This window comes from Puma concolor, chromosome B2, assembly GCF_028749965.1.
Source record: "Puma concolor isolate L17-30 chromosome B2, mPumCon1.1.hap2, whole genome shotgun sequence".
In the NCBI taxonomy this organism is placed as follows: domain Eukaryota; kingdom Metazoa; phylum Chordata; class Mammalia; order Carnivora; family Felidae; genus Puma; species Puma concolor.
In genome coordinates this window covers 17646518-17934875 of record NC_141671.1, presented here as the reverse complement: position 1 = coordinate 17934875, position 288358 = coordinate 17646518, and the positions used below count along the sequence as shown (strand labels likewise).

The window sequence follows — 288358 nt, the reverse complement described above, 5'->3', positions numbered from 1 at the left end:
TCAACAGAGACATTTTGAATGCTGTTTGGGAGGAAGAAATGAAGCAGCTGCCACATTATTTTTTTAATGCTCTGATGGCTAGTGGTAGGTGCCAGGCACACTGTCTCTGACCTGCAGCTAACCCACCTATTGTCATGGGGAAACAACCAGCTGCAGTTCCTCCACCTGCACAGTTTAGTGGTGTTGTCCCCTCTCCTCTCCCCAAATTCACGTCCACCTGGAATCTCAGAATGTGACCTTATTGGGAAAGAGGGTCTTTGCAAATATCATCATTTATACTAAGATGAGGCCCTTCCAGATCAGGCCCTAAATCTGATGACTAGTGTCCTTTTAAGAAAGCCACCTGAAGACCCAGAGAGACAGACACCTAGGAAAGAATGCCTCGTCCAACCCCTAGATGGCTTCTCTTACCATCATGGGTGCACTGAGGATGTGGGTTCTCGTTAGTCCTTCTGGGTAATAGATGTCGGTCCCAGTTTGCCCTTGCCCTCATTCACATCCAATTTTCCTTCTCAACTGCTGGGCTAGCAACTGTAGGATCAACACTGGACATGGAGGCAACTGCCTGCATAGACGGTCTACCACTCATACAACTGCCTTTAATTCTTATAGCAGTTGCCTTATTCCATATCGCCACACATGGTGGTTCTGCTTCTCTGATCAAACCCTCTTCCAAATTAAGTAAAAATGAATTGGATGAAACCAATTGGGCTGCTCTGTTCCTTCTATTATATAAGAATACGTTAGGTTATTCATTAAAATTAATAGCTAACATTGACTGAAAACCTCCTAAGTGTAGGGCACTATGCTAAGTAAGCTCTTTGTAGCAACACATTCAATTCTCAAAACAACCCTATGAAGAAGGCACTGTTTATATGCCTATTTTACAAATGTTCACAAATATTACAATGTTTACCAACGTGGAAGTGGTTTAAACTTTTAGAGAGGTGAACTAATCCAACCAAGTCAGATTTCATACCCAGAGTCTAATTACAGAACAGGAGTTCTCAGCCACCATATTATACCTCTACTCCCAGGTCATTAGAACTGAAAGGAAATGTATATTTTCCGTGGAATCTTAAGGACCCTGACCCTCCCCTGTATATACTCACAAAAGGCATTTGAGTGACTTCAAGACTTTGCTCATGTCTTTTCCATCTTCCCCTTTTCCTGAGAACCTGCCTGATGTCATCTCAGTCTTGTGGTCCAATGGAAACAAAATTATCTTTTAAATCAGACCGACCTGAGTTTGGATGTCGGCTCTACCATTTACCTACTCCTACATTTTTGGATTTCCTGAGGCTTGATCTGATCTGTAAAATTCCTGTTACAGATACAATAATATTTCATACAGTCACAAATACATATGTCTGGCTTCCTCTGCTAGACTGTAGGTCTTCAACTTTTTAAAAACTATAACCCACAGTAAGAATGAATTTTGCATTGTAATTCAGTTCACACACACATACACACACACCCCCACATACATAGTTAACTAAAACAAGTTTCATGAGTAGTGCTTGCCCTTCGTACTTGTGATACCCAGTGGTATCTTCTATTTTATTCGATTTTTTAAGGAACCTGTCATGATTCATTAAACTGATTTCATGACGCACGGAAGGGTCAGTGTTGAAAAAGGCAGAGCCAGTTTGAGTTCTTTTATGTAAGGGAGCATATTTTATCTATTTTTTAAAGTTTATTTTGAGAGAGAGAGAAAAGGAGCAGGGGAGGAGCAGGGGTGGGGGGGGGGGAGAGGGAATCCCAAGCAGGCTCCACACTGTCAGCACATAGCCTGATGTTGGGCTCGATCTTACGAACCGTTAGACCGTGACCTGAGATGAAATCAAGAGTTAGAAGCTTAACCAACTGAGCCACCCAGGTGCCCCATACATTCTATTTTTGTATGGCTACTGGCAAGCACAGTACCTGGCACAAGGAAGTCTTTGGTAAACACTTAATTTAGAACTAGGTTTTCCTTGAGGGCAGGAATCTTAGTTTGTATCCATTGCACATTTAGCATAATCCTTTCCACAATACTTAGAAATCAAATGACTAAAATTCAGGCTTACTGCCATGCTTTAGAGATAAAAAATTTGGACCAATCAATATCTGACAAGCACCTACTAAGTGGTAATACATACATGCTGAATTCATGACTCCTTTTCTTAGTTATCTTAAAAACAGCATGGGATTGCTGCGACGGAACAATGAACAATGTGGTTCAACTGAGAAATTAGAAAAAAAAAAAAAAAAAACAACAACAGTAAGACATGTGGAGGCCAAACGTCACCTTTACTAATAATAAAGACTAGGTCAGAGAACACATAATAATGTGAGAGCCGGTCAGGCCTGCTAATAAAACCCTAAGTTGAGGCAGTGCTGAACTAGTGTGGCCCTCCCTATGCTGAAAACCTACACAGTTATGAGGCTTAAGGCAGCTCACACCCTAGAGGAATGTGGGAGGAGCCAAGCTCAGCAAACCCACTTTATGTCTCCTAAATGCACCAATTAGATAAGTCACTTCTCCCTGGACCCGGGACACAGGGAATAAAAGAGCACAGAGAGACTGGACCTATTATTACCAATTGAGCTTCCTCCCGTATGGAAGGAAATGGCAGGGGAGGAGTAAGTGTTCTTTTCTAAGCATCAGAATGTATATATGCATATGTGAAATATCAAATACTATATATGTATACTTTATTTTTTTTATTTTTATTTTTTTTATTTTTTTATTTAAAAAAAATTTTTTTTTTCAACGTTTATTTATTTTTGGGACAGAGAGAGACGGAGCATGAACGGGGGAGGGGCAGAGAGAGAGGGAGACACAGAATCGGAAACAGGCTCCAGGCTCTGAGCCATCAGCCCAGAGCCTGACGCGGGGCTCGAACTCACGGACGACCGCGAGATCGTGACCTGGCTGAAGTCGGACGCTTAACCGACTGCGCCACCCAGGCGCCCCTCAAATACTATATATGTATACTTTAAATGCTAAATATATAATAATATAAACAATCCAAGGAATATCATAAGGTAAGTAATTTATTTCTGAATATAGTTTATGCCAGTGTTTCTCAATGCTGACTGTGCATCAAAACGTAGAGGATGTTACACAGTTACAGACCCTCTGTATCTCCCTCCCCACCTTTCATATGCCTGACGTGAAACCAGAGAATCTGTTCTTAAAACTTCCTGGATAACTCCAACGTGTAAGTAAGGCTGAGAACCACTGGCTTAGAGGAGCTAGACGGACAAGTGACCGGAATAGGAAACCAGGAGGTCTTACTGCATAGACCTCCTCTTACTGAGGAGGAAATTGGACCGACATCTAAGGATAAGTAGGTCAGAAAGGAAGGGGCGGAGCATTTTATACAGGGATGAGAACAGGAAGTAGGAGGGCTCCAGAAATGACTGTGGCTCAAGAGTAACCTCAAGACCCTATACCTGAAAATCCTTACAGGATTAATCCTTGAAAATACGAATCAATGCTAATATAGCAAATGAGGGACCCATGGCAGCATGATTTAGTGGAAAAGCCCTTGGACTTTTGAGAGTTAAGAGACTGGTTCTTGGTTGTGTGATTTTACCCAGTCACCAACTACAGCCTTTGCCCAGGCAGTTAAGGATTTTTGTAAAGACAAGAGTCCGTAAAGCATTCTGGGGAGATGGCTGCATCATCTGACCTTTCAAGAAAGGGCACAGACATTCACCTAGAAGCCCAGGCTACAAACCCAGAAATCATGTTTGATTTCTTTTCCTCACCTGTTTTCACATCTAATTAATGTATCAGCCAATCCCGATGCAGTTCTCCTTCTAAAACATATCCTAAATCTTTCCACTTTTCACTGACTCCATTGATTATGACCCTAATCATATATATATATACATATGTATATAAATACATATATATGTATATATATATATGATTAGGGTCATAATCAATGGAGTCATATATATATATATATATATATATATATATATATATATATATATGTTGTTTTTTTTTTTTCCTGGGATTACCCCAGAGTTTTGGGTTAATAGGTCTGGCTGAAGTAGGTCCTGAGAACTTGGATTTCCAACAAGTTCCCAGGTGATGCTAATGCCGCTCTCATTCTTTGAGAGCTTTAGAGCAATGGTTAACCATGGGTGCACATTAGAGTCACTGGGGAGCTTTTAAAAAGTACTATGCTTGACACTGACCTCTAGAGATTCTGAGTCATTTGGTCTGGCCATTTGTAAATTTTAAATCTCCCTAGGTCATTCAGAATGTGCACCTGGGGTTGAGAAATACTACCAAGGTCTAGAGGAATGGCTGTTTGTTTGCTTCTTGTGGTTTCTGTACTAGTTGCTCCTGTTACCTAGTACACTCTAGGTATTTCCATAGCTGGATCTTTCTTGTCATTCAGGTCTCAGATTAAATGTCACTTACTCAGATAGGGCTTCTCTGATGCCCCCCAATCTAAAATAACACCCTTATCTTTACCTCACTGTCCTGCTTGTTTTCATTATAAGAATTAGCGGTTTGAGATTTCCCTATTTATGCTTATTGTCTGTACCTTCCAATATAAGCATCTTGAGTATAAACACCTTGTCTCGTTCACTGCTATGTTACCAGCATTTACAAGAGTGTCTGGCATCTATTACATACGTATTCAATACACGGGAATGGAAAATAAAAAGCTTTAAATTCTTCCAGTTCTTGTGTTATTTCAACTACTTAATTGGATTTTAACACATAAAATGTTTTATTTATGCAATAGAATTAGACCATCTATTTTTTAAAAAAAAGCATGTTTTTTTTTTTTTTTTTTTTTTGGCAAATGCATCATAATTGCACTGGATTCATTTTCTTCATAGGAACCTTGTATTAAATCTTCCACAAAGTCATTATCCCATAATGTATTTTCATACGCAGTATTTGTTCATAATACTGCTGCTTAGGGCATAGTTTACAGAGTGAGACAGCTAGGTTATGGCCAGGATATATATATATTTTTTAATTTTTTTGGCCAGGATATATTTATTAAATCAAGAGATTTCTGCTCAGATTTTGTCGGCTTGTCTTTGGAGACAGAGAACAACAGGAAAGGAATTCGTGGAATGGAAAGGTACTGCAGGAAGCAAGAGTGGCAGGAAAACGGAAAGGCTGTTTACGGTACCCTCTAAAAGTGGGCTACGTATTTATCCTCTCCTCTTCGGGGGGCACCTCTTTAACGGGTGAACATAATGGGGCGGAATTGAGGAGTCTTGATTGCAGGTAGAGACAGAGTACTTGAGATGATTAAAAACTGTCTTGTTTCCCAGTGATTTGTTCAAGCCATTGCGGCAAAATCTTCAGCTCTGGGTCCTACGTCGCTCGGTTTCAAGGAAGCCCCTGAATTAAATTTACAACTCAGGTGAATTAAGGGCTAAGCAGATGTACTGAAGTCCCTCGCGGACCATTTTTGAATACATTACTCATGAAAACATAGACCAACATCTGTTACAGGAGGAAAAGGGAGATTCCGTTCTCTGGCTCGCCTGTCTGGCACTGACGCGGGTATTTCCTCAAAAGCCCAAGTATCCAGCGTTTCCTCCCAGCACTAGGGCTAGGTCCACCTGCAACCGGTTTTCCAGGCAGCTGCCACCGCTTTCTTCCCTTCTTCGTGCTTCGTCGATCATGGCTTTAAGGAAAAACGGTTTCACGTGTGGAGTAATGGTTGCGATCACCCTGGCGCTGCGCAAGAGAGGCAGCCAACCACTCGCATTCCGAGAACACCAACCCGCAGTCGGTGGACGGAGGCGGCGGCTCGAGAAAAACCGAAGGCAGAGGGGGCGGCAGGGAGGGTGAAGCAAAGCTGCCAAACGGGCGGTGCATTCTGGGAGTTGTAGTGTCCGCGGGGCGGCCTCCTTTAGCCTCCACCGGGCTCTGCACTCCATCTCCCAGCCGGCCCCGCGCCGCGGAGGAGACGAACGGTGGGCGTGCTCGCTGCTGGGCTGCTGCTGGGGGAGGGGACTGGGGTCGAGAAGCTGCAGCGGCCGCCTTCGGGAGACGTTAGCCGCCGTCCGCGCCGGCTGAGAGACCCCTCCCCCCACTCCTCTCGTACCACTCCCCGGGCGGGTGACGACGAGGGTCGTGTGTCCGCCGCGCGTCCCCGTGCTCACCCTCTCTCCCGTCCCTGGGCGCGCGGCGTCCGCCATGGAAGCACATCCGGCGGTCGCCGGAGTCTCCGGGCGCCGCGTCCTCGGCTCCCCCGAGCGATGAGAGGCTAGAGGCGCCTCTCCGCGCGCTCCGCGGGCCGGGGAGCGAAGGAGGGTCCGCCGGGCGGGCCGGCCGCTGTGCCCGCCCCCGCGCCGCCCCGCCCCGCCCCCTGGGGGCGCTGCCGAGGGGCGTCCGCCGCCCATGCCGCCCCGGCGCTCCGCCGCCCCCGGCGCCCGCCGCTGAAGCCCAGCACGCGCCGCCGGCCCGCCCGCGCCCGCCGCCCCGCAGCCAGCCTCCGACCGCCCTCCTCTCCCCAAGATGTGGCACAACGTCGGGCTGACCCTGCTGGTGTTCGTGGTCACGCTGCTGATCGTCCTGCTGCTGATGGTGTGCGGTGAGTGGGGCATCCGCCGCGGGGCAGTTCCACACGGCGGTACACACGCCCGCGCGACTCGGGGTGCTCGCTTGTTTTCTCTGTCCCTGTCTCTGTCTCTCTTTTTTTGGCTTTAAATGTCGTGGATGGACAAGTGTCTTAAAATCATCCGCTGCCCAAGTCGCTCGGGGGAGATGTGCCCCTGACCCAGGACAGGCCCTCTGGCATCCTGGAGAGGGAAAGAACAGGTTCCAGGGCTGGGCATCCTGACTCGGGGTTAAACCAGATACTGCTTGCTTCTCAGAGGGCAGCGTCTGCTCCTGATTGCCGTTCTTACCACTGTCTGCCCAGATTTTAACCTTGGCCTGCATTCGAAGGTGAAGTGATTGGTTATTCCTTGTCCTTTTTTTTTTTAGAGGTTCGGGCCCTGATGATAATGAGAACTTTCCGTTCCTTCATTGAATCAGGGGGTGGGGACAGAGTTGGGTATGAAACCCTCCGTGAAATTGTTTACTTCGAGTTCAGGCTCAAACTAGATTCCCGACAGAAATGTCTAGGCTAGGCAGAACTTAAAAAAAACCCGGCTATATTAAACTTCCAGGATCAGGTAACCTAACTCTCAGTTTTGTAATAATGGTGCTGTTTTGTTTGCTGTGATTTTTTGACTTTCTTGGGTTGAGACGACATAAAACTTTCTTCTCAGGGTAATATTAGCGTCATTTTAGATCTTCTTGACTTCTGTATGTACAGTAACTGATAACCACAGGTCTCTGAGCAACGTGGCTGAGCAGTTGTGAAAATTTGGGAATTGAGAACCAGATGTCAGTGAGCTTAATTTTTCATAATTCCAATATATTGAAGAATGGGTTCAGGTTGATGCAATAACTAAGCAGAAATAAAAATAAATGCATTCATTACATGATGTACTAAATGCTCAGTATCAACTGTGTTCAGAGAAGATACGTGTGCACTTATGCAAATGCCTATATATGTATTTGTTTTTATATATGTGTGTGTATATTTTTAATTTTCTTGCTTTAGGAAGGAACCGGAGTTAACAGCCTCTCTTTTCTGGTGGTAAAACAATTGAAAAGCCTTTCTCGGTTTCCTGCTTGCGACGTCAGGATTTGGGGCTAATTGTAGATATGTGAGATTCTGGAAGTAAAGAAAAGCAGATCTGTGTGGTTTGTTTGCATGTGGGGAAGGAGGAAAGCATGTAAGCATATGCTTTCTTTTCCAATCTGAAGATGTGAGCTGCCTGGGAGTGGGGATGTGACACATAGACTGTACAAAACCTTGGGTAGAATGTTTGCCCAACTGGGGGCATCAAAATTCCTGATTGTTACTACATCATACTTGCTCTCTCAGCTCCGGAGAGCTATTTAACTTTGATTTTACTCATTTGTCTGAAAATATCTTGCCTTTGGTTTCAGAAAATATTGTGGAATGAGAGGTGAGGTGTGGTAAGTAAAAAAGAACATCTTATTTTGATTGGAATGGTCCAGAACTAATAATAGCTTTATGAAGAAGTAATTCAAGCACTTTTGTTGTTGTTGTTGTTGTTGAGAGAGCTAATGATGCTCTAGCTTCATGGTTCGACTAGGATGGACCTGGGGGGCTTGGGGAGGGATGAGAGGTTGGGGGGAAGGATCTGACCAGACTTGAGGCTCGGGAATCTCAGGCCTTGTATTAGTTTGCAGGGATGCCATAGCAAAATACCACATACACTAAACAACAGAAATTTATGTTCTTACAGTTCTAGAGGCTAGAAGTCTGAGATCAAGGTGTCAGCAGGGTTGATTTCTTCTGAGGCCTCTGTCCTTGGCTTGTAGACGGCTGTCTTTTCCCTGTGTTCTCGCGTGGTCTTTTCTCTGTGTGTGTCTGTGCCCTAATCTTTTCTAGTAAGAAAGCCAGTCGTATTGGATTAGGGCCTCACCCTTATGAATTCTTTTAACCTTAATTAAGTCTCTAGAGGCCCTATCTCCAAATACAGTCAACATTGGAGATTAGAAACCTGTGACTGTCCCAAGAAACTGGTAGCCTACTTTATTTTAAAACTCTGACTGGCTCTTTCACATAGTGAATTCTGATGTTCAAATTCCAGGTTCCTGGGGAGGTTTTCTTTCTCTTGTCTGTATTGGTTGTATGTACTTTTTTGCCTCTCATCCACGCTAAAGTGTTTTCCACTACCACTGTTCACTGAAGTGGCCCTTGTCAAGGTCAGCAACAAACGGTCTCCATATTACCAAGCCCATGGTCACTGGTCACTTAGTCTTAATTGTATTTAACCTCTCATATTCATTCCATATAGGTGAGCATTTCTTCTACGAAGTATTTCTCTTGGCTTTTGTACACTATACTTTCATAGTATTCTTCCGACCACAGCGCCTAATTGTTTACCTTTTTCCTGGCTTCTCATCCCCTAGAATTTCTTAAATATTTTGGATCACAGTCTCTGATAGGAAATACATTTTACATTATTCCCAGTACATTTATAAGTATACAAATTACATATACCAATCTGTTTATATACATTTATCTATCTCACTATAATCTTTCTGTCTCTGAAATAAAAATTTTATGGACTAGTATTTGCCCTTACTCTGTGAAATAATGCATGCTATTTTCTATTATATTTCTGTATTATAATACAAGTATGTATTTCTATTCCTTTTTCCTTCTGGTCTTTCCCTATGATAACCTTATCTAGTCCTGGAGATTTAAATATTAACTGTAGCTAATGACGAAAATTGATTATCTCCAGCTCTCACTTTTTTCCTGCACCCAAGGCTCATGCATCAAATAGTTTTTCTTAAAAAAAAATTTTTTTTTTAATTTTAGAGAGAGAGAGAGTGAGCTGGGGAAAAGGAAAGAGAGAGAGAGACTGAGAATCGCAAGCAGGCTCTATGCTTAGCGCTGAGCCTGATGCGGGGCCCCATCCCACGACCTGTCATGACCTGAGATGAAATCAAGAATCAGATGCTCAACCAACAGAGCCACTCAGGCACCTCAAGTATTTTTTCTTTTCTTTTTCTTTTCTCTCTTCTTTCTTTCTTTCTTTCTTTCTTTCTTTCTTTCTTTCTTTCTTTCTTTCTTTCTTTCTTTCTTTCTTTTTATTTTTGAAAGAGAGAGAGCAAGCGTGAGTTGGGTAGGGGCAGAAAGAGAGAGAGAGGGGGAGACAGGATCCAAAGTCAGTCATGACCTGAGCCCAAGTCAGACTACGTGTAACCAACTGAGCCACCCAGGCGTCCTCCCCCGGCCCAAATGTCTTTTCTTTTTTTTTTTTTTAAATTTTTTTTTTCAACGTTTATTTATTTATTTCGGGGACAGAGAGAGACAGAGCATGAACGGGGGAGGGGCAGAGAGAGAGGGAGACACAGAATCGGAAACAGGCTCCAGGCTCTGAGCCATCAGCCCAGAGCCTGACGCGGGGCTCGAACTCACGGACCGCGAGATCGTGACCTGGCTGAAGTCGGACGCTTAACCGACTGTGCCACCCAGGTGCCCCATCCAAATGTCTTTTCTTTTTTTTTTTTATTTTTTTTTATTTTTTTAAAAAATTTTTTTTTCAACGTTTTTTATTTATTTTTGGGACAGAGAGAGACAGAGCATGAACGGGGGAGGGGCAGAGAGAGAGGGAGACACAGAATCGGAAACAGGCTCCAGGCTCCGAGCCATCAGCCCAGAGCCTGACGCGGGGCTCGAACTCCCGGACCGCGAGATCGTGACCTGGCTGAAGTCGGACGCTTAACCGACTGCGCCACCCAGGCGCCCCCCAAATGTCTTTTCTTAATAGCACACTTGGATGTCTAAAAAGAATCTCAAACTTAATACATCTAAAACAGACCCCCCCCCCTTTTTTTTAAGTTTACTTTTGAGAGAGAGGGAGGGAGAGCATGCCAGGGAGAGAAGGAGAAAGGATCCAAAGCAGGCTCTGCGCCGTCAGCACAGAGCCTGATGTGGGGCTGGAATCCACAAACCATGAGATCATGACCTGAGCCGAAATCGAGAGTCAGCTGCTTAACTGATTGAGCCACCCAGGCACCCCTTCTCAAGTGTTTTTAACAAAAGAAGCGGTTTCAAAAATAGCACTAAAGGCATAAAGTAGTTCCCTTCAGTCCTCTGTTTCACTGTTTTGCCTATTTACTTTCATATTCGTAAATAATTTATTCATAGCTAGTTCTTGATTTTGCAACGTAGGCATTATTTATTAACCATGGTAGAGTCCCCACTTCTTTCCTTGCATGCCATTGGTAACGACAGCCTTTGGCTCATTTGAGAGTCAAGATTTATATTTTAACTGTGTAAATAGTCCCTGCTGGTCAAATGATGTAATACGACTTCACTTCCTTTCTTGTATGGTTCTTCATTTTTCCTGAAGTTAACAGTTGCCTTTTCAGTTTACCTCCTAGTCTTACTTTTTTCCTGGGTGCACACTGTTTTTGCCCCTTGGTCTCGCTCTGCCATCCAACCCCAGAGCTCTCCTTCCATCTCGCCTCCCCTTGACTTTCTCTGCTGGCACCTTTGTTTTCTGGATCTCATGTCATCATCATTCTCAATTTATAATCTTGTTTTGCAGGAGCACATTTTCTGGTCGCTTTCTGAGAAAAAAAATGCATGGAAAAGAACCTTTTTGAGCTAATAATGCCTGCCTGAACATATCTTTCATTGATGTCAAAATGTCTTTCATTGATGTCAAAATGTCTAGGAAAACTTTCCACCTTTATACGTGATTGATAATTTGAATAATTGTCAGGTGGTAGATAATTTTCATCCACATTTTAAAAATGATTACTTTATTGATTTCTAGCTTCTTAGGCCTGATTTTAAGAAATCGAATGCCCTCTGTGTCTTTGTCCTTATAAGTAACTTGGTTTCTGTCTCTAGATACTTTCTGGTAGTTTTTTCTATCATTGTTATTCTGAAATGTCATAATTATATGCCTTGGTATATTCTCTTCCTTCCATTTTTCTGGGTCCTTTCAGTTAAAAACACTTCTGTTAGTTGGATGTTGGACCTCATGGGCTGGTTCTGTAGTGTTACCTGTTTATATCCTATTTTTTATCATTTCTCCTTTCCCTTCTGGGATATGTTTTGGGTTTTATCTTCTATCTCTTATGTTTTTATTTCAGTTACCCAGTTTTTAATTTCTGAACTTGTTCTCTGATTGCTTCTCCAGAACCTCTTTTTGCTTTATGCTTTTATATTTTCTCTTTATAAGCATGTTAGTAATACAGTTGACTCTTGAACACGAACCCCCACATAGTTGAAAATCCACAGGTAACTCTTGACTCCTCAAAAACTTAACTAATAGTTCCCTGTCGACCAGAAGCCTTATTGAGAACATAAAGAGTCAATTAACACATATTTTGGGTATGTATTACAACTGTATTCTTTCAGTAAAGCAGAAAAGAAAATGTCATTAAGAAAATCATAAGGAAAATACATTTATAGTACTGTATTTATTGAAAAAATTCTGTGTGTAAATGGACCTGCACAGCTCAAGCCTGTATTGCTCAAGGGTCAACTGTAGTTTTTAATGAAGTGTTTTTCTTCTCCCTGCATTGTCTTTGTTTCTTCCATATCTTTTCTTTTGGTTTGTTTGCTTTGGATTCTTTCTGCGATTGGAGATTTTTACAAATGTCTACTGCTCTGTTCTGTATTCATGTTTAAGGGTGAGGAAGTAAAAGTTGGTAATCAAGTCTTAGTGTCAGTTCTGGCAGCAAGTTCTTCTTCTCTAGGAGAGTCCCCAATTGTTGGTGGCTGGAGGTCTCTTCTCCATGGGTATTTCGTGTTTTCCGAGGAGCATCCTCTCATTTTCTGCTTGGGTGCTTTACACTTGGCTGCCTGCGTGTCAGCTTTGCAAATAGACTTTCCGCCAGTCCTTTTTTCTTTCCTCCTCAACCCTCCCGTCTTCCCATCCCAAGTCCTGATCTTTTCCATAGTTCTTGAGTAAATTTTGGCTCCATTTGATATTCGTCTTTCCAGCCGTCCAGACTTTTGTTTCCTTTGCTCTGCCAGATCATTTTACCACCCTTTAGAAAATGTCACTCCTTGCTTAAAACCTATCCTCCTGTGGCTTCCCGTTTCCCTTGGAATACAATCCAGATCCCTTACTGTGGCTACAAGGATCTGCCTGATGTGGCCCCTCCTGCTTCTCCACTCACCTCTGTTCTCCTCCCCGCTGCTCTCACCTTTCCACCAACAGGCCAGCCTTGTACTCTCCCCAGGGCCTTTGCCCTCGATCTTCCTCTGTCTCTTCACGTGGCTGGTTCTGCATCCACGTTTCACATCCGCTGCTGTCTCAGAAGAGACCTGCCCCGTCCGCTTAGGGTAACTCACCCAGTTACTTTTTATCTCGGTGATCCTTGGTTTTCTGAGCTCTTAGCCCTTTCTGAGGTGAGCTGTTTTATGAGTTTGTTTTCCCCAGTTAGGGTGTAAGCTCCATGAAGACAGGGACCTTGTTTGGCTGGTTCACGGCTCTGTCCTTGGATTTGAGAGTAGTGCTTGGCCTGTAGTAGACCCTCCTATATTTGAAGAAAGAACAAAGAAAGATTCCCCAGTATAAATTATTAAAACTGTTAGCAACAAGTCTTCAGCGTAGTACAAACCAAGGTGGTCTCAAGATGGACAGCCCTCCTATTGCTCAAGATGCACTGAAGGAACTCATTCATGTTCAGGTGCTGTGGCAGTGCTTATGGGTATCCACAAATTAATGAAGCATAATCCATGCTCTTGAGGGCCTTTTACTCCAACGGGGAAGACACTCAAAGAAGGTAACCATATTAGGGAAAGATAGGATAAAATAGGCAGAGAGGGAAAGGTCAGGTAGGACGTGAGGTCTCTGGCTGGGGAAAAACACAAATTTTGGAACAGTTATGGGAGGGTCTGACCACAGCAAACTCCTTCGGGCATAAGGTTCCTCTGAAGAATGTAACAGACCACATACTCCCCCTACCAGGAATTTGACAAAAGACCTAACTAAAAATAAGTAGTAGACCTTAAAACCTTATGACCCACAGGGAACAGGATGGCCACAGACCGCCCCTCATACAATAGAAAATAGCCAATCAAAAAGGAGTGAGTAGGCTTTTAGAGTTACCCAGGCAATAAAGGTGGCACCTGAGAAGAAACTCGGGGAAGTAGAGAGGCCTGAACAAAACCCTGTAAAACAAAGTCCCCTGCTATCGTCACAGGCATTCACTTTCAAATGCTCCTTCTCTTAGAGAGCTTTCATACTATTCTTACTTTCTTGCACCCTAATAAACTTTTCCCTGCTGTTCATTTTGTGTCCACCTCTTTATTCTTCGAAGTGGCAAGACAGTGAATCCCAGGTATTGAAGTTACAAAAAAATCCTGCAATGTAACTTGAGTAAGATCTAGGCTTCTGAGCTCCAAGTTCACATACATGACTCTGCTCCTTTTTCTTGTTATTTAATAGAGCCCAGAATCTTTACCCAAAACAACTCCTTATTTTCAGTTTATGCACAAAACGTTAGGCATTGTTTTTACCTTTCTCATTTATTCCCATTTATGGTCAGATGTCATATGCCCTTTCTTCCCTCAAATATTTGAACCTCTCTTATAAGCATGGTTCTGAGATACAAAGATAACTACCGAAAACCTGGTTCTACCACTAAATCACAAATTCTGGAAGAGGATACAAATTAGTTGTTAACTTTCAGCAACAAATTTGTAAGAATCTAAGAAAAGGTCTAAGGTAGGCACACTGTATTTTACATGAAATTCATCAAGTTGGGTGTGTGTACTTATTCCCTGTTGTTACCTGATTTTCAAAGAGAAACAAATGTTTTCTTTGTCCTGTGGCTTGAAGAGTAGTCATCAACTAAGGAGTTCAACTCCGTGGGATAATGATATATTTGGTCTTTGTCCTTGGTGTCTGGCAAAAAGTTCCCCAAACCCTTAGAATTTTTTGGGGATAGGAGCATCTTTCCTTATTCATAGCATCTTTGGACCATTGCAGGGAGGTGGCTCGGGGTAGGGCCTCTAGGTGGTTTGAGGCCAGGGGCTGGTCATTAAGAAGAACAAATGGGATTAGAGGGTGGCATGTTTCAGCTCCACCCCCTGACCTCCCCACCTCGAGGAGGGAGGGGGCCTGGAAATGGGGTCATAAAAACTCTGGAACAACGAGTATAACAAGCATATCTAAAAGCGCATTCTTGATCTGGGAGCCTTCTCCATCTCAGTAAATGGCAACTTTGTCACTGTCCTTCTAGTTGTCTGCGAGGCCTCCCTAACCCCTCTCTGTAAGATACCCGCCTTTCACACACCTGCCCCTTTCCCTCACAATACTTTATTTTTGCCTAGATTTCCTTATTGGGCCAATATGTTTCAGTAAAGATGGTATTTGGAACATGGCAGGTGTTTCACGAATATTCGAATGAATGAGTAAACGAATGAACGTTTAGTCCTTGAAGCACTGGCTAAGATGAGGTTGTAGATGGAGGCAGGAAGCACCCAGATTGTGGCATTTTATATGCATCGCCTGCAGAATTTATGCTTTCTGATAGACACTAGGGAGCTGAGAGTTTTTTAGCAGGAACTCAGAATTTTATAGGCTGTTCTAGCTACAGTGTGTGGACTGGGGAGGCTAGAAGCAAGGAAAGCAGGTAGGTCAGTATTTAGGGTTGATGAGAGTTTGAAATCAGGAGGCCACGGTGTAGGGGCTGGGAATGGTCGTGGCCTGACTGTGGCACGGCCTAACAACAGTGATGCCACTTCGTCTGCTCTGTCTGCCCGTGTCTGAAGAGCGTTTGAGATTTGAAGCCGTTAGGTCACGGGAGAGCCTCAGTGGGGGCCTGCAGGAGCAGAGAGAAGCAGCTGTCTGTCTCCGTGGGCACATTCTCCCTTCCCTAGGGGTTGGCTTCCTTGTGCTTCGTGGTTGAACCTGGCTCAGCAGACCCCAGACGGACAAATCTGCAGGCCTGTCTAGTGCCCAGTCCTGGGTTCCTGCTGTGCTGTTCTCCCTCGTCAGGGAGCTAGTGAGCAGAGTTGGACTCTGGCTGATCCAGCTTTAAAGGCAACCAACACTGCCACTTACTTACTAGCTGTGACTTGAGCAGTGCACACAACCTCTACTTTTAGCCGAGTGCAAGTAATAGAATCTGGGAATACGGAGGATCGTATTCGTGAAGAAGTTTGAATTAACTGATGTGTGGAAAATAGATTTTCAAAGGTTAAGTCTGGTCTTAGACACATAAACTGTCCTTAGATTGAGATGGATGATAATACACATTTCAAAGATAGTGAGAGAATAAGGTAAAACATGTCTGTTGGTCACAGAAAAGGAAGGACAAAATTTGTTGAGTTTACAACAACATGTATACAGTAGTGTCACCACCACCGCAACCAAGATACAGAACTTTTTGATCACTCCAGAAGGTTCCCTCATGTCCTTTTGTAGTCAGTTCCTCAAGCCCCTGGGAACACTTGCACTGCTTTCCATAACCATAATTTTGCCTTTTCTAGAATTTAATGTAAATGGAATCATACAGCATGTCTTTTGTGTTTGACTTCTTTTCCCTTAGCACAATGCTTTTGAATCCATCTGTGGTTTTGTATATATCAATGATTCAGGTTTTCAATTGGTGGATAATATTCCATTGTATGGGTATACCACGATTTGTTTATCCTTTTGCTGATTGATGGATGTTAGGATTTCCAGTTTTGGTTGATACAAGTATTGCTATTATTATTAACATTCATTTACAAGTTTTGGTGGGGTATATGTTTTCATTTCTCTGTGAGAAACTGCCAAACATTTTCCATTGCCAACAGCTATCTTGTCAAGTGTCTGTTTACATTTTTTGCCCATTTAAGAAGTTGCATTATCTTTTTATTATCAAGTTGTAACAATTTGGGGGGACAGTCTTTTATCAGATACATGTTTTATAAATATTTTGATGTGTCTTGCCTTTTAATTTTTTTTTTTTAACATTTATTTATTTTTGAGACAGAGAGAGACAGAGCATGAACGGGGGGAGGGCCAGAGAGAGAGGGAGACACAGAATCTGAAGCAGGCTCCAGGTTCTGAGCTGTCAGCACAGAGCCGGACGTGGGGCTCGAACTCACGGAGCACGAGATCATGACCTGAGCCGAAGTGGGATGCTCAACCGACTTAGCCACCCAGGCACCCCGCCTTTTCATTTTTAAGTATCATTAGAAGAGCAAATGTTTTCTATTTTAAGTTCCATTGATCAGTTTCTTTTATATTTCATGCTTTTTGAATCCTAAGAAGTTATTGCTTACCCCGGGGTCACAAATACTTTTTCCTATGAGTTTTATAGTTTAGGTTTTACCTGTAGGACTGTGATCTTTGAGGTGATTTTTTTGTGTATGGTTTTTGAGTTAAGGATCAGGGCTCTTTTTTACATAAGGGTGTTTTAGCATCATTTGTTGAAAATGATGTTTTAGCATCATTTATTGAAAAGGCAGTTGTTGACAATCAGTTGACCCTATATATGAGTTTATTTCTGGACTATTCTGTTTCAATGACATATATGTATCCTTATACCAATTGTGTAGGTTATGCAGTGTTACTCTTTTCAAAATGTTTGCTATTTTAGATCTTTTGCATTTCCTTAAGCTTCAGAATCAGCTTGCCAGAATAGACCTATTGAATCTGTAGGTGAAGGTAGAGAGATTTGACATCTTAAGGTTGAGATCCATGACCATATTGTATCTCTCCCTCCTCCTCCCCCCCTCTTCCCCCCTCCACCCCCTCCCTCCCCTCCTCCTTCTCCCCCCCTCCTCCTTCTCCTTCTTCGACTTTAATTTCTCTTTGCAACATTTTACGTATTTCAATATATAATACAATTCTTGCATTACTTTTGTCAAATTTAACTGTGAAGGTTTCATATTTTTGGTACTATTGTGTGTGGTACTCATTTAATATTTGCTGCTGATATGTAGAAATATAAATGATTTTCATATATTGACAGTGTATTCTGCAATACTGCTAAATTCATTTAGTTTTTGTAAATTCCATAGGATTTTCTACCCAGAGATTCGTATTAAGTGCACATGAAGATTATTTTACCTATTTTTTCCAGTATCTGTGTCTTTTTAGTTTTTGCTTCATCGTACCTCTCTAGTATAGCATTGAAAGAGCTGAGAGCAGATCTTTCTCCCTAATCTTTCAGAGAGAAACATGTCGTCTTTCACTGTACAGTGTAATGTTAGCTGTAGGTTGTTTGTAGATATTCCTAACATTTTTTTTTTTAACATTTATTCAGTTTTGAGAGACAGAGACAGAGTGTGAGTGGGGGAGGGGCAGAGAGAGAGTGAGACACAGAATCCGAAGCAGGCGCCAGGCTCCGAGCTGTCAGCACGGAGCCTGACACGGGGCTCAAACTTCCCAGACCGTGAGATCGTGACCTGAGATGAAGTCAGCCACTTAACCAACTGAGCCACCCAGGCGCCCTGTTTGTAGATATTCTTTATCAGGTCGAAGAAGAAAACTTTCCTTCTTTTCCTAACCTGATGAAATGTTTTAGAAATCAGAAATGGATGGTGGATTTTTTTTTTCAGATGCTTTTTCTGTGTTGAGATGATCACGTTCTTTAGTGTTTAAGTGTTTAAGTCTTAAGTCTTTAAGTGTTTAAGTCTTTAAGTGTTTACATGGTGTCTTACACTGAGTTTTGAATGTTAAAGCAAGCCAACGTTCTTCAGATAGACTCTTTTTATATGTTGATGGTTATCCTTTTCATGTGTATTTTTTTTTGTATATTGCAGAATTTGTTTCGTGAGGAATATTTGTAGCTTTCTTAAATGCTTTTATCTGATTTTGTCCTGAGGGTTCTGGGAGACCTCATCAAAAGTGAGTGGGGATGTGTTTCTCTTTTATTTCTTGGAAGGAAGAATTTACTTAGAATTAGGGTATTAGTTCTCTCTTGCTGCATAACACATTACCACAAACTTAACGGCTCACAAAAACATAATTATTTGTTCACAGTGTCTGCAGGTCAGGAGTGTGGGGATGGCTTAGCTGGGTCTTCTACTGTCCATCTCACAAATGCAGTCAGGGTGTTAGCTTGCCTCTTACGGCTGTTGGCAGAGTTCAGTTCCTTGTGACTGTAGGACTTGTGGTGGCTTGCTTCTTTAAGCCAGTGGGCTAATCTCTCTGATACCAAGGAAAGGCTCAGTGTCTCTTTTAAAGACTTAACACTTAATTCAGTTGGGTCCTCCTAAGATAATTTCCCTTTTCCGTAACTCAGAATCAGTTGATGGGGACCTTAATTGTACCTGCAGAATCCTTTTACATGTGTCTTAAAACCTCATAAAAGGAGTAACTATCCCTCACCTTTGCTGTATTCCATTGGAAGTAGGACACACATTGTGGCCACACTCATGGGGACAGGTCACACAAGAGTTACACGGTGGCTTGACTTCTTTGAGGTTACTAAACTGTGTCTGCTACAGTTCATACTTTCTTAAATGTTCCGTAGAATTAATCTGGGCCAGAACTTTTCTTTTGGGGAAGGTTTTAACTACAAATTCAATTTTTTAAATAGACTTTGGGCTACTCTCGTTGTCTGTTTCTTCTCAAGTGAGCCTTTATAGACACAAAGTGGACATTCATAGAATGAGTATTCTCTCATTCTTTTAATATCTGTAGCATCTGTGATGATGTCTTCTCTTTCATTCCTGATATTGGTTATTTGTGTCCTTTCTCTCTTTTTTCACATGATTAGTTTGGCTAGAAGTTTATAAATGTTATTGATCTTTGCAGTGAATCAACTTTGGTTTCATTTTTTCTCCCCGCTATTAGTTGTCCATATTCTATTCCATTGCTTTATGCCGATATCTTTATTTTCTTCTACTTATCTTTTTTTTTTTTTTCATTTATTTATTTTTTGGGACAGAGAGAGACAGAGCATGAACGGGTGAGGGGCAGAGAGAGAGGGAGACACAGAATCGGAAACAGGCTCCAGGCTCTGAGCCATCAGCCCAGAGCCCGATGCGGGGCTCGAACTCACGGACCGCGAGATCGTGACCTGGCTGAAGTCGGACACTTAACCGACTGCGCCACCCAGGCGCCCCTACTTATCTTTTTTAAAAAGTCAATCAGCCTTTTTTAAAAAAGTTTTTTATATATTAACTTTGAGAGAGAGTGAGAGAGTGTGTGTGGCGTGAGTGGGGGAGGAGCAGAGAGAGAATCCCAACCAGGCTCTGCTCTGTCAGTGCAGAGCTCTACATGGGGCTTGATCCCACAAACAATGAGATCTTGACCTGAGCTGAAATCGAGGTGGGTGCTCAAAACTGAGCTACCCAGGTGCCTCTCTTCTACTTACTTTGAGTTTAATGTGTACTTCTTTTCCTAGTTTCTCATGGTGGAAGCTTAGATGATTGATTTTAGGCCTTCCTTTTTTTTTTTTTTAAATCATGAAATAAATTTCTTTTTGGGTATTGCTTTTGATTAAAAAAATTATTCAGTTCAAACTAATTTTAGTTTCGCCTGTGAATTCTGGTTTGAATGGATAATATTTAGGAGTATGTTGCTTAAATTTTGAATATTTGATTTTTTTCCATATATCATTTAGTCATCCATTTCTACTTTAATTTTTGTTATGGTCAGAAAATACATTTTGTATAATAAAATTTAAGAGAGTTTACTCTTGGGTGCCTGGGTGGCTCAGCCGGTTCAGGGTCTGACTTCTGCTCAGGTCATGGTCTCGCGGTTCGTGGGTTCAAGCCCCACGTCGGACTCTGTGCTGACAGCTCAGAGCCTGGAGCCTGCTTCAGATTCTGTATCTCCCTCTCTCTCTACTCCCTGCTTGCACTCTGTCTGTCTCTGTCTCTCAAAAATAAATAAATGCTACACAAAAATTTTTTTAAGAGCGTTTACTCTTAAATTTATTGAGACTGATTAATGGTGTATTTCGGTGAATGTTCTATATACACTTGAAAAGAATGATTATTCTACAGTTATGGAATAGAATGTTCTGTACGTGTTAGGTCAACTTGTTTGATAAGGTTGGTCAGTATCTTCAAGCAGTTCTCTCCACTTGTAACTACATTATGTAGTAGGCATCTTCAGAGCCGTGAAATGGGTTAATTGGTGAAAGTCATTAAACCCTTAAACTCATGGGTGGTTTTGTCTGTGTGTTGGGTGCTGAGAGGATGGAGGCTGGTTGATTTGATTTGTGTATCTACTCTTTGCCAGACGTGCTCAAGACATAGGGAATAGAGTGAAAGACACTGATAAACCATACCATTTCCTTGTCTTAAGAAACTTGTGTCTTGGGGGAATGAGAGACAGTCAGTTATTAATGCAATGAGGACGGAAGTGAGCACCCAGTGTTAAAGCCATCACCCAAGATAGCACCACACTGAAGAGACAGTGCAGTAGGTAGGTTTAAAAGCTATGTATCAATGATGCTTAAAACCCTTAATAACAGTGGTAGTAGCCCTGCATCTATAGTTTGCCCTAGAGAGGAAGAGACTGGAGCGTAGGCAATAGTAACAATGGTAGTAACAATTCATATACGTTTATTATGTGCCAGGCATCTTTTTAGCCTATTATATATATTCTTTTTATTATCAGTGTCACTCTCTGAGAGTAGGTACTGTTATCTCCACTTCACAGAAGAGGAAACTGAGGCACGTAGAGGTGAACTGGCCCAAGTTGCAAGTAAGTTGTTGAGTTAGGATTCATGGCCAAGCAGTGCGGCTCCAACATGCATATGAGCTGTAAGAGATTATGCTGATAATCCAGTTGGCAGATAATAAGGTTTTGATCTGGGATAGAAAATGGCATTGGGAATGTAGAGAAGGAAACAGATGGAAGAGGGTTTATTGAGGTAGAATATTATATAGCACTGAGGTAAAGTAGAGGAGGGACAATGTGCTGAAAAGAAACTACTGCTCACCAGAGAGATGGGGAGAGGATATAATACCCATTACGGAAAGAAGAAAATCAGAAGGAGCTGTTGTTCAAGCCAACCATTCCTCCCTCGGGTTCAAGAAAGGTGGAAGGCATGGAGGGAAAATTTGGTTATCATTTGTAATAGAGGTAATATTTGGATCTGTGAGAATATTGTGGTCACCAACGAAGAAAATAGGAAAGAGGAGAGGTTTCAAAAGGCAGCTTTAAAAATGTTGTGTTTATTGAGTAAAAGAGTTTTGAATCTAGTAGAGGTATTGGTGGTTCAAGCTTGTGTTGATTCAGTAGTGGTATTTCCAGGGGCTATTTCCTGGAAATACAAGCCCAGGTATTACAGGGGCTTGTAACTTAGTGTTGCCCAGTGGGTCATTACCAAAGGGGCGGGCGGTAGAGGGAGTATTGTGGTAGGAGGTGGAAGAGCATGGCTCTGTTTTTACTTAGCCTGTGTCCATGGCCTTGAATATATTATCTTAGAAGTGAGCCTTAGCTACCTTCAGATTAAACTAAAAATCAGTCATAAGGTTGAAAGTGGAAAAAAGCTTTGTACAAATGGAGACTGGTATTGAGCCAGGTAGTTAACCACTTCGATACCATCACGAAGGTGAGATTATGTAACTCCATTGGACTGATTCCACCAAGACAAGAATTTGTGATTATACTGTAGCTGGGCTTTTGACCTGAAAAGATCTTGGGTGGTGATATCAAATTCCCATTCTCTAATTGAGGTTTTGTGTTTAAATCTGAACTGGTGATTCTGTCCTTCAGCCATACTTTCACCACAAAAATCTGTGATATTTGATACACTTTTAAAATTCATTGCTCTCTTTTGCCTAGCTGGCTTTCTTCAGTGGTTGAGTCACTTTCTCTTATTTTCTTATCTAGAAAATAGGGATAATGATTCCTAGTCTCATTAATTCAGAGTGTCATTGGGAGGATCAGAGGAGACGTTGAATAGAAAAGCACTTTGTAAAGGGAGAACTCTATAATTACAACCGTCCCTTGGGTTTGTGGTGTGTTGATGGTGTTGGTTCATCACTCAGGTTCATCTGCTATCACTACCCTTCTGCTGCCAGCACGTTTATCTTGCACAGGAAAACAACGTACGATGTGTTTCATGAAATTCATCCTTTGAGCTAATAACGCTTAATTGTTGGCACACGCAAGAGAGTGCTCATTTGCTTGTCCCAGAATATACACCCTGTGTTGCCAGCCAGTGTTTCTGACATACAGTGCTTACCAGTGTGAGACCAGCGAGGTGCACGCTTGCCTTTGAAACTGTGAAAAACTGCCCCACTCGTTTTAACATGTACACATCTAATTGTGGACAATTCTCCTCCGCCACTTCTTTTCTCCCTTCCTCCTTCCCATTTCTCTCTTACTAAATCCCAGGACAAGGCACAAGACACACATCCCATAGAGTAAGGTTAGGTAGGGAGTTTGTGGTACCTGCATATCAGGTCTCAGTGGGAGGGATTATATGAGCTGTACTCCCGGGAGAGTTCCTGAGAGTTCCTGTCGGCTGTAGGTAGGTGTGCAGGGTACAAGGGTAAGTCCTTTTCAGTAAAAGATAGCCTTCGTAGTGATTATTCTTCCTTTTATCCCACTCCTCCACAAAGATACATACACGTATCTGGTAGAAGTTAGTCACTAGGGCCCAGAGTCCAAATTGAGCTGGTCTATTAATATGGAAAGTCACAGTCGTAAATCTGAACTGTTGATTCTGTCCTTTGTGTCTGTGATGCCTTTCCACCTCCCGGCACACACTCCCCTCTCCTATTCGATACTGTCTTACGTCAGTAACACGTAGATAGAGTGTGATGCTTCATTTTATGTTACGCAACTTCCCATTTGTTTTCTCTTACGTTCATAGTATACAACAGAATGAACTTCAGATTCGTAAGTGTTTCATTAAGTCATTCTGTTAAACGGGTCGTAACCGAATTCTACTTGGAGCAAAGGTATGATTGTTATTTACGTCCAACTTCTGACCATCTGTTACATCCTTCATTACACATCCATCATCCTTCTGCAGCATCGCCCCCCTTACCAGCGATGCCTGGGAAAGTTTCTTTGTAGCTCCCCCTCATACACTTACTTTGTCCTATTAACGGCTAATGTGGCTCTTGTGGCCTTTTCTCAAGTGGGATCTTCTCTGTTAGATGGCCTGGTCAGCTGATTTCTTGCCTCCTCCCCACTGCTGATCCACTGCTCATCTTTTTTTTCCTTTTCCTTGGCTCATCTCCATATTTGAGCTGCAACAGCACTCGTGTGTCTTCTTCATTTCTTTTTTCCAGACCTGCATGTGCATCAGAATCATTTAGGGAGCTTTAAAAAAAATGAGTAAGCGCAGTCCTTGGAGTATGATTTATCTGGGATGAGTCTTTGGGAAGCTGTAATTTCTCAAAGCTTCCTAGCAGAGTGTGATGAGTGGCCAGTTTGAGTGATTTTGTTGTGAATGGCTGTAATGTGGTAGTCACCTATCGTTAACGAGGGTCATTCCATTGTATAATGAATGCTTTTGAACTTGCCTTGCATTTACATGTGTTCTTTTCTGTAAAAGGGAGAATGTGACTCCCAGCCTTCTCTGATCTCACTCACCCCTCCTTAGGTAAGTAGTTTCTCATTTCAAGAGGTTGAGGACTTCTTGCAGTGTGGACATTCATTAAAGGTTGCACTGTGTTGCAGTTTTGAAGGAATCAGGGTGAGGAGATTGAAGGTTTTGAAGGAATCAAGGCAAGACTATTGAAGGTTTTGGCTAGACTTTATCCATCAGAAGAATTGTCTGCCTAGCTCTGGGATGTTTTCTTTTGGAGTGACTCATTAGTGGAGACTGTCCTCCAGGACTCTGTTGCTAATGGAAGTAGAAGAGACAGCTTTACTGGCTTCTTTCTCCAGGCTATCCCATCACCCCCCCTGCTGTCGCTAAGATCACACAAATTCTATGTGGTAGGCCCGACAGCCACATTCACAATACCCAACAGAAGAAATGCACACTGGCCCTGGGGCTGACATGTGACCCAAGTTGGGATAGAGATTCCAGGGTTTTATTTTATTTTCTTATTTTATTTTTTATTTATTTATTTATTTTTGAGTGTATGAACTGAGAAGTCTTTCATAGAACTGGGAAGAAGCAGCTATGTGCAAGATAAGCCGAGAAGAAAGTGAAGCAAGTGTATAGAGGGAAACAGATAATGCTGTGAGAACTACCTCAGTTCACAAGAGTCTTCTTGTTCTGTCCCCAGTAAGGGTGCTTCTTCCCATGCATTCTGAGGCTCTCCTGTAAGCTAACAATAAATTCCCTCTTTTTGGTTAACATAAGCCAAGGTTTCTGTTACTTGAAGGAAAAGCCGCTTTATTAACCTAAGAGGAGAGGAATGTGTATATGCCTTTCTACTTTGTATTTGTCGTAAGATCAGTACAAGTAGGGTGCTATAGATGAATAGGTCAGGGCCCCGTTAATCAGCTACCAGGAATACGTGAAGAAACAGTTTAGTTAAACTGAGTGACAGTTTGGCCATTAAATATGTGCAAAGCGTTTCCTTATAGTACCTGTCCCCAAGTCGGACAAAAAAAAGTTAGCTAATATGATTTCCATGTCTAATTAACACAGTCGGTGACTATCTTATTAGTTTTATCTGGCACTGTGATAGTACCTCTCTTAGTTTTTTTTTTGCTAAGTCATGCTTTTCCTGGTATATACCCACTGGGATGTTAATAATGGTTCTTTTTCTAAAACAAATTACAGCCTGTGTGATTGTTTTTTTGTTTTTGATCAAATTGCCTGGAATTTTTGGTGTCATCCTTTGTTCAGACTACTAATACTCTTTGTAGAAGCATGAGATGTTACTATTCGTAAGTACTGTGATATGGAAACTCCCTTCCCCCACATCTGTCTTCAACAAATTCTGTCTCTGTAAGAAGTACCCATTTTACTTGGAGAACAGCTTGTTGAACTTCCCTCACTTTAGTGAATACCACTGCAGTTCTTATCAACACTGCAATTTCTCTCTTAGCTTTGCATTCCTACCCTGTCATTATAGTAGCCCCTGAAAAACAGGCACGGTGAGCATTTGTTCTTTGTGGCCGGCCAGCAGAGGAACTCCGTATCTGGAATTCTCTACCTCACGATTTTTTGTGGGAAGCAGTGTCACTACCCACATGCTCCCCCCTCCACTGCCAGCCCTTGCATATCTTCCACCCAGACCAGAGTGGGGAGTTTTCTTTTCTCCAGGTTGGGGGATAAACATTAGAGGTGTGAAGTTGGATGGCTTAGCTGGTACGGGTGAGGAGGGGGTGCTGAGCCGTAACTTAATGCTCTGAACTCAAGCGTCTCGCTGGCAGCCACATTCTGAATTTTGACTCGAGATTGGATCCCTTACATAGGTTGTTGGCAGAGATTGAAAACATTTTTTTGTTTTCTTAAAGTTGAGTTTGTGATCTCGCTGAATGCTTTTGTAGCTTCCCGAACTGACTGTGACGGCTGTCTTCAATTCCTTATTTTGTAGATTTCTGTGCTAGGAGACTTCGCTTTGTCTTAACCCTCGCAAGGGCACTGTAGTGTTTCATGGTGGAGCTCCAGTCATGCCAGCCCTTCACTGTAGTGTCTTTTTAATAAAAAAACTTAAACCTCCCTTACGTTTCTTTATGGTCGTTTTACACCTTGCAGCCACTGTTGGAATCTTTGTGTTTTATGAGGTCAAGACTGTCATCTTTGATAGTCACAACTAATCCAAGAGTTAGGGGTTTTCCTTAGTATTTATTGAAATGAACTGGCTCTGTGATGGGCATTGAGGAGGGCACTTGTTGGGATGAGCACTGGGTGTTGTATGTAAGCGATGAATCACGGCAATCTACTCCCCAAACCAAGAGAACACCGTATACACTGTATGTTAGCCAACTTGACAATAAATTAAATTAAAAAAACAGTTTAAAAAATATTGAAAATAAAAGAACTGGCTTTAATAATTTAGGCCAATTAATGGCATTGGCGTGTTTAAACCTACACATCTATAGAGTGTTCATGATTTACTTATAGTTTCTGACTTGTTTTTCCCCTGATTTTCCTGTTTATCAAAACCCATGTGTGTCTGTTGCAGAAAAATTACGTTCAGTACAGGGAAGTATTAAAAAACTGTGTAGGGCCCCCATGTCAGTCTACAGATTCACTGTAACCCCTATTAAAATTCTCACGGCCTTTTTTATAGAAATCAACAGTGCAATTCTAAATTCACATGGAAATGCAGAGAACTCAGAACAGCTGAAACAACCTTGAAAAGAACAAAGATGGTAGACTTTCACTCTCAATTTCAAAACTTAATACAAAGCTACTGTAATCAAGATGGTGTAGTAATAGCATAAAGATATCGTATGTCAATCTGCGGTCATTTGACTTTTTTTTTTTTTTACTACCCCACTTCCTTATGGTCATTTGATTTTTAACAAAGGTGCCAAACAATTTAATGGGGAAAAGAACAGCCTTTTCAACAAATGGTTCTGGAACAACTTGGTATCCATACGAAGAATGAATGAATTTGAATCTCTCATACCAAAATTAACTAATAAAATGGATTGGACCTAAAACTAAAACTTTTAGAAGAACACAGGTGTAAATCTTTATGACCTTGGGTTAGCCATTGGTTCCTTAGATAGGACACCAAAAGTAGAAGCAAGCAAAGAAAAAATAAATAAGTTGGATTTCATCAAAGAAAGAAAATGATAAATTAGGCTTCATCATAATTGAAAACATTTGTACTTCAAATGACATTGTCAAGACAGTGAAAAGACAACCCACAGAGTGGGAGGAAATGTTTGGAAATCGTATCTAATAAAGGTCTAGTATCAAGAATATATAAAGAACTCTTACAAGCTAAAAAGACAAACAACCTGTTTTAAAAAGTAGGCAAAGGAATTGAATAGATATTTCTCCAAAGAAGATACGCAGATGGCCAGTAAACACGAAAAGATGCTCAACGTCTTAGTCACAAGGGAAATGCAAGTAAAAGCCACAGTGCTACACCCACTAGGATGACCGTAATGGAAAAGGTGGACAATAAAAAGTCTTGGTGAGGATGTAGAGAAAGTGGCACCTCATGCGTTGCTGGTGGGGATATAAGGTGGCACAGCCACTTTTTGGAAGACAGCTTAGCAATTTCACAAACGGTTAAGCACAAAGTTACCATATGACCCAGTAGTTGTACTCCTAGTAGGACTGTTGGGTGTCCAAGAAAAATGAAAACACGTCTCTTCAAAAACTTGTACACAAATGGTCCTTGCACCCAAAAGCAGAAACGCTTTTTTGTACCAGCCCCAAAGTAGAAGCTACCCAGATGTCCGTTCACTGTTGAATGGTTAAACCTAGTGTGATGTGTCCATGCACTGGAATACTATTCAACAATAAAAAGGAATGGAATGATGATGCCTGTAACAACGTGGATGATGAACCTTGAAAGTATACGCGGACTGGAGGAAGCCAGACAGAAGACTACATATTGTGATTCCATTTATATGAAATGTTCAGAATAGACAAATCCGTAGAGACAGGAAAAAGGAGACGAGTGGTTGCTAGGGGCTGGAGGGAGAAGGACATGGGGAGTGACTGCTGGTGGATACGGGGTTTCTTTTGGGGTCGACGAAAATGTTCTGGGCGGACACTGACCACGGTGATGGTCGCACCACCTTGTGAATAAACTATAAGCCACTGAATTGTATACTTTAGAAGAGGCAATTTTATGCTATGTGAAACATATCTCAATTAAAAAAAAAAGATAATTGACAAAATAGAAGGCACCTCAGATCCCACTGCCCAGGACTTAGGTGCTACCACAGCTTAGGTGCACGAAGCATTTTACAAAATGCTTACTCAGTGCTGGACTCCTGAGCCCTGTATGTACCTTCTCATTTAGTTCTAACAGCAGCTTTGTGAGTCTTCTGTCAGAACTGGGACTCCTGACTCCAGAGTTTTTTCTGCTAATTCTCTGTGCCTGTGTTTACAAAGAATTTTGGGTAAAGACAAGAGCATGCTACTTTGGCATTTTATTAAAATACTGTTTTACAGAGTTCAATGCTTAACTCACAGTTGGCCAAAATATATTTGTGGTGTGGTTTGGTTGGTTAGCATTCAGCAGTTTAGGAAAGCAAATACTTGGGAAATAGGGTTAAATCCCTGAAGTTATTAGTCTTTTAATACCAAGGAGCTTAGGTTGATCTTCCTTCCTTCCTTCCTTCCTTCCTTCCTTCCTTCCTTCCTTCCTTCCTTCCTTCCTTCCTTCCTTTCTTTCTTTCTTTCTTTTTTCCTTCAGAGATTGCAAGAAAGTAACAAGTAGAATTAGAAATTTCCTTCACTGGCCATTCATCCTGGTCTGGTGTAATGCTGGGGGTAGAAGAGGTGCTTGGATTTTGTTTTCATATAATGCTCCTCATCAGGATATGCTGTGATCAATTGCTTTTCTGCTAGAGTGTATAAAGTGGAAGGCACAGTGAAAGGCACTCGCATGGAAAGCTTTGTTACAGTGGTTACTTTTGTTTGTTTTCATATACTCTTAACATTTCAGAGCAACTATCATGGGTTCACAGGTTTTATCCTGTGCACTCATTTATTGATTGATCCTTATTCGTGGGCACCTAAAACGTAGTGAACTTGAAACTTCTCGTAAAACAAACAAAACTTGGTTAGTGATTTTTTTTTTTTTATTTGTAAGTAGAGTTGTTCAGACTTTTTAATGACTCTGACATGAAAATGCCATGTTTTTAAAAACCTTGAGCCTCGATAGTGGTGCTCTGGCTTTATTCTTTTGTCGTGTAATGAAAGAAAATGTATTAATTTTCTTTGAAAGTTTATTATTTCTAGAAACTTATGAATAGCTTGAGTCTGACGGAAGTTCATTTTTGTTTTATTTATTGATTTTGAGAGAGAGAGAGCAAGAGAATGAGCAGGGAGGGGCAGAGAGAGAGAATCCCAAGCACACTCCCCGCTATTTGTGCAGAGCCCGATGCGGGGCTGGAACTCATGAACTGTGAGATCGTGACCTGAGCCGGAACCCAGAGTCGGACGCTTAACCTACTGCTGAAGCCCCCAGCACCCCTGACCAAAGTTCCTACTGAAGTGCGGGTGCCCCTGCCATGGCATGGCCTTCACCTTGCAGTTGAAGGAGACTTGGTTTTAGTAAATATTAGCACTGAGATGTGAATGTCCAAGGAAGCGCAGAGTGTATTCTTTTTTCCCCAGAAAAGTGCTCTCAGAAATTTGACTCTAATAAAAGAAACACTTGGACGTAGATATCATAATCTCATGATAATTTTAATGTAGATGGACCAAGCTTGGATTCTAAATTCCACAAAGGCAGAAACTTTTTACCACCCTTGTATAATGTAAGAGTTTATTCTTACTCCTTGTCTATAGTAAATGCTTAATAAATGTTTGTTATATAAAAATATATTTGTAATCACATATATATTGGCATTTTACATACTGTTTGGTGAAATACCCCCATGCCTATACAATTAACTAGAATGTTCTCAATTGATAAAATTGCTTGTAATAATTTTTCTTAATGTTTCTGTCTCTTTTTAGGTTGGTATTTTGTATGGCATCTTTTTCTATCGAAATTCAAGTTTCTGCGGGAACTGGTGGGAGACACAGGATCTCAGGAGGGAGATCATGAGCCATCAGGCTCTGAAACAGAAGAAGACACTTCGTCATCCTCACACAGGATCAGATCTGCTCGCCAAAGGAGGGCACCTGCTGATGAAGGCCACTGACCCCCAGCCCGCGTCTTGTACTAGTGAATGATGAAAGGCAGTGAGGAGCCTCTGTCTTTAATGACTTGGCTTTGCATTTTTTTTTACTTGGATTTTAAGTCCAGTTGGAAAAAAAAAAAGATTTATATGTAAGCCATATGAAAATAAAGGGAATTAAAACCAAATCAGACCATTGCAAATTCCATCTTAAAGAATAATCTTTTGCTTCACTAGCTTTTTCCACTTACATACTTACTACTCTTCGCCTCCTGGGCTTATTTTCTTGCACTGGTGTGAATCTGGTAAACATTACAGGCTTGAAAAACCATATTTTATTAGTTCTATAATGTATGTTGTATTTTTGTTTTTGTTACCACATGTTAACCTTGTCTGAAATTGGGATGTAGCTCATGATTACCGTCAGCCAGGAGATGGTTATGATGGAGTTACCCAACCCGTGCATGTGTGCACGTACTAATAGCTTGTCCTAGACAGCGTCATCACTGTATTATTGGTGTCAAACGCGTCAGGTTTAAGAGGCATTTAAAAATGTCTTCAAAAAGATTGCACTATGATTCAGCATTGAAACGAAAAGTTATCGTGTACGCAGAAAAGCATGGAAACAGGGCAGCCGGGCGCACGTTCGGTATTAGCGAAGCCAACATCCGTCGCTGGAGGAACGACCGTGCTTCCATATTTACTTGTAAAGCTACAACAAAATGCTTCACGGGGCCTAAGAAAGGAAGATACCCACAAGTGGACGAAGCTGTACTATGTTTTGTTGGTGAGATGCGTGCAAAAGGATTGCCTGTCACGCGCCAGGCAATGCGGTCGAAGGCGGGAGAAATTGCCAAAACCCTGGGAATAGACGAAACAAAATTCAAAGCAACGAGAGGCTGGTGTGATCGATTCATGCGCCGAGCAGGACTGTCTTTAAGGCGTCAAACATCGTTTTGCTCCAAGCTGTCTGCTGACGTGAAACAGAAGGCCACGGTGGAACACCCTTTTAAGAAACGCTGCCTCCCCAGTGCTCTGGGTGACACCAAGGGTGCCGTTCTGTGGAAGCGAGCAGACCTCCGCGGCTGTGGTTGGAGAAGTGATTCAGAAGAGTTGGACTCAGAATATGAAGTTATAGTTATAACTTAACCAGTTAATTCATACACTTTCTTCAGGTATGTGCAAGATTGGTGTGATAAAAACCCGTTTAACTCTAGAACAACGTTTCACTAAATACCAACATTCTACATGCTAGGAAGGCATTGTGTCGGTTTAATTGCCTGTTTTTTCTTAGTGGCACACATGGTGCCTCCTACAGTTGATGGTATCTTAGTTTAAAAATAGTTTGTAAATTTATTTTTCTTTGTTGGATAGCGGTTATTTATTGGGGAACTTCGTCCTGACTCTTAGGCTGTTACAGTGGTCCTCTAGGAGATACAGTTTTTTTGCAACCTATTCAAGGTTTTAGAGTAGTAATTTAGGCATCTAAGAAACTGTCTTCTACTTCAGGAAGAGGATTAGTTTCTCCCTTTTGTGTGGGAGGACTTCATGCTCAAGGCATGCGTTGTGGAGAAAGTACTTCTTCACAAACGATTCAGTGACAAGACCTCAGAGGTCCTGGGTATTGAGGATAAAATAGAGTGGTGACCATGCCCGCCTCACTGGAAAATAATCTGCCGGGTGCCCGTGTTTGTGTTCACTGGACTTTGGACTGGGTGTTCACCAGGGAAGAGAGATAGGAATTCAAAGACCCTTCCCGTTCAGTGTTACCTGCTCTGTACAAGAATGAACTGCAACGCCGGTGTCTTGTATTAATCCAAGTTCTTGTTAGGTTTTTCCCCTTTTTTTTCCTCAAGAACCAGTCATCATAGATACTCCCCTCTGTTTTACAACCGTGTGGAACCACGTCTGATACCTCGTCTTTCACGCCCATAGTTGGTTTGTTAACAGGCACACTTGCTGCGCCCCAGCTTGTGTTCCTGAGGTTTGCCTCTGCCGTCATTGTAGCCCTTTGGATAAACTGAAAGGGAATCTACAGACCATAAGTTTAGTTTTCAGTATTTGCTAGGGGAAGATCCCCAGCAACTGAGAGGCACATACTCCTTCTGTCATTTCCTTATTGGATGCAGTTTTCTGTTTGTGACCGTGGCGATGAACAGAACCGTGACACAAGTTGCAAGCGTTAATTTTTGTGCTTCATTCTAGCTGCATTATCACGTTAAAACGGTCATCAGCTAGAAAAGAATTAATGCCTAAAAGCTTCTTGGTTACTGGGAGGATATTTTAAATAGGTCTTTCATAGTCTAATATTTTGAGCTGTGGATTCTGCTCTCTGGTGTGTACCTTAGGTTTAGATACTAATCATAGTTGCTGACAAACATTACGTAGCCAGTGAGCTTCTGTACTGTTTCAGTATTAAAGAACGATGGCTGGTGTAACTTCATAAAATCTGCAGGGGTCATCCACAGGTGACTACAAATGAATCCATGTGAAGGTGTACATGTTGGTATTATTTACATTTATGCTTCAGGGATATCTTTTTTAGTAGGATTTAGGGAAACGGTCTGTTGAACTTACTTAGGAAATACATCCAAAAGCATATTAAGTAGCTTACACCCTACCACCTTTTAACTCTTCGCAGTGCAAAAAGAAATCACTGATGCCAATATGAATGTTTTGCAAACGAATTCCTTTGTTTAAAGCTTTTATCTTTTCTTGCATTCCTTTTGCCCTCGATACACTCACCGTAGTACGTATTTCTAAGCCCGCCGCTAAGATAGGCGAGAGGAGTGTTAACACACAATTATTTGTGTGGGATAATGTTTCTGTTCCCATTTCTCTGTTAGTGCTTTTGTAGCTGTGCTTAACCATAACTTCATAAGTGCATTTTCATTTTCTCAGTGGGAGACTGACTAGCCTGTGGTTAATTTTGAAGCTTAGAAGGTTCCGAGCTTAATTAAGAGTGCATTCAAGTATCCATCTGGTCTGAATACTCACAGAGATGGTGACCAACTATGCCATCTTTTGAGGATTAATTCTAAAATTGAGGACTCTGATAGGTTGTTTCATTTCCTTTCCAATCAACCATTCCCACATCTCTTTTGCCTCTGACACTTTTGTGAAAATTGCCTGTATCAAGCGTACTGGTTTGCGTTGCTCTGATTCCAATGCCAAAAAACACTAGATATTTGTGTGGCACTGTTCAGTGAGGTTTTTAATATTTACATCAAGCTAAAAATAGAATTCATCCAATGGATTTTGTAGTCTTGTTTTCATGGTGGAAACATTAAATACCTAGTTTTTGGGTGAATAGCTAATTCACCTATAGGCTGACCCATTTCTTTAGATGATGCTAGGCTTAAAAACAAGTTCAACTGTTATTTTGCTGAAAGGTGGGAATATATTTTGCTGGAAGATGGGTGAACCATATTAATGGCTTCACAAAATGTTACTTTAAACCAAAACGTGTTGAAAGATTTGAAAGTAGTGCTCTTTTATTTTTAGGAGCAACGTAGTTTGAAATTACTTTAAGTCAACAATGCAGTATTTTTTAAAGTCCGTTTTTCTTAAAAGTTGTGTTTTAGTGTAACATGTAACCAATGTAACATTAGATTTTTGACTGGTAAACTTCAGGTGCTTTTATATTTGAAGTTGACTTTTAAAAGCTAATGAGCAGTACTCAAAGGTTGTAGACTTTGGAGCAACTAATGGAGTCTAGAATTCAAGCACCTAGTATCGTCTGCTTTTAAAGTATCCTATAGCTTTTAACTTAAAGCATAAAGAATAGCATTTTATCTTATATTACTAAAACTTCCATTTTCCATTTCTTAATGTACATGGGCTGCCTGCCTTATGACCAGTGTTTAACAGTAAGTACCCTTCCAAGTCAGTTCTGTGCATAACCATCCACCAAATATGGCTTCTCTGGTTCCTTAAAGGAAACACTGTGTGCTGTGCTATGATGCATTGCCATCCTGCTGCTTGACAAATAGGTCTATGTATAAGGAATTAGAAATGTGTGCATCAATAGTACCATTATATAACGAGATGTAAAATTAGAGTTAAGAAATGTGTGTAAATGATCATTCACTGTTTTTGTTTCAAAACTGGTCAGTACTATATACCTAAAGCTTCTGTGGTTTGTTTGATGTTTTAACTTTCACTTTAAACTGCAAAGAATAAATTAAACTGAAAACAAAAGTTTGGTATGTGTCATTGATAAAGTATAGTAAGTATGAAGGGTACCTGGGGCATGAAGGGAGTTGAAAGCAGTCATTTTTCCCAGTGGTCCACGCTTCACCACATTTTTCACACTCTAAGAGTCTGTAAGAATTAAAGTAACCACGGTCCTAGTGCCATGAAAGTAATTGACGTAGAACCCAAAGGACATAGGGATTTGAGCTAAATTGCTTTGCCCATGTATGGCCTTTGGCTCTCTTCTCATAATTTATCCAACACCCTCAAGATTGTTTTGATATTCTGTTTACCGTAGGTCATGTCTCACATTTTTGTTAATATTAACCACCCAGAGGACTGAGTGGGGACACGGACCAAAGCCCAGTAAAAAGATTGAGGAATGCCTTTGAAAACCAGTTTGAGATGGGAAATCATTAATTGTAGAGGCTAGGAGTCAGGTTTTTTTATTTTTCCTCAGTGATGCTTAGCTGCCAAGAAGGTAGAGTGGGGAAAAAGTGGATTTTGCCAGGGTCAGGCTTCATAAGGTAGGAGTGTCTGAAGGGCAGGGCCATTAGAGATTACTGTAGATTGGCTGTGGATTTGGGCTGGGTTGTAAGAAGTCTGATCAGTAAGACACTGATAAATTGGGTGAATGGGAAGGGGTAGAGATTGAAGATAAAATGAGTGTGACATTTGTGTGTAATGGATAGAAGGAAGTTAGGGGTGGAGATCAGAATTTTAGAGGTGAAGCAGTTCTGAGCAGTGTCAGTACAGCCATCGAAAGGGAATCAGAACTGGGACTCATTCTAGGGGTTCTGTGGACTGTCACCACGGTCACTGTTACGTGCTGGCTGGAGTTGGGATCGAGAAGAGGGCCATGAATTGGGGATTAGTTCAGAGACTTGGGGGACTGATCTCAAGGTCTAGGATGTTAGATGGCTCTCAAAATGTTTTTGGAGAGCTCTCAGAATGATTTCTCTTCACTCTGGCCCCCCTGGCAGCTCCACAGGCCAGTATATGATTGTTGCCTGCAAGTTCAAGTGAGTACTTCAGTTATAAAAAATGATGCTGTTTATGGAGAATGTTAGAGGGTGGGGGGAGGAGCATGGAGGAAAGGACAGCAAAGGCTTCTCTAAAGATCTTGGAGGAGTGGGAATTTTCTGGGTAGAGGAGGAGACAAGGAATTCTAGACAGAAGAAAGCATGTGCAAAGTCACAGTTAGGGAAAGCTGCTTTGTTTGGAGAACTGGAGATGGTTGGTTATTCCTGGAGTAGAGAGTGGTTAATAGGGCACAGTGGTTTTTCCCACAGAAGTGGAAAGGTCTAAGACACAAAGGACCTTGTATGCAAGGGCAGGGGCTTTGAAGTGCATGCATTTGTGATGGACAACATTGAAATACTTGGAATTGAGCGAGAGCATTGATTCACTTGTTTAACGTGTATTGAGTGGCTATTCTTTTTTTTTTAATTAAAAAACATTTTTTTTAATGTTTATTTTTGAGAGAGAGAGAGACAGAGTGTGAACAGGGGAGGAGCAGAGAGACAGGGAGACACAGAATCAGAAGCAGGCTCCCAAGCACAGAGCCTGATGTGGGGCTCGAACTCACAAACCACAAGATCGTGACCTGGGATGAAGTCGGACGATCAACCAGCTGAGCCCCCGCTTTTTTTTTTTTTTAATATGAAATTTATTGTCAAATTGGTTTCCATACAACACCCAGTGCTCATCCTGAAAGATGCCCTCCTCCATACCCCTCACCCACCCTCCCTCCCTCCCACCCCCCATCAACCCTCAGTTTATTCTCAGTTTTTAAGTCTCTTATGGTTTGGCTCCCTCCCTCTCTCTCTCTTTTTTCCTTCCCCTCCCCCATGGTCTTCTGTTAAGTTTCTCAGGATCCACATAAGAGTGAAAACATGGGGTATCTGTCTTTCTCTGTATGACTTATTTCACTTAGCATAACACTCTCCTGTTCCATCCACGTTGCTACAAAAGGCCATATTTCATTCTCTCTCATTGCCACGTAGTACTCCATTGTGTATATAAACCACAATTTCTTTATCCATTCATCAGTTGATGGACATTTAGGCTCTTTCCATAATTTGGCTATTGTTGAGAGTGCTGCTATAAACATTGGGGTACCAGTGCCCCTATGCATCAGTACTCCTGTATCCCTGGAGTAAATTCCTACCAGTGCTATTGCTGGGTCATAGGGTACGTCTATTTGTAATTTTTTGAGGAACCTCCACACTTTTCCAGAGCGGCTGCACCAGTTTGCATTCCCACCAACAGTGCAAGAGGGTTCCCGTTTCTCCACATCCTCGCCAGCATCTATAGTCTCCTGATTTGTTCATTTTAGCCATTGAGTGGCTGTTTTTCCAGGCACCTGGACTAAGTACAGATGACTCAGGAAGCTCACGCTAGCTGTCAAGGAGGGCTACTTTGGAGGCGCAGTGGAAACGGCTTATCTTACTGTAGTCCAAGTACGAAAATAGGAAGCTAGTGGAAAGAAGTGACAACCATGGGAGTCAACAGGACTTGAGATTGGACTGTGAAGACAGGTGAAGAAGAAAGGTGAGTAAAGGATGGTTTCAACGTTTGAGTTAGTTTGAGCCTGGTGACACTGAGGGATGCACACGGAAGGAGTAGGTCTGTGGTCGGCCACGGGGAGATCGAAGACGAGAGTCCTGTTTTGGGTGTCCGCATTTGAGTTTGATGTGCTTATGGGCCATTAGCTGGACAGCAATACTGAGCAGTTGTAAAAATGGCCTGAGGGGCTGGGTTGAAAACATAGGCTGTGATCATCAGTGTGAATGCAGTGAAAGCTGTAGGCAAAAATCGTATCTACTGGGGGAGGAGGCTAGCGTAAGCAGAGACAAAGAAGCGGCCCTTGAAGAGCACCGATATTTAAGAGTCTGGCAGAAGAAAAAGAGACCATTAGGACATTGAGAAGGACTGGGGAGAAAACCAGGAAGCTAGCTGGAGGAAAGTAATGTGCTGGAAGCAAACCAAAGAAAGAACTGGAAAGCAGTGCAAGCGTTCAACTGATACATATATGTAGAATGATATTGCTCAGATCTGCCTATTAAGAAATTGTGGCAACAGGAAACTTGCAGTAATCCACGCAAAGGATGATGTGAATCTGTGCAAGGCTGCTGGTAGTGGAGACAACTTGAACAAATACCCATGGGAATTGATTTGCCTGGGGTTGGTATGTGAGCAGATACGGGAGGTGAAGGATAAGGATGAGCCAGTGGTGGGTGGCTGATGGGGGATGTGGATGGGGCACGTTTGGGGAAGAGTCCAGGTACATGTAAGACCAGTGGAAATGGCCCATCTGGAACTTAGGATACAGTCAGGAGAACTGACTTCCTACCCCAATGCTTTATCTTCATAGTTGGTAGTTTATTTAACCTATTTCCTGATCTGCTGAATAGGAATGATAACATCTAGGATTATTGTAAGGAGTACATTTTTAAAAAATCTGACTTTCTCTCTCAAAAGTAAATAAACATTTAAAAAAAAACAATATTTGGGGCACCTGGGTGGTTCATCGGTTAAGTGTCCGACTTCAGCTCAGGTCATGGTCCCATGGTTCGTGGGTTCTAGCCCCTCGTCGGGCTCTGTGTTGACAGCTCAGAGCCTGAAGCCTGCTTCGGATTCTGTGTCTCCCTCTCTCTCTGCCCCTCTCCCACTTCTCTGTCTCTCAAAAATAAATGCTAAAAAATTTTAAAAAAAATAAAAAATCCAAGCGAAGCATATTCGTTAATGTATAGTAAGCAACCCATAACTTAACCTCCCTCTCTTCTTCCTTCTTACTCATTTTGTAACCATAGAAACCTTCTGAATGTCAGCTTGGTCTAAGAGTTGGTCAGTCCATTGAAAAAGTGAGTTGAAGCGGGAAATCGTGAAAACATATACATTCATCCTACAGTATGTAGGGTAAGACTAAGGTGCTTTTTGTTTTGTTTTTGTTTTTGTTTTTGTTTTTTAGTGATTATTGATCCATTAGAGTTTCAATCTCATTTTCTTTCTTTTTTTAATGTTTATTTTTGAGAGAGAGAGAGAGAGAGAGCGAAAGAGAGAGCACACAAGTGAGGGAGGGGCAGAGAGAGGGAGACAAGAATCTGAAGCAGGCTCCAGGCTCTGAGCTGTCAGCACAGAGCCCGAGGTGGGCTTGAACCCACGAACTGTGAGATCGTAACCTGAGCTGAAGTGGGATGCTCAACTGACTGTGCCACCCAGGCCCCCCAACCTCATTTTCTTTGTAAAAGCTTAGCCTTAATAATTCTATGATTTCTCATTTTGTTCTCTTAAAATTGGAACAAGAACAGAACCTTGCAGAACAAAGATTTTTACTATGTTTTCCCATCTTTTATAATTGCCTCTCTTGTTCTAGATGGACAGGATTTTTAGCATCTTGGCTTTATCAGATTTTCATAAAACATTCAACCAAGCTTACACAGAAATAGCAATCCTTCTTTTATACTTCTACTTCATTGCAGCATTTAATTATAGAATTACAATATCAGAGACAACTGAAATAAGCAGGTAGACCCCTCTACCTACCTGGAATAATCCCTCCTCCTGTGCTTTGGATCCTATTCTCCCCTTTTCAGCAAACTGACACTGTAAATTACAGTTGACTCTGGAGCAATGTGGGAATATCCCCACCCCCCCATGCAGTCAGAAATCTGCTTATAACTTTTGACTCCCCCAAAACTTAATAGCCAACTGTTGACGGGGAGCCTTACCAATAACAGAAATAGTTGATTAACACATATTTTGTTAATATGTTATATGTATGCCATATTCTTGTGATAAAGTAAGCTAAAGAAAAGAAAAGGTTGTTAAAATCATAAGGAAGGGCCACCCTCGGTGGCTCAGTCTCTTAAGCACCTGACTTCAGCTCAGGCCATGATCTCACGGTTCCTGAGTTTGAGCCCCACATGGGGCTCTCTGCCATTAGGACAGAGCCCACTTAGGATCCTCTGTCCCCTCTCCCTCCCTCCCCTTCCCCCACTTGCACTCTCTCTGTCAAAAAAATAAAACATTAAAAAAATTAAAATCATAAGGAAGAGGAAATACATTTACAGTATGGTACTGTATGTATTAAAAAAAATCCATGTGTAGGGGCGCCTGGGTGGCTCAGTTGGTTGAGCACCCGACTTCGGCTCAGATCATGATCTCGCGGTCCGTGGGTTCGAGCCCCGCATCAGGTTCTGTGCTGACAGCTCAGAGCCTGGAGCCTGCTTCAGATTCTATGTCTCTGTCCCTCTCTGCCCCTCCCCCACTCATGCTCTGTCTGTCTCTCTCTCTCTCTCTGTCAAAAATAAATTAAAAAAAAAAATCCATGTGTAAGTTGACCCACGTAGTTCAAATTCATGTTGTTCAAGGGAAAACTATTTCTTCTGTATATTCAGTCACTTTGTCAACTGGATCGTTCCCTTCAACATTTAAACTTACTCATTAAGCATATTATGTCTCGGGAGAAGAAAAAGCCTATTCTTTCTTCCCTCAGCTGCCAGCCACCCTTCCCTCTCAGCAGCAGACTTCTCTGGGCAGTTACCTCTAGAACCCCTGACACAAAATCTAAAGGGCATTTTCCAGTCCTCAACTTTGCCTGACCTCCCAGCAACATTTGTTGTGGCTGCTCATCCCTTCCTTGAAACATTCTTCTGGCTTCCATGATACTAAATTCTCCTGGCTTTACAGGTTTAAATTTTTTTTTTCCACGTTTATTTATTTTTTTTTGGGACAGAGAGAGACAGAGCATGAACGGGGGAGGGGCAGAGAGAGAGGGAGACACAGAATCGGAAACAGGCTCCAGGCTCTGAGCCATCAGCCCAGAGCCTGACACGGGGCTCGAACTCACGGACCGCGAGATCGTGACCTGGCTGAAGTCGGACGCTTAACCGACTGCGCCACCCAGGCGCCCCCTGGCTTTACAGGTTTTAATACTTAGGTCTGTCTGCCCCCACCCCTTTACCTCGTTTGCAGTTATTCTGCAATTAAATGTCCGAGTTCCCTAGGGCTAGGTTGTAGCCCTCTTTCCTTACCTGTGCTATTTCTTTACTTGTCACTTCAGTTATTATCTCTTCCACCAGTGGGACCACATTCCTGTCTCTTGAGCCAACTGCCTTCTCAGTATCTCCTCTTGATGGTCTTAAACACTGGTCAAACTCAACACCTGCAAGGTCAACTCTGTAGTCCCTTCCGAGCCTGTGTTTTTCCAGTGTCCCTCTACAGTTGCCCAAGTCTACAGCCTAGGTACGCTGGAGCTCCCCTTCCGGCCCCCTATGTAGCACATCATGTCCTGTTGGTTTTACTTCTGAAATAGTCCTGAAACCATCTGTTTTTCTCCATTTTCTTTTTACCATCTGTAGGCATCATAGTGTATTGATCATCAGGATGGCTTCTGGAATTAGACTTCTCTGTGCCCCATTTTTTTTTTAATCTGTAAAATGGGTGTAGTAATAGTAACTATCTCATAGGGTCTTTGATAGGAATGAGTGAATCCACACAAAGCATTTAGAAAAGTGCCCAGTGTATACTGCGTGTCTCCTACCATTGTAATGGTCACATGGATCACTGCATAGTGGTTGTCTTAAATCCATTATAACTCTTCACAAGTCTTTCCCCCTTGTCACCAGAATGATCTTTCTGAAACTCAAATATGACTCTGTAGTCTCCTTGCTTATAACATGTAAATGGTTTCCCATGGCTCCTTCTAGAAAATGGGTTAAGAATCCTTAACACTCCCAGTGATATGTTGCAAGATCTCATTTACCAGCCTCTTCTCATACCACAGCCCCCTCACTCTCTATTCCTGTGGCAGTGTAGGCCAACCCCCAGTTGCACAAATACCCACCTCCACCCCCACCATCACTGGACCCTTGTCAGGGCTCTTTGCCTTGACTTGAACACTTGCCTCACTTCCCCTTGTCCCCTGGTCATTCACCAGACTTCAGCTCACTGGTCACTTTCACAGGGAAGCTTCTCTGAACACCACCCTTCCCCTTTCCAGGTAGGTCATTTGATACATAGACAATCTTCCTCTCCTTCGGTGGCCCCACAGAGAATTAAACATTCACTGGTGGATTGATTTGAGTAAGCAGCATCATCCTCACTGAGTTGAATTAGTCAGTATTTCAATATAAGGCAGAACCTCCATCGAAATACCATTCTAACCCACAGGCTGCATATCCCATCTTTCAGTTACAATCTGAGTCTAAAATCAGAGGCCTAATTCCTGCCTTATCTACATCTCCTGAAAATGGTAACTGTTTTCTTTCAGGGAGAGCACCAAAGTGTATGTTAATGAGATGCTTATTTCGCAAGCCCCTAATTCTTTCCCGGATTCTGTGTGGGTTTGCTCCACAGTCCCTTCTGAAAAGGTCAAAAGATCTTGTGGGTGGAATGGCTTTTGACCACAAGATGGCGACAGATTTCAAGCATTTGGTGAGTGTTTTCTGTTCCCGTTAGGGGTGTGCTCCTTTAGACTAGTGTCCATGGGCTTGGTAATTATGTGACATCCTGTTTTACAGCACAGGTATTTTACTTAATCCTCTTTACCTAAAGCAGCCAGGGCGTGAACATAAATTAATCAAACTGGAACACTTTAGAGAGTGAAGGGGAGAGGGCAGTTTATTCATCATTGGGCCAGGACCACAGATACAAACCAGGGCTGTTCTGGCCACACAGGGACATCTTTTCTCTCCATCTAAAGCTGAGGAAACAATATTTATAGTCCCTCTGATTCCTACTGATAAGGACTTGAAGTCAGAGAAAAAAAAGCGCTCACAAATTTGAACTTCACTTCCCAGTGTCTGACCCCAGAAATAGGACCATTTTAGAAAACCAGTGATGGATTGGTGAGATGTTATGGAAACACTAAGCCTTTGTGTTCATGGTGCCTTCGATGCACACAATCCTTTTTTTATATTTTTGCTTTCCTCGAACTGCACAGTTTGCAGGGCATAAGGAAGGCAGGGGAAATATTCCCTTTACTTCACAGGTAAAGAAATTGAGGTTCAAAGTAGCTTGGCCATGGGCATGGTGAACACCACACCCCAGGCTTCTGCCTTGTTGCTTAGAGAAAGGAAACACAATTTCTTTGTTACATAAAGCACCGAAACAAAACGAAACAAAACAAAAACCGAACAAACAAACCCCAATCGCCTTAGGTCATTTAGCACAAAGGGAAATGGATACATGTTTGAATGCAAACACTAGGTGAAGCCCTAATTTATGTGAGCGTACATGGCGGGATATTGAGAAAGTCATGGTGTCTGTTTTCTCTGGTTACCTCCCCAACCCCCAGTAGAGCAATGGGCCCCTGTGTCCTATAGTGCTGGGTTTCCCTCGCTGTAGGAGGGACTCAACAGGTGTTGGCCCATGGGGGTTCCAAACCTGGATGGTCTGCTAGGGAGCAGCACTTTGCACAGGGTTGGTAGGGAAAAAGACATTTAGGGAAAGTGACCCAGGGGCTGGTGGAGAATGCAGTTGGATTGCCAAGGATTGGAAGTAGAAATTTCACTCTCTTCTTCCAGGGCCCTGGGAGGTGGCTTGCAGCTACTTGGGACTTGATGGGGATGGCTTGCAGCTACTTGGGATCTGAGCTCTAAGCTCTGGCTTTGAAAAGTGCAGCCAGGTTTTCTGTGGTCCAGAGAGTGATGCCGGTGTGGCTCTCACAGGGGCTGAGTGATAAGCATCTCAGAGGCAGCCCTGTTGGACTGAAGGGCAAAGTCTTTTGCTAGCTTTTCTGGATTGCGTAGGACCCTTTGGGCTCCCAGGGAGGGAGATGTGTTTGCCAATAATGACTAATACTCACCAACCCTGGCGAACAGATCCAGAGGCACAGTTCATTTGATTTAGGCACAATACAATAATACAAAGCAAAAATACACAACAAGTCTTGCACTGAGTGTTGTCGTGTTAATGCGTCCTCATTCATGATGGCACGTGAAAACAGGCTTCTTAGTGCTCCTTGGCAGACCCAGAAGGGGAGCACAGAAAGAAAGTCAAGGCCCTGGCCTCTCTGACCTTCCTCTTTATCCCAGAACATGGATTCTTTAGCCCCGTGCTCTGTGCTGCTGCAAACACCTGTCACCTTGTCTGGAGACCTCTGTCCTTCTTCTCCCCCCTCCAAAGCCACCTCTTCTGTCACCCTTCCCTGCACCCTGTGCTCCTGTGTCGTTTCCTCTACTGGAGCACTTCCCATTGTGTCCTGTTCCACCGCTATTGTTGACAGGGACAGTCACATGGATGCTTGCTAAATGCAGATTCTTGGCCCTTCCTCATTTCAGTCCACTGAATCAGAATCTTGGGAAGGTTGGAACTAAGAATCTACATTTTTAAAAAATTTTTTAATTAAAAAAAAATTTTTTTTAATTTATTTTTGAAAGAGAGGGCATAGGCAAGGGAGGGGCAGAGAGAGAGGGACAGAAGATCTGAAGCCGGCTCTGCGCTGACAGGAACCAGCCTGATGTGGAGCTCAAACTCACGAACTGTGAGATCAGGACCTGAGCCGAAATCGAGAGCTGGACTCTCAACTGACTGAGCCAACCAGGCACCCCAAGAATCTACATTTAAAAAAAAATTTTTTTTTTTTAACATTTCTTTTTGAGAGAGAGTGAGCGAGCAGGGGAGGGGCAGAGCGAGAGGGAGACACAGAATCCAAAGCAGGCTCCAGGCTCCGAGTTGTCAGCACAGAGCCTGACGTGGGGCTGGAACCCATGAACTGTGAGATCATGACCTGAGCCAAAGTTAGTTAAGTGTCTGACTTAACAGGCGCCCCAAGGATCTACATTTTTGATGGATTTTCCCTTTACGTTTTTTTTAAACCCCCCTGTACGGGGTCAAATATTTCTTTCCAAAATTCCTGTCCACCTGGAGCGTGCACATGAGACCTTTTTTGGAAGTGGAGTGTTTGCAGATGTAATCGTGCCAAGATGAGGTCATACTAGATGAGGTCGGGGCCCTGGTTCAATGACTAGTGTCCATGTAAGAAGAGGGACATTCACACACGCAAAGGCGCAGAGGCAACACCATGGGAAGGTGGAGGCAGAGATTGGAGTGATGCATCTACAAGCTGAAGAATGCCCGGGATTGCCAGCAACCTCCAGAAGCTAGCAGAGAGGGAGGCATGGAACAGCTTCTCCCTCCGAGCCAACAAAATAAGAAATCAGGCCTGCTAACCACTTCCTTTTGGACTTGTAGCCTCCAGAACCTTGAGAGAATGCATTCCTGTTGTTTTGAGCCCTAGGAAATGAATAGCACCCTCCCCTTTCCTACCTTCCATTGTCTTGATGAAGTGGCCTCGCTTCCCCTTCCCCACCGCGGGAAGTTACACTTCTCACGCAAATGATTTTTGTGTTACGGTGCGCTTATGTGAGGTTGTTCACTGGGCCCGTGGGGGCTTCTCTTGGGGGATCTCAAGAGCCCAGGTCTCTCTGTAAAAGTGAAAGAGCTCCCTCCCCCCTGTGCAGCTTTCCTGTGTAGCATCCTCACCACCGGGTTGGGAGCTCGTGGCCCCATGGAGCCCCAGGAAGCCCTCGCTCTGGGTCAGCAGTGTGATTCCCCCAGGAGCACCAGCAGGGGCTCCGGGGTGATGCAGGTGATGCCACAGTGAGGGCAGCAGTGTTCTCACCCGGCCGGCTCTGCCTGAGATCAATCTCTTTCCTGCTCTAGTCAGCCCCAGTTGGTTTATGTGGGCATCTGTATTCTTCTTTCTTTTTCCTTTTTTTCAAAACAAGGATGTTTGTTCAACAGATTCTAAAGATAGACAGTAACATTCCCTCCCCAGGGGCACGACCTTGGTAAGTGTTCCATCCCATCCGTCTTTCGTGTTATTGTGGTTGAGTAAATTACTATTAGCCACTCATTAATCATCATCGTTATCATTTTAGCTCGCAGCGCTTTCTGGCTTCAGTCTTTTCACCCAAGACCTTACCTCCCTCAGAAGCTTCCTCGGTGAAGGTCTTTGCGTGGTGCACGCTCAGTCTTTGTCCGAATGTATCTTTCTTTATCTTGCCTTCTTTCATGACGTGAACTGGATATAGAATTTTAGATTGGAGGTATTTTCCCTGAGCACTTTCAAGTTATGATTCCATTGTCTTCTGGCTGTATTGTTGCAGGTGAGAAATTAGGAAAGTTATCAGTGATCATCCCTTTATAAGCTATGTGTCCCCACCTCCCCCAAACACACACCAGTTACTCTGCTGTTTTAGAGTTTTACTGCCACGTTCCTAGGGGTAGATGTGTTTGATTCACGTTGCTTGGGAGTTATGGAGCTGCTTAGGGCTTTCTTATTTCTGGAAAATTCTCATCCACTGCCTTGAAATCATTTCTTCTCCATCCTCTCTAGTCTTTCCTGGGCCTCTAAGTAGACCAATGCTGGATCCTTCAAATTTTTCAACTCTTTATCTATGTGCTCCTTTTTACTGGATTTCTTCATAGTTCCCCGTGAGTTTATTAATTCTCTCTTCAGCTGTGTCTAGTTGGTTTAACCTGTCAGTTGAGTTCCATTGAAGTTGGACTTCATTGTCTGTTTATATGCATACACAAAATTATATTTTCTATAAATACATAAATGTGGCCTTGTCAAATGTGTGTGTGTGTGTGTGTGTGTGTGTGTGTGTGTGTGTGTGTAATCTTTTTTCTTTCTCTCTTTTCTTTGGCTCTTTCTTCCAGTCTTCCACTTTCTTTATCCTCTCCCTATTCTATGTAACTCAGGTTAACAACGCAGTGTATATTCTCTCATGTTTTTGCCTTGGTTAAATCATCTTTTAAAAAGTTTTTTTTAATATATATTTTTGAGAGAGAAAGAGAGAGAGAGACAGAGTGTGAGCAGGGGAGGGTCAGAGAGAGAGAGGGAGATACAGAATCTGAAGCAGGCTTCAGGCTCTGAGCTGTCAGCACAGAGCCCGACATGGGGCTCAAACCACGAGCTGTGAGATCATGACCTGAGCCAAAGTCAGATGCTCAACCGACTGAGCCACCCAGGCACCCGTCATCTTTTTTTTTTTTTTTTTAGGGAGACAGAAGTTTATAGTTACATTATCTTAAACTAAGCCTTTATATACAAATATATATGACATATAGATTGGTTATTGTTTATTTCATGAAAGTAGAATTGTACTTATGCTTCTTGATATATTATTCAAAGATACCTCCTGGAAATCCTTACAAATCTACTGGTAAAATGTTAATTCATGGTTTTATTTTTTTAAATATTCATACTGTTATCTAATAGGTTTTTAAAAATATTTATTGATTTATTTATTTTGAGAGAGAGCACATGCACACAAGCAGGGAAGGGAGAGAGAGAGAGAGAGAGAGAGAGAGAGAGAGAGAGAGAGAATCCCAAGCCGGCTACGTGCTGTCAGCGTAGACGTGGGACTCCGTCTCATGAGCCATGAGATTGTGATATGATCTGAAATCAAGAGTCAGTTGTTTAACCGACTGAGCCACCAGGCACCCCCAACTCATTGCTTTTAAGACTTACTATTCCATGGTATGGACATATTACAATTTATGCAGACATGTTCTAACAACGGACTTTCATTTTGTTTGTCCTTACAAGCGGTGTTCCAATATGCAATGCTGTACAAACAGCTCTATAGACTTGTGCTTTTATTTCCATGGGATGGAGCAAGGGTCAGCAAACTTGCCCTGAAAAAAGCCAGATAATAAATATTTTAGGCTTGATGGGTCACGCCATCTTCTCTGACCCCTGCTTTTGCCCTGAAGCAGCCATAGACAATATGTAAACAAACGAGTGGCTGTGTTTCGATAAAACTTAATTTGTAAAACCTGGTAGTTGTTTGGATTTGGCCCACAGCCATAGTTTGCTGGCCCCAGGGATGGATTATCAGAAGTGAGATATGAAGTATAGTTTTAAAAATTGTAATAGTAACTGCCAGATTGCTTTCCAATAAAGCTGTAATAATTCACATGTTCCTGAAATCATCTCTTTTCCTGAATCCCAACAACAAATAGGTATTATGAATATTTAAAACTTTTGCCAGTCTGATGGATATGGAGTAAATAGCTCACCGTAAATTTAGTGGGCATTTCCAATGGTATTAATAAGTTTGCCCATTTTTTCATACGTTTGTTGGCCATTTGAATTTTTGTCACCTGTCAGTTATCTCCATATTATGTGTCCTTTTTCTAGTTTTTGTTCCGTTCTTGTTACTCAATAAGGAATGTTTGTATACTGCAGTTACTAACCTTTTCTTCTCTATATTGACAGAGTCTATTTTTGTTTATTAATTTTGTTTATGCTACCTTTTGTCATAAAGCGTTTTAAAAGACTAGAGAGCCAAATGTATATCAGTCTTTATTAAGTAACTTGTGGGTTTCCAGTATTGGTTAAGAAGATCTCTGCCATCCTTACTCTAAATGCATAGTTGCCTAGGGTTTTTCTTTAATTTTTATATTTAAGCCTTTAATCCGTTTTGAACTTATTTTTATATGGTCGAAGATAGTGCTATGGATTATGTTCTTTCATACCCACATATGGAAGATGCCTTAGGTTTTTGATTCCTCAGGGGAGTATTTTCCCCTACCCAAGATGCATAAATGACCAAATTTCTTGTCTCTTTCCTGGGCCGATGTGCAAAAACTTCTAGTCCCCCTTTCAGAAATGAGGCTTAGTGATTCATGCCTCTGCTTGTTTCCAGTGCCTCTGCCCCCTGCCGTTTGGAGCCCACGTCTGCTGCCCACATTGTCAGGGTCCCAGGGTCTTTGTCAGGACCCTGTTGTTGGTGGGCCTCCATACCCCAGTGCTGCCTCAGCTCCCTCTCACTTCTCCAGTTTTGATTTCTGTCTTGGTTCCTGGCTCCTAGTTATCTCCCCTTCTTTCTTTGTAGCTGCATTATGAAATACCGCAATTAAAAACAACTATTACATCTGACTGTTCTATGTGTTTGCAGTGAAAAGGAAGGCTGGTCTGCATCACCTAGGTAGTTTTTGTGTTGCCAGAAGAGATCCCTGGTGATGGATGTATATTTTGAACCTTGGAAACCAAATGTGTAGCACCTCTGGGCCCTGCCTGAAATGGGTCCATCTCTCCTTCCCTCCCTAGGTTCCCTATGGTTGCTGCCTTCAAGGGCTGTTTTCTGCATTGCCAATTCTCATTCAGTGTCAGATCCTATGCCAACTATATTAGCCAACCTGCCCAAGAGACTCGTAATCTTCTGGATAGTTGCTTTTTAAACTGTTACAAGAGTATTTGGTTCAAATTCTTAAGTATGGTTGTTAAACCAATGAGTCATGCTTTTGAGCACCTGAAAGAAATGAGATCGAGGAACTTGGGGATACAGTCCCACCGAAGTACGTGATCCAATCGAGAGATCTCACGTCGCGTTGTATTTGGTGCAGTGGTAAAGGAGCAAAGAATTAGAAATGCCTTATGCTTTTTCTGTTGTTGTTTTTTGTTTGCTTATTTTTTTGCTTGTGCGTGGGAAGAGAGTGATTTCCATGGAAGAATTTGCTTAGGCAACAGATAAGAATCAAGGAAGAGCTCAGCATTTTCTTTCTTTCTTTTTTTAATGTTTATTTTTATTTTTGAGACAGAGAAAGAGCATGAACGAGGGAGGGTCAGAGAGAGAGGGAGACACAGAATCTGAAGCAGGGTCCAGGCTCTGAGCTGTCAGCACAGAGCCCAACGTGGGGCTCGAACTCACGGAGTGTGAGATCATGACCTGAGCCGAAGTCAGATGCTTAACCGACTGAGCCACCCAGGTGCCTCGAGCTCAGCATTTTCTGAGCATTAAGTGTTTTATAACATCTCATGTGCCTTAAGATAAGCCTAGGAGAGCTTAGAGGATGTGTAAATTACATAAAATGTAAGGTATGACTATGAGGTTATGCTACTTTGGGGGCATGTTGTGGACATAAATTTTGTTGTTTTATTACTTCTTAGTCATAAAAGGATATCACAACCGTGAGATTGTGGCCTGAGCCGAAATCAAGAGTCAGGTGCTTAACCACCTCAGCCACCCAGGTGCCCCTAAATTAATTTTTAAAAATCTTTTAATGTTTATTTATGTCTGAGAGAGAGACAGATCGCAAGTGGGAGAGGGGCAGAGAGAGGAAGACACAGAATCTGAAGCAGGCTCCAGGCTCTGAGCTGTCAACACAGAGCCTGACATGGGGCTCGAACCCACGAATCATGAGATCATGACCTGAGCCAAAGTTGGACGCTTAACCCACTGAGCCACCCAGGGTCCCCTAATTTTTAATTTGTTGTCATCAACTAGGTGCGCTGCTTTTGCTAACAGAGAACGAGGTGATTCAGACCAACCCTCTTGCTAAAGATAAAACTAAAGCTAGATAAAATATAAATTCAGTTTTAAAATCATCAAAGAATTAAGGTAGTGAAAAATTACTGGTCAGGATCTGGGAGAAGACAGAAATCAAGAGTGAGCTTAGTGTTGGGGCTACTCTTGTCTGGGGAACATTTACAGATCTTGAACAGGGAACTGCAATATTGAGCTACACGTTTAAAAACTTCTTGAGGCTATGAGAAAGAAGTCTGGGTCCAGAGCTTGCCAAGGTTGGAGGCCTTGGGACATACCCTGTACTTTGGATCAGAGTCATGAAGAGCTGCCCCCTAAAAGTAGGGTGGACTAGAATTAAATGGGCCCCCTTATGGAACACAGCCTCTTTTCAAGTCATTTGAAAGGGCTAGAAAATCTAAAACCTAAAATTAGAATAGGATTAGTCTGGATTATTAATAGTGCCCCAAATTATGGCATAAGCAACAAAAATTCTCTCTGGAGCAAACTATATCATCCTAGGCCTCATTTCTACAAATAATTTTTCAAATGCAAATGTCCAGCGTATAATGAAAAAAATAGCATGGCAATACTATTTTTAACCTAATAAAACTGTGTGTGTGTGTGTGCGTGCGTGTGCATATCAGTCCAAAATCTAGCTTCCCATTTGATTGTCAAATGTCAAACACTTTAGGGAGGCATCTCCTCAAAGTCAGGAAGAAGAGGAGGATACCCACTACTTCTCCAGTTGTTTAACATTGCATTGGAATGTTAGTTACTCCCATTAAATAAGAGAAAACAATTAGATTCCTGAGAACTGGAAAGGAAGAGGCAAACCCTTTGTTGGTAATGTCTGGAAAAAAACCAAAGGATACGAATCAATGGACAAGTGCTACCAACCATAAGATAATAAACTAGTACGATATAAAATGAGCATACTGGAATCAATAGCCTTCAAATATATGAATGATAAGCAGTTTGAAGATACAATGGAAGAGAAGACCCTGTATACAACAACAAAAATTTAAACACCTACACAGAAACCTAAGAAGAAATATGCAAAAATAGTAAAACTGTAAAACACCCTTGAAAGATATTAAAATAGCTTTGAACAAATTGAAAAAAATACCTATCCTTCAAAGGGAAACTTAAGATCCTAAAGATGCTATTGTCTCCCTAAATTAGTTATTTAATTAATGCAACCTCAATAAAAATTTCCTCAGACTTTTTTTTTTTTCCCAGAACTAGGTAAGTCGATTATGAAGTTTATGTGGAAGAATAAACAACTGAGAATACCCAGGAAATAGTTGGAAAGAATATCTAATGCGTAGCTAATCCTCTTAGAATATACCGAGACACTTAAAATCCTCTAAATTAAAGCAGTAAGGTACTGGCTCAGGGAAAGACTTAAAAACTAACAGATTGCCCAGAAATGTAATTAAGAAAAATTCAGTGTATTACAAAAGAGGCTCTGAATCAGAGGGGAAAATTAACTTTAAATTGTGGTGGAGCAAAGAGGTAACAGCAAGGAAAAAGAAAAATATTAGATCTTTTTCTCATAAGTAGTCCAGGATACATTACAACTGTGTTAAAGATCTAAGTGAAAACAAAACAAAAATGGGAGAAAAAAAAAAAACCCAGGTACTGGAAGAAAACTATGGGTGAATCTTATTTTATAACCCAAATGGAAATTTCTAACTGAAAAAAAACCAAAATAGATTCAATAAAGAGAAGAATTTGACAACAGTGCAAACAAAGCAAAATAAGTGGAATCACAAGATAATTACAAATTGGGAAAAATTTTGTAACTTACACTAATATGCTCAATGCAATAAGGATTTCCTAAAAATTGAGAAGAGAAAGATACACAACCTGATTTTAAAAATAAGCAAATGTATGAATAGAGAGTTCACAGAAAAAGTACACTAATAGCCTTCATTCTCAATAAGTGAAATGCGTGTCAGAACTACTGGGAAACTGTCTCTTATCTATCAGGTTGAAACAAAATCTCCAAAGTTTGACAATGTAAATTTTGGCAAGGCTATGTGAAAACAGGTGCTTTCACACAGCGTCGGTAGGGACACAAGATAGTACAACTTCTGTGAGTGAAACTGGGAACAGCTAGCAAAATTTTATATGCATTTGTCAGATACTCAACTGCATATATGTGGAGATATATGCAGAAGGCTATTCACTGTGAATATTTTGCTTATTTGTTACAGCAAAAGGCTGGGACAACGGAAGTGTTTTTCAACAGAGAACTGGTTCAATAAACTACAGCATATCTATAAAGTGAAGTACCACACAGTTGCCAAAGGAAATGGAGGGGCAACTCCCATTTCCAGATATGATGGAGTAGGTAGTGGAAAACTGCTGATTTCCACTGAGAACAACTGACAAAGATGGACACAATTGAAATGGATCTTTTTGAGTGTTTCAGGGGGCCACTGGGACAGCCTGGAGTGGAAGGGTCAAAGGATCAGAGAGAGGGAACCACACGGAAGTAAGCCCAACATCCTGAAAGCTGCTTTTCTCCTCTTGGCATCGATGATCCTTGGCATTGAGAAAGAAGCTGAGAGATTTGGTCGAGGGGGGCCGCTAAGAGGCAGTCTCACAGGTCTGAGGAGCTAATGCTTGGAGTGGGTTCCCAAATCAACCAAGACTCTACAAGCCCGGGTTCCAGAAAAAAGGGGAGGTGCAGAGAAGTGAGCCTGATATTTGGTGGTGTTCTCTTTGAAGGACTTGGGGATTCGTAGTCCATAAAGTGAAAGGCTATGAAGGCAAGAAAAGCAGCTGGAGTGCAGAGTGGAATTTTTAGGTTGTTGTGGAGATACAAACTGGAAATCAGGATCTAAGAGGCAGCAAGCATCTAGTAATGCCCTAGACTTTCAGTTGAGACCCTTATGAGGGGGCACATTAGGGTAGAGCAAACCTTGTTGCAACTCAGTCCCCCATCGCGTTGAGATAAACTGTCCGTACTCTAGCTGCCTGCCAGACCATAGATTGAATTCTTCCTGTAGGAAAATCACTTCATCTGGAGCCTCTACACTCTTTCAGGCACAGTGATTAGCGTTCAATCTAAAATTAGTAGGATCTAAGAAGTGGGGCCAAGAGGAAAACATAATAGAAATATACTCAGAGGTGTTCCAGATGATTACAGTTATCAGACACAGATTTAAAATAGTTCTAATTAATGTGATCAAGAAAATAAATGGAAAAGGGAAGAATTTTGTTAAAGGACAAGAATCTAGACATTTAATAATAATATAGAAATTTTAGAACTGAAAAATAGAGTAATCAAAATTAGCATGTTGGTTTAACATGCATGTTGGACACAGCTGAAGAGAGAGCTGGCAAGCTGGAGAGAGGGTAGTAGAAAAATCTTGACCGAAGTACTAAAAGGATAGAAAATACAGAAAGGAGTATAAGAGACATGATCTATCATATGAAACATTCTAACACATGTAATTGGAATTCAAGAAGGGAAGAAGAGAATGTGGCAGAAGTAATATTTGAAGGGACAATAACCAAGACTTTCCCAAAAATGATAAAAGATTTTGAGTCACAGAATCAAAAGTTACTAAGAACCTTAAGCAGGATAAAGGCAAAGAAACTACACACTTGGCACATCATAATCAAATTGTTAAAAATCAAAGGCAAAGAGGAAATGATAAAGGCAAGTAGAGAAAACAAGATGCATTATTTTCAAAGAAGCAACAAGACCGAAAGTTAACATCTCAACAGAAATTATGAAAACCAAATGATGGAATGACACCTTTAAAAGGCTGACAGGAAATAATAGCCAGTCTAGAATTCTATATCTGGTGATAATAACCTTCTAAAGTAAATAAAGGTATTTCCAGAAAAACAAAAGCTGAGGGTATATATTACATATGTCACCGGTAGACTTAGAAGAAGTATTAAATGGAGTTTTCATGTACTGCATCACAATTGTGGTGGTGCATACACGAATCTATGTATGCATTAAGACTCAGGGGCTCCTCAAGTGGCTCAGTCGGTTAAGTGGCTGACTTCGGCTCAGATCATGATCTTGTGGTTCGTGGGTTTGAGCCCTGTGTTGGGCTCTGTGCTGACAGCTCAGAGCCTGGAGCCTGCTTTGGATTCTGTGTCTCCCTCTATCTCTTGCCCTCCCCCGCTTGTTCTGTCTCTCTCTCTCTCTCTGTGTCTCTCAAAAGTAAGTAAACATTAAAAATTTTTTTTAAAAGATTAATAGAAATATACATCAAAAAATCAATAATTATTTTTATTTATTTATTTATTTTTTTCAACGTTTATTTATTTTTGGGACAGAGAGAGACAGAGCATGAACGGGGGAGGGGCAGAGAGAGAGGGAGACACAGAATCGGAAACAGGCTCCAGGCTCTGAGCCATCAGCCCAGAGCCGGACGCGGGGCTCGAACTCCCGGACCGCGAGATCGTGACCTGGCTGAAGTCGGACGCTTAACTGACTGCGCCACCCAGGCGCCCCTCAATAATTATTTTTAAAAAAGAGTGCCTTCAGCACAAGGAGAAGAGTCCCAGATGGAAATGAAGATATGTGAAGGATTAAAGAGCAATAGAAAAGATATATAGGTAAATGTAAGTGACTATTGACTATACAGCAATAATAACATGACTTTAAAAATTTACATTGAATCAAAACATAATAAAACATAAAGAAAGATGGGGGTAAATAGAGAAAAGCGTTCTAAGGAATGAATATTTTGGGGGAGTGTAAATACTAATTTACATGTTGCAATCTCTAAGATACTCAGTATAACTATAACCTGAGAAATACATTATGTAAGAATAGTAGAAGAAATGCTTAGTTTAAGAATAGTAAAAGAATGTATAACTGAAAAGCTAATGGAGAGGTAAAAGTAAATGATTCTTTAAAAGAAGGGAAGAAGGGAAAGAAAAAGAAACATAAAACAGGTAAACTACATAAACAACAAATAATTAGTGATTACAGTAAATATAAATGTACTAAACACTCCAGTTAAAAGACAAAGATTGTCAGAATAGGTTTAAGAACAAAACATAACTCTATGCTGTTTTGTTCGGGTTTATTCTACGAACAATGCTTGGTTATTATTTTTAAAATAATTAGTTTAATTCACCACATAAAAGGAATGAACAAAGAAGAAACACTCATGAACTCTTTTTATGAAGCCAGCATAATTTGGCAAGAAAATTCCAAGAAAGGAAAATTACAAGTCAGTCTGTCTTATGGATATGGATGCAAAAATTCTAAACAAAATTTTGGCAATTTGAACCTAGTGGCATAGGAAAATGGTAATATAATACAACCAGTCTATTGGGTTTAGACAAGACTGCAAGGTTGTTAACTATTGCCTTTTCTATACTGTGTGGGGATAATTTTCAAAGGAAAAAAAGTTACTTACAGGGGAGTGAGGGAGTAGGATAGAGGGGAGATGGATGGAAGCAAACCTTCTGTGAAAATATCTTCTTCAGTAGTTTTGATGTTGGAGAACTATAAATGTTCTATGTAATTAAAATACAAAAATTAAAAAGGAGTGAAAGCAAGCAATAAATATAGTAAATGAGTGGAAACAAATAAACCTAAGTGTATATCAAATTGGTACCATAATCACAAAGAGAAAAGAATCTCTAAGTGACTTTACATTATACTAATTTGTCTGTACATCTCTCATGGGATATATTCTAGCGACAAAAATAACTACCAAAAAACCTCAAAAACCTTGAATGGTATTCAGTATTTAATTTTCAGTAATACTATTGATGTTATTACTTGGAAGCTGTTATATTAATATTATAAAACAAATATCTAATTATATCACCCTTAAAAGGGATCAAGATTTTCAGTGTAAGTGAAATGAGATAAAAGTGTACAAAGAATTTAAGTAAAACCTTGGAAGTTTATATTTAAATTAAAAATATAAATGTGAATTTGTGACTTTTTCCTTTATTACATAAAAAAATCTTATTTCCTAGTTCTGTCAACTATAGGGACTAGAAGAAATGATGACTCATAGGAATAGTTACCCCTTATGCCCAGATTGTGGTCTCTAAATATCATTTCCCACTTAAAGGAGAGCATTTTTAGAAAACTGGATGATTCCAGGACCAGGGAAATACAAGCTGGATCCGGGACATCTTCTTATATCAGAAAGTGAGAAAGCAATCAAAGGCTAAAGCAATCGTATTAAAAGTTCACAGGAATTAAGTAGAAATAGACTCCCACTGACCAAAAATGGGAAAATTTTAGCTCAATAAGAGAATAATGGCTACAATTGATAGGAACACATCATATAAAAATGTGTAAGTTCAGAATAAAACAAGCTTGTCCACTCTTGCCTCTTCAGTATTGTACTAGAGATTCTAGCCAGGGCAAATGGTGGGTAAAAAAGAAAGAAGGAAGGAAGGGAGGAAGGGAGAGAGGGAGAGAGAGAGGAATGAATGAAGGAAGAGAAAGAAAAAGAAAAGGAAGGAAGGAAGGAAAGAGGGAGGGAAAGAGGGAAGGAGGGAAGAAAAAAAGGAAGGAAGGAGAAAAGCATTCCTGTTGGAGAGAAAGAAGTAAAACTATTTTTATTCACTGCTAAAAAATGTTAGATTAATCAGGTTCAATATAAAAATGCATTTTTATATAGTAGCAATAAACAATCTGAAAATGAAATGAAGAAGATAATTTCCTTTACATCAGCTACAAAAACAACAAAATACTTAGGAATAAATGTAACAAAATGATGCAAGAATTGCACACTGAAAATTACAAGTTGGAAGAAATTAAAGAAGATTTAAATAAATGGGAAGACATCCTATGTTAACAGATTGGAAAAGTTAATATTGTTGAGATATCAATATACCCATTTTATCTATAGATTTGACACAATCCCTGTCAAAATTCCAGGTGGCTTTTTTTTTCCAGCAATTGATAAGCTGATCCTAAATTTGTATGGCTATGCAAGAAAATCAGAACATCCTGAATAATCTTGAAAAAGAACAAAACTTGTGCACCTACGTTCCCAAATATTCTCAAATCATATATCTGATTAGGGACTTGTATTCAGAATGTATAAGGAATTCTTACAGCTCCATAATAATAGACAGCCCAATTAAAAAATGGGTGAAGATTTTGAGTAGACATTTCTCCAAAAGAGATAATGAATGGCTAAAAACATGTAAGACAATGCTCAATATCATTAGTTATTAGAAAGAGGTAAATAAAATTCATAATGATATATCACTTCATACCCACTAGAATGGCTCTAACCAAAAGGACAATGATAAGTTGATGAAAGTGGGGAATCTGGAAACTCATATGCTGCTAGTGTAAGTGTACAAAGTGCTGTCACTTTGGAAAAGAGTTTGACAGTTCCTCAAAATGTTAAACACAAAGTTACTGTATAACCCAGCAATTCCCTTAGGCAGTTATCTGCCCAAGAAAATTAAAACATACGTCCACATAAAATCTTGTATGCAAATGCTCATACTAGCATTGTTCATAGAGCTAAAAGTGAATACAACCCAATGTCCATCAACTGATGAATGGATCAGCAAAACGTGGTATATCCTTACAATAGAATATTATTCAGCAATAAAAGGACTGAAATACTGATACAGTATTGGATACAGTACATGGATGAAACTCAAAAATATGTTGCTAAGTGGAAGAAGCCAGTCACAAAAGACCACATATTGTATGATACCATTATATGAAATACCCTAAGTAGGCAAATCTACTGAGAAGAAAATATGTTAGTGGTTGCCTAAGGCTTGGTGGGCAGAGACCCAGCAGAATGTGAATGATTACTAATAGGTACAAGGTTTCTTTTGGTGATGATGAGATTATTCTACAATTAGATTATGGTGATGGTTGCACAACTCTGTAAATATACTAAACACCCTTGAATGTTGTAGTATAAATTGTGAACATTATGAATTTGTCGCAAGCTGTTTCAAAATTTCGTGAGTGTATATAATGCTATACATTTAAAAACAATGATTAGCGTTGGAGATTGCTTAGGGTATCAACTCTTACTCTAGGAAGAATAAAGCATTTTTCCTGTTTTTCCTTTCAAACTGTGTTTTTAGGTAACAAAATAGTTGGTGAAGGGAAAGTATTCATTATGGGAGAATTACAACTAATAAAGGCAGAAAGATACAGAAATAGAAAATCACCATATTGAAACTCTCATCAGCAATTTCAAGAACTGAGGGGTGCCTGGATGGGTCAGTTGGTTAAGTGTCCCACTCTTGATTTTGACTCTGGTCATGATCTCATGGTTTATGAGTTTGAGCCTGTCCTCAGGCTCTGTGCTGATAGTGCAGAGCTTGCTTGGGATCCTCTCTTTCTCCCTCTCTCTCTGCCCCTCCCCCACTCACATTCTCTCTCTCTCCCTCCCTCTCTCTCTCTCTCTCTCTTTCTCTCTCTCTCCCAAAAATAAACTTAAAAAAAAATAAAGAAGGAACTGAAAAAAATAACCATATTTTAAAGTCACAAGAAAAATTAATGGAAATTACAGAACGGAAAAATAAAATAACTAAAATTAAGAACTCAAAATAGTATAGATACAGCTGAAGAGAGAATTAGCAAACTGAACAGCAAGGCAGAATGATGCATAGAAAGACAAAAAAAAAAAAAAAAAAAAAAAAAAAAAGAGAAGTACCTCCCAGAGGGTAAGAGACATATATGATCAAATGAGAAAGTCTAACAGACATTTAAATGGTGTTGCAGTAGGAGGGGAGAGAGAGAGAATGGTGCATAGCAATATTTTAAAAGATAATGGTTGAAAGGTCATACAGTTTTTAGTGCTGAGGCTGCCATTTGGAATAAGCATTGTGGATCATATAGAAGTAGATGAGGTAGTAGATTTTCTGAGGATGAAGAATGAATAAAATCTGGGATCATGCTGCTTCTAGAGAGACAGGGAGATATTTAAAGACAACAGTTCGGTACAGGGATTTTTTCAAGTCTTACTTTTAGTCCCTTGTGATGTACATCTGTATTTCCTATTCTTTGGTTTCCTTAATCTTTATAATAAATCGCCTTTCACTTAAGCTTTTCTTGTTTATTTTTATTATTTTTTTAATTTTTTGTTTTCAACGTTTATTATTTATTTTTGGGACAGAGAGAGACAGAGCATGAACGGGGGAGGGGCAGAGAGAGAGGGAGACACAGAATGAGAAACAGGCTCCAGGCCCTGAGCCATCAGCCCAGAGCCCGACGGGGGGCTCGAACTCACGGGGACCGCGAGATCGTGACCTGGCTGAAGTCGGACGCTTAACCGACTGCGCCACCCAGGCGCCCCTAAGCTTTTCTTGTTTAAAGTAAATTTTTAAACTCAAAACGAGTATCTTCTTACTGCTTTATTGCACTGGTTAGACATCCTTCTCTTGTTTTGTACCTTTGTGGAAATGACACCATTGTTTTATTAACATGTATGCTCTTTGCTTTTGGTTTCAGATTATGGAAGCATCTTTGTAGTCCAATATACAAAGGGCTTTTGTATGTTAGGAATGGATGTGGGATTTTATTGGATATCTTTTTTGTCTTTATAGAAATGGTCATATGGATCTTTTTTTTTTTTTTTAACTTCAACTTATTTTTGTGGTGGTTTACACCACAGGCTAACAGATTCTCTACTGTTATAGTAGCTTTATCTAACTGGACTAAACCTTAGTTATGGCACATGATTCTTTTAATGCACTAAGGTATGCATGTCTTTCAATTTATGAATATCCTTTTAGAATCTGTGTCTGTTTCATTCGTTTGGACACTGGTCCTTATTTCTCTTTTTTTCTCTTGTTTTGGAATCAAGATTATGCAAACCTTGTAAGATGAATTAGAAACTCTTCATCTTTTTCTCTATTCAGCAATAGTTTTAATTCACATCAGGATTATATATGTCCTCCTCTGGACTTTGATAGGACTTTCTTCAGAATCTATCTGAATGCAGTGTCTTATTTTGGAAATAGTGCTTTGAAACTTTTTCATTTTTTTTCTCCGAAGGGTTATTTTTCATGAAGTTTTCTATCTCTTCCTGGTTTTGCTCTGATGATTAAAATTTCCAGGCACTGTCCTATTTCATCCAGATTTTCAAACCCACTCACATAGAATTGTATTTAGTAGTTTCTCCTCTATGCTATGATTATATGTATCTCTTTTCACTTCTAATGTTATAGACTCATGGTTCTTTTTTTTTTTTTTTTTTTTCTTTTTTTCCTGCACACAGGCACGGGGAATTTGTGTTTTTTGCTGGACATTTGAAAGCCAAAAATCTTGATTTTACTTATCAATTCTACATTTTGTTTGTTGTTTAATTTTCATTGCTTTTTGCTTTTATCTCTATAGAGAGATGAAATCCTCTTTCTCTACTTCATTTTGGTTTATTTTGTTCTTTTCTTCTTATTTTTGAATGCAAATTTTAGTTTAGTTAGTTACTTAATTTCTAATTGCTTTATTTTGATGTTGTTCTTTATTTAAACATAAGTATGAAGACAGACACCTTCTCCAGAGAACTGAAAATTCTAGCAGTGGCTAACATAACTGTAGTATGTTATCTTATTCGAGGAATCAATCTGAGAGAATTCATAGGAAAATATGCAGTTAGGGGGCGCCTGGGTGGCTCAGTTGGTCAAGTGTCCGACTTCAGCTCAGGTCATGATCTCGCAGTCTGTGAGTTCAAGCCGTGCATCAGGCTCTGTGCTGACACCTCAGAGCCTGGAGCCTGCTTTGGATTCTGTCTCCCTCTGTCTCTCTCTAATAACCATCCCCCCACTTGCACTCGGTCTGTCTGTCTCTCTCAAATATAAATAACATTTTAAAAAATAAAACAAAATATGCGGTTAGATCTGCAAGAGAGAAAAGATTGTTGTTAGCCTCGTAAATTAAAAAGATGTCTTTCTATGAAAACATAAAGAAATTTGATGACCATGTTTCTCTTTCGTTTTTGCCACTTGAGCTTAGGATTATCCAAATTCCCATTTCCTAAAACTGCTAATTCAAAAAAGGTATGTTCCCCCAAGGAGCATCTTTCTTTTAAAAACCTCACCCTGCTTAACCAAAATCTTTATTATTAATATTATTTGACAGCTCTCATTCCTTTCTGACCAACCAGTTCTCCAAGTTCAACCAACTTTCTGCATAAACATTTAAAATTTTTCATAATGTGGAAAAGTGATTCATTTTAATTGAAGAGAGCTTGTTCAGAATTTCCAAAATGAAATTTGAGCTTACACAAAGAAAGCCTCAGACTGAAAGGCTAATTTTTCATAAACTACTGAAAAGCGGACACAGAATGGATGTCTGTCTGTGACCTTAGCATTTGTGGTTTCTGCTGCTGAGCTGAACAGCCATTCTTTATTGTTCTGTGACTCAGCCCTTGTGCATGAATACTTACATAAAACAGAGGCACACAGCAGGGGAGTTCTTCACTAGTTTAAATTGTTTATGGTTTCTTTTGTACCTATAATTCACAATTTAAGTATTCTAAAGTGCATTTGTTTATATGTTACTCAGGCTCAACAGTGAGGCTTTTGAGAAATTCCTATGCACTATTACCCTATGAAATGTCTACTTAGCATGGAAAAGAAGGCAGTGGGGGGATGGAGAATGTGACTTTATGCCCCCGGAACATGTTCAAGAAACTCAGACTGTTGATGGGAATCTGAGGAAAGAAATGATTCCTGGAAAAACTGAAAGAGAAGTGTGAAACAGGTGCTCCAGTAGTAGAGAAGATGTGCAGGAGGAAAGAGCCTGGGCTTAGGAATTGGACGGAGGCACGAGTGACTCCCGAGTAATGAAGAATTAGGCCAGTGAAGAAACGTGGCAGTTGTGTGCTTGGTGGAGAACTGGAGTGAGCAAAGTTAAGAAGGTGTAAAATGGCGTGAAGAAGGGCATGGCTGAGGCAAGTGTGGGCAGGACAGGGTGCAGGAGACGAGGCTCCGGTCAAGGAGGACCGTGTATGCCACACCAGGAGGACACTGGGGTGTCCCCGAGAGATGACATAATCACACTGGAGTTGGAAGAAAGTTACCCTGAATGCAGGACGGGGCGTGGATAGGGACGGGCAGGGTGCACGCAGGCGGATCATTTAGGGGGCCCTTACCGTAGTCTAGCTCACGAAGATGGTACCTGGCAATGAAGGACTCGCCATAGGAGGGGCAATGAAAAGCAGACAGGTTCTATGATGCTAGAGGCCAAATCACTGTTGGATCTGGAGCTTGAAAGAATGGAATGGTTTTTGGCTTCTGGCTTCACCAACAGGGTAGGCGGTAGGTGATGCCATCACTGAACAGACCGTGTCTACAGAGGCTGTCTGCAAAATGCAAGCTACATAGTTACGCATCATGGAAGGCGTGAGGAAAGTGGAGAAGGCCTGAGCTAGCCACCTGCACAGTGAGTGAGGAGGTGGCCAGAGGCTTGTTAAGCAGTATTTGTGTCCACCTGCAGGTGGGAACCACGAAGGGAAGTGTGTATGTGGTTGTATGATTTTTTTTTCTCTGACCTTGTGAAAGAAATGAATGCTGACCAGTGCCCTGACGTGGTCAGATGTCCCTTAGACCAAAGCAGGGAACACGTAGGTGCAGAAGTGTCCCATCTGACAATAAGCAAGGGACGGAAGAAGCCCAATTGGCTTTACCAACAGATGAATAGATAAACAAAACATGGCACATACATACAATGGAATAATATCCAGCCTTATGAAGGAAGGGAATTCAGATGCATGCTACAACATGGCTGGACCTTGGGGACATGATGCTGAGTGAAATGAGCTGGCCACAAAAAAAGAGAAATACTGCACACTTCCATTGATATGAGTTTCCTAGAGTAGACAGATTCATGGACAAAAAGCAGAAAGGTGGTTGCCGGAGGTTGGGAAAGCTTCAGTGTGGGAAGATAAAAAGGTTCTGCACAATGTGAATATACTTAGCACTAGTGAACTGTGCACTGAAAAATGGTTACATTGGTAAATTTTGTGTTATATGGTGTGTTTTGATGTGTGTGTGTGTGTGTGTGCGCTTGCCACAATTAAAAAAAAAAAAAGACATACCATAAGCGATAAAAACATTTAGCCTGATTTACAATTTAAAAAAAAAAAAAAAGGTTGCCTCATCTGATGAGGCTGAGCAGGGTCAACCCACCTGTTCCTGTCACCTCGTTCGCCTTCGCTGGTCCTGGGGCCAGCTCAGCCTGGTGTCTGCTCCCTTAACACCTGGTAACTGACATCGGCCATGACCTGAGGATTCACACTGGCTTTCTGCAGCGCACTTTATTTTTCTCATGGCCTCCCCAGCACTGACTCAGTTAGGGAGGGTGTTGGGTTTTGTTCTCAGCAGCTTGTGGTTGGTGAATGACACAGGTGACTGATTCTTCTTGTTAACCACACAAACCTATCTTGTAACATTTAGCAGAAGTCCACCTCCACGGTTCATTTGCACACCACCACATTTTATTAGGGGTTGAGGGAAGCTTAGTGGTGCATGCAAGCCCTTGACACCTACTGTTTAAGATGAGCAAATTGGTGCCAGAGGAAAATGAGGAGAGAAGCATGAAGAAACTTCAGAGTTAAGGATGTTTCCCCGCAGCGCATGCCGGAAGGTCTGGTGCGGGTGGGAGTGCACCTCGCCTTTGACTCTGAAAGTACTGGGGATCCCAGCTGTGAGAAAAATGCGTGGTTGCAAAGTCTACCGCGTTCCTAAGACTCTTTCAATAAATACTTATTGGCAATTATCATGCTGCAGCCGCCATTTGGCTCTGAGAACACAGCAGTGGACAAGATAGGAGGGGTTTCTTCTCCCAGGGGATCCCATTTTAGGTGGAATTAGAGGGAAAAAAAAGGCAAGAAATAGAAAAGCTACTAATAAGGGTTCTGAGAAGGTTAAGAGAAGTGAATGTGCTAGAAGGTGGCTGGGAGGGGACATTCGTTTGGAAGGTTAAAGCCGCTGAGCTCTGGGCAACCGCAAAAAGCCTGATCTCGACCGTCCGGCAGGGAGCCTTAGGGCAGCAGGACCGATGGTACCAAGGAGTGACTTTAGCTTATCTGAGGAACAGAAAGGAGGCTCCTGTGGTTGGAACGTGGGAGGCGAGGGTGAGTGCGGTCTGAGCTGAGGTCAGAGGTCAGCACTGGTCATGAAGGGCTTTATAAGTTAAGGTTTGAATCAAAGGGCAAAGAGGAGGACTGCAGGGCACTGAGCAGGGGGAGGGGAGGTAACAGGATGTGATTTATGTTTCTAAGAGGCCATCCTGGCTGCTGTGTGATAATTGTATTATAAAAGGCGAGTATGAGAACAGGGAGGCGCATTCGGGGGGCATTTGCCACCATCTAAGAGAGAGATGACTCTCGCCTGGATTAAGTTGATGGGGCTGGGTCAAATCCCTTAGGGAGAAGGGTAGGGCATGGGACCAAACCCTGGGCTCTCCAACAACCAATCCCTTATTCAGGAGACCTTAACCATTTCTAGGTCTGAGACCCAAGAGAGCAGTTTCTCAGGGAGGCCTTATGAAAGGGACACTTGGGAACAGCAGAATTCTTCTCAAAAGCATCACTGCGTTCTCCCTTCTTCCCCCGGCCACCCCCGTCTGCCCCTCCTGGAGCCTCTCTTGTGCCACAGCGACTGGAGAGTGTCCAGCACCTGCCGTGGCCGGTGCAAAACCCAAGGCAGGGTTGAGACAGGGAACGGGGAGCCAATTAATTTAAGGAGGTGGGGCAGGTCGTTCTGTTGGGGATTACGAGGAGTGAGCACTAGCCAATGCATAAAAACCTGTGAATGACAGGGTTTGTCACTGAGGAAGATCAAATTCCAATTTGATGGGCAATCAGCGAAACCAATGCACCTGTGCAGTGAAGACAAAGGATGACAATATTAAGTGATGTGCTACTTCCCTCCAGAACTCAGACGAGAAGCCGTTCTCGGTTGAAAAAGGGCAGTTCGATTCCACCACACCCTGACTTGTACTCGGTCCTTTTCCCATCTCCTTTCTTTTGTCGTACGTCAAGTAACTGGCTTTTGTGACCAGGTTCATTGTGCCATTATTATTTTTTTTTACTAAAGGGTCATTGATGTATTCTGTTGACATCCAAAGGAAATGGAGGGGAGAAAAAGCTTTCTGTAAAAAGGCCCATTGGCAGTGTGCTCATTCAACTTTTATTTATTTTTATTTATTTATTTATTTTTTTAGTGTTTATTTGTATTTATTTGGAGAGAGAGAGAGCGAGCAGGGCAGGGGCAGAGAGAGAGGGAGAGAGAGAATCCCAAGCAAGTTTCATGCCCAGCTTGGCACCCGACGCGGGCTTGATCCCATGATCTCAAGATCATGACCTGAGCCAAAATCAAGAGTCAGATGCTTAACCAACTGAACCAGCAAGGAGCCCCACAACTTTTATTTTTATATGCCATTAAATTATTTTGCTTTCATTGTTTGACAAGCAACAACAACAACAAAATCCTTTGCATACTTTCTCTGCTTAGACAATTCCAATGGATTTCATTTATCCTTGTAAAACCAAGGACAACTTAAACATTTTACAGTCTTTTGTACATAGCTGTTACATGCGGGGAATCTGTTTTTAAGTTGGAACACATTTCTCGGAAGGAAATGAATCCTAAGTAGCTTTTCTTTTAACTCACGTGTCTTATTTAAATAAACCTTTTGTTGAAAATAATATTAAAAAGCCCATTATTGCAGCAGGAGAACGGTGAGGCTGTTTTATCCTGGCTTGACCAGGATAAAGTTTGGCAAAGTGGGAAGTGTGAATAAGCTGGTTATCTCTGGGGTAGCCCAAGCCAATATTCATCACCGTCTCCACGCTGCAATCACCTTGACCTGCTGGGTTGGAGGCACACCATCCCTTGGTTGCTGTAGGTGATCATTGTTTTGGAACCCGGAGGATGAACCAGGTGGCCTTTTGAGGCACCTTGGAGCCCGGGGATGGTTGGAGAGAGAGCTCACTCGGGCCCTGTTGACAAGAGGGCTTCCTGACAAGAGTCTTGAGGAACTTTGCAAAAAAGTCTCCTAGTTGCCCTAACTCTGCTGTCTTCCAGGAGAAACAACAGTAGGGGCTGAAAAGAGGAGATTTTTACCTTTCTTTCATTGGGTTATTGGTGTAATAGGGCATTCTCCTATGAAGTTTGAAACAAGTCATGGCTGTGAGGAGACCATTTCTGACTTTCTGCTTACTTTGTGGCCCCGAACAAGGCTGGACCATCTAAATTCTTTTCTTTTTTTTTTTTTTTTTTTTACATTTACTTATTTTTGAGAGACAGAGAAACAGCACACGTGGGGAGGGGCAGAGAGAGAAGAAGACAGAATCCAAAGCAGGCTCTGAGCTGTCAGCAGAGAGCCCGACGCAGGGCTTGAACTCACAAACCGTGAGATCATGACCTGAACCGAAGTCAGACGCTTAACCAACTGAACCACCCAGGCGCCCCAAGGCTGGACCATCTAGGATATTATCGTATTTCCTCTCCCCCCTTATGTATTGGAAACTCAATATAATACTCAAATGTGTTCAGTTCAATGAGTACTTATTTTCTCTGTTTATTTTATTTTATTCTATTTTATTTTTTTTCCACTCTTTTAAATGTTTATTTTTGAGAGAGAGAGTGCAAGTGGAGGAGGGGCAGAGAGAGAGGGACAGAGGATCTGAAGCTGGCTGTGCACTGACAGCAGAGAGCCCGATACGGGGCTCGAACTCGCAAACCATGAGATCCTGACCGGAGCAGAAGTCAGACGCTCAACTGACTGAGCCACCCAGGTGCCCGTCTCTGTGTTCATTTTAACTGAATATCTGATTTGTAATATATTTCACTGTTCTTATAAAAGCAAAGTTACACAAATAGCTTAAGCTCCCCCCACCTTTCTGACCTTCCTCGATGAACCATATCTATCTGATTGGCCACCTAGCAATTAACACACAGTTCAGGCTAAGTCGTTGAAAACACTGATGTGTTAATTTAGTCAGTCAATGGATCCTAAGAGGGGATTTTTAGGTTTGGAAAAAGCTGTTTTGTGTGTTTGTTTTGTTTTTAACTTCAGAATTGTGGTGACACATTTTCAACCAACTGCATGATGCTGACTGTATGCCAGAACCTGTTCTAAATGCTTCATAAACATTAAGTTTTAATTTCAGCTTTGAAACAAGCCTCCTACACAGCAACTATTATTATGCCCATTTTACTGACGAGGAGATCAAGCTTTGCAGAGAGTAAGATCACTGAAGATCCCACAGCTAAGAGGCAGAGATAAGATTTAAACCCAGGTTCTTCTGCTGAGGCCAAGATTGAGGTATTGTTGTTTTTAAAGTGTTTTACTTGGAAGTAATCCCAAATTTACAGAAAGGTTGTAAAGGAAGGTGCGACAAGGAATATCACACTTCCTGAGATTCTTTGTTGTTGGCGTGTGTAACGTTCTTCTGAGACGCAAATACCCACACGGTGGCCCTTTACCCTAGAATACGTCAGTGCGTATTTGCTAGGAATAGGGACGTTCTTTTACGCAATCAGCGCATGTCTATCTTTAGTAAATGTAGCACTGATGAGATACTTCTATTCATTTGCTGTCTATATTTCAGTGTTGACAGTTAACCCAGTAATAAGGTCTTTTCTCATTTCCGCCAGGATGGGATCCAGACTAGTTCTAGGTATTCTTTTTTTTTTTTTTAATTTTTTTTTCAACGTTTATCTATTTTTGGGACAGAGAGAGACAGAGCATGAACGGGGGAGGGGCAGAGAGAGAGGGAGACACAGAATCAGAAACAGGCTCCAGGCTCCGAGCCATCAGCCCAGAGCCCGACGCGGGGCTCGAACTCACGGACCGCGAGACCGTGACCTGGCTGAAGTCGGACGCTTAACCGACTGCGCCACCCAGGCGCCCCAGTTCTAGGTATTCTTGTTGTCAAATCTCTCTTGCCTCCTTCATCTGGACACATTTCATCCCCTTCCCGTGTCTTGTGTGACCTTGATATTTTTTTGCAGAGTATGTTTCCCCTCCTGCCTTTAACAAAATAGAACAAGCATTCTTCATCTTGCGTTTGATGCCTTGTCGCGATTAGGTAAGGAGATTCAGTCCTACATAGGAGACGCGGTGACCGGCTCAGGATCTCATCTCTGGAGACACACGATGTCCGCCTGCCCCTCGCTGGTGGTGGTGGCTCGGATCACCATGCTCCATCAAGCGGTTGTCTGATTTCTCAGACAAAATAATTACTATTTTTCCCTTGCCGCTAATAAGCCGTCTGGGGGGAGGCTGAAGGATGTTTCTCTGCCACTTGGAGGCACCAGTCATAGGGAGACGCGAATGTGTGTGAGGGTGGAAGCAAGTTCTTCCCTTCCCTTCGCGGGAATGTTACAAGTGGGGAATATGTGCTTCTTCTTCCTGCAGCTGGAAAGTCCGCACATCTTTTGTTGTGATTTCCAGTCGTCACAGGGCATTTCGTTAGGGCCGAGTTACTGCTCGCGGGTAGAGCTTTGGGGCTTTGATGTTTCTGGGCCCTGATGAGTCAAGCTTGCATCTGTGAAATGATAAAGCGGCTGAGATGCCTCCCGAGAGAACAAGGAATGGGATCCTCACCCGTAATGTCTGAGACCACATTTCAGGAAAGGGCACCGGTTCCTCGAGGGAAGGCAGACAGCAACAGAAATGGAAATCTGGACTGGCTTCACATCCAAACCTGGGAGACGTTGCAACGAAGGATTGATTTAGGGTGTCGGAAATCGCCAGTGGAACTGGTCCCAGCCCAGAACCCTGGGCAGTAGGCAGAATGGCTGTGAGCCCAGTAGGACTGACCCAGCCCATCCTCCTAGAGAACATCTTGACTCTGCGGAAGGAGAAGCAGAGCCCTGGTTCTTTACATACCCATGAGCATCTGAGCTCTTACACAGCCAAAATATTTTCCACGAATGCATGTGATATTAAAGATAGTATGCTAAAAAGAGAGGACAGTGAATAATCTAGGTAGAGAAGATTAGACGAAAAGTTAGAACCCATATACTCAAGCCATAGGTTACTAAATAGTTACTAACACTGGCATCAAATTTGTCTCAGAACTTCTCTATGGGAAAGGCAAAAAGGAAAACGTGATCAATTAGTTACAAAAATCTCACTTCCATGACAAAAAACTGATCAGTTACTCAGAAGAGACAAAACATTCCCGATGCTTAAACGTGAATACGTCTGTCTTTGCTTTGCTTTGCTTATTGGTAATAGAGCTTTTCTTGAACACTTAGCCTCTTGTCAATTTTCTCTGTAATTGATTTTTACTTCCAGGTCCCGTGGTTGAAAGGTCTGTAAATGCTGTGATGTCTAAAGATCTGAGTATCAGGATGGGGAAGAAACAGAAGTGGCGAGTCCCATCGAGAGAGCACATAAGGTAACGTAACAACACATTTAATCCAAAGCCACGGATTCTAAATCCAGGGACAGAGGGTTTGGCCTCATTACACCAACTTGCAAGGGAGTGCCCTGGAGCTGTGCCCGCAGGGAGCTAGGAAACAGGAAATCCCACCTCAGGAGATTGCTGGCAGCGAAATGGCAGTCACCCAGCAACAACAACCACCACAACAAGAAGGCACTAAAAGGAATGATGGAAAATCACTTACATGAAGGGAAACAATGCAACCGGAACTTATGAGTACTCTAAATCCTGCCCTTTGGAGGGATTTCAGATTTTATTTGTTATCTGTAAGGATCCTGCAAAGTCCTTTTGGTTCAAAGGGCTTCTCCAATGTGGGATTGGTAGGAGACGTTCGGGGAATAGATTCATTCATGTGGTCAGTTAGCCAGTCAGCAAACATGACTTGAACTCCAGGCCATGAGATGGAGAAGAAGAACTCCAGATGCCCTATGTCTGAAATATCCAATAGAATAGGGACAGGTGCAGGCAGAGAAATAAGAGCAGTGCTATGTGTTTCTAGAGCACTGAAGAATTCTTTTAAAAGCTTTATATTTGTAGGGCGCCTGGGTGGCTCAGTCGGTTAAGCGTCCGACTTCAGCTCAGGGCATGATCTCCCGGTTTGTGCGTTCAAGCCTCGCATCGGGCTCTGTGCTGACAGCTCGGAGCCTGGAGCCTGCTTTGGATTCTGTGTCTCCTTCTCTCTCTGCCCCTTCCCTGCTTGCACTCTCTCTCTCTCTCAAAAATAAATAATAAAAACATTTAAAAAAAAGCTTATATGTGTAACATCGAGCGAGGTCTGCGTTAGCATCTCCTGCAAAAGCAGGGTGGTGGCAGAATCTGTCAGAAAAGCCAAATTGCCCTTCCGGACTTTTTGTTTCCCCAACTCACCACAGGGGGGCGCTGTGTGAGGCTACCCTGAGGGCTCCCGAGTGAACTCTGCTTTAGATCAGCAAAATGGTAGGCACTAAATGAAAAGCTTCAGAACCATCCTAGGTGGTGTCCAGATAAAGCCATTGTTACCTGGAGTGAATGAGTGAAGGCCATTTGCAGTGGCAGGGACATAAAGGACTCTTGGACGGCCCTTTCCAATAAGGGCGGCTGCCTGGGAAGTGTAAACACGCAAGTCTGGTCCCCTTTGCAAGCGACAGGACATGCTAACTTTTCTCCAGAACGCTTTCCTCCACACAACAGGCCCCCACAGGCCCTCTTCTGAAGGTTCTTTGTAGACCTTTTGTTTTCTTGCTTGTTGATTTTCCTTTTGCAAACAAGACCGGGGGACCCATTATTCAACTAAAACCTTCTTTTGTCAACTCTTAGGTTTTCTCCCTAGTGTTGATTGGATGTCTAGACAGATAGGTGGAAATAATTGCCCAGGGGGAAGGACAACCTTAACTCAAGCGGTCTATTTACATTTTTACATCCTCCTAAAAATACACCACACCAACCCCTTTGTCTTGGTAGTTCAACGTTGTGCAAGACTCTGGAATATGTTCCTTCTTTTTGCAGTGTTTAAAATGTCCCGTTCAGAACCATTGTTCTTCGAGACTTCAACTTCTTTGATAGGGATTTAAATCACAAAGGGTTCAGGCAGTTCTGAAAAAAACCCTCTGTTATGCTCCCTGGGTCATAAAGGAGACTCATAAACTGCTTTTGCGTGGTAACTGCTGTGGGGGAAGGGTAGATAGTGTCTGATGTCTGATGGTATCCTAACTGCCAGGCGGGCCGGAGAAAATTAAGGGTATGTTTTCATTTAACATCATTCCTTGCTGACTCTTGTCTCCCTGGAAAATTGTCCACCAGGAGACAAACGAGGGTGCCCTTTCTGTTAACTCAGTTTTCTTAATTATAGTTGGTAGGAGATGGGCTTAAATCGTGTTGTGAGGTATGGGCTCCGTCTTCCCTCCAGGCAGTGGAGGAATTTGTGTCAGAGACTGGTAACAGTAAACCCTGAGATAAAAGTCAGCCTGCCCAACTTTTTCCGTTGCCCCTTTTAAAGGTTTCTCTCCGGTGTACTGGCCTCTACTCATTAAAACCCTTTCAAGGTTGTTTTTTTCTTTTCTTTTCTTGCTTTCAAGCACAAAATAAGCGTGTGCCTACACGTTCAGGACCTGGGAGGAAAGAAGGGTGGGCTGAACGGAGTCTTCTCGTGGTACTGTTTGGGGTTTCTATGGCCTTGTTTATTCCCTCTTTTGCCTAGCCTCGCTCGGGGTTCAGTGCCAGGCTGGGATAGTGTTCACCCCAGGCTGCTTTCGTGGAGACGTCCAGAACTGTGGTGCTTCCTAGTTCAGAATGGGTCCACATCTGTCCCGATGCCCAAACCAGAAACCCTCAGCATAGCTAGCCCTGCATCAGACGCCATGTGCAATTCATCAATCGTGTTGATTCCCTCTCCTATACTCCTGGAGTCTGTCTGCTTCTCTCTCCTTTTTGGCCCAGGCTCCCTTCGCCCTTTCTCCTACAATGGACACGAGGGCTTCCTAACTGAGCTCTCAGGATCCTCGAGGCCCGTCCTCACCGCCTTCCACCCTACCACGTGCTGTGTTCAGAACACGGCATTTGTTATCATGACGGCTGCCTTTTCGAGAAGACTTCCCAAGTGTTAAGCAAATGGGAATCCTTAGAGCAAATCCCCGGACAGGCCAGGCAATCTTTGACTGTTCTTTCTCTTTCTCTCTGTATGGATTTCATTGTCCTCTCACTTTCTTGGGTCTCGTCTAAAAAGTACTTGTATTTTAAAGCTCTTCATACAAGATTGACCTTCACTTGGGTTTTTGTCTGTAATCTGTCTTAAATTGTTTCCAAAGCATGTTTACTTTTGGCTTCAAACAAAGCAAAGCCGAGAGCAGGACTTCCATTTCCTTCCTGCCCCCCTGGGGCACCACACATTTGCTGAGCAGGTAGAGACCCTGGCTGGAAGGCTGGACGACTCCTCGGGCTGGGGCCGCCCTTGTCTTGATGGGCACAGCCGATCCGTGCTGTGGCGGCCAGGCAAGAAATGTTCAATGAATGCATGAATCCTTGTTTTTCATATCCTCTGCTGAATGGCAATTTCTTTTGTCATCCTTCCTCAAAAACTGTGAAGAATGTGGATGTGGTATGTGGGGAAACATCTAAAGCCCAGACAGACTTTTAACTGACTAGGGGAGCAGGAAACTGTCTTTGTCTTCCTGGTGAGTCTTGAACTAGCCCGGGGTTGTCACTAAAAAGCTGAACTTTCTTGGGGCGCCTGGGTGGCGCAGTCGGTTAAGCGTCTGACTTCAGCCAGGTCATGATCTCGCGGTCCGGGAGTTCGAGCCCCGCGTCAGGCTCTGGGCTGATGGCTCAGAGCCTGGAGCCTGTTTCCGATTCTGTGTCTCCCTCTCTCTCTGCCCCTTCCCCGTTCATGCTCTGTCTCTCTCTGTCCCAAAAATAAATAAACGTTGAAAAAAAAAAATTAAAAAAAAAAAAAAAAAGCTGAACTTTCTTATTTGCCCTTTTTTTTGGGGGGGGGTTGGGCCTGCCAGCGTTTCTGGTGAATTCATTGGCAGTATTGGTTTGGCAAAAAAAATGGAACATTAGAATCAGTTGGGAAATGCCTTACCTCTTTTGAAAATCAACTTTATTGAGCTAGACGTCCCTGTGATGACATGCAGCCGTTTTGAGTAGATATTATAATTTTGACAAATTTCTGCACTTGCATAATTACCCTAAGGCTCAAGATGTAGACACGGTACTGTCCAATACCATAGCCACTAACCACATATGGCTATTTAATATGAACTAAAACGAACTGAAACTTAAAACGGTCCCTCGGTTGTGCTAGTTACCTCTCAGATGCTCCGAGCCACAGGTGACTGTTGCCTACTATATTGGACAGCGCAAGTGATAAAACATCTCCATCGTACAGTGCAGATATAACACGTATGTATGGCCCTGAAATAAAACGTGTCCGTCACACCAAAAATTCCCTCGTCCTCTTTTCCGAGTTATTCCCAACTCCCACCCTTGCAGGAAATCACTGATTTGATGTCTGTTACTGCCAAGTAGATCTGTGTTTTCTAGAACTTCGTATATATGTACTCTTTATTTGGGTGGCTTTTTCTCAGCAAAATGTTTCTAAGGTGGATCCATCCATGTTGTTACATGTGTCGTTAATTCACTCCTTTTTATTTATTTATTTATTTTTGTTTTGGTTGCTTTCTTTTTTTAGAGTTAACATCGCACTATGTTAGTTTCAGGTGTACAATATGATGCGGCAATTCTGTACGTTACGCAGCGCTCATCATGATAAGTGTGCTCTTAATGTCCTTTGTCTGTGTCGCCCGTCCCCACACTCACCTCCCCTCTGGTAACCATCAGTTTTTTTCGGTGCATCTCGTTTTTCATTTGTTCATTTGTTTTGTTTCTTAAATTCCACATATGAGTGAAGTCGTACGGTATTTGTCCTTCTTTGACTTATTTTGCTTCCCATCATGCTCTCTAGCTCCATCCATGTTGTTGCAAACGGCAAGATGTCATTCTTTTTTATGGCTCAGTAATATTGCTTGTATGTGTACCACCTTCTTTATCCATTCATCTATTGATGGACATTTGGGCTGCTTCCATAATTTGACTATTGTAAATAATGCTGCGATAAACATAGGGGTGTATATATCCTTTTGAATTAGTGTTTTTGTATTCTTTGGGTAAATACCCAGCAGTGTGATTACTGGATAATATGGTAATTCTATTTTTAATTTTTTGAGGAACCTCCATACTGTTTTCCACAGTGGCTGTACCAGTTTGCATTCCCACCAACAGTGAACGAGGGTCCCTTTCTTTCCACATCCTCACCAACACTTGTTCCTTGTGTTTTTTATTTTAGCCATTCTGACAGATGTGAGGTGGTATCTCATTGTGGTTTGACTTGCATTTCCCTGATGAGAAGTGGTGTTGAGCATCTTTTCATGTATCAATTTGTCATCTGTATCTCTTCTTCAGGGAGATGTCTGTTCATGGCTTCTGCCCACTTTTTATTTGTTTTTAGAGAGAGAGAGAGGGAGCAGGGGAGAGGGACTGAGGGAGAGAGAGAATCTTAAGCAGGCTCCATACTCAGTGCAGAGCCTGACATGGCTCAATCCCACAACCCTGGGATCATGACCTGAGATGAAATCAACAGTCGGGCGCTCAGCCAGCTAAGCCACCCAGGCGCCCCTTGTGCCCATTTTTTAATTGGATTATTTGGTTTCTGGTGTTGAGTTGTATAAGTTCTTTATACATTTTGGATACTAACCCTTTATTGCATATGCCGTTTGCAAATATCTTCTCCCCTTCTATAGGTTGCCTTTTTGTTTTTGTTGGTTATTTCCTTCACTGTGCAGAGGCTTTATATTTTGATGTAATCCCAATAGTTTATTTTTACTTTTGTTTTCCTTGCCTCAGGAGACATAGCTAGAAAAATGTTGCTATGGCTGTTGTCAGAGAAATTACTGGCACTCACTCCTTTTTATTAATGAATAGTGTTCCACTGTATGAATAGACCACACTTTATTTATCCACTCACCTGTGGATGACATTGGATTGTTTTCCTTTGGGACTATGATGAATAAAGCAAGTTAGTTTTTTGTGTGGACATACATATTTTAATTTCTCTTGGGTAAATACCTATGATTGTAATTGCTGGGTTACATGGTAAGTGTATATTTAACTTCATAAGAGATTACCAAACCATTTTCCAAAATGGTGGCACCATTTTACATTCCTACCAGCAGTGTAGAGAGTTCCAGATGCTCCCTGGAATAATCTTTAGCAGTTATTACTGGTAATTGTTTACTTGTTCTATTAATTACTGAAGCAGGAGTATCTAAATCTCCACCTTAAATTACAGATTTCCCATTTTTCCTTTCAGTTATATCAGTTTTTGCTTCATAAATTTTGAAACTTTGTGATTAAGTACATACAAAATAAATAATTTTTTTATGAGTTGACCCTTTTATCTTGCAGTGTCCTCCTTTGTCCTTGTTCTCAAGTCTTTGTCTGCTAATGTAGCTGCTCCAGCTTTCTTTTTTTTTTTTTTTAATTTTTTTTTTTTCAACGTTTATTCACCTTTGGGACAGAGAGAGACAGAGCATGAACGGGGGAGGGGCAGAGAGAGAGGGAGACACAGAATCGGAAACAGGCTCCAGGCTCCGAACCATCAGCCCAGAGCCTGACGCGGGGCTCGAACTCACGGACCGCGAGATCATGACCTGGCTGAAGTCGGACGCTTAACCGACTGCGCCACCCAGGCGCCCCTCCAGCTTTCTTTTTAAATCAGAATGTGCAGGGTACATCTCTTTCCATCCCTTTGCTTTTAAACTTATATGTATATTTTCATTTAGTGCAGGTGTCTTTTAAATAGTATATAGCTTAGTCTTGCTTTTAAAAAAAATCCAGTTTGAGAATCTGACTTTTAATTGGTGCGTTTAGATCATTTAGTTTTAAAAAAGTCATAACTAACAAAAGAATAAATCGTATGTATTTCAGGTGTACAAACTGATGATTTGACAGGTGTATACCTGTGAAGCTATCACCATGGTCAGTAAAATAGCCATTTTCATCATTTCCCCAAAGTTTCCCTGAGCTCCTTTGGAATCCCTGCCACCCCTCCTCTTTCTAGGACACCACTGAGCTGCTTCCTGTCACTATAATTTGCATTTTTAGAATTTTGTGTAAATGGAAACATACCGTATGTAGTCTGTTTTGTCTGTCTTCTTTTATATGTCGCAATGGTTTTGAAATTCAATCATATTGTTTTTGTTTCAATTTTGTCGTTCCTTTTTATTTCTGTGTAGTATTCCACTGTGTAGATACACAATAGTGGTTTTATTCATTCACACAGATGCAGATTTGGGTTGTTTCTAGATTTTGGCTATTACAAATAGAGCTGCTATAAGCACTCTTCTTCAAGTCTTTGTATGGACATATGCTTTTATTTCTCTTGAGTAAATACGTACGAGAGGGTTTCCTAAGTAATACATTAGGCATAAATTTAATTTTTTAAGGAACTGCCTATGTATTTTCCCAAGTGTTTGTAGCATTTTACACTCTCACCAATAGTGTATGAGGGTTCCATTTGCTCCCGTCTCGTCAACAGTTGGGATGGCTTGCCTGCTTAATTTTATTGACTCTATTTGGTGTGTTTACATTTCATTTACTTATTGCCCATTCATATGTCTTCTTTTGTGAGGTTTCTGTTCACATTTTTTGCCCATTAAAAAAAATTTCATCATCTCTTCATTCTGATTAATGTCCCTGGTGGATTTATGTGATGCAAATATTTTCTCCTGCTTCGCGGGCTGCCTTTTTGTATTTTTAATGGTCTCCTTAGAAGAGCAGAGTTTTTACTTTTGGTAAAGTCCAAATTATCGACTTTTTTCTTTTATGATTTATTCATTTATTTAGTTATTTCATTACTTATTAATTTTTTTAACATTTATTTATTTTTGAGAGAGAGACAGAGACAGAGAGACAGAGCATGAGTTGGGGACGGGCAGAGAGAAAGGGAGACACAGAATCTGAAGCAGGCTGCAGGCTCTGAGCTGTCAGCACAGAACCCAAAGTGGGGCTCAAACTCATGAACCGGGAGATCATAACCTGAGCCGAAGTTGGACACTTAACCGACTCAGCCACACAGGCACCCGTTATTTACTTACTTATTTATTTTTCTATCTAAGGAACTTTTATCTACCTGAAATCACAAAGATTTTCTCCTATGTTTTCTTCTAGAAGTATTACATGTAAGTCTATGCTCCATTTCAGTGTTGTGTAGGCTGTAAGGTAAGTCTTCGTTTTTTTCCATGGAGAGATCCAGTTGTTCCTGTACGATGTTTTCAAAAGACTTCATTCCCCATTGAAGTGTCTTGACACTTTTCTTAAAACTCAGCTCATGTTTATGGATGTGGACAAAATGATACAAAATATATACAAATAACTTCATCTGTTAATCTCACAGTTAGGATACCTGTGTGAAAGAGGGGGCTAAACATTAAAAATAATTTATGTGCATATGAATGTCTAATTTTCATCAAATCTAGTTTTCTTTTAACTGTTTCTTTATGTCTCTTCCAAAATGAATTAAGCAACTCTCTTTGATTCTAAAACCTCACAAATGGTATCATCCGTATTATGATGGTAGAAATCATCGTACCCATGATTTAAATGGACAGGCTTTCTGGGGAAGCCAAGCCTTGTTCCAGATATTTGGGTTTGGCAATGTCCACAGGTCGCAGAATTTTCTTCATATGTAAATACACTCTGAAGTGACACCAAGTGAAAAAATACACAACTCTCAATTCTCCTAAAAAAATCCAGATCTCTAGTATTGCTCTGTGACAAAGAGAAATATGGAAAAGAAAGCCCAGTGCCTTTGGAAATCAAGATCTAAAAATTTAATGTTTTAAAAATAACCTTTACATACAAGATGGGAAAGAGTAATACAGACTGAATGTTTTGGTTTCGAAAACGTGAAATGTCACCACGTAGCTTAGAACAAGTCTGTCATCTCCTACGAAATACACATTATTATACAATGGAATCTATGGGGACACTTTTGAACTCCTGCTTAGTTGATTTTCAGCAGTCTCCTTCCTCCCTACAAACTTACTTGTCATATAACCATACAATTTGTAATCATCTTTTGACAGAGAACTTGGAGAGCTACAATCACGGCTGTTTTCAAAAGCACCTTCTATGATGTTTCACTGATTTTTTTTTTTTTCCATCACACTTAGATCGCACATTCTTCTCTCTTAAATCCCTTCCTGTTCCAATGATTTGTTTTTTAAAACAAGCAAGCTTAATTAAGTCAAGGCATATATTGCAAAATAAAAACGTTTTCCAATAGGCTAGACTAGAACCATTAAATAAGAACGGGACCAAAAGCCCATAGATAACATGCTTCCTGACTTGGTAATGTGAGAATACCTTTACCCATTGGGTAGGAAAGGTCTCATCTGCCCCAAGATGAATCTGATGGCTTGTGTTGTGTCTGTACTGTGCCAACACCAACAGGTTTAAGGGGGAAGACTATGGAACGGACTTTGCTGAGCTGTGAGATGGCAATGGGCTGTTTACACAGGGCCGTGGGCCAGACAGAATTGTAAAGACTGGATGGGCTCAGTGTTGGGTCAGCAGCTGCATGTTTGAAGAAGGGTGTGAGATCAAGCAATGGATTCTCATAGAATAGGATGTGGCCTGGAGGCTCTTAACCTTTAAGTGACTAAGAAACTGGTCAGTTTTCCTCAGGTAATGACGGTGGTAGCACCCAAGTGAATGTTGAGAGTCCAAAAAGGCCTCTACTTAAACCTGACAGAACGGAACCATCCCTGCTTTTTGTGGACAATCGTAGTCTGATATGTCTTTATGAATTCCTGCTGCAAATAATCTGGTCTTTGCAAATTTAAAACACCCTCTGGAAAGCCTCATGGCCAAATCACTCATAAACGCAGATGATCAAAAAGCCCCGGGGAAACATGTGCTCTCCTTTTATTGTGATGTCCTCTCTGTTTTGAAACAACCCAGCCCCAACTGGGGATATGGCCTTGAAATACTTCGAAAATATCAGTGCTTGAATCAACATACACTTCCTGAAACTTCTAACAGGGCTTCCTCCATCAGAAGTGCGGCATTTTGCCACAATGTGCCCGAGAAGGTCGACTTTGAAAGGGGCCCCAAAACAAGAACAAGTCACATCATGCCTCATTATTGGAAGGTGAACATTTGCATGTATACGTGCTTCCCAGACTTGGAAGTGACAGGCTCAGGATAATTGCTAGTATACATATAGCAATATTACAACTAGCTGGTATGTTTTCTAAAAAAAAAAAAAAAAAAAAAAAAAACAGAAAAAAAAAAGGAAAAAAATGCAGCATTAGGAGGTGGTTACTAAGGTGCTTCTTAATTCATGTTTTCTACTGGAATGTCTCGGACAGACGTCTACAAACGAACAGGCATACACACGCACATGGACACGTTTCTGTACAGCTGATGCCTTAGATGCTTACGTGTTTACATAAGAACCACACGGGAAAAAAAAAAAAAAATTCCCCCTCGAGCTCCCTGAATTTCTGAATGTCATCTAACCCCATCAAATGTTAAAATATTTCATTTTCATATAAAATTATCTACAAAAATAGATAACATTTACAAAAACCAGATAGCATTTCCAGTTTTCCTTGGTGGCGTGCTCAGCTCCCCCTTCTTCCTGCCCTTCTCAGAAGGTTGCCATCTCCAGCAAAGAGCGCTTGAAGAGCTGGGCGTTCCTGGACAGGTCTGTCACATGGTGCACCATCTCCTGCAGGGCCGTGGTGCTGGGGTAATGGAGGGCGGCCATCTTGGTCGCCATCACTATAGTCTTGAGCTGTTCGCAGAGCTGGTTGCTGGAGTTCATCACTTTGTGGCGAATGTCCTGGGTGGCCACCTGCCTCGTCAGCGTGTCCCCAATGAACACCAGTTTGTGTGCGCTCAGGATGACAAACTTGCTGTGGGCCACGAAGATGCGCGGGGGCTGCGCGGAGCTGACACAGCTGAAGAGGGCGTCGATGGCATTGAGGAGGGAGATGTAATGGGTCTCACACTGGTCATAGTAGAAGTAGAGCAGCTGCCTATCCTGAGAGCCCACGCTGCTGTTTGTGGTCGGGAGGCTCTGAGAGGGCTTCCACTTGGAGATGTCGTTCTCCACGGGCTTGGTAATTTCCTGTTCCAGCAGCTGGAACTGACTTAGCTGCAAGGAAGCAAAAAGCAGATTTCCTGAAGGGCAAGGCAAGTGCGCTGTGCCGGAAATGAACCCCGGGGCTTGGAGTTCAAGGACAGGGATTTTAATCCCCAACAAGAGTCAAGTGCTCATTAGATGGGAGGCCTTGGTCAGGTTGTCTGACTTTCCTAAAGTGTGAAACGTAGAGGATCCCTAAGGAATCGGGCCCCTGTGACTGCATATTGGTCCCTTCTGCCCTAAGGCTGGAAGGCAGCTCGCGCTTAGACTCAGCTCTGTTACCTGCACCTTTATGAAGGTTAAATGAGTTAAGGTTTCCAGAGTGCTTAGAATGGTGTTTGGTTTATTGTAGCCTCTGTGTAAATGTTTATTGAACGTTGAGTGGTGGCGAGGGAAACTGAGAGTTGGTTCCTTCTCTGGGAAAGCCTTGACTCTGTCCCTTCCAGACTCTTAGATAAATGACAGTCTGTGACCCCTTTCCATTTCTCCTACTCTTTCAGTCAAGATCCATGAATGTTATTATCCAGCACTGCAGGAGAGACTAATGCACGTAAATACATGTACATTGTGGAGAAGAGCGTCTCTAAGGGAATCTGAATAATTGTGCATCATACCATTTAGCTGCTCAGAGCTGTTGAAAGAAAAGCTCCTCACACACAGACTCAATGAGCGTTAGCTTTCTTCTTCCCTTCCTGCGTCCAGCTGGTGTATTAGTTAAGCTGCAGTGATAATAATTTCATGCTATTCCACCAAATCTCAGGAAAGACCCTTCTTTTGCAGGTGAGGACTATTTGTGACCTTAGCTTAGGACTCAGTGATCTGCTCCAAGGTGGGGCTCAGTCAGAGTAGGGATAGCCTCGTCCAGCTTCCCCCACAAGAAATGCATAATGAGCTTTACTTTTCAACCGACTCTGCTTTCCTCTTAGGAATTGCTATGGTTTCAACAAGTTCCCCAAAGCCCTGCTGTCCTACTTGGCCAAATGCCAAAGCGGATATAACCAGGTACAACGTGATGTTTGAAGTTATCTCGTTTATGCTGTTGCAAATATGTTCATAAATGTATCATCTTATTAGATGGAGAGCTGGGGGTATCTTCTCATTTTATACATAAGTAACTGAAGTTCATGGCGGTTAAGTGACTTGCCTGAGGTCACATAGTTGGCTGGTCCGAAAGCAAGGACATGTCTCTGCATGCTATTTCGTTTCAATTTAAAAGGCTTATAAGTCCTCAATCCATTGCTTTTTTTTTTTTTGTGCCCAGTTACTAGCAATACCCATCATTATCAGCCCCACTCATGCCCAACTGTTGAGTGAACCTGCCCTGCCCAAATCCCTTGTTTAAGAGCTTGCATGTAATTTGAAAACATTTGATCCTGCCCTCGTTCTCTTCGATTGGACCAAGAACAAACAGCCAAGCCATAGGCTTGAGTTGTAGGAGAGAGAGAGATAGAGATGACCCAATTAGGCTCTTTTTTTTTTTTTTCGAGGAATTTGATGAACCACAGTAGGAAACCATCAGCTGAGGAAGCTGAGACGAAAAGCCATCTGTAGAAAGGACTTTGAGTGGCCATTTATGGGTTCTGTAAAGTTAGAGGGGCGACAAATGAATAGATAAGCAAAGGAAACTGCTAGAAAATAGAGAAGGAAGCAGATTTAGAGAAAAGCAAAGGAAGTACAGAAGGAGAGAGAATTTATAGTCCTAGCTCTCATCAGACCTGGCTATATCTGCATTTTCTGTTCTTGCATTCCCCTACTATAAAACCTGTTTGCTTGGGCTAGCTTGAGTGGGTCCTGCTCCTTGAGACCAACAGCTTTAACCCAAAGAGTCCTAATATGTTAGATATACAGAATTAGCCCAGAAAAAAATGGCTGTTTGGACATAATCCAGGAACACCAGCTGGATTACCAACACTATAAACTTTCTCTTTGTTCTTATACCCTATTATATGCCTTAGAGCCTATTTATGCCAAAGTATGCTGGAAGGATCAAAACCATAATCTTTTGAAGTAACACCTTCCTTATTAAGTGGGAAATCTTTTCAATACCCAGTAGGTTTTGTTCTGAGTGAACTTACCTGATGATGTTCCAGCTGCATCTTGCTCTGTTTGATGATATTTTCCTTTTCCAGCAGTTCTTTCTGTTGCCTCTCAAACTCCTCCTTGCCCTATTATTTTTCAACACAAAGAAAACATTACATCACCCCTGTGATTCACTTATGCTAACAATTTCATTGACAAATGTGTAAATACCCTTTCATTTTCCAATGCCTTGGCGATTTCCCACAGGCCCAGTTAGGCCCTGTGAACCCCAGGCCCTGGTGTGCTTCTTTGCCAGACTTCCAGAGTCACCATGGAGGTCAAGGCTGAAAAGTAAAGTCCATGTCCATGTGAGAGGCCACCATCCCTGCTCCACTTCACCATTCTTGGAGATCCACAATCCCCTTCAAACCTCCTTAAGCAACACTGTTTCTCAGCGTTCTAATGGGATCCACGCTGCGCTCCTGGTTTCGTTGAATCATCTATGACTCTACACCAAGTCGGTATTTCTAACAGACAGAGCTGGACAACCCGCCATATGAATGGTGAATGCCCCCATCTACTCTCTCTCCACACCTTTCCTTAGCCCTGGGAGATGGGGGAGGGAGGGCGGGCTCAGCTCTCTCCCTTCCCCAGACTCTTGCACCCAAGGGAATTGTAGTAGTTCATCAGTTCTCAGGATAATCCATGCCTCTCAGTCAAGTGAAATAAGACAACACACCAAATTCTAAGTAATGGACCCTGGTAGAATGTCTGAATTCCCCAAAGTGAAAGGGATCCCAGGTCAGCTTGGTAGAATTTCCCACTTGTAGGAGGCCAACTGTGCCTGTCCAGCTTCCCATGTGCTGGTTAAGTTCTACGTCAATTGACAAATGCCCAGTGTTCCTTAAGGTAAGCCTGAGGTCGGGTTAAGTTTTTCTGTAGGTAATTAAACACACATACACATTATAGAGCTGAAGGGACCTTAGACATGCTTTAGTATAGAGGTTTGCGTTTTTATTTCCTTAATGGTGCCTTTCTCCTTTTTCAAATAAAACGCCACGCAGAACTATATGACAGAATGCCAACAGAAGTGGAGAGGATATGATTATCTGGGGGCCCACTCTCCTACTTGGGGAGTCTCTTTCTGCTTGCCTGAGGCATATCAATGGATCACTCCAACTCTGTGCTTCACTCATGTTGCAAATGAAGAAATTACAACCCTGGCAGGTTTGAGAAGTCAATCACACTTAGTTAGTGTCGGGGAAAGGTCTAGAGCCGGGGACTCGGGACTCTCTGGCCAGTGTTCTCCCAACAGTACGATATCGCCTCCATCTGTCAACTACTAATTTTGTTTGTGAACCAGTAATCATGTTCTCCCCAATGTGTCCCAGGCTCTCCGGACACGAGTATAGGTGCTTTTATGGGTCTGGTTTCCTTACCTGTAGGTGGACATAATCATAATCATCCATCCAGCTCCTTTCAGACCCATCGCTGCTGCTACAGTCAGGAGGCTGGTCCTTGCCTAGGCTCGGGGGCAATGGCTTGGTGAGGGCTTGGGCCTTGTGGTCCCCGGGATGCAGCAGCTGCATCTGGGACGCGGCGTGTGGGTACTCAGCGGAGTTCATGATGTTCCCAGACCCACTCTTCACGTGTGAGCTGCCCACGCCTGGTCTAAAGAGCGCCTCCGCGTTGGTGTTGATTGTTGTGGTGAGCTGCTTGGCATCGTCGGGCACTGTCTTCGCCACCATCACAAACCGGTCCAGATCATCGCACTTGTTCTGGGGCTTGTTGATGGCCAGAATGTTCAGGGACCAGCTGTGCTCATTTAAGTCATGGCTGGTCTGGCTCAGAATCTGGTGGGAGTCTTCCACTCTTTGGAGCTCCCGCTTCATTTTGTTATGGAGGACGAGTTCGGGGAGGCAGGAAGCGTTTGCTACAGCTCCCTTGGCAAAATGGAGGTAGTCCCTCACGAACAGCTCCACCTTGTCCACCGCGGTGCGGATCTCGTTGACGTGTCGCTCCATGTATCCGTAACACCGCCAGTCTGTGGTGACCAGCGCCATGAGGCTGGCGACGCCCGTCTCCAGGGTCTGCTGGAGCCGGTGAAGTCTCTCGATGGCTGTGTCTGGATCCAGTAAGAGCCTTTTGTCCTGAGACGGGGAGGCTGACAGCGAGGAGTCCTTGGAGGTGGTCGAAGACGTGGACATGTTACTCCTGGTGCTGCCCGTGCTGGAGAAAGATAACCGGTTGATACTGTCCACCACGTCCTGAGAGCCTTTGACATCTGGTGGGTTGTGCAGAGGGACGTCGTACACGCCGTCTCTTTCTTCGGGGTTTGCTTTCTCACCGCTTTCTGCTGCTGGCTCCAGAAACTGAACCCCTCGGGGGACATCATATGCATCGTTCTGGGCACCCAGTGACTGTCCCAGCTGTGGGTGGTTCACCGAAACGCTTTGGTGTCTTCGTGTGGCCAGTTCAGCGGCTCCCGGAGCATCACAGTTATATTTTATGCGAAGGTCCTTCCCCATTGGCTTGGTGCTGGCTGGGGGGATGTCATAAACGCCCTCTGGTCTGACGTCCAGCCTTCCCGATTGCCTCACCGGAGGGGGGAAATCATACTCTTTTTCCCTCAGCCCTGCTTCGTCTCGGCAAGTAGAGGGTGAAATGGCATATACCTGAAAAGTAAAGGAAGCAGGAGCTGGTATTTGTTCGCTTGGCGCATACGAACATGCAGAAATGGAAAAGGACATTAAAATGAGGCTAGAATTCTCAGGCCGCCTCTCTGGCTCCTTGTTTTTCACCTTCCACCCACTTGACGGCCAGCGTTTCCCAAGGCTCTGCTCGGCTCTGTTCGTCCCTCATCCTTTGACAGGATCGTTCCGCCCCGTGGCCTCTGTGCCGCCTGTGTGTGAGTTGTGAGCCTGGCTGAGTTGCCCTCCCTGGGTCCCAGTCCCTCCCTGGGTCCCAGTCCCGCGTTTCTGACCACCTCCCGGGCCTCCTTCCTCGGCTGAGCTGAGCTGGGCAGCAGACTACGTGTTAACACACAGGACTGGGTGTTGGGAGACCCAAGGTCTCTCCCTGGACCTGTCGGCCATGAAATGCTGCGTAAGTTGCTTAAATGTCCTGACACACAGTTCCCTTATCTGTACTTCCTGTGCAGGCATACCCCAGCGGATAACAGAGTGCATCAAACGCACCGACCTCTGTCTATGCTCCGAGGAAGCTGCAACACTTTCCATAAATATGAGATGTGTTAGTTGCTTGCCAAACTGAATTATCGTACCTTCTTACTGGCTCTCCTTTGCGGACTACCTCATTTTTAGCACAGTCCCCTAAATATGGAATCCTTAGACTTATCTTTGAGGTGTTTTTTTCCTTTCACTTTTTTTTTTTTTTTAATTTTTTTTTTCAACATTTATTTATTTTTGGGACAGAGAGAGACAGAGCATGAACGGGGGAGGGGCAGAGAGAGAGGGAGACACAGAATCAGAAACAGGCTCCAGGCTCTGAGCCATCAGCCCAGAGCCTGACGCGGGGCTCGAACTCATGGACCGCGAGATCGTGACCTGGCTGAAGTCGGACGCTTAACCGACTGCGCCACCCAGGCGCCCCACTTTTTTTTTTTTTTTTTAAATAATCTCTATGTCCAGCACAGGGCTCGAACTCACGAGATCAAGAGTCAAGTGTTCTACCAACTAAGCCAGCCACGTGCCCCTGGAATCCTTAGACTTATCTTTAACTATCGCCTTTCCTTCCTCTCGTTCACTCTCTCAGAAAGACTAGTTTTTCCCCTTTGGTTTGCCCTTCTTGTTTTATTCCAATAAATACACGCACACCCCTTTTGGGCTGCTCTGTCACTTACCCCTTTTGTAGGAGGGATGTCATAGACGCCTTGAGGTTTTATTTCTCCCACTGGAACTGAAAACACAGGGACTTTGACTGATGATGGAGGGATGTCATATACCTGAAGAGAAACACTTGAGTTACCCAGAACAGAAATGTCGCATACTTGTCATTTTTTACACTACTGAGCCTTTCCTTATGGATTTATTTGCCAGGTTATGTACACCCTGGCTCTTTAACTGCATTCTACGTGATAAGAGGTTGATGGAATTTTGCTTTTTATATTTCATAATTTTCGACCCAGATCGCATATAAAAATGACATTACGTGAAATATCGACACTGTACGTTCAACTGTGGTTTAAAATTTACACTTCCTGAAACAAAATGATAAGCAATAAAAGCTTTGTCAAGTAAAAGCCTATCAGGACTTCCTGATAAAGCAAATCCAGAAAACATAATTTATTAAAAAAAATTTTTTAATGTTTATTTTTGAGAAAGAGAGAGAGAGAGAGACAAGAATGTGAGCGGGGGAGGGGCAGAGAGAAAGGGAGACATAGAATCCCAAAGCAGGCTCCAGGCTCTGAGCTGTCCGCACAGAACCCAACGTGGGGCTTGAACTCACGAACTGTGAGATCATGACGTGAGCAGAAGTCAGATGCTTAAATGACTGAGCCACCCCGGCGCCCCCAGAAAACATAATTTACATAACATTGGCTAAAATGGCTTCTGGATGGGTGAACTTAATAATTCTTCACGTGAAACACACCTAATCTGTGAACTTCCCTTTGCTCTGTAGCTTTGAAGGAATACCACCCTGAAGTGGTCTCCTCTGCTGGTGACCATGGCCCTGCTACATACCCCTTGAGTGGTGTGGGAAGGAGGGATGTCGTAGATATCCTTTTGGTATCTGGTCGGGTACTCATACACGTAGCCTTGGCCTGTTCTCACGGGGGTTATCACCTGTGGGCAAGAAGACACAGAGGTGTAAACTTCCAAGCCCCCGTCCTAGTATATCTCTTAGCCTCCTAACCAGGCACTCCTCCCTCACCTCTCCCCCATAAACAAAGAATGGAAGACAGAAAAGGAAGGAGACAAGGAGACATCAAGTCAGAACACTTTTAAATCCCCTCTTGAATCCCAGCAAAGAACAAATCCCTGAAATAGCTCCAACCCTCTTCCTCATGGTGACAAATCATCTCAAAGTAGGTCAAAGTCTCAATTCCCAGGATGCAACTTAAGGGAGAATCATTTTTAAATTATGAAGGTCCTAGATCATCTCTTTGGAGCACCAAAACCACAGATAATGGAAAAAAAAGGTGCACTTTTTTTTTTTAAAGGCTCTGAAACTATTTGTAAAGTGAATAATGCAAATAGAGAGTTCAGCTACTTAAAATTCCTCTCATACCTTCCCCAGGATGCCTCTTCATGTGACATTATTATTATTATAACTAAAATTCCATAGGTCACTAGAGCACTTTTATGAAAGTAACACTCAGACAGTGGTGCTCTCAGAAGCCTCCAGGAACTTTCAATCTAACCTTTGAAACAAATGACAGATGGACCTGTGAGCCACTCGGAACAGAGGTCATGTCTCTAATCATTTTCTTGTTTCCACCAGGGAAGCAGCCATCCCAGACAGTACCTATGTCCAAGGGATGTGGGAAGTCAAACACACTCATCACAACTGTGGCATCTGGAACCAATGCCAGTGAAAGGAATCTCGCCCGACAGGCTGGGATTTTCGTATCTACAGCCTTCCTTGTGTCCTAAGCAAGGGTAGAGAAATTATTTTTGAACTTCAACTCATTTGGAAGCCTATTTAGTCCCCCAAGGGCTTCTAAATTACCAGGGTCTTGTTTCTGCCTAACCGCGCCCCCCCCCAACCCCGAATGACTAATAGCGCCCACCTTAGCATCACCCATGATGGTTTTTTTAGAACACTTCGTAAATTAGGGTGAGTTGGTTCTTCCCTAAGAAACCATCATCTTTTATCCTTTCTCTAATGTGAACATTTCTGGCATCAGGCTGCCTACAAAACTATGTGAAAAATGCTCGCGTTCATCTTATGCTGAAGTGGGTGGAACTCAGCCAAATGCATCAATACCCTTCTCCCCGGGGAGCTCTAAGACGCTTAAATCCTGGTGTTTGCAGTTGATTACTGCTCTTGATGAAGGTAAAGGGGATTAGTACACAGTCACCGTCCCATCAAATCTCTCCGCCGCCTTGGGTTTTAAAACAGGAATCTATTGCTTTAAGGCTTGTTGGCATGGAGCATACAGAACCATTTATAGAGTGGCCACTGTATTGTGCATAGCAAATCTTCCTCTTAAAAGCGGCATGCCCTTTGCTCAAGAAAAACACACTGTGTTCCTAGTGCCCTTATATGATTTTTTTCCCCCACTCACTATTGTCCAGGAGAGAAATGAAGTATCTTCTTGGAGTCTATCTCATCAGCCTCTCTATTTATAGCTCTCTATTTTGGCTTTGTAATAGAACCTGTGCAACAACACAGCTTTTGTTCAGTCTGAAAGTTTCTCAGAGTGGATTCTGCCCAAGGTTGCCAAGATAGTAATAATGCTAATGGAAAACCAAGGCTGGTTATGCTGAAGGCCAGCTGCGTGGTTCCATCTTTAGTTTAAAGATGGGAAGGGGGAGCTGGGAGATAGAGGGGGTGGTGGTGCCGGCGTCTGAAAATAGTCCTGGGTGAAATGTAAACGTATGGCAAGACGTCGGAAAGGCAGGGTCATAGACAAAGCTTTTCCTTGCCTCTGTGGATTTTCCCTGGCAGTGAGCATTAGTGCTTCCCGGTTTTTAACATCTCACTTCCTGACAAATGTCACAGAACCTCAACTCGCTCTCTCTTTCTCATTTAGAGGATGCCTGTGGTCATCTGGTTTTTAAAAACTTTGCATTCCAAACCAGTCATTTGCCTTGTTTATGCATTAAAAGAAACAGATGGTGAAAACCACAGGGGGAAGAAGCCAACAAAATACAATCTCTCCCCCCATTCCAGCATTCCCCATGGTACCATCTAATTCACACCGGTCCACAAATAGCCTTTAAATGGGACCCGCGTTCTGCATCTGGTCGGACACATCCACGGCATACCGCGACCCACTCTGTGACGTCTGCAGGAACGAGGAGCTGGAAGTCTTCTACTTTTGGACACTGTCCTCCTCAACCCATTGCTTGGGCGACTTTGATGCCAATTGTGTGTTCTCTCCTCGGAGGAAAGTGCTGACTGTTCTGTACCTTACAAAGTATCCAGTTTTGTGGTCATAAGACCTTTTCTTCCCGCTTGACACAGTACAAAAAAAAAAAAAAAAAAAAAAAAAAAACCTTTCTAGGGCCCCAGAATTACTGAACCTCAGCTTAGGAGGAACACCAAGGTCTAGCTAAGAGGATGTGAATTTCGGAGGCACACTCCTGGGCATTTGCACGGCAAGGCTTTGATGGACAATGGGCACAAAGGGCACATCAAAACTATTTTCCTCAATGACATTAAGTCAGGCTTTTCGTTTCCTTTTTTTCCTCCGTCAGTTTTTCTTTTGTGCATTCCTTTTATTCTGCGCATTTATCTCTAGTCACAAGGGCTTAGCCTCGGGAGCTACCCAATCGACCCCTTAGTTCCTTAGAGTTGATGCAAACGGGGCTAAAAGGGGGAATCCTGGGGCTCTCTGACAATGGCTACCGCTACCCCCTTTCCGATGATCTTGGCAGAGGATTTGCATTTCCCAACTACGAATTTTCTGCCCCATGAGGAATCTGACAGCTTCTCAGCTGTTAGTACTCCGTTCTTGTCAACTAACTGAAGAGTCTGAAGGTGGACGCTTTGAGAAGAGTTCTGAGGCAGAGAAGAAGGGGCAGATGTCAACAGTTAGGAAAGGAATAGCCCGTTTAATAAATCTCCCAGGCCGGGGCCTAGCGGGGTGGTATCCAAAGTCCAGGGACTGGGGTTAGGGTAACTCTCCAATGAATGTGCTTTGCATAAAAACAAGCAAACACACAGGGCACACCCCACCCCACATTTTGACCCGTTGGATTCACACCGTTTTCAGCATCAGATCCTGGGCGCCAAGAGCTGCTTTCAGAGATGCTGTAAATAACCTCCAGGTCTCATAATTTTGAGAGCCACGCATGCTGACGTTTTAGAGCAGAGGAGCCTGTGTTTGGGGTGGCAGCAAGGGCCAGGGATCACTAACAACCAGCACGTGTGAGTCAGCGAGCTGGAAGAGGGGTCCTTGGGCAGCACCACTCACACCTGACAGCCTTTAGCGTGGGCTTATTACTACCCCTGTAGCCAACGAGGGCCTCACACTTAGATACCTGCGGGGCTGAGCAGGTGCGGTGAAGGAAGAAACAGGCTGGGATTCTGTGCTGGGGAGACAGAACTCACGCCCTCCGGATGGAAAGCGGCCATTGCTTGGCTCCCGCCAACCGCCACCCTGAAAAAATGCACCCCAGGTTGCCGAGTCTCTCGAATTTTCAGGAGAAGCCGGAAATCTGGATTTTTTTTTTTTTTTTAACGTGAAATCCGATTTCCAGAATTGGCTCAAATATTTCAAGCGGCGTCTTGGCCAAGCTAACCATATCTCTGGCCCCCAGGGGGCCGCTCTTGCCTTCATCTGTGTATTTCTGCCATCCTCCCTTTAATATCTTGAAAGCCTCTGAGCGCAGGGCCCAAAAAGCTCCTCACGGACTCCATGCCTCGGCAAGACGGAACCACACCGTTTCGTACACGTGCCCTGCGTGTCGAACCTCTGTGCCTTCACCCACGCTGTATCTTCGTGCCAGGTGTTCTCTTCCTTTCCTCATGTTCAAATTTTATTCAACCTTCAAGGCTAAGCTGAGTGTCTCTCCCATCAGGGCTTTCCAGACGGACATAATACCTCCCTCCTGAGAACTCCCCAAGCATGTTATCCATGCCTCTCCTAATGGTACTTATCACTCGTGGTCTGTTTCATGGCACCTCATTTCCTCTCTCAGCACCGTGGAGACTGTAGGGCCTAGTACAGGGCCTTGACTACAGCAGGCCTTGGATAAATGCATTGGCTGAAGATATTAACAAACTACAGGAAAACTCGAGGCTTTTCTTAAGCAAGATGGTGTGGCACTGGCCAGGGCAGAAAACAAGGTCTGCCTGTATGGGATAAGGTTGGTGTCCAGGTGAGTCAGCTGGAGGATGAGTGGGACTCATGGGATAAGGGGCAGAGCTGGCTGGATCAGCCATGCAGTAACGTCAGGCAAGTGAAGAAGCCAAAAAAGCTGAGTGAATCTTAGATCCAATCGAGAAATCAGAAACCATGGAAGAATGATCGCCTACACCACTGCTTGGTACAAACCACAACTGGAGGCCAACAAGGACTGCTAGCTGGTTTCCTTTTCCGCGGTCTAGAGCCCATGTGTGACATGAATATCTGCGTTCTTCTCAGCCACATGCTAGAAACATATGGCGGGTGGGGGGGGGGGAGGTCTGGCAAAAAGAAATCAAAACAAACTCTGCATTTTACCTTAATATTGGAAGGAAAATACAATGGAAAGGAACAGGACTTCTGACATGTGTCACGAGAAGCTGAGTGTCAAAGGCCATGGCCACGCTAGGTCTTTGGCTCCTTGAAAGAAGGATTGGATCTGATGGGGGGAGTGACTGAGAATATAAGCTGGACTCAGGCAGGCTGGCTCTCGCACACGTGAGAGCATGACCAAGGCATCTGTCCATTCGAAGCCGGTTTCCTTATTAGTAGAATGGAAATAATAATACTTATAGCCTATTAGTGTATTAAATGCGATCAAGGACATAAGGTATCCGGCATAGAGTAAACCCCTTAAGCCTTAGTTGTTTTTATTATAATTGTCACCTGGATTAGACAGATTCCACTTTTGGACTTAAATTGTGGACCAGGGAATTCAGATCAATCATCCTACTGAACACAGCTTTTAAAAAAATGAGGAAAAGATACTAAAAATCTTCTTAATAGCATTAAAGCACTACAAGATAGTAAAGAGTTATCAGGTCCAAATTTGGGAGTAGAGAAGGAACTCATAGAGGTAAGCCCCAATTTTTTTTTTAAGTTTATTTATTTTTGAAAGAGGGAGAGAGTGGATGCATGTGTGCATGCACAAACCAGGGGAGGGCAGAGAGAGGGAGAGAGAGAATTCCAAGCAGGTTCTACGCTGTCCGTGAGGAGCCTGACGCAGGGCTCTATCTCACCAACAGTGAGATCGTGACCTGAGCCAAAATCAACCGTTGGATGCTGAAGTGGCCCCAGAGGTAAGCCCAAATTTTGAGGCTGCTTTTTTTCCTGGTGGCATTTGTTGATCTGGGACAGGCGTCGGAGAGGCCACAGTGTGTCTTTTCACTGCTTCTTTGGGTGAGGGGGGTATCAGACTCTAGGGCTCACCAAGAATGAGACTCTGTTACCCATCCCCACTTTGGGTTGGGATCCTAAGGGCTGCATGTAAAAGTCAGAGTTAACCCAGAAGGGAACCCACCCTTGCACCAGCTGAAGCCAGGTTTTCACTCACTGGGGTTGGTAAGAACATTTCAAAGCCTGAAATTAGATTTATGTGTGGCTGTGAGGCTGGCAGAAGGAAAGAAAATCCTGTCTGGAATTAGAGAACATCTTTATGGGCTTTCAATTATTTCTTACAAATATTTAAAAATACAATGTCCACTATGCAAAGATAACCAGGAATACAGGAGACGAGACAATGGAAGAAGAGAAACAACAGAGGATTCTTGCTTTCTTCCTTATATGATGAGGATGTGGTCTGTGTCTTAGTGATCACAGACTTCGAGGCTGTTTGCTTTCACAGTGTCTTATGATTAAACCACGGGAGCAAACAAGATTTAATCATTTAGATATAAGTCAAATAGAAATAAATTAATCTTTACAAAGCATAGAGTGTTCCTAGTGAGGTCTATGAGGCAATGGGAATTTCAAATCAAAGCAGTAAGGGACAAGAGACTTTGGTTCTTGATGACCATCAGTAGATTTACTTGGGTGACCATTTTACTGTGGTCATATCAGTATTGTCATTGTCACAGTTATCACCATAACAGCCCAAGACACTTCAGTGGAGAACCCCAGGAGAAAACACGCTTTATGAGACTTCGAAATAAACCTACTATCCAAGAGAAACATGGAGGTCCCAAACCCAGGACACCTTATTGAATTTTTCTTCAGACAAGGTCTTTTCAGTGGAAGATCACAAGCCGGGTTTATCAAGAGGATCTCACCAAGAAGTAGGGCACATTCCCAACTGGAATGTCTAGAAGAAAACACTTTCTCTCAGAACAACTCCTGCTCACATGATATCAATGGGGCCAAGGTCTCAGCAAGTCTCCTTGGGCATCCACTCTACCCCCAGAAAGGGGAGCCAGGTGGCAGGTGCCTGGGAGTGGGGCATAGGTGCTGTGGAGGCACTGGGGTGAGGGAGATGTTAGCTTCTCAGCTGCAGGCCACCAGTTCATTGGCACGCCATGGGAGGCGGGAGGGAACAAGCTGTGCCAATCATGAAGGCAGACCCTCCTCTCCCTGAGAATCCTATGGGAGCCGATTAATAGGGTCTCAGTTCCTGCCACGTTCTGCCATGCTTCCTTCTGACGCCAGCCCTACCGCTCACCACTTATGACAACTTCTCATCTCTCTCCTCCAACACTCAACCCTGTTTTGTTTCCTTCCCTCCTGCCATGCTACCGGCAACCATAAGGAAGAACAGAAACAGTGCAAAGGAAGCGGAAAAATCCGACCGTTTGACAGAAAGAATTGCGTGGAATAGATGAGAGACTGAGATAGGATGGGGAGGAGCACAGGTGAACTGTTCTGGAGTATTATTACCAATATTATTGCTCATGCTTCTACATTTGAGAGATGCCTGTTTCAAAAGCTACAAAAATCACAAAAATGTAATTTTGTATAGCTTTAACAGAATTTTCTTTTTCTTTTTCACCTTTTCTTTTTGAAATGTTTATTTATTTGAGACAGAGAGTGAGCATGGGAGGGCAGAGAGAGAGGGAGACACAGAATGAGAAGCAGGCTCCAGGCTCTGAGCCGTCCGCACAGTCCAACGCGGGGCTTGAACTCACGGACCGTGAGATCATGACCTGAGCTGAAGTCGGATGCCTAACTGACTGAGCCACCCAGGTTCCCCAACTTTAACAGAATTTTTAAAGAATAACAGGAAATCCCGCGTGGAAGGGGAGGGAGGCATCTTTTGTAACTGTCCTAGTTGCTGTGTCCCATGATTTAATTCTCTGGGTCTAAGTCTCTACATTCCAAAGCAACATCAGCAATGGCCAGAATGACACAATCCTTTCTCCTGATATCCAGATAATGCCTTGAAAATTGACCAGTGGAGTTTTCCCATCAATCTAGCAGAGCAGGAACGTGTGGAACGGGCTCCTGGTGTTCCGCCCCAGGGCCTAGTCAAGAACTAGGCAACCCAGGTGGTGCTCAGGAAATATAATGAGTAATCGAGGAGAAGTTAAAAAGTACGGCTGTGCCATAGTAATTACACTACAGATTTATAACTTCACCGTTAACAGTACCTGAGATTGTCTGAATTCAAAAGTAGGCCTCACCAATTAGCAGTCAGCCATTTGCATTTTTTCTCTTTGTTTTGGCTTATGTGGAAAGTAAAATTAGATTGCTTCCTTTCGAGCTCTAATCTCCCCGAGCCCCCTGTTTTATTTATACTATCTCTGGGTTTCATGCATTAACGAGAGTATTTAGATTTCTAAGACTGCTTGCTGGAAAGGACTTCTTTCACGTAAATGCCCTTAAAAAGCATGAACAGAACCACCACAGTATTTATGAGATCTTATAACCACCTCTTTGTCTTAAAGCCCATGAACTGTGTGACCCTTTCCCTTTAAAGAAAACCCTTAGGAAGAGAAACATCACTATTGTCACTGCCTGCCCATTAGAAGTTGGATCCAGGTTTCCGAAAGTGCAAAGTTATAGAGGTCTGTCTGTTTAAAATCCAAGGTTACTCGTTTCTTTTCTATGACGGGAGGAAAGACCACATGTTGCCTCCACTGGATTTATTAATTCTCTATAAATTCTCTCTGCCCAGCTTGGGTGTAGCAGTGAGCTCATTTATTATTCACACAGCAACAATATAATGAAAACGCAGTCTGGCCTTAAAACTACCCCCTCATGGGCCAAGTGCACAGTTTACCCTTCCTAAGGCTTCTCTCGTGCTCATGGAGGTTTCTTCCCCTCTGTATTTGGGCGGTGATTTACTTTCCTTTAAAGGCATCTCGACATCTGATTTTATGCGAGAACCAAGCCTTTTGCGAGCCAGTCTACATCACGGCCAGTGTCTTTTTCCAAATGAGGAGAAAGTCACAACCGAAGGCTCAGAAGTGGAACGGGGCTCTTGGGTCACTTTCATTGGACACAGCATTTAGGAGGCAAAACACTCAATGGAAACAGTGCCCCGATTGTCAAGCCTCTAGCATGCCTCCCCTGCTGCTTTCTGGAAGCTCTTTGTGCAGCAAGTGCTAAAGCAATATTTAGTTATGGAGTGACCAAGCGCCAAAGAGCAGCTAGAAGCATTTAACGTGAAAGGACATGGTGGGAAGTGACGTCGGGGCTCCTCAGGGGCTGAGGTCTTCCTCTGGACAAAGCCGAACGTGACCCATGACAGAGCTGGGTGCCACATTCATTTTTTATATGCCGCGGACTGAAATGCTCTTTGAGAACTGTAACGGCATGGGCATTCTGATTCTTTTGATGTCCAAATAAATGCAACAGGCCACTGAGCACTAAATCTAGATTTTGAAATGCATTTTATTTATTTTATTTTTTTAATTTTTTTTAATATTTATTTATTTATTTTTGAGAGACAGAGTGAGACAAAGTGAGACTGGAGGAGGGGCAGAGGGAGAGGGAGACACAGGATTGGAAACAGGCTCCAGGCTCTGAGCTGTCAGCACAGAGCCTGATGCGGGGCTCAAAACCGCAGACTGTGAGATCATGACCTGAGCCGAAGTCGGACGCTCAACTGACTGAGCCACCCAGGCGCCCCTGAAATGCATTTTAGAGAGATCCTCATAGACCGCCCTGAAGAGGATGTGATTATGGAAAGGGATCAAGGCATGAGAATTTCTAGACCCAAATGCCTAGCGCTCTCGGTTCCTCCCACGGCTTCACTGGGAGACAAGATGCAGTGGCTGATGGAACAAACCACGCACATGGCAGAACTTGGTTCTGCGGCAGGGATGTCGCTTCGAGAGACACCTGACCCACCAAGGGCCTCTGCCTTATTCGAGAAGATTAAACACAGGAAAATGGGAAGAAAATGACAAGGTCTAGGATGAAACACTCTCTTAGCTTTTGGTAGCAAAGCAGGGAAGAGAGTTCTCCTTAACAAGACGCTCTCTGGAAATGTTCCCACGCAGGGGGACAGGGTGAGAACTCTGATTCTCCCTGGCTCAGCATACCCCGACCCTCCCTCCTGTGTTCCACCTGTTCCCTGCCTTCTATCGCCACAGCTCAATCTTCTAGAGGTGACTGTGATTTCTAGATGGGAAGGTGGACTGCCTCCTACAGGAAGAGTAAAAAGATTGGCCAAAACGTAGGGAGTCAGCTCGAAATTTGTATCAGTGCCTGCGTGTCTTGTTTTTGTTGTTGTTTTGTGTTGTGTTTTAAAGAATCTTGAGGTCAAGTCATTTTATTAAACTTTTCAAGTGACTCTGGGAAAGAATCAGATAAGGGTATCTGGATCATAAAATTTTAGCAAAAACCATTAGAGACAATTCAACCCTACTCCCCATTTCACAGTTCAGGGAACTGAAGTTCAGAGAGGTTATTCAGACGGTTAATGACAGCAAAGTAAATGAGAACCTGGTTGGCTGGGCACATACTGCTTTTCTCAGTGTTCCTGTTGCTTACATTAGCAAGACAGATTAGAAATTTACTAGGAATTTAGTACTTTCCCAATTTCACAAAGAAACTCACTTCCTTGCTTGAGAAGCAAAACTTGAAATCTGGGTATCTTAAATTTTGGGGGGTCCCCTTTCCCTGGAAAGACCATTCTGGGAGATTTAACTATACAGCAGTCTCCCCTCATCCCTTGTGAATGTGTTCCAAGACCTCCCCCCCCCCAGTACCAGTGGGTGCCTGAAACCATGGTTAGTACCGAGCCCTATATATATACTATGTTTTTCCTGTACATACATATCTATGATAAAGTTTAATTTATCAATTTGGCATAGTCAGAGATTAACAACAACAATAACAAAATAGAACAATTATAATGATATGCTATAATAAAAGTTATGTGAGTGTGGTCTCCTTCTCTCAGAATATTCCTATTGTACTGTACGCACCCTTCTGAGAATGACGTGAGATGATAAAATGCCTACGTGAAGAGATGTCAGGTGAGGGGAATGTCAGTACGTGACAAGGAGGATCATTTACTTCTGGACTGTGATTGACCATGGGTAACAGAAATCGTGAGAGCAAAACAGTGGATAAATGGGGACAATTGTGTCTGGTTACATGAAGTCCTCCATTTGGACCAATTTGAAGTCATGTGACAAGGTGGTATTTCCAATGAGAGAGAAAGCCAGCACAGCAATGTTCTCGGTGGTACCACGGTCTTTACATCCCCTTAATCATCTGCTCAGGACTTCTGGATCAGCCTGCCATGAAACTGACCACTATACCTGGGTGGTGGGAATTTCCCACCTTCCTAAACCCACATTCCCTCAGCACGGAGGCTACTCTCCAGATCTGGGATGGGAGCCTTCCGAAGTGCCTTTCATTCTTCCTGGCCCAATGGATGCTGTTTAGCACCCAGGATTCTGATGAGGTGGAACTGCTGATAAAGTGTCCTAAACATGCCTTCCTATTTTAGGGCTGGGCAACATTAACCATTAGCTGGACAGATGTGAGTTCAAATATCAATGCTGCCTCTTACTAGAGGGACGTTCTTCAACAAGTTAACTAACCTCTCAGACTTCAGATTCCTCCCCTGTAAAATGAGGTCATAATGAACATCTTATGAGGCTATTGAGAAGATCAGATGAGATTATGGATATAAGGTCCCTAACATGGAGCCAGGGCTCCAGGGCACTTTTGGGTTACCCGCACTTTAGTTCTACAACCACCTTGAAAAATGAGCCACTTGATAGCATGCTAAAGGCCATGCAGTCAGTTGGTGGTGCATTTGAAAATAAATAGCTATTCTGATAAATAATTGGTTTAAGCACACTCTGCTTTAAGAAAACCAAATAAAATTTACTCCAATAAATCAGATGTGATTATGGCATTGCCAAAGATTCTTTGCTTCAAGAATGGACCTTCTCTGGAGTCCCTTTAAACAGAGGATTCCTTGGTACTCTACAGATATTACTGGAGTTACATAGAACCTTTAGAGGAGACACATTGTCCTAAGTGAGTCACACCCTGACTCCTTCAACAGGAGCAGCATACCTCTCTAGAAGTGTCCCTTGACAACTGGGTGGGTGGCACTCTTGAGAAGCAAGTGTACTTCTGATGGCATCTAGCTTTTTCCACAAGGCACCCACACAAGGATGTTATTTTTTAAGTTTATTTATTTATTTTGAGAGAGAGAGAGAGAGCAGGGAAGGGGCAGAGAGAGAGGGAGAGAGAGAGAGAGAGAGAGAGAATCCCAAGCAAGTTCCTATCTGTACAGAGCCTGACACGGGGCTTGATCTCGCGAACTATGAGATCATGACCTGAGCTGAAACCAAGAGTGGGACGCTTAACTGACTGAGCCACCGAGGCACCCCAACATAAGCCTGCTTTTATTTTATTTTATTTTTTTTTTAATTTTTTTTTTCAACGTTTATTTATTTTTGGGACAGAGAGAGACAGAGCATGAACGGGGGAGGGGCAGAGAGAGAGGGAGACACAGAATCGGAAGCAGGCTCCAGGCTCTGAGCCATCAGCCCAGAGCCCGACGCGGGGCTCGAACTCACGGACCGCGAGATCGTGACCTGGCTGAAGTCGGACGCCTAACCGACTGCGCCACCCAGGCGCCCCATAAGCCTGCTTTTAAAGATGCGTTCAACCAATATTAAGTCTCGGTTTTATCATCAAATCAAATAAACAAATGCATTCTTTCCTCTCCCTCACAAATACAGCATTATCCACTCAGCCAGACATCATACCACACACAATATCTGACCTATTCACTGTGATAAGCACATTCACATAGCATGAAATCATTGAAAAAGGAAGGAAAATTACCTTTGTTTGCTTTGGTGTGGGTTCATAAGAAGTTACTAATGCATTCATAGAAATATATACTATCTCTAAGCTTTGTGACAAGCTGCAACTGAGTTAGAAGGCCTTGGCATTGACCAAACAAACAAAAAAAAAGACCTTTGTACATTTTCAGGGAGGTGTTACAGTTTGCTCAATCCCCTGGCGTGGGTGGCTCGGCTGGGAGGAGAGACTTCTCATTTTCAAAGTAAGCTCATGAAGTCCTGCCCCTAAGTGCTCAAGGACCTCCAGTTCTGTGTAAGATTTAAAATTCATCTTGACCTTTGTAGGTAGGGATTTTAGATGAACGTTCACTCCTCCACACAGCCCCCGGAGCCATGTATTGAGGGGGAAAATCGTTTAAATTTGGATTATCTTTATATAGCGATGCACAATTCTGAAACACAGTCATACTTCATTGAGTTTATAAATGAAGAAACCAGATGTACCTAGTGCCCTGTCAAACTCTGATTCTCCCTGCTGTTTTTCAGGGTGTGTGTGTGTGTGTGTGTGTGTGTACAAGAAGGCAACAAAGGAAAGTGAGGTGAAGTCAGAGTTTATCTTCCTGGGGAGATTTCATTTCCTCTAAGTCTATTTTTACTTGTTGGTAGACAAATCATACTGCTAATATATAGGAGTTAGTTGGCTGGTAACGGAGTGTTGCCGTGAGCAACGAGATTTCACAATGCTTCAAATCCCAATATGGGAAATCCTCGGTTCCCTAACCAATGGCTTTGGGTTAGAGAGTGTGTGTGTGTGTGTGTGTGTGTGTGTGTGTGTGTGTAATTCATGATGACTCAGTGTCTAAGAAGGTACAAATATTGGAGTGAATCTATTTCTGGTTCTTATGTTACCTTTCAGGAATGGACCCGGAAGACCTGGCTAAAATCTTTTCATCATCTCCTGCCAACATTCAGCCATGTCCCATTTTGGAAGGTAAGAAATGGTTTTTAGAGATGATGTAATGGGGTCTAGATAAACCTTAATGTTACTTGAGTTTTCTTTAATTTTTTTAATGTTTATTTATTTTTGAGAGAGAGAGAGAGACAGAGACAGAGACAGAGACAGAGTGTGTGAGCAGGGGAGGGGCAGAAGAGAGAGGGAGACACAGAATCCGAAGCAGGCTCCAGGCTCTGAGCTGTCAGCACAGAGCCGGACGCGGGGCTCAAACCCATGAACTGCGAGATCATGACCTGAGCCTAAGTCGGACATTTAACCGACTGAGTCACCCAGGCGCCCTACTTGAGTTTTCTGAGTGCTACCACCAATGCATCACTAGCTCCAGCCTAGCCCGTCATACACATTGTGATGGCAGGCCATTAGTGTTTTGATGAACCCATGAGCTCCCTTGAGATTAAGTGAAAAAAGTACAACATATTCTGGGGACCACAGAGGAGGGAGAAAACTGCTGGGGTGCAGAGAGGACGCTCCGTAAGAGGAGATGAACATTGAAATGGGCTTTAAAGGATGAACAGGAGTTTACAGATAGAATAGAGGAGGGAAGGCGTTCTCAGTAAGTAACAGAATTATGCAAAGGCAGCTCTACTCCTCAGTGAAAAAAAAGTGTAGTTCTCCTCTTTAGGTGAGGACAGAAGCGTTAACTAATCTTGTCTCCGCTGGGCAAAATGTGTAAAAGCTAGGCTCTCAGACAAGCTGAACTTCACATCATTCATGCTTTGAATGCTCACTTGTTGTGTATAGATGGTTATAATTCCAGAAGAGAGACGGTGGCATTCTCCAAGACACTTCTAGGGGGAAAACTACCATATGGAATCTGACACATAATCACCACAGATGGTAATGAGCTGGGTGATAAGACTTGAACAGTGCGTGATAGTCCGATGGGTGATAAGATTGGAACCGCTTTTCAGTTTACTGAAAAGTCAACTCAAATTAGACACTTAGTTTCTTGCTTCCGCCTTGTTCATTCGTTCAGTGGCTGTTAGCTGTGTGCTGACACTTGGCTATGAGCTCAGCCTACAGCAGTAAATGCTGTATATGTCAATGACATAGGTAAATGGCAGCCTTGAACCCTGCCTGCCTTTATGGAGCTTATAATTTAGCTCAAAACTGATCTTCAGAAGGATGCAAAACAGACCTAATTCCATCAGTTGGGAATAAAAGCGACATGTCCAGAAAGTAATCAGAAACACGCATAGTTCTCGATTCCGATCAAGGCACAGAATGGACCAACTCAGATGGCAATTTAACTGATCTGTGAAGCAGAAAAACGAGGCTATTTTAGAGGCTTTTAGACGTGTGGGGGCTCCACTCCCAACCGTAGTCCCTTATTAAGTAGAACTGTCACTTGTAAAAAATTGAGAACATTAAAAAATACACACAGTTTAGCTTTCCAAATGATTGGACTATGAGTAACTCATTTAATTTAAAATTGCCTGTGAGTTCTTGGCAATCACGGGGCATATTTAGAAACCTTCGCAAAGCAAGAAGAATCTAACCTACAAATTGTTTTCAAATATAATAAAATAGCTATGAGCCGTAAATGTAACAATTAATGAGGTTGACCTTAAGTGGCTTTCTGCACATTTGTGTAAATGTTTATTGATTTACACTTTGCAGTCTTTGTGTGTCATACTTGGGAGTCAATTTTTTTTTTTTTTTTTTAATCTGGGCTCTCAAACATTCTTGCAGGCCCTGGGCATTCTGCCCGTAATGCCTCATGGATAAAACGGCACTGCACACAAACGCAGAGTGGAAAAGGCCAATGAAATTAAGAAAGGTGTCAGTGTATATGGTTTCCAGATAACTTTAAGCGTTCTTTTCTACTCTGTGCAAAATTCTTGTAGAACCAAAGAGAGAGCCATGCGCTCAAAGGAACAGCAGATGTGCTAGCAATAAAGTACGTGCCTATCTGATGTACGTTCAGAACCACAAACAGGGCTGAGGCCCTTCGAAACAAAGTCTGAGAAAAGGAAAGACAAACAAGGAAGAGGAACTGATTTTTTTAAGCCCCCTGCTATGTTCAGCTCCGGGCCAGATCCTTTCTGTAGACTGTTGTATTCAATTCTCACAAGAACTCTGTGAGGCAGCTGTGATTGTTCCCATTTCACAGATGGAGAAACGAAAGCCTGGAGAAGTTGAGTAACTTGCCAAGGGATGGACAACTATGAAGGAAGAGAGCCAGGGGTCAGTCTAACGCCAAAGACCACGCTCTTGGCACAACACGGATGCTGTCTTGTTTCGTAAAAGGGTGGGGATTATATCATCATCCTTCTTTTTCTAACCCCTGATGTAGTAAGTGGTGCATGTCACGTAACATCGTTGGGATGGGTAGAGAGAGGTTTCTTAGGTGCGTGGAGGCTGCAGGTTGCCAAAGAGCAAAGTTGAAGTGATAGAAGGCAGAATTTTGTCTTTCCTCTCAAATGATTCATTAGTGGATAAAACTCCTGAAGCCCATATTCTGTAGCAACATCAAGGGAATCTTTAACTATGGAAAGTCCCGCATCACAATCAGATGGGAACACAGCCAACCGCCCTCATGGTCACTTCACAGAGTTTCTCAAAATGCAGTCCTGGATCCCCTCTCTCAGAACTAGTGGAGGAGCTCACCCCAGGGCAGATCCCAGGCCCCAGGAATAGAATCTCTGGTGAGGACGGCCTGGAAATCTGCATTTCAACTCACCTTCCCTACCTCTCCAGATGATTCTTATGTTCCCCAAAAGCTCCCTTTAGTGGTTTAGAATAAGCTCCACTGCCCTCCTCTTTTTCTTCTGGAACAGCTTTTAGGGACCATAGCTTAAACTACCAGAAACGTCTAGTGCTAGGCTCACCACCCTTTAAAAGATGGGAAAGTAAAGAGAAAACTTGTAGCGAGTCAGCTACGAGGAGAACTCAAAACAAAGACAAAACAAAAACAAAACCCAAGAAGCCTTCCTGATTCTTGCTGTACTCGGATTAACTCCTGGGGCCTTGGCTTCAGTCAGTACTGTGATTCTCACCCACTGATAAGATTCCTACAGAGAGGTGGATGTTGACAGAGGTTTTTCAAGCAGCTATTATTGCCTAGAAGGTTAAAATTATCTTTTTAGAGCAGCCAAGCCATCTCCACCAGGAGGGAAGAAGGAAGGATGGAAGGATGGAAGGAAGGAAGGGAGGAAGGAAGGAAGGAAGGGAGGAAGGGAGGAAGGAAGGGAAAGAAAGGGAGAGAGAAACAGCAGGAGCGACAGCGAGCAAGAGAGAGAAGGAAGGGGGAGGGAGGGAGAGAGGAGAGGAAGGAAGGAAGGAAGAGAAGGAGAGGAAAGGAAGGAAGAGGTTCTTCCTCCCCAAGCCCATGGGGGTTCACGCCAGTGGCCCAGTGGATAGGATGGAGGCAGGCAGTGTAGGGAACCAGAGGCACTAAAATGACTTTCAGGGTGAGGCCAGGATATTCTGTAGAACACGTGGTGTTTGGCAGGGAGAAGCCAGGACCAGTGCCTCTGCGTGGCCACGTTACCACTTCAGACCCCCACTGCTCGAAGCTTAGCACTGCATTGTCTACTCCCCAGTTCTGGTAAGGTCTCCCCACCCCCCGTCTGCTTGCACCCCCTATATGAACTGGCAGAGGTCCAATTCAGAAGCTGGCTTCCTCCTACCGGAATCGCCTACTTCTTGCTAAACATAAAATGTCCCACGGATTTTGGAATTAAGCAAACAAAACTCTGAGCTCAAGCGCACACCCCAGCATCAATCCAAGGGAAGGCGTGGTCAAAGTGTCTCCCCTTTAAAAGGATGCAGGGCCAGGGAGCAGGTCAGCAGTGCAGTTACAGCAAATAAAATGGGAAGAGGTCTGAAGGACTTTTCAGACTTGGAGCTAAAAAAGGTTGAGTCTAAAAAAGGAAAACATGTCACCTTCCTGCCAAAATAAACTGTGATGAAAGTTTAGACCCCACCACCTTTCAGCCAAGCATTTCCTGTTTCGGCCTCCCTTGTCCGCCTCAAGCTAGCTCAGATGAGGGAGAGCTATTTTTAAGGTGCAAACAACCAGGAATAAGAATGAGAGAAGCTATTTATTTAGAGTTACACCTTTCAACTGTTCTGTTTTTCCCTCTGGAGCTAGAGGCTTGGTTTGGCTTTCCCTTTGAATCTAAAGCTCCTGGGGTAAGAAGGATTTTGAAAGGTCATGGTGAAGTCGCCATGCCTCCAGACAACGATCATTGTCTTGGAAAAGACAAGTGCCCACTTCTTGAGGAATTTCTCCTAATATACAGCTACTCGGCTTATGCAACACAGGTGCTCTTGAGCAGTGTTTTTGTTTTAATTTTTTTTTTACTGTTTATTCATTTTTTTGAGAGAGACAGAGAGAGAGAGAGAGACAGAGCACGAGTGGGGGGAGGGGCAGAGAGAGAGGGAGACAGAGAATCTGAAGCAGGCTCCAGGCTCCGAGCCATCAGCAGCGTCTGACACGGGGCTCAAACTCATGAACTGTGAGATCATGACCTGAGCTCCGCCACTTAACTGACTGAGCCACCCAGACGCCCTTCCTGAGCAGTGTTTTGTAATACATTCCTTTTGTATAAAAGGTGATTTGGAAATACACTCTTGGCTTTGTTATTTATGGAATCCAACAGTGATTCTCCCCCCCTTTTTTGTCCAACAGAGCATTCCATTATCATGCAAATAGACATTCCATAATTTACATGGGTTTTAAAATTCTTTGTATTAGATTTTCTTGAGGCAGGGGACATGTATACGTAGTGTTCTTGGAGCCAGCGAGCTCGTTCTGCTATCTAACTGCGTCTTCCCTTATTTCTTATTCCATTAAATCAGTCCATTCTTAATACCAAACCTCAAAGGACCCATTGTAGACCCTTGGAATTTGCCAGTAAAAGAAAGAGAAAAGCCTCCGTTGTACTGTTTACATAGGCGTGGCCTTGGTATTGGCTATCACCCCCATAGTTCACCAACATTATTTTCTTTCCCATGTGTATTTCCACCTGACATTACAGTTTTTTTGTTTGTTTGTGTGTTTTGTTTTTTAATTTGGGCTCTACAATGTAAGCATCATGAAGGCTTTTAAGCATCATGAAGGCTTTGCTCACTTTTTAATTCATCAATGTATCACAAGCATCAAAAATATACTAAATGAAAGGAGCAAGTGACTCTTGATCTCGGGGTTGTGAGTTCAAGACCCACATTGGGTATAAAGATTACTTAAAAAAATAAAATCTTAAATACACACACACACACACACACACACACACGCACACACATGCTAAATACTTAAAATTAATTCGGTTAACAAATTTCTATTTATCTCAAATTATTGTGGCATTTTGAATTATACAGAGTGCTGAAGAGGTCCTTCCTTCCTTCCTTTTTTTTTTTTTAATTTTTTTTTTCAACGTTTATTTATTTTTGGGACAGAGAGAGACAGAGCATGAACGGGGGAGGGGCAGAGAGAGAGGGAGACACAGAATCGGAAACAGGCTCCAGGCTCTGAGCCATCAGCCCAGAGCCTGACGCGGGGCTCGAACTCACGGACCGCGAGATCGTGACCTGGCTGAAGTCGGACGCTTAACCGACTGCGCCACCCAGGCGCCCCTCCTTTTTTTTTTTTTTTAACATGATGCTTTCCTAAAAATTCTAGCTCTCCTGTTTTTACCCACTGGCTCAAGCATTATCATAGGAATTACTTGAAGGACAAGAGGATGTCTCTTTTCTAAATTCACTAGCATTTCTGTGTTTTAAATGGGTCAATCTGGAAGTTAACAACTCTGTGGGACAAGTAGGTGGGTATGATCTACTTCCAGCTCCTTTGCTCCCTTTACCTCTGGTGGGTTCTTTGTGCAGCCAAGCCAACAGGGTCATGATTCAGCTTTTGGTGAAAGGAGAGTCCTTTCTGCATCGTTGTACTTGTACAAAATTTGGTGGCTTGTACCACTCAAGGAAGAAACAGAAAAGACTGGAAACAATTTGAGTGCAGAGCTTAAGTATAAAAGCAGATCTATCGGAAAGACAGAAACAACTGAATGATCCAGTATGATCTGGAATGACACATGAACTTATCACGACACAGGAACAAAGTTTAGCTGACCAATGAATGGAAAATGGTGCAGAGCTGGTGCCCGAGATCAGGCATTTAGGTCTACTTACTCTTTGGAAGACATACTTCCTTTTTGGCAGTTTCAAGTTCTTGTTTTGGGAACATTTCAATTTCTCTGAGTGCAATGGAGACATAAATAAATAGGAAGAAAAATCCAGTTGGTTGCTCACTCACCTTTTTGCTTAAGTGGGGGCCGTTAGCCCCCCCAATGCTTCTCTGCACGGATGACGGTAATTGATACACATCTTGTTCCTGGGTACCGTGGCTAGTGGGGACTTGGTAAATCCCCTGATGTTGGTAGGAAGGTGGCACTTGGTAGATTGTGTCTCGAGGGCCGCCATGTGGGTTTGGCGCTTGATAGAGCTTCTGTTGGCCAAAGGTCTGGTGCGTGAGTCCAGAAGTAGGCTGGTCCTGACTGGAGGGGGTCTCCTGAATGGGGCCAATCAGAAGCTTCACCCGGTTGCCGGGGACAATGCCTTGTCGACCATGTAAGGAGCAGAGCCACCACCCTTCCAGTCCTCCTGTGTTCTGTTCTATGACAGTCAGAATATCTCCCTTGCGGAAGGCCAGCTCCTCGGCACACTCCGGGACGTTGTCATATAAGGCCCTTGCCATGAGATTCTAGAAGAAGAGAACAGATGGACATCGTGTTAGAATTCTAGCTCGGTCCTTTTTCACACCTAAATCCCACGCTTTTATGGAGAGGCACACTTCCTGGAAAGGAGAGAAGAATGAACGTGAACAATAGTCTGTAAGGAGAAGAACAGATGGTGCAGACAAAAGACAGATACATACGTACTGCGTCTGCCACCAATGACATCAGACTGCCTCCTCGGAAAAGCCCAGAACACCACAAGAGTTCTTTCCTCTAGCGGTAGCTGCTGTGCCAAGGAATTATGGGCAGCGCCGTTAAAGAGTTCACTACACAAAACATTTTTCTTCCTTTCTTAAAGCCAGCTTGCAGAATAAAATATTCCAAGTGCTACAGCGGACGCTTCTCATTTTTTTCCCTTCCTATATTGGAGGCAGAAAGAGTCAAAGAAAAGCCCAAATAACAAGCAGTACGAGTGCCATTTCTATTTGGTGTGAAAATGGAAACAAACGTACAGTTATATATGCCTTGCCAGCGCTTAAAAATTCTTACTCTCAGTTGATCAAGAAGTCCTTGGATACCGGGAGAATCTACAAGCAAGCGTTTTTGGGGTTTCTTCCCCCCCCCCATGGAAATCGAGCCTGGTGCATGGCGTGACAGTAGTCTCCATCTCTATGTTTGACGGCAGGGAGCGATGGCAGAATTTGCCACATGTAGGTGGATGCCATCCCTTTTCTTTTTTGGTCTTTTATTTGTACCTTTCCTGAAGGCCTCTCCTCACACTGCCACTTTTTCCCCTACTTCTTGAATCTCGCCATTCACAACAGAAACGCTGTGCCTTCCCCTTTCATGGGCCCAAAACACTCTCTCCCTTTGTAAGAAGGCCTGTCTGGCACATTCAGTACTAAGCAGACAGCCAAAGTAGGCATTCAGCAGAGAGCGGGCAGGCAGTACGTGCTGACATTCTTGGAAGCCTTTCAAAGGCTCCGAAGATTTCATTTCTTGGCGTCAGTAATGTTTCGCAGTACTGATGGCAGCCATCGCCACATGCCTGCTCCTTCCCAGCACAGAGAGGAGTCGGGATGCTATAAATTCATTGCGAGCACTTGGAAAACTAAAAGTGATCTCTCTGGTGCTTCCCTAAAGTGTCTGGATGCACTTGAGTCACTGCAGTGGTGATCCTTTGTGGGAGGAGGGACAGCCTATCGGGCGGATCATGTTTGGGACTTTACATATTCGTGGAATTTTTGGCAGTTGTTGTTTGGATTTCTGCCCCCTGTTTGCTTCTCTAGAAACATGGACTTGATCTTTCAGCCTCGTGCTTTTCATTCCTTTAGAACTGACATACATTAATCATCTCCCCCTGTACTATGCCTCATAACCACAGGCTTGTGCTGTATGCTGGTCCTCTCCTCTGGGGGCAGGGGGGCTGCGTTATGTAAGGCACCTCCCCTCTGGTCAGTACCTGGGAAGGGGTCCTACTCTTGCTGTTAATCCTCTTAGTGCAACTATTTAACCTAAGAAAAGGAGATCAAGCCATACCCAGGAAGCTTGATGATGCTTTTTAAGAATAAGGTTGCAGGGGCGCCTGGGTGGCTCAGTTGGCTAAGCGTCCGACTTTGGCTCAGGTCATGATCTCATGGTTTGTGGGTTTGAGCCCCACATTGCGCTTGCTGCTGTCAGCACAGAGCTTCTGTCCCCCTCTCTCTCTGGCCCTCTCCCACTCTCAAAAATAAATAAACATTAAAAAGAAAAAAGAAGAAGGTTGAAGTTCTTGTTCTTGGATCAGTTTTGAGATCCAAGAAGTCTGTGGTGTGGACAGGTGAGTGGTCAGGGAAGCTCAAGGGAAACTGGGGGGGGGGTTGTGTTCTAGGTGAAGGTTTTACTTAGAATTTATACGCTAGGAAACTTTGGGATTTTTTCTAACAATTAGAAGTCCACATACATAGAGATAGAATCATGCAGCATTTTATCCTGGCTTGAGGAACCATTTAAGGATGTGTCATAATCCCCAAATCTCTGTTTCTCTTCTTCCATCTTTGGGTGTTCTGTAACTTAGAAGAAAAGTCATAGAGTTACGGATGATAAGATTCTGGTCCTTTTTGTACCAAAATAATCTGAAGGAGATCACTCCACCAGAGTTATATGGTGATTTTAGGGTAGGGAGAGAGCCGAGCGCTCTCATCTCTGTCCCTTGCTCTGGGGACCATGCAATGATTGGGGATGGCTGGTACGAAAGCCCCAAGATGAAATCAGAAGTGATAGAGGTAGGACCAGTTCTGTGGGAGCTGAGGGTAGATAGCTGTATGATTCTAGCGGCTACAAAGAAGGGAAAGAAGAGAAACAGAAAACTGTCTCTACTGTATTCTGTAGAAAGGCAAAGGACTACAGACCTAATCAGCATAAATAAGCTCAAGGCATGTGGAGCTGGGTCACTGCCATGGGACTCCATGAAGCACTGAAGTGGAGCACTGGACCGTGCTTGATTAGAAGCAGATAGAAATCCCCGTGTGAGAGCCGTTCTGGATGTTCTTTGTCTCTTATCCCAGTGACTTTCCCACCACCTGGTAAGCACCATGCTAATGTTTCAGATGTGTCTCAAGAACAGTTTCTCTGGGGCAACTTTCAGAGACTGTTGTCTTCGCCAACGGAGGCACCATGGGTGAGTTCTCCTGACTCTTTGTCCGTGATTCCCCAGCAGGCCTCCTGCTGCCCACACAGATGAGGATTTAGGAAGAAAGCTTGGCATGACCATTGATGGCATGCACCCCAGTGCTAGCCTGACATCTCACACACAGATATTCTCAGCCTTGGCTGAACAGGAGTGAGTTGCTTAATCTCTATACAAGCTATAGAGAGAGAATCAGTGTCTACACCCAGCACTCTCCCATACAGAAGGTTACATACAGTTCCAGAGACCTTTAGCAATGACCTGAACCCAGTGTCCCTGTTTTATAGATAAAAAAACAGGTCTGGGAGGCCAGTTTATCATTTGCCCAAAGCCACAATATTGGTGTCAGAGATGGGAATGGAACTATGGTCTCTTGGCTCAATTCTCTTTCCAGAACTCTTAAGCCGCCTTAGCTCAACTACACGCTGTCCTCCGAACTGGGCTCAATTCCATCGTATAGTGAGTTCTGAAGATGACAATTCTTGTCATGTCTATAGAATAAATAGATCATTTCCCTTTGTGCCCTAACTTCCTCATCTATAAAATGAGAGTGAGGGTAACACTACCCATCTCACCGGTTTGCTATGAGGATTAAAGAAGTGAACCCAAGTCAAATACCTTAACACCGCTGGAGACTTAGGAAGCCGTTATGACAACTTATTTAATTTGCTGGGTGGCACTTTGGTCTTGGCCTCTCTCCCCACTTGGCCTCCTGTCATCAAGGGTTGAGTTCTGCTCTAATGATGCTATTATATATATATTTATACATAGCCGATCTTTCTCTTGTTCAGTTATATATCAGGAGAACTGTATCTGTCAGTATTTCTCTGAATTAATAATGAATTGTGGACACTTGCAGCCTCTTGTGGAACATTTGCCTGTAAATAGCAATAATGAAACTATTGGTTGCCCTCAAGAGACCGAGACAAAATGTTATTATTATTACTACTACCCTGATTATTATTACTGAATGAATTATGGCTACATCTCTTTAGATTCCAACAGGGTACAATCCATCAGAGAGTGGGGGGGAAATGGGTGAGGAGCTTGGCTTTTGAAAATACTTGGCATTTTGGGGTCAAGAGTTCATTCGAGAAGATAACAGCAAAATGAACGTCATCCAGAACACAAACCATCTCATGCAAAAGTGCACAGAGTTGATGGCAGATCAAGAGTTAATTCCTCTGCCTAGGAGAAGGTGGACAGACCGCCTCCTTCCGTGTGGGAGGTGTGATTCCTTAAGGCCACAAAGTCAGAAGAGTGATTATCTGAATATCTTAGAAAAACCCAGAAGAAGCAGTTTGTCTATTGAAGATCTCCTCTTTCTCCCACCCGCCCCAGGATATTTATCTCCCAGGCAGGAAAGGTCAACACAGAAACAAACCCAGGAGAGATAAGAGAGCTATGTCATTCTATAGCCCGTTGGATGGTTAGCCTCCGCAGGGTGGCAGTTAGAAATGCAGCTAGGGCTTGGCAAAGTGCCAGAGCAGTTGGGGCACTGAAGTTGAAAGCCAGAGGAACTTCAAAAGATTACACTCCAGCTCCTTCACCTTACAAATGAGAGAAATGAGGTTTGAGGAGTTAATGATTTGCCAAGACACCTGGCAAGAAGGTCATAGAGGTGGGGCAAGAATTTAGGTCTCTTGTCTCCAGCTCCAGAATTGGGACAGTATTTAACAAAGTCATATGCGCATGCTACCAAAACTGTGGTTCTCATTAGGATTAGAAATCAGCATTGAGAGTTATAAATCCCATTTGAGGGAACCCTAATTGTAACAGCCTCTAGCACTGACCCCCACCCCAATCCTTCTTGAAACTCTCTTTTGGCTTCCATGCCTTCATGATTTCCATGAACTTCACTTCCTGGTTTCTTCTCCACTGTTGTTCTCATGACCACTCATCTTCCATGTTCTTCACAGGCTAATCATGTTGCAAAGGGATCCCCCCTGTGTTCTTTGCTCTTCTTTACATGCTCGCTCTCTACGGAGAATCTCATCCAGACCAATGGCATCTGAACACACAGATAACAGATCCATAGCTCCAGCCTAGATAGTTCTTCTGCACTCCATTTCCGTATTTCCAACCGGCTAATGGGTATCTTCACCTCTAACGCAACAGGTGCAAAAACCCCTTTCTCCTGCTTTATCTCTCTTAGTTAACAGCACAGACACAGCTGCCCAAGGTAGGAAGAAGCCTCAGAGGTTTGCTGAGTCTCTTCACAATCTGGAACCCAACCAGCTTCTACCCTGCCTTTCGCCTCACTGCCTCTCCTAGTTCAGGCCCCTCAACAGCCTTTTATTGGGAGTACACAACTGCTTCCCAATTGGTTCTCCTCCATTCACCCTCTTCCCCCTCAAAATCCATCCTCCATGTACCCAGAGGAGTTGTCTTTCCAAACCTATCCAGTTGTTTCCCTTTCCAGTTCTCCGTAATAGTATTTCTTACAGTATGACTTGTATTATCTCATTCACGATTGTCAACTCCTTAAGTTCAGAGAGGCTGCCCTATTTTTTTTTTTTTTTTTTTTTTTTAGCATTTCCAGAGCTTCATTCCAGTGTCTGAAGCAAAATGCACATCATTAAATGTTCGCTAACCTAAAATGGGCTCCGGACTCTGTATTCCTGGTTCTCCTGGGTGAAATTGTTTTCTAGAGAACTGAGGAGGATATTTGGTTAAAATTTTATACGGACTTGGGAAGATGAACTAACGAAGCCTGAAAGATAAATAGCATGTCCAGACGTCACAGCCAGAGAACGTGGGAGATGGCAAGAAGGATAGTGCCTGCCCCTCCCTATTAAACAGGATAATGACGTAGACAGAGAGCTTGAATCTAGTGTCCACAACCACTGAGCAAACAGGAAGGCCAGGAGGAACTGACCATTAAATGATTAAATACAGTCATCTCTGGAAGAGCTTTTTCTTCCTTCAGTGCAGCGACCTCCATCTGGCAGCAGGTGACTGAACACCATTCATACTTTGCCAGGACGTTGGGTTCTGCTGTTCCTGGTTCCCAAACTATGTCTAAGGAGTGGGAATAAAATACTGGGCAACTAGCTAGTCACTGGGCACAGAGAGCTCTAGGTCATGTGACAGCTTCTACACCATCCCCCACTCTCCCCTGCCTTTTTTTTTTTTTTCCATTGCTATCAAAATGTCAAGAAAGCTTATTACTCCTACTGCCAGGGAAATGATCTGCTATTCCAAATACAGAGAGGTGTGACTTATAATTTCCATGACCGTTCATGCTGTTCTTTGAAGAGAAATGCGACACAATGGCTGATGTGTCACCCCACTAGGACTGATAGCATCATCAATGGCCCAACTTCCTCTTATTATTTTTACTTCATTCTATATTTATCATGTAGGAGTTCCTGCCAAAGACCTTGGGGCAGCCACATGCTCAACAACATGCCTTTCCTGTACCCAAGTTCCCAAGCTTTAGCCCTGGACTCTGGTAGGGTGCATGCGTGCTCGTGTGCGTGCATGAACACACACACACACACACACACACACACACACACACACTGGACAGATTCTGAAAAACAGACACAGTAAAGAAGGAAATGGTCATTGTCAAGGAAATCAGTCCTAAAGGAAGTAGCTAAGGAATGAGCATCATCACGGTCAGTCTCAGGACACACTGGGGAAGAGAAAGAAAGGCTCATGTGCTTTTGTGCCTGCTGACAAAAATCAGCTGAGGGCGATCAAACTGCTTCGGCTTTGCCCCATCGTCACGTTTGGGATATAGGGAAATGTGGGATTTCCTCAAAGCAGGTAATAGTCAGCCAACGTGGATATCTATCTACAAGTGTCTGGATTTCAATTCTTGGAATACTTGGTTTACACCTGGGTTTTTTTCATTGGATGATCTGGACTGTTGAATGTTTGGAGTTGAATTCTCTGGAGGCTGTTAATTAACGTAGCAGACATAAGACTTTCAAGTTGAGGCATTAGAAGATATGATACATATCACTTCTGGGGTTTATTTCTCAGCAATATGTGTCGACTGCAGTCTGACATGGTGTTTGTTATGGGATTTGAACCACCCACGGCAACGCAGCAGCAGAATTTCCCTAGTTATGCTTCTGATACCTGGTGTGGGGTGACGAACATATGCCACAAAGGTCCCTCTGGCACCAAGACCACATTTCATCCAATGATATTGATTTTCTGGAAAGTGCTTCTAAACCCCTATGGTGGTCACAAAGCTTCCATGAGTGTCTTGAGCTTTCTGAACATTCATGTCATTTACTCTGCCCCAAGTCCTCACATTTTCTTGGATTTTCTAGCCTTGTGAACTCTACACATAGCATTCTCTTTTAAGCATTTCTGAATGGAAGATGCTTGAAGAAATCTGACATTAGATACCTGTCTCCCAAAGGTACTCTTTGACATACAGCAGCCCTGACAGGCACCTTGGGGCTGCACCCTGTGCGTGGTCACCACAAGGCACCCAGATTTGGGAATCTTAACGTCTCTTCCTTCCATTATTGGTCTATTCCCATTTGATGAGGCATCATTTAGAACCCGTATTATTTTGGTGGCTCACATACCAGAGTGATACCAATCGATGATTGGTGAGAGAAAATGTGAGCTTCTTTGGCAATTTGGATATTTGGATCTCAGAAAGAACTTTCCATCTGACCAGATTTGGTCACATCATAGGGACAGCATAGCTGTGATTGTAAATCAGTGTTTCTTCAGATGCTAGTTTCTCTTCCTTCCCTGCACTAGAATGAATGCTATCTATTTTCCCTTGATTTAAGGTTGATAGAGGAGAGAAACATCCATAGGACAGGATTTGTTTATCACGAAGCCAACAAAAGCCTGGAGCAAATCCTTTGTTTCATCTAAGAAAAATTACAAATGGGTTGTTAGGGAGGCATGCGTGTGTGTGTGTGTGTGTGTGTGTGTGAGAGAGAGAGAGAGAGAGAGAGCGAGAGAAACTTCATAGTCAACTTCTATTATTTCTTGGCCTACTGTGGAGGATGAATTTGAATCCTGACAGTTATTTGAGAAAAATAGTGAGAAAAGAGCATTTCCTCACAACTCTGATGATCATAAATAATACATGTGTCTCCAGGAGCTCAATTTTCCATCCTCTGTGGTCTTTGAGATTTTTTTAAAGCAACTCCAGAGGGTCTTAAAGAAGGTGGAAGGGAACCTTCTATGTCTTAGAACCAGAAGTCACCCATAGCTTGACCAGAACCAATTAGACTAGAATTTTAGACTAATAAGATTCTAGAGATCATTCTAGAATCTTGTTTTACAGCACCGGGGGTCACCTATGATATTAGCAGCAGAGCCAGAACTAGCATCTGGTTCCCCTCTTAATCTAGGATTTTTTCCACTGGACCAGGATGTGCTTCCCGAGAACCTTCTCCATCTTAGAATTTAGTACTGTTGCTATTAAGCCTTGGAATTTATAAGCATTTGTCTCAGGTTGCCTGGTTTTGATAGATTTAAGTATAGTATATTGGCAAAGGATCAAAAACATGGGGCAGGCGCAAACTCTTTTCAGGGTTCTGTCCCTAGATAAATCTGACAGGCGCCATATAATGATGAAGGCCTGACACCCACTCACCCAAAACATAGGTTTTATTAACAAGAAAACAACCATCTGGACTTCAGCCAACATTACAGTGTTGGCACGAGATCACATCTATCTGCCTGTCTAGACAAATCCGTTCAACATCCAGGTACTTGGGGGGAAGTGAAATGAGAATTAAGTTATAAAGGAGTAGGAGACGCCAGTCCACTATATTACCACTATTATAATACCACTACTATATTAGTTGTTTATTTCCCCAAACAGGATCATTTCTTAAAAGTCAAAGCACAAAAGCTACCACATCTAATAAATTATTTGAAAGAAGGGAAAGGTCTTACCATTTTTTACATTCCCACGTATCTTCCGGCACCAAGGGATGCAGCTCTCAAGGTATGATATCTAAACCCACCAATACAAATATGTACACATTCTGTCAGCTCTGGTCTGTCTCCCAGCTAGAACCCAGCTGACAACTCGGATGCCCCTCTCAAATCTTTTAGATGTCACCTCACCTAGGTCAGCTGCCTGAATGCTATTATCCCACTTCACGTGCGAGATCCTCAAAGAGTTTTTAAAAATGGATCAGTATACTTGGCTGAAAGGGTATCTACAACCATATGCTGTCAGCATTGCACCTGCAGAGAGGTCTCCAGAAAGAACCTTCAGATGCTGTAGCTTCTCAGCTAGAACAGAGAGGAAAGATGGCAGGAACAAATGGAACAGAAGAACACCTCTAAATGAAATTATTCAGCGGCTAGGTATACAGACAAACACCTACATGTATGTATTATTTACCAGTTTATTAGAATAAGAGAGCTTTCTTCAAGGTTCAGTGCTAAATGCATGTTTATTATTATATATATGTCAACATAAAATTATACATATGCATTATATACACATGCGTGTGTGTGTGTGTGCGTGCACACACACACACACACACACACAGCAGAGGAAGTCTTCAGAGAACTAACGTTGTCTTAGAGACAGTCTGATGGCTTTATATATGGCCCGAGTGAGACCCTGTGCTTCTTAGTATTTGATGGTATTCTCATGAACAGATTGGGGCTACGAATTTAAGAGGAAGCTCCCTCTTGCTTAGGACCTCTTACATGAAGCACAACCCCAATCATGGTAAAATTATGGCAAACAGTTCTAGGGCTGTCTTTTTGTGCTTCTGTCACATAAAACCAGTAGGGCAATTATTTTTAAGCAGAAGGGAGTAGGGGAGATTAGACTGGTGATTCCTAACTAGGGGGATTTGGGGATCTGGCAATGTTTGGCGACATTTTTGGTTGTCACAATGTGTGTGTGTGGCTGGTAACCAGTGGGTAGAGGCCAGATGCTGTTAGACATCCTGCAATGCACAGGGCAGTCTCCCATAACAAAAAAATGATTGAGCTGTAAAAGTCAACAGTGCTGAATGGAGAGCCCTGGATAGAGGAAGGGACACTCACTGAACTGAAGGAATCTAGTCTCAGGCCTCATACTGTAAGATCAATGGCAAGGAAATCACACCTTTTGTGCTTCTGTCTCCCCACCTGCAAAATGGGGATAATGAACATATTCTTGATATTATGAGAAGTCACGGAGTCATATACGCCAAGCGCTCTGATTTCTTCAGAAGAAAGGCTCTGTCTAAAATCAAAGCACAGTTATTATCACCGCATTATTATGAGCTCATGAAATTGTGTCTCAAGAACTGTAGTCCTCCCTCCCAGAAAAAAAAAAAAAAAAGATTCCTCCGGGAAAAGAAAACAAACCAGAAATGATCTCATCATGATTACACCTGCCACACCAAAAAACAGACATAGTTCAGAGAAACTAAATTCTTTCCCTGCAGCAATGAAGTAAGCTGCGTCTGTAATTAAGATCTTAATAAGGGAGGCAGGAGGATTGATGCAGACACTGCAGGCTATAAGGCACAGAGCTACCCTGCCAGGTTTAAAACAAGAACAATTGAAATACAACACCCCTCACTGCTTAATGCTCCCAGGTGTTCTCAGTACAAGTCCATATTTCAAAAAGGGGTTTCCTTCATTTCTAGAGATGCCTGTTTCTGCAAGGAAAGAGAAAAGAACCAACCAATTATTTATAAGTAAATATTATTGATGACTCTCTGTGAAAAAATGTGTCTGAATTCACTCTAAAAAAAAAGCACCTCTTAGATAATTTCCTGTCAAAGGGCTGACATAAGGGAAAAGGGATAATGCCTTCAACAGTTGATTGATCTCTGGAACAGCCCATGTTGACTGTCTCGAGTGACCATGTGTTCCTGAACTTTCTAAGACAGTCCCAGTTTCAAATATCTTTCCCATTGTCAGACCATATGTCCCACGGTTGGGTGTGTGAAACATGGATGCATATCCACAGAAATTATGTATATTTTAAACTAAAAATAAAAGATAGGCGTGCAAGTATATACCTTGCTAATGGGTCTGCCTTGGTTGAGTTTAGGATTTGGGAGGGAAAAAAAGGTGCCGATAAGAGGCTTTGATTCAGTCAATGGACATCTTCTGTAATTGACAAGGTGATCTTTATAAGGAAATGAGATATATTCCGAGGCCATCTGGGCCTCTGTGAGATTGTCTAGAAATCTGGCTTCCCAGCGAGTAGGGTTAAGAGAAGGAATGCCGTTGGGCTGACTGTATTCTTTTTGCTCCTTCCCCTGACTCCCATTTAAAGTCACGCTCGGGGCGCCTGGGTGGCTCAGTCGGTTGAGCGTCCGACTTCGGTTCAGGTCATGATCTTGCGGTTTGTGGGTTCGAGCCCCGCGTCGGGCTCTGGGCTGACAGCTCAGAGCTTGGAACCTGCTTCCGATTCTGTGTCTCCCTCTCTCTCTCTGCCCCTCCCCTGCTCACGCTCTGTCTCTCTGTCTCAAAAATAAATAAAAAACATTAAACAAAAATAAAGTCACGCTCAACACACTTAGCTGTGAGTGCAGAAGGCTGGAGAATCGGAGAAGAGCACGTAAGTTCTAGCCCAGAGGGGCACTCAAGGAGAGAGGACTTCAAAATTTTGCTGTGCCAATGCCGTTGTCACTGGTAATGCAGTACTGATGGTCCACTATAGCCCATTTCTTGCCAAGCTTGGACCCATAACACAAACAAGTAGTAACCAAAAAACAAAAACAAAAAATCATCACTGACCTGTCCTGATAGACACTAAAGATTCTGGACTCCAAGAAGGCTGGAGTGTTTAGAAGTCTACTACACTGGCTTCCCAGTGTGCTGGTCTTGCTTGTTATGGTGATTTGGGGGTCGGGTGGGGGGTTGAATTCCAGCTCATTCTTTTGGTAGAGTGCAGGGCCGGGCAACAGAGAAGCCTAGATGCGCCCTGAGTTAGCCACATCCCCTGTGGGAGTGAGGTGCTAAGTTAAGAATAACGGACTGACTACCACAAATCAATGAGAATAAGGCTAATTCATATAAGAGCATAAGGTTTCCACGTAACTAAAAAAAAAAAAAAATCAGAAAAAATATTAAGGGCACATCATTGTGTCTAAATGCATATTGCTTTAATAAATAGAAAGATCTGGTTTAAATCTTTTTTTTTTTCAACGTTTTTTATTTTTATTTTTGGGACAGAGAGAGACAGAGCATGAATGGGGGAGGGGCAGAGAGAGAGGGAGACACAGAATGGGAAACAGGCTCCAGGCTCCGAGCCATCAGCCCAGAGCCTGACGCGGGGCTCGAACTCACGGACCGCGAGATCGTGACCTGGCTGAAGTCAGACACTTAACCGACTGCGCCACCCAGGCGCCCCAGATCTGGTTTAAATCTTAACCTTATATGCTTTTTGGTTGCCGCAACTTTCTGTCTAGCTTCACAAATAATCCCCATTCAAACACACATACACACACACACACACACACACACACGAGTAAAGAAAGGAATTAAACTCAAATTCAGAAGATCGTATCAAACATTTTTGTGCAATGCTTGCGCTTTTACGTATTCACAGTTGCTCAATCCTTATTTCTGGTAAGCATAGGCATCAACATGTCATTAAGGAACATTTCTGGTAACGTAACTATTACCTTGACATGTTAGAAATATCAGGAGGAATTTTCATTTTGCAACACACACACCACGATTTATGAAGAGATATGACATCTCCAAAGCAAGGCTGAGTCCTTGGAATGAGGGTCCTGAACTGTCTATTTAAACACCAGTTAGCACCATTAATGGTTAGGGAGGAGGTTGGGAGGAAAGAGATGAGCTCTTCTTTAAGAATAAACTGGTATTTAGTAGCCCATGACAGGGTCCAGGCGGATGTGTTGGAATGCACGTTACTGGCGATTTTAGTATCTCCACGGTCAGCTGCCCCAGTGCCAACTTCAGGTATGAAAAGTCACTGTCACACATTATCGCAACTCACGCCTCTTCCATTTCCCTCGGAGTATATGTTCAGTTCACCTCAATCTCATTGTCTACTAAAACTACCTTCTAAAAGAATCACTCTTCCCAGTGGATGGTAGACAAAGTTCACCACCAAGGCCATTTATCTTAAAACGAAGATTCTTCAGGAAGATAGTCTTGCGGCCAGGCCATAATGTTCCCCAGGCGTGCCTCGTCCTCATTAACCAGTAAGAATGACCGCGGGGAGATGACTGGAATGCTCTAAGTAAATACGACGGAGGGGATGCCATTGATGGAGTATGAACAGAGGGTTTTTTTTGGGGGGGGGAGGGGAGTCCCCTTCCACGCCCGTATTCTTTGCAATCATCCATCACCTAGGAAACGAGCAGCTATTCTCCTGCTGCTCGTGCTTAAGTGGGAAATACAGTACTTCTTCCTAGTGGCCCTTCTTTATCTTGGCAAAGAGGCTTGGTAATTAAGTCTATATGTTCCTGCGGGGTAATGCCAGGGGCCCAGTGGTTGGTATTTCAAACCAATTTGTTTACGTTTCTTTCTAACCCTAAAATGATCCCAAAACGGATCACCAAGGCCTCTTACTTTACATCTACATCACTAAGTGGCTGCAGTGGGATGAAGGATATAGTTTCCCCTGAACTTCTGTGTCACTCCAATCACCTCCTTCACATTCTACTGTTGGTTTTGTACACTGATAACTTTCTCTTGTCCTGTGATATTTTTGGTATGGATAAGCAATTCTAGTAAATGCTTCCTCTTAAAATTTATCTACATAATGTTTCTATACCTATATATTACATATGTCTTATAATGCATATTATAATAGCTGCCACTTTCAAGTGCCTATGGGCTAAAAACTAATGATTTCCATATATCATATCCTTACCGCTATCTGGTAAGATGCGTATTATTACTCCCATTTTATAAACAAGGAAACAGAGGCCTGAAGTAGCAAAAGTGGGATTTGCAGCAAAACCAGGGTTCTTTCCACTATGCCATATGGCATTAAGACTTTTTTGTTTTTAATGTTTATTTTTGAGACAGCACAAGCATGGGAGGGGCAGGGAGAGGCAGACAGAGCATCTGAAGCAGACTCTGTGCTGACAGCAGTGAGCCTGACGTGGGGCTTGAACTTGTGATCTCATGACCCGAACCAAAGTCAGACACTCAACCGACTGAGCCACTCAGGTGCCCTACATGAAGACTCTTTTCAACGGCTCTTTGTATAAGTTTGTTAGGTCACTCAACATTCAGTTCAATGTTTCTAGAGTACTGACTATGAGCAAGGTCCTGTGATCTCAGGAATATCAATCTTATGAATAACAGTGACGATACCAAGTCATTAATTAATTAATGTGCAAGCAGGCCCATAAGTATGCTGGTAAATCCCTGTGGCTGGCATCTGTATTTCATGTAACATCTCCAGGCCCATGGAGCACTAAACAATGCTCAACCACCTTTACCTAGTAACTGGGGTTTTGACATAGTCTTGTCACCGAGTCTTGAGTCCACACTATCCTTTCAACATCCATCAGTGCAAAGAGAGCTGAGGCTGTCTGCTTACTACATGCCAGGAGCCATGGTAGGTCCTTTACATCCATGTATTATCTTACTGGGGAGGCCTTAGAACAATAGTGTGAGACAGTTACTCTCCCTGTCTTACAGATAAGAAAGCTGAGGCTCAGAGAGGTTAATTTGCCAGAGGCCATATAGAGCCATGAGTCACAAGAAACAGAACTGCCTTTCTCCCAAGCCCACATTCTATCTTGTATCTACCACAAGAACATATAAGATCAAGGCTGTGCCCCCTCCAGGCTGTAAGAGATCCCAGATCACACTTTTTATTCAAGGACTTACTTGTCTAACAGTCTCTCTCTACCCACAAATAAAGGGCGGGTCTCTCATTTTCAGTGGGGCTTACCGAAAACTAGACAGCCCCGGCGGGCAATCTATGGGAGTTAACAGCTATCGCTTAGATAGCGATTTGATTAAAAGGGGTTAATAAGTAAGGACGTGCTAACAGAGCAGGGCAGAGGTGGAAAACATAAAGCCTGTTGTAGGGATTATAGGACAGTCAAGGAGACGAAGGTGTAGGCTTTTGATGGTTTTACAGAGTGGATGGATGAGGAGACCCGGCTTGTGGGAAGCGACAGACTAACCAAGTCAGGTAGGCGCAAAGAGACAGGGACAAACGAATGGGGGCAGCAAGAGACCAAGATTTCCCGCGGCAGAGTCAAAAGAGAGGAGAGAGTCAGGGGGTACGGGTGTGCTTAAGAGCATCATGTCTACGTGGGTTGGGGAGGCGAGCCATACGCGAGTCTGGTGTTAGAGCAGCACAAAGACTGCTTAAATGAGAAAATGAAAGAAGATGAGGTCATGAGGGCACAAAGGGGGGAGGGAATTTGTAAAGGGGAGAAAGCGGAGAGGAAGTTTTTTCCGAAGTCTGGTGGGACGAATAGGGGCAGCAGACCGGAAGCCACTGACGAACTCTGAGAAAAGGGCTGACGTAGGTCACAGTGAGGGAAGGGTGCCACACAGATCCTTGGCGTGTCCCACACTGTGCTAACTTTGGTATCATCGGAACACCCCCAGTTCTCCAAAGACCTTCAGCTCTGTGCAGATTGCCATTCAGCCCCCAAAATGGACTTGCCCAATGAATACATGCATCCATAAACAATTAACATCTTTTGGTGTTTTTTAAATTCGTAGATCTCACCTAAGATTTAAAAAGGAGATACCGTATGTTTTCACTCTTATGTGGATCCCGAGAAACTTGACAGAAGACCATGGGGGAGGGGAAGGGGAAAAAAAAGTTAGAGAGGGAGGGAAGCAAACCATAAGAGACTCTTAAAAACTGAGAATAAGCTCAGGGTTGATGGGGGGGTGGGAGAGAGGGAAAGTGGGTGATGGGCATGGAGGAGGGCACCCGTTGGGATGAGCACTGGGTGTTGAATGGAAACCAATTGGACAATAGATTTCATATTAGAAAAAAAAAAAAAAGGAGCATGAGGCAGGGCACCCGGGTGGCTCAGTCAATTGGGTGTCTGACTCTTGATTTTGGCTCAGGTCCCGATCCCAGGGTCATGGGATCAAGCTCCATGTCAGGTTCCACGCTGAGTATGAAGCCTGCTTAAGGTTTTCTCCCTCTGCCCCTCTCCCATGGTCTCTCTTAAAAAAAAAAAAAAAAAAAAAAGGATCATGGGAGACAGGAGTCTCTGGTTTGGATTGAGCACAGCAAATCATACCCAAGGGAACAAATAACCTAAAACCAAAATGTCAAAGCAAGGCAAGAATTGGTAATTATACAAGTCACAAATGACCACGTTGATTTAACTGAAGTCCCTTGATCATCTCTTCTCAAACTAGCTTGGGAAAATAAAAGTGTTTTCAAAGTCCCCCCAAAAGCTTTTAATGGGACACACTTTGTTTGCCCGCATCCAGCCAGAACACAGGGATCCGAATTTCAGCATGTAGGTTTCTTATTTGTATCATAGGTTTTACCTATTCTTTTATCTTCACTCAAAATGTTTAAGAATGAATTTGTTGTCAACCATGCTTCAATTAAACAAAGAATTTGTTGAATGGGAGACTAGATTCATCATTTAGGATTTTCGTGTAGGCACACGGGGTTCAGAAATTTGGCAAAGCCACAAGAGCTGCTCAGCTATTAGAGATCAGACAGGCAGTGCCTGCTGAGCTCTGACCAGGCCTGGGCCTGCACAAAGTGGGCAGGGTCTCAGGCTTCTGCTCAAACACAGCTGTGCACGGATCCTTCCATCACCCTCCTGGCAGACAGCAGCAACAATCTGCCTCCAGACCCCTCGGAAGGGGAGCCTTCACTGAGCAAGCCACGGCCATTGAGGCACAAGCTCCTTCAACGACCCCCCACCCCCCAATTCAGGACATGCTTTTTGTATATTCCGAAGAGCTTGTGGAAAACTCTTAATAAGTGAAGGGCCTGTAATTTACTATCACAGAACCTCAAACTGAATGAAGCCTTTTAGGAGAAACGGAGCGTTAAGTGCATAGGAGACAGCAGCCTTCCCATGAACAACAACCACAAAACATAAAACGAAATAAAGCTAGACTAGTTGTTGCTCACCAAAAAGTTTGTAAGGCATAGCTTACGCTCCCGGGTTCTCAAGATTATTATAAATGCATTAACTGGCTGGCCTGGAGCTATGTGTCTAAGTGCAAATGAGTGGAGGTTAGCCTGTCCTCTGGTTACGATTCCTGAAGTAGCCAAACCAGATAATCTGGTTAAAAAAATCTTATAGTGGCTGAATTATAAATCTCTCGGTGAACAGAAGTCTGACTGTGCTAGGTTTATAGTGTGTAGAGCAGCACAGTGTTTAAAAGATCATTCCTGACTCCAGGATTTTACAATCTAATAACTATCTGGTTTTATGCCCTAAGTGGCTCAGATTAAACAAATAACTGCCAAGCGTGCAATTCACTTTGCTTTGTAGAGTTTCTATGTTAAAAAAAAAAAAAAAAATCAATCCTGCAGGAATACTTGAGATGAAATTGTTTTAAACTTCCTGGGGGACAAAACCACCAGTCACACGGAGCATTTTAGGGAGGTCACAGATGATTCTTTCTTTAAGAGTGGCTTAAAGTCACAAGTTCTGGAACCTGATCCCCTTGGGTCAATTAACAGCTCCACCATTTTTTTAGCTGTGTGGCTTTGGATAAATTACTTAGCCTCTCTGGGCCATAATTTCTACATTTGAAAAATGAGTATATGATAAAACCCACCTCAGAGTTTTTGGAAGGGTGAAATGTGACGATCTTGTATTATCATGGTAATTCTTAATTAATATTATTTACCGCTCTTCTACCTTTGCATCATTTCCTCTACTTAAAATGACAAAATGGTCTCCTGAAATAGAGCTGTGCATTATTTTTTCAAAATTTTTTTTAACATTCATTTTTTTTTAATTTTTTTTAACGTTTATTTATTTTTGGGACAGAGAGAGACAGAGCATGAACAGGGGAGGGGCAGAGAGAGAGGGAGACACAGAATCAGAAGCAGGCTCCAGGCTCCGAGCCATCAGCCCAGAGCCTGACGCGGGGCTCGAACTCACGGACCGTGAGATCGTGACCCGAGCTGAAGTCGGATGCTTAACTGACTGAGCCACCCAGGCGCCCCTAACATTCATTTATTTTTGAGAGACAGAGAGAGACAGAGCGGGAGCGGGGAAGTGGCAGACAGAGAGGGAGACATAGAATACAAAGCAAGCTCTAGGCTCTGAGCTGTCAGCACAGAGCCGGATGCAGGGCTCGAACTCACAAACCATGAGATCATGACCCGAGCTGAAGTTGGGCGCTTAACCGACTGAGCCACCCAGGCGCCCCGAGCTGTGCATTATTAACTAGAGAGAACCCAGGCTTTCTAAGAAAGGGACAGCAGATTGCTTCAGCTACTGGTTTATTTTATAGTCACCACAAAGTGTCAATCTGACATTTGGTCGGTCAGAGAAGTCAGTATTTTTTCTGGTGAGCTAATAAAGACCCTATATTTACATCACTTGGTAAGGGTGTTCAATACTGGTAAGACCCAGCAAAACAGGAGGGTGAGGGTTTTTCCGTGAATGCCAATCGCAGTTTATTTCGTCCGTTGCCATGCTTTGTTTCCATAAGAGTAAAATCAAAACATAATGAGGTCACTGAATAAAAGTGACTTTAGACTTTGTCACTTCTGTCACTTTCTAGATTGCAGCGCTCAATATTGATTTCAGCCATTTATACTTTCCAATAATGAACGTATGAACCTATTTTCTCTTTTATTTTTTCCCTGCAAGCTGGTTATTGTGAAACTAAAGGCATTCAGTAATAGGGACAGGAGGGACCAAAGAACTACTACAGGTTAAGTAACCACTATTCTAAACAAGGGACTGTGGAAATACAGGGCGAGCCACGTCAAGAATGGGAACTTTGCTGCCAGGTAGAAGGATTTGTTTCTGGTCGCATCCTAAAGTCAAAAGCATTAGGAATCGTTAGGATTATTCATGCCTCTCATCTTCCCTCTTGAGGCAGATAATGGAAAGCTAACAGTACAGTGATAACGAATACCTGTGTCTTCAGACAGTTGTAACCTTTCCGAGGAGAACCAGAACTCATGCATTATAATAAAGACTTTCAGCATTTAGATTTAGAGCTTTTGAACAAGATTTATAGCTTTCGAATAAAAGATTTATCACTGAGGTTAGCCAGTGGCTATTAGCTGGAACCGAGTATTTACAACCTCACATTAAAAAAGGATGGGCCAGAAGCTAGATAATTCAGAAAGGAAGCAAAATAACTCCCAGCTAGCACAATCCCAAAGGTCAGACAGGTAATACAAATTGTCAGTCCAAAGCATAGCCACCTTGCCAACATTCATTTTAATAATAGCACCGTTGTTTCAAATCATTAGGTCTCACGTCTCTTCTAGAAGTCACGCCCAACTCACTGCAATGTGCTTCTAAGTACAGTGTCTCTGGAAGCTCCTTGCCTGATTCGATGGGGGTCCCTTAAACAAGTGGGATATGCCGAGCAAATTATGATCCTTTAGCCAAGAATACGTAAAAACAATGGTGCATAATGCATGAGAAAATAATGTATCCTGAGCCTCTGTACGCTTCGGGGACAATAAGCTGACTGGACAATTCAGACTCTCAGCCCATTCAAATGCCTAGAAGTGTTTTAAAGAAATGGCAAATGCTCATTCGTTCTTACATCCAGGATTCATTTAAGGACGTCAGCATGCTCCATCACGGGCTGCATAAGAGTACCTCGGGCTTTTAATTTCTCCCACCAAAAGTGCATAAGGCAAACCGCTTCTCTTACCAAATGCTTAAAGCAAAGGCTGAAAACTGCTTTAGGAGCCAGTCTGAGGGGACTCAGCAGTTCTGATTCCTCTCTCATTACGGCCCTCGGCCCGTGGAGGCCTGGCCTAGGGGAGCCGCGGAGTCTTAAACTCCGCTCCGAGTTAGACACCCTCTGAATGCCAGTGGCTCCAGTGGCGGCTCCGATCAGACTGATTCTTAGTCTTTCAGTGGAGATGGGCCCGGGTATGCTGTGCCCTCCCGGAGTGGGTCTCAGAGACTGGGTCTCTGCCTGCCTGCTTGTATGCCAACCTCGGTGACTGAGACCCCCCTCTCCCTGGGGCACAGAAGGGGTCCCTGCAGAGGAGTTGTCACGGTGGGCGACACACGCGCGCGCGGAAACCTGACGGAAGAGGCACCCTCTTACCTTATACTTCATCTCGGCGGCGGTGGGTTGAGCCGTTTTCCTACCCTAGACAGCCTGCATCAAGCGCTGGCGTGTCCGCGCCTCCATGGAGTGCAGTGCTAAATGAAAGTGAGAGCGTCCGGGCCCCGGGCGGCTTTGCCAGTCGCAGCGCGCCAGCTCCCGCACAGCCTCTGAGCTCACTGTTTTGATGGAGCCCGGCCGAGCCCCGGCCGTATTTGCATATCGCCAGCCATTGGCTGGCCGGCGAAGGTAATGTGGGGCCCCGCCCACCTCTTAACTTCGGCGAACTGACAAAGAACTTGTAATGTGGTCATTTCTTTTTTACAGGAGCCCAAAGGGTGGAAAATAAAACGAAGTGGGGAACCGTCTCGAACGTTACTCCCCATCCCCTCAGCCCCCCCCCCGGCACCCCCCCCGCAAAAAAAAAAAAGCCCCGGGCAAAGGAGATTCTTTTTTAAGATTAACCTAAGTTTTAAAGAAATTGAATTCACAAAGCAGTCTGACAGTCGTGCTTCCTGTGACCTAGCAACTCCTTCATAAACCCATTTCATTTCAAAGCCATTCACCTCGCAATCTCTACATGAAACGAATTCGGGGAACAAAAGGTTTTCTGTCTCCGGGGCCCCTTTTTACTAACTACCCCTGCTGATATCTCTCTCTCTCTCTTTCTCTCCTCCCTCCCCTCCCCTTTTTTGTGGCTGTTTGCTTTTTTTGTTCTTTTCAATGTTCAAAGTACTTGCAACGTCAGTCTGCGAGGAGCCAGAATACAATTCTCTCTGTGAAAAGGGACTCCGCTAGCACAGGCACCAGGGCTTTCCTAGCCGGCTTCTCCCCAGGGCCTCGGAGAGTTGAGTGTCAGCCACATTCAGTGATCTCCTCTGGCTTTGCTGAGGATAAAGGTTAGATGTGACCCCTTAGCTGAGGCTGGCCGGTGCATGCCCTATACATCATGGCTGTCCACTGAGCAGTGTGTTCTTTGATGGCTGGCGTTGCCAGCTCCAGCTTTGAACACTGCAATGTTTTCCTTCTGACCTCTCTCCTGAAGATGACCCATTAACCCACCAACACTTATTATCGGGGAAACAAAAAAAAAATGCCCACTGTTTGAGGAGCCTGGTTTAAAAGACCAGTCTTTCCACTGAAGCACAGAACATTCGGTTCAGCCTCATGATTTCTATAGAGAAAGACATCACCCAGGAGAAGACAGAAAGGGTCACCTTTAGCGACTCTTCTAAAGGATGAAGCGGAGAGAGGGGAAAATTCCTTTGCACTGGGTCTCAGGATTGAGACTCGGTGATTTCAGACAATAGCTGTCCCTGAGTGGGATGGACTCCAAGCAGACTACACGACCTGGATGGAAAAATCATCTCTCCTTTTTTTTTTTTTTTTTCCTGACCTAGTTGGATCAGGATCAGTTTGATTCCCCTGCCCCCAAAATTCCCAGTGAATTAAATTTTTACTTTTATGATCCAAACAAATAGAACAGGCGAGCAGCTACCCTGCAAAAGTGGTTTCCAGATACAAGGCTCCAGATCACAGTTTAATAAGGCACCGATTCCTTGGACGTGACCCCCTCCCCCCGCCCCACTGGTCATAATGAGGTTGATACACCCATTCAGGCCTCAGACTTGGACTTTGCTTTTCCTCCTTTAGCCTTGGAGTGAAAATAAGCCCGAGTGATTTTGCAAGGTCTTTCTGAACACAAATTAAGCACGCAGCATATTGTACTACAAGGATCTTCCTGACAGTCCTACCGGCTTATGGGAGAGTCATTAGTTTGCAGGAAATTGTTTTTGGTGTCTGCCTGGATCAGTCAAAGTCCTTCCCATCTGTAAGATGAGTCTTGTGGCCCCCAGAAGATCTAGATAACATTCCTTTGGCTTCCTAAGCAGCAGGGCTGATCTGCTTTCTGTTCTGTTTGATGAGTACCACTGAATAGGCCAACACTATCTCACCCCAAATGCTTTCAGTTTCCAATGCATTTGCTAGGGCTTTTTGTCATTTCATTCTCTAGCTAGAAAGTTTAAATCGTACTAAGTGGCCCCCTTGCTTTCCTGCTTCTCTCCTCTTCAGTAGACACTTGGAATCTACCTGAAGTTCATTTCAGGGGAGTTTGGATCAGCGTTAGTCACACCGCAGTCGGGTATACTGTGATAGTCTCAACAAATGTCTTAACTTCTTGATTTTGGTGACCTGAAGTATGACATGGAGAAAATAATAATGCCTACCTGCTAGGTTATAATGAGTATTAAATGAGATAGTGTGGATAGAAGTTAATACTACCCAGCACATAGTAAGATCTTAATAAATGTTCACTTATTAATGTTCCATTATTAATTATTGTTTTAATATTTAAATGCATCACATATTATTTTATTACTATAGTATATGACATTATTATGATATGTTATGTAAGCATTAATATTCACTTAATTATTAATTGTAGCTGTTATCACTATTAGACTCTCGTTAATATTTTAAGTGTGGCAGGCATTGAGAAAAAGGCAGACGGGTGCCCTCATCCGTGTGTCATTCTTTCGCAGGACACTTTGTAATTTAACAAATATCGATTGAGCACCTACCACGTGCTGGGTACCGTTCCAGGTGGGGAAGATACAGGAGCCGCCCACACAAAGCTCCTACCTTCATGGAGCTTACGGCTTACTGGGAGTGGAGGGCAATAATTAAATGAATATGTAATACAGTTTGGAGTGATAAATGCCACGAATTAAAGTTAAGCAGGGAAAATTGCTAGAGGGAAACAGAGAAGGGTTAGCAGGTGCGTGTGGGGGGGTGTCTTAGTTTAGAGCGTGGTCACGTAAGCCCCTCTAAGGAGGTAATATTGAAGCAGAAATCTGAAGGACACGAGGGATCCATTCAAACATCTGGGGAAAGAACATTCCAGATAGAGGAAAGCGCCTGGAGTAGGAATGAGCTGGGTGTGTTCAAGAACAGCAGAAAAGCCAGGGCGCTGGAGTTGGGCTCCTGGGGGGATTGGGAAACGGGTGGGTGAGACTCAGACAGGTAGGCGGTAGCACTTGGATTTTCTCCTGACGGCCACAGCAAGGCACTGGAGCGATTTGAGCAGAGAATGATGTGATCTGTTTCTCTGTTTTTACCCTTTGTTTAAACACTCAAGGGCAGCAGGCTATTAGTTAAAATATTGAACTCTGGTCTTAACACAGCTTACATAATGCAGATAGTTGTCATGACTTTATTAGTATTTAGCTGCTTTATTAGTACTTAGTTATTTAATATGTTTCCTTCAAAGCCCTCTGGGGAAACACAAATTCTCTCACTGAATAGAAAAACAGCCCCATCCCCGCCTATTACCTGAGATTTTTGGGTGCCAAAATCACTGTTTAACCTATGCTGTGTAAACATCGCCGATTGGTTTATGGGACCGCCCTCATACCCCCATGGGTAGCCTCCTAAAATGGGCCGGGATGCTGGGGCTCGGGTCCTACCCTGTGCTCACCAATACTGTGTCCGCCCGTCAGCCTTGCCACCCGCCTGCTTGTCTGTCAAGGGCTCTATCTCCCCAGACACTGATACAGGCAGGAGGGAGGGGGAAGTGGCACCAGATGCTGTCCAAATGATTTTCCAGCCGCCATGGCCATGGGCATGGATATAGCAAAAAATCGTGTGGATGCTAGAGAGAAGACATTCTCCTATGCACAACTTGGGAGGAACCCATGTGGCTGCTCTCTAAAAGTAAGGGCAAAGTCAGAACAAGTGAGGGCAGGAAGTGACCTCGGGAATCTAGCACAGTCACCTCTAAAGCAGACGAAACTGCTGCTCTGAGGGCTGGGTGCCCCACACAGGGTGCCTCCGGGTTGGCTGGCTCGTAACAGCGATCAGCGTTTCAGGTCCATTCTCTGTCTCTCTTGTCTGATCTATTCCAGTCATTCCTTTGTAGTTTCCCCGGCCCGCCATCTCTCCCTGCTGGAATCTATATTCCACGTTGCTACCTGTTTACTTTCTAGAGTACAGAGCAGGACATGTTGCTACCATGATTAAAAACCGCTGGGGATACTTCAGTGCCTTTACAAACAAAATCTGCAGACTTTTTGGCCTGGACTGTGATTTGGGCCCACCCTTCCTTTCTGGCCTCGTCTTCTCCCGTCCCCCCTACCCCACATCCCACACTGCAGCCAAACAGGGGGGACTCACCAATTCCAAGACACCCTTGTACTCTCCTGAGTTTGCACAGATGGGTTCCTCTGCCTGGCATGTCCTGTCTTCTCACTTCAGCTGTCAGGCCGAGCCCCCACACGAACCCTTTTGTGCTTCCTTGCCAACCGCCCCCACTCTGCCCACGTCCTCCTTTCAGAACTAACTCCTCCCTCCCTTCGCTCTGCCCCCATTGTACTTGGAACACAGTCCTCTTAGAAGGCTTTTCCACATTGTGCCATAATACCGGTTGATCTCTGTTGTCCCAGCTTCAAGGCGAACCCCCCAGGGACAGGGTGGTATCTTGTTCATCTCTGTGTCCCCTGCAGGCTTCTACTTTGCAGGTACTTACATGCCTGCTGAACGAATGAATGAATGCATGAATGGGAGGACAGAAGTAACATCAAAGGATGTATGTTATCTTGAGGTTCTGTGTGATGCTCAGGAAAGGAATGGAGAAAACTCCAGTTTTGAGGGCAGTCGTGGGGTTTGCATTTGTAAGAAGTGGAGCTAAGATGCAACTTTCCAGAACCAATTCCAGGCCTATTGCCAGTTCTGGCTCCCGGACATGTTTTGGTCTGAAAACTATAGCTTGTAGGCCTCCTGTCTTTGTACAACCAATGAGCTAAGAATAGTTTTTACATTTTTCTATGGTTGGAAAAAAAAATAAAAAGAAGAATGTTTCATGAGATGGGCAAATCATGTGAAATTCAAATTTCAGTGTCTATAAATAAAGTTTTATTGGAACGTGGGCACCCATTCCTTTACATGGTATCTTTTGAGCTCTAATGGCAGACTTGAGTGGTTGTAATAGAAGTGGTAAAGGCTTCAAAACCAAAAAAAACCAAAAAACAAAAAAAAAAACCCCACTATTATTTGGCTTTCCACAGGAAACGTTTATTGACTCATGCCCTAGAAAAGTGCAAGATATATCTATCCTCGGGTTCAGACTAGAGTAGAGGTCCTTGTATATCCACAGAGAAACAATCTAGAAATACCCATTCTAGGGCCATGTTTCACCATTTCTAGTTTGCTATCGGTTAAAAAAAATTCTACAAAAAACAAAGTTATTTCCAAAAATAATTGGAGGCAGCAGCTTCTCAATCCTGTAAATCTCCAGAAACCTTCCCAAACAAAGATGAGCCGTGGAGAGTTTTCCAGCTGACCCCTGCCACATTCAACCTTGATTGTTGAAACCCCCCACAGGTGCCAGGCCCTATGCTATATATCACAAACGTGATTTCATTCCGTATTTATCTAATAGGGCAACCCTGCGAGGTAGGTTGGAGCATCCTAATTTTACACGTAATGAAACTTGAGACCCAGAGAAGTCATACAACGTGCACAAAGTTGCAGGCAGATGAGTGCAGGTCCTGTACATGGAGACAGGCTCTCGGGCTCCCGAGTCTGCGACCTGAACCACTGTGCATACTTCTCCCCAGCATCCTCTAACCCCATTTGTCAGTCAAGTCAATAAGGTAGCTTCTCCACCAGAGCGGGACTGAACCCAACCGAGGAACGATCTGTGCATTCGTGCCCCACTTGTGTGGACTGTCCCCCTTTATCATTGTGTTTCTCTAGATCCCATCTTTACCCCGGCTTGTACCCTGTCTCCTTCATGAGACCTTTCCTTTCCAGTGTTGATCTCTTCCTCACCCCACTCTCTCTTCCCTCACCTGTGCCCTAGGTTGGTACTTCCCTAACCTGACCTCCCTGAAAAAGGAATTATGAAGGCTTATAGATTCAGTGGACCTGGGGTGGGGACTTGGAATCTATCCATTTAAAAAGATCCTCAGATGATTCTGTACATAGCTATATGGGTACCGCTTGTCATTTAGTGCTTAGGTACTGCCTTTACTGTTTCTCCTGCGAGGAGGCACTTCTCCACAGTGAGATTTCAAGCGACTTGTAAAAGGGGATCCTGTCTTGATTTTGCTGTCTCCCCTTCTGCATTTATGCAGGTAACTTGAGTCTCATCGTACGTCTTCTCAAAGCCCTGAATCATTTCCATGCTCACAGCCTTTACTGACGTCAACGTGGAAAAAATAAGTCACTTTTCAGCAGGCAGAAGAAAGAACATCTCTCACTCCAGGCAATCGCCCTTTTTTTTATCTGTTGAGCTGGTCAAGCTCTTGGAATGAATGAAAGTCTATTATTAGAGAGATGTTCCAGATACAGTTTCTAACACTTGCTTCTTCGTGGGCTGGGGAAAGGAGATCTCATTCACTTTGTCTCCACTAATAGTCGGTAAAAGAGACTCACGAAGGCCATCCCATCCTAACCCTTCCCCCCCACTCCCCTTTTAACAATTATTAATATTATTGTTATTATTATTTGAAGTTTCTCTTCCTACCCCCCTTTTAACAATAGTGTTTAAGAGATAAACTCTGATTTCTGCAAGAGTTGTTCAAAACATTATTTTACAATATTTGTAACGGAGGGTGGCGTTTCTTAAAAAGCCTTGTTGCCTCAGGATCCCCAAACTACTTCTGACTTGGTGCCTTCCTGACTTCTTCTTCTCACTCAGTGACGAGCCACCTGGGATGGGGTGGGGCTCTAAACAACAGAGAATAGGAACGATTCCTCTAGATTTTCTCTTTATTGCATGACACGGCGGATTCCCACACTGTGACAGCTTTATGAGGTCTCACTGCCCCCTTTTATTCAGCCAAGTTTATAAGTGTGTCATTGTTATTGCCCTTTTAAAAATATACCATCCTTTCCCTTCCCCCCCCCCCCGCTTTTCCCACTGCCTTCTGCCCTCCGTCACAGATTCTTTGAGGTGGCTTTTAATTTTCCCAAGGGGGAAGTGCTAAAATGGAGAGTGTCTTAGACCCCAATCAGTCCTTGATAAAGCATGACAAAAAATACATGTAATACTGTGTCACTCACATGCTACTAAAAACCTACAGAGACCCCTGTATATTGCCCCTGGCGACTAGACTTTTGAAAAACTGTGTAATTATGACGCTTTTGGTGTTTTATACATATAGACATAATAGTGTTATTATAACTTTGGAATCCTTAATTACTAACCCCCCCCCCCCCCGCAAAGAACTGAAAAACAAAACAGATTAAATTACATGTCAAGTCAACTTGCTCCACTATAGTAAAATACGATGAGCAATGATGAGGCCCCACTTGAGCATTTAACATTTTCTTTACTCGAAGGATTTGGGGGGTTAACTCGGGGGTGAAATTATGAGAAAACCAAGCGGGCAAAAGTTTACATTTCTACTATTTATATGTATCCCGCTGGGCACAGGAATGATGTTTGGCGGAGCAAAAGGACTTTATTAGTTAAGATTGTGCAGACTGCCTGGCACGGCGTTCTCCTGTTTTCTCTAGCTGCGAGGTATCCCCTTATTGCAGGCTTTGGTTCGTCCGAATAAACAATTTGTTGTCCGAAACTGTCCCGCAAGTCTCTTCTGCTGGTAGAAACCGCAGACCGTGGATCTTTACAAAGGTCAAGGTGATCGGCCACGACCAAATAGACAGAAATCCCCTGCCCGGGGGGAGGATGGCCCGTTCTTCCTGAAGGCACCGCCAGACACAGTAACATTGCTCTGTAGTTCGTATTCAGTAAGACGGGACAAACGCACCAGGCTTCCTTCTTGCTCGCGTCTGTTCGTTCTTTGTTCTTAAGTTTGAAGTCTTCCTGTCCTCTCCTTGCATCTGTATCTAAGATGTGACGCGATGTGCTGGCGCTTTGCTGTCCCCTCTCCCCTCTCCACTTACTGCTCCTGTCCAGGTGTGGTAAACAGAGGGGCTTATGGACCACGCGCCTGGATGAGGCCGGATGCTGTTTCCAGTCTACTCCTCCAGGCACACGGGCCATTAAGGTTCACCTTCCACATCCGGCATCCAGTGTGGCTCCAGGTGGAGGTGGGGGGTGGAGATGGAAGCCGAGGTGGGGGGGGGGTGGGGAAGAATCAGGGAAATCAGGGAGCATGGCGAGAAGGAAGGTGTTTTAAAGACCAGATACCCGGTATTGAGGAGGGTACCTTTTGGGATGAGCACTGGGTGTTGTATGGAAACCAATTTGACAATAAACTTCATATATTGAAAAATAAATAAATAAATAAATAAATAAATAAAGACCAGATACCCACTTTCCTGGAGGCACAGGGGAAACTATTTCTTCAGGGTTTGGAGATGCATTCCCCCCCCCCAACCCCGCACTGACCCCTTAAAAGGGGCCAGCTGACCCAGCCCTCCAAGGAAGCCGGCCTCCTGTCCCTTGCTGCCCTCACCAGCTGAGGCCAGCGAGTGGCCAGTGGGCCCCGTCCCAGGGCATCGGGCCTGTCTGGCCAGCCCAGGCGGCCGCCAGCTGGCGCTGATGAGCGAGGGGAAGGAATCTGAGTAATGCAGGGCCTTGGGGGGTGGAGGGGGGAAGACAGGATAAGAGGAATGTGGTGTGGGGACACAGCTCACCCGGCACTGTTCAAGCCAAGCCTTTGAAGAGCTTGATTCATTTTAGAAAGCAAACAAACTCCTCCAGCTCTCAGCAATCTTTTATTTTGTCTGCAGGACGAATGCCTCTCCAGCGTGGGCGGGGCACCGGGTCGTGGTGGCGGAGACGAAGGCGTCCACCCTTGCGTGTGGACAGCGCGTTCCTTTCTGCCCACTGGGGCTAAGAAATGCAGAACGGCTCTCTTCCTGCTACGAAAAGCCGAGGGGGAGCCCTGCGAATCAATGAACGTGTCCAAGACCTTAAGGCTCACTCGCTCGCACCACTGGGGTTTACAGATGTTGAGTGTAAGTTCCCTTAATTTGCTTGTGTCCTGGCACATTGTGACTTCCAACTAGGGAGTGGAGAAGAGCGGGTGTTGCAAAGGTTTTCTCGAACGCCGGTGCCTGCGGTTCTCACGATTCATGCTCTAACCAGCCTTAGGAGCTGCTGGTCTTCTGAAGGGTGGAGAGCCGGGGGACGAAGCAAGGCTTCTTCTGCTCTTTCTGCAGAACCGTTTCCCCCGCTTTAGATTTTGTGGTCTCAGAACCCCTCTGCATCTTCAAAAGCCATCTCCCGTGCAGTTTTGGTCGCCGGGAAGACAAGTATCTTTGCTCCTTACTCAGACAGCGCTGGGCATTTTCTTCTCTTCCAAGCCCACTCTGGGACTCCTCCAAGCCCTTCTCTCATTTTTACCCCCAGTCTTTCACATCCTGCTCTCTACACACACGTTCAGGTCTTCCTCATCCCAAAGACAGATCCACAGTTCCTTGTTCAAAAGCCTGGAGGTCAGACGAGTTTGTGGAATTCTGAATATTTCAGGTTTTAGAACCAGACTTACCTATCCCCCATACTACGCAAATCCCAGTGAGACCTGGGTCAGCATCGAGTCTGCAAACTCGTTCATGTTCCAGCAGGAAGACGTACATATATTCATGCCAACTGGGGTAAATGAAGAATATGCACTGCTTCGGGCCGATCCAGGTCGGGTATTGCCACCAAAAGAGTTACAAAAGAACTGTAGACCTTTATACCTGATAACGGTGGATAGGCGAGTGTGGATACAATCCAGTTCCTCCAAATCTTCCCTTTGGCACCTCTCCCTCCCCCAACATCAAGCCGGGCACTCTCTCTCTTCCACCTGCCACGACCGGAGGGCCAGAGTGAGCAGTCTGAGGCCTGGCCTCCCGCCGGACCTCCTCTCCTCGGCCTCTGCCATCCATCCCACGGACCACCCTTCAAGCCGGCGCCTCTCAGGCCGTCCACAGAGAACCACCCGTGCCTCCCATGTCCCGGTCCATCACGGGTCAGTTGGACTGTAAAATACTTAACGCGTCATCAGAAAAATGGAGTACAAGAGACATACGACGTACAAGCCTTGTCCGTTGTCTTTATAATTAAATCTAACGATACAAATGGCCCCCGTCTAAAAGCTGTCAGGGCTGTGAAGTACTCGCTGGCCACCTCACCCTCGCTGTGGACCTGTGCAGTGTGCGGCCTGGCGGCTGGGGGTCTGCAGGTCACATTTGGAGGGCCCGTGCGGGGGGCCCTCCTGGGCCCTTGGCCTTCCCTAGCTCCTGACATTTCCCGCCCCCTCCCTCCCCCCACCTCTCTTGAAGCGGCCTCCTCTCCTGGCCTCCACGGCAGCCGGCTCTTCTTCATCTTCTCCTTCCCTCACCAGTACTTCAGGCCCCTTTCCAGGTAGGCTCTCCCCCCAGGTTGTGTCCTCACCCTGCATTTTCCCATTTTCTATCTCTCGTTCCTACGTAGATGACAATCATGTCTCCTGACCTGTGTTCTGAGTCCCAGACTCTCACCTCTTACCGCACCCAAATAGTCCAGAGGTACCTCACTCACTCCTCCGAGTCACAGATTGCGATGGTTACTTTTATATGTCAACTTGGGTGGGCCACAGAGCCTTGATGTTTGGTCAGATAGTAGTGTACACATTGCTGCGAAGCTATGTTGTAGACGAGAATGACATTTAAGTCAGTAGACTTTGAGTAAAGCAGATTACTCTCCATCCTGTGGGTGGGCCTCATCTAATCAGGTGAAGTCCCTAAGAGACAAAGTCCCCCTGGGAGGAGGGAATTCTGCTCCAGCCTGCCTTTGAACCTGAGCTACAGCATCAACTCTTTAACTCTTCACTGGGTCTATAGCCTGCCGGCTTGCCCTGTAGATTTTGGACCTGTCAGCCTCCACAATCATGTGCCTGTTCCCTAAAATCCATCTCTCTCTCTCTTTCTCTGTCTGCACACGCACACACACACACACACACACCCTATTGGTTTATTGGTTCCGTTTCTGTGGAGAACTCTGGCTAATATTCATATGAACTTGCTATTGAAACAATGTCCGTTTCTAACTAATCTGCCTGTATTTATGATGCTGCTTTTGTCTAAGGTGCCTAGAATTGAAAGTTCAGACTGATCTTTTGATTTTTTTCCCCCACCGTCTTCCCACATCCAATCAGCCCTGTCAGTTTTACATCCTCAATATTTATGGCATAAATACCCTCCTTTCCATTTGTCTGCTAATGAAGATTCCCCAACAACCACCCAGACCTGGTCTGTCATAGAAGATATCCTCCTTTCCACAATGACAAGCCCAAGAAATTGGCATGTGACTCACAGAGTCAATCTGAGATTTTCTTTGAGATTTTGTAAATGAAGCTTGGGAGATAGGGGACCTCTCTTTCTTTGCATCATAGTCTGTAAACCTAGGTTTGGTAGTGAACTTCTTTTCCTCATTGTGCAGTGTCTATAGTAAGAGAGTGAGTCCACATGAAAAAAGAAGCAAAGATATTTGGAGTAGTGGAATAGAGAGAACCCTGATGCTGTTGTCTCTGCCTCTGGATCAAGCCATACCTGATGTCCATTCTTAGACAACCCAATTCATAAGGCAATAAACACATTTTCTCCCTAACCTAGTTGGAATTGAGCTTCTTTCATTTTCAATGACAGTGTCCCGATGAACCCTTTTGCCAGAAAGTATCCTCCTAAAGGGCAACAACTCTACCTTATTCATGTGTATCCCCTAAATGTGGCACCACATTTAGGAACATCTTGGTCTCTGTGTTGCACTGAATTCCCAGCTTGTCCTTCTTAAGGTACCAGCTACGTTGTGAAATTGTGTGTGAGAGGAGAAATGACAGAAAGGAACATTTTCTGTGGCTCCTATGATGGCAGAAATAGAACAGAGACTTATAGATGAGGAACTTCCCAGGGTGATGGTAGCTGGGGGCGTGGTGGCCCAAATGAGAAGCAGATCCACCTTTTGATTTTAAATTCATTGATTGAGATGCACACATTTCACTATGAAAGGAGAAGCAAGACATATTTTTACTGTGAGGTGTGGGGTATCAGTGTTTTGTCTACCTACGGATCCGTATAAATATTTATTTTATATTGCCTTTCCAATTAACTTGTACTTGCTAATCACTGCTGAGATTTCACTCATCCGTCCACCAGCGCTTACTAATTGCTCAACAGAATGCTAGGCATCATGGGAATTACAAAGATGAATAATACCCAGACGCTGCCCTTCCTTCTTAAATACCTATTACGGTAGCGGCCAAGGGAACTTCATGAAGATAAACTTGTGTAGAAAAAAAAAAAAAAATCACACCGTAAAGTTATGTAAGTTTCTATTTTAAAATCATCTGGTTCTAATTTACTAAATTTAATGCTTTAGAGTCAATGCCAAAGTGCTACATTTGATTTATGGAAATACTTTAGCACATTTTTCCATCGTGCTCTTGTACAATACATTTACCGCTCTTTTGTTATGGTTAGAAAGATTATGGATCTTAAAAAAAAAAGCCCTCTTTATGAGCTTGCTGATATTTTATTATAAAATACCATAAGATGGAATAAGAAGTCTAGTAAATAATAATACTGACTTAGGAGCATTTCACATGGTTTAGCTTTATTTGTGTGTGGGTGTGTGTGTGCGCGCGCGCGTGCGTGTGTGTGTATATATATATATAAATTTAACAGAGAGGTCTGGAAAATGGATGTTTAATAACTTTGACTTTATGCTAAACCACTTCTTTTCAGGGTAAACAAGTACTTGGCGGGGGGGGGGGGCATATAAATGGCAGTCATACTCTTACTACACCACTAACAAAATAATAATAATGTTAATACCGAAGGATACAGAATGTCACAGACTCAGACTTCTATCACCCCAAAGAAGGAGCTTACCAGATATCCCAGCCAAATGGAATTTAAGAATATGGACATAAACACCATTGGTGTCGTTGACCCAGGGTCCCACACCTGCCAGCAGGGCAGTGGCGTGAGGTTTCAGGAGATGCCAGCTTTCTCTGTTTCGTCCGCCCTCTCTGACATGTTCCCCCACCGAAGAGGCAAAGATAGATCTGCCCCAGGTTCCGGAAATGAACCACCTCTATGTGGCCTTCTGGGCTCTGGGCTCGACCAGCTCGTACGGCATGGCAGTTTGGTGACTCCCCTGTGACATTTTGCTGAAAAACCAAGACTTCGTGTGTCAGCCTTTTCTCTGAAGCCTCCCAGACATGCCAGCGAAGGCTGCCCTGGGTCTTCAAGGTGGTATTTAAAGCCCGGGTATATTCATTTTGTTCCCGCTTTACCCTGGCTTCTCTCGGCTTGCAAAAAATGAAGGTTTTTACACTTCACACCCACATAAAATAAGATGCCTGCCTAGGAATTCCCCCTGCGCCCTGCAGCTTTGTATTTCTTTAAAACAAAGAAACCTCACTTCTCTCAGAGTTTAGTCACCTCTCGTAAATGAAGACTTGCAAAGGCCAGGCCAGTCAAAACGTTTCCTTTCCAACAGGCGATCCTTACGTCGTTATATGATGTGGGCCACACGGGTTCCAATGAGTTGGAATGAATGACGGGTGAATGTCCAGCACAGCTCAAGGGCCTTGAGCTCTGTCCTGCATCCTCCCGCGTCCAGACAGAGCTCGACTAGCAAGAAACGATCGAATGTGGCACTTCCCTGTCTGGCCAAGACCCGTTCTCCCCTGTCCTCTGCCCTGGAGTCAGTCTTCCCATCTCTCCTTGAAAACACTATAATAAGAAATGAAATGAAAAAGACAACAACGAAGCAAAGAGAACAGCGCAACCTCTGACTCCTTCTGGAGGCTTCTCTGGAGTGTGTCTTACTCTACCTCTTCAAGCCTATCGATTGCTCCCTGACACTAAGGTCAAGCCTCACCTTCTCCTTGAAATGTACTCCAGCCTCTACGGATGAGCCCTTTTCCAGGATCCGTGCTATGTTCACAGGCGGGTGTGACGCATCCTGGCATCCTGGCATCACTGGGTATCACTTGGGAATCCCTAGCCGTGCCTTGCTTGGTGGCAGGTGCCTCACGTCTGCATGACAGTTGACTTTGGAGGTAGGCAATCCCCTCTGTCACTTAGCCAATAGTCACAGGTTTTTACTGACACACAATTCACGTACATACAATTCACCATTTTGAAGTGTACCCTTCAGTGATCTGGGGTATATTCACGGAGTTGCAGCACCATGGTCACTGATTCCAGAACATTTTTTATCACCTCGAAGAGAAACCCTCTCCCCACCAGCAGTCACTCCCCATTTCTCTCTCGTCCAAATCCTGGCGACCACGACCAGCCATCTAATTTCCGTCTGGCAAGAGCAAGTGATAACTGACTTCATGCATTTTTTTTTTTTTTCCCAGCACAATTCGGAAAGCTGGCACAAACACGAGATTGCTCATTAAAAGTCTCTGTATGCATTTAAAAGGATTGCTTCGGTTGCGTGAACACATACATATTTAATCCTTGCAAGGGAATGTGGAGTGATAACAACCAAAAAATGGTAATTAAATACAGAAAGGGAAAGCAGAAGTTGGGAGGGGGTGTTGGTGAGTCGAAGAGAGTTGGGGAGTGAAAGCTTTGGAGAGAGGAGAGAAATAGGTCTTGCAGAGACAGGGAGATTATTCTCTTTGTATTTACAACGTAGGGTCTGATCATGTGCCAGAAGGAGCTAAGAACATTATCTAATCTCTCAACGATCAGGCAGGAGTTCAGAATCCTAGGCTATCGATGAGGAAGGATCCTGATGTTCAGAGAGGTGAATGCTTTGCCCAGCACCACCCAGCAAGGGGTTCATCAAAGCTTGCTGGCTTCAACTCTCATGCTCTTAATACTTTGTTATTTCCTTTGAACGCTGTGGGTCTACGGATCTTCCAACTGGTCCTAAAAAAGTACCCTGATGAGAAAATTGCTATGCTATGGAAAACAGCCAGGAAACAGGGACAGGTATGCAAACATTTTCCCAGCCTGCACAGGAAAGGGCATCAGCTGTTCTCTTAGGCTGCCCAGGTCCTCAGGCTCTGTGGCCTCTGCAGAAGAGCCATCAGAGCTTCTGGCCTTCTGTATCCCTGAGGCCACTCTCATCCGGAAGCAGCTTCTTCTGGGCCCCAAGACCAGCTCTCCGGTTGGCACTAAGCCTCCTGAGTGCCAGAGTTACTTGGATTTGCTCCAACTCTGCTAACTTACTTGATGGGACACAGAGGTCCCAGCCTGCCCCTTGGGTGGCCCAGCTACCTACACGTGGCTCTGCGATGGGTTGGTCTCTGAGGACTTGGTCAAGTGACATGGCGGTCTCTCCTGCCAGCTACCTGCTGTCACCTACACCTGGCCATTAAATAGTGATGCTCCTCATGGCCCTGCCTTTCTCCCTTTGTTTTCTCTCCCTGGACAAATGCCACCCACTCACCATGCTTCCGTAGTCACCTAACCACACTCCAGTGACTCCCCAGTTCTTATCTCTGCGATGGGTAATTTTGTATTTGAACTTGGCTGGGCCACCTTGTCCAGATATTTGGTCAAACATTATTCTAGGTGTTTCTGTGAGAGTGTTTACAGTTGTGGGTGGGGTTCATGTAATCATTTGAAGGCCTGAGTTGAACAGAAGGCCTCCGTTCCCTGAGCAAGAGGGATTTCTAAGACTGCCTTTGACTGCACTGGCTTTTCCTGGTTCTCAGCAGCTTGTCTTTGAACTTGAACTACAACTCATTTTCCTAAGTGTCCCCCATCAGATTGTGGCCTAGCCACCCTCCACAAACACATAAACCAAGTCCTTCAAATAAGTCTCTTTCTGTGCATACACACATCCTATTGGTTCTGTTTCTCTGGAGAGCCCTGAGTAGTACAATCCCCTCGCACGTATCTTTCAAACTACTCACATCCCTTTGCACTGTCTGTCCCCAGCCATACATCCCAGGCCACCGTTGTCACTCCCTGTCAGCTTCCCTGAGCCTCTGTGCATCCATTTAGGCCTTCTATGCGTTCTCTTCACTGGGGCCACTGAGACTTTTTGAAATGGCAAATCCCACTATGCTTTTATGCTTAAAAGGGTTACATCCCAATTTTCTCAAGGAAAAGTAACAACACAAAAATAAAACAGAACCTAAATCTCTAAGCTGGCCTGTAATAGTGCTTCTCAAAGTCTCTCAAGCATGCCTGTGTCCCACAGCTCTTGTTTTAACGTTTATTTATTTTTGAGACAGAGAGAGACAGAGCATGAACGGGGGAGGGTCAGAGAGAGAGAGGGAAACACAGAATCCGAAACAGGCTCCAGGCTCCGAGCTGTCAGCACAGAGCCCGACGCGGGGCTCGAACTCACGGACCGTGAGATCGTGACCTGAGCCGAAGTCGGACGCCCAACTGACTGAACCACCCAGGTGCCCCCCGCAGCTCTTGTTAAAATGCAACTCTGATTTCACAGTCTGGGGGAGGCCCAGGAATCTGCATCCCCCGCAAGCTCCCGGGGGATGATGGAGCTGTTGGTCCATAAACCACTCTTAGAGTGTCAAGGGCTCAGAAGACACAACATGGTCGGGTCCCTGCCTGCCTCTTTGGTTCCCTCCCTGTGACTCTCCTTGAAGGCAGGGCTGCGGACATTGGCCGTTTTCAGTTCCTCCGGTGCCACACACTGTCTCTCATTGCAAGGCTTGAAGCATTCCGTCTCCTGACTCTTGCTCAGAGTTCCGGATCCATCTGAAGTACCACTCTGCACATTGTGTTGGAGCTTCCTGGTTATACGCCACCATTGCACACCACGCTTCTCACGTTCATCACACATATTTCTTGTTCAAAGTCAAGCTTTCTTGCAAGGTTATAGGCACATGAGGGCTGGAGCCATGGCTGTGTTATTATGGGGAGGGGCTTAGCATAAAGAGCTAGGCACCAAGAACTGCATTCATTCACATATATATATTTTACTTAATCACCCAGTAGGTCAGTTGGTCACTCAGTGAGTATTTATTGAGTCCTATAGCACTAGGTTTGACTGTGAGTGACAGAAAACCCTAGAAGGACAGGCTTAAACAAAGTAGAAGTTACTTTTCTTCTCATTTAGTAAAAGTCTGGGGGCGCCCGGGTAGCTCAGTTGGTTAAGTGTCTGACTCTTGATATCAGCTCAGGTCATGATCTCACGATTGTGAGAGTGAGCCTCGTGTTGGGCTCTGTGCTGAGCGTGGAGCCTGCTTGGGATTCTCTCTCCCTCCCTCTCTCTCTGCCCCTCCTCTGCTGGTTCTCTCTCAAAATAAATAAACTTAAAAAAAAAAAAAAAAAAAAAAGATCTGAAAGAAAGCAGCCCAGGGCTGGTTGAGGGCTTAAAGACTGCAGGGACTCAGGCTCTTCCTATTTTGTGCTTTGCTGTCCTCAATAGAAGGTCCAAGCTTGCTCAGCTTCTAGCCATAGATCTGCACTCCAGTCAGCAGGAAGGGAGAAGGAGGTGAAGAAAATGTGCCTCTACTCTGGAAGATGCAAAGGGACTTTCAGCTCATATCCCATTAGCCAGACCCTGATCACATGATAACAACTACCTGCAAGGGAAGCTGGGAAATGTAGTTTTCATATTGGGTGGTCATTCCATGACAAAGGAAGAGGAGAATGAGTATTAGAGAAAGACTGTTAGTGTCAGCCACAAGTGCCTACTGTATAATTATGTATAGTAGGTGTTTAATAACTATTTGCTAAATGTGTATGCGTCAGGCTTTGTCTGCCTGTCAGGATAGCCCTCTGCTCATGACAGATAGTCATACTGGGTCAGTAGGTTGTATGTTGCATTTCTTTCCCCCTGCCCAGAGGTTGTGTTCTTTCTGTTGGCGTGGGCTTCCTCTCAGCTCCTACCACTGGGTCTGCCCTCCTCGTGCACAATGTGGTGAGTGTAGACATCATGGTGAAGGGCCTGTCTGAGGCTCCAGCCAGGACTGGGTCTTTCCCAGCTTTTTTTCAACCTACAGTGGTGCCTGTGCCATGGCCAGCTGGGTCCTGATGCGGGCCACGAGCCCTTCCTCTTCCCGTCCTTCCACATGAAGAGAAGTACAAGTGGATTTGGTGTGACCAAAGAGTAGCCAAACATCCCACTCGTATGTGTTTCAGAGATAGGAAGGGAGGGAAAAGCCGGGACTTCAAGAGGAAAGGGCCCCTGCTGGTCTTTTCCCCAAATGGCCATTATTCTTGGAGGTCAAAGACGGTGTCAACTTGTAAAATTTTGCAAAATGTTGGTTCTGGATGACAGGTAAAGCCCCGTGACAAGCATAGTACCCAAATCCTAAATTCAGTTTGACACACCATGAAAAGAAAGACAATTGTGTGCTGTTCTTTGTTGGAATATCCACCTGCCACCCACCATGAGTCTCCTTCTAATGGTGGGCTCCCTCAGGTCCCCTTTTCCTTAGCACATCATGTGCATCCTTAACACACTGAGGAGGAGGGAGGCTGCTAGTACCTAGAATCATTCGGAATCTACCAGAGGATTTTGCTGCCAGGCTTAGGCCCACAAGTGCTCAAAAGCCTCCTCCCCAGCATGCTGACATTCACCCAGTGGGCGGCCCTCCTCCCCAGGTCCCCAACAGAGATCTGCTGCTGAGTCCAGCCACAGTTCATAAGTTTGACAATGATTATTCCCTGGGGGTAAGTGTGTTGAGGAATTCATTGTGACTTTAGCTCCGAGATTCTAGAAGTTTCATTCCCGCCTCTGCTCTCCCAATCCTCTGAGCACTGAAGCCTTTCTTTCTTTTTTTTTAAATTTTTTTAATATGAAACTTATTGTCAAATTGATTTCCATACAACACCCAGTGCTCATCCCAACAGGTGCCCTCCTTAATGCCCATCACCCACCCTCCCCTCCCTCCCACCCCCCATCAACTCTCAGTTTGTTCTCTGTTTTTAAGAGTGTCTTATGCTTTGGCTCTCTCCCTCTCTAACCTCTTTTTTTTTTCTTCCCCTCCCCTATAGACTTTTGTTGAGTTTCTCAGGATCCACATAAGAGTGAAAACATGAGGTATCTGTCTTTCTCTGTATGACTTATTTCACTTAACATAACACTCTCCACTTCCATCCACCTTGCTACAAAGGGCCATATTTCATTCTTTCTCATTGCCACGTAGTATTCCATTGTGTATATAAACCACAATATCTTTATCCGTTTGTCAGTTGATGGACATTGAGGCTCTTTCCATAATTTGGCTATTGTTGAGAGTGCTGCTATAAACATTGGGGTACAAGTGCCCCTATGCATCAGCACTCCTGTATCCCTTGGGTAAATTCCTAGCAGTGCTATTGCTGGGTCATAGGGTAGGTCTATTTTTAATTTTTTGAGGAACCTCCACACTGTTTCCCAGAGCGGCTGCACCAGTCTGCATTCCCACCAACAGTGCAAGAGGGTTCCCGTTTCTCCACATCCTCACCAGCATCTATAGTCTCCTGATTTGTTCATTTTAGCCACCCTGACTGGCATGAGGTGATATCTAGGTGTGGTTTTGATTGTATTTCTCTGATGAGGAGTGATATTGAACATCTTTTCATGTGCCTGTTGGCCATCTGGATGTCTTCTTTAGAGAAGTGTCTATTCATGTTTTCTGCCCATGTCTTCACTGGATTATTTGTTTTTCGGGTGTGGAGTTTGGTGAGCTCTTTATAGATTTTGGATACTAGCCCTTTGTCCGATATGTCATTTGCAAATACCTTTTCCCATTCCATTGGTTGCTTTTTAGAGTTTACCATCCCTCCACGTTTCAAAGTTCTCATTTGCAGATCAGTTTAATAAGGCCTTTGGCTCAGCCGCCTGGTTAACGACATTGAAATGGCCCTTCTTACTAGATTGAGGAATAAAACCACACACCTGCAAAACCACACACAAACTTTAACTCTGGCCATAACTGTGAGTCCACGTGCTGTATTCTAATTCTCTAGGTACTGTGCCCAGATCTTCCACCTGCGGAAATGTCTCCAGAAATTTCCCACTCTAAGGACATTTAAGGAGATTATAGGTTATATGATAAGTGTCTCTTTAACTTGGATTTTAAAGGAATATAACCTATGATGGGAAGAATAAATGAAATCCTGTAAAAAAATAAAGCCCTACAAGAATTGTCTGGCTATTATTCCATTCTTTCAATCTGAATTCTGCCAATATGAAAAAGTTAATTCAAACTTAATTAATTAATTCAACCCGATTCGAATGTTTCGGGGAGGGGGGAAGGTTTTCAAGTCCAATAAAGGAGTTTTGCTGTTACGGTTGTTGTTTTGTTTAAATCACCTCTCTTGGTCTGTTGCCTTCTCTTAATGGGACACCTATGATGGGGACTGATACTGACATCGGGGTCCAGGGTAGTTAAATGAGGAGCTCAAGTCCATGCTGGAGAGGAAATAGCTTCCTTCCTTGTGAACAAGTTACATCCGGAAGCACCTTCAGCTCTCCAGGTTCTGTCCTCCCTCCAACGTGGGGCAGACCCGTATCAGGAGCCCAATTTTGAGGGGTCAAACAGCTGAAGGCTGCTCGTCCTCTGTAGCATTGATTTCCGCAAGCAGCAGGGCCGGCTGGACCCTGACTCCACGCTTCCTGATTTGGGTCCAGTTCCCTCCTACTCAAGTAGGTTCCAGTGCCCCATGAAAGTACCGAGCCTCAGAGACAGGCATTCACCCCTGCAGGGATTCAGAAGCAGAGCTGCAAGGGGAAAACAAGGCAGAACTGGGAATAGGCCTGGTCTCATGGAAGAATATGGTCCTTTTCTCAGGCATTTCCACAAAGGAATGACCCTTTGTATATTCTAGACGTCCCAGAGTCCCCCACTAATTTCTGTGACTCAATTCCAGGGGTATGTTTGCCGTGGGCCCCGCGATGCTTCCTGCCTCAACACCAACATGCTGCGTGCGTGTGCGCATGCACAGTTTCATGCATCTGTTTGTGCAAATGTGCAGGTGTGTGTGTGTATGGGGGAGCGAGATGAGGGACACAATTCTCTCCTTATCTCCTGCTCTCATTTCACACAAATGCCTTTCCCATATTGTGTGCTTCCGCTCTGCCCCTTGGTTTGAGGCTGTGTGATTTGATTCCTGTCAATCACAGGTTGCATTTCAATCTCCTGCCCTGAATTAGAGCCTCATCCGTTATCCTGGCCGTGGTAGGACCACCTCTGCCAGATCTTCATTTCAGGTCTGGCCTGGGAGCCTTGGCAGTGGCTGTCAAGGCCTCTCCAGAGACAACTGGTATTCTCATTTTCTACCAGCCCAAGCATGTCGTGAACTTTCCGGCCCGGTGGCAGCTGAGAATACAGATGAACACAAAAATCAAAAAAGGTCCTCGGAGGCTCTAAGAGGGTGCCAATCAAGTAAAGGGGCAGTTGGTTCCTTTTGAAATATCTGAGCCAGCTCTCTGGTCCCTACCTCGTGGTAGCTCATTTATCTCTGTTTATTTGGAATGCCTCAGCAAACCTGTGCTAATACAATTCTTTGAGGGTCTGAGTGGGCCAGTCTCTTCCTTTAAAGGGAGTGAGACAAATTAACACATGCACACAGGCACCCCCTGCACCCCACCCCACCCCCGCCCCAGCACACACACAATCACAGATATGCACTAAAACATGATTCATTGCAAATTGGCGTTAAAGACCCTGGAAGTTATGGTTGACCTTTCCCAGGCCTCCTAGAAGCACCCCCTCCATGGTCAAAGAAACTCTATAGAGAAATAGACATCTTAGTTCCATGCCACTTACACTGTTTAATTGTGCAGAACCTTCTACACATGCCAAGCATTGCTACCTTAATATGCAAAGTTGGAAGTGACAAATATTGAAGAGAAACTCATTCCTAGCCTGGCCAAGTTCTAATTTCCAGAAAAGAGCTCTGTTTCTCAAGTACATGTTTTGTTTTTGTGTGTAAATTGGTTTTGTACTCTAGGGTCAACATATGCTTGAAAGAAAGAAAAGAAAGAAAGAAAGAAAGAAAGAAAGAAAGAAAGAAAGAAAGAAAGAAAGAAAGAAAGAAAGAAAAGAAAAGAGAGAAAAAGGGAGGGAGGAAAGAAGGAAGGGAAGAAGGAAGAAAGAAAAGCTGAAGACAGAGATGATAAGAAAGAAAAAAAAGACAGAGATGATAAGAATACATTTCCCCCCTCAATTTCAACACAGAAATCATTTTTTTTTTTTTTTTTTTTGAAAACTGGGCTTTGAACTAGATGTTTTTAATGCTAGCTGATGGTCACCTAGGAGCATTATCTTCTGGGGAAACAGTAGGAACACAGGGATGTTTAAGATTGTCTTAATGATCTAAGATTCTTGTGCACAGCTGCGTCCCAAGGAAGCTGGGACATGTTCTTTCAAGAACCTGTAGACAAGGATCAGGTTATGGTCAAAGAAAATGCACCGACTTCAGTCCTAATAAATTCTCATTTAGTTTCTCATCCAGGCAATGCCCTATTTTGGTTTTTGTCACATTCACACATGAGTATGGTCACTCAACTCACAAAAACTTGTCATATCAACCTGAGTTTTAAGTCTTGTTAATAATAATTTTAAAAATGTCTCACCTTGCAGGATCACAAGGGAGGAAAAGATAAGATGAAATCAAACAAAACCTCCCCAGTTATAGGAACATGGCGTCCTCCACTGAGGTTGTGAGGTCCACTGTAGCAGTTGTCATTTCTGAAGGACAAATTTGATCAGGGTAGACGGCTCCTTCTTCACTCTTATTTCTTCCTCCCTGAGAAGTCTTAGGTCTCCAGGAAACTTGCTGGAGAAATATGCTTTTTCATTTCCCTGCACAACCCCATGTTCTGGGACAAACACAAGTGATGGTGAGCTACACTGTGAATATTCGTGCTCACCGACCCAAAATGTTCAAAAGTGGCTTCCACTTTTCCACTTTTTTTTAATGTAAAATTCTGTGTATGGGAAACTACGGTATGATTTTGGAATTTAACTCTCCATCTTCTGGAGGAACATTGTAACAACAATCCCCAAAGGTTATTCCCTCCTCTCAGACATAATAGGCAGTGACCTGAGTATGCATTGAGTGCATATGTAAATATGTCATCCTGAGGATTGTATACAGAGAATAAAATAGGTCCACCCTCCTTTTCAGACAATGGTGATTCAGGCAGTGATATGGCAGCCATGGTGAATAAACATTGACAAGGATTACATTCATCTGATCACTTTGTACTGGTATTGATTTTTTTCGTGGATTGTCATTTGGAAGCACCCGCTAATACCATGGAATCTTCGACCGTATGTTAAAAGCATACAGTAAGGTTGTTAGATAAAATACAGGATGACCAGTTTCAGTGGAGTTTCTGATAAATTATGAACAATATTTTAAGTGTAAGTAGATCCCATTTAATATTTGGGACATATTTATGCAAGAAAGTATTTATTGTTTCAGACTAATTCAGACTAACTGGCAGTCCTATATTTCTGTTTGCTAAATGTAACAAGCTTACATGCAGAGAACCAGTGCTCTGCCATGACAGCCATCTGAAACAAGAGGAGAAATCCCACGGGGGCCTCACAGATGATAGAAACTTCCTGGTAATCAGAAGACGCTCACAACATACCTAGTCTCTCTCCTGCCGCAGGGAGAGAACTTCTTCTCATGTCTGTTCTATATCCTGTGTGAGTAGCTGAGTGCGTGGATCAGCACTGGCATTAATGTTAGAGTTGCTACTTGTGATCATTCCTGTCGCCAGAGCTTTGACAAGTGGCATTTCAGTTTACCGAATACTTACTGAGCACGTACAACTTTGCAGAACGGTGTGCTAGGAGGAGGCTCTTTTCTCAAGGAGTTTAGAATCCAAAACGCAGAGTAACATGTTGACAACTGATGCCAATTTAAAGCAACATGTGAGGAGATACAGAGAAAGTACGGTGGGGATGAATAAATTCTGTGAGGAGTGGGAGATGAGAGAAGGCTTCATGGAGGAGAGTAGGTGAACCGAGCTCATGGGGAAGGAAGAATCTTGTGTGGGCAGATGTAAGCCAACAGCCTCCAGTGCCGCGAAGATAGAACCACTAAAGAGACAGAAATAGGAATGTGTGGTCAGAGTCCCTATTCCACCCGAGGAGGGAATGAGTCATTCGTTTGTTGACTAGATCTTTATTAAACACCAATACATACATTAATGTAAAATTGCACTTGTATAAAGAGCAATGAAGAAGAGACACACAGTCCCAGGAAGGGTAGTGTAGGAGGAATGACCCAGTGAGGGTGGTTGGCTATAGTCTTTGTGAGGGAGACAGTGGTTGAGTTGAGCTCTGGGAGGAGAATAGAATTAGCCAGGTGACCAGGGGTGGTGAGGGCCTGGGAGGAAGAGGATACATGACAGATAAAATAGTATGTACAAAGGCCCCGTGACAGAAGGAAGCGGGAGGCATTCAAAGGACTGAAAGAAAGCTGCTGTGTCTGGAGCATAGAGAGCATGGTGGGATATTATGCCTGCCAGGGAGTAGGTAGCACCTGGATCCATGCAAGGCATTTTGGAATCTTTTAGGGAATTCTATCACAACCACCAGAGCCCTATAGAGTCATTCTATGCTTCAAGTAGGAATGTAACATAACTGATGTTGAGTGGGAAAGAATGACTGGCTATTCTGGTGAGAAGAGACCGGAAGGAAACCAGATAGCTGTGAGGAGACCAGTTAGGAGGCTACTTTAGTAATTTGCGCAAGAGTTGAGGGGAACCCATATACCCCAGCTTTCCTGATGATTTTTTTCTGCCTCATTTTCAGAGGAATCAGAAATAGCAGCATGAGGCCTCCAGTCAGCATGGCCACAGAGCACCTGGGTCTTGATGGCCCAGCAAGGTGGGAAGAATTCCACAGTATCGTTACTGCTGGAGGTAGGGCGCGGGGTATCATAACTGACCAGCGGCAGTTCAGCGGAGTCCCGAGTGGATATTTTAGGCCTCAGAGGCATCGGGGAATGCAGGCCAACTCAAAAGGCAGTTGGCTGGCAGAACCACCTTTCCTAGGCCAAACACCTGCCAAGGTAGAGCCCCAGCTGCTTACGCTGTTGAGCCTCCTGTTGAGGCCTTCCGAGTCCTAGCACTTTGCCTCCCCCATTGGTTCCTCTCTTCCCAGGCATGTCTGTGGCAGGAGAGCGGGATGGTTCTATGACTCTTGGAACCTCTCCGGCCAGTTCTAAAAGCACAGGGGTAGGGGTGCCTGGGTGGCGCAGTCGGTTAAGCGTCCGACTTCAGCCAGGTCACGATCTCGCGGTCCGTGAGTTCGAGCCCCGCGTCAGGCTCTGGGCTGATGGCTCGGAGCCTGGAGCCTGTTTCCGATTCTGTGTCTGCCTCTCTCTCTGCCCCTCCCCCGTTCATGCTCTGTCTCTCTCTGTCCCCAAAATAAATAAACGTTGAAAAAAAAAATTTTAAAAGCACAGGGGCACCTCTGCTGTTCTTGGCCTTATTCACCAAACACTGGTGATGCAGGAGGCATCTCTTTTGCAGCATCCTTGGATATATAATTTGTACATTACATGCTTGTTACAAACTCTGGGAATTCAAAAGAACCCCTTGAAGTAACCTTTTAATATCCACAAGCATGAATTGATGTAGGTGACATCATGTGTTGTTCACACTCGGAGCGGCCCCCGTGTGGGTGACATATTTGCTGACCTCCCAACTTTACCACAGGCCAAACCTCCCTTTGAGTAGCACTGGCCAACCTCTGGGTATGTTGGACTTGTGTTCATGAATGCCAGGAAAGAAGGCAAAATTTGTTAGTACAGTGGGTCACATTGGCTCTCGGGCCCTTGGAAAAAATGCAAAGTATGGCTGTTAGACTCCTGGTTCCGGACAAGTCCTATTTTGGGGGTTCCATCAACCACGTGGATCTTACTAGAGGTTAACAGACCCTTCGAATGGTGCAGCCCAGAGTTTTTCAATGTTGACACTAGGACATCTGGGCTGGATAACTCTTGGTGGTGGGGCTGTCCTGTGACTGTAGGGTGTTTGGTAGCATCCCTGGCTTCCTCCCAGTTCTGACAACCAAAACTGCCTCCAGACATCAGCAAATATTCCTGAGAAGGCAGAATTGCCCCTAGTTGAGAACCCCCGTGTACTCTACCTTCCTCATTTATGCCATGGGAAAATCAGGACCTGGAAAGGGAAGGATAGCTTTGGAGGGTCCACCATTCCGTAGAAACAACCCTGGAACGAACCCACAGGTCTCTGGAATCCTAGGCGGGGTCTGTCTCCAGGGCCCCCCAAACAGATGATTATTCTGAACAAGGTTGTGTCTTTCTGTCCATGTCCCCCCTCCGGACACTGCTCTTTTCCCCTTCCCTTTTGTCCGAAAATCTTCTTGTGTCCTCTTGCTCCTGAGGTCTTACTGGAAGCAATGAGACGTTCGCTAAGTTGAATTTCAACCCGACAGAAGAGTAGGTCCCAAGTAACATTCCAAACAGGATGAGAACCGAATCCTTTCATCTCTGCCTTGCCAGCAGTCCAGCAGCCCACCAGGCACAACATAGTTGCCGGGTGTGTCTTTAGCGTGTGTGTTTTGTGCGTGCGTGCGTGCGTGTTAATCGGCTAGCATGACGGGTTATCTTTATATTCCTTGTCTCGTATCCTGGTGAGTAAGATCTTGCGCGTGGACAAGTGTCCTTCTGTCCGTCTTTTGCTTTTAGAACTGATTCGTGTAACCTTTGTTCACACGAATGTATAAATAACTGGCAATAACTGCAAGTGATCATTTTCTACAGAGTGGGCATATCCCGAAAGAGGAAGCGTACAACTTCCAGTGGCGCACGACCGCGGACCTTTTCTAAATGAATCATGTCAGAGCAAAGCCCAGGGTGAAGGCCGACAAACTCAGACTGCGCTGCAGCAAGCATGTTGCTGACACAACAGTCCATTTCTTGGTGTAACCGCATTTTTACAGGACTCAGGGCACGAGGCTATGAGGGTGCTATGTGCCGAGCAGGGAGGCTCAGGGGCTCGCCCTGGCCACTAATCCTCGCCTCTTGGCATTTTTCTCACGTCGGGGCCATGTGAGAAATGGGCCCCAGCACCCCAGATGGGCCCTGCTCTAGAAGGTGTCATTGCTCTTCTCTGAATTTCACCAAGAGCAGGCCTCACTTAATAATCAAACACGTTTGCTATCCAGAAGTTGAAGGGAAGTGGTTTTGTGGCTTTTTGTGCATTCTTTACATTTAAGTTTTGTGTCACTTGGTTATTGACACGAAGAAGCTTTTCTGCTCTTTGACCTCTTTAGAAGCTCGTTCACTCTCTGTGTGCTTCTCCCAGAATGTGGACCAAAGGTTGAAGGTTTGGAACCACCTGAAGCCATGCAGGCAACGTAGGACACCCCCTTGGTGACCGTGCCCACACTTCCCAACCAGGGTGAGTGTGAAGCCGACTGAGGTCATTAAACTCTCAGAAGGGGTAATGTCTATTCAGATCGCAGGACACAGAGTCATAAACCTTTCAGTGCTGATTGTGCCTCAAAGTAACGTAAAGCTGGTGACCGTCTGGGGGAAAGGTTATTTATTACTTCATAGGCTTCTGGCATCGCCGATGTTATTTCTAGAAGAGCTGCAATATGAAACCAGAAAACGCACACCTCATTTCTCTCTGTTGGCACTTGGTGCTGCTGCTGGTTTTTTTTTTTTTTTTTTTTTTTTTTTCTGGAGGGGGGGCGTCCAGTGGAGTCTCTTTGTGCAGGATGGAGGGGGGACCTGGAAACACGACCCAGATCTGGGCAGTTTGTGTGAAGGAGCCAGACACGGGGGGAAGGAGGTCGGGAGGGAACCATGCTTGGCCTTTTGTGCTCCGCCAGGTAGGTAGGGTGTCCCTTCCTCCCCTCTTCCCGTGTCCCTAGGCAAGCTGAGAAGCCTTACAAAATAGAACCCTCTGCCAGCCCGAGGGATCCTCCCATTACCTTTGCTCTGAGAGCCTTGCAGGGAGTGCCGTTTCTGCAGGGAAGGTATGTGTGGAAGGCGCTCTCTCCCTGGAACCCTGTTACTCAGAAACATTTCCCAGTTAACCCAAGTTTAATGACCTTTCTGCCCCGAAGGCCCACCCGGAAGAGGGGCAGAAATGGCAAATCCCAAGCTTTTCAAAAAAGCAAATTATTGGGGCACCTGGGTGGCTCAGTGAGTTAAGCATCCGACTCTGTTTCGGCTCAGGTCATGATCCCACGGTTCGTGGGTTCCAGCCCCACGTTGGGCTCTGTGCTGGCAGAGCAGAGCCTGCTTGGGATTCTCTCTCTCCCTTTCTCCCTCTGCCACCTCTCCCACTTGGGTGCTCCCTGTCTCTTTCAAAATAAATAAATAAACTTAAAAAAATTTAAAAAAAAAAGCAAATTACTTTTTCAGTTTCTTGTAATTCAAGTATCTGATCCTTGAAAACAACAGAAACCCATGAAAGCTCGGTGTGATAGAGCAGACTTTGAAGGTGAGTTTTTAGTCCTGTCCACCCCAAAACCAGCCTTATAAGGGACTGCCTCTGTGAATAATGTTATGGGTACATACACTAATTTAATATTAGAGCTGTAGGCATGCTTTACTATTAGCAAAATCAACTGTATATACAATGGAATTTTGTTTGCATGCTCTTACTCAAACCAAAAAAGATACCCCACAGAAATAACACGCAAACATGTGTGGTCTGAAACACATCCCCTCCCCTTTCCATAACACTAGGAATAATCAACATAATTTCTGATTTGCTGAATAATAGGGGCAGATACTGTTTTAAGACATACTGAGCAAATATTAATATTAGCCAGCCATTTTTACGTTTAGGATGAGGACATTGAAAGCAATACCAACACGTCAAAACTTTGAGAGGTCAGGTTGGATGGTCACCTAAAGGGTGTGGTGTTTAGGAGCAGGGTTGCAATGATGGCCCCTTTGAAACAAACAAAAACAAACAAAAGCCCCATAGAAACAAAGCTTCTTCCCTATCTGTTTGCCTAACTGTCGGGGATGGTACCGTTAGGAACTCTTTCATTTAGCTCTTCTTTTATTTTTTTATGTTTATTTATTTTTGAGAGAGAGGGAGAGAGAAGGAGAGAGAGAGACAGAGCGTGAGGAGGGGAGGGGCAGAGAGAGAGGGAGACACAGAATCTGAAGCAGCTCCAGGCTCTGAGCTGTCAGCGCAGACCCTGACGTGGGGCTCAAACTCCCAAACCACGAGATCATGACCTGAGCAGAAGTCAGACACTCAGCTGAGCCACCCAGGTGCCCCGATTTAGCTCCTCTTTTAAAACACAGGTAACCCAGGGTGCCTGGGTGGCTTGGTCGGTTAAGCATCAGACTCTCGATTTTGGCTGAGGTCATGGTCTCTCATGATCATGATCTCACGGTTATGAGACTGAGCCCCACAACAGACTCCAGGCTGAGCATAGAGCCTACTTAAGATTCTCTCTCTCCCTCTGCCCCTCTCCCTCACACATGTGCTCTTTTCTCTCTCAAAAAATCGAAAGAACAACAACAACAACAAAACAAAGGTAACCCTATAAAAGGGCTAGTAGTCACTTATATTGTGGAAATACCAAGTTCTTTCTATTTCTCCAGGCCTAGCATAGTCAGCCATATGTACCCAAGAGTTTAATACAAGGATTAATAGTCATGAACAGAGTGGAAGATGTACATTGAAGAGCTCCCCAAAGGCCTTCTTCCCCCTCGCAAATCTCTGCCTTAGCAGACCCCAAAACTGCCCTGTGGTAGAAACACCTGGGAAGGCAGTAGTAGAGTGAGGCGGACTTAGAATCAGGTGGAACAGGTTTTCAATCCAGACTCTCCGCTTAAAAGCTGTGTGCCTTTGGGTAGAAGATGATGATCTCTTGCCCCACTCACTGCCCGCCCTGCTGCCGGCTTTGAGCAAAGGGCTTGCATCAACCAACTGACTGACAGGACTGGGGCAGGTATGGGAACACGTCTGGAGGGTTCTTGACCCCTTGAGGACCTGGGCATCTGGAAGTGGGGACGGTGTTGAAGAGGAAGAAGATGTCGTTGGCTAGTCATGGAATACGAACTATTTCTCAGTTTTCCTGGGGGTGGGCCTTCTTCACACCTATCAGCAAACATTCTCAGTGCTGAAGGATATGTGGTATTGGGGTGTGTGCGCGTGTGTGTGTGTGTGTGTGTGTTGCTGAAGAATTCTTCCTGGAGTTGGTGCTGTATAATTTCCAGCATTTGATTGTGCCCTGGTTGTCTCACTGCGGGGACAAAGCATGCAGTGTTATGAGTTATTTCTTCATTATTATAAAAACAAAGCCAATTGGAAAAGTAAGTTCAGACACAGCCTGAGATTTGTTGGGGCTACTAGCCATGTTCTTTTGGACAAGATTTGAGAAGCTGAGCACCCCGGGGGTGTAGGACCGTGATCATTAGTGACCATAATGATAAATAATGATAAAAATTTTTAAAAGCCATGATAAAAAGGTTACATTTGCATTCCTCTTTTCAAGTCTCCTAGCATTTTCATTCAGTGTCTTGTTGGCTTGTATAACAACTCTGTAACATAAGCTCAGTAAAGGAAGTTAGTAGCTCCATTTTATAGATGGGAACACTGAGTCTTTGGAAGGCTTAGTAACTTTCTCAGTAGTGCTTTGCAGGGCTAGATCAGAAGCCAGATCTTTGGATGCTTAGTTTATGCTAAAAATCAGTCATCGAGGTAGAACAGCTTATTCATTTTTTAAATCATATGTTCATTCAACATACATTTTATTTGCCACAGGTCATATAGGGCATTAGGAATACAAAGATAGGGGCGCCTGGTTGGCTCAGTCGGTTGAGCATCTGACTTTGGCTCAGGTCATGATCTCACTGTTTGTGAGTTCGAGCCTTGCATGGGGCTCTGTGCTGACAGCTTGCTTCCAATTCTGTGTCTCCCTCTCTCTCTGTCCCTCCTCTGCTCGCTCTCTGTCCGTCCCCCTCTCACAAATAAATAAACATTTAAAAAATTTTTTACAAACACAAAGATGAATGCGTCGCAATCACTGTCCTCAAAGAACGGTTAAATCGTATCCTCTCTTTTATAAACCGTACTTGGTCTATAACTTTAACTTTCCTAATTAAAAAAATGGAGGCCAACTACCTAGCAGGTTTGTCTATTTTGATGGGAATGACTGGAGAGATTACATGGACATAGGTCATGGAAGGTCCAGGATATATCGTGGTTGTTGATAACTCATACCTTGTTTTTATCTTAGTTTCCCTGCTTCCCCTAATTCTTGCTCCACTCAAATCCCCAAATGCGCTAAGTGTGGGGAAGGAAATATCACACCGGCTCAGGGATGAGGCCTACAAACCACCACACAGCCACTGCTGTGATCTGTAAAACTCTTGTCTCGTCCTGAGGACGTCACATCGGGAGCTCATCTCCTTGGAAGAAACCTCCACCTTAACCACCTCCCCAATTCCTCAGCTTCATCTGATTTTGAAGCATTTCTTTTAAAGAAATAGACAAAGCAAAAACCTTCAGTATTCTGGAGAGTTCCCCAACATGGAAAATTGGCAGCAAATATTTGCCCGGACCAGATTTGCAAAGGGCTGTGGTTTAATGAGTCCCTTTGCCTCGCAGCCCGCTGGCCCCGATTCTGTTTGCTGTGAGTCCATGGTGCCTAAGCTCTGGCTCTCAGATGTCCAGGGTAGGGAGGAGGAAATTAACGAGACACTTCCCAGAAGAGAGAACCAAAGGGGCTTTGCTCTAAAGATTTACTTTTTCTGCCCCTTGAAAATTTCTGGCGGCTGCATCGCTGACAGGTTTGTGGCAACATTCTTTTGGCCCAGGTAAATGTTTGCTCTCTTTTTTTATCTTCCTACTTTGTGCGTTCAAGAGCGTATGGGTCTTGATTCCCTCCCTGCCCTTAGGTGGAAACACGCAATCTACCCTCCTTGAGTGTAGAAGGAAAACATAGACTTTGTTCACTCCTCAGATTCTCTGCCTGAAGCAAGTTTAGGAATGTATGTGTGGTTAAGACTATTCTGGAACCTGGCTACCATTCCACAGTTCGAATTTGGCTTCAATTGTTATCTCAGGATAGCGTTCTTGGGGAAAAACATTTCCATCCACACAGCCCAGAAAATCAAAATAGAAAACTGTTGAGCTAAACACAATATAGATTTGTTAAAATAATAAAATAATTTAAAGCCTAGCAAATACATGGAAAAGAGGTTTGTGAAGGAGCGAAGAAAAGCGACACTCCTGGACTTCAGATAGATGTGGTTTTGTAAATCATGACATCTGCTTTATCTGAAGGTCATAAATAAAATCAGGTGACATTTTAACATATAGAATCATCCATTAAAGTGTAAACTCTGTGCCAGATTCTCATCCAATAAAATTAGAGGGAAATGATAATAGAAAAGAAGTTATTCCATTTTTTCCCATTGTATTCCTGATGGTGAAAATCTTGGATAACTAATAGCGGAGCAGGAAATCTAAAGGAAATGAACAATAAGTCCTTGGCTAATTTTTAATTCTCATGATTGCATGATATGCACAGCGATTGCATTTCTGGCTTTGAGGCCATTTTAAAACGATTAAACATATGCTCAGTGTGGGGTATGTATTCCAGATAAACCATTGTTTCAATGTTTAAAATCATTTAAATCAGATAATCAGGCAGGATTTTGTAGCTTTTTTTTTTTTCTTTTCTTTCTTTTTTTTTTTTTTTTTTTTTTGCAGGGGGTGGTGGTGGTGGTTCTGATTAAATGTAAAACAATTCAAAGAAGTTCAAGAGTCTGGTCTGCATGATTAATAGTCTGCAGTGGATATTAGAAATCCAGACAGACTAAAGGCAAAATGCCTTCCTCTCGTAGACAGACTGTATTCTAACCTCCAAGGACCCTGCATATTTAGTCACTCTCTCAATTCAACTGCCTTTTGCCAGCCCGGGCTTCACTGGATTAGAGAGTAGTGGAAAAAACCCCTCCCAGGAGTGATCGTATCAAATTCCCCGAGTGTTTAATCTGTCTGGCACATGGATGGCCCTCTTGGGCTGTGGAGAATGCACAGCACAGAGCCGTCTTGGGCTGGCGTGCTTGTGCTTGGAAAGTGAAAGCAGGCTGTTATTTTCTCCTCCCCAACTCGCATTCCTGGCCTTCGACATCATGAGGCCATCGTTTGGTTGGAATGGAAGAGTGTGCGTTAAGGTCACACGTGGAAAGGTTCATTTCTGTCTGGGACATTTACACAGGAAGCCTCTAACCTCTCGTGGTAGATGGAGGCCTATCCTCTTCACAGAAAGGAAGCTCATTAGTTCTCACCAAAGTTTTAATTTACGGTTCCTTACGCCTGTACCCTTGCAAACCATTGTCAAGATGAAGAGCAGCCCGTTTTCCCCAAAATAGTCCACGTAGAGCATCTCCTACTTTTAATGGGTTCAGGTCTAGACTTTGCCGCTTATTAGCTCTGACCCTGGGCAAATACCTTGATTTCTCTGTGTCTCAGTTTCCTTATCTTTCAAACAGGGACAATAACAGGACCTCTGTCCTAGGGTTATTGTAGAAATTGGACAAGACCACTGTGGGTACAACTTAAAGTAGTTGCCGTGTACGTAAGAAGCGCTCAGTTAATATTTATTACTATTATTATTAAAGCCCTATATCCTGATCTTTCACTTACTTTTGGTATTCCCTTACGCATCCTTTCTTTCGTGAGCCCTGGAACATATTAATAGAATTCTCACTATATCCCCTTTATCAATAAATATTTGCCGAATGCCATCATGCGTCGGGCATTCTGTTTCGAGAGGCTTTGGGACACAATCTACCAAGTTAACTATTCATGCAGTCTGGCCTTTCCGTGTGTATAGTAGATCGAAAGACAGTCAAAATTTGCGGGGGAGGGAGACAGTAGGCAAGAGTAAACCGGGTGACACTTGAAGAAGTTGGGAGTTATCTGCCCTGAAGGAGAAGAGCTTAATACTGGAACGTCAGTATGGAATCATGGGATAAATAATCCTTGGTTATTTCATATGCACATATTGGGAATGAGTGGGGATGTTAAGAGTATACAGGGGGACCTTTTGGTACCCATTAGAGTAATGAGGTGCACCCAAAGGGCGGAACTCAATTACAGGTCCTGAGTGGGGAAATTAAGCAGAAGGAAGACTGGAAGAGACAGAAGTGTTGGCTTATTCTAGGAAAGGGGAGGAAGAGATGGCCCTATGCCTTCTGGATTCCGTGGGAAGAGAATGGGAAGAAGGGAAAGAGTGGTCACCAGTGTTCCTTGGAGGTGAACAAAGGGCGGCGGGAGAGGAACAAGGGTCTGCTCCTGTTGTCACTGTCAGAGATGAAGAGGTGACTGTTCCTGGTACGGGGTAGATAGGCAAGAAGAGACTGGCCCCAGAGCCTGCAGCCTTCCTACACCTTCTGAATGGCAGCAGTGGCCACTAGGTGATCACAGCAGGTGTGGGCTCTGTAATTGACTCCCTGAGAGAAGGCACCAGCGTGCTGGGTGGAGCCATCCGGCCCCAGCGTCCAGCATGGGCTCAGAGTAGGAACCAGCCATCTACTCCGGTAGTCATCACAGAATGGTGTCTGTAAAGCTTGAGGGCAAGAGACGGTCACCCAAGAATTGGATCTCTGGCCAAGTTGTCCTTTGAGTGTCAAAGCAGCAGGCAGAGATCATCAAGGGTTGAAAAGCTCAAGAAATACAGCATCTGTGGGTCCTTTCTGCAAATAAAAACTGTGTCTTGAAAACCAATCCAGCCAAATAAAAAAAAAATGAATCAAAATAAAGAATTCAGGAACTGAGAGGCTGTGGATTCATTTAAAATAGAAGCGAGACCAAACAACCGTAGGAAGTATGGCTAAAGAATAGAACTAAAAGATCACAGGTAAATATTATAACTAATCCCATTGGGGATGGGAGGAAAGGGGTAGGAAAAAATATGGTAACTTCTTTTCTCATCTTTTCTGTGAGGGAATCAGTAGGTGCGACTTCACGTTGGAAGGGACAGCCTAAAAATAACAATAACATCAGCTCTTAAAATTTTGCATAAGCATTTTCTTAATTTAGGGAGCTCTTTTAAGATGGCGAAGAAACATTGATCTGAAATTCATCAGCCACTTCAGTTTTTAGTTTCTCATCTGAAAACTCAATCGAATCCTTTAATTTAAAACTGCATAAGTATAATCTCATTTTTGTAAACGTCAATGTGGAATCATGGGATAATTTATCCTGGGTTATTTGGGACACGAACTTCCATATATTCATCTGGCTTTATACCTGTATAAGTACCTGGAAAGATGTCTGGAAGAATGCCCGCCAAATATCACTAATGGTGATTTCTGCCTGGTTAGATTTTGGGTGATTTTTAAATGTTACCAAAATTGTTTCCTACATTACTTGAATTTTTCAAGGATATTCGCTGGACTTTAACTTGTATTTCATTCTTTCAACAAACCTCTACAGAGAGTTTTCAATTTTAGTTCTCTAGTGTGTGTGGATGGCAAAACTTTTGTCTTAGAGCTATATCCTGGGATAGTAATTTCAATCAATTAATGTGTTGTCCTTATGACCAGTCATGTTGGCGGGGAAGTTGTTTAAACTAAAGCTGCTCATCTTTTTGTAGAACAAGAGGTAATTCTTTTGGAGGGCTTAAGCATAAGAAATTGGGGGAGAGGTGTCATTGGTACGGATGAAATGTATTTACTAAATAATGCCCTAAACAAGGCATTGTTCTCAACTGGATGTGATTTTGCACTCTCTCCCCTCTGGGGAACATTTTAGATTGTCATAACTGAGGTGGGAGGAATGTATGGGGTCCAAGGATGCTACTAAACATAAATGCACAAGACAGCCCCCAGAACAGAGAACTATCTGGCCCCAAGTGTCAATAAAGCCAGCATAGAGAAAAACTGCTCTAAAGTCTTAGAAAAGAAACCGTTATATAGACAACTAATTCACTCACAAGAGTGAGCCCCGAGGCAAAGGATCCTATTTGAAGATGAAATCTCTCTAAGAAGCTAAGTTGATTCTTTCTGGCCACTAGAGTTTTTAGCCGAAGTACTTTTATTAAAAACAACCTCTCTGCTTTTTATTGGGCCCTAATTAATCCTTAATTACAGTATCAATTTGTTTGTCACCTAGGGATGAGAAATTGTCATTGTAATCACGGGGATAAGTCTAACCAAGGGTCAATGTAGTTTTCAGTGGTACCTTTAGTACCAACTCGGCTGAGCCGGTCTCCGATCTTAATCTTTACTAGCCGAGCAAGCCCAGCCAGGCTATTTGACATCTCTGTGAAAACAGCGGATGGTCCAGATGGGTTGCAGGAAGTTAATGCAGGAAGACTGGACCCATTTTGATAGACAAGCGTACCCTCTCCTCATTTGCCATAAGGACGAGCCATCAACAGATGGAAGCAGGCTGGCGTCAGTTGAGTAGAGATTCTGCTCTCAGCCCAACAGATTTTACAGCACCCGTGCCAAAGAAAACCTCTACATGTTGGAATTACCTGTCTGGCTCGTGACTACAAACAGCCCTCACAGAAAAATCTCAGCATCTCTGGCTGCTGTTCTCGGGACCTCTTCCTGAAGTCAAGATTCCTTGAAGTCAATTCCTTTATTTGAGCCACAGTCATTTCTCTCTGGCCAGTGCTTCCTGCAGATGTGTCTTTTCAAGAAACTAACCCCGGAAATGGCTTGTGACATACCGTCTGACTCTAACGCGCAAAGAACAAATTGGCTCTCGGGCTCGTTAGATGCCAGATGAACTGATGAACTGAGTTTTTGGTCTGAAGGCTTGATAAGGTCAGACGTCTTTGCAAAAAATAAAAAGCTACCACTTCCTTGGCTTCAGGCAGGTGGTTTTCAAAGATCTTTTCATAATGCCTCCACACCTGTACATTGACTCAACTCTATCGTATGTAGCTTAAGAACATAGACTTGGCTTTATGATAATATAGAGTCCTTTGGTACTGGGGAGCAACGTGGGTATCCAGGGTTGTCAGAGGCATTGGCTTTCAGCTGCATATGCTGATTGCTACATACACTATCAATTTACAACAGAGGTCCTAGGGGGCAAGAGCATGGGGTGGGGGGGGGGGTTGTGGGGGCAGCACTGAGGAGCTAGGACAACAAGAAAAACATGCAGCTATTATTATCAATGATTATTGAGATATGGGTCTTGTCTGGGGGGAGGATAATTGCTTTTTTTCAATTATCTTCCCTAAACTGATCCTATCTGAATATTTTATCTGAGGCTTATGATAAAGCTTATTTCTATATGCCACAACCCTAGATTGCATTTAAGTAGAGAAACGTAAGAAGGGTAAGGGGCTTTGCCTTACAGGAGTCAGTGCCCTCGACCACAGCAGTGAGCCTCAACTCTACAGTCCCTAAAAACATTCTCAGTTCACCCTGAGCCGATGAGGCTCAGAAGACAGACAGTTCCGAAGACAGAATGAAAATTAATTTAGAGCAAGAAATATTACTGCGGAGGTAGTCAGGACTCTAATCACATCTGTGCTCTGCTAGTTCGTGGGTATGTGTAGCTGCATTTGTTTCAAAACATTACTGTATTTGGGGGGGGGGGTGGTTACTACAAGTGTATTTTGATGAGCCTTTACTATTCTACATTGTATTTCGGCCCTCTAAATGGCCTTTTGGGCATGCCATTTAGACATTAACTGACTAGTACAACCCAGGCTACTGCGTGAGGATGTTGCCTACCTCAGCTGTTCAGTTTTGGTGGTGTTGTCCTTTTGCACTGATACTTGTGCAATTGTTTGACTTTTTTTTTTTTCAGTTTCATACTATTTTACGAAAAGTGGAAACTGAAGTGATACATACATACATGATACAGGAGCCACACACATAGATGTCGTTAACCTAATGCAATTGAGTCTTTGGACCAAGTGGGCACAACTTAGGCTTCCAGTAGGCACTTGCCATGAGAAAGAATGAAAATAAAGAACATGTATGAAATGCTGAAAATATGCTATCAACTACTGGGCTAAAGGATTTTCTTGGTAAACTTTAGCTCCTTGAGAACAACTTGCTCCTCATAAGACAGAAGTCTAATGTTGGGAATTTTGCAGGCAATTTTTAGGAACAATTATATTATGGGCAAATCTTAGAGCTTTCTAAGATCTAAACAAACAAACAAACAAACAAACAAACAAACAAAAAGCCCCTTCTCCCCTGAAAGTTTTCTCCCATACTCAAAAGATCTGAAAAACAGTGAGATAGTATCCCTCTAGTCATATTTCAGACAGAAACCTTAAGACAGATTCTTAGGGCATTCTTTTCTCTCCGTCCAGTATACTCCCTTGCCCCCATGAATAGACAGGGACACATTCTTCCACTCCCTGTATCCAGACCCATGAATTCTACCATTCTTTTGCAGACTGGCCTTTCCCCGGCAAGATGCAATGTAATTTCCAATAGTTGCAAAGTGATATTTCCTGGACAGACTTATGTATTTCCTAAGTCTCCCTTAGCACACATTTACAGCCTCACTCAAAGATGGTTATTCCTGGTCATGGGTAAGTAAAAGCATTTTGTGTTGGTTTTCACTAGATTTTCTTTCTTTCTTTCTTTCTTTCTTTCTTTCTTTCTTTCTTTCTTTCTTTCTTCCTTTCAAGTTTATTCATTTATTATTTCTGAGAGAGAGAGAGAGAAAGCACAAGCAGGGGAGAAAGAGGGAGACACAGAATCCGAAGCAGGCTCCAGGCTCCAGGCTCTGAGCTGTCAGCACAGAGCTGATGTGGGGCTTGAACTCAAAAGCCACGAGAGCATGACCTGAGCCAAGTTAGACACTTAACTGACTGAGCCATCCAGGCACCCCTTCACTATTTTCTAAGAGGATCGCCTTTCCTGAATTTATCCTTAATTTGGATTCATGTATCATTCTCTCTGGCCTGACTAGTCCCGAAAGAAATGTTAGTTTCCTACTAAAGATGGAAAGTGCTTGTAACATTTGGAACCTCAGGTATTTTATATTATCACTAACAAAGACGTCAGTTATCACTAATTATATTACATTTGAGTAGCACTATATTATTTACAAATCATTTTTTAAAATTTATTTATTTATTTTGAAAGAGAGAGAGTGAGCGAGCAGAGGAGGGACACAGTAAGAGATGAGGGAGAGGGAATGAATCCCAAGCGGGCTCTGCACCATCAGCATGGAGCCCCATGTGGGGCTCGAACTCACGAGCCCATGAGATCATGACCTGAGCCGAAACCAAGAGTCTGACACTTCACCAACCGAGCCACCCAGGCGCCCCACGAATCATTTTCACAGCCAGGCCTTCCTGCTCTCTGATTTTGTATCTGGGTACGAGGAAATGGGAAAGAGGCAAAATAATCCCACCATTCCCTCCAACAGTCCTGGTGTTCATACCAGCAAATGCCCCTGCCCTCGGGTTAGGCAGTCATCCCTCAGCCCCATCTAGCTCCTCTTCCAGCAGCAGGGGGTGGGGGGGGGGGAGACAATCTTACATGGCATTTTTGAGCTATTCTGCTGAGTCTGGAGAACATAGAAATAAGCATACTTTCAAGTATTCTGGATTCTATGTATTGATCTTATCATTTAACTCTCAGGTGGAAACCTTCTTTTTCTGATTTTCCAATGAATCTAGGGCACATTTCAGGAGATCCCACACACTCGAGACATAAGCCAGTATGTCAATTTACTAATTTGCCATGTTTTTATTCCTTTCTCAGTGACTTGTCTATTGTTTGGGGGCATCCCTTTTTCAGAGTGGGGTATGTGGGTGGAAGAATCAGGTATCAGGGACATGTATGGAATTGGGGAAAACAGACTTGATTTCAGGCTCAGAGAGATATTTGACCTGAGCCTTTGAAAAACTTAACGGGAAACTCTTGAGCTGATAACATACCTCTCCAATGCAAAAACACTTGAAAGAGATCTGTTCAGAGGGCCCCGTGAAGGATGTTGATTAGTTTTAGAGACTTAGAAGAAGGACAATCAGAAGTGTGATCCCATGGGCTTGCCCACTGTCTGGGGGAAGAGGGGAGCAGCTGGGCACTCTGGGACTTTTCAATTGCAAAGAAATCCATAATGTAGAAACAGCTAAATGGGAAGAGTATAGTTATTAGACTCTATTTTTGCCACTGTTGGTAAAATTATTCCTATTATCAGATGGATGCCTTGGGATGTTTTGGCCCAATTCTATTAACCTTCCATTGATTGAGGCCTCTTGTTCTGATTCCCAGGACACCCATTCCCCTTCTGGTTAATACTTGGCTTTTCCCTGTAAGTTTTCAGGTAGGGATGATGTGAACGGCCAGCAACCTGTTTCTTATGGCAACAGTGTCTCAAGAGGAACCAACAGATCGCTTCTGATGGTGGCAGAGCTTCCCATAGAGTCCAGGGAGATAATCACACCGGTGTGGTTGCTTATTCTGGTCCATTGTATTTTTAGTAAGTTTGTCATTCTTAGAGGATACCCTAAGCACATCTGCATGTTGGTTGATGTCACCCACGAACACAGATAGGAGCAAATTTCTGGTATTTCAAAGCAGAGCACCAGCTCTTTCTGGAGGTACCAACCATCCTGGGTTCTATCTGACTTTCCCACCTACTATTTTTCAACTGATTTCTACAGGTTGTGTGTCCGTCTCTTCTCCATTTGGTTAATCTGAGTAAATTCCTGAGGGTCGGCTTTGTCCTGGAACAAAGATGAAACTTTTTTTTTTTTTTTTTTTGACTTGTAGGACTTATGGTCGAATGTGGTGACCACACCTGGAAACCCGAGGCCAGCAGCTGGGCTGGCTGGCCCCTCCCCCCTCATTAGCATCTCTGTTTCCTTGACCTCTAACCAAAACATGTGGCAAATGAAAAAAAAAATGAAAGGACATATTTTCTGGGACACACATGACAACAGGAGTAACTTGTTTCGTTTGCTGAAACATGGCAGAAAATTAAAATGGATCTTCAATTAATTGGCATTGAATTATTTTCTGATTTATAAATTATCTGGTAGCAATTTTAATGTTGGTTACCTATCAGTGAAGGTAAAAGGTAGCAAATATACATATAAAAGGCATTCTGTTGTGAACACCAGAGAAATAAAAGATCATACATATAAAATAAGACTGGGTTAAAGCTGTTGCCTTTTAAGGGTAATAAAGAATTCTCCAGTATTTGGGAACAGGGGCTACATTTATATTTATTGCAGTTGGCCGAAATGGGAGTAGTCTATGGTATCTTAGTTCCTTAACATAGCTTCCTTTAAATCTACTTGAAATTAGGAAAAGAAATTTTACTTGTTTATAACAAAGTTCAGTGAAGTTGAAAATTGACATTAAAATTTACAAATTTAAAGTAAAGGCCCAAATTTCTGAAATTCCTTGTCACATGAAAGTGGTGCTCTCTCTTCTAGCTTTTTTTTTTTTATGATGATGTTTTTTATTTTTATAGCATGTATTAGAAGTAATAGGACACAATGAACAACGCAATGAGAAGTTCGTTGTAAGATATAAATATAGGCCAGATTTCCATTTCACCTTGGTGTCCTGAGTTACACAGACTAGGGATTTGGCTCAGTGACTGAAACAAAACAAAAGAAAACAACACAATCCTAGCCAAATGTCTTCTAGCTTTTGAATGCTTCGTGTAAGCCTGGGCCTTTGAATTTCACTGCAGTTCAGCGAATCTAACCCATTCATTACCAAGGGTGTCCTTTGGAGGTTTTGGACCGGGATGGGGGACAGTCAGGAGGTGGGGGTGGGCATTAGTGATGACTTTGCAGGGTAGACCTTCTGGCTTCTAAGCAGCCTTCAGTGGAACGCCCGTCCTGCAGTTCTGTCCTGTGCTCTGTCTGGTTAGGTCATGGGCATTCTTCTTGCTGTCGGGAACAGTATGGACAGTCAGTTTCTGACCTTTGATGTCTTAGGCTCTTTAGAGGGCTGGTGAGATCTTTGGGAAGAGGATGGAGAGAACTGTAGCTGTCCCAGTTATTTTGGTCCGTTTTTATTCCCAGGGATACATTCAGATTATGATGGCAAAATGGATTACTTATTAATTGGTTTGGGCCAGGTTACATACTGAGATCATGCTCATGCCAGATGACTGGAACTTTCCCCCAAGGACTTTCCTGAGAATAAAGTCTTTGCTTTCTCTCATTGAAACCTAGAGTAAGCCATAAAGAAATAAACAAACACTCCCTATTGATAAACAAAGAGAAAATATGCCCCTGGCGTAAGGGGCGTGCCATGAGGCTCTTTCTAGCATTCTGTCAACTTCAATTAACAAGAAAAGCTACAGTGTTCATTACTCTTAGGTTACAAAATGGAAAGTGATTATTAACTGCTCTTAAGGGGAACTGTAATTACTGTATCACCAAATGCAGATAAGAGTATGCTGTTTCTCCTCCGCCTTCACTTTAATGTGCTGGAGATTCCAACATATCTTCACACTGTTCTAGTTTAAAGAGTTTCCAGTGATCCACTATGCACCCAGGAACAAGAGCAGCACTTCTCTACCTAAAATAAACAAGTAGACACTCTTAGGAGTGGAGTGGAGACCTTGAAAGGTCTTGACCGAGGCTTAGTTGTTAGTGACCCAGTGGTGAAGCCAGGAAACTCTGGGGCACTTAACTTTATCCTGAATAGCAATCAGTGTCACGTCTGCATTCATGAGCTCAAACAGTCCTAGAGACTCAACAAGCTTAAGTGGTCTGACTAATCAGGTGACTGGGAAGGGCTCATTCACCCTGGCTGCGGTCACCCTCGTTATTCATTTTGTGTGAGGGAGACACCGATGTCTGTATAACTGTGAACCGAGCACGTCAAGAGTGTGTTCAGTTCACATCAGCGTCTTTGCATTTTGTTGTCGCTGTTAACCAAGAAGGTATAATGTGTTTCTCTGCTGAATATCCCAGTTAAACTCAGGTAGTGAAATAACTGAATTTGGAGAGATCGCCAAAGTACTCCTGTGTTAACACCAACTTAAGAGCCTACCAGACTCTTACTCGAAGGGCTACTGAGGAATCCAAAGAGGAGAGTCAATGCAAGAGGGCTGCTTGAGGATTTCAGGAAAGGCTTCTAGGAGGACGACAAAGAATTAGGTAACAAAGGGGGGGTGGGGTGGGTGAATGAGGGGGAGAAGTCATCCCAAGCCAAGGTGATGGTAGGAGGAAAGACAAGCTATTAAGAAACAGCAGTGGAGCAGTGTTCTTGGTTGACGTCATTTTAAGAGTTCAGAATCCTGGAGAGCCTGGGTGGCTTAGTTGGTGAAGCATCTGACTCTTGATTTCGGCTCAGGTCATGATCTCATGGTTGGTGGGTTTGACCCCTGCCTCAGGTTCCATGCTGACAGTAGGTAGCCTACTTGGGATTCTCTCTCTTTCTTTCTCTCTCCCTCTCTTTCTGCCCCTCCCGTACTAGCTCTCTAACACTCAAAAATAAATTGAGAAAAAAAAAAAAAGAGTTCAAAATCCTTTGCTGAACCATTTTCCCTGCTTTAGCAGCCTTTGGCAGGGCAGAAAGTCCTACTCAGGCAGTGTGAGCCTGTCCCAGGTTGCAGAGGGATTTAGTAGCATGGCTGGATCTGGGTCATAGCAGTAAGCAGGTGCAATCTCAGCTCTTGCACTCCATGGGGGGCAAGTGTCCCCCAGGAGAAGAGTCAACGGATGCATTCTAAGCAGTTACAAGTTTGCACCTCTGAAATAAAACAAGGGCCCCATGGCGGGGGGGCAAATACAGAACTTCAAGAAATCAAGGTAAAACGTTTTTTTAGCTTTATCCACTTTGTTTTCACCATCCTGTTTTTTGTCCACCCTCACTCTGGGTTGAGAAGAAAAAAGGCAGAGCCAGGACACTTTGACAGCGATGACATATGATGGTATCTAGAGCTTCATTACTGAGGAAGTTAGTTATAGGTTGTCCATTCTGGTGTTTGGATTCCTCCCCATCCTCCTCCCCCCACCCCCCCCATCTCACTTAACCATTTTCTCCAGCTGTTGTTGGTAAGGAAATGATAAACACGTGCATAGCTTAAGTATGACAATATTATACAGAGTGCATTTTTGCTGCTGCTAGATAAACTAGGCTCATGTATTGTAAAACCACAATGGGCAAGACACATCCCTTCCCTGAAATCGCGTATTTCCGTCTGGCTCTCCTATTGAGATATTTCCTCCTGCACTTCTTAGGTGGCCCCACCACAGAAGGCGGTTGCCATATCAAAGGACAGTTCAGTGAAGAGCTGGCATGCAAAAATCCGGAAGACTGTCTCCTTCTGTGTTCTTCTACTGGCCCTGAACCTGGGGACTCCGTCTACCCTTCTCTCTGGAAGCTGAGACAAAGGATCTCCGCAGCTCACGGATTGCTCGCTTCGTGCACGACACAAATCAGATCTAAGCACTCCGTCCACCCTCAGGTCTTTCTTCGGCCGTCACACACTGTGGCTTCTCCCTTCCTCCAAAGCCAGGTGGAAGGAAGGCGAAGCTGGTACCAGGTGTCACAGTGACATTCAGCACTGAATAGAAGATACACTCGCTTTTGAAATTTCAACAAAACAAAACGATCCTCTCCTATTTTTCGGCCTTTTTGCTCCGTGCACAATTGAACGCAAGTTGATCTGGATTGGCCTTCTTAGTTTGCCTTTCACTGCCACGTTTCAGATTAAGGTTGGATGTATGAGCACGGGACCAAAAGAAGGAGAACACCATTGCCTGAGGCGTTTGCTTCAAGATGGTTAACTGGGCAAGTTCTATTCTTCACTAACGGCGGAAGGCGTGTTGTTATCTCATCCCTCCCTATTTCTGGGCTGCTCGGATCCTTGCACTGGCCTGGCACCGGCCGTGGCTTTCCCTGGACACTGGAGGTGGGTGACCAAGGTGCAGAGCCTGAGGAATGAGGCTGTGGAGGGGGCTCCAAGTTCGGGAGAGAAAAGCCATGCCTGGAAACTGCAGCTGAGAGCACCATTTCTGTATTTCTGGCTTCACCCTCTTGCACATTCTTCAGCGTGCAAAGGGGAGCATTGTTTATCCACGCACATATTGGACTCTTGTTCCTCTTATCTGGTCTTCGTAACTGTCTGCTCGATTTTCATTTCTCTTCCCCGTGGTTTGATTAATTGCTTCTCTCTTGACCCTGAAGCCATGGGCTTGTTCATGCCAAAACGCTGACCCCCACAGCGATGTGCCTGGCGGATGAATAGATCTGCCACACGGTCCTCCTTGTCTCGGTTAGCGACAGATCATCAGAGGGACTGTTGGCTCTGTGCTGTGGTGGGAACAAAAGACGTCTCTGTTGCTCAGTTGTTGTCTAGCTCGGTCAAGGAAACAGTTTCTTTGGTGTAGGCAAGGTGAAGTTTTATTGAAAGAAGTATCTAAGATTACAATATTGTCAATTAAATAGTCATTTGATTGCTTATCTGCCTTTCTTTATAAACGTGTACTTGGTGATGTATTCCTGAAAAATGTGTATTTTCGAACTTTAAAAAAATTGAGGCACCTGGGTGGCTCAGTCAGTTAAGCGTCTGGCTCTTGATTTCAGTTCACGTCGTGATCTCCTGGTTTGTGAGTTCAAGCCCCACATCGGGCTCTGTGCTGGCACTGTGGAGCCTGCTTGGGATTCTCTCTCTCTCCCCTGCCCCACTCTGTCTCTGCTCCTCCCCAACTCTCTCTCTCTCCCAAAGTAAATAAATAAACTTAAAAAAAAATATTATAGGGGCGCCTGGGTGGCGCAGTCGGTTAAGCGTCCGACTTCAGCCAGGTCGCGATCTCGCGATCCGTGAGTTCAAGCCCCGCGTCGGGCTCTGGGCTGATGGCTCAGAGCCTGGAGCCTGTTTCCGATTCTGTGTCTCCCTCTCTCTCTGCTCCTCCCCCGTTCATGCTCTGTCTCTCTCTGTCCCAAAAATAAATAAAACGTTGAAAAAAAAAATTAAAAAAAAAATATTATAACTACCAACACAGAGGTGCTCTTTAAGACTGGTTAAATGAAAAAAATTTAAGTGAATAGTCCCTCTTTAATTTAGTTTCTAAAAAAAAAAAAAAAAAAAAACAAGTATACTAAAGGTTAAATTTGTTTAAAGCAAGGACAACCTGAATCGTGACACGTGTCACGTAGCATCACCAAAGCCGAGGTGCGAATACTCCATGGCTGTGCTTATCTGTGTCTATTTACTCAGGCTGAGTTTTACACAGTCCCTGAATGCGGTCAACCAGCTACTTCTGTCCTGCCGGCAGATATCTCCTGCCAGTGACTCAGTATGACTTTATTTATTTGAGGTTTGGAGTAAATGTTATCAGGGTTCAAATGACTCGAGGCATTGTTCGTCCGACTGGAGGCAGAATCGACGCCCCGTGACCTTTAGCACACCTACCTGTGAGTAGTTCTTAGCACATCATTCAATACAAGGTTGTTCCCTGGAAAATTACTGTCCATTTAGACACACTTTATCTTCATGGATGTGACTCCTATGTCTGATGAGGGAGAAGTGCTGTGCGAAGGGCACACTGTGGCTTGCTCATGTTGGATGGGTTCCTGCTTCATTAGCATTTTGCCAGGGTGAGCCAAGAGAGGAGGACGACAACATTAGTGACACTTCAACATCCAAATGCGCTTTGCCCCCTTTCTAATGATGGGATTTAGCCACGGGCTCCAATTAAATCGCAAAATGCTACGGCACAATTTTCTTGAAATGTGTTCCAAGCAAAATCCAAATGTCCCTTTGAGACTAAATTCTTTGTCTCTTCCTACGTCAAACCTGAGAACTAGGTTAGAATTGGAGTAACAATTTGTTAGGAACTTTTTGAACCTACCCCAGTTTACGCATAACGTGGTCTTCCAGTTTTACGGGAGTAACGACAGAGAGTTTTATTAAAATGGGACGTGATAAAGGGGCTAAGTAATCTGGTCCTTGTCTAGGCTGCTCCATCATCTGGGAGGGTCTGTGCCGTGTGTTCCGAAGGGTGATGAAGACTGTGCCCCTGAGATCCTTCCCAGACCAGAATGGGACACCCCAACCACCAGCTCAGTCATCAACCCTCAGTGCAAATGGTGCTACACTCTGGGGTGTGATTTTGCCAAGGAAGGTGAGTGACCCCGTAGACAGTGCTTCCTGTCTCAGAATTACTCGTCGGTCCATTCCTGCTCTCCAGGAGTATGAATGCCTATGATTTCCCATTTTCCATTAGTTGGTTATTCAATCAATTCATTCATCCACATTTCCCTGGGTCTGCTGAGCCCATAACACTGTGCTCCATGTTGGAAATGCCAAGCCGAACCCTGCATGTTCTCCAAGAGTGCACAGTCTAGCGGGATGAGGCATCTGTGTGTGCAGGCAGCAGGCATAGCCTCTTTGAGAAGTGCTGTGACAGAAATATGGACAGGGCATCAAAGCAAATAAAGCAGGTGTCAGTATGACGAACTAATGGTTGATTTGTATGCCAACCACTATGGGCTAGAGCTGAGACATTCTTCAGAATCACTCATTGCTCAGGATTGGACTTTGCTTTTCCTATGCCAGTGACACATGTGGACAGATGTGGACAGGAGGAGGGGGCTGTTCTTGGAGGAATTGGCTTTGTTATAGTGTCTACCCCGAAAAAAATGAAGACTGAAGATACAAGGCATACACCTCATCCTACCTAAATGGGGAGTTATTTTTTAGACAATTTCTACTTTAAGGTATTTAAATCTTAAGGTATCATCTCGGAGCACCTGGGTGGCTCAGTCGGTTAAGCGTCCGACTTCAGCTCAGGTCATGATCTCACAGTTCGTGAGTTTGAACCCCGCGTCGGGATCTGTGCTGATGGCTCAGAGCCTGGAACCTGCTTCGGATTCTGCGTCTCCCTCTCTCTCTGCTCCTCCCCCACTCATGCTCTGTCTCTCCCTCTCAAAAATAAAATGAACATTAAAAAAAAGACATCATCCCAAGACATATCCTTAGATATGGACGGATAAATTGTTAGTAAATTTGTGGATGTGTCATGAAGTCAGGATGTCAAACAGTACATCCGAGGATTTGGAAGTGGGAAAAATTTTTCAGCCACCAAAGTTATGCATATGGAAACAGAGACACACGAGGAAATATAGCAAAAATCCCACCAACATCAATTGAAATGGAAATCACCTGGGTAGAAAGAGTCATAATTAAGGGAAATGCCTGCATTACAGATTAAGAAAAGTTTTTTTCACGTTTATTTATTTTTGAGAGAGAGACATAGAGTGCGAGCAGGGGCGGGGCAGAGAGAGAGGGAGACACAGAATCTGAAGCAGGCTGCAGGCTCTGAGCTGTCGGCACAGAGCCCAACACGGGCCTCGAACTCACAAACCGTGATATCGTGACCTGAGGCGAAGTCGGTGGCTTAACCGACCGAGCCACCCAGCTGCCCCTGCATTACAGATTTTAAAAATGAACCCAATTATTATTATTTACGTACTACTGAATTGGCATTCATCCTTTGCCAGCCTACGTTATCGGGGTGGGAGCGTGTTGCACGTGTGTGTGTGCACATGCATGCACACTGTGTCCTCCCTCCTTATCTAAAATGCAAGCTCCTGCATAAGGAATACAGTCAATGATATCGTAACAGCCATGCAGTGGGACAGATGATGGCCATACTCCTGGTGAACAGGTCTAGACTTGTCCAGTCGCTAAGTTATCCCCGTGAAGCTAACATAACCTTGTGCATCTGCTATGTTAAGAAAAAGTGCAGACCTTAACAAAAACATACAAATAAATAAAAATAAAATGTAAGCTCCTCGAGGGCAGGGGTTCATCGAATCCCTAGGACCTATGTGTTGAGCGAGTGCCACTCTTCCTGCTGCAGCTGCTTTTGGCCACTCTGCACCCAAATCAATGGTTAAAATCCTGCCAACTAAGACCTGAGCAGGTGTCTCTTCACTTCCATCCCCAGCTCCTTCTGGGGACATTGGCGCATCATTATGATGCTTTTGCTCACAGGCCCCTGAGTACTGGGAGGAGGACAGGAAGGGTTTCATCTTCTCTCTTGCCTCAGGAGAGCCCTGTAGTAACGTTTTCCAGGCTTCTGAAGGGGAACAGAGCCGGATGATGGCTGTTATGATAGCACAGTGTGTATGTGATGGAAAGCATGAATCCGAAGGAATTTGGAATGCACATAATGGAGTAATAAGGATAAATAGTTCAATTTAATCTGGTAAAGGAGCATCTAGTCGGAGGATCTGGAAAAGGCTTGATGATGTCAATGAAGACAGGGTCACAGCAGGGTTCCCAGGGCAACCAAGTGCATGTATCAGCCCAGTATGAAAAGTTGCCAGGGCACCCGGCGGTGAATCCAAAAGTTAATCATTTTCATTTGCAATCAGGTGCAGTGACAAAACATAAAGTGCAGTCACACTGCCTAGATGTTTATGGGGAAAGCCACCAGTCCCCGTGAGCACTGCCTCTCACCCCTTACACTTAGAATGGAAGTTGCCGGAAGATAGGGGCTTCTGCTTCCGCTCACGTCACTCAGTACTTGACAGGTAGTGAGACTCCGAGGGTTGGGGGGGGGGGGGTGGTTTCGTAGGGCAAACGCAAACACAGCCGAGAAAGGGCCACTTGAGTAGAAAGTGGGAAGTTGGAAGACTGCCGTCTTTATTGGACAAAAGGTCAACATTCACGAGGGAGGGGAAAGAAGTGGTGTTTGGGGGTGGGGAAGGGATGGAAGAAGAAATTCTTTAGCTGCAAATCAGGCTCAGGAATGTGGCTCAGGGAACAGAGGGAGTGAAGGAGGAGCTGTTTCTGACACTTTCAGGCAGGGGTGGGAAAGAAGCTGAGGAGAGCACGTGAAGTGAGGGTTCGGAGGGCAACACTGGCAGCTCCACAGGGCTGAGGGCGGAGCAAGACCCTGCAATTCCCAGCAAGCTCATGCCAGTGCTCTGATTGGACTTTCGCACACAGCCATGTTGAGCCACCCCAGTTTGGTGCTGAAGGCCTGTGGTGATGGCACCTTTCTTTCGAAACGAGTCTGGCTTGAGGGGCGGCACTCTGGATTCTACAGCTGATGCATGCTGAGTAGATGCACCCCCCTCTAGGGCAAGGAGGACTCTCTCTGGTGACTTCCCAGCTCATACAGCAATTAGTAATAGCAAACTGTGCTGGTTATTCTCTCTCGACCTCCCTGCCCATTCTGATTCATCTCCTTCCTTTTGTGCTTAGCTGTGTGCCGCAGGATGCTGACCCCGCCCCGGAGGGCCTCTTCCCTTCCACTATCTGGGGCTCAGCCAATGGAAGGCATCGGGAGAGAGAGGTCGGGGTACTTCTTCCCTGTTCCCTCCCTGCTCCTTCGCCTCCTCTTCGGCAGTTACTCTGTGTCTCCACAGCCTTGGCTTGCACTGGATCCTGGCAACACCACTTCCTTCTCCCCTGCTGGCCTGGGCTGGTAACAGCTTCCTAGCATTGCCCTTCTCCGGGAGCTGCAACACCCCGGCTTTGTTCCCTTAGCCCCGCCCACATCTCGTTTCTCCACTTTGACTACCTGAATGCCGCGTCCCGAACTAACAGCACTAACCTTGTGAAGTGTTATTACGTGCCAGGCTCTAGGCTCAGTCCTCTGTGTGCACTAACCCCCTGAATCCTCACGACACTTTATTTTTTAAAATTTAAATCCAAGTTAGTTAACATATAGTGTAATAATGCCGGCACTTTACTGATGAAGATTAAGCCACTTACCCAAGGTCACAAGTAAATGGCACAGTGAAGGTCTGATCCTGTGCAGCTGCACAGGAGACACCCAACACTAACCCACCGATCCATTCAACCCCTTTCCCTCCTTAAATCACTTCCTCGGAGCACAGCTAAAAAGGAGAACACGAGACCCAAAGAGCTCCAAAACACATCACAGAAAGGTTCATGTACTAAAGCTTATTCATAGGAAAATCATTCGGATCATAATTCACTCTTATTTTCTGCCTCATTCTAATAGGGTGGACTATTCCTGTTCTGGTGGGTCCCAGCTTTGGCCACACAACAGACTCACCTGGGGGAGTTTTAACTATCCCCTGGCCCAGGCCATGCCCCAGACTAACGAAATCACAACTCTGGAGATGAGACTCAGACGTGGACGATTTTTTTAAACACCCAGGGGATTTCAGCATGCTGCAAAAACGTAGCCCTCAGCAGCAAGTGCTAGAAAGCAAGGCCTATGGGTGAGCAGGCCTGGTTATATAAATAGAGTAATCGCTGACAGCTGCCTGTAGGGAGGGCAAAGAGGAGCTATGGAGGGTTTGCACAAGAACCAAAGCAGGGCGGTGGGGTGGGGGAAGGCATGATCTGGGTTCATTTAATGCCTGGGCAAAGTGATCCAAGGTCTGAGAACATCTTATTTTCTTATTATTATATTAGAGTAATTGTCCTGAGTCACTTGAAAGGCTAGAATTATTGTCAGTATGCTTTGTTTATCGAAGCAAGGAAAATGTATACCGTTTAGAAAGCTTTCCACCCCTGAATATGCCAGCAGTAAGGTTATTCTTAAACAGGGTAACTACAGGTATCTGGAAGACTCACTTAAAATACAATATTTTCAATTGATCTGTAGATGCCAAGTGAAAGGGGAATTGAGGTGTGACAGCACACGTCCATCAAAATACATCCGCTGACCTTTAGCAGAGGCTAAGTTCACCTGCTCCTAATTCATGGTCCCGGCTGACATTTTCATGTGTTTGGGTCCTATCGTTGGTGATTACATAGAGAGGAGGGCTCCTCAGGCCGTGGTAAGAACACAGGACGGGGCCAGTGGTTAGTCCCCTTGGAAATGGTCCTGGCACGGGGAAAATGCAGGCATCGTGTGGTTCAACGTCAGACGCGGTCTCCTAATTGTTATTGTTGGTTGTTCCTTTTGGACTGGGGTTAGGATATTCCAACAATCTGTTCCTGACGGCAGACCAAACAACTTTTATTTCTTTCTTATGTTCTCGCGGTTGGCTTTCTTGTTTATAGGCTTGCCTGCGAAGAGCGGGTGTTGGGGTGTGATACAGCTCGCATGCAGCCCCACAGCTGGTGGGGGTCCTGTGTGGCCCGTGGGCTCGCTGCTCCCCGCCATTGGCTGGGGGCTGTGCACTGACTGAGAGAAATTCAACAAGGGCCATTCCTCTGTGAGCACAGAGCCCCTCCTCTCTCTCCCGCCTCTCCCCCCACCCCTGCGACTCTGCTGCCACCAACCCCTTCCCTCCCTGCCCTCAAAGAACCCTGGTACTGTTTTTGTATTAGCTCACCATGAAACCAAAGATTTCGGCCCAAGTGTAAGGGGAAACGTTGGGCTGTGGTCCCTCGGGAAGGTCTTACACCAGTTTCTCATCTGTGGCACTATTGACATTTGGGGCCACGTCATTCCTTGTGGCGGTTACTGCGCTGTGCCTTGTGGGATTAGTGACATGCCTGGTCTCTACCCCCTAGATGCCAGTAGCACTCCCTGAAGTTGTGACAATGGAATTGCCAGTGTCTCCCACTGAGCAAAACTGCCTCTGGCGGAGAGGCACCGTGCTAAGGAAAAGATACATGGAGACCCCAACCTTCCATCTCCAGTGGACACTGGGGTCAAGGACTAAACTAATCTTGATGACTTTTGCCCTAACACTTGACTATGTCTTCCATCTCAACTTTTGTCACAGGGATGAGGAATTAGGCCTGTTCTATATAGATCCCCCCCCCCCCCCAACTTCCCTGGGTTGACTGGGATATTTCTAGAAGCCAGAGTTTCCCTAGGTGAAACGAGTGGCCTCAGAGTGGCTGATCTTCCCTATGGGGCAAGCCAGATATCCTCTGTTTGTTCTTCCAGAACCTTCTCCACTCTTTTCTGTTTTGTGCCTCAGGGTCTCACCTTTGTTTTCTAGTTGGAGGGAGAAAGGGGGTGAGGCAGAGCATTTATTCCCTAGCATCCTTCATCCTTCTAGGTGGCTGTGGGTTGGCTGGCTGTGCCCCTGGACCAAAGGTCTCAGCTCTTATTGGGATGTGGGGAGGGAGGCATCTCTCATACTAGCCTGGACTGATGCACTATCCCGTGGTTTTGCTGTGTTCTGCTCTCACTCATAGCTGAGGCTGGCATCAGATCCTCTGAGTTCCTTCTAAATTAGGATAATTTGGATAGGTCCTATACTTCTCTCTGGAACCTTGTCTAATGCACAAAGTCATGAAGATTTGACATTGGAAGTACGTGAACTTTCCAGGTCTCTTCTACCCCTGGAGTCTATAATAGTATGGTTGCATACGGCTATGTGCTCCCTGCTAAGATTTGTGTAGGCGTGAGTTTGTGACCCATTCTGGTTTAGTTGAAGAGGGAATTCTGCGGGGAGGCTACTGGTAAAGTTTCCTCTTAAAAAGAGACGAAAAAGGTTGTTGTCTTTATCCCACCTGTGGACGGTGTGAGAGGATGTGACATCTGGAGCTACAGCAGCCATCTTGCTGTTATGAGAATAGCAGAGTCCAAAGATGAAGGAACCTTGGTTCTTCTTTGTTTTTTAAGTTTTTATTTGCTTATTTTTGAGAGGGAGAGAGTGGAGAAGGGGCAGAGACAGAGGGAGACAGAGAATCCCGAGCAGGCCCTCCACTATCAGTACTGAGCCTGATGTGGGGCTCCAACCTGTGAACCATGAGGTCAGGACCTGAGCTGAAACCAAAAGAGCCTGGCTCTTAACCAATTGAGCCACCCTGAGGCTGAAGGGATCTTGGTTCTTGATGACATCATTCAGCCAATGAATTAACCAAACTCAGAACTACTCTTCTTCCAGAATTCTCTTATGCAATAAACGTTCTTATTGTTCAAGCTCATTTTACTTGAGATTTCTGGTACTTGGGGTGTACCCTGAAGTACTCCAATGCCCTGTTTTAGGTGTCCATCTCATTTAACCCACTAATAAACTGGAATCTTTTGTTTGGACCCCCCTTTTCTTGTTGGAATTCTTTTCTTTTCTAGCAACAGTCACCACCTAGGTGATGCCACTTGCTGCTGTAAATTCCATTATCATGCAGACACTCATGACTCCAACCCCATATACACAACTGCCCATTTGACCTGCCCCTGGCATAGCTAATGGACGAGCCCAACTTAACATGTCCCCAGCAAACTATTGGTACGCCCTCTTCTTCCTCAGGCTTCTGTGTCTCAGTTAATGCCATCCTCTTCTTCTCCAGGCCAAAATATTAGAGTCATCTGTTACTCTTTTCTTATTCCTTTGTTTGAAATGCTTCCCCTACATCTAATTGTTTAATGTTATGTTCCAAACATTTGTTTCTTACCTGTCCTGAGCACGTCAGCCTGAGTGAGTGCTCGAAAACAAGTCAGATCTTGTGACTCCCCTGCTCCAAACCCTGCAGTGACTTCCGTGTCCCTTAGACCACACACACTCTCCAAAGTCATCATGCTGGCCTGCAATGCCCCATATGTGTTGTGCCCTAGACCCCTCTCCAGCTAACTCTTTACTGCAACCATATGGCCTCTTTATTTTCCTCAAACACGTCGAGCAAAATGACCTTCACACTTACCACTCCCCATTCTGGAATGTTCTTCTGCCAGCTTGCCTCACATCGCCTCACTTACTTCCTTTAGGCCTTTGCTGAATTGTCACTGCCTCTGAAAGAACTTCCTTTGCCACCACCTAAATTAGCATTCCTTTTCATTCTCTGCCTCTTTGCTCTGCTTTATTTTGATTCTTGCAATTCACCACCCCTTGACGATCTATTACATATGTGTTTACTGCTTATTATCCATCTCTCTGACTTGCATAGGCACTCCGTGGGAGCAGGGATTTCGTTTTGCTCACTGCTGTGTCTTCTGCACTTAAAACAATACGTGGCTGTGGTAAGATTTGCTGGGTGAATGAATGACTCAAATGGCACCATCCCCTTAGGGTACAGCAGAGAGCTTAAGTGGAATCTTAGGTTACAGAGAAGGGAGAAGAGCAGCTAAGATTAGAACCCAAGACTTGACTCTTCTGGTTTGGGGCTTCCATGACCTCACACTGTCACCTACATGAATAAGTTCATGATCATTTTTTTTCTTCAAAGGTAATTTGCAATTTTACAGGGAACTGAGTCATCAAGTGCAGACATGGGTTTCCAATTAGGCAGCTTGTGTCAGCAAACTAGAAGGGGAGATTGTGTGTGTGTGTGTGTGTGTGTGTGTGTGTGTGTGTGTACAGGGGTGGAAAGTAGTGGTGGGGGGTGACGAGAGGTGCACGGGGCCTTCCTGGGTTTTGAAATCAGATCACATCATAAAACTACCCCATAGAACCAGTCTATATGTAACCTGGACACTTCTCTGCCCTATAGCAAGGGTCAGGGGTAGAGTAGGTGTATCTTCAGGAAGGAGTCAGCTTTCTAAGGATGTTGGAAGTGATGAGAGAGAATGATTTATACAATCTCTTTCAGACTTCTAGATCTCAAAATGGGTGGAAGAGAAATTAAGGAAGCTAATGGTAAAGCTAGCTGTGGGAGATTTGCCTATATGTTGAGATCCTGTGTTGGGTATGTCTGAGGCAAACTCTCAAATACGACATTCAAAGAGTAGAAAGGGGAGTCTGTGTTCAGTATCAGGGTCAGGTCTTTTAAGAACAAACCTCCTAGAGCACATGGGTGGCTCAGTCAGTTAAGCGTCTGATTCTTGACTTTGGCTCAGGTCATGATCTCACAGTTCATGAGTTCAAGCCCTGCGTTGGGCTCTGTGCTGACACCATGGAGTTTGCTTGGGATTCTTTCTCTCCCCCTCCCCTGCTGCCTGTCTCTCTCTCTCTCTCTCTCTCTCTCTCTCTCTCTCTCTCAAAACAAACATGCTTAAAAAAAAGAACAAACATCCTTCCAGCAAATTCAATTCAGCCTGTGATACTCAAATTGATGTGAAGCATATGTGAAGGTGTTAACCAGGTAGCCTAGTTTGTTATATAAGCTAATAATTAAATCTACCCTTTATTGGTTGCTTACTATGTTCCAGATGCTGTGTTAAGTGCCGTTAATGATAAAATCAACACCCATTGCTAACATTTATTTGTTGCTTAAAATATGACAAGAGATTTCTAACTGTTTAGCAAGCTCATCATACCCTCATGAGGGTCCTTATGAGGGAAGTACTAGTATTTTCTGCATTTTGCTGATCAAAAAGCTGAGTTGAATAGGGATTGTGTATTTCCGAAGATTGCTCAGCTCTAAATGGTGGACCTGGGATTTGAACCCAGGCAGTCGGAACCATGGCCTGTGCTATCTTAAACTGTATACTTGTGCTCTCTCATTTAATGCTCAAGATTCTAGGAAATAGGTACTATCATCCCCTCTCTATAGTCCCTGCATTGTATTGCTGTAAAACAATACTGGGGCTTAAGACTCTGGTGCCTTTAGCTTGTCAGTCTTGAAGAAACTGGTTGTTCTCTTTTATAGTTTGTGACTGAGAAATGTTTACAGTTCTCTATGCACTAAAAACTAAAAAAAATTCTGCCAAGAAAAATTAAAGAAGATCTAAATAAGTGGGAAGATAGAATTTATTCATGGATCAGAACACTCAATATTGGTAAGACGTAGTTCTCCCCAGATTGATTTATAGAATCAGCACCATCCCAATCAAAATCTCAGTAAGCATTTTTTGTAGAAATTGACAAGTGGATTATAAGCTTCATATGGAGACACAAAGGACCTAGAATAGCAAAAGTAAAACAAAACAAAAGAAAAAAAATTTACAAAAGAAGAATCAAATTTGAACACTGGAGCTCAAGACTTATGAGAAAGCTACACGAATCAAGACAGTGTGTTATTGGCTTAAAGATAGGTCAAGGGAACAGAAATAACATATATGGACAATTGATTTTTGACAAAGGAGAAAGAAAATTTGGTGGGGAAACATGGTCCTTCCAACAAATGGTGCTGGTACAACTGGATATCCATATAGAAAATAATGAATTTCAATCTATACCTTCCATCATGTAAATGTTAACTCAAAATGCACCAGAGATAAATGTAAAACCTAAAGCTGTGAAACTTCTAGAAGAAAATATAGGAGAAAATGTTTGTGACCTTGGATTAAGTGAAGATTTCTTAGCCACCACACTGAGAGGCATAGTCCATTAAAAAAAAGTTAATAAATAGGACTTCATTACAATTAAAAATGTCTACTCTTCCAAAGACAATGTTAAGAGAATAAAGACAAGCCAGACACTGGAAGAAAATATTCACAGTACATACATTTGACAAAGCAATTGCATCCAGAATAGATAAGAAACTCTTGACACTCAATGATAAGAAAACAACCCAATTAAAAAATAGACAAGATATATGAATAGTCATTTTATTAAAGAAGACTTCCAGATGTCAACTAAGCACATGAAGAGATGCTGAATAAAACCATAGGAAGGTATCACTGTACACCTATCACTGTACAACTATATGGATGGCTAAAATCAAAAGAAAAATCGAACCATACATAGTGTTGGCAGGGATGTGGAGGAACTAGACTAGAATTCTCACGTACCACTGATGGAAACATAAAATGGTACAACCACTTTGGAACACAGTTTGTCAGTTTCTTCGAAAGTTAGACACACATCTACCATGGAACCTACTCATCCATCCTAGGAATTTGTCCAAAAGAAAACAAAGCACACCCAAAAAACAAATAATCCAGTGAAGAAATGGGCAAAAGACATGAATAGACACTTTTCCGAAGAAGACATCCCGATGGCAAACAGACACATGAAAAGATGCTCCACATCGCTCATCATCAGGGAAATACAAATCAAAACCACAATGAGATACCACCTCACACCAGTCAGAATGGTTAAAATTAGCAACTCAGGAAACAACAGATGTTGGCAAGGATGTGGAGAAAGAGGAACACTTTTGCACTGTTGGTGGTAATGCAAACTGGTGCAGCCACTCTGGAAAACTGTATGGAGGTTCCTCAAAAAATTAAAAATAGAGCTACCCTATGACAGGGCAATTGCACTACTAGGAACTTACCCAAAAGATACAAAAATGCTGATTTGAAGGGGCATATGCTCCTCAATGTTTATATCAGCATTATCAACAACGGCCAAATTATGGAAAGAGCCCAAGTGTCCATCCACTGATGAATGGATAAAGAAGATGTGGTATATACATACAATGGAACACTCTCGGCGATGAAAAAGAATGAAATCTTGCCATTTGCAACAACATGGATTGAACTAGAGTGTATTTTGCTAAGTGAAATAAGCCAGTCAGAGAAAGACAAGTATCATATGATTTCACTCATATGTTAAATTTGAGAAACTCAGCAGATGAACATAGGGGAAAGGAAGGAAAAATAAGATAAAAACAGAGAGGGAGGAAAACCGTAGGAGACTCTTAAATACAGAGAACAAACTGAGGGTTGTTGGAAGGGGGGATAGAGCGTGATGGGCATTAAGGAGGGCACTTTTCGGGATGAGCACTAGTGTCACATGTAAGAGATGAATCACTGGGTTCTACTCCTGAAGCCAAGACTATACTGTATGGTAACTAACTTGAAAATAAATTAATGAAAAAGAAAAGAAAAAAAAAAGCACGTGTCCATGCAAAAATGTTTATGCAAATGTTTGTAGAACTTTATTTCTAATTGCCTCCAACTGGGAACAATCCAGGTATCTATCAACAGGTGAATGGATAAACAAACGCACTGCGGTCCACTCCTACAAGGAATACTACTCAGCAACAATGAGAAAATGAACTATTGATATGCACCACAACATGAATGAATATCGAAATAATTATGCTCTGCAAAAGAAGCCAGGAAGAAAGGGTATATATTGTATGTTTCATTTATATTAATATCTAGGAATTGCAAACTAATGTATAATGGCAGAAAGCAGATTGGTGGTTTCCTGGGGATGGGATGGGAGGTGGAAGGGGCAGAAGGTGGGATTATAAAGGAACACAAGAGGGGCACCTGGGTGGCCAGTCAGTTAAGCATCCAACTCTTGATTTGGGCTCAGGTCATGATCTCACTGTTCAAGAGATTAAGCCCCACATCCAGCTCTGTGCTGACAGCATGCAGCCTGCTTGGGATTCTCTCTCTCTGCTCCTCCTCCATGCATTCTCTCTCTCTCTCTCTCTCTCTCTCTCTCTCTCTCTCTCTCTCTCAAAATAAACAAACATTAAAAAATAATTATTAAAAAATATAAAGGAGCACAAGAAAACTTTTGGGGATCATGGATATGTTTGTTATTTTGATAGTGATGATGGTTTTACAACTGCATTTGTGTGTCAACATTATCAAAACGTACATCTTAAATATGTGTAGTTCATTGTATGCCAATCATACCTCAATAAAGCTGCTAAAAAAAAAAAACCAGAGAATTAGCACTTACAGACTTAGGAATATACATGTGAGGACACAAGAGTATACAAACCCTTCCCTAGGTACACAGGGAGACACAGACACACACATGTGCACACACACACACAAATCTAAAAACTCGAAGAGACTGCGGATAATGCTCTCAAGTTTTCAGGCCATATTCTTTATCCTCTTCATTCCTGCCCTCTGTGTATAGTTTTATACATAGTTTTATTCCTAGGTTCTGTAGTAGAGCCTTCTGACTTTATTTTCACTTCAAAAGGCTTTGTGTGAAATCTAATGCCTTGAGTGCACAAGACTGCAGACAGAACTGTGGGGTTGGGAGTGGAAAGGGACAGGGGTAAGATGCTAACCTATCACCCAGCAGGTGAGAGGTGCCACCTAACCTTTCAGCTTCTGGAAGCTGCGTTTTGTAATGAGCTGTCACTGTATTTATCACCTAACAATTACTGCAATTGGATAAGGTGCGAGAAAACCTGGAAAACATTACTCTGTCAACTATTCCGTATCTTTGATGAAGCTGTCTGTGGCAGGGTCCCAGATACAATAGAAAATCGGCACGCGGCCTGTTAAAGTGGTTTAGGTTCTTTCCTTCCCTTTATTCTGCAGGCTGCTTCTGGCTTACAATATGGCAATTGTTCTGTCAATTATTAGAACATCCTGATCTTGACTTTACATATGGTTCCGTCAAAATTGCACGGGGCTGGTTCAGCGACAGTTCAAGAAGAGCAGAGTGAAGCCTGAGCTGTGGCTACGTAACAGTACTGTATGCCCAGGTGGACTCCAGAAGGTGGTGTTTACCTTGAAGAACACATCATGGTCTCAGGTCTCTCAGGTTCATAAAAGGGATTTGGTTGGCGTGCTTAGGGTGGGACCAGCTCATAGCCATCAGATACAATGACAGTAATTTAAAATAATAATTACCACTGGCAGATAGACCAGAAAGCATTGAGACAGTTCTGTCATGAGGAACCAAATTATCACAGGGTTGCCTGGTGTCCACAGAATCAGAAGGGCTCTTAATTGATCTTAGAATGTTGCTGTCAATGGCTTGGGCACTCTTGCTCCTAACAGAGATAGTCTCATCAAGGGAACCATAATGCTTTGGCCAACACTGCCAAGACTGTGTCTTCTTTAGGTGCTTCCGTCTTGATGGACTGTGCCATCGAGAGGGCCTCTATGACCCTCTGGCTCTTTTTCCTGCTCTTTGGTTAACCAACTCCTTCATTCACATAGTCTTAATCCAAACAGTTACAATGCAGTTAGTAAGTTTTCTGCTTACTAACTTATAATCACATGTGCATCCTTCTCATTACCGTACCCCCAGATCAGTGGGGCTGAAGTCTGAGATGCTTTTACCTCTTCTATTTTTTTTTATATATAAATGGATGGTTTCTTGGCTTCCTTCCACAATTGGCCAATTACATCCTTTCTGTTTTACTAGGTTTATGCACTTTATGTATGCCTTTTACTAGTTTAACTCTGAGAGCTGCCTTATTTCCAAATTCTTTGGAGGTACCTTACAAGCCTGTCTCCATTTCTCTTGCTCACCATGCTGACCATTGATCTGAGTCCAAGCTTTGCCATAAACTATCATGGGATTCAGCAAATCCATTCGTCTCACTGGCTTCATTGTGACTGTTAGTAACATGGACACATTGTTCCCCCAACTCACAAGGATGAAAAATTTTTATAAAAAAGGGGAAGTATTGAGAATGAGGTAAAAAGATTGAAAAATAAAAGCACATGTAATTACATTCTGCACTATTTTTAATACCTTATCTGTGAATCTAGGAAATGTGATTGTGCTTTGGTTAAATGAAGTAATATAATTTGGCATTCACTCTATAAATATAATTCTATTATTACTGTTATTTATGTATTTTATGTAATAAAATACATTATGTGTAATAATGTTTAGTTGGTTTTTTTTGTTTTTTTTTTTATTTTTTTTTCAACGTTTATTTATTTTTGGGACAGAGAGAGACAGAGCATGAACGGGGGAGGGGCAGAGAGAGAGGGAGGCACAGAATCGGAAACAGGCTCCAGGCTCTGAGCCATCAGCCCAGAGCCTGACGCGGGGCTCGAACTCACGGACCGCGAGATTGTGACCTGGCTGAAGTCGGACGCTTAACCAACTGCGCCACCCAGGCGCCCCTAATGTTTAGTTTAAATCAGCACCTTAGTTTCCAGCCAAGTGGCATGTATTATTTTTATTTCTTTTCCCTCCCTAAAACTGATGAAAACTAACATAAAGCCTTTAACGACTCAACATCAGAACTCCAGGTGAAAAATTTAAGATTCAGGCAAAAAATCCAGATATACAAACTTTGTGATGATAAAGTCAGACTTAAAAAAATAGGTATGTAACTGAGGGATCAATAGACATTGATATAGATGGTCAGAAGTGTGGCAAAGGTTCTGGGGTGCCTGGGTGGCTCAGTTGGGTAAGCATCTGACTCTTGGTTTTGGCTCAGGTCATGATCTCACAGTTCATGAGATCGAGCCCCACATCGGGCTTTGTGCTGCCAGTTCAGGGGCCTGCTTGGAATTCTCTCTCTCTTCCTCTCTCTCTGCCCCTCCCCTGCCTGTGCACATGCTTAGTCTCTCTCTCAAAATAAATACACTTAAAAAAAAAAAAAAGAAAGAAATGTGGTTCATCCGGATTCCCACACAGGAGTTCTTTCCACTCGGTTTTTCCACTGTTCTCCAGATAGTGTTTAGAACCTGTCAAAGAGACCATGCCTGCACCCATTTCTTTATCCTCTATTAGGTATTTTCTGGAAGTCTCTGTCTCTTCTCATTTGAACTCAGCCGTGGGGAGGACAATCTTTCAAGACATATCCTCCATGAGCCAACATAATGGTTACAAACCAGGCTGACCCCATCCAGACTTTCTCTCCCTATCAGCTGTCTCCACCCTGTAAGCTATCTTGACAGAATCAAGAACAATATGCAAGGCTTACTAGGTGACTTTTGGCCTCTGAAGAAAGCTTTACAGTGTATTCTGTTTCTATTTTTCTTGACTTTCCGCAAAGTAATTTTATATCCTTAGGAGCCAAGAAGCATTTCCCATAATTAGGGTTTGCTACTGGCGCTTCCTCCTTGAAACATTCATCTGTCCAGCTCTCAGATGGACAGGACTGCATCGGAACTGTGGGTTTTGGAGCAGGGTGGTCATAGTCCTCCTCACCCTGGAGTCCTGGATAGAAAGTTCTAGAAACAATGCTCCAACTGTATCTTGAGATTTTATGAGCCTTTTTATACATTAATTGGAACTAATAGGAATGGGCAAGAGGCCTTTTGGCCAGCACTGAATTGAGCTGTCACTGATTGGCTCTGTGTAACTCTGGGTCTCGGTTGCCTCAACTAGAAAACACTCGAAGGCATTGAAAGCAAAGGGGCATCTAAGGACTCTCTGAGACAAACACTATTAGCATCTGTGCACTTGTCAACATTTGTCAGCCATCTCTGGATCAGTGGAATGCTGGTGGACCAATTCTCCACTTTCCTGGCCTGCTTGCTGAAACGTCCCATACCTTTTCTCTTTTTATCTGTGCTGCTGGAAGGGAAGGACTCTGAGATGGTGGAAGATGCCCAGATGCCTGAGGATAGCTGCCCAGGAGAGCCAGTGACTATCACAGGAGTGAGAACACAACTGTATTGTGCTGCAATGCCAAGACTATAGGGCTTACTCATTACTGCAGCTCATTGTAATACTAACCTGACTAATGTGTTCTTCCGGCCCTAAAATTCTGTGTAGCTAAGGAATGGCAGAGTACAGGGCTGAGTCAGAAAGAGATGTGAATACAAGAAAGAAGCACTAGATGTAAACCTACTACTTAATTGGATGCTGTACTCAAAGATGCTTCTCTAAGTGAGCCAGGGAAAGAGCAAAGGACTCTAGGTAATATTTAAAGGTTAGGGGATGCATGGTTCCTCTCGTGTAACGAGGACTCAGTGTGTGTTACAAGGCCCTAGTCAAACCCAGAGGAATATTTTTTAAAAGAAAATAAAGGCAAGTTGTAGGGAACCCTCCTTCATCGATAAGAACTCAGAGCAGGTCTAAGGATAGAAGAAGCTCACCAACTCCCGGACTTGTGGTGTTAGTATGGAGACAATGAGCACAGAGCCATCTTGGACTTCTCGCTGATCGTAATGCTTCTGTTGTGCTACTTCTAGAATTTTTGTTGTTGCCATAGGGAAAGGGACCACTTCTGGGTGGCTGCTGATCATTTGGGAAAAACAGACCATTTCTCTCATGTTCTCAGTTCAATCCATTTTCAGAATGGATTCCCACAGATAACGTTTTCGTCTTGACTTATTTTTACTGAGTGAAAGTACCATTTTCGAGAAACCCCCAAAGCTTCATATTTTAGAACAAATGAGGCCTCATTCTGTGGGAAAAGAAAGCCACAGAAGACACTGGGAAACCACATGGCCCCATGTTAAATCAGGGGAAGTCTGGTAGGGATGTGAAAGCCCGTCTGCGCTCAGGGGTCACTTTCTGTGTTCCAGCTCCTGTTTACTTTCTGGACCCCGGTCAGGTGTCTTTTTGACAGTATAATTTCTGCAGCACAGATGGGCTTTGTGATCCCTAATCAAACACAGAAAGCCTTTAGCAATCCCATCCAGAGGAACTCCATTTACCTTGATTTAGATGAGAAAGTTAAATCTCTGTCCAGACGGAGCTTCTTTGCAGGACACGCAGCTCTTACACCTGCAACTCTGAATATGCTTCCCATTTTCCAGACAAGCTCAGGGGATCTGCATCCCCCAGTAAAATTCCTGTCTGCACTAAATTGCCTTGTAGTAGTGATTTATACCTCAATAAAACTACATCTTGAAAAGGAGAATTGGTTTGATTCTATAGCTGACATAATTTATGCATGTTTTAGCTTTGGAATGCACAGTATTTATACAAGGGGAGAAGTCTTTGTGATGAGATGTGTACATCCACATCCACAGAACTAAATGACAATGAAGACAGTGGAAATGTCCCCAGGCATCTAAGCACTGAACTCCCATTCTTACTGACACAACACCCACAGCCTCAAGCAGGGGGCCTCAAGGTTTTCCAGGTATCAGAAACCCCCATGGGGCTTGCTAAAATTACACATGCCTGGTCTTCACCTTAGACCTCCTGATTTAGATTCACTGTGAATGGGATCCAGGAATCTGTTTTGACAATCTTCACCAGTGATTCTGATCACACCAGAATTTGAGAAACATCACTTCTCAGCCTTTTGGCTAAGATCAAGTGCAGAATTTGAGAAACATTTTCCCTCATGTTAGGAGATCAAATGTCTATTTCTGGTTTGAAATTGGTTACCACCGATTAATTATTTGCTTAAAGAAAGGGAAGGAAACGTACGCTTTTGGAATGCCTTCTTTGTCAAGCATGTGCCCGACACCCTGAAGTGTATTTTTTTCTTTGAATCTTTCCAACAGTCTAACAAAGTTGGCTTACTTATCCTCATTTTGCAGAAGAGACATTGGAGATTTGGAGAGGGTAAAGAGTATTAGTAAATAGTGGGGAAGAGAGTTGAACCCAGATCTCTTTGTCTCCAAATAGCATACTTTTCCCATGAGGCCATACACCCTGACCATTCTGCTGGGCATTTTTGATGCACCCAGAATTGGGCCAAGTGTTTTAGGGTTCATAATAGGTCACCATTTAAACTACTGAGAGGTATTATGAGAAATTTCTTAAGAAGATGATGGTAAATCTATTCATTCACATGGGGAACCTCTGCTTCCTTATACTGTAGACACCCAGTGCACCGACCAGAGATTCCACTTGACTGAGCAATCCTCTGTCAGCTCCCAAAGACCGGGTGATTGGCAACTCTCAACTGAGTCTGCCTGAGATTGTCCTCAGCTGAAGAGAGCCTGTTCATGAATATCATGCCTCTTTCCTGGGGGCAGCCTACACCCCATGACTAGTCCTTGCAGGAGTAAAATGGCCTAGTGCCCTTGCTTCAATTCCAAACAACTCTCCACGTGCCTGGAGAGTTCTGTGGTCATCCTGGGCCTTGACCATGACTTCACTGCAGTCCCCTTATGCCTAATTCTGCTGCCTTCATTGCTTGTAGGTTTTCCTGAGAGCATCTACCATAAACCCCTGCAGGCCAATCTCCATCTCTTCAGAGTCTGCTTCTCTTAGGAACATGACCTGTGATGTTGTTAGATCTAATTTTCCTTGTGGATAAATTATGGTTATGTTCAGGCAGTGTAATGGGCTTAATTGTGTCCCCCTCCAAATTTATACGTTCAAGTTCTAGCCCACAGTATCTCAGAATGTGACTATATTTGGTCTTTTAAGACGTGGTTTGGATATAGGGCCTTTAAAAGAGCATTTAAGGTAAAATGTGGGTGGGCCCCAATCCAATATGGCTGGTGTCCTTATAACAAGAAGAGATTAGGATGCAGACTCACATGGAGGGAAGACTGTGTGAGGACATAGGGAGAATTTGACCATCGACCATCTGTAAACCAAGAAGAGAAGCCTCAGGAAAACCAGACCTACTGACACCTTGATCTTGGATTTCCAGCCTCCAGAACCATGAGAAAATAAATTTCTGTTGTTTAAGCCATCAGTCTACAGTACTTGTTATGGCTAGCCGAGCAGACTAATAAAGGCAGACTTAGAGGTACTTCTTCATTTCAATCCCTATTCTTTCATCTTCACTCTCAAGGAACAACCTTGGAAATCTGAACAAGTTAAGCTGTCCTTTAAGTGTTGGGACATAAGGTATTCATTCTCAGTACATAAAGTTTTCATATTCCTTAAAATATGTTAGAATAATCAAAATACTATTTTTAAGGGCTGAAAAAAGAGTATGTGAATTACTCCACTTCATTGCATCTCCCTTTTTGGGACTTTACAAACCCAGGGCAGGTGTAAATGCAGTTTGATGACTATTTTAGACCTGGGGTGAACGTGTATTTAATCGGAAAAAAAGGACAACATTTTCAAGTCCTGTCAATCGATACATATTGACCATCCGTGAAGCAATAGTCCACCTGGATTTTTCTTCTTTAGATAAACCACGACAGACCATGTCCAACTGCCAACTTCCTGCCCTAGTATAACGGGGAAGACTGAGGAATGTCAAAAGAAGACGTTTGCAGTTTAAAAGGTTTTTATTGCCAGTGTTCTTGTTTTTCTGAGCCAGCTTCTTTATCATCCCCAGTGGTGCACTGGGAAATATTAACCTACCAGCTCTCTGACAGTGAAACAAAACAAAATACCCTGAGTTATAGTCTGCCAGTTTCTGTGGTGTAAATACCCCCACTATGGCAACTGTTGAGTTACCTACATGAACTCACTGGGATGCATGGACACAGTGGGCTCCAGGAAGCTGGAACCAGCTGCCTCCAGCACACCACTGATTCATGTAGAGACACAAAGGAAGACTGCCCACTGCCCAGCCTCTCTGCAGCTCTCAGATGGCCCCCCAGGTGTGAGCACGGGCTCTCCACCTTCCCTCCACATTGGTATTTGCAGTCAGCTCGGGGCTTGCTTTCACTTGCTGAGTTTTTTGGTAAAGGGCTTGCTTTTAAGAGTATTTATAAGGTTAGCACAGGTTTCCCCGAAGGATGTTTCTGGCCATGACCTCACAGTGTCCTCATTGTGGCTCCCCAAACCAGAAAATCACAGCAGAGGGGGTTCAAAAGAGCAACCAAATCTAGTCGGACCCAGATTCCTAGAGGCTCAATCTCTCAAGGCCTTTTTTACACTCTGCTTCCCCCATCTTCTGCCTTTAGTGATTTCTTTGAGCCGTGTAGACTTTACTTCCTATGTGCCGTAGAACTCTGAGTTTCACTGGAAGCCTCTATTGAGGGTTTAGTATGTGCCAAACATATTTGTAAACAATTTGCATGCTTACTCATCACAACAACCCCTCCCAAAAGGTGCTATTTTCACCCATTTTATAGATGAAGAAACTGACGCACAGAGAGGTTTAATACTTTGTTAATAGTTTGTCCTACTCCTTATTCGTGACAGGGCTGGGATTCAAATCAGGTGGTATTGCTTCAGATCTGGATCTGTCCCCCAAAGACCAGTAGGGATATATCTTTAGAAAGCATTGACGACAAGGAATCAATGCTCTTTTTTGCTATTAGGTGATACTAATAACTGCCAAATATTTCCATTCTACCTAGTCTAGTGTGAAGTTACATGTAAGTGTGTATGCGTGTGTGTGTACATGTGTGTAATATTGAAATACAGTTCAATCATTAAAAAAAAAAAAAAGACAACCCACCCAGAAGTGATGGAATTAAGGATCCAAAAGGACCTTGGACTTTGAACAGATAGTTCTAAAGCAAATTAAAGACTTCAGGTGGCCGAATTATCTGGTTTTCAGATCTAGAATACCAAAAGTTGAGAATCAACATGTATTTGAAATACCACAGTGCTAATGTTCATTGCAGGGACTCAAATGGAATGAAATACTGGCTTGCTTTAGAGAATTGCTAAGTTTTTTTTTTTTTTTCATCTCAATTGAGTGAAACTGAGTAGGTCTAAAAAAATGAGGAGAAACTGGTTTTATTTCACTCTTCATTAAGAAATTATTTTTTTTATTTAAAAAAATTTTTTTAAGTTTATTTATTTTGAGAGACAGAGAGACCAGACAAGGGGCAGAGAGAGAATCCCAGGCAGGCTCCATGCTGTCAGCACAGAGCCCGATACGGGGCTCAAACTCACGAACTGTGAAATCATGACCTGAGCTGAAACGAAGAGTTGGACACTTAACCAACTGAGCCACCCAGGCACCCCAAGAAATTAATATTCATGCCTGTGACTTGAGGAATCACAAGTGTAATTTGCTCCAGTTTGAATTCATACAGTAGTCTTCTCTTTATCCATAAAGAATACATGCCAAGACCCCCGGTGGATGCCAGAAAACACAGATAGCACTGAACCCAATATACACTATGCTTTTTCCCATACATACAGGCCTATGATAAAGTTTAATATCTAAATCATGTACAACGAGAGATTCACAGCAGCAGTAGTAACACAGAACAATTATATTGATATACTGTAATAAAAGTTATGTGAATGTGGTCCCTGTCTCTTACTGTCCCTTACTCACTCTTCTTGTGATGATGTGAGATGATCAAATGCCTAAGTGAGATGCGGCGAGGTGAATGACGTAGGCATTGTGACAGGGGTAACTACTGACTTTCTGATGACACTCAGAAGGAGGGTCATCTGCTTCCAGAATGCATCATCTGCACTTGACCGTGGGTAGCTGAAATTATGCAGAGCAAAACCCCGGGTAAGGGGGGGACTACTGTAATTCAGTTTGGTTGACACTTCTGAAATGTCCAATTCTGTGACAGAATTCTGTATCATAGGATCTTAGGACTAGAGGGACTTTTAAGAGATCGCTATTTTAAAAGCAATTACAGTGATATGGCCATTTGGTTTTTAAAGACTCCCCTGCAAATCCTTTTATTTCTCATCAAAATATTTTAAAGACACATTTGTCATTTTACTTGACTCCTAGCCTTTCTCCTGCAAACGAAATACGGCACTTTTTGGATTGACATGACTGCCCAGTTGCCTTCTATTTTGTCCTGATGGTCAGTTCTCCATGTGATACGGACAGCAGATTGTGGATCCCAGCACATCAGGGAATTAACCTTTCTTCCTCTGAGCACACATTGCTTCATGTGCGTTTTCTCATTTAATCCTCAGGACAACCTTCCTATGTCCATTTTATAAATTCAGAGACAAAGATTAAAAAGAGTCAGGCAACTTGCTCCCGGTCACTCTACTGCTCAGCATAAGAGTGACATAAGTCCAGCTCTGCCTGACCCCAGGGCCACTGCATCATGCCATGCTGCCTGCTTCCAAGTCAATGAACAGATGTGCATCACACATCACTTCTTCGACTTAATTTCCATAAAACTTTTAGGAAGCCTTGGTTAGATGGATGAATCAACTATTTTAACCCTAACCTCCACCCCAGGCCGAATTGACTTTCTTGTGGAATGACTGTATGGAAAGGGGATGGTTTAGCACTGATGGGCAGAGAGAGAATGGAGGCACCAGAGACCTGGCTAATCTAACCTAGGTGATCAACTTCTGAGTTGTCAGTGAGTATAACTTTCAGACTTGCTTGGGAACTGGTTATACTAAGGGGAATATTCTGCCTTTATTCCAGAAGACTGCCTCCCTCGAGATTTCTGAGTGGAAGAGGATTTCCTGTGGGCAAAAGATCCATCTCAAAAGATTCACCTAACAGAGCAAAATCCGGTGACCTGAAATTAGCCCTTTAATTCCAAACATAAATTACAATCCTGAGCGAGGATGGAACACCATTTGGATTATTGTTCCACAGGAATGAGTCTGAGTTGAACTGGACAAAAAGGAAGTGCATGAAATGTACGTTGTTTCCAACACTACTCACCCTTGCCCACATTTTCGCAGGTGCTTCTCTCCGTGAAGCCAAGGAATGTTGGAGTTCCGGCTCTTGAAAAGGACAATTCCTGTTTTAGTCTCCTGACCAGCTTCTTTCTTTTCATAACTCTGTTTAAAGAATACACGATATTCTCATGCCAGTGTGTGACATTACGGAATTCACAGCTTCTTGAATCTGAAAAGAAGTTAAAAATGCAAAAATGGGTAAACCTTGGCAGAGGCTGAGACACTTTTTATCACTTAAGGATTGCATCATAGCAGTTGGAAAAGCCAAATCCATACTCCCATGAATGAAATCCATCATTCGTTCGTTCATTCATTCATTCAATCACGCAACCAAGGAAAACATTTATGGGACCCTCACTACGTATTGGCTGGAACTGCAAAGAGGCATAAAATATGATCCTGTCCTCACTGACCCCACAGTCTAGTAGGACAAACCAAAAATATATAGTTCCATAAAATGCTACAGTTACTTTGAAAGAATATGAAGTGGGCCTGGTGAGGGCATAAAGGAGGGAGAAGGGAAACTTGGGGTGGAGTCTTGAGTGATGGGTAGATATTTGCCAGGTGTTTCATATTGGGACAGAATGGTAGAAGTGAGTGAGCCTTCATTGTCCGTTGTCTACAATTTTAGTCCTGCCATTGACTGATATTGACCTCACTTGTTCTTCCACCCCCCCCCCCACTGCTTCATTATCCCTCTTTATGTTGTTGCTTTTATCATATTGAAGCCACCACATGTCCCTGACTCTACCTCTCATCAACAGCTCGAGAAGGTCACTGCAGCCACATGCTTTTCTTGTTTCCCTAAAATGAGGAAAATGGCGCTTTGGCAATGTGGCTTTTTTTTTTTTTTTTTTTTTAATTTTTTTTTTCAACGTTTATTTATTTTTGGGACAGAGAGAGACAGAGCATGAACGGGGGAAGGGCAGAGAAAGAGGGAGACACAGAATCGGAAACAGGCTCCAGGCTCCGAGCCATCAGCCCAGAGCCCGACGCGGGGCTCAAACTCACGGACCGCGAGATCGTGACCTGGCTGAAGTCGGACGCTTAACCGACTGCGCCACCCAGGCGCCCCAGCAATGTGGCTTTTAAACAGCTTAGATGCAAAGCCCAGAATTTTGTTTTTTTGGGGAAAAAAGTTGACTGGGCTTTTGGTTGGTTAGTAGAGGCCAGATTTTCACTTCCCTTTCATCATCTCACTGCTATAAAGTTCAGTTTGGGAATGGTGTGTGTGTGTGTGTGTGTGTGTGTGTGTGTGAATGCGTGTGTATCCATATGGACCATAGTTGAAATATATATTCTTAGAAAAGTCCTGATATTTAAACCACATGGGCTACACAGAAATCTCTTTGAGAACCGGGAATCTGAATCTTTGTGAAAGGAAAGTGTTTTTCCTATCAAGGATGAAAAATCAAAACCAAATGGGTGTTTTGAAGTGTGGAGCAGAAAAATAAGGACTGTGTCTGGCACATAGTAGAAGCTAGCAAACTAATGAATTTATCCAGCTGCCCTTATGGGGAAGGGAAGGCTTCTTAGAACTGCTTTCCAAACAGAGGATAATTGGGAGTTGGTCTCTTTTCACTTCTGCTAGGATGGGAATAGCTTCCTGTAATTTCGGTTTGATAAACACAGTATTTAAAATCTTGGTTAAGATGGGGAAAAGAGAATTTTCCTCTGAGGCGCTCTGCAGTGGCTAGGCAAGAGGACATGGCCCCATGACTCATGTGCACTGCCGAGCCCATCCATGGTCACTGAAGTATCTGGGCCCCAGATAGTGGAGAAAACCAGCAGTGAGAGTTACTATGTTTCCAGAATTGTCTCCATTTCTCCCCGAGGTATTCCTGCCTTGAGGCATTTTAACTGTACAAGGTGTCTGAGCTTAAAGGCAAGCATTCAGAGCTTGCCTTCAGGATCTCATAAATGACAGTACCAGAAGTAATAGGTGAATAGATAGATAGACAGATAGATAGATGATAGATAGATATATAGACAGATAGGTGATAGATAGATAGATGATAGATAGATAGATAGATAGATAGTAGACAGATAGATAGATAGATTTCATTAATTCTTTATTGTGAAATATAACACACATACAGAAAACTATATAAAACAAATGTAGAGCTTAATAAATTGTCATAAATTGCCTTCCAGGTTAAGGCACAGCATACTGCCAGGACCCCAGAAATTTTCCAGGTCCTCTTCCCAATACAACCCCTTTCTTTAGAGGCAATACTACCCTAAACCCCATCCCGTGGACCCTATGTTGAGCCTTGTGCTTTTAGGCTTCTAGATTTCCTCCAGAAATACTGCTTTCCAAGGAGAGAGGAATCTTTGAGGTCAAGAGGCCGTGTCCACCTGGAACCTATGTCTCCCTTTCTAGACCATTCACCAAGTACTGGGACATTGGGATTCCCTGTCCAAATGATTCTGAGTCCACTTTCTGGCCTCTTCCTCAGGTCCATCTTCCCAAGAGGTGGCCTAGGGGCAAATATGTGCGGGAGGCTGCAGATGAACATACATGGACACAGGGGCCCTTGAGGTACAGGATGGGGCAGACATGGAAGAAGACGGACGGCCTGGGAGTCCGAGGGCCACCTTTTCTTGTGCCACACATTCCAGTGACAAGCTCTAAGCAGCCCAAGAATCCTAGGGTCCAGCCTGGTCTTCCAGATTGCCATGAAGATGTTATTTGTCGAGGTGGAGGATAAAACAGCTTTTATTTCATATAGTGTTAGTTTAACTGACTTTAAAATATTTAGTCCTAGGACGATGATCTGCAGGTCTCTATTTAAGCCCCACAAATGGTAGAGGTGATCCTGCTTAAAGATAACTATCCTGACTATCATGGTAATCCTCTCCTTGCCTTTCTTTAGACTTTACCCCTTAAATTGGCATTCCTATACACTAGAGTCACTTTTGCCTATATTTGAGCTCTGAAAAAATAGATCATACAGTATGTATTCTTTTATGTTAACTGCATCCGCTCAGCATTATGTTCGTGGCATTCGTCCGTGTTGTTGCCAATAGCTGTAGTTCATAATTTTTATTGCCATATAGTATTCCAGTGTATAGATACCTATCCATTTTATTTTTATTTATTTTTTTTTTTAATTTTTTTTTCAACGTTTTTATTTTTATTTTTGGGACAGAGAGAGACAGAGCATGAACGGGGGAGGGGCAGAGAGAGAGGGAGACACAGAATCGGAAACAGGCTCCAGGCTCCGAGCCATCAGCCCAGAGCCCGACGCGGGGCTCAAACTCACGGACCGCGAGATCGTGACCTGGCTGAAGTCGGACGCTTAACCGACTGCGCCACCCAGGCGCCCCGATACCTATCCATTTTAATGTGGAGGGACAATTGAGTCATCTCCAGTACGAGGCCATTGTGGATAATACTGCTATGTAGACCTTTATCTATTTCTGTTGTCCATATACCTAAGAATGGAATTTTCTGGATGATAGATAGGCGTTTATTTTATTTACTGGAAAATAGAAGCGGTTGTACTAATTTATATTCTCACCAGTGGGGTGGGGGGGACCCCACTGCTCCTGACAATGTTTGGCATTTCTTTTTAGTTTTAACCTTTCCGTACTAGGAATATTTCAGTGTCCTACTCAAAAGTTTCTTTTTCTTTTTCTCCCCAGTGATTGGTTTCTGAAAATACTGAGGTGATTCTAGGAGCTTAGGGTTTCAAATTGAGTGCTAATAACATCAGTAGAGGTATATAATAATACCAATGATATGTGTAGTAATAGCCACAGTTTTTATTTGAACTATGGCAGCTAAGAGAAGATCTGTGCCCTTGGAAGATTCACAGCAATGAAATCCAAACCAATAGGGATGGCCCACTTTAAAACAGCACTGATTAGCAGACTGACCCAGGGGCTGAACCAATACACTAGATATGCAGTTGGTATTGACCTCTTCCTTCCATAGAGGCACACATGTCCCCAGAGCATGCTCTGACAGTTGTGGCAGCACTGGGCACACATGACCCAGCTGGGGCCAGTTAGGACCACCCTAGAGGAGGAAGTTTAGCTGGGGGAGCCCATCAGCTTGTGGCTCGTTAGCATGTCACATCTGGCAACATCTGTTCCTCCAGGAGGCAGCAATAACCGTGTGCTCTGGTCAACAGAAAGCAAGGGACATACACCAGCCTCTTGTGCAGAGATGAGCAGAACCTCCTCACTGCACACTTTCTTCGTCACCTACTCGCGTCCCTGAGCTTTCTCAAGTCACCTTCCCCTTGCTCACATCCTCAACCTCCTTGCCCCTTTGCCCTTGTAATGCACCCTCCTGGACAAAGCCCAGCTCTGGATGTACTCAACTGTTTACTTTCTCTACATCAATCGCCCAGCTGTTGAGCATTGCTGGAAAAAACCACACACCCTGCAGATGGTGCCACTATAAACTTTGGTCACCCATGCCATCTGGGCCCTTGTTACTGTCAGGCAGCCCCTTTCTGTTCCCCCTGGTTTGCTCACCCTCTCATTTCCCCACCTTTCTATCCTAGTAATAGATCCCTTCCTGTGATGATGCAGTGGGTGCATACTCTAGACACAGCTGGCTCTGGTCCATTATGCACAGGACTATTTCAAACTTTTCCCCACTCTCCTCAAGTCCCCGGTTTCAGTGCCAGTCCCTCTGCTGAACCCTAGTTCCTACTGAGCTGTAGTTCCCACCTCCATTGTCAGCCCCAGCAGGCAGTGTCTTCTCCTGCTTCATGAAGAAAGCTAGAACCACCTCAGGTGAACTCCCTCGACTTCTCTCCTCCTCATCTGCTGATTCATTTTGTATCCAAACTCATCTCTTTCTCCCGCCCGCCTCCTTGTGACAATAAAGGAAGTGTCTCTCCTCTTGTGCCAAAATGTATCTCTCCATCTGGCCTCAATGCCCACTCAGGGACATATCTCTATGTGCCTGACGTATCTCTTTCCTGACTTCTTCCCAGTAGTTGTCAAATATGCTCACGTCTTTCCCTTAAAGACCAGGTATCAGAGACTTCCTTGTTTGGCCAAGAACATCCAAACAGGGCAAGAAGCAATGCTACGGATTGGATTGTGTCCCCCTCCCCTACCTTCCCAATTCATATGCGGAGGAACTAGTTCCCAGTATTTCAGAATGTGACCTTATTTGGAAATGGGGGTCATTGAAGATGTAATCAGTTAAAATGAAGCCATGCTCTTTCTGGATCTCACTTTCCTCATCCGGGACAAGAGGAGTTGGTAGATTGTCATTTCTGTGGTGTGCAGTTCCAAAATCTGTGGGAGCAGAGGTGGCACATGAGAGAGGGAGATCAGAAGCAAGGGTCCTGAGCTCTGCACTTCTCCTTTGGCCACAGCCATTCCAGTTTTAACTGGTTTCAATTTGGGGCTCTTGGTGATATTTGGCTTAAAAAAAAAGACTTTGTTGTTTAAAAAATGAAATACAAAATTTAAATCTGCTGGCTCAGGTGATATCTCAGATCCTTTCTCACCACAATAGACTATGATTATAAGATTTTGCAAGTCAAAGCTTATGGGTTCGACGAACGTATTGTACAGATTTTTCTCAAAAAGGCCTGATTTAATGAAATCTATTTCTTGTCAGTAAAAGAGACTTGATAAAAGACTTACTAATGCAATTTAATTTCTATGCCTTTTAAAGAGGTTCATCTAAAACATTTACACATTAGAAAAGCAATCTTGGGCCACCTGGGGGGCTTAGTAGGTTGAGTGTCTGACTTCGGCTCAGGTCATGATCTCACAGTCCATGAGTTTGAGCCCACATCAGGCTCTGCACTGTCAGCGTGGAGCCTACTTGGAATTCTCCCTCTCTCCCTCTCTTTCTGCCCTTCCCCCCATTCTCTCTCTCTCTCTCTCTCAAAAAAAAAATAGAAAACAATCTTATTTTGAGCACCATGTGTTGGAATTTGGGGGTTAAAAATATGCTCACTGCCCACCTGGGACTGAGCCCTGTGTGTGAACAAGAGCCTGTGCACGAACAGGATGTGCAGCTAATGAGTTCTTGAGGGTAATAACTGTGGCTGCCCCATCTTTGTTTCCCCAGGACCTAATTCGATATCTGGTGCACAGTAGGTGCTCAGTAAGTATTTGTTGACTGAGGCCATATGCTGAAGTAAACTCCCTGAAGCTCTGTGAGAAGTCTTGGTGATAAAAAACAACAACAACAAAAAACAGAACTTCTTTCTAAAGGAAGGAGGGGGTGAGGTGGAATCCACCAAGAGATTAAGAGGGGGCAGTGCTCTTGACCTAGGCCTGGGTAAAATGGCAGGGTTTCTGCTTGTAGGACAGTTACCTGCGGGATGGGGTAAGCACAGTGGAGGAAGGCAGTCCTGTGACTTCCTCAGACCAGTCTGTCTTAAGTTCCTCATTTCCTGGCCAATAGTTTCATTTCCTATATGGAAGCCAGTGGAGCCCCAAGTCTACATTTTTCTTATTTATCCTTGGATGTTTCTCTATGTGGTATCTGAACCTCATATTGAAGGACCTGAAATGGAATCCTTGAGGGGAAAGGAACTGCGGAGCTACTAGCATAAACCAGGTTCTCCAACCTTCTCTATCTCCCATGCCACCATATACAGCTGGCGATGTTCGTGGTAGGGAGTGCCCTAGAAGTCAGGAGACCTGGGCCCTAGTCCCCATTGTGTGTGACTTTGGGCAACTCAGCCATTTCTCTGCCTGTTTCCTCATGTGCAAGATGAAAAGCCAGAAAAGCGTGTGTCCTCAGTTGCACATGTCATATAGGTTATCACCTGGATATGTAATTTGTCGGACACCAGGAAAGGCATTATTGACCATAAACAGTATCTTTCTCTCTCCGTCTCTATGTCTCAGTCTATCTCTGACCCTGTCACCCTTGGTGATGTTTCTACTTTGCTGTGCCTTTTAGATAAGGCCTTGGAGGTGCCAGTGAAATTGCAGCACTATGTAATTAAAAGGCACAGAAGCTAAGCATTTATCAGTTGTGAACATCAAAGATGTTACGCCTTCACCACCTGGGGAGTATCCTGAGGTCAGGCTTAAGGGCAAACGTGTCAGAAAGACCCTCATCAGGAGACTGGGCAATGCTCCCCCAGAGGAGGAGACCTGGAGAAAGAGGAACAGAGCAGGGGCTAAAACCAGCCGGGTGCCCCTTACATTTCCGCGTAAACGCGATTCTGGAACTGGGACGATGCACTCAGCGGAGCACACTGGCTTTCCACTGTCTGGCTGCTGACAGCACCTGAAATAGAGGCCTCTGGAAACTACGCACTTACTAAGTTGTCTTCCTTGGGAGTTTTATGTCCCTGGGCTGTGGAGCTTTTCTGAGATGTTGCTTGCCAGCTGATGGAGGCCTTCTACCATATTGGGATTCACATAGTTTATTTGGGTAGGTAACTAAGACAGAAAGAGTTAATTAAAACCCTTCATAAAATAGTCCATCAGGCACCTGCTTGCAGAGAAAAAGTCAGATTCTTTGCTGTGCTTTGGCAGAAAGATTGTGTGCCTCAGCTTGCCCTTGGGCCTCATTCAGGATTCTAACCAGGTTACCTAAGAAACTTCTTTTTAGTTACGGTATATATTTTTTCCATTTGTGTCAAAACAGTAAATAAATACCCGTGATCTCGTCAGGCCACGCCAAAGAGGAATTTGTCGGGGATTTAATACCCCAATGCATCGGACACACTGGAATTTGGCTAAACATTCAAACTGGGTGGTTTGGCCCAGTTGCAGCCATTTAAATGTTGGGGTATAGCCTTTCAAGTGACCTCGGTTCTTTCAGAATGATCCCTGCAAGGGACTGGCTTTTAAGTGAGTTGGAAATTCCCAGGTGTGTTCTCGAGATCTACGAAACAAGCCTTCCCTTTGTTGCAAATGGGTAAGACTCAGTAAACAGTGGGACGAACAGGGCTGTGGGTTCATCCAAGGGCACATCCACATGTGCACCCTGGGAGCATAGCAATGAAGTAACACGTGTTTTAAGATTTTTTACAAACATCAAGATACTCCAAACTGCGGCCAAAACCCTGACCAAGAAAGAGGGCATGGCAATGATCGTGAAATAAACGAGGGTGGAAGTCGGAGTTATGAGGTCCTTTAAACCCTTCCGCACTTAGGTAATGTCTTGCTGAGCTCACGGCCCTGATTCTTTTCCTGGTCTCTGCCAGCAAATTTTCAGGAATCTCTTAGCAGAAGAGAGGACATTGCTGCACCTTCCACTCCTGTGGAGTTCTTGGATGCTGTTTACAGGGACTTTCAACTGCCTTCTTTCCCCATCTGGTATTAATTTTTATTTCTTTTTCTTTACTAGGCTCTGACTCATCTCCACCCAAACTTTCAGGTTTCCTGAAGGCTTGGTTCCCCAGACGTTGGCGCCCCACCCAGGTAACACAACTGGCCACGAAGAGAGAACAGTGTCTGTCCCCAGTCTCGGAGAACGGGACCGTGATTTACTCAGTCATCCAAGGCAGAAGCAGAGAGGTTTTCGTCAGTGCTTTCTTTATGGTCACTGCCCACATCGCCTCAGCAATGGGGTCTTGCCCTTTCTATCTCCTTAAGGTCTCCTTCTCCCTGCCCCCCGCTCCCCAACCTGCCATGCCAGCTCCCACTGTCTTAACTCTTGCTGCTGGACCACTGAAATTTTCTGGCCACTTTATCCTCAAGGCAAAGGGGAAGACTTTGAAAGCTTTTAACTGGGAAGTAATGCGATCACTTTTCTTTGTCATAAAAATCACACTGAATCCAGTGGATGAATTGGAAAGGCGGCTGGTGTGGAGGTGGCGAGAAATCCATCACAGAGCTTTGCTAAAATCCAGATGCAAAACCAGAGGGTCCCCATTAAGCTCAAGACAGAAACAATGACGAGCAAGTAGCTATTTAGGCAGTCGGGGGATAAAGTGTAATATCCGATTGGAATTCGAAGGTGAGGTTGGAGGGAGTGTTTGTAATAATTGTCTCCCAGATAGAAGTGGAGGAGATTGGGTGGATGATAGCATCATCCTGAGAAAGAAAATTCAGAATTAAGTCGGGGAGCAAATGATGAACTTAACACGACATGTTAGGTTCCAGGGTCATGTGGGGAAGGTCATGTGGGGAGAAAACCCATGAGCAGTTATATATACAGCTGACTTTTGAACGGACTGCAGACCTTTGGATTTGTTCATCTTTATATTTATATGATTCACTTCCTTACACTAAATCATAATATCTATAGCTATATATCCATGCTACTACTGCTGTGTCTGTGGAGGACCCTGACTAATATAGCACAGAGTGGAGAAGAAAAGAAAAGGAACAAGATAGGAAATAAGGCAAGAAGGGAGAGCGAAAGGCAAGTGTTGGATGAATGAGGTCCATGGGAGCCTACGTGCTCTGAAAATGCAGGGAGAGGGCGGGTGACTGTCTAGTTGTCTGTAATATCTGATGGCATCGGTGACTCATGAACGTTATGTAACCAGAATTAGCCTTCAGACTTTGCTGCCTTGGAGGTTATGTCTCATAAATGCGGGACTGCCTAGCTTGGCTTGTTTTCATGTTACTAAGGAGCCGTTGCTAGCATAAGTTCATACTCAGAAAATGGAACCCTCAATAAGATTACTCAGAGTCTTGGCTGCCTTCTCCCTGGTCATTTTATCTTTAGGTTGAAAAAAGAAACAGCTCACTTTCCTAAAGTGACATTACACATCACTTTGAAATATGCCCTATAGGCGAGCCCTGAAATCTGTTGGGTTCTTTTTTTTTTTTTTTTTCCGATACTCATGAAAGAGACACTTTTGTTTTAAAAAATGTAAAAAACTTTTTCTGTTTGCTTTACTCTACAGATCTTCTTTGATACGCCAGTTTTTAGGAAACTACCTGCTGAAGAGAACCTGAGGCAGAGGTGAAGATTTGCCCAGCTCACCCCGTTTTATTTCTGACACAGCGATGGGATAACCTCAGAAGCCAGGGAGGTGATTTCACTGAGAGGTTTATTGGGCACAGAGAATTTATTTGGTTTCTGCTCTATTTTTATGATCTTTTTTGTTATTAAAGTAACGGTGGTCGGGGCACCTGGGTGGCTCAGTCGGTTGAGTGTCTGACTTCGGCTCAGGTCACGATCTCGAAGTTTGTGGGTTTGAGCCCCGTGTCGGGCTCTGTGCTGACAGCTCGGAGCCTGGAGCCTGTTTCGGATTCTGTGTCTCCCTCTCTCTCCGCCCCTCCCCACTCACAGTTTGTCTCTCTCTCTGTCTAAAATAAGTGAATATAAAAAAAAAATTTTAAATAAAGTAATGATGATAAGCCATTTTGTTTTGGGGTTGTCGCACACGCCATTTGAAACATCTCCCCAGCTCAAATAGACGCCCTTGGTTGTCCTGTTCACTCAGAGGTCGGTTCCAGGTTTCCGTCTGGGCAACATGGTTGCACTTTACTGTTCACAGCTGCCTGGACCTGGGATGAATGCCTGGCCCAAGTTTAGACTCAAAAGTCCTTCATACACAAACACACACACACGCACACGCACTGAGTCACTCACACAGCCCCTCTCCACATGGGAACTTGGGAGCATAACCGCATTTCTGCTTCTGGTACCGTGAGATCTATTCTTGTCCTTACAATGACCACCTCCCTTCCTTCCCCACTATCCTGTGAAATATTATAAGAATGAGACTGGAAATTCCTTCCCTGTGATAAAGTCTACTATTCCTCAATATTCAGCAATGGAGAATAGGCCTAAAATGTTACCGTGTCTGAGGCAGATAGAAAACTGTGACTCAAAACAATATTATAAGAATGAGACTGGAAATTCCTTCCCTGTGATAAAGTCTACTATTCCTCAATATTCAGCAATGGAGAATAGGCCTAAAATGTTACCGTGTCTGAGGCAGATAGAAAACTGTGACTCAAAACTCACACTAAGGTGTAGAAACCTCAAATTGTGGGGCTCCTGGGAGGCTCAGTCAGTTAAGTGTCCGACTCTTGATTTGGCTCATGATCTCATGTCAGAAACTCAAGTCTGCAAGTCTAACCTGCCTCCGACGTTTTTTTCCCCCTTAAACTAGATCTGAACCTTGGGAGATTCTCTGGAGCATTTGCTGAATTCTAATGGGAACTGAGCCCTCCAAATATTCTTCTTCTTATGGTTTGCTAACATTTTTTTTCCTGGAAACACATCATACTGAGATGTCTTATAACCCTTGTTTTCCAGACTATTTGAAAGCTAAAGTATGCAGACATCCAACTTCCGAGCTGATCCAGACTTTTCATGATCTAACCAGGGTAGGCAATGATTCCAGGGAATGCCAAGGATTTAGACCACCTGCATTAGAATCACTGGGAGCACTTGTTTAAAGTCCTGGTTCTTGGCGGGGAGGGGTACCTGGCTGGCTCAGTTGGTTCAGCGGCCCACTCTTGATCTCAACTCAGGTCATACCTCATGGTTCATGAGTTGGAGCCTCCCCTTGGGTTCTGTGCTGACAGCATGGAGCCTCCTTGGGATTCTCTCTCCCCCTCCCCTGCTGATGCAAGCTCTCTTTCTCTCTCTGTCTCGCAAATAAATAAATAAACATTAAAATCCTGATTCTTTGGACCTGTCCTAAAACTATCTTCTGAGTCTCTGTGGGAGAAGGCCTGGGAATCTGCATTGTTCATGATCTCCACACCCCTCCCCTGCCCATTCCCGGTGATTCCTATGTGCAGTAAAGTTGAAAAGCATTGGTAGAAGTGAGAAGGTCTTAGATTAGCAGCCCCCAAAAAAACTGGAGTTCAAATCCATTTACTACTGGGGTGACTGGGGTGATGTTGGGCAAGTTACTTCGTAACTGCCAGCCTCATTTTCCCATCTGTAAAAATGGATATGGCATTTTATAGGAGTTATCTATACTTTTTCCTTGAGGATTAAATGAGATAAGACATATGGCAAGGCTAGCAAACAGAGGTCTTGCCAGGCATTCGTACACTATGCCCTAAGGGAGAGAAAAAAAAGGGATGGTGAGCTTCCGGTAATCTTTGCAGACCTTGAGATGCATGTTTTGCAGCAGTTTGCAACGGCTCACGTAACTCCTTTTGGATGGACAAGAACAAGAAGACTTATCCATTACGTGGCTTTACTACCAGCTAAGGCCCTATTAGCATAGCCAAGAGGGGGGGATATTGTGTTCTCAGGAAGATGAGACCCTAAAGAGACGCTTTCAGAAAAAAAGATGCAAGTTAACAGACAAGTCGGATAAGTCAGGAGCACCCGGGTGGCTCCGTCGGTTAAGCGTCTGACTTCTGCTCAGACCATGATCTCATGGTTTGTCGGTTCGAGCCCCACCTTGGGCTCTGTGCTGATAGAGCCGGGAGCCTGCTTCAGATTCTGTATCTCCTTCCCCGCCCCTCCCCTGCTCACACACACACTCTCTCTCTCTCTTTCAAAAATAAATAAGCATTATAAAAAAAGGGTGGAGTAAGTCAGCTAAGAGCACATAGTGAAAGTGATGTCTTTGTAGGTGTGTTCCTCAGCAGGGGCCACATACTCTAAGTCACTGACTCACTGAGGGCGATTATGCACCCTAGGGCACACGGGGCAACGTCTGGAGACATTTTTGATTGTCACACCTGGGAGACACTACTGGTATCCACTGGGCAGAGGTCAGGTGTGCTGCTAACCGTCTAATGGTGCATAGGACAGTTGCTCACACAGGGGATTATCTGGCTCAAAATGTGAATATTGCCAACGTTTAGAAACCCTGCTGTGAGTTAACACAGATGACTGAGTCATGAATGACAGAAGGAGGCCTGCAGGTGGCTTACACACCGCCCAAGTGACAGTCTCCAGCTGCTGTTATTGCAAAGTCTTATGGATGAACCACGGGACCCAGTGGCCTGCGAACTGACGGGTCACCATGACCGCGTTCCATGTCACACGTTCCACGGGGCCAGTTTCCAGCTCGTTTCCACAATGAAGCCATGGGGACAAGCATTCCTAGAGCTTTGGTGAAGGGGAAGGAATTGCTCTCTGCAGGAGTGAGAGAGTGATTGTCTCATTTTCTACCAGGAGGTTGGAGCGGTGGGAAGGATCTGGGAGGGAGGTTGCCCCTCGCAGGCCCATGACAAGTACCTTCCACGCTTACAGGGATGCCACTGGGGTGCTCAGCATTCTGGGATGCGATCAGATCCAAATGGCCATTGGTTTGTGTTAACCTTTGCTGGTATCTTGCCCCTCTGTGTGATCCTTGGCTTTGTTTCGTGGACTTCTCCCCGTGCCTCCAGTTTAGTGACTTGTGTCTTGGCTAACCAGAGCTCCGACTTTGTTCCCTCCACTTGATCCCCTGTCTCTTCTTGTCTCCTCTTTCCTGACATGCCTTGTGCTCTAGGGCTGTAACCTCTGAGAATCAGTCTCTTTGGTTGTTCTGGACTCCTCCTGCACTAACTCCCCTGGGTGCAGGCCCAGCCTCCTAGTTTTCTTTCTCTGGGCTCCACCCATGTGCCCTGGGGTCTCTTTAGCATTTTCGTACATGCTGTCTTCCTGCTTGCCGGGTCACCGTCATGGTATGTGTGACCCTTCTCAGAAGGACCCCAGGCTGGGTTTAAAGGCTCTGTTGCCACCATATTAAAATTCTTAATAGTGTTTTTCTTTGAACTTGTATGTTGTAAGTGAACTCTGATGGGACAACAGAGCACGCACAAGAACACGAGAGATGCATACAATATGAGTGTCTGCCTTTTCTCATGACTCCGTGCTTGTAGCGTGTTCGCCGGGAACTGGGATTCCAGTGGACCCACATGTGCGGCAGTTCTTGGCGATTCAAAAGGAACACCACTAGTGGTCTTCCACTGGTTAAGCTGGGAGAGGGCGGGACACTGGCCGCCCCCAGTGGCCACACTTTCCTTCCGAACCAAAACTTGCTTCAAACACAGAAAGAAAGGAATGACATGCTAAGACATACCAATGACCAAAATACCCTTCGTCCGTTCGTACTGACGTTACGTCCCTGTACTCGCTAACCCTGAGCTCCTTTCCTTCTTATCCTTCTTTACCTTCTAAGCCAAAGGTGGCGACTGTTAGTACAATGGGCGTGATCAAGAAATGACATAAAAGCAGCTGAGTTAGTTTTGCGCAGCTTTTCCACCCTGACGGTGAGAACAAAATATGCAAATTGGGTAATTCTGGCGATGAGCATATGAGTTAAACGCTCTTGTATTTGCATTTACAACCGGCATCACACAATGTAGAGATGAAAGGCAAAATTCACGCTAATAATTTAAAATTTAAATGTCCCTCTTCTCAGAGCGGCATGAAATAGCAAATTAAAAAAAAAAAAAAAACAAGCTGTGACAAGTGAAAAGAGAGACTGTGGATGAAAGGGGAACGCTTTTATTTCAGTACCTCTAATGGCATCTTTTTCTTGCTTTAAAAAAAAATGGGTGCCTACATTTCCATTTTGCACTGAGCTCTGCCTGTGTGCTTTTATTTTCTAAGGCCAGAGCCAGTGTCTCTTCGTGGGGGGACTGTGCTAAGGCTGTAGGAATCCATTGGCCTGTGTGCGCGGACAGCAGGCAGGATGTTCCCTGGGAGCAGTGCTGACCCAGTGGCTGAGAGATTCAGAGGTATAAATACGGTAGCTCCGGTGAACCCCTCCAGGACACTGAATCCAGGCTCCCCTGGGGGTTACCAAGCCAGCCGCTCTGTGACTTCCTCTGGTAGCACCCCTTTGCCTGCTCCTTACCTTCATGGTCCCACTGCCTGGCCAGTTTTTCCTGGGAAGATCTCTGAAACGGTCACTTTCATTCAACCGAAAACAGCATCTCTACGTCACCTGAAACCCAGGACCTCTCCAGCTGAAACATTTGAGTGCGCTGTGGGCAAGCTCACCTATCCTTCCCAGTTCTATAATTCTCTCTGCCAAGGCCACGGGTTCGGTAAGGTGTCAATGATCACGTGCCTCTGATCAGGTGGTGGGGTAGGAAACAACACTACAGACATGGCCAAAGGAGCCCGCTGTATATGTTGGTTTCTGGGGTTTACACTGAAACGTTTGACACAAAAAAATCTTTCTGTGCCGGTCAGAGGGCATTTGGAAAGCCCTTTGGAGAGCTGGCCCATCACGGACTACTCTGCCAGCAAGCAATGTTCCGGACAGATCTGGGCTGAGACCCAGATGAGAGAAGACTGAATGGCTCGGACCTCAGGGGGATGTGCTCTTTTGACCTAACGATCTTCTTGGTGCCACAACGTCTCCAGCTCATCGTGTTTGCTGGGAGACAGGGGAGCAAAACTTACAAACAACAGGCTTTGTCCTACCTTTTTAAATTAGTCATAATCCACGCTGTGAAAATCAGGCTGAAACTAAAACAAAAGTTTACCAGTGGAAAAAAGACAGCCTCTTTAACAAACGGTGCTGGGAAAACTGGACGGTGACGTGCAAAAGAATGAAATTGGACCACTTTCTTGCACCATACACAAAAATAAACTGCACATGGATTAAAGACCTAAAGGTGAGACCTGACATCATAAAATTCCTAGAAGAAAACAGAGGCAGTAATTTCTTTGACATTAGCCATAGAAACATTTTTTCTAGATATGTCTCCTTGGCAAGGGAAATGAAAACAAAAGTCAACTATTGGGGCTACATCCAAATAAACAGCTTTTGCACAGTGAAAGAAACCATCAAGCAGTCTACAGAATGAACGACATTTGCAGATGATATATCTGATAAGGGGTTATTATCCAAAATATATAAAGGACTTTTACAGCTCCACAACCCCGAAACATGGGGAAAGGACCTGAACAGATGTTTTTCTGAAGAAGACATACACGTGGCCAACGGACACATGCAAAGATGCTCAACGTCACTCATCGCCAGGGAAATGCAAATTCAAGTCACAATGAGATATCACCTCACACCTGTCAGAATGGCTACACTCAACAACACACAAAACAACAGGTGTTGTTGAGGATGTGGAGCAAAAGGAACCCTCGTGCAAACTGGTGCAGCCGCTGCGGAAAAGAATATGGGGTTTCCTCAAAAAACTAAAAAAAGAACTACCATAGCATCCAATAATTCCAGTCTTGGGTATTTACTTAAAGAGAATGAAAGCACTAATTCACTGATAGATGAATGGATAAAGAAGATGTGGAATCCATCTTGGAAGACATATTCCATACATACGTACAATGGAATATTCAGCACCCCCCCCCAAAAAAAAGAAAGAAAGAAAAGAAAAGAAATCTTGCCATTTGCAATGACCTGGATGGAGCTAGAGAGTATAATGCTAAGCAAAATAAGCCAGTCAGGAAAAAGACAAATACCGTATGATTTCTCTCATATGTGGAATCTAAGAAACAAAGCAAACAACCAAAGAAAAAAGAGACAAACAAAAACCGGGCTCTTAAATACAGAGAACAGTCTGGTGGTTGCCAGAGGGGAGGTGGGCGGGAGGATGGGTAAAACGGATGAAGGGGATTCAGAGCACACTTACCATGTTGAGCACTAAGAAATGGGTAGAACTGTTGAATCGCTGTATTGTGTCCCTGAAACTAATGTAACACTGTATATTGACTATACTTCACAAAAAGTTATCATCGTTTTCTCCTCATCTAGGTACATGGTTACTTGAGCCATCTTGGAATGCCTTCTTACCCTCTCTGCCTGGAGAATTTTTATCCACCTTCGAGAATTCACCACAGATGCAAATAGCCTCTCCTTACGTGCCACTTAACGTCCCAATGTAAGTATTTGTGTGTATATTTACTACCCTTAAGTTAGAAAGACGTTGATTCCGAATCTTTACCTTATTAACTTTTGAAGTCCCACAGCCTTGTGCAGCACTTGGCCCGCGACTGATCTCAAAAGGCTCAGAGTAGATAACCATAACGGCAGCTAATATGAGCCTGGCACTATGATAAGTACTTTATATGCATTATCGTCTTCCGCCTTTCACACCAACACAATTAGTATCTGTAAGGTGGAGGCTGGTATCCTTATTTCACAATTGGGGAAGCTGAGGCCAAGGAAGGTTAAGTAACGTGCCTGAGATCACACAGCCTCCTTAGGGATACAATGGAGTCAGACCGAGGTTTGCTAGCACGGGAGACTGCGTTGTTCACCGTGGAGTGAATGAATTCCGTGAAGAGGTATTTCCAAGGCTGTCAGGAAAAGTACTCATTAGAAAGACTTGTCAGTACAACAGCCTCTTCATTAAACAGTACAGCCAAGTTCCTTACGTTAAAAAGAAGCCATTTTTATGGTCCACCTCCGCATGGAGAAATTTTCATCGTATCTAGCTTCGCTCAAGTCCACCGAGCTTTGTTATCAGAAGGCCTTTTTTTTTTTTTGCACGAGTATTTTTAGCTCCTGTGCAAGTTAAAAGCAATATAGTAAACCAAGCACAGCTGCAGAACGAGGCTGCCCTCAGCTCATGATCACAGCTTGCTGCAGGACCCCACCAAAATTGCATTGTGTGCTTCTAGCACATAAGAAATTCCTGAGGGTGGTCCCGATATACCAATTAAAGACGCTGGTACTTTTGGCCCCGTGGGGCACACGAGGAAAAGGGATTGATTTTGTTATGATTCTTCCTGGATTCTTCCTAACTTTTATTGTTCACTAGGGTATTTCAAAGTGTTATCAAAGAATACGGATGCCATATTTGAGTTATCTGAACGTGCTGCACGTGCACAGCCTAATGGGTGGTGTTTTACAGTGTATTTCTTTTCAATCCAGTGTGGATTCATTTAAAGCAAAAGTCAAAAAAAATTCACCAGCTTCCCTGCTCCTGCCCCCCTCCAGCCTTTGTCATTGAGAATGTGGGAGCATGTGGGTAGCTGTCCATGGCTTGGTCAATATCAAGACTGTGGGCTCGCCTGGGCCTGGTTGATCCTATTCTCGGGGTGATTTGTTTCCTTGTCCACTCAGGAACGAAAGGCCCCAGAGTTCAGGCAGTCTGGACTTGACATTGTGATTTATACCCACCCAAACTTTGAGGATCACTAGATTGCAAGAACACAAGAAACGGACTCAGATAGGAAGAAAGGTGTGTGAAAGCCACAAAAAAGAGAGAAAGAGGAAGGTTGTGTAGCAGAAAAGTAATAAATTGATGGTTAGGAGACTTGAGTTTTAGGTAGGCTGACCACATCATTTATTATCCAAACGGGGACTTCTTTGAGAGTGAGAGGGATTACTGTTGATAAGTGTGCTAGGACAACAGACACAGATGGACACTGTCCTGGTGTGGTGTGGTCACAACCAATCTAGGCCACTGGCTAGCTGTGTAACCTGCAGCAAGTCACTTAGTGTCAGTATCTCTGGGTCCCAACTTCTTGCAATGCACTCAGTGGTGGTAGAGATACCCCCTAACTGGTGCTGGGAAATGAATGTGTTAGGAGGCACCTGGTTGTGACAGTGACTGAAGGCAGTCACCCGTAGAATTTTGTGCCCAGAATCTGGGAATGCTAATATGTCCTATTATAACCCTTGAGATCACTGTCGCGATGAACAGTCAGCCCACTCAAAGTGTTGAAAGTATCCCCACTGGGAAACACCAACTAACAGAATGGCTTTTAATTCTTCTTAAAAAAATTTTTTTTGGGGGCGCCTGGGTGGCGCAGTCGGTTAAGCGTCCGACTTCAGCCAGGTCACGATCTCGCGGTCTGTGAGTTCCAGCCCTGTGTCAGGCTCTGGGCTGATGGCTCGGAGCCTGGAGCCTGTTTCAGATTCTGTGTCTCCCTCTCTCTCTGCCCCTCCCCCGTTCATGCTCTGTCTCTCTCTGTCCCAAAAATAAATAAACGTTGGAAAAAAAAATTAAAAAAAAAATTTTTTTTAACATTTATTTATTTTTGAGACACAGAGAGAGAGAGACAAAGTATGAGCAGGGGAGGGGCATAGAGAGAGAGGGAGACACAGAATCTGAAGCAGGTCCCAGGCTCTGAGCTGTCAGCACAGAGCCCAATGTGGGGCTCGAACCCACAAACCGTGAGATCATGACCTGAGCCAAAGTCAGAGACATAACCAACTGAGCCACCCAGGCGCCCCAGCTTTTAATTCTTCTATATAAAGAATTCTTAGACATGGAAGAGGGCTCAAGTCACACTGGACAAACTTCCATGGTGTCAGGCCATTGGGCAGAAGTTCCAGATGGAGCAGGTTAATTTTGATAGCCCCTGGATAAAAGCAAAGAGCATAGGTCACCCAAGAAGACACTGTGCAACTCATCCTCACCCCAAGATAAAGTATAAAAAGTATTCTATGGGGTGTTTTTTTTTCTTTCCATGTTGACAGAACTGTTGAATAATTGTCTTCATTTATTTATGAGATGGTTGACATTGTCCCTCAAAACAGAAAAACAATTGGAGCAACATTAAAGCCACAAGTAGGCAGCTGACGTAGTGGTCCTTTGTCTCTGCTTTGCCTTCTGTGATAAACTTGGACTTCTCCTGAGCTTGGTTCCATTCATTTCAGCTAGAAGTGTGTAGCAAACAAACTTTCCACTGGTCTTCCCATGGAAACGTGGATTCAGCTTTGCTGTGAGTTAGTGGCCCCGGGGGGGAGAAGGCCGAGGACTCCCTCTCCAGAAGATGCCTCTTAAAAGGAAAGAGGTCATTGACAACTCACAAAGGAGGCTGTGGCCATAAATATTTCAGAATTTGGCTTCCTTAGTATCTCAAATAATGAAAAACATTTGCTTGCTTGAGACTTCTAAGTCCTCCAGTCTTTGGATTCCACCCTTAGTGTCTTGCTTCAGAATTCCATGGCGAGGCACAAGCATGCCATCGTGGTCAGGAGCAACGTGTACCACGTAAAGCATGGGTCAGAGAGAAATGCTAAGCTCTCAAGAGGGTCCAAAGACAAACACATACAGGCAGCCTAGTGCATGTCAGAGATCTGCGTGAGGGCAAACATCTTTATGACTTTGGTCTTGGGAAGAGAGACCCGGCCTAGGATTAGAATTTACAGCTGACAAGCTGCTGATGAGTCAGTAATGGCCATTTAGTGCATGAATGGCCACTTTGGGAACAGGGGGCTTAGCACACCAGGCTGAAAATCTCAGAGTGAAGCCGGGGGCAACCCCATTCACCTTTGCTGGAATAAGTTAACTCACCCACAATCTGTCTCTTGGGCCTTTTCTCTGCCTTCCTTTGGATTTACAGCCTTCCCTGCAGTTCTTTAGAGCTTTGAAACACATGACAATTTAGCATCAAGGGAATTTCCAAGACCAGGGAAGAATATCTTTCTTGGCTATAAACGTCACTCTGACATTCTCCTCATCTGTAATGTTTCAAGAGCACTTGAAATGTGCACAGCCTGCCCCCTGCAGAGTCCCCACCCTCTAAGAGCTCACAACTTCCTGCTCACAACTTTCCTTCTTGCTCACAAGAGTGCTTACAGATGTCTCCCGCTCCCCAAAGCATCAGCCAACTTTAGTGCAGTCATTCTCAACAGAGAGCAGTTTTGTTGGCAATGTCTGGAGATATTTTTGATGGTCACAAGAGGGAGAAGGGTGCTACTAGCATGTAAGAGATGGAGGCCGGAGGTGTTTCTAAATGGCCACCCACAACAAAAAAGGACCCAATCTACAATGTCAGTAGTGCTAAGGTTGAGAAATCCTGCATTAGGGTGGGAGTAGACCACCTCTGCATAGGCCAAGAAAGTAATTGTCTAAACTTGCACTATCCAGTGGAACTTTTGGGATAAGAGAAATGTTTAACATTGGTGCTGTCCAGCATGGTCACCATGAGACATGTGTGGTTCTTTAGCACTTGAAAGGTGGCCAATGTGAGTGAGGGATTGAATTTTAAATGTTATTTAATTTTAACTAATGAAATTGTAATTGTCCTATGCAGTTAATGATTACTATACTGGACAGTGCAGCTAGGTCCATATAATGGGGGCTTGGAAGCACTGAGAGATAGCCTGCCTACCCAGTTATCTACTCTGCCGGTTTACAACTACAATTCTTCAGTTAGACACTCCTTTTTCAGCTAAGACTTTGACCCATACTGGTATCACGTTACCCTGGGAGGGAGATGACCTTTAACGTATAAAGAACTGGTGCTGAGTTTTAATATGACTAATGGACCTGCAAGATGTTTTGACAGGATCCCAGACAGCTGAAGGCTCTGACCTGAAGGAGGGGACACCATGAGACTGAGCGGCAGACTAAGAGGGAGATATCTAGAATAAACTGGAGGATGTGAAGTCATGGGCTAGAGGTAGCAAAAGTAACCTTTGCTCACTTTAATCATGTGCATTCTGTTGAGAAGAGAAGCCAAATACTCACCATTCCCATTCAGACACGTGTTCTGCGAACACCAGGACCAAAGGGCAGTAGGAAAGACAAAGAATATGACAAAGACAAGCCTGTCTCCTGTTCTCCTACATGCTTTTAGTTCTTAGACCAAGTCTCCAAGTACTGAAGTAATATGGTGCCCCCTCCCGTATGTAAGCCCAAACAAAAGCAATACTGAACCACAAAACACAACTTTTTTTTTTTTTTTTTGACCTGCTCACAAAATTCTGGATAAGTCCATTTGCTGGATAAAAATTCTGGATAAAACCATTTGCTTTGAATTCTGCTGGTGCCTTAAGCAAGCAAATCCCTCCTAGTTAATCTAGCCCTGCTTTGGGGATTGAGTTTTAGGGCCTATTTTTACATAATCCATTGAATGGCTAGCTTATGATAACAATTTGCATACATGGAATATTGTGTACTCACTGTAAAAATTTCTACAGAAGTCACCGACCTCACTGGGTAAGCTACATCTATCTATATTTCTTGATATTGGGGAAAATACTAAGTAAACTAAATCAGAGCGGGCCAAGCCAAACCCTGTCTTCCTAAACGTCCCTTAGGGCTCAAGCTGGAGCTTCCTGGTGGCATCTGTTTTGGTGATTCCCACGGGGGAACAATGGGGATCAAACTGAAAGAGTAAGTCCACCAAAGTTATATCAGAGATATGGGGATTTTGGTATAAAAAGAGCTAAAACAACAACAACAACAACAACAACAACAACAACAAAAATGAGAATTCCTCTGCTCAGAAAGACAGAGTTGAGAGAGATGCATAACCCAGAGAATAGATCATTGTGAGTACTGAGTTGTTCACAAGTCTCTAGTTTGCCTGAACGTGGCAGAGGAGAAAGTGGTATGGAGGGGAAGGTAGGTATATTTAGGACAGTGAAAGGAAGTTTTTTTGTCCTAGTTCACATAGGTTATTATAATAAAAAATACCACAGTCTGTGTGCTTGTAAACACAGAAAGTTATTTGTCACAATCCTGGAGTTTGAAAGTCCAAGATTAAAGCACTGGTAGATTTGGTATCTGGTGAGAACCTCTTTTTGGCTCATAGACACATTCTTTCTATGTCCTCACATGAAGGAAGGGACAAGAGATCTCTCTGGGGTCTCCTTTACAAGGGCACTCATCCCATTCATGTGGGCTTCATCTCATGACTTAACAACCTTCCAAAGGCTCCACCTCCAAATACCATCACATTGGGGATGAGTTTTCACTATATGAATGGGGAGGGTGCAGACATTCAGTCTTCAGCATTCTGCCCCTGTCCCCCTGAAATTTATATCCTCTTGTATATAAAATACCTCAACTGATTACAATAGCCTCAAAATCTTAACTTTATTCCAGCAGCAATTCAGAAGTCTAAACTCCAAAGTATTATCTAGATATCATCTAAATCAGATACAGGTAAGACTCAAAGTTCATCCTAAGGCAAATTCCTCTCCAGTTGTGAGTCTGTGAAATCAGATAAGTCTCCTGCTTTGCAAATGCAGTGGTAGGGCAGGCATAGGATAGACACTGCCATTCCTATGGAGAAACAGGACAGAAGAAAGTGGTGTCAGGTCCCTTGTAAGCCCAAACTCTAATAGGACAAGCAGTATTAAACCTCAAGCCTCAAGGATAATAATCTTCAGCTTAGCGCTCTGCTTTTCAGCCCACTGGGGTGCCAACATCACTCCATGGTTCAGTGGGACAGCCCCTCAGTGGCTCTCAGCTAGGGCTCCATCTCTGTTCCTGCCCCAGTTCTCTGCCGAGCCATGATCCACCATGGCTTTCTGCTGGATCCCAGCAGCTCTCCCCACATGGCCTTGTCCATGCCATGGTTCTACCGGATACAGCCCAAGTCTGGGCTCTCTGTGGCCCCACCCTTTGAAATCACTCTGTCCCCCAGGGCCGTGGTAGGAGTAGTATCCCCAGTGACCTCTGAATTGGCTTCAGGGTCATCCTTTCATTGTCTTAGAGAACTACCCCTGGCTTCTGTTGAGATGGCTGATCCATACTAACCTTATCAAATAGTCGCCTGGCCACACTTCCAGTGTTCTCATCTTTTTGCAATATAGATAGGCTGAGAGTTTTCTAAATCTTTAAGTCCTGCTTCTTTTTTGTTTAACCATCTCATCTTTAAATCTTTTCTCTCTTCTCAAATTTTACTATCAGCAGTCAGGAGGAGCCAAGCTGCACCTTCAACACTTTGCTTAGAAACAGTTCCTCTAAATATTTAATTCCATCACTCACTAGTAGTACGTTCCACAACACTAGAACAAGAACACAATTCAGCCACGTCCTTTTCCAGTAGGTAATAAGGATGGCCTTTCTTCTAGTTTCCAATAACATGTTCCTCCTTTCCATCTGAGACCTCATCAGAATGGCCTTTACTGACCACATTTCTACTAACATTCTGCCCGATTACTTAGGTATCCTCTAAGAAGATCAAGGCCTTCTCTGCAATTCTCCTTTTCTTTCTGAGCCCTCATCACAGTCACCCTTAGTGGGACATTTTTGGCAATGTTTGCTTTTTCTAGCATGCACCCCAAAACTCTTCTACACTCCATCACCTGGTTCCAAAGCTTCCACATTTTAGCTGCATTTATAGTAGCACCCCACTGCTCAGTAGCAATTTCTGTGTTAGTCCATTGGGGGAGCAATAAGAAAAATCATACATTTCTAGGGCATATGGGTGGCTCAGTCGGTTAAACATCCAGCTTCGGCTCAGGTCATGATCTCACAGTTTGTGAGTGCCAGCCCTGCATCGGGCTCTGTGCTGACAGCTCAGAGCCCAGAGCCTGCTTCGGATTCTGTGTCTCCCTCTCTCTCTCTCTGCCCCTCCCTCACTCACGTGCCCTCTCTCTTTCTCAAAACTAAGTAAACATTTAAAAAATGGTACATTTCTCACAGTCGTGGAGCCTGGGAAGTCCAGGATCAAGGCAGATTTGGTGTCGGGTGAGAACTCTCTTCCTGATTCATAGACATCTTCCCACTGTGTCCTTACATGCTGTAAAGGACAGGGGAGCTCTCTGGGGTCTCTTTTATGGGAGTACTAATCCCATTCATGAGGACTCCACCCTCATGATCTAATCACCTTCTAAAGGTCCACCTCCTAATACTATTACATTGAGGATTAGGCTTCAACACATGAATGGAGGGGGTGGAGGGACACAAACACTCATTCTATGGCAATTACTTAATATAGTGTAATAGTGGCGGTAGTGGGGGGGGGGATTTAAGAGCTTTGTATCCCAGTACCAAAGGCTGCAGAAATAAAGAGCTCAAAAGATGTTTAAATATAAAATGGCAGTTCCATAATGAATCCTTGATTAGAGAAAACTACGGTACTTAAAGCTAATTTCTTGAGGCAAGCACACAAAGGGGCTTCATCTCTTTCCCATAACAACCCCTGTGCCATTCTTCAAAACAGAACACTGGGTCAATCTTGCCACTAGCCTTTGGGTTTGTCTCCTCTGGCCATACATGCTAAACATCATAACTGAGTTTGAAATTAAACCATACTTGACACAAACAGTGTTTACAGGCTGAGAAACATGATACCTCCCTGGATGGAAGTGGGAGCTTCTTGGTGGAAGCAGCAAGCCCAGGCATATGGGGTGGGGGGCTGCAGTTCAAATGCACTAATAGCTGTTTTTAAACTGATCCACTCTAAGTCTTGAGAGTGTAATGGCTGATTATTGGGTCAACAAACATGAAAAGCTTTGCCATTGGCCCGTACTTGGACCAGAAGCGACATGTCTTTCATGAGCATTTAGGATGAAAGATAGAAGATTAAAAAAGAAAATGTTGGTAACAGTGAGCAGCATAGGAGGGTCTTTTTTTTTTTTTTTTATATATATGAAATTTATTGTCAAATTGGTTTCCATACAACACCCAGTGCTCATCCCAAAAGGTGCCATAGGAGGGTCTTTTTAATGTTTGTTTGCCTTCCGAGAAAAAGCAGAGCAATAAGGTCTATGCAATGTCCTTGATATTTTTTCATCTCAGGGTTATAAGCCCTGAGTTACCTTCCTGTTTCCATCACCAGACCTGTGGGGTAGTGTTTCCAATCAGACTTCCAGCTTTTAGCTACATGAGATGGTGTCATCACTCATATGGAGTGGTGCACTGAACACTGGTTCAAGGCATAGTCCACTGAGTATGAATTTGACCATATAATTCCCCTTTTTAAAATCTTTAAAATTCACCTGTGGTCTCCATTACCTCCAGGCTGGAGAGGGGAGCTCACTGTCCACATGTATGCCTCTGACCTTTGCTCCCATCACACTGAGATCTTTCTGGTTCTCCAAGGACTCCATGGTTTCTTATAACTCCACCCTCTGGCACATGCACGTCCCTCAGACTCATTTGCATCTTCTCTGTGACAACCTCAACAGCCCTTGAATTAGATTCTCTTCTGCACTCCATGTTTAACTTCATTGTAGTGCACATCGTGTCCTATTGAAATTACCCCGCAACTTGACTATGAGATCCTGAAGGCCAGGGGTGATGCTACAATGCAGTCATCCTTGCTTCCCCAATGCCTAGCACAGTGCCGGGCACAAAGGTAATATCAGGTTAATAAATGCTTAATGATGGAATGGGTGAGTTTCAGTGAGTTGTAAATAATAGAGACCTTTTCAACCTAGGCACATCCCATATTTTCTCTTTGGCAGAATAAATGCTATTAGAGAAGTTAATACTTCCCTCATATCAGCTCCACATAGTTAAAGATGTAGTTAAATCCCATCAAATAAAAAATGAAAGGAGAAAGTGAGAACAGAAGTAATTCATACATTTCAGTCAAGGAAGGAAGGAAGGAAGGAAGGAAGGAAGGAAGGAAAGAAAGAAAGAAAGAAAGAAAGAAAGAAAGAAAGAAAGAAAGAAAGAAAGAAAAAGTTTTCCTTCTGAAAGTCCCTGTCAGATGCAAGAGAAGAAATTATATTTTGTTCTGAGGCTTGGTCCATGAACCAAAAAAGAAAAAAACAACCCAGAAAGTGACGGAATATATTATGTTCCATCCACAAGATTAGAAGAGGGATGTCTTTCAGCTCCCGATCCTTCAAAAGACACAAACTGTATTTCAACCAGAAACCTTTTCTAAAGCAGCCCAGGAGTGTGGGAGTTGCATTAGACAATGGAAAGCAAACTGAGCCTAACATGAAGTGCCTGATTAATTAGTCTGTTTATCTCCCAATACCTCCCCTTTTCATTCTTCAGAAATGAATAAGCTTCATTATTCACCTCCTTTGGACTTACGGTGTCTCACCTGCAGAGACGCCTCTCTTGCAAAAAGCCACTCCTTCTCCTCCTGTCTAGCTGTGGAAAGACCAAGGGAGTGGTAAGACAAACAACCCCTCCCAGGATGTGGGGAAGACATCAGGCGAGTGACAGGTGCAGAGGCCGGGCCAGGGCCACACAGCCTGGAGAAGTTTCCCCCCCTGGCAGAGAAGGCTGTCTCTACTTGCTTCTTCGCTCAGATTGCTCATCAAGTGAGGCAGGGATTTGGGCAGCCTGCAGCTGTGTTTAGGAGAACATTTGCTTTATCTACCACATCCTTTGAGGATTTCATTGCAGACCATTTCATCTACCTTAATGAATGCTCTGGCAGTTTCTGAACATGGGGCTGTGTCTGCATGCCCCGAGCGGTGGTTATTTTCACCACTGTTGAGATTGAATGGAACATACGCTCGCATATCCTTTTGCCATATCTTTTTCATGACATACCCTTCATTTCGGGCCACAACAAGCAGATAGCCAAAGAGAGAAAGGCTTTAGCTCAAAAGTTGGGGCTGTCCGGGTTTTCCTCCTTCCCCTCATACCCCATCAGCTAACCCATCACTTCCTGCTGTTATTTAGAATTCTCTAACACTTTTCAAATCTGGCTAGATAAATATGGCACATCCATTAGAAATCGAGTTGTGCCCAGTCACTTCATGGAACGAGGGAATATATACAGAGTGGAGAAAGCAGGTTATAAAATAGTTTGAGGAAATGTTTACATATGTGTATATACATATGTATGATTTGGAAAAGAACCTAATGGGATATACACATAAAAATCATAATGATTATTCCTGGAGTGGAGTTAAGGGTCATTTTAATTTTATTCCATCTACATTTAAAGTTTGGTTTCCAAATTTTTTACATGGAGCGTGTGTAATCTGAAAAATTCATACAAAATGCTAAGAAAACAAAGATACACGCAAAGTAAGTAGTCCTTGTACTTTCTAGTCCTGTCACTCCTACCAGAGTTTATTGCTCTTATTTTCACCTAGAAATTTCTCCTTGCATGGCACCCTGTCTTTAGTCTCTCCCACCCTTAATTCACTCTCTCTCCTAAGGGTCTTCCTGAGAAGGAAAACTGACCAAGTGGCTTCCCCAAATCCTCCAGGGGGGTCTGTAGGACAAAGGAGTCCAAAATCCTCAGGCTGAAGATTAAAACACTTCAGAAGCTTGTGTGCATCCAAGGTTCAAATGCGACTCCTGTGTCTCCATTCCAGGCCACCCGAAGGCTGTCTGGGCCTTCTCCTGCTATGAGCATCGAATCCCCTGGGACTCTGCTCTCCCTTCCTCCTCTCTGCCCTGCCCTCACCCGCATCACTTACTCTCTGACTCAGGCTTTCCCACAGGAAGCCTTCCTTGGCATCTCCAGGTAGAGTTAGGGGTTTTCTGTCTTGTTCACATCTCCACCTTAGCATTTTCCATAGCAATATGATTATTATGTTATGAGTCTCTTTTCTCCACCTGAAGGGCAGGAGGGTCTCTGTCCATCCTTGTGATCAGATCTCAGGCGAGTGCCACACCCGAGTAGGTGCTTCATAGACATTACAGAGTGAATAAACCCTTAGCTGGTGTGGATGGGGAGAGGGGAGGAGAAAGAATCTGAACTTATTTTCATTGATTTCCTGCTCTGGCTGTAGAAACTGTGATTTTTAGTTAATAAGTTTAGACTCTCTCTTTCCTCAGATGAGGAGGGTAAGCCATGCCCAAATTTTAAGGTATTCCAATTGGGGCCAACATTTATCCACTTCCTCCATTTGGGGCATGTATCCCATTAGCTGTGCCTTAAAGACATGCTGCAAAATGCTTCCCCTCTGTGAGCAATATAATTCTGGATAAGTGAAATGTCATTTGGTGTTGTGGGTTGCGTTGTGCCCCCACAAAATTCGTATGTTGAGGTCCTAAACCTCCAATGCCTCAGAATAGGACCTAATCTGGAAATAGGGTTGTTGCAGATGTAATTAGTTAAGTTAAAGTGAGGTCATTCGGGTGGACCCCCTAATCCATTATGACTAATCCAATACAATGTTCTTGAGAAAGGGGGAAATTTGGGCAAAGAGACACACGCACACAGGGAGAGTGCTATGTGAAAATGAAGGTGGAGATCATGATGGTGCTTCGATGAGCCAAGAAATGCCAAGAATTGCCAGCAAAGCACCAGAAGTTAGCGGAGAGGCATGGGTTCTTCCCCAGAGCACTAAGAAGGAACAAGCCCCATGGACACCTTGGTCTCAGACTATAAGCCTCCAGAACTGTGAGATAATAAACTTCTCTTGTTAAGCCACTCAGTTTGTGGTATTTTTTAATAGCAGTTCTAGTTAACGAATATACCCAAGGGCCCTTAAGTGAAGTAATATCAGAGAGGAGGATGCTATCCTAAATGTCCTCTGTTGAACTACCATTGTGCTGGCCAGCATCTGGCATGATTCTGGCTCTTTTCGCAAATAAGAAAAAGAAGGTCCTATTCTAGCTGTTCTGACAATTAAATTGTGGGCATTATTTTCCTTTCTCCTATACTTTTTAATTTTTTCAACTGAAGAAAACAAATTGTCTGAATTTAGGTATGTTTAGAACTAATTTCAAAAGACACAGGATAGACTGAACAATGTCTTCTGCTTCCTGTCAGCCCCTGCCATCCACTCCCCCTCTCCAGAGGCAACCTCTTTTACGTCTATGCATATGTATATTTCATTTTTTACATAAGTGATCATACACTATAAACACCATTCTGCCTTGATTTTATCATACAATTATTAGAATATACAAACACAGCTTATTTTTTCTGATGACTGCATGGTATTTCTTTGATAGATATTTTCTGCTTGTTCTTAATAAATTTCTAGCTGACTTTTCTTAATCAATATAAGTAGGAAGCATTCCCAAAGTTCCCTTCACAGCCCAGACAGAGTTGATCCTGCCCACTGCTCTTATCCCATTAAAGAGATAGATACTCTCTTTGCCACCAAAGTTTGGTAAATATGCTTTAAACTCTGGGAAAGGCTGACTTTCCTTATGTTTTATACAGATGTCTCCAAAGCAAAGGAGCTTGTGTTTGGCATGGGACTGGCCCATACTGGCCCTGTAGGTCTTATGTCATCAAATGTTTCCCCTCCCATGGGTTATGCTAGAAAGCCTCACTTGGATACATGTTGGGCCAGATGAAATGTGAGGCCACATGCATTAATCAAAACCTTTGAGTAATGTGTCCATTTCCTTCCTGTGACCCATGCTACTGCACTGGGATTTCAGGAGTCACCTGAGTTCTCTCTGCTTGCATTTTTTTTGAACCTTACCTAAATTCTCACAGAGATAAATGATAAATGCTTCTGGTTCTGTAAGACTCTTCTTACACTTTTCACCTCATTTCCTAAAATTAGTTAATAAAGTGACTCATTTGTAGTATAACTATGTCCTAATTTATATGGTTGATTCTAACTGTGAACTTAAGGGGATAGTGACCATTTCTAACTCATTATTTTACACGTTGAGTCTAAAAAATTCTTTAAAACATTAACCGTGGCCAAGATTCAAGTGACCTTCAGAAGCCATAACTTGCGTGGAACCTCATCCCCAGTGGGTCTGTGACTTTCAAATAGGCCAGGCAGCACATATGTGTGAAATACATTCCATTCCTTTCCAGAATATCCATCCCATTTATCCTTCCAAGTCTAACTGACTGTCTTCCTGAAGTCTTCAAAGATCCCCCCAACGGAACGAATAGGTTTCCCTCTTCATTCAAGATCTGAAAATGTGTATCTCTACTTAGGTTTTGTTTCCTTCAGCGTTGTTGTAAGATATCGTTTCCATGCCAGTTTCCTTTACTAAGCTGCACATATGCCTTTCGGACCAGAACTGGTCAGAGCAGGAAATCAGCCAATTTCTCCTGAGTGAAGAGATGATCATCACACATTCAAATTATCAGAGAGTATTAGTTATCACTTACGGAGCACTCACTTAATACACATAAGTCACCATTTAAAGAATTGTACATGTGTTACCTAATTTAATTGTCTTAACATCCTTTCTGTGATATTATTATCTCCACTTTATAGAAATAAAGAGAGACATTTTAAGCCAGTTGCCTGAAGTCATACAGCTGATTTGGTTGTAGATGATATATTCTTAGGCCTTAAGATGTCTCTTTTCGTGAGCCCTAAATTATACAAACTTGACAAAAACCTGGCCACGAAACTTGTATAATACAGTATTTTAATTTATTTGCAAGTTTAGTCACTTGATTATTTCAATGGTCTTCCAGTGAAGCTTCCTGTCTTTTCCCTTGTTCCCTTGCGTTTGTCCTATAAGGTCTATGCTCAACAGACAGTGTTATCCTGTGCTAACTCAAATTAGTTCTTGGGCCCAAAACTTCTCAATGGCTTTCATTTCACAAGAGTAAAAGCCAGAGTCTTAATAATGGCCTATTAGGCTAAACAAGTTCTTTCCCCATCCCACAGCCTCTCTGGCCCTATTTTCTACTCTCGCTTTTGCTTACTGTACTCCAACCAAGTTGCTTCCTTGCTGTTCTACGAAGAAGTCATTATGCTTCTGCCTCACAGCCCTTCTCATAGGCTTTCCCCTCTCTCTGAAACTGTCTTCCCCCCAATACTCTTCATCTCCTTCAAATTGTTACTTAAGAGGAAATTTCTTGGGCTCCTGACCATGATGATGGAACTGATTTCAGACTAGCTCATTTCCTATGAATAATTCGGAAACTTGACAAGGTAGGTGAGGTAAGATCGCTTTTAGATAATGGAAAATAAATAGCACAAGACTTCAGTACCTGGGAGAAAGGAGCATGAGGTGAGCCCCACAGTTTTTCAGCTTTCTACCTAGAGAGCTGAATTTGAGCAAAGCACATTAGTCCCACTGAGCTGAAGAGGCAGGGATCAGAGTTCAAGCCAACTAAAAAAGCTGGAATCTCTGTAGAAAGAAAGCCCTAGAAGCCCAAGTATATCTGTGGACAGGTCCTCCTTGAGTCCATGGCTTAGGGCTGGATTATACATGTGCAAACCATCCAAGGCTTACTAAATACCAGCTACTATGGGCTTGATACTGATGCAAATACAAAAAAGGTTGAGACGTTCTGGGGGTAAATGTATGAGTATTTAAACTTAAATGAACAAAAATTAAGTGAAATTTAAAACTCAGTTCTTCAGGGGCACCAGGGTTATTCAGTTGGTTAAGCCTCCAACTTTGGCTCAGGTCATGACCTCATGGTTCATGAGTTTGAGCTTCACGTAAGGCTCTGTGCTGACAGGGTAGAGCCTGCTTGGATCCTCTGTCTCACTCTCTCTCTCTCTGCCCCTCTCCCCCGACCCTTTCAAAAATAAATAAACATTAAAAAATTTTTAAATTCAGTTGTTCAGTCATGCTCACATGTTCAACAGTTGCTACCGTATTGCAAAGTGCAGACATAGACCACTTTCCTTAATTCAGAAAGTCCCACTGAGCAATGCTGATCTCGAGACTCTACAGTGTAAAATTCACAGTGTCCAGTAGTCAATCATAAATCACTAGACAGGCAAAAACACAAATTAATCAGGATCGTGTCATTCACAGTAAAAAATAAAAGTAGTCAAAAGAAACTGATTCTACAATGGACCAAATGATGGACTTAGTAGATAAAGGCTTTAAAGTGTGTATGTTTTATAATATATATTCAAAGAATTAAAAATATTTTCATTAATTTTTTTTAAGAAAAGATTCCAATGAGTGAATAAGTAAGGAATCTTAGCAGAGAAATGGAAACCATAAAAAGAGCCCCATGGAAATTTTAGAATTATGCAAGACCTAAAGTGAGTCACTCACCGAGGGACTTTAGATTGTAGAAGAAAGACGCAGTGAGGTTGGAGACAGATCAGTAGAAATTATCAAAGAGAGAAAAAATATTAAGGAAAAATGAACAGCAGGTCAGGAACCTGTGGAATAGTATCAGTTTAACACATGTGTGATTGGTGTCGCAGAAAAAGAGAGTGAGAACAGAAGGAAATATCTGAAGAAACAGTGGCCAAGAACTTCCCAATTTTTTTTTGAAAAATGACTTATAAATCCAAGAAGTTCAGGGAGGATAATGATAGAGCCCCACATAGGTACATCAGAGTCAAACTACAGAACACTAAATATAAAGACAAAATCTTGAAATCAGTCAGAGAAAAAAGACACATTACATACGGGTGCACAAAGTTAAGAAAGGTTGTTACTTTTTCATCAGAAACAATAGAGGCTAGAAGACAATAAAACAACATCTTTAAAGTTTTGGATGAAAAGTCATGTCCCTCCAGAATTCTATAATGAAGAAAAATATTCTTCAAAATCAAAGGTGAAATAAAGTCGTTTTCAGGTAAACAAAATCTGAAAATTAATCACCGGCAGACCTGAACTGCAAGAGATACTAAGGGATGTCCTCTAGTCCATAGGGAAATAATACCAGATGGAAACTACAGAAAGAATGAAAAGTAACAGAAATATCAAATAATCGAGTAAGCTAGTTGTGGCACATGCATACAATGGACCAACAGTAATAAGAAAGAGTAACTATTAGTAAGTGAAATAACATGGATGGATCTGACTCAAAGAAGCCACACACAAACGATGTCAAGCTGGGGGCCCCTGGGTGGCTCAGTCCATTAAGCATCTAACTCTTGATTTCAGCTCAGGTCATGATCTCACAGTTTGTGAGTTCAAGTCGCACATCTGTGTCTGCACTGGCAGTGTGGAGCCTACTTGGGCTTCTTTCTCTCCCTCTCTCTCTCTGCCCCTCCCCAGCTCGCACGTGCTTTCTCTCTCAAAATAAATAGACATAAAAAAATATTTTAAAAAACCCAAAAGATGCCATGCTGTATGATTCCATTTGTACTGCATTCTAAAATAGGAAAAATTAGCAGATAATGATAGAATAATATCTGTGGTATCTTGGGGTGGGAGTATGAGATTGTGTATAAAAAGGTAAGTGGTAACTTTCTAGGGGGCTAGAAATTTCCTATAGCTTGATTAGGTAGTAGACATGTATACTAGTCAAAAGTCATCAATCTGTACACTTAAAATGTGTGAATTTTACAGCAAAAAATTATATCTTAATAAGGTGGGTTAAAAAAAATTTAAGTTACCTTCTCTGCAACCTTTCCCTGAGCACCCTATTTAAAACTGTACCCCACTGTTCCCCTTCATTAGTTTTCTCCTTAGTATGTATCACTAACACGCTACATATATATATATTTAATTTTTTAATGTTTATTTTTGAGAAAGAGAGAGAGAGAGAGACAGAATGCAAGTGGGGAAGGGACAGAGAGAGAGGGAAACACAGAATCCAGGGCTGACTCCAGGCTCAGCTGTCGGCACGGAGCCCAACGTGGGGCTCAAACCCACAACCCGCGAGATCATGACCTGCGCCAAAGTAGGATGCTTATCCGACTGAGCCCCCCAGGCACCCATATTTTTTAAATTTAATTTGAGTGTTTTTATTGAAGTATAGCTGACACTATATATTTTATTCGTCTTATCTTATCCTCCCTTCTGGAACGTAGCTGCCAGACGCGCAATGGCTTTTCTCATTTCTTTCATTGCTGAACATTGCCAACAACAGTACAAGGCACATAACACCTGCTCAATAAATGCTCCATGAATGATTACATGAATCAACATATGAATAAATGAAGAAATGAGTTGACTTTCTTTACTGGTATCAAAAGTAAGATCGCATACGTACACTAGAGTGATGCTACGCTAGTATGTCGTGAAACTCAAGACACCAGATTTTAGTCCAACTCAAAGAAAGAAAGGAGGAAACGTAAGTAAAGAAGGTGTTACATACCGACTAAGTACATGAGCAGGAGTTGGCTCGTCATGTGAGATGCTTTACCCAGGCTCTCCCATGACTATGGATATTTACAACAAATACAACCACTAGACGATAGAGATATATATAACCAGGGAGTTAGGATAATAAGGAGGAGGGGAGTGGGGTTGTAGTTGGCAGGGACATAGGCGAGTGGCCTGATATTTGTCACTCCAAGACCCACACCACCGCAAGGCTTCTTCCTGTTTTGCTTACTGGTTTGTTGTCATGGTGTTAGTAAGTGTAACTCTCCTAAGTGTATTGATCTTGCGATGGCTGGGCCTGTCCCATCTCTGGCTACCGACAAGTGCTGATAAGCACTTGCAGTGGACATAATATTAGAATATGAATACGGCCTCAATTCCAAAGATTAAGGCATCTCGTTTAGCCTCAAACTTCAGACAAGTGAGAAAAATCCACCTCGTTCTCTTCCTATCGGAAGGTCCACCCTATTGAAGAGATTTACCTTGAAGAGAGAGACTTCCATCAAGGTGGACCAAAGTTCAGAAGGGGGTTTACACAAAATTCCAACAGCGTCATTCTCCTCTCCTGAGCATCACACCCTTCCAAAGGAAAGGGAAAACTGGATTCCTAATTTCAGGTAAGGGTGTGTTTATGCCATAGTTGATGAAATAAGATTCCAACGTACAGAGCCATGTGGATGGCTCTGACAGGTGTGACCTCAGTGCCACTCCCTCCAAGGCAGACTCCAACCTCCTTCTGCACTGCTTTCCACTGCACTTAGATCACGTAGCACACGGTCCAGCATGTGACCACATTCTGCCTGGGCACTGGCCAGTATTGCATCTCCTTTACCCACCCCAACGTGAGTATCAGTCTCTCCTGCTCCAAAGTTCAGAAAACAGCTACCTTGTCTCCCCTACTTTGTTTATTCTTATCATTGAGCAACAGCAACACATCTTCTCTTCTTTTTTATCCCCCACTTTCCCCTACTCCCGTCCCTGACCCCATTAGAGAATTAGTACTCAAAGAAACTGGGGAGAGGGACTCAGGGGTGGGGATCAGAGGGGCATATTCATACTTCTCATTCCGTGTCCTTCTGACTACTGGAATTATAAGTCCCAGGAGGCAGCCCTTTCAATGGAAAGAAATGGAATCTGAGGGCATTCTTGTGGGAATGGAGAAGATATCAGAGAAGAAAGTATTTTGTAAAAGATCCTGTCGGGAATAAGGTGACTGGGAAGGGGGCCTGAGAAAGGGGACCGAGGTGAGGCAAGATGGGAAGAGGGTAAGAGTGGGAGTGAAAATAAACATGAAGATACTGAGAAAAGAAAGAAGGAGAAAATATCCACCCAAGGGAATATTGAAGGTTTGATAGGGAGCTGCTGGGGGAGGGGGGTGGGAGATGGAGAAGATGAGCCCATGGGTGCGTTGAAATCAAGCCAAGAAAACTGAGTAACAAGAAACCATGACATTTATGACTTATTTTGACAGTGTGAAGCTTTGGACAGTGTGAAGGAATTTCAGGGTTTTGTGTTACTTGTGTATGGAGTTATCTCGATTCAGGACAGCGGTGGATGTGATGGAGAACCAAGGACCAAGACAGCAGGTGTGTGCGTGTGTGTGCGCGTGCACACGTGCTGCCTTTGGAGACCTTACAGGAGACTCTCTCCTTCTGCCAGCTTTAGCTCTGCACACTGAGTGAGGATCTGTCTCCCTCCCGTACTGTCACAGTCACAGAGGGTGATGGCTCCATTTCCCAGTGAACTTCAGACCATGCAAGATTGAAGCTGCTCTTAGTCCCCTGTCCCCAGCTGCCGAGTTTCCAAAGAGGTTTTCCGAAGGAGAGATTATCTTCTGTTCAACTCCACAAACAGGTTTAGAAGATTTCTCTCTGAATAGGAAGTGCACAATGCACCATGTGTTAGTTGTAGATACCAATACAGTGCTGAGCAAAGTAGCACTATTGAGAGGTATTTTTATCTGAGATCAAAAGGCCCAAGCCAGTGTGATGGATGAGGGCATAACCGATCTCCCAGCTCGTCTTGTACCACTATCCCTGGCTCAAGCCCTCCAGCCCCACTGGCTCGGGCTGTTTCTCAAGCACAACTTCTGCACCTGCTCTCTGCCTTAAGGCTCTGACCCCAGCTCTCAAGGGTTATGGCTTCTGAGACCCCCATATCTAAAGTGTCTCCTACAATGCATCACCCACATTCAGTTTCCTTATGGCACTCCCCACCCTCTGATATCATCTAATATATCTATTTATTTATTTGGCTGATTTGTGTCTGCGTCATTAGAATATAAACTCCATGAAAACAGGAGCCTTGTCCATCTTTTCCAGTAGCAAAGATACTGTCTGGCACATGAAAAGTGCTCAATAAATGTTCATTGAGTGAATAAAAATGCCTGTTAATATAATATCTGTATTTTTTTAATTACATAGAAGGCATTTTTTTATGCACTGCATACTGATTCAGTAGATTCTCTCAGTCCTACTATTCTATTCCATGATGCGTACAGTCTTTAAAAGACGCAAGAATGAGGGGACCAGTTAGCTGTTAAGGACCCAGTGAAACAGCAATGCTCTTAATTAAAGAAGCAAATGTCTGTGGTTACTTTTGCTGTGTGGTCATAAGAAGGCTCAGAGACCCCTGTGTGAATTCAAATCCCTTCTGTTTACTTGGCAGAATCAATCTTATTAGGATGCACATATTAGGATTTGCAGGCAGAGAGGGCTTGACTCTCTTTGACTTATCTCTACAGTTTCTGTTTGTGGCCAGGGCAACTCTCCTTAAGGAACAAGGTTGGGGCTGGGAGCACTGGTGTTGCAGAGGGGATCTGGCCCGTTTGCTAACTGAGCAGCTACCCACCTCAGCTTTTCAAGACTCCTCCACTTGCTTTGATCACTCAACCCATTAGCTGCTGCAGGCAGCAGTTTGTGCTCAGTGGGGTCCCAGCTCTTGGGTCTTCATGTAGAGAAGGTGTGAAAACCTTTTTCCTCTGTGGGGCCCACACTCAGCCAGCTTCAGAGCCCAGAGCTACTGAGTCAGTGCTGACCCAAAGCTGAGTTGTGAAGGGTCAACTGATCTTTTCTATTCCCAGTCTTCACAGCTGCATTTCCATGCCTCCACCCCTTCCTCTCACCCTTCATAGATCCCCTTTTGGGTTAAGGGGCGCCCAGGATATATTTTAGCCAGCCTGCCTTGCACAGCCCAGCCCTACCTCCAGCCTCCGGCTTCAGTCCAGGGAATACCCCTCTCTGCCAAAAAAACAGGGCTGAGAGGTACAGTGCGAGGAGGGGCACTGTGGAGACAAAGATGGGGACACCTGGCCACTTGTTTTCATCTTTCTGAGCTGCAACGCTGGTCCAATCCCTTCTTTCTGAGACTCAGTTTCTTTCTTTGTAGATCTGTGATGAAACTCCCAGTTTGCCTGCCTCAGAATATCTCTAGATTCAAAAGAGGTAACAGATGGTGTACAGACTAAAAGTCTTACCCAACCTTGTAAACTGAGAAGATCACACTAGAAACGTTTAGAAGTAAATGGTTCACAGCTCTTCAGGAGCTAGTCTGGGCAACACAGTTTGATCTACAAAACAACAAATTCATTTATAGTTGGGTTTTAATGGCAGTAAGGGTTACACCACGTAGGTAATATATTTTCATTTATATTCAATCTCTTCAAGTAAATGCAATCTTAAAGAAAAATCATTTAAGGTGAGGATTTCAGGTGTCAGGCTGACCTCTAGAGGCAATACCTTGAGGGAGAAGGGGCTTTTAAACACTCCTGTTCTAATTTTGATGGTTATCCTCTTGGCCCGTATGCAAAGCTGAGCATGCAAAGTCTCAGGTAATTTGGACAGACCAAAGATAGTCTCAGAGGTTGCCATCACCTTTACATAACTAGTTATTTTGCAACTCTTGCCTCATCAAAGCTATGTTTTTCTCTTGGTTTGGTTTCTTTTTCAACTGATTCCAAACTGCAAAGACCAGGTGGACCTGGGCAACCCCAAACAGAAGTCGCGTCATCTGGCTTTGGCAATTTCCTCTCTGTGACTAACTGTGGGAGTAGAAATAGACTCACAGACTTTGGAGCAAATGGGAACTTAGAGGTCACTGTGTCTGGCCTCCCTCAATGTCACCAGTCAGTCAGTATGCCTACAGAACACCTACTCTGTGCCGGATGCTGGAGTCGGTACTGGAATGGGTAGGACCAAGGTGCTGAACTGGACACTGTGGCTAACCCCTCGGAGAAAAGCAGACAGGAAGATAAGAGACTGGGATGCACAGATAAATACAGTGAAGCTGAATGCTCAGGCTCATGGACTGAATGTCACCCAAGGTTGGGGGGGTGGGGGGAATCAGAAAAGGCTTTTCAGAAGAGGTAGAGTCTTGAAGGAAGAAAAGGAGTAAGCCCAAAGGAGATCAAAAGGTGGTGGGGAGGGAAGAAGTTCTAGGTAGTTTATAGCACGTGCAGGGCTAGAAAGACCAGAAAGGAAAAGAGCTTGGAAGAAGAAAAAGAGAGATGGAAAGGGTAAACAAAGACGTGGGAGAAGACCAGGCAAGATCAAGGGGATGTGACCAAGCTTGTTGCCCATTTAGGCAGCTGCCAAGAGCCCCCCTCCCCCCCACTGCAGTGTGAAGGTCCAGGTGGGGAACGGTGGCAGTTGAGGCTGGACCAGTAAGCAGGGGCCAGATCAGGAGGAGGCTTCTGGTCCTTGTGAAGGAGGTAGGAAGGTAGGACTTCATCCCAGAGATGACAAGGTAGTCTGAAGGTTTTAAACAGCACGGTGCATTCTAAGTTTTCTTCGGTGGTCCCCCTGGCTGGCAGTTCATTCCACCGTGAGGCAGGTCAACTTGTTAATAAAATGTGTGTTCAAGTCGAGTCCAAAGATGGACTCCAGGAACATCAGCCTGGTTCTGTCTCACTGGTCTGCCTGCCCTTCCTCCTGCAGTGGTCTCATACTGGAAGACTTTTTCTTCTCCCACTTGCGTCCCATATTTCCTCCTTTTCAGGGTTAACAAGCTGATCCCTCTACCTCTTCTCATAGATATAGAAGAGCTTCTCCTTGGAAACGTGGGGCTTGGAGACTCCAGTTTTTCCCCTCTTGCCTCTCTAAGTGGATTGTCTACACCACAGATGCTCAATCGGCCATCCGGACACAGATGACGCAGATGAGTCCTCTCCTGGTGGCAGTAGAGATGTCTACACAGACACTGGGCCCGGCTGCTTTGTCTTACAACACTCAATCTCTGGCACTGCTTCTTTGACTAGCTAACTCCCCCACTGCCGCTCACTTGGCTCACCACTTTCTCTTCACTCTTGCCAGTTTCCCCCCAAATGGACTCTTGGTGCTTTGTTTTGTTAAGCTTCACTTATAATGATTCAGTTTCTTCTTGCTGAGGGTAGATAAATCTTAATCGGGATGCCTTAGCGCTCCCCTGGCAACGTGGCATAATGGTAAGAACGGTCTTCAGAGTCAGAAGGATCTGAGTTTGAACCCTGGCTCAGCTGATTAACACCTGTGGGACTTACAGGCAAATGACCTAGCCTGTCTGAGCTTCGATTTCTTCATCTGTATAACACTGACCGTATCATATTCAGAACTATGAAGATCTGAGATCATTTAGGTAATGTCCTCTGTACAAAGTGGGTACAGGCCTGCAAGAACTGATGGCTGTTAACAACAACAACAAAAAAAAAAACCAAACGGTGATCTGGCTCTTCCACTCACAGCTGAATGCCCTGGGTCTACTGCCTTACTTGGAGCCTCAGTTTTCCCATCTCTTAGATGAGGATATCAGCAATTCTTTGGTAGAGCTATTTGAGGCTCCAATGTAATAAACATGTGCAAAGCACCCAGTAGGCCCTAGAGCGCAGATACCTGCTTTTTTCTCTCAAGGGACCCCTTTCCTTTTAGCCATTATCTCCATCCTTAGGCACTCTTCCCTCCATCTTGGCTGTTCCTGTCAGGGGTCATAAGCTTTTTCTGGTTAAATAGTCTCTGAGAAGTGAGGCTTTCCTTTTTGTTTGCCTAACGTCAGAGTCATTTTTCTGTCCCTTGTTTTTCTCTTTTTATCTCTTTCTGGCCTGTTATGGATTGAGTTCTGCATTCCCCACGTCTCCTGGGTCAGGGGGCGGAGGGAAGTATGTTGAGTACCAACCCTCAGTACCTGTGAATGTGACCTAATTTGGAAATTAGGTCTTTGCCGATTTAATTGAGTTAAGATGAGGTCATTAGGGTGGGCTCTCATCCAACATGACTGCTGTCCTGATAAGAGGAGAACACCATTTGGAGACATGAACACAGAAGACAGTCTGTGAAGGCAGAGGGAGATTGGAGTTTTGCCATCACAAGCCAAGGAAGCTGGGATTATAGAAACTGGAAGAGGCAAGGAAGGGTCCTCCCCTAGAGGTTTGGAATTAAGTATGGCCAATACCATGATTTCAGACATCTGGTCTCCAAAACTGTGACAGAATGCATATGTGTCATTTTAAGCCACCTGCTTTGTGATCCTTTGTTACAGCAGCCACAGGAAACTGACACCCTGGCCACATTGCTGGTTAGAGTCCACTTGACTGAGAGGTTCATCAATTTGTGAAATAAACATTCTTTAAATTTTTTTGATGTGTATTTATTTTTGAGAGAGAAAGAGAGAGAGAAAGACAGAGCATGAGCAGAGGAGGGGCAGAGACAGAAGGAGACACGGAATCCAGAGCAGGCTGCAGGCTCTGAGCTGTCAGCCCAGAGCCCAACATGGGGCTGAAACTGACGAACTGTGAGATCATGACCTGAGCTGAAGTCGGACGCTTAACTGACTGAGCTACCCAGGTGCTCCTGTGAGATAAACATTCTTAAAGCACACCTTTAGAACTGACAAGTTCTATACCCAAATTTGGGATATATTATGCGATTACTTGTGAAATAAATCGATAAAATGGAACAGGGTTAGGCGGATCCAGAAGGAACAGAGTCACTTAAGAGTCAAAGCACCACCCTCCTGATGAATAAGACAAAGCGACTTGTAAAAGTAGGGAAGGTCTAAAATGGGGGCCAAAGTGGCCACAATTCATAGGTCTCAGGAGGGCTGGCATTTTTGTGCCAATTTAATCTACGATTTCAACTTATCAAAGGATAAGGTTGACAGAGTAAAAATTAGCCACAGGGTGAAGCTTCACTCCTGGCTAAACAGAAGACTAAAGGCATAAAGCAAGTCACTGTGTCAGAACTTGCAGGACAGTGTGAACTGTGGTTTGAACAAAGCTGAGTTGGCCTGAGTATGAATTACAGGAAGAAAGGAAGGAAGAAGAAGAAAGAGCTCTGGGCTATTTATTCCTTTTCTATGGGACACATTGAAGACAAGAATTGTCACATGTCACAGACCCAGCTGGAAGACGTGGGGCCAGGGAGGGCACAGGGGCATGAGTCACAGCTCCCAACTTTCAGAAGCTCCAAATTTGGAAACCCAGCAAAAGGCTCTTGATAGAGTCTATCTTGATAGAGTCCCCTTGGCTTGGAGGCTGCTGTGAGCTTCAGCCAAATGTTGTACAGGTCTTAAAAATTAGAACCTGTGATGATGGCCTTGGGCTCATGCGGCATGACGTTTCAGGTAAAACAGTACTCAGATCTCAGCTGGGTTTGGGATGGAGGAAACCAGCTGACACTCTGTTGATGGGATAATCAGACCTAATGGGGGTGCGGTGGCTCTTGACTCAGTTTTAAGACTACAGAGGACTTTCATCTGCCTAGTATGTGTTCCTCCCTTGCTTCTGGGAACCATGTTCTGGTGTTTCTTTGGGAACTCACTCTTCTCTCTTCTCAGTTCCTGCGACTAAGGGCTGATGAGTGCCCATGCTACAGCCAATTAGGATATTCTGTTGTCCTGGCCCCACAGTAATTGGTTTAGGAATGGGCGCATGTCAGCCCAAAGAGTCGATCCTAGGGTCTTTTACAAAAACGACTGAGAACAAGATGCAGTCAGCTGGGTTGCTGAGAGAAGATGTGCACCAGGAGCTTCTGGGGGCCATCTTGGTACCATGTTGGAAGGGCCTGTCTGAGTGAGCTCAGGGACGGAGAGAGAGTCCTGATGAGACTGAGCCCCTGTATCCAGCTGTGCCTAAAGCTCTTTTTTGTTACGTGAGCTAATAATTCTAGCCCTGTAGTTTCTTAGGCCAGTAGAAGTTAGGTTTCTTGGAAACCTAAAGAGTTCCGACTAACACACAGACCTAAGCAAGGCAAAATAGGACAACAGAGAATACCACCAAAATATGTAGAAGACAGAATATACAAGATGTAATGTATGGCATATTGGATCCAAGGGCTTCTAAGGTACAGATGTGAACATAGGAATAGCTTTGAAAGCATTTTAGATAATTTAAGAGTATTTCCAAATAGAAAATGATGGTATTACTCTTTTAAATTCTTCTGGAATTGGGAAATAAAAGTTAAAAAAAAAAAAACAGTAAACTGAATTCTTCTTGTAGTAATATGGAATCATGATAATAATAAAATGACCATCCCAAAGGCAAGAAGTGTGGGTTTCATCTGGGGTCTGACCTAGGGCTACCAACTTATCCTGGTTTGTCCAGTGGTACTGTCCCTGTTTTGAAATTGACAGTCTCCCATTCCCAGAATCACCTTGGCCTGGGCCAAACTGGATGGTCCATCAGGGAGTTCCAGGTTTTCATAAAGAGTTACAGTGGTCACTGCAAAAGGTAAAAGGGTGGCAAGCAATCTCTTCTGCTTTGGTCAGAGGAATCTTTCTTCTGCTCAAAAATAAAAATAAAAATAGTCTGCCCATGGCAGTCGGTGGAGCTTCCAACTCTTGATTTCTGCTCAGTCACTAACCCAGGGTTGTGGGATCAAGCCCCATGTTGGGCTCCATGCTGAGTGTGGATCCTGCTTAAGATTCTCTCTCTCTCTCTCTCTCTCTCTCTCTCTCTCCCTCTCTCTCTGTCTCTCCCTCTTTCCCTCCCTCTCCCTCTGCCCCTCTCCCCTACTCATGCTCTCTCTCTCACTAAAATAAAAAAAAATTTAAATTAAAAAAATCAAATTAAAAATTATTTTTAAAAATTTAAAATAATATGCCTGAGATTTGTTGGGGATAGGGAAACCTGCTCTTTGCAGGACCACCCTTTAGAATTCCACTTTAATATTCTTTGTTACAGGGCAAATGGCTCTTACAGACCATGGTTCCTGCACCTGGCTGATCATTGCAGTCACCTGGGGAACTTTAAAACTACATACATTCCTAGCCACCACACCCGGAGATTCCAACTCAGCCAGAATCGGCAGAGCCAGAGATCTGTATTTTTAAAAAATCTTTGCAGGTGACATAGATATAAATTATTCACAAATGTTGGTATGTTAACTATCGTTAATAATAAATCACTTTCCACACACCTCACAAATGGCCAAGACGCACCATTGTTTGAGGTACTGTTTCCATTACATATTTAACTTTCCATGCATCAGGAGGGCTTGTTCAAACAGCTAGAGGGACCCCACCTGCAGGGCTTCTGTTTCAAGTAGGGCTGGGGCAGAACGGGCACTTCGCATTTCTGACGCGCACAGGTAGGCGTCATTGTAGACCATAATAAACTTAGTTGAGTGTCTTCTCTGTTCTCTTGAATGTTCGTAATCATTGTAACATCCCCCTCTCACGTCCCCCTGGCATAGTACTGGGTAAATTATTGATGAAACAATGTGTGGGTAAAACGTTTCATTGATGACAGTGACCTTCCCACCACTTTCCGAAGAATACCGTGACCTATCCCCCTTAGCACGTAAGAAAGATTTCTGTTGGTTATCTAAGGAACACTGCCTCATGGGACCTCTGCTGAGGAGAGGGTGGGGAACAACAGGATTTCCTGCTCTAGGATTTAGGGGCTTTTTGCTAAATACAATGAGGTCACTGCCAATTCTGTCCTGGGGCCTCCAGCCATGCACATTGGACTCTCCCCAAGACTCCATTTTGCTTGCCTGTCACTCTCTTTCTGTGAGGCTGGCAGATTTGCTTTTCACCCACCAGCTCCTCTCTTTCTTTAGCTTATATGTAAATGTTTAATGTCTTTACATTTAAATCTGTAAATGGACTTGCCAGGACATTTCCTAAACATACTCTGACTGCTGTAACTCTTTCATTTCTGTGGGTAAACTTGTCATCATGTTGGAAGCCCAAGAATGACTACTCCAATCCCTGCTCGGGCTGTGCGGGGCCCCGACTCATGCCTGCATCCTTCGGCTTGTGTTTCTTCTCTGTTGGTGCTGGACCAGCTGTGGGGCACTTGGCACCGTCTTCCCACCCATCCTCGTTAGTACAAGAAATGTTTCTTGTACTAAAGAGACCTACATGTGACCACAGTCCAGACCTCAATGCAGACACACCCCAAACAAAGTTTGAAAAAAAAAAAAAAAGAAAGAAAGCCACTGACCACTATTAGCTGCTAAATACGGGAGCACACTGTCCAAGTTCTGCAGGAACATTCAGATCGTGTTTAAGTGGCTTTGTACCTTGTACGTAACTACTCGAAGCAAGAAACAGCGCCCAGAAACCCACAAATAGTAATAATAATCAAATGTAAAGATTCCATCTCTTTATTTCAGACTCCTGCTACCATGATAATATTGCAGATAGCTGTTTAGTTAGTATACCGTCTAGTTACCCCAGAAAACAAGATATGTGCCCCCAAACGCAGGAAACAGAGGACCATCCCAGCTCCTCCCTGGAAACAGGGTTTGCTTTTGACCAGGGCATATCATTATGGAGAAATAGTCCCTTCTAGATCAGCTCTACAACAGCAGTCTGGCTAAATGGCCAAGTCTGGGGCAGCGAACAAAAGTGGCCTTCTCTGCCCATTACTCAGGCGGTCCCCATGGGCCTCAGCTCCAGAGGTGACTATACAGCAACTAAAAGGAGCAGTCACTCTGCTATTCCACATTGCCAACAGCATGACGGGAACATTGCCTTTCCCCCCAATGCCATGGTGGCAGAAATGCTTGCCGGTGTGGAACGGTTCTCTGGTGCAAACTGGTCTGGCTTGGCCACGTGTGAGCTGGAAGGCTCCAAAACCCTTTCAGTGTGGTAATGACATGGGTGTTGCAGGAAAAACCTCTGAACCTGACTGACAGGAAAATATCATGTTAGATAATAAATAAAACTGAGGGCTGAAAAAGTTTTGACTTTCCCTTTGAAGAGTCAAGTCAGTCTAGAGGGAAATGGGGTATTTTTCTTACAGGCTTTCAGAAACACGGTGGGTGGTGGTGGGGAGGGGTGTGGGAGGAGGGAGGAAACATGGCCTGCAATTCAATCTTCATAAGTGCCTCTTGACTTTTTCAGTTCACAAAGCGTGTGTGTGTGTGTGTGTGGTGTGTGTGGGATGGTCAGGGAAGGGTGTCGCAAGGAGAAGTTGAAAACAACTCCCACCATTCATAGAGACTGAAGAGATTCAAATAGGAAGAAGTCAAGTTCACACCATTGCAGGCAACAGAGAAGGCAAAAGTATCTCGGCTTAATGATGCATATTACCACCGCTAGGGGGGAAACTAGGCAGTCCTAAAAGTCCATCTTTTTTATGATGGGTCAGGACCAAATATTTTGTAAGAGACACACTAGTTTGTAAAGCTTTGAGGGACTTGAACGGGCTTCTGTAGATAACAGAGAGAATACAAAGTTCCTGCCATGTGGGAAGACAAGTCCTCAGCAACCTAAGTCAGATGAGTTACAGGAAGAAAGCCAGCAAGGATTTCTTTTGGGGTGGGGTGGAGGAGCACAGGGAGAAGGAAATATACATATATCTCGATGTAGGAAATTGTTGAAGAAGCAGACTGAAGTTTCCAATAGAGCCTGTTTACCCCTGGAATCCAGAAGCAAATGAGCCTTTGCTCAGGAGTCTAAGAAGTCACCGATCATGTTCGGATTTCTCTGAGGAAGAGAGTGGAGGAAGTTTCTACCTAATGGTTCTGGCATTATGAAGACATACCCAATAGGCTTTACAGAACAAGTGACTGACTGTTTATATTTCATCATAGTCCATATTGGTGAGTTAATCTTTGGGAAATTCACATTAAAGAGATAACTGCATATAAGCCAGTTCAAAGTTATCTCATAAGTTCCCCTCATTCTCCTGCATGAACTTGACTTTTACCTCATGTCCTTCTGGACATATTCCTCCGTGTTGATGCTTGGTTGTCATTACAGCAGTTTCTCAAGAGCTGCTTCAACCGTTGTTAGGCAGGGTTGAAAAATGTTCTGTTTCATAATATCCCAAATATTCCAAATAAATTGCCACGTGTTGTTGACCCCAGGCTTTAGAGAGATCTATCATATAAGGTTGGCATCCGATCTGTTAAACATCATCTTTGTCATGAAGATCTCTAGTCAAGAGAGCTTACCATGTTGGTGCGCCATTTTGTTTCCAGATACCTACTCTGCTGAGACTTGTCTCATGCCACTGAGGGACAAACCACATCTTGAGGCAGTATGGGGGGGAAAATAGGCCTTATGAAATAATTTTCTGAAACTTCTGCCTATATCATGACAAAAGGAGGATGCTCTTCTATCAGCAGAGATGGGTGTGAAATTCATAGTGAAACTGCCCATCACATGCTAGGATTCTGCTGGCTTCAGTTGCCAGTGTGTCACAGAGCAGGGCAACAGTAGTCCTTCTCAGCTCCAAGTTCTCTGGTTCCTGGGAACTGCTGTTGGAAGAAGCTTCAGTCTCCAGTGCCACCCGACAGAGAAGTATGGATAGATTAAGGAGACATCACGCAAAAGAAACCTTTCACTCTGGGTAAAGAGGGCATGACATACGAGAAAGGGTTAAACTACAATGCACACCAGATATCAGCAAAATAGCAGCCAAAGGAGAGCAGGATCAAGAGTCTGCTAATAATTTCAAGAGTCTGGGGAAGAGGAGGAAATGAAACAACCCTCACAAATCAGAATGGTGTGGTCACTGCGTAGCCAGGAAGGGGTACCACCCCATGCCTACGTGGATCTTTTGTGAGAAGCTGACATCTTCACAACAGGAGGGCAGTATGGCAGGAAGAGAAAGGGTACACAGCACAGTTTCCCACTCAAAGTCAAGAGACTGGCCAAATCCTACCGATGTGTAAGCTCGTTTGTGTGTACGCACACGAGGCACTTTTTCTTAGTGCCATTTACTTTTGGGGTACTCAAGCCTTATTCAATGAAAGAGCGGAGGCATGATCTCCCGAATCAAGCTTCTTGGTCTGGAAAAAAGCAAACCACCTTCAGCAAGCTTGGTTTTGGGTTTTGCTAAAGGAAACTTTTGTGCTTGGACGGCAGTACCATTGAGGTAGGAATTGGAGGAGAGGGGATCCTGGTTAAAGTCTGATCAAACCTTAGATGGTGCCCTCTTTTTACCCTCTTCACAGTAGATGGTTAAGAAGTGCGTGTTGCTGCTGAGAAAGAAAAAAAACCTGTCAGTTTTTGTTAAGAAACTTAGGGGAACATTGTGTGTCAACTATACCTCAATTAAAAAGAAATTTCCAAATCTAAAAAGAAGGAAAAAAACCCCATCATGTTTTAAATCACTATAAACAACTAATGATGTAAAAATGAGGTACTTTGTTTCAAATGTGATAATTAAATGTTATAGTCAAAGATTCATAATGTCAATTATATGAAAAGATTTCATTAAGGAAAGAATCTTTTGTTGCTATTAAAAAAAGAAACCGAAGTGTAGCAAAAAAATTTATATATATAAATATATATCATCTCCACTGATAATTATATATGATCTAATTATATATGCATATATGTGCACATAAATATATAAAAATATAGTTATATATAAATATATAAGAATATTTATATATAACTATATAAAATATAGTTATATATAAATGTTTAAAAATATGTTTATATATAAATATATAATCTCCACCGATAATTATATATGAGCTAATTATATATGCATATACGCATACATGCATATATGCATTCATGCATATATGTGATCTAATTATATATTCATACATGTCTAATGTATGTATAATAGATTATACGTAATCTAAGTGTAGCCCTAAGAAGCAATATCTCATATTAACAAGGGAAGCTGTACATTTGAAGGAGGGAGAAAGCACTGGGGGCTAGGGGCTGGAACATTCAAGAAAAGATGTCAAGAAAGAAGGAGTATGTGAGGTAAGTCTGGTACATGGGTAGAAAGTGGAAATTAGTCTGGACAATGGTGAAGACACAGATATTCAGGGGATAGTTGGGAGATTATATAGGAAGAAAAATGAAGTCTTGATGGATGGTTGTATGCTAAGAGCCTCCCATTTCATCTCTCTTCCTGCTTTGTGTGCTCTAGGTCTCCCTTCTTCTCTGCATGTCTTAAGTCCTTCGGTAGCACCCTTGGGCCTAGCTACTAGCAACCAGAGCCGCAATGAATACTTTGACCTCGATGTTCTCTGAGCTTCACTTCTTTTTTTTCTGGGTCCCATGATTTATTCTTCAAATTATGAAAGTGAACAACCCGGGTCATGTTATTCTTTCATTTTAGTTTCCTTCTCTTGCTTGCTTTTCTCACTGGAGGGAGAGATTGTGTAGATGTCAAAATTCGGCACTGGGCTGATGATAATCATCCAGGAAATACACACCTACACACTTGGGATATGTCATAAACCACCAAGTCAAAGGTGAACCTCTTTTATTAATAGCAATACACTAGGAATTGAATGTTAAAGGAACAGATCTTCACTGACCATTCACTATGTATAAATTCTATGCAAAGCTTTATAAGGGACAGAAATGACTAAGACGTTTACAAAAGCTTCATTTATTGGACGAGACAGATGCATAACAACTGTCCTAATGTTGAAATAAACTATTGTGCCAAGACTCTTGGTTTCATCATATTCTATGATGATATGGCAATCACCATTGATAGTGCACTTTTTTAACCGAAAATTCCTTCCTTACAAAGTTTCTCTCATAGAATCTAACTATTGAGACAAAATTCAAAGGATTCAGCCAGCCCTGACCAATTTCCAAATCCTTTTTTTGACTAAAATATCCCTCTCAATCGAGAGACTGTTTCAATACAGAGGTTTCTCTAGTTCAGTTGAATAAACTTGTGCCACAGCTGTCTACACTGCATTCACAGCCACCTGTGGGATACTCTCCTGCTCATCCCGTTTGCAGAGCCAAAGACATGAAAACCTGGTGAAAGATGAGGTAGAGGGAATTCTGTGATGTAAAGTCGTGATTAATTGCTTAGCCCTGGGAGGGGGTAGGCAGGGGAACTTGCTTTGCCAGGATTTGTGTTAGCCTGAAAACGATGTACAATTGGATGACTTCAGTTATCATGTGAAGATTCACCATCTAGAGGTCATAAAAGAAAATTCTTAGAGCATTAAGAATACATATCCTGAAAAAATGAGGGACATCAACAAAGCATAGGGAATTGAGTAGGAGGGAAGGGCCGTGGTAAGTCCAAACTATGCTCGTTTGGGACATTAAAGTACTAGACTCTAGGAGTATGTTTGACCAAGAAGGGCTCCGCATCATAGTGTGGCATTGTGTGTATTTTGAGGAAATTATTTCTTCCAAACAGTCAGCTACACTTCAAGGCTCCAGCTTCTGTGGGCCGGAGAAGGGAGGGACTTATACCACCCCCATTTCTAGCTGGGGTTTGAAGGATACTCTTTGGCTTATGCTAGTGTGATGTGAATAAATGCATGAGTGTTTTCTGGTCGGTAGAAGTGAATTAAGATTCCTGATGGAATAATCTTGGTTTCATAGTTATTCTAAATCTTAGCAATTTTTTTTTCCATTTAATAGTCATGGCTAAAAAATGCTTAGGGCTTCCCAAGTATAAGACAGTTGTGGGGCACCTGGGTGGCTCCGTAGGTTAAGTGTCCGACTCTTGACTTCAGCTCAGGTCATGATCTCAAGATTTGTGAGTTCGAGCCCTGCGTTGGGCTCCTCACTGGCAGTGGGGAGCTGGCTTAGGATTCTCTCTCTCCCTCTCTCTCTCTGTCTGCCCCTCCTTCACTCACTTATCTCTAAAATAAATAAACTAAAAAAAAAGACACTGTTGTAATCACTGAATGTATTTTACTTCATCTAAATTCACAACAATCCAATGAGATGATGTACAGAGAAGAGTTAACAGAGCAGGTCTGGGGCTGCTATCCTTAGAAAGCCCTGTTTGAAAGGTTGGCCTTTGGCTGGCATCTGGGAACTTGGATTTCAGGAAGGTTTCCACCATTCCCTGATAAGAATGACTTACTGTAGCTGTTTGTAAAAACAATGTGGTTTGTGTTAACACCTGCTCCCCTTTCTGGGGTTTGAAATTTTGCTATGTTCCAGACAGAGGATGCCTAAGTGGCCAGCCCTCAATCAAAACTCTAGCCTTGAGTCTCTGATGAGCTTCCCTGGTAGACACCATTTCATACCTGTCATGACTCATTGCTGGAGGAATTAAGCCTATCCCGTGTGACTCCTCTGGGAAAGGATTCTTGGTAGCTTGTACCTGGTTTCCTCTGGACTTTGCCCCATGTACTTTTCCCTTTGCTTATTTCAGCTTGATGCCATTGGGCATAATAGGTCTTAGTGTGGATATGACTATATGCTGAGTCCTCTGAGTCCCCCTAGTGAGTCATCACACGGGGTGGGCTTGGGGATCCATGGCACACGTGTGTGACATTATTATCATCTCAGTTTTAAAGGTGAGGAGGCGGTTTCATGGAGAGTTTAAGCAAACATCTTAAGGTCACACAGCAGGCACATGGCACCATCAGGGTTTGCACCCAGGCAGGATAGCTACAGAGCCCTTGTTTCCTCCTGGGGAGCCTCTAAGCTTACAATAATAATACTTCCCTCATTGGTGGATTGCAAGTCAAAGGAGATATGTTTGCTCAGAACATACTAAATGCTCAATGAAACTATATCATATTATGAGGCACCAAGCCCTCAATCTCTTCTGCCCGCTACCCAGGAAAGCTACCATACGTTTCCCACTGCTCAATGACACATAGAATGTCTCCAAGAAATTGAAACATCCACGAGGAGGGAAAAGGAAGGGGAATGGTGTGCAACTCCATGACTATCTTTTTAAATGTTTATTCTATTTTTGAGAGAGAGAGACAAAGAGAAAGAGAGAGAGGGAGAGAGAGCACAAACAGGAGAGGGGGCAGAGAGAGACAGATACAGAGAATCCGAAGCAGGCTCTGTGCTGACAACAGACATCCTGATGTAGGGCTTGAACTCGCAAACTGCAAGATCACGACCGGAGCCAAAGTCAGACCCTTGACCAACTGAGCCATCCAGGTGACCCAATGACTATTTTTTAGACAAAAATGTTTATACAAGACTTTTGCTTTATATGCCAAATGGAGCCTCTATGCTTTCTCTCCTCTTCCCTTGCTTCTTCTCTCTCCTTGGGTCCAGAACGGAGGGGCTGGACACTGTGGTGATAAATTCAGCAGAGCTGGCTGGGTGTTTAGGAGAACTGAAGCAGAAGCAGGAGAGAGGGGCTGGGCAGCTTGGGTTGAGCCCCTTTCATCATGGTCACCCTATTTTCTACCACCCGTCCCCCAGACAGGAACACATTGTCTTGCAGCAGAATACCTAACATTCTGGTTGCTAAAATTATTTCTCAATCACCCTTTCCTACATTTCAACCCCCCTAGTTAATGTAGAAACATCCAGTTTCTTTCCACTTGAGGAAACGGAATGACCTTAGCATTCCACAGACTTATTCTTGCACTGCTTTCAAAGAAAAACCACTCTTTCTGTTCAATGCCTGTTGGCTATATGTCAGAGCAAATGTATGCCAACTTGCTGTGTTGCCCTAGTCGATAGATCCAGATGTCTTACTTAGAGCTGAGTTGGCTAAAGCTCACTACACCTACATGGCAGAATTTGAACGGTAATGGAAGATGCCCTTGATGTAAAACCTCATCTTCTCCATCTCCTCCTCCGAATCCCTTTCAGTAGGGAAACAAACTTCCTATTTCGTAGGAAGAAATATGACTTACAGTGTAAATGGTGGGTGAGCAGTGGCCTGGCGATGCCGAATCAATGAGATCAAATCCTTCCCTGTGAGCACGTTTTGACAAAGTAAAATCGGAAGGAGCCCACGAATATTGGATAGCTGGAAAGAGGACTTGGTCACAACAAGTGCCAAAAGAAGGAGATGGGACCTACCTGTACAGCAGACGTTCCCATGGGAAATCTTGGCCCTTGCTGGTCAGCAGGATGTAAGCAATATGGAAGAGGTGTAAATAAAGACCAAAACCTCCTATCTTGAAATAAAGTGTATTTTCGTCCAAGAAAAATCAATGTCCTCACACCAAAGGCAAGTACTCTGTCAGGATCCACTGGGAAGAGTTGCCTGGTCGTTGGATAAACTCTTTTAAGCCAATGACTCAGCGAAAAAACCCGAGTTTCAGTCCTAGCTATATCTGGTGCTCAACCTGCCCAAGTTTACATGAGTTACCTCATTGATTCTATCTCTATTTCAGTTTCATCATTGGTAGAGTGGGGGATATAATAATGCTCCCAGGACGCCAGTAGACATTGGGTAAGATGATGTGGGCCAATGCGCTGACTGAACTGTAAATTAGTACCTAAATGTTAGCTATGAATGTTTCGCTCCGATAACGTTAGCTATCACCAAGACTGAAGAGAAAAATCAAATGTGAGACAAAAACCTAGTTTTCATTGTATTGAGCATTCAGAAAGGAGGGTAAGTTACCTCAAGCGTAGAGCCTTTTAATGCTAAATTACAAATGGAAAGGGTATTGCAATAAACTCAGTTGTATGACCAATCAAAATATTAACTTTTCCCCATTGTAGCAGCTTAATCCTTCCTCCTGGGTTGGTCTGCTACAAACCACACGCAGCGGTCTAAAAGGTGATTGGGCATCAATGAAGACTTAGGTCAGAGTCTCTGGAGTGGCCAGTGATTTAGTTTCTTGGATTAAAGAAGTCAACATCCTCACCAATGGCTGGATAAAAATAACATTCCTTTCTATTGTGATCATCCTACATCAAGGCAATGTTTGAGATTTAAGCAGCACAGTGTGATGTGCCTGCTACAGTTATTATGTGGTTGAACTTCTAAAACACACAGCAGCACAAATGTGTTTTATCAATCTTTGCTGTTGGTACGAATCTTGGAGAAAGCAAAGTTGCGTCACTTCCCAATGCAGCTCACTCTAAAATGGATCATTATTCTAAGGCACTCATCATGCCTGTTAGATTCAGATTCATCTGCTCGGAGCCCTTCACCCCCCTCCCCCACCCCAGTCCCCCCTCCCCCCTGCTCTGCTCCCCATCATTCAAACACTCTGAGCTCTCTTCAAAAATGCCGCATACAGACTCATTAAGTTCAGAGTAAGCTGCAATTAGTAAGCCTGTCAGCTTCTCTTACAAGGAACTTATTTTTCAGTGGAAATTTTTGTAATGATTCCTGTCTGATCTTTAACTCTTCCCTGGAGACCAAACTCCCCAGCTCAATTCTTGGCAGTGCGATCCTGAGAGTGAGTGATACCCCTTTGGACCAATTAATTACTGCAATTTCTTAAATTTAGCCACTAGCTGTTTGGCACCTTCCACACAGCACCCCTTGCAAAGAAATCCTGCAGAGCTCTGAAATGCCTGGCCCCCCTGTCTGTACCCTCAGAGATTTGTAAGCCTGGATCCTGGTCCTCAAAATTCCTCCTCAAGTGTGGTCAGGGGTAGTAAGCAAAAAAAAAAAAAAAAAAAGAAGCCTCCGTGTTTCAGGGACTCACCTGCATTTATTTTACTGGGTTAGGGTGATGAGGTGATTGCCAATGTCTCCCAGCTAAACGACCAAGGGACTGCTTAGAACGTCCTGCGTGTCACCTGGATGTTGCTTCACCCCTGGGCCCATGGGGCCATTTGCAAGTTGAGAAGCGGGGATAGGAATGTAGGGTAACTAGGAATCCCAAGAGATGGAGTAAGGTTTTCAACTTAGAAGGCAAAGCAATGACGATCTGTTTAACTTACAGATAAAATAAACATTATGTCATTTATCAGTTCCTGGGATTCCTCACAAGCCCAGAAAATCAAGGGATGTCTATGTCTCTAAAGAGGTAAATACAACGATTTTGTTTTTCTATTTGAGTCACACGGGGGTAACTACTAAAACACTTGGGTATGTTACAAATCAACATACAATGAAAGAAATCACCCCAGTAATTTTCTGACTTTAAGCCCACTTGCACAAAGTCCCATGCTGGCAGGGACTATTGGTGCTATTTCCAACATAACTCAGCACGCTGTAGGGAATCCATAAATATTTGTTGACTGGTGACTGATATGCACGCTGATCTCCACGAGGACAAAGGATATCCTCCTTATATTTCATCTCAATACTTATACCTATGAGCTCATGTTTATCATCTAGGTAATGAAATATCCTTTTGACCTTCTTTACAGAGGTGGAGATGAATTCAATTGGGTTATTTTATTCATCCGAGAAGTGTTTGGGTTTTGTTTTTGCAGGCTCTTCTCTTCTGGCGTTCTTCTCTTGTCGAACCCTATTCGCTCTTTAGGCCCCTTCTCTTTTATGAAAACTTATTCTCTCTCCTCCTCTTCTTCCTCATACTTAGTACGTACTGAGCATTTAATGTGTCAGACACAGCTCTAAGTGTTTTGCATAGATTGACTCATAGAACCCTCAAACCCATGTACTGACTCAAAAGAACCCCACCGAGTGAGGTATTACTGCTCTTACCTCCCTTCTGCAGATGAGAAATGGAGAAACAGAAAGGTACAGTGGTAACCTCTTCAATGCCACACAACAGAAAAGCAGTAGAGGTGGGATTCGAACCCAGGCCATTGGCTCCAGAGCTGCCCTCTTAAGTATTCCACTGGTTATCCAGCTCTCCTGAACTCTGATGATCCCTTTTGTTGTTGTTGTTGTTGTTTACAAGAAGATAGCTAATAATCCTTATTTTGTTAAAAATAGGCTAATACTCTCTGCTCTATTGTATCTGTTGCTTCGATTTTAGTCCACATTTTTTCGTATCTTTGTGGTATAGATCACCTTTATTCTTTTTTAACAGTAGCATAGGGACGCCTGGGGACTCAGTCAGTGAAACATCCGACTCTTGATTTCAACTCAGGTCATGATCTCATGGTTCATGAGTTTGAGTCCCGAGTCGGGCTCCATGCTGACAGTGGGGAGCTTGCTTGAGATTCTCTCTCTCCCCTTCCCCCTCTCCCCCCTGCCCCACCTCTCAAAATAAATAAAAACAATTTTTAAATAAACAACAACAACAACAACAAAACCACACACAAAACCCCAGAAGCATAGTAATCCGTAAGTGTGGATTCCCAAATTATAATGAGGATCCTCCTGATGGACGTTGTGACAGCGTTCACACTTTCGATATCAGGCATAACTGCATTTCAAATCCCCCGAAATAAAGAAACACATGCTAGGTTGAAGTCAAAGAGAGAGTGTTGGGTCAGGTAGTTCTTCCGTGCCATTAAGAAATAAATTATTCAGCAGAGAGAAAATAAGACAGAGATAAGGCCAGCACTTCTCTAAGTGGGTATTATTGAAGGAATATTACTGCCGCAGGTATTAACTCATGTATGTAAAAACCCTTTTCTCTGTGCAACACTTTAACTGTGAAATAGACATTTTGCTGTTAAATCATGCTGGCAGGGACCCAGGAGGGCCAATCACGGGCCTGCTTGGAGGAAGGCATCACATGAAACAATTCCTGAACTCTTCCTATGGCTGAAGCAAGCAGCCAGCCATATTTTCTCTGAAGACTGCTCAGGCCCAAAACATTTTTTGCTCTGCGCTATCGAGATGAACTCTGCTTTTCAATCAGGCTGTTATCCAAATACTGGAACAGGTCCAAATTTGCTTTCCTGAGGAAAAGCCTGTCTCTGCCTCCAGCATGCGCAGTCCAAGAGGGCGGGCTCCCGGCCCCTCACCAGGGACAACCAGGCCTGCCCCCCATTCTTTCAGTGTGTGAGGGGGGGTGTCTCCTGCCTCTGCCCTCCCACTATCTGCACGCAAGTCAAAGGGACCAGCTTGCAGGTCCCCCAGGAGCGTCCTGGTGCACAGCCACCTCGATCCGCTGCTCAGACCGCCTCTTATTCCCCCTCACAATCTCCTCATGCTTTTCTAGGTCTTTCCCACTCCTCGAGGCCGGCCATCTGAGCCTCAGCTCTCCCGAGCAGGCTTCCTGACTCAAAGAACTCTCCTTCTTCATGGTGACACTGGCCTCTAACACTCACTTGGTGATCCACTCACTCACTCACTCCTTTGTTTATCCATCCATTCTTATGCGCCTATCAATGCCAGAGACACAGCAGTGAACAAAACTAAGTCCAGAGGAGTAAACAAGAAATAAGCAAATACGCAGGTATTTACAGTGGCAGGTGGCGGTAAGTGCAGGTAATGGCGGGAGTGTTGGGGGCACATATATATGTATAAATAAATATATATATTTATTATATATAAATAATATATATTTATTGTATATAAGTATACATAAATATACATAAATATATATAATATATAATATAATATATATTATATATTATATTATATATTATATTATTATATATTTATATGTATATAAATATATTATATATAACATATAAATATATATATTTATTTATTATATATAATATATAAATATATATTTATTTATTATATATAAATATATAATATATATTATATATAAATATATATATTCATTATATATAAAATGATCAGGGAAGACTAGAATGATAAGGTGTGACCTGATTGCTGAGGGAATGGGGGAGCCTGGCAAGTAAGACTCAGAAGGTCCTTCCGGTGCAGAAGTCTTGAGTTGGGTGCATAATTGGCCTTTTAGGGGAACATTAAGGAGGCCACTTAGCGGCCTTTTAAGTGTGGTCTTTGTTTTGCAAACAAATGTATGGTTTTTTCCTCAACTTGAGGGTAAGCTTCCTGAGAGGGGGTGGATAATCCGTGATAAAGTGTCATGATGCTTTCTTTCTTCAGTAAAATTCCACTGTCTGAAGTATACCAATCAAAGTTTTTGGTAAGGGCTGGAAAGGGCACAAGGATACTTGGATAGGATTATAACCCCTAGGTTGTGGCCCTCGAATATCCCAGTAAAATACCAATGCTCTTAGAGTGTAAGTTATGCCTAGGCTCGTAGGCCCAGAGCCACATACAGCACTTAGCAAGCAGGCACAGATAACCTCATCATTTAAAAAAAAAAAATGGATTCTCAGGGAGCCTGGGGGCTCAGGAAGTTGAGTGTCTGACTCTTGATTTCTGCTCAGGTCATGATCTCATGGTTCGTGGGATCTAGCCCTGCATCAGGCTCTGTGTTGACAGCGGGGTGCCTGCTTGGGATTCTCTCTCTTCCTCTCTTTCTCTGTCCTTCCCCCACTTGCTCTCTCTCTCTCTTAAAATAAACAATTAAAAAAAACTTTTAATTAAAAAATGGATTCTCAGTTCTAAATAAAATGAACTAATCCCTTTATTTCTAATAACTGCCCTTGCTTCAGACAAAATACCAAGAGTGCAATGAAAACAGAGGCCAATAAAGTAAATAACTTAAAGCAACCAACCAAAGGAATATCATCAAACAGTCCTAGCTGAGCCTTTCCAAATCAGTGCTTCTCAAATCATAACACCTTTATTAAGTGGTTCTTTTATCCATCTTGCCATAAAAATAGAGAAATATGAAAAAAAAAACAACTATGTACAAAATAGCTCGGTCACTTTATTTTAAATACAACTGTATGCAATTTGTTAATCCTCACTGTCATTTATAACTGAATTATATGTACTTTGGAAAGCTGTACAACGGATAGCATGCTGTGTGTGATTGTTGAAATGTGTTTATGGTCGTTCTATAATTTACATCTGAGGTCCCTCCTCAACGAGGAATTCCATGAAGACACAACCTTATTATATCCCAGCACCATATTATCAAGTAAATTGGATTTGATTGGCTCATGTTGTATTTGTAGTGCTTCTTGTAGGCATAAATCTTACAAGGGATTTTAATCTTGAGCATCTCTTCTGCATGATTTCCTTAAAGATGGGGATTTTGTCTACTTAGCTTCATTGTTGAATCCTCAGTACCCAGCACAGTGTCCGCCCATAGGGGGCCCTTCACTAATGTTGAGCAAATAGCTAACTGATTTTCTGAAATGAGATATGGTATCTGTGATTGCTAATTTTATGTGTCAACTTGGCCAAGCCAAGAGATCCCCATATTTGATCAAACATTATTCTAGATGTTTCTATGAAGTTACTAGTCAGGTAAGATGAAAATTTAAATTAGTTGACTCTGAGGAAAGCAGATAGCCCTCTATGATGTGGGTGAGCCTCATCTAATCAGTTGAAAGCCTTAAGAGAAAAAGACTGATTGCCCCTGCGGAAGAATTCTGCCAGCCGACTCTGCCTTCGCACTCAGCTACAACATCACCTCTTCCTCGGGTCTCCGAGGAACTTGCCAGCTTCCATAGAAGCATAAGCCGATTCCTTAAAAGAAAGCTCTCTGTATCGTTACACATATACTCACATGCTATTGGCTCTGCTTGTCTAAAGAACCCTGGCTCGGGGCGCCTGGGTGGCGCAGTCGGTTAAGCCTCCAACTTCAGCCAGGTCACGATCTCGCGGTCCGTGAGTTCGAGCCCCGCGTCAGGCTCTGGGCTGATGGCTCAGAGCCTGGAGCCTGCTTCCGATTCTGTGTCTCCCTCTCTCTCTGCCCCTCCCCCGTTCATGCTCTGTCTCTCTCTGTCCCCAAAATAAATAAATAAACGTTGAAAAAAAAATTAAAAAAAATAAAAAATAAAAAAAAAAAAATAAAGAACCCTGGCTAATTCAGTATGCCTTACTCATTTACTCTCTCAATGAATCAGTCAACACATGCTATTTACCAAGAATCATTCTCACTCACCGAGGCCCCACAGCCGCCAAAGCCAGACCAGTGACACAACCCAGATAGCTTGCTTTTTTTTTTTTTAATTTGAGAGAGAGAGATAGAGAGAGAGTGCCCAAGTGGGAGAGCGAAGCAGAGGGAGAGAAAGAGAATCTTAAGCAGGCACCATGTTCAGTGCAGAGCCCGACATGGGCCTCAATCCCACGATCATAGGATCCTGGGATCATGGCCTGAGCCAAAACTCAAGAGTTGGGTGCTCAACTGACTAAGCCACCCAGGTGTCTCCCCACCTCCGACAGCTTTTGACCTTAATTTCTCCACTCTGGTGGAGGACCAGAGAACATTACCTCCTCAAAGTTTCATTTCTCTTGTGATGCAAAGCACCTGTACATCTCTCTAGAGAAACAGGTGCCGAGAGAACATTGTACTTGTCAAAGCTGTGTTGTGATGGTGTTATGGGAGGCACCAATTTACTACTGTAATTTTAGGGGAAAATACTTCCCAGGGTGATGCTGAGACATTAATAGTATCACTTCCTCTAAATATTTCCACTCTTTAGAGTGAAGCTGTGGGTGGGGAATTTCCGTCATGGAAACTAGCCAAAAGGTTACAAAAGGTTCACGGACACGGTACCACTTGATGTGTGGCAGATAATTGGTCCCCCCATAAGGCTAAGGAAAAGACGAATCTAAAAATACATCGGCTGGAAGCCTCTAGGGGAGCACGGCATGAAATCTGGTTCTCTTGGGGATCTAGCAACGAGATTAGCAGTCACAGAGTCTATCTGTGAACCTGAGGGAGGATGCTTCTGTAGAGTCCATATTCACATAGACCCTCCCACTGAGGGTTTGTGTGGTAGGGGAAGTGGACATTGAGAGTGAAAGCCTTCCTTAATGTGCCTGCAGGAAGCACAGTTCACCCCTGGGAGTATGTTTTCTCTCTGGGAGTCATTTTTATCTCTTTCTTCCTTCCCCTTTAAGGCCCCTCCTCTCCTTTGATGTCTTTTTCCTTCTGGCTCTCGGTTCCCTAATTCATTTACCTCTTGCCTCCAGTGGAAGCCTGTTTCTAGCATGAAGCCAGGCCTCACGCCTCTGCTGGTAGTGTTTTGTGCATGAGAGAGGGAGAGACCTGGGGAGCATTCCTGAAATTATACCCTGAGCCTTCATCGGTGGCAATTACCTAGCACTGTCAATGGGGAGAAATGATAAACAGACTGTCATATGTCCACTTGATAGAATGCTATACAGCCATCAAAATAACTCGTCAACACCTATTTGCATCGATGTGGATTAACCTTCAGAAACAATGTTGAGCCAACACGTTCCAGTTATGGAAGGATATATACGGTATGATCATATTTGCTTCAAGTTACCAAACAGGAAAAAATAAACAGCATATACAATACACATAAATTACATATTAATTAATGTTTATATAAATAAATATAGACATAACTTATAGTCCACATATGATATATCTGTACCTATAGACATATGAGGCATGTCTAAAAAGAAAAGTAAGGGAGAATGATTAACACAAAATTTAAGAGAGCAGTTCCCTTTGTGGGGGGCATGGGTAGAAACTGATACAATTGGCTGGGGGCATGAATCAGGCCTCAAGGGTTGGTAAGGTTTATTTCTATTACTATTTAGAAGGTAGGCACACGTAACATATGCTTCTTTGTAGTATGAAATGTTTTCCAATACCTAAAAATTTTTCCTAAAGTGAAATTTGTGCAGATTATTAATCCTCATTTATCATCTTCCTTGGAAAACGAAGGGAGGGGCTTGAGGGATAACAGCTGCTTATAAAAATCAAAGAGAACGTTAGCGGAGTTATAGACCTCCATTAACCAAAGCTTCCGGTCGGAACCGAAGGTGGAAAAGAATTGTGGATGTACTGATACCTTCACTCGTTACCTCCCTTCACCATTGCTTGACTTACTTCTGACCCCCCAGGATGCTTCCTAAGGGCAGAACCACCATGTAATGGAGCCGGGAAGGGTGTCAATTTCAAGCTATCATCACTGCCTGGATATTTGGCAGCTATCGTGGGTGCAGTGTTGATTTGAATGATCAAAACAGTCTGCAGCAAAGGGTGGCTTGGACACCCCAGCCTGGGACGTCCCTGTCATTCGTGGCCCTGTGGCACGCACACATGGCAGGTGCTGGGTGGAATGAGACTCAGCTGTGGCCTTGAGGAGCTCCCGCTCTAATGAAGCTCTGCCAGTCTTCTCTCAAAGTCTTGCCTCCCGGTGTCTACCATATCAGTTGTGCTCCCAGCACAATTAGTAACATGATTTTTTTTTTTTCCTTTCAATCGGCTCACTTTTTTTTTTTTTAACTTGAAGATATTTACTTATACTAAAAGAAAGTTTATACCACTCCTGCAGGTGAATAGCCAGTGCCGCTACAGTTGATAGAAGGTAATCATGGAAAACAGATGCAGGAAAACAAAACTAGGCTGGTGAATTTTAGCTGGCTCTCGTTGACTGCTGATGGCTCATAGTCCAAGGCTCCCTTTCTCCTTGTTAAAAAGGTAAATGGCCAATGGTGAGAGAATGTTAAGATCAGGCCAATCTCAAACGATCAGGAGAGTGAAAATGGAAAAGTTTTCTGTGGCAAGGTCTAGGGACAGCATGATTATATGCTATATCTGTGTATTGTGTATATCCTGTGGTGCCCCACAGTTTGGAAACTTTGATCAGAGGAGTTGCCAGGAGACAGATAAGCGGAAGGAAAATGGAGGGCATTTGGAGTAAGGTGTGATACAGTTTTGCACAGGACATGTTACGTCTAAAGGAACTCTCCCTGGGGCGCCTGGCTGGCTCTGTCGGAAGAGCATGTGACTCTTGATCTCGGGGTTGTGAGCCGGAGCCCCATGTTGGATGTAGGGATTACTTAAAAATAAACTATTTTCATTACTTTTTAATGTTTATTTATTTTTGAGAGAGAGAGAGAGAGAGAGCAGGGGAGGGGCAGAGAGAGAAGGAGACACAGTATCGGAAGCAGGCTCCAGGCTCTGAGCTGTCAGCACCGAGCCCAACGCGGGGCTCGAACTCATGAATTGCAAGATCATGACCCGAGCAGAAGTCAGACGCTCAACCAACTAAGCCACCCAGGTGCCCTAAAAATAAGCTCTTTAAAAAAAAGAAAGGATCTCTCCCTGTGTACCTGAGTCCTTTCTCTAAGCAGGATCTCATAAGGGGCTGAGGAGGACGTCCTCCATATGGCCCTGAATAGATATGAGGGATATCAAAATGCAGATGCCCAAGTAAACGGGGAACAGTGGGTGACATGACCTGAGTATGCACAGGGCTGTGTAGCAGCTTGAATTTCCCCAGAAGCAGACCCTGACTCATATTCGAGTGCATGTACTTTGTTTGTTTGTTTACTTTTAAAGTTTACTTATTTGTCCTGAGAGAGATAGAGACAGTGCAAGTTGGGGATGAAAAGAAAGAGAAGGAGAGAGAGAATCCCAAGCAGGCTCCTTACTGCCAGCACAGAGCCTGACACCGGGCTCAAACTCGTGAAACCAGGAGATCAGGACCTGAGCCCAAACAAAGATGCTTAACTGACTGAGCCACCCAGGCCCCCTCAAGTGCGGGTAGTTTAACCGATGATCCCAGGACACCTTGCTGGAGAGCAGGAAGCCAGGGAAGAGTCGTGAGAAGGGACAGCACATAAAAGATCAGTTATCAAGCCGGCTACCCCTGTGGCAACTGAGCTTAAGTTCACGTGGAAACTTTAGGGAATCGGTAAAACATGCGTCTTAGAGTTATTCCACTCAGGCCTGAGGGAGCTGGGATGTTTATGGCCCACTCGAGAGTTGGATTCTGGGCCTTTTCATTTGCCTTTAAGCAATTACAGTGGCCCTACTTGGCTTGGAGAAAGCTCTCAGGTCCTGAGATAAAGACTCAGGCTGTTAGAAGTTAGTTCAGTCCTGATGAGGCCCAAAGGATGTAGGTAGGAAACTGTTTTCACTCCACCCTTCCTCTGCTAGAAACTTCAAAAACGTGTCATGCTTGACCCATACCACAGCATTCCAAGAGGGCTCTTTCCCTTCATTTACATACAGAGAAAGAGGCTCTATCATTTTAGGCATCATTTGCCCAAAGTCAGGTAGCCTGTGTTCTACACCCCTGGTTACACCTTCCCGGTCGTCTTCTTTTTTAACATCGAGGTGAAATTCACATGACATACATTAGACATTTGCAAGAGGACAATTCAGCGGCGTTCAATATGGTCACAATGCTGTGCCAACACCACCTCCATCTGGCTCCAAAATACTTTTATCACCCCCACAGGAAATCTCCTACTCTGTAATAGCCACTGGTAGCCACCAACCTGCACTCTGTCTCTACTGACTTACCCATTCTGGGTATTTCATATAAATGGAATCAAGCGCTTCTTGTGCCTGGCGTCTTTCACTTTACACAGTGCCTTTGAGACTTAACCCTGCTGTGGGATGTATTTAGCAGTTCATTTTTTCTTTGGTGGCTGCATAGTATTCCGTTGCGTATGGACATACCACAATTTGTCTCTCCACTCATCTGCTGATGGACATTTAAGCTGCTTGCCATCTCAGGCTGTTGTGAATAGTGCTGCTAGCAAAGTGTGCACACATGTACATATTTGAGTCCCTGTCTTCAGTTCTCTTGGATGCTTAACTAGGAGTAGAATTGCTGGGTCACGTGGCAATTTTGCATTTCTCTTTTCTTTTTTTTTATTTTATTTTTTTTTAAATTTTTTTTTTTAACATTTATTTATTTTTCAGACAGAGAGAGACAGAGCATGAACAGGGGAGGGGCAGAGAGAGAGAGGGAGACACAGAACCAGAAGCAGGCTCCAGGCTCTGAGCCATCAGCCCAGAGCCCGACGCGGGGCTCGAACTCACGGACCGTGAGATCGCGACCTGGCTGAAGTCGGACGCTTAACCGACTGAGCCACCCAGGCGCCCCTGCATTTCTCTTTTCAAGGAACTGTGCTAGTCTTCTTGTGGGGGCTCCTTCTCCTCTAACTTCTATTTATTTATTTATTAAAAAAACTTTTTTAACATTCATTTACTTATTGAGAGAGAGGGATGGAGCACGAGCAGGGGAGGGTCAGAGAGAGAGGGAGACACAGAATCTGAAGCAGGCTCCAGGCTCTGAGCTGTCAGCCCAGAACCCGACGTGGGGCTGGAACTTACGAACCGCGAGATCATGACCTGAGTCGAAGTCGGATGCTTAACCGACTGGGCCACCCAGGCACCCCATCCTCTACCTCTATTTAAATGTTAGAATTTCTTGGGGTGCCTGGGTGGCTCAGTCGGTTAACCATCCGACTTCGGCTCAGGTCATGATCTGGTGGTTTCCTAAGTTCCAGCCTCACTCTCTGGGCTGCCAGCTCTCTCTCTGCCCCTCCCCCACTAATGTTCCTTCTCTTTCTCCCTCTCTCAAAAACAAACACTAAAATAAAATAAAGGTTAGAATTTCTTGAGATTCGATTCTAAGCCACCCTCTCCTTTCCCATTTGATACTTTCCCTCAAGCATGTATCACCCACAATCATGGTTGCAATTACCAAATCTATGCCAAGGATCCCCAGACCTCTCCCCTGAGCTCTAGATATTGGCCAGTGTCGAATGCCTGACTGACATCTGCATTTGGATCAATTCTAGAACTGAACTAACCCAAGCCTGGTCCCCACCAGCTTCCCCAGTCTCAGTGACTGGCTATAACAGCATCAAGATCCGTTTGAATGTGCAAACCGGGAAACTGGGGGTCATCTCTGACCCTTCCCCCGTCGCTTTCCTTTTCTGTCCACCACCAAGTGCCGTTGATTTTCCTTTCTAGTTGACTTTTAAATTTGTGTAATTCTGTCTCCACTGCGACCACTCTTGTCTGTATTCACGTAGATACACTTGCCTGGCTGACTTTCTCCACCTTCTGATTGGTCTCCCTGTCTCTAGATGTGGTCCTTTTCCATCCGTCCTCCACACCTATTCTAACAGCCGTGGAGGACCCCTCTACCTTCTCCGTGGCTTTTAGAATAAGCAGCATCTTTCATGCTGCACTTTGGGCTAATTTGACCCACTATCCACTCGCCTCCCGCTACACTGGCCTTGATTTTGCCAGATAATTCTATGGTCTCCTACCTCAGGAAACGGTCTCTGCTGTTCTCTCTGCCTGGAGCATAGCCTTGTGAACTCCTACGCCTTTTTTTTCAATTCTAGTCTCATTTTCTTTCTAGAAACCTCCCTGCCTCCCAGACGAGATCAGCTTCCCCCACAATATGTTGTGATCCTTATCGCATTTGTGTAATTACTAATTAACGTCTGCTTCTCCCCTGCGCCGTAAACTTTTTGGAAGCAGGGCAATGTCTGTTTTCCTTCATCTTATGTAAGTTTTGACTTAAAAGCAGCTTCCCCATGAATGAACTAAGTAATGAGAAATGGTGGAGCTCCAACTCAAAGCTGATTTCTCATCCTGCCCTTTCCACTGCTCCACTTTGCCCCATTCTTAAAACAGGGATGTCCTTGCAGATTGGAAGGAATTTATCCCCAAACTGGAAGGAAGTAGAAACAAGGAGAAAAATCACTTGACTTGTTCCCAGGGTCCTGTCATGGGCTCTTCACACCGACTTCTGGTGGGAACCAACTTTCTGGGTGGGCGAGGAAGCTCCTCAAACAGGGGTTAAGAAGACCAGAGCACACACCCTCAGCTCTCATCACGGGCACACAGGGCAGAAAACCAGCCCGCCGACGTCCACACAGCTTTGAACAACATGCAACGCTTTTCAAATGGCATTCCCTTGAAAGTTGTCCGTGTTTTTCATTTTGAAATGATTTCAGCAAGATGAAAAGGCTGCCTCAATTCCTTTGTGGAAGAAATGCTACCGAATGAATGAATGAATGACTCAAGGGAATTAGTAAATACAGAAAAAAGAAAGGATGGAGAAGTTGAGGTGGCCCAGTGCGAACAGGTAGAACATAGTGTGATTTGTCCCCAACCCCTTAGAGATGATGCTGATGGCCAGTTCTCTGCAGAGCCAATCAACCCTGAGTCCAATCCCCAATCACCGTTTCCTACCCCTCCAGGCTGACTCCCAGAGGGACTGAAAATGACATTATGAATGATTTTAGTCCATCACAATGTGCAAGTGACAGCCCACACTTTGAAGTAATGAAATAATTTAGGAGAAGCCAAAGCTCAAGGTTATCATAGGTATGCTCTCTGCGAGGGCAGCAAGGGGGAGGAGCCATCCAGCTTACACACCCGGAAGCACCTCCCCACGATGATTTCAAAAATAGAATCATGTAGGTTTCAGGTTGCTTTAAAGCCAGTGCCTGCGGGTCGACTGGAAAGAATCCTGGAGTCCCTCTTTCCACTTTTGGGACGTGTTGAGGCCCTCTCAGCTCCAGTTCAGGGGTGTCAACAGAGGGGAACACTAACAGATGTCTGATACCAGCTCAGGAAGTCAGAGTCTGAGTGAGTCCCACCCCCCGTCAGGCCACAACAAGTGTCTGAGAACTTACCCAGGGCAGAGCCACTGCTGCTGGATCGTCTGGTCTCACTGGTATTCTCTCCCTCTCCCCAGTCAGGCAGGTGGGAGCTGGGAGCTCAGTCCTGCCTCATCCCGATGCTTGTGTCTTGCCCCGGCCACCAGATTTGCTTCTAAAGGCAGCTGCAAGCATTACCCTACTAAGCAACCACACACATAGACTGTGAACAGGGTTTGTGTGTGTTTTTCCTTCCGGTTGCTGCAAGTGATGTTGTCTCAGTTCATTTCCTCTCTGTGTCTTTTTTTTTTTTTCATACACTGGGGGCGATATGTAGTTTAGGGGCAGGTGAGAAATCTAGCTCTCATCGGTACTGCTTGCTCTTTTGAGAAAGAGAGGTGATCTTTAAATTATCATTGCAATGGCATTCTGCAGAGTGGCATAAACTCCTTTCTAGGCTGCCTGGAGGCAAACATTCGGCTATGTTAAGGCCAACCAAATCAGGGTTTTGTGGTTTTACGGACTTAATAGACTCTAAAGAATTCCACTATAAGTTGACACGAAGCAACTTTTCATTCGACCAGTATTTTTTGAGTCTGTGCACTGATAGGCACCCTGCTAGGCGCTAGGCACCCAGATGGAGCATCCCAGTGTGGAATGGAGGCCTAGACTGAGCATGTGGAAAGGACTTTGGAAGTTCCTTAGTCCCAAACCTTTGTCTTCTGGCTGTGCCTCTGGGTAGCCGACAAGTGGTCTGGTCTGAGGCTAACTACCTGGTGGTTACCCTTTAAGCGCCTTTGGTCTTTCTGGGCCTCAACTTCCTCATCTGTAAAATGGGACAGTCATAGGATTGTTGCGAGAGTTGAATTAGTTACTATATGTAAAGCGCTCAAAGAGTGGCTGGCACAAGTCAGTAGGTAGGCAGGATATGAGCGTTTGCTATCATCACTAGTGGTGAGTTGTATTATTATAAGCTCAGTCCTTTGGTTTTTCCTTCTCTTCCCACTTCCCATCCCTCGCTGGTGCCTAGGAAGGGACTGGGGGACAGAGAGGGTTGAGGAGAGAGGGAGATGATTTGAAGGATCGATACTCCCCCGTGATCAGGTAGAGTTCCTGCTCCAGGGTCAACACAAAGAAAAGCACTGCCCTTGACCTTCCCCCTCATCTTTGATCTCCGCTCATGGTATCCACTGCGCTCTTGTGACTTCTGTTTCGTTGCCGTTTTGGGTGTCTTAATATCCTGCAATACTTTTCTGAAATTCAGATCCGTGTCATCTATTTTTAAGTGTTGGGCCGGCCTGAGTCATATGAAGGAAATACTTCACCCATAAGCAGATGCCATATTTAATTTTTTTTAACGTTTATTTATTATTGAGAGACACAGAGAGACAGAGCATGAGCGGGGGAGGGGCAGAGACACAGGGAGACACAGAATCCGAAGGAGGCTCCAGGCTCCGAGCTGTCGGCACAGAGAGCCAGACGCGGGGCTCGAACTCGCAAACTGCGAGATCATGACCTGAGCCAAAGTCAGACGCTCAGCCGACGGAACCACCCAGGCACCCCAGCAGATGCCATATTTAAGTAAAGAAACAAAACACTCTGCTCAACGCCTTGTGTAATTAGGACTTATAAATAAATCGATGACAAGAACATCCATGGTAATCCTTACATAAATATTGCATCCATAGGTGTAATTAGCAACATTCATGGTAAAAGTATCATCTATTTTTTCTTTCTCTCTTCTTTTCCTTAAAACACCACTCTTGCATACATGCTATATACCAGGAACAGTTCCAGATCTGAGATAGAATTATCCTATTCCCCAATTTTTATTTTCTAGTGCTGCATATCCATAACAAATCGAGCAGAGCGGAAGTCTAGACAGTACATATTTTTTCAAAATGTCCCTCCATGCATTTCCCGTTATCCCATATCATGTGCCATTTTCTCCACTAGATATTTAAGCAGCATAAATTTAAGTGTGTCAATTTCGGAAAAAATAATTTCCAGTTATCCATAATACCTCGAAGATGAATGCTATCGAGCTGTCTCCATAAGTCAGTGACACCTTAGATATATAAGAAGGCTAAGCTTGGCCTTCATTTACATCAAGCACTTGAGATGGGCAACTTGATTACCCTTAACTCTGTTCTTTTGTCCACATCCCCATGGCTTTCTTTCCCACTGCACATCCCACGGCTAAGGCTTTAAAATGGAGAGAGAGCATGTCTGTCAAGACGAACTAAGGAGTTCAGACTTTTTCCAAACACGGATCACACTTGTTTTAAAAAAACAACTGAAATATTTTTTTTTCCACTTGGAAAGATGAAGGTTTTCTATGTCTGTTTTCCTACTTACGGTCTTAGATGTTTTCCTTCTTCTTTTTTGGGGGTTTGTTTTCTTCTTTTTTGATTAGTGGCAGATTATGCCATGCGTCAAGATTTTGACAGGCCCCAGATGGCTCTGATAAAAACAAACACCTGTAATTTCTAATCACTCTATCCAATGAAGATCGTGTTTACATTTTCGTCTTTATTTAAACAATCTTCTTGACTGCTCTAATTAACTTCTTCATGCCGGCTCAGTTCGCACCACTGCATGGTTTATAACTACCTGCTAAGCAGTAGCCAAACCCCAGGCAACTGTTTTGAATTTGTCATGGGTATTTGGTCCAAGGAGTGACTGTTGTATGGAGTGAAGTCTGAGGGGCAGGTGGGGACGGGTGGGGGGGCAGAAGTGAGAATTTGAGAAGATAAAAAGTTTAAAAATCCATGGCCAACTTGTGTGTGTGTTTGTGTTTGTGTGTGTGTGTGTGTGTGTGTGTGTGTGTGTGTGTGTGTGTTTATGATTCCCTATGCGTGACTCATTTCCCTCCATGACTGAATACAGTATGAGCCATAGGGAATCAGCTACCCACAGAGGCATTTCAATGAACATGACCCAGAGTTGGTTTGGCAAATTTCAAGAGCAAAGTTGTCTAGTATTATAATGTGCGCTTCATCCCTGCTCAAGAATGGCAGTCAGTCTTGTGGTTTTCATTTTTAGACGAAGAAATTAGAACTCAGAAAGATCCAGTTCGTTTGTCCGTTCAGTAGGTGCTGTGTTCCTACAAACTCCTATGAGCTTTCCTGGGCATGTTGGTACGTCAGTCCCCAAGACACGGGACCTGCCCTCAAGGTGACTCGGTGAGATAACTATTCCCATTAATGGGTTCACTCAGCCATCAAAATCATTTATTGAGCAAGTGCTATGAAAAATTAAAAATGAACGAGAATCAGCTCCTTCCTTAAGGGACATTACAGGCCAGTAGGCATGGCAAAACGAACCTTATCCACCTTCCTCTTTTGCCCTTACAACCTTCCTTTACCACTTGCAACCCTCCTTTTCTCTTGTTTCAGGACATCTTTGTCTTCCTCCTGTTCTCTCATCAGCCAAATCCCCAGTCCCAAATCCCAGAACCTCATGACCAGCTCTTTAAGCAATGTGCACGCATTAATGTCGATTTCCTTGTTCTTGTTCTTTTGGGTGTTTATGCATTTCCAGCCATGAGTGGAAGCTCAGTCTACTTTCTCTCCTGCTCCACAGCTACCCAGTTAACCGAGGCGGATTTGTTTCCTTGCAAATTCTCCCCCAATCAGCTCAGCTAGGCCCCTCAGTCGCTCAGGAGTCTTCTTGTGCATCTCCCACGGACTGTCAAGTCTTCTTTCCATACTATTGCCCACCGTCCATCAACTGTGCGCCCAGCCCTCACCTTGCGCCGCGCCCCGGGTAAGCGCTGATGTGAGCTTCTAGAGACTCCATAGTCTCTGCAGAACTCGGTTCTTCCATCCTCCTGCTCCTCATTCTCTGCGCATTCTCCAACCCTTTCAGCTGTAGCTTCTAGCATTGCCACTTGACCATAAGAGCAATCGCTACCATTTTTTGACGTTTATCCTTAAGAAGTAAGTGGCATTTGCAAAGATGAAACCATTCTTCTAGGTCACAGAACAGCTGTTTGAAGAAATGCAGGCACCTGGGAGGGCCAAAGGAAGAAAGGCCAAATTAGTTTTAAGAGAGCACTGACGGCAGATTTTCAAGATTGCGATCTTGGGGAGCATCCGTTGCCTTTAGTCATCTGTCAGACACCACGCACTCACTTCTCCATAACTTGTATCCTGTTCACCTATCCCTCTGCTGCACGGTAACCGTTTTTGGATCCCTTCCTATAATACTTGGGAAAATCTTGTTAGTGTTAATTTTTCCATTTTTTTTTTTTAACATTTTAAAGGGGCACCTGGGTGGCTCAGTTGTTTGAGCGTCCCACTTTGGCCCAGGTCGTGATCTCATGGCTCATGTGCTCGAGCCCCGCATCCTGCTCTGTGCTGACAGCTTAGAGCCTAGAGCCTGCTTCGGATTTTGTGTCTCCTTCTCTCTCTGCCCCTCCTCACTGATGCTCTGTCTCTCCCCTTCTCGCAAAAATATATAAACATTAAAAAAAAATTTTATTTAATTGTTTTAAATCTACAAGTAATAATTTTTTATATTGTAAAAAAAAAAAAAAAACTAACAGTGCAGGTAAAACTAAAGTGCCTTTGACCATCAGCCTTAATTTCAATCCCCTCCCCTGCTTTGCCCACAGCGAACCCCTGCTATCTGTCTGGTAGTTTTCCAAGACGTTTTCTAAGTGTTTACATCAATGTATGTAACCACTGTCAGTTTACAATTGGGCACATGGGCTGTCTCCCCTTGAGCGTGCTTGTGCATACAAAGAGAACACGAGACTGAAACGATCCTATTACCCTCAGTTTTTGAGGGAACTGTATAAACTGCTATTCTGGTTTCACATGCAAGTAGCAATTTGAAAACAACATCTTATTCGGGAGAATATACAAAATAAAGCGATGTTGCTGCCTTTCAGGGTTGAAGAGGTTAGACTCCTCCGTTTGTCTGGCGTCTGCTCATTTGTTTTCTAAATATACAAAAACGCGGATTTCGGTCTAGCTGGTTCGTCTCTGAGTTGAGATTCCCAGATCAAATGCCAAAGGTCCAGCGGTGATTTGATAAAGTGAACTTCTGGATTTTCCTCTTCGCCCGCTTGACCGCTTAGCCAGACAATCAAATCAAAATCATGCTTCTCCCTAGGTTTGTCGTGCTGCCCCTGACTGTGACCCAGCCCCAGCTAGGGACCCTCATGTGCTGTTTGTGATCATTTGTAGCCACCTGTCTCTCTACCCTGACCAACTCTTTGCTTGTCCTCTTCCTTGAACATTTTCGTTCTGTTCAACCTCAGAACAGCCTCCATTCACAACCGCATATGGCGAGATGACTATTTTAAAGATTGAGAAATATATATATGTATGTGTATATACATATATTTCCTGATTCCCAGTATTTAAAACCCCTGCTCCGCTTTATGGTCCCTCTGGGTTTTATACAAGTATTTTACTCTAATACAATAAAATTTTAAAAATATAATAAAAGCTCCAACTTATTCCTCCTCTACTTTCGGTACGACTTCCTGTTCTATAAAGCGAAAACCTTGAGTCGTGGAAGCCCTAAACTTCAGTCCCTCAGCTCTGTCTACTTTCTTGCTTTGCCTCCTCTCTTCTTCCTTCCAGGCTTGACTTTTCTGACAGAGGAGTCGACATCCTGGGCCCCCACAGCCACACCTTCCATTTCCTCCTTCCTCACTGCATGCCTACCGAGCTAACACCCGGATCCCACCCCAGGCCCCCATGGAGATTGTCCCTGTCAGTGTCACCCAGGGCATCCTAGGTGATGAAGCCAATAGGCAATACAGAGTCTTTCCCTCTGTGGGCATTTCAAACAACTGATCACCTCTTCCCACTCAGAGCACTTCGTTCGTTCTTTGGGGGACCCTACTCTGCCCTGGGTCGCCTCCTTCATGGCTCACTGCACCTTCTCCACTTACCATCCCCCACGTCTCACCATTGGACTGCATATATTTTCACTCTCCTGCTGTCTCTGGGTGGGCTCATCAGGTCCCATCTGGTGTGGGGCAAGTCTTTGTCCTCTGCACTCTCCAGTAGCATCGTTATCAAACCCTTAGTTTCTGTCTCAGTGATGACTGCTTTCACAACATGCCACAGGGGCTGGGAAGCTTAAAAAAGAAACAATTATTTCTCTGGAGGCTGGGAGTCTGAGGTCAGGGTGTCTGTGTGGTCTGGTTCCAGCTAGAACCCTCTTCCTGGTTTGTAGAGGCCCATCTTCTTGCTATACCCTCACCTGCAGGAGAGACAATCTCTTTTGTGTCTCTTCTTATAAGGCACTAATCTTATTATGAGGGCTCCATCTTCATGACCTAATTACCTCCCCTCATCATTAGAATTACCTCCTAATCATCTCCTCTCATGATTAAAGGCCTCATCTCTTAATACCATCACGCTGGGGATTAGGCTCCAACATATGAATTTGGAAAGTGGGGGCCACAAACGTTCAGTCTATAGCCGTCTCTCTGCCCCCAAACACTGCAAACTTTCTTTTCCTTGCTTCTTCAATTTAACTTGTCACCAAATTCTTGGGGGTTTTGTTCGCGTGTTTGTTTTGTTTTATCTCACATCTTGTTGACCAATTATTTCTGTACACCCTCACTGGCACCACCTTGGACTTTCATTCCTCGGACCGTCACGACAATTCCTAACTGTGACAACCCTTCCTTTTCTAGCCCCTAATACTCAGCACGCTGTTGGGCACAGGTTGCGTCCTCAAGAGTAAACATCTGCCCAATGCTAGATATTCTTAAAGGCAGATTTCAAAACTTCCCCCAGCTCCCAATTGCCTGTGAAATAAAGTTGAAAGGACTTAGTGGTGAATTGAGATCGATGGTATCCTCTTAGATTATCTTCTGCTGGTCTGCCCCTAAGTGCCAGTTACCTTCCCATCACCCTGAACTGCTCCTTGGTCCCTAATGGTTCATACACTCTCATGACCATGACCTTATAAAAGCCATACCCCTGCCTACAATGCCCTTCCCTCTTCTCCTTGTGGCAGCCTCCTTTAAGACTGTATTGCCCTGGACAGGTGTCTTTCCTCTCTCTGTCACCAGGCTTCTATTACTCTGATTACACAACATCACAATGGTGCATCTGCCTTCCCCGGACTTCAAGGCTCCTGACGGGAGGGAGCTGTTGCTTATTCATTTTGGGAACTAAACATTTTACAAAGTGGTCTATAGAGGTCTTGCATCAGAATCACCCGTGAGGCTGGTTAAATACAGATTCCCCAGGCCCCACCCTTGGATTGCTGAACCAGTTTGCCGGGGAGTGAACTCTCCCAGGTAATTCTTACGCATATGAACATCTGAGAATAAAATTACAGTATCCAACAAATATTTGATGAATGAAGACATGAGGAAAAGTACTGAGATCCCTACTTCTGAAAATCTGGTCTACATCCTTCATTTATCTGGGGTTATGTTTTGGCTGGAGAGAGGTCCGGGGAATTTGGCTCAGCCTTGGATCAAAGTGACCTAGTGGGAAACAGCCCTGCATTATTCTCTAATCAGGTCATGCGAAGTACCTATTGTCCTGTCCAAATGCCAAATGAAGTTTAGGGTCATTCAAAGCCCTGAAGATGGTTGGCTGTGATAAGAACTAGCAAATTCTTGCTCAAGTGAGAACTGGTATTACAGGCATGTTCTACATTTTTAACTCACCACAGCCACGTTCTTAAGCTTTAGTGGTTTACAAGTACCTTCTAAGGAGTCTCACTGTCTTATTTGCTGTGCTTCTCACCAGTATCAATAACTCTAGTGTCAACTAGTAGCCCTCTCCTGTTGACATTGGGTGGACGATGAATGAACCCTAAGGGCTTTTAAGACTTTAGGCGAGACTGACTTGTGAAGGTAGGCAAGTCTTCTTTGGGCCACAAGGTCTCTAAAATGTTCTTTTTAAATTTCATCAGTAGATTTTGAGCTCTGGCAACATGATCTTGAGATCTGTCCTAAAGCACCCTATCAGGCCTCATGAGGACTCATATGCATCATCTAAATGACCCCGTGCCTACACAAAGTATCCTCCATAAATCTTTGTTGGATTTGTTATTTACCAAATAGTTAAACATCTCCGAAGGTACATAGAACCAAAGTGTAGAAACACACCGATACCGTTAGGTAGTGAAATGCAAACAAGCATACCGGAAACATGGAAGTGAAATGAAAAGCATCCAGAGTGACTGGAAATTGGTGGTCCTTTGTGGAGGAACTGAGACCTGGGGATAGCACCCAAGAAAAAAAGGCAAGATATAGGTTGACAGTTAAGCCATCTCCTGGTTGTTCATACGATATCACACCTGGGCCGAGCCTTAGAAGCTAATTTGTTTATATTACTTCTACTTTAATATTTCCATTATCTCTTTATTACACAAGAAACATACACTCATTGCTGAAGGCTGAAAAAATAAGTAATTTAAAAAGGTGACATAACCAATGTTACATTGTAGTATATACTGTTTTAAATGTTTTCTTGTGTATGTGTAGTGTGATATTATAGTACATTAATTTCCTCTTGTTGCTGTCACAAATTACCACAGACTTAACGGCTTAAGTGAAAACACATTCATTATCTCATCGTTCTCTAGGTTAGAAGCCCAACACCAGTCTTATTGGGCTAGAGACAGCATGCTTGTAGGGCTGCATTCTTTGGGAGGCTTTATGTGAGAATCTGTTTCCTAACTTTTTACAGCTTCTGGAGGCCTCCCACATTCCTTGGCTCGTGTCCTCTCCCTCCACCTTCAAAGCCAGCAATATTGAATCTCCATGACCACTCTTTTCTAGTCCCATCTCCCTTGACCGCAGCTGGGATGTTTCTTCTCTGATTTGCAGGGTCCGTGGGATTAGATTGGACTCTTATGGATAATGTAGAAGCTCATCTCAAGGTCACTGACAATAACATCTGCAAAATCCCTTTTGCCGTGTAAAGTAACATATTTACAGGCTCCTAGAATTAAGACATGGATGTATTTGGAGCCATTATTCTACCTACAGTGTATAGAACTAAAACAAGCAAAGTGCATGGAAGTTAAGTGAGTTACCAGGGGTCACAAAGCTGGTAATTATCGGATCTATTAAACTCTTTCAGAGTGCAAGACTCTGATGCAGTTAGAGTCTCAGCTAATGGATATTAGTGATGAAAGGTGGAGGGAAGAACTACAAAGAATTTGAATGAATGTAGGACCAAGCTTCTCAGGGGCTGGCACCTCATTCTCAGTCCATAGGTGCCATGATCTTGTTGATTTCTCTCAAATCAACATGACACCACGTTGACATCAACAAAGCCACTGCCTGTTTCTGCTGCCACTCTTTGCATTTTTTGGATCCTTTCTAGCTCCCTCCAATGGACTTCCTTTACTGCTTTGCTTCCTAGTTTCTACTGACTCATCATGGCTTCTGCCCACTGCCTCCTTTCCATGGGTCTCTTGGTTTCTGTACCCTTCTGTCACTTGTAGCTTTCTGTCTGCGTGTCACCTTCAAGTTACTTAAAAGAAAGGATCCGAAAGAGCCTGTTGGTCACTACAGGGCACAGGATACCTCTGTCCGATAGGGGGTTCCCACTGGGTTATCTCGTTGGCTGCCAGCCAGTTTAGGGGTGGCTGTCTTCAGAAATAACAAACACTTCCTGGTTCCATCAGCCATAGTCAGAAGGTCAATTACCACAATCTGCATGCAAGGAATCACGTAGGTTACCTGCCTCCGAATAGAGCCACAAGCAAGCAGTGCAAAGAGATTCTTCTCCAAATGCTAAAATGTCTTCCCAGTGAACCCCTACATCCCTCCATCATACACCGCAATTGAACCATATCTTGGAACTGCAACTAGAATAATCTAGCTGAATGAAAGAGTGTAAGCCAGGGAAAAACGAGAGGAGGAGAGTGGTGTCCAGAACTATTATCGAAGACGAACATTTTGAAAAGGTTTAGGTAACTACTTTCAGTACTTAAAGGCTCTAATTGCTGATCTTGAACAAAGAGGCCACACGGGCTTCTGAAAGTTCTAAAATTATATCATTTTTCTCAGTTACTGGGACCTCAAGTTGCTCCCACAAATCACACGGGGTCTTATGAAATAAGGCTTTGGAAAGGGGACGCTGCTGTTTCTGAATTTTGTACCCATTTGTTTCTCTGGCTACGTTTGCTCTGAAAGGGGAAAAGTGGTCTCAATAACCTGGAAAGAATGAGCCTGAACAAGTTTCAGGAGGAGAAAAGCTCTCTTGGGCATGCCAAACCCTGCCGCCACCACCCACCCCCTTCCTAACGGAAGAATGTTGCTCTAGAAGTTTCATCTGATATTCCCCACAAAAATGTGTGCTGTGGTCACAGCTCAGCGATGCCAACACAAATCTCAAACACAGCCACCTCCTGACTGAGAATACAATCTGGGCTGTTTTGGGTCTGGACCACGGTGACCGGGGACAAAAGTTGATTTCAAATTTCAATTCATTACATGGGAGGAAAAGGCCATCTGGCAGACAGGGTCTTAGCATAAATGCTTTTTCCCTGGTGTCAGAGTATTGAGGTGTTACCGTATAACATGGCAACCAGGGTTTTTTCTATGTGGTATGGTATTTTTCTCCTCTTCTCGTGCTTTTAGAGAGAATGCCGATGGCATGTCGCTGTCTTAACTTTCCGCACCCTATAATAATACATTGAATTCATTCATTTTTTTTTTTTTTTTTTTTACTCTGAAATACAGAACATTCTTTAGGCAGTCAATCAAAACATCGTTTCTGAGCTGCTACCACTCTGTTGGAGCTGGGAAGAAACTAGTGGGTAAAAACGTAGGTAGCGTATTGTGTATATTGAATACTTTGGCTACAAATAACACAAACATAGAATTTATAAAGGTTTGGGCAACAAGTTATTCGTTGCCTCACCAAACAAGAAGTCTGGAAGTAGAGGCTGGTTAATTCAGTAGATCGATAAAAGCCTCATGTCAGCTTTGTTCCCAGGTTTTTGGTCCCCTCGTGATTACAAGTGTCTGCAGTAGCTCTAAGCAGTGTATTCTCAACCACGTCCAAATGCAAATAAAAAAATAAATAAAGCCAAAATAAAGACACTCCCACTTTGAGTCTCTGCCTCTTTTTGAGGATGATCTTTTTCCTAGAAGGCTGATCTTCCCTCCCCCCCCATTCCCCAGCAGAAATACCTTCAAGTCTTAAGAGGCAGAAACGTGTCTAAGCCAATCAACACCAAGGCAAAAGAAATGGTCAAAATTACCCTAGACCAGCAAAACCTGGTTAGGAAGGGACTCAGTCTTTCCTGAAGCACACAGCAGCCCGCCGCCCCAAATGCAATCTTTGTCAGCAGGAGGAAGGGATTAGTTATAGGAAACCAGCAGGTCTGCCTCCGTGTGGGACTTCAGATGACCCAGAAGGACCGGCAAAACACTCTCCATGTACGCATTTTTCGCATGGAGTCTAAAAGAACCACGTTTCAGTATCTGCGTTGCTACGGAGTAGTTGCAAGATCTCTGGTTAGTTGAAGCTCTCGGAGCCTCAATTTCTGCATATGTAAAATGGGAAATCATCCGTGTCTCACTGGGTTGCTGTGAGCATCAAATATACTAGCATCAAATATATTAGGATACGCAGAGGATCTAGCACCATGGCTGGCCCATAGGAATCCCTTCCTCAAAGCTCCTAGGCTGCCTGCAGTCTAAATTGCTGGGTGATTGTTGGCTTGTATTCTGATCGATAAGCACTGTGATCTGAGTGTGTACAGAGGCTTTCACGCCTGCTAGGAACCACTGAGGTTCTTGCTACATGCAACGGGCCCTTTCCATTTTGCTCTCTTTCTGCCCCATTGTTCCTCTTGACAGTTCCCTTTGTTTGTGAACTCTTGTTTTTCCTGCATTCTGTGACAACTTTCCCTTGGTTTTGCCTCTTATCTCTCTAGCTGTTCCTTCCCCTGCTGCCTTATAGGGTCCTCTTTGCTGCCTGCCCCAGAACAGTGTTCTCCTCCTCTGTTATGATCTCACCTGTCAGAGGCAAGACTTCATCCTTTCCTATATTTTCCATTTCTACTTGTATATTCATGGCACATATTAGATGTTCAGTACATATTTCTTTAATCTGTTATTCAATCATTTGTTCAACAAGTATAGATTGAATGCATACTATATGCCGGGCACTGTTCTTTTGGCTGGAGATAAAGCAACAAATAAAACAGATCAATCCCTGCCTTTATGAATTTACATTCTAGTAAAGAGACAATGAATAAACAAATAAACATCTCCTATGTTAGATGGAGTGAGTGCTGGGGAGAACGTCATGCTGGGTAAGTAGAATGGGGTAGATCTGAAGTCAGGACAACGTCCTTTAGGGTAACTAAGAATGCCTCTCTGATAACACATTTACACAGAGACCTCATAGGAGTGGGTGACCCAACCATGAACCTTGGCAGAAGAAACAAAGAGCACAAATGCCCCGGGGTGGGATTGTGCTTGGAATTTTCAAGAAATCGTCATATAGTCAGAATGAAGTGGTCCCCAGGGAAAGGGAAAGAACCAGGGGGCGGCAGGGGAAGGTCAGGGAGGTCCTTATGGTCGGTGTTACGTCTTTGGGAGTCAAGGCTGGTTTCTAAGATAGAAGCGTTATAATCCGACTTACACTCTTAGAGGCTCACTCTGACTGCTGTGTTGAGAAGAGACCGAGGAAGCCAGAGTAAAGGCAGGGAGTTCTGTTAAGAGGCAACTGTTAGCAGGCATCTCAAGACCAGAGATGAGGGGTTGGCCGTAGATGACAGCAATACAGTGGCGAGAAATGGATGAATTTTGGTTCCACTCTGAGGTGAGGCTAATAGGATTTCCTGTTGGATGTGGGGAAAGAAGGAAAGAAATCAAGGTTAGACCCAAAGATTTTGGGTCTGGCAAGAAGAAGGAGTTATTATTTTCAGAAATGAGGAAGACTGGGGGATGGAGATGAAGAGTTAGACTGGAAGCTCGTAGAGCAGCTGTTGACAAAAGTCAGATATACAAATGTGGAGGTCCAGGGAGAGCTCTGGGCTGGTGACAGAACCTGGGGAGTCATCAGCATGTAGATGGTATTTAAGCACTGGTGCTGGATGAGATCACCATGGAAAAAGGAAGCAAACTGAGGCCTGAGCATTGGACACACCAACGTGAAATATGGAGAGAGGAGGTCGGGGGGAGGAGGGAAGCCAACAAAGGAGACTGAGAAGGGGTGGCCCAAGAAGCGAGGACCACCACCAGTGTGCGGTGTCCTGGAAGGTGAGTGAAGAGTGTCCAGGGGGAGGGGACAAGAGTGTCAGCTGCTGTTAGCGGAAGTGTAATGGGGACTGAGAACTACCCGATGGATTTGGTGATGTGGAAGTCATCAGTGACCTTGACAAAGCAGTTTTGGTTGGGTTGTGAGTGCAAAAGAGAACAGGAAGAGAAGTTGGAGGCAGTTATGTAGACCATTCCTTCAAGGGGCTCTGCTGTAAAGCGAAAGAATGGGGTGAGATTGGAAGGAGGGACCAGAGTCAAGGGAGGCTCCTTTTATTTTTAAGATAGGAGCTTTGATACACTTGAATGATCATCAAAACTCTAATAGGGAAAATTTTATGACACAGGAAAGAAGGGAGTGAACTGTTGGAACGAGGTCTTTGAGAAGGATAAAGGGATGGGAACTAGGGTACAGGAGAAGAAGCTGGCTTCCACCAGGGGGTTAGCTCAGCTGCTCCACAGTATTACCGCCTCGACAATTGTTGTTGTTGTTGTTGTTGTTGTTGTTGTTGTTAAGTAAGTTGTATGCAGAGCTTGAACTCATGACCCTGAGATCAAGAGTCACGTGCCTTACTGACTAAGCCAGCCAGGTGCCCCTTGGCATTCATCTTGATTGGCCAGGCAGCCAGTATGGGCCTTGAACTGACACTAGCCCCTCATGCAAGCACATAGCCTAGATAGCAGCCCTCAGAGTGACAAGTGAATGCAAGTTCCTGCTATGACTTCCCCAGTAGCCCTTGTGATCGAGTCTCCCCCACCTCCCAGGGCCCTCCTCTTGTGAGCTCCTTAGATAAGCCCCCCGGAACTTACAAAACCCTATTCAGTTTGGTCTGAACTGGCCAATCTCTCCTCTGCTTGACAACCCCAAAGCACTCCATCCCAGACCCCAGGTTCTGTCACTCTCTCCGCCTTGACCTCCCTGCCATGTGCTTCCCTCAAGACCAATGAGTCATAAATCTCTCCACTTCATTGTCTCCCGTGGTCTTTTATCGAACCTTGGCTCACCATCCTGCACCCTGTGTTCCACAGTAACTAATGTTAATTTGGCAAAGTCATACAGAACAGCTTCTCATGAAGACTGGAAAACTACTGGTATGGGGTGTGAGTGGATGCAGGACCCCTCTGACTGCTTCTGTTTGTTTGCTCTGTGGAATAGGAAATAAGGTCATCAACAAGACTGAAGTCTAGAGGGGAGGTGTTGGATGTTTAAAGAGAAAGGGTAGGGTGTGGGATAGTCATCTTGAAAAATGAATGACTTGGGGGATGTGGTAGGATCACTGCTCAGTAAACCCTTATGAATCAACATTTTCAGCTATTGTGTGTTGGCTCCTGATATCCCTCCTGAGTTCCAAACTCCTATATCCACCCACCTTTTGGCATGTATCCCCTGTCTTCTCATGGGAAAATTAAACCTTTCAATTTTAATTCCCATTAAACCATGGGAATAATAAAACCTTTGACTAGCTCATTAACTGGTGTCGGACAATATATATTTTTTATTTCCCAAGACTGAAAACACTGGAGGAGAATCGTGGCTTTTGGAGGAATATTATTTGTTGAGTTTAGACTTTGGACATCAGTCAAGATATCTGTGAGAGATCCCAGTGGGAGTGGTGAGTAGTTTAGCTGATGCACATCCGTTTACTGACTACCTGGATTGATATTATTGAGGTATGTGGATAGCCCAGTGTGCACCTGATTCACCTGAGGATCTTATTAAAATGCAGATAGTGATTTAGTTGGTCTAATGCTAGGCTTCAGATTCTGTAGTTCTAAAAAAAACCTCCCAGATGATACCAATGATACCAGTCCACAAACCTTGCTTTGAGGTTTAAAGGTGAGGAGACAGAGGGGTGCCCGGGTGGCTCAGTCAGTTAAGCGTCCAACTTTGGCTCAGGTCATGATCTCACGGTTGTGGGTTCAGGCCCAATGTTGGGCTCTGTGCTGACAGCTTAGAGCCTGAAGCCTGCTTCAGATTGTGTCTCCCTCTCTCTCTGCACCTCCCCCACTCGCATTCTGTCTCTCTCTCTCTCTCTCTCAAAAATAAAGAAACGTTAAAAACAATTTAAAGGTTAAGAGACAGAAACCCATGCAGATCATGTCAATCTACTGTGTTAAATGCTATAATAATAAGGGAGCTGTATGAACATAGGTTAGCAAATAGATTAAGGCAAAACCATGGAGATTGTTCACTGGCGAACCGAGGAGAGTGTTCTTCATCCTAAGAAGGATGTAGACCATGGAAAGATTTGAACATCAGGGTGACGACGCTAGAGCATTTGTCATTTGAGTATCGGGGGTGCAAGATGCTTATTGGAAGTCAACCATATGTCAACTACCATCCAGGCAACAGACATAAGGAATGAACAGCGAATGGGGCAGCCAGGGTCTTGTCTTCAGGGAGCTTACATCCCGGAGAGGTTAGACAGGTAGTAGTAAGAAAACAAATGAATAAGGGAATTTTAGATTGTAGAAGTGTTGTAAGTAATAATAATAATAATAATAAGGGTTAATGTGATGGAGCCTCAGGGAACTGCTCTCGTGGGAAGTAGTTGCTAAGCACAGAACTAACCACGCAGTGGAACCCGTTCCGCAGGCATCTGGGGGAAGAACATTCTGGGCAGAACGAACAGCACGATGGTGGCCTTGAGGCAGGGGTGAACAGTGAGGCAGGAGAATCTACCAGATCAGTGTGACTAGAGCCTAGTAAGCAGGGGGAAATCGTGGGAGATGGGGTCAGAAAGATGAACAGGGGCATGTGGGGGCTATAAAAGATGTGCCGAAGAGTTCGCGTTTCATTTTAAACATGGGAGTACAAGATAACTCTTGCTACTGTGTGAAGATGGGGTTGTTGAGTATGCCCATGGGTCAGGGGCAGCGTGGATCCCTGGGGCATGCTCAGAACTGTGCTTTAGAAAGAGGACTTACTTAGCAACATGTAAAGTAGCTCAGAGAGGAAAGAGCAGCTCTTCCGAGATGTCTGCAATTGACATAAGGAGAGTGTGAACAGGGGAAGTCAAACTCACGCTTCCAAATGAGGCTACAAGAAGTGAGATAAGAAATTCAAATAATACCCAACTCTCATAAGCCAGGCTCAGAGGCTACAACTTTCTCACTAGTAATATCCTCATTTTTTTTATTATTTCATTTCATTTCATTTATTAGAGAGAGAGAGAAAGTGCACGAGCGGGGGAGAGGACAGAGGGAGACAGAGAGAGAATGTTTTTTTGAATTAAAAATTACTTTATTCAGTATTTACTCACAAAGTGAGAACTGAGGAAAGCTCCTGTTGTGTTTCTGAAAACCGCGGGGATGAACCCATGATTCAGGAACACTGGCCAATCGCACTACAATTACCACTGCGGATTTCAGCTTAGCTAGGGAATTTTGTTTTTAGATTTTATTTTTTTCAAGTAATCAACAGACAGAGAATTTTAAGCAGACTCCGTGCTCAGTGAGGAGCCCCATGAGAGGCTCCATCCCAGGACTCTGGGACCATGACCTGAGCCAAAATCAAGAGTCGGATGCTTAACCAACTAGGTTGGTTGCTTAACCAACTAGGATCCCCCACTTTCGAAAATTTTGAATACCCTCATTTAATCCTCTCCACAACCCCACAATGCTGGCTGCCAAAATCAGTTTCCAGGGTTTCAACCCAGACCTCCTGAAAGAGAGATCCAAGGGCATCCGGTTGTCAATACACAAATGCTTCCGGTGATTTTAAATTCAACGGCAGTTGGAATCACCATGTGGGGCTGCATCTTTCCACTCAAAGGAATGGAAACAGCTCTCCCTAAGCCTTTGTAGCTTTCTTTAAACTCTGCCCATTAGTTGACAGCCCAAGGAGTGACATTTCAGGAATTCCAGGATGAATCCTTCTGGAAAATGCCCACCAGCCAGGGTAGGGAGCCTGCTAAGGGAGCCTCTCTGCTCCCTTCTGGGGTTGGTGTGAAATGTTGCCGGGGATTTTAAAGTAAAGGCAAATCTTGGGGTAGTGTTTAAGCTGCAATCCACATTTGTATTTTAATGTAAATGAGTTTCAGATCCTTCTTGAGAGAAAATTGGGGCTGGGAAAGGATGGACGGTGGTTCTGGGCCCAGAGTTGCAGGGTAAAAGGCTTGAGGGAGTAGAACAAGGAAGGGGAAAGGGGAAGGAGGCAGAATCGGGGCACTGAACTTGACTTCCTTTCCCCCCACCCCTACGGCTGAGAGCCCACCCCCTTCCTGAGCAGAGGGCTCCTAAAATGCTGAATGAAGAAGAAGTAGGATATGGTTTTATAACTTTGCATTATCTGTGCTTGATTAGATTCTAACGTGATCTGTGCATCTGGTTGGTTGATTTAAAATATGCATTTAAAAAAAGGGGGGGAAACTCTGATCTGCATTTTAACTGCTTTCCCTCCTAGCTGCTGGGCTCTGTCGTGCCCATGAGACCAGAAAAGATTTTGTGTGCACAGCTGAGCCACAAGATAAAACAGGGATGGCTCACTGACATTCAATTTCAGAGGAACAGGGAGATGACAGAAACAGGAAAGGAAGAAAGCCATCACTTACTGAGTGCCAACTGTGTGCCCAGGGCTGTGTGGATGCTTCTCGTGAACGTTATCTCGGGGGCTCTTCATTTTCCTCGGGCTCTCCTTGCATCTCCAGTATTGGAGATCAGCCCTGATGGTGACCACACCTGCTGCTGAGTCATTTGCGTGACGATTAGTAATAACTAACATCTATCAAGCACCTAACACATGCCAAGCATTTTACAGGAATCCCCCCTTGAATACTCTCAAGAGATGGGTCTCCCTTGCCGCCTCCTTTTCAGATAAAGTGACTGAACCCTGGAGATGCTAAGGGATTTGTCCGGAATCAACAGTGCACAATCCAAACCCATGTTTGGTCATTCAAACATGGCTGCATGTGTAGCCATTATGTGCTACTGCCTTTTACTTAGAGAGGAAAGGCGCAAAATTACACCTGCTCTGGGTGTAATTTCCTTCTAAGTTTAGGTTTGAGGTCTTCAGCCTCCTTACTTTTTGCCCCCTTTTTCTCCCTAATGGCTTCCCCTCTTCATTTTAGGTTTCCACAGCCTACATATAATGTTCACACCTCACTATGGCTACCAACTTTTTCCTGAAAAGATTACCCAATATCGTTCACTCATTCATACAAATACTAGCTGTGCCTTCTAGACATAAATACATTTGGAAACTTTCTTTAACTATAAAGAGTTGTTTTTTTTTTTTTTTTTTTTTTCTGAGGAGTTTCAGCTATCATCTCAGAGAAAAAGAATCTATTGTCTCTTTTTATTAAGTATTCTTTTTTAAGCTTATTTATTTATTTATTTGAGAGAGTACAGGAGGGGCAGAGAGAAAGGGAAAGACGGCCAGAGTACAAGAGGGGCAGAGAGGGTGGGAGAGATAGAATCTCAGGCAGGCTCTGTGCTGACAACACAGAGCCAGAAGCAGGGCTTGAGCTCATGAAACGGTGAGATCATGACCTGAGCCGAAAGCAAGAGTCAGATGCTTCACCGACTGAGCCCCCCAGGCGCCCCTCTGCTTAACTGTGGTTTGGAGATGTCTCAGACTGGCGACTGAAAAATCTGGGTGTGAGGACTTATTCTCAAGGCCTTTCTGCTTACCTGGAGAGGGTGAGCCCTGGCTCACCAGATACCAGAAGTGAGTTCTCTGAGCGATGTGAGGTTTTAGGAACAGGTGTCCTGGCCTCGTTAGCTGCGTGGAGCTGTAATTCTGAGACCTTGAGCCTACTGCGACTGAGCACTCACTTCTTCACTGATCAGGTAAGCATGGTCACTTGAATTGGCGCTGGAGACACCCTGATAATCAAGGCTGACATCGTTCCTGTGTCCACAGCATTCACAGTGCAGAGTAGGAGACAGACATTGGTAAGAGGCTTCAAGAAAAATGCGCAAATTTCATCTCCTATTGGTCCTTTTCCTTTCTCTTCTTTCCTTATTCCACTGACATTGTAATTTCTCTCCCGTCCCCTTGCCCCAAGGTTCCCAGATGCTGTGCATCTAGAACTTTCCTTCTTCTCTTGTGCCAATATCCTGTCTTGGACCTCCCTCTCTCACTTCTGCCTAGTGGGTGATGATCATGTTTGGCCCAGCTCACTGCCAACCAGGAAATCCACGGCTCCTGGCTCATTTTTGTCTGCCATGAGCTTTTTGTTTTTTCCAGACACATAGAATTAAGAACAGCTATAAGAACAGGAACTAGTTGATGGTCAAGTTCATATTACCCATCAATTAATTCATGTATTCATTCAGTAAACATTACATAGCTTGTATCTTCCAGGGATTGAGATGCAGGAAGGGAAAACACATGGCTTCTGCACAGTAAAAAGACTATAAATTTCCAAAGGTAGGGGGCCCCATCTATCTTCTGCATGCCTCCGTCTCTGGTATTTAACTCCTTCACACCAGCTGGAGACTCAATAAGTCTCTAGACTTGAGCTAGAGACTCAAATATTTGTGAAATAAAAGAATAAATTCACATTTTTGTGGAAATGATGGAAATACAAACTATAATAAAATGGATGACCACCCATTCAATAAATATTGATTGAACATTTTCTAACTGCTAAGTACTATGTCAAGCAAGACAGATGCAGTCCTTCCCTTAGGGACCTTACAGTTAAAAATCCACCCAAATAAGTATTAGAGTTGTTTTAACTGATGTGAAGAAGTTCAGGGTTTAGAGAGCAGAAACCAGGTAGGTTTGCCTGGCTCACGTGAAAGCCCTGCAGCCCAATAAAGCTCAAATTGCTTGTGAAAAACCAAAAGATTGACGTGGTTGAAACACTCTGAGTTGGGGGGAAGGGGGGGAGTGGGAAGAAATGAGACTAGGAAAGAAAGCAGATATTGGATTCTCAGAGCCCGGAGGGCAAGTTAAGAATTCAGGGTTTATTTCAAGAACATTGAGAAGATTTTCCATGATTTTAAGTGGGAGAAAGGTATGGTGAATTTTAATCTTTAGAAAATTACTGTGCTTTGAGGATAAAGAATGGGGGGGGCATGAAGAGTGGAGAGTAAATAGACTAATTAGAATGCTATTGCAGTAATATAGGTATGAGAGGATATCCACTTGAACTAGGAAGGTGATTTTGGATACAGAAAAGAATGGATGGAGGTGGGGGGTGCCTGGGTGGCCCAGTCAGTTAAGCATCCAACTTTTGATTTCAGTTCAGGTCATGATCTCACAGTTTGTGAGTCGGAGCCCTATGTCAGGCTCCACCAAATGGAGCCTGCTTGGAATTCTCTGCCCCTCCCCTGCTTGTACAATTGCACGTGCTCTCTCTCTCGAAAATAAATAAACTTAAAAACGAAAGTGGATAGATCCAAAATATATCTTGGATGCAGAATCAGTAGGTCATGATTATTAGATTGCAGATGGGGTGGTTATGACAGTAAGGATGATGGTCAAACATACCTTTTATGTTCCCTGCCTGAGCTAACCCATAAATGCTCGTATTATTTTCTGAGATTGAAAATATGGGAGGAGAGCCATGCACGTTAGAGGAACATTATTAGTTAAGTTTTGGATGCTATCACTTTGAGATACCTGTGAGAGATCCAAGTGGAAATGTTGAATAATTTAACTGATACACGTTGTATGACTTCCTGGCCCAACATTATTCCTCTAGTAATTACGAGGGGTCCATGTGACCCAATCATAATGCCTTGACTCCAAGGCCACATAACTGATTTGTGGAAAAGCCACGCAAACTTCACTACACCAGTCAAATTCCTTCTCTTAATCTGAGTGGGCAGAAGAGAGACTTTTACATTCTGGTTTTAGAGCTGTGAGGCTAAGTTCAGGGCTGTTGATGAATATGGCCCCTCTGTGGGAATTATGTTGGCTTAAAAAAATAAAGATAATATGCAAACAGAGAAGAGTAGAGGAGAAAGGATCCTGAGGATACCGGAATCTTCTTGCTTCTGCCCCTGGTTTGGTTACATGAGTTAAAAGTCTCATATCTGTCATATCTATTTTTTAACCAATCTCTCTCTTCCTCTGCCTCTCTTTCTCTATGTTTTCCTTTGTCTGTCTGTTTTTGTTTTTTGTTTTAATTTTTTTAACGTTTATTATTGAGAGACAGAGAGACACAGAACATGAGCAGGGGAGGGCCCGAGAGATGGAGAGACACAGAATCCAGAGCAGGCTCCGGGCTCCGAGCTGTCAGCACAGAGCCTGATGCGGGGCTCGAACTCACAAACCGCGAGATCATGACCTGAGCTGAAGTCGGATGCTTAACCGCTTAACTGACTGAGCCACCCAGGCGCCCCATGACTATTTTTGTTTTATCTTAGCTAGTTTTTGGTGGGATTTTATTGCTTATAAATCATGACAATGCTAGCTATCTAAGTAGGCAGCTGGATTCACAATCTACAACCCAGTGAAAGAAATCACTTGTAGATATATTGTTGAGAGTTGTTGATATAGATACAGCATTTGAAGACAGGAAGTGGACAAGATCACCAAAACAGATAGGAAAGGAAGAGAAGAATACTGATATCTAAGCTCTGAGGAACTCTAACACAAAAGATCCAGGAGAGAAGGGTAAACTCGCAAGGAGATTGAGAGAAATGCCTTAAGTCATTAGAGGAAAACCAGTAGTGTGGTGTCCCAGAAGCCAAGGGTGTTCCAAGGACATGGTGGTCAACTATGTAGAATGCTCAAGATAGAAAAGTATGATAAAAACTGAAAATCAGCCAGGGGCAGCATAGAAGTCACTGGTGCATTAACCAGAAATAACCTCAGTGAAGCAGAGACAGAGGTCAGGAGCCAGTTGGAGTGACCAAAGACTAAATGGAGATGAGGAAGTTAAACCAGACTATGGAAACCATTCATGGAAAACAGTAGTCGTAAAGGAGAGGAGATAGAGAGGATGGCCCTGGAGAGGGAGATCAGAAAGGGACATGGTTTATTATTATTTTTTAAGATGAGAGAGACTAAAGCAAAATTATATTTAAAGATCTATTAGAGCACAGATAACTCTACCTGGATGAGTGGAGAAAGGCCTTCCCCAACGAGATGGCTTTGAGCTGGATCTTGAGTAAAACTTTTCCAAAGGAAGAAGGCATTGCATGCAAAAGGAAGATTGTAAGCAAACAAGCAATGGTGTGTTTGGAGAATGGTCAGTAGCTCAGTGCATGGAAAATGTAGACCCTGGATTCTGTTAGGAAGAAAGGAAAACCCACCCAAGACCTTTCTCTACGTTTTGTCTTTGTTCTCAATTTCATTTTAAAAATAATAGGTTAAGCCATATTATCTTTAAAGTCTGTTCCCATATTAAAATCCATAGTGAATGGGGATCTGTCTTCAGTGTTTTGTTAGATTGATAATAATGTCCCCCCAAATGAATATTGCACCAGAGATCTTTCCTGTCCTTATATTTTACATTGTGTGGTGAGGGGCTTCCAGAAGGAGGCTCAACTAAAGTGGCCCACTTAGAAAAAAAAAATAATCCTAAAATATCTTTGAATTTATTTTTTAACATTTATTCATTTTTTGAGAGACAAAGAGACAGAGACAGGGTGAAAGTGGGGGGGTGGGCAGAGAGAGAGAGGGAGACACAGAATCCAAAGCAGGCTCCAGGTTCCGAGCTGTCAGCACAGAGCCCGAGGCGAGGCTCAAACCCACATACTGTGAGATCATGACCTGAGCCGCAGTCAGATGCTTAACCGACTGAGCCACCCAGCGCCCCTCCTGAAATATCTTTGAAGTCCACTATGTTTTACCTTAAAAGTTTATGCGCATCCTATTCCTTAATATGGTTGACATGGTTTTATTATTAAAGTGTTTTATTATTATTCATTAATGCTCAAAGAAGATGGGCCAGCTTCACCCTTTAGGTTTAAATATTTGCAGATAGTTACTTCTATAAACTCTGAGCAAAGATGAAAGTCCCTAGCTGCCTCCTATTTCCTGCTCCTTTTTCCCTTGCCCATTCACTGGCACCTTCACAGAGGTGGGGGTGGGGGGGGTGGGAGGGGGCGGTGGGGGGGAGGGGAGCTGAGCACCAGCTCTCTACACAAGTGAAATATGGTGGAAACTGAGGCAGAGAAGAAGGGCTCTTTAAGAGTAATTTAGCTGAATTAATTGATCTTTATAAATGCCCTGGTCCAGGGGGACTCAAGTGATTGCTTTATGAGCCTTAGCCTCTTAGCTACTCACATATCATATTATTCACATCCGCTTGGCCATAAGAATTTTCTTTACAAAAGAGTACAAAATATAAAAGCCACATGAAATTGCCTGAAAGGAAACACATTCACACACACACACACACACACACACACACACACACACACATTAATTGGATTCTTGGCAAATGAGTGCAAAAATGTCCCAGAACTGATGACACAAGTTATATTTAGATAACTTTGCCCTAAAATATGTTGGTGCCTCTGTGAATGAGTTCATCACACGTGCTACAGACCCCTTTGGCCTGATCCTTTACAAAATATCTTTATTTTTCCTTTTTATTACGTGCTCAATCGAAAGTTCTTTGTTTTCTGCTTCTATCTTCATGCATGCCATCCTTCCTATGGGCCTTTTATGCATATGCCCCACTTGCGTAGCCTGAATGTGTGAATGGAAATTTAAGTTCTGTCCACCATTCATGTAGTATTTTAGTTGATCGCTTGATCTCGGTTTTAGCCCATGAGCTCACCCTTAGGACTCATCAGATTTCCTATATACTGCAAACCTTTGCTCATTCTCCAAAGACCAAGTTAAAGACAAGCACTTTATATGGCATCGCAAAGGAAAGCTAAAGCCATTGATGGTTACAGAGATCTGACTTTGTGATAAGAGACCTGCCAATGATTAGAAGACCTCACCTAGTTGGCCTTAAAATGGAATTAGCCCAGATGGTGACAAGAGGAATTAAGGCACAGCATGGTCCCAGAGCAAACACAATACCTGTCGTTTGGATGCTCTTAATCTCAGAGGCAAATGAGGGAAGTAAGGCTTTCTGAGGCCTAGCCATACATTCCTCAGTGATTATAGTACCAAATACTCATGATTCAAAGTGACTGGTTATCAGATACTAGAAACATCTTCTATTTCGCTAAAGGATTTAAAAGCGTGCTTGAGGGCCCCATGTTATTGAAATGAATGAGTTTTAAAGTCATTTATACACATTTTTGAGGCTGCATCTACAGAGTTTTCAATAATGCTGGCCATATATATCATTGGAAGGAAAAGCAAATGTATTTCTAGAAAGCACAGCCTGGATACAGGTATATTTCCTTAGTGTATGCTGTTTACTTTGCTCACAGAATCTCTACCACATATATATATCCTGGACCCATTTTCGGAACTCTATGCAAACAGGCAGACTTACAATGCTCACTTCTTTGTTTCTAGTAGCCTAGGATTTGGCGTAAGAGTTAAAGTAGATTCTTGGTGTATGTACTGCTGTTAGGGGCTGGGATAATCCAGAGCCCGTCTGTACTCGCGAGATGAGATCTTGTCCCATAAATTATTTCCTATAAAACTCTCTGATGACAGAAATGATCAATTTCTGGGCTTCGGGTATAAGCTTGAATCTCTGGTAACACGCACAAACTCTGATTGAAACTTTCTTTATACTGTTATCATTTGTTTAGGCCTTAATGGCAATGAAGATTCTGAAAGATTGTGATGCAGAGTGGAGAAGAGAGCTCAGGTTACCGGGACGCTCTCGGTGATAATGAAGAAAGACTCTCTGAAGGAAAAAATGAATAAATCCTGACTTTTGCTTAATTCCGTAGTCGTGCGTGGGATGGCCTTGCCCTCAGGATGACACTAGGGTAGCTTCTTCAAAGAGGATGAGTTTTCAAACTTTGAGTATTTTTTAAAAAAATTTAATGTCTATATATTTATTTTGAGAAAGAGAGAGAGACAGAGAGAGAGAGAGAGAGAGAGAGCAAGTGGGGGAGGGACAGAGAGGGAGAACCTTTGAGTATTTTTTTGTGTAAATAGGAATGGAATCCATGGTGTCACAGAATCCAAGAGCAGCTCCCATTTCTGGAGGCCCCTTCTTGCGGGCACGCGCCCATGGATGTCAATGTGGGCAAATCAACATGACTTCCATTCATCTGTGTCTCTCACACATCCTTCGTGGCTGACTTTCCTGCTGCTGCTTACAGATTGGACTCTTGAGGCGAGTGATACAAACGCTTGCAGCCAGAGTTTTCTTTCCTTCTGATGTCCTTGTCTGGTCTTGCTCTCAGGTTAATAACGGCTTTATACAAGGAGTTGGAAAGTGGGCTCTCGTCTTATGAAGAAAGTTTATGAAGGATGTTCTTTGAACATTTAGGATGCACCACTGAAGCCATCGGACTTGGGCTTTTTCTTGGGAAGTTTCTTTGACTATGTGTGTAGAGAAGAAAGTAGTTTGTGGGTTGTCTGATGACCGTTGTCTGATTGGGACCGTTGTCTGAAAGTAGTTTGTGGGTTGTCTGATTGCCTAGAGGCTGCGAGGGAACAAAAGTCTTCTTTGCAGGACGATGAAAATATTCTAAAATTAGATTGTGGTGACGGTTGCACAAATGTGTGAATATACTAA

General features: G+C 43.7%; 2 protein-coding genes and 2 long non-coding RNA genes across 8 annotated transcripts; 3 read left to right on the top strand and 1 right to left on the bottom strand.

Moving 5' to 3' along the window:
- Positions 1-6270: 6270 nt before the first annotated feature.
- On the top strand, positions 6271-34389 carry SMIM13 (small integral membrane protein 13). The gene is made up of 2 exons (XM_025917331.2): positions 6271-6572; positions 30026-34389. The coding sequence occupies exons 1-2, from the start codon at positions 6497-6499 to the stop codon at positions 30211-30213; spliced, it is 264 nt and encodes an 87-aa protein (XP_025773116.1). The 5' UTR covers positions 6271-6496; the 3' UTR covers positions 30214-34389.
- A 31856-nt stretch (positions 34390-66245) lies between these two features.
- LOC147580772 (uncharacterized) lies at positions 66246-99781 on the top strand. Its single transcript, XR_015251075.1, has 3 exons — positions 66246-66921; positions 68902-69004; positions 99703-99781. It is a non-coding gene; the product is annotated as an uncharacterized LOC147580772 (long non-coding RNA).
- On the bottom strand, positions 77401-262807 carry NEDD9 (neural precursor cell expressed, developmentally down-regulated 9). Of its 5 annotated transcripts, XM_086706290.1 has the most exons (9): positions 262607-262807; positions 222365-222414; positions 195857-196042; positions 106058-106504; positions 86459-86560; positions 85618-85719; positions 83195-84430; positions 81812-81901; positions 77401-79748 (listed from the first exon to the last, which is right to left on the bottom strand). In XM_086706290.1, the coding sequence occupies exons 3-9, from the start codon at positions 195866-195868 to the stop codon at positions 79239-79241; spliced, it is 2499 nt and encodes an 832-aa protein (XP_086562416.1). In that variant the 5' UTR covers positions 195869-196042; positions 222365-222414; positions 262607-262807; the 3' UTR covers positions 77401-79238. The 5 variants fall into 5 exon arrangements, with proteins under 5 accessions (XP_086562416.1, XP_086562414.1, XP_086562417.1 ...); XM_086706288.1 differs by lacking the exon at positions 222365-222414; XM_086706291.1 differs by lacking the exon at positions 222365-222414 and having other exon boundaries at positions 195857-195975.
- LOC112853676 (uncharacterized) lies at positions 172116-205990 on the top strand. Its single transcript, XR_003222922.2, has 4 exons — positions 172116-172494; positions 173038-173204; positions 204170-204243; positions 205680-205990. It is a non-coding gene; the product is annotated as an uncharacterized LOC112853676 (long non-coding RNA).
- Positions 262808-288358: the final 25551 nt, after the last annotated feature.

What these genes read in the sequence shown, in the direction of transcription:
- SMIM13 (XM_025917331.2), top strand. Translation starts at nt 6,497, where the DNA reads ATGTGGCACAACGTCGGGCTGACCCTGCTGGTGTTCGTGGTCACGCTG. An exon ending in CCTGCTGCTGATGGTGTGCG is followed by an intron (nt 6,573 to 30,025) that starts GTGAGTGGGGCA and finishes GTCTCTTTTTAG; the next exon opens with GTTGGTATTTTGTATGGCAT.
- NEDD9 (XM_086706290.1), bottom strand. An exon ending in ATGATTATGTCCACCTACAG is followed by an intron (nt 81,902 to 83,194) that starts GTAAGGAAACCA and finishes GAAAAATAATAG; the next exon opens with GGCAAGGAGGAGTTTGAGAG. An exon ending in TGCAGCTGGAACATCATCAG is followed by an intron (nt 79,749 to 81,811) that starts GTAAGTTCACTC and finishes GCTTCCTTGCAG; the next exon opens with CTAAGTCAGTTCCAGCTGCT.